At 46.2% G+C, this 288,165-nt stretch overlaps 1 protein-coding gene across 1 annotated transcript; it reads right to left on the reverse strand.

Moving 5' to 3' along the window:
• Positions 1 to 64,265: 64,265 nt before the first annotated feature.
• VDAC1 (voltage dependent anion channel 1) lies at positions 64,266 to 236,826 on the reverse strand. The gene is made up of 9 exons (XM_069652541.1): positions 236,708 to 236,826; positions 192,959 to 193,028; positions 169,200 to 169,249; positions 149,002 to 149,154; positions 148,858 to 148,910; positions 123,187 to 123,414; positions 122,242 to 122,392; positions 92,161 to 92,218; positions 64,266 to 65,205 (listed from the first exon to the last, which is right to left on the reverse strand). Exons 2-9 carry the CDS (start codon positions 193,023 to 193,025, stop codon positions 65,114 to 65,116), a joined length of 852 nt encoding a protein of 283 aa, XP_069508642.1. The 5' UTR covers positions 193,026 to 193,028; positions 236,708 to 236,826; the 3' UTR covers positions 64,266 to 65,113.
• Between the last annotated feature and the right edge of the window lie 51,339 nt (positions 236,827 to 288,165).

A 288,165-nucleotide genomic window follows, 5' to 3' on the forward strand; every position in this document is an offset into this window, starting at 1 on the left:
CCCAGCTGCTGCCTTATCCCATCTTTCGCCCCCCATTGCTGGGCGAAAATAGCTAGTGTGAGCTCTATTTGCGAAGCTGACTGTGACAATATGGCCATTTGTCAGCCCCTGCTCTGGGATCGTGTACAAATACCACCTCCTTGCACTAAGGGGAGAGAGATCTGCCGGCGAAAGGACTGGCCTTGCCTGCACCAGAGGCAGCCAGGTAAGGGGGTTCTGGACACATGGTTTGAGGGCATGCCAGTTTGGGATTTCCCAGGAGATGCCAGTGTTGGCTTGGCATTGGGGAAGGAGGGAGGCGGCATCAACTTAACTTGTGTCTCAGTGCCTGTAACGTGGGCAAAGTAGAAATCCAAGTGCCAGAATGCAATTAACTAGAGGTGCTGCTACCAGTGGCAGATCGCACCCCCTCCCTGAAATGTTGGGTAATGTTGACTTGACCTGACTGACCTACGGACCCGTAGCAGGACAGAACAGGACACAGACATTCAAGGGTACCTGCAGCTGCACAATTAACAAGGGCCAGACAATTACTACTGTAAAGTGCGTCATTGTTCGCAACTGCATTTGTATGCATACTTTGTTAGGCAATTGAAATCGTGATGGGTTGTTAGTACTTCTTGCATGCCAAGGCAGTGATTGCAAGGGTGGAGGGGGGACAGCTCATTCTCACAACAGTTCTTAATTGTCTGGTTTCAGACATGAAGGAGAGAGTTAACTGCTTGTAACATTGAAGCTGCACTAAAATGGTCTTATTAGTATGTGTAAAGAAGTAAGAAACCCGCACGCAAATAGGTTTGAACATCATCTACAGTTTCTGAAGTTAGATCCTCTTCCAAAATTTGAAAGGTTAGCCCCCCTGATATTTTTTTTTTTTCAAATTATTTTTTATTGACAATACTCAAATGAGGTTGAGCAAGAATGCTGGCCCAACCGGCAAAAACATCAAAGTGAAACAAGTTGTCAGTAACATTTTCTGTTTTTCTTTTTTTTTTACCTTAACTCCCATCCCCCTAGCCCTCCTCCCACCCCTCCCCCCCAACATTTAACTTGCCAAGTCTTGGGGTATTGCAAAACTATCTAAACTTAGGAGAGAACACTCGCTTATCACATGCTTGTAGTTAATATCCCTTGAGACAGCGGGGCCCAACAAGAGGATCGTTAAACAGTAGGCGTCTTGGGTTTATGGAAGGTGTAAGAAGGTATGCCGTTACAACCCCGCTCAGTATGCATATTACAGCCTCATGGAAACGCAATCATCATGCAGGAGAACTGCAGTCCATTCTTGCACAAACTCAGTCATGGTGTCATTTGCTATGGCGGTAAGTTTTTCATATATGAAGATCATCCTGAGTTTACAGAGCCATTCCTCTTTAGAGGGAGCCAGGGCGCTCTTCCACTTTTGGGCAAGCGCCACTCTCCCTGCTCGCAGCATTGCACCGATGACCTTGGGATACACATTTGTTTCAGTCTCTGGCATGGGAACGCCCAGCAGAACCTCTAGCGGGTGGAGTGACGGGCTGAACCCCTCAATGTCTTTAATCCAGCTGAGCAATTCCGACCAATAAACCTGTATGGCCGGACAGCCCCACCACATGTGAAACCAGGTTCCCCGCTGGTGGCAGCCCCTTGGACAAAAGGGGGATACTTCCCGAAACATCTTGGATAATAAGGCCGGGGGGCGATGCCACGAGTGAAGGATCTTAAAGCTGTGTTCCATGGCAGCGGTGTACAGGGTACCCGAGAAGATACATTTGAATACAGCCCTCCAAGTGTGGTCGTCTATTGGCATGCCCAGCCTTTCTTCCCATATGCGTTTGAAGGGTTGTCTACCCTCTAGGTCAGCAGTTATCAAAACTCCATAGAACTTGGATATCGAGCCCTTCCGAGACGTGCTTTTAGCCAGTATGGTTTCAAATGGAGTGAGGGGGGCGTCTAAGCTGGGCAGCCCACCTAGGGTGTGTCAGAATTCCCTTCAGCCGCAGGTATTCAAAGACCGTGGGGGGTCTATCTGCTAAAGCCTCACTTAAGCTTTCACACTCTATAAAGCCCTCTTCCCGTAGGAGTTGGGAGACCCTCTCCAACCCCATATCTGACCAGGCCTGAGTGTCTTGGAATCCCCTAGAGCCCAGATCTATGGGAGGGCCCCAGAGCGAGGACAGCGGGGAGGGCCACGTTGACACTAGTTTATTAGCCTTGTTGGGCTTCCATAGTGCCCACAGGGCTGCCAGGGTGGGGTGAGTTCTTATCTGGGATGGAAGACTCCTTGGAGGAGCCCATAGAAGGTCTCTAACTTTTTTCGGGTGAGCGTGCATGTCTTCGATATATGTCCAATAAGTACCCATATCGTCCCGTATATGCTCCAACATCACCCGGAGCTGGGCTGCTTTGTAATAAAGCCGGAAGTCGGGGAGGCCGAAACCTCCATGGGACTTCGGGAGGGTCAGGGTGGAGGTCCTGATCCTTGGCCTCTTACCGTTCCATATGAACTTAAGAATTCGAGATTGAAGCACCTCGAAAAAGGACTCGGGTATCACAGTGGGAAGCGCTGCGAATAGATAGAGGAGGCGGGGCAAGATATTCATCTTCACTGTGACCATGCGCCCGAGCCAGGAAAACGTGAGGGGCGTCCAGCGCCTGAGGTCCCTACTGATTTGAGTGAGGATCTCCGGGAAATTGCTCTGGTATAGTTGGGTTAAATCTCTGGGGATGGTGGTGCCGAGGTACCTGGTAGATACCCGTTCAAATCTGACCCCAAGCATGTCGGAGTTATTTCCGATGTCCTGATCCCCCAAACCCATGGGCATGATACTTGATTTGGACGTATTTATCTTCAGTCCCGAGAAGGAGCCGAAGAGGTGTATAAGATTAAACAGCCGGGGTAGGGAGTCTTGGATGTTGGTTAGGTAGCTCAAGATGTCGTCTGCGAAGAGGGAGAGCTTAAACTCGCAGTCGCCGCAATGTATTCCCGTAATTTCCGGGTCATTCCTAACCGCTATGGCTAGAGGCTCCATTGCCAGAGCATATAGTAGGGGCGATAGGGGACATCCTTGCCGAGTGCCCCTAGAGAGGGAAAAGGGCTCTGAGGTGCCCCCATTGACCAGCACTCTCGCCACGGGGCCATTGTAGAGCGCTGCGATCCACCCACAGAATTTGCCACCCAGCCCCATCTTTCGGAGTACCCTGCCCATGTAAGGCCATTCGACACGGTCAAAGGCCTTCTCTGAGTCTAGTGAGAGGAGGTACCCTTCCACTCCCTGTCGAGATGCCTCATGCATGAGGTCGAGGGTTTTTCTGATATTGTCCGACCCCTGGCGCCCCGGGATGAAGCCCACTTGATCTCCATGCACTAGGGTGGGGAGCAGTTTGGCCAGTCTATTCGCTAGGAGCTTGGCTAATATTTTCACATCGGTGTTAAGGAGGGATATGGGGCGATATGACTGGCAATATGAGGGATCTTTGCCCTCTTTAGGTAGGACAACAATCAAGGCTGACATCATCGAGGGAGGTAGGGAACCCTGGTCAAGTGCCGCATTGAACATCTTAGCCATGAATGGGGCAAGCGTGGACCTATATGTCTTGTAGAATTTGACTGTGAACCCATCATCACCCGGGGCTGTGCCGCTCCTCAAGGAGGATATGGTATCTGTTACTTCTTCCGGGGAGATGGGGCTCTCGAGTGAGTCCGCTTTGTCCGGGAGAAGGCCCGGTACAGGGAGGGAGTCCAGGAAGCTATCGACGTCGTTCCCATCCCCCGAGTATTCCGAGCGATACAGTTTTTCATAGTATAGCCTGAATTGTTCAGCTACCTCGGTATCTCTCGCGGTCGAGTCCCCTTCCGGGGTGTGAATTGAGTTCACCCTCCTGCTATTTCTAAGGTCTCGAAGTCTCCAAGCCAAGATTTTATCTGCCTTTTCCCCCTTCTCCATATACCTCTGCTTCAAAAAGGAGAGCTTCTTCTCCGTTTGACCCACCTGGAGGTCTGCCAGCTTAGTTCGCAAGCCCTGTAGTTCCTCCCATTGCCCGGGGTACATCTGTGACCTTAACTTCCCCCCCGGTTGGATGGCCTCTATTTTGCCCTTTAACACTTTCTCCTCCCGTCCCCTCTCCTTCTTTCTCCCGGATCCAATACCTATGAGGGTGCCTCTAATAGTTGCCTTAAATGCCTCCCACACTCCCATGGTTCCAACCTCCCCGTTGTCGTTGAGAGTGAAATAATCCTCAATGGCTATTAGGAGGGATTGACGGATCTCCCTGTCCTTCAAAAGCAGGTCATTACACCTCCACCGGGATCCGGTTGCCGGGACAGGGGGAAGGCCAACCTTAATCCTTACCATATCGTGGTCGGACCAGGGGACAATCTCCACTCCAGAACTCGTGACCTCTCCCTGCAACGAGACATCGGCCAAGATATAATCTATGCGAGAAAAGGCCGCATGTGTTTTTGAATAATATGTGTATTCTGGGTTCCGACCCATCTCAAGGATGCACGTGTCAGCCAAGCCTAGTTCCCCATTAACTTCCTGGAAGGCCGTGGCCAGCTTCTTGTGATGACTAACATTGGGGCAGGGCTTATCAGATTTCCTATCCCTCTCAGGGCAAAGAACCATGTTGAAATCTCCCCCAACCAGCAGGGTACCCTCAGAGAATGACATTATTATCCCTCTCATCCCTTCCCAGAAGGTGTCCTGCGCTTCATTTGGAGCATATATGCAGACTAGAGTGAACAAGCGCCCCCTCACCTCCCCCTTTACCATGAGATAGCGGCCTTCCGGGTCTGCTTTTGAGGCTTTAAACACAAAGTGGGCCCCAGGGGAGATCAACAAGGCCACCCCCCGCTTCTTAGACTGTACGGAGGCCGAGTACATCTGAGCTATGGGTTTGGCCCTGAGTTTAGGCTCTTTTCCACGAACCCAGTGAGTCTCCTGCACAAAAAGAAAGTGAAGCCGCAGCCTCACAAATTCTCTCACAATTAGAGACCTCTTCGTGGGCGAGTTAAGTCCGCGAGCATTCAGTGACCCCACTGTCAGGAATTGGAGCGGATCATCCATTAAAGCGCAGAGAAAAGCTCATAGCTCCATTTTTAGAATAGCTAGCGTTTTTACTCCCACAATACTTCCGCAACCCTCTGATGGCTCGAAGCGGCCCCAGCGGTGCGAGGATACCCGAAAGACTTGGCACACTGTAACCGTAACCCCAACAACATAACTCCCCCTTTTTCCCCCCTCCCCACTCCCCCCTAATCGCCTGGTCGCTCCGTGGCTTCATCCGATTGCCAGACCAGGCCACCAGTGTCTCCCCTCCACAGGCTCATTAACTCGTCATAGCCAACTTTCTGAGCCCCCCCACCCCCCGGTCCAATATAAAGTACAAACAAATACTACATCACCCTCCACTCGCATAGGCAGTTTTCGGTTTAGTCATCTGTCGCCAAATGTTCGCTTCAACTGTTTGGAGGGCCCGGCGAAGCAGGGGTCATGCTCCTAAATTTTCTCTGGCCTCGCACTCTGCGCCTCTCCTTGGGAGCTTTGTTCCCGCTAGGGCCTGTCGGTGATCGCTCACGTTCCTGCTCTCCCGTTGCCGTGTTTGCATTGTCCAAAAGTTCTCCTGACACTCTTTGAATATCATCTTCAGTGATCAGGACGTATTTGTAGCCCTCAAATTCAAAGGAGAGGAGAAAGGGTAACCCCACCTGTAGCGGACCCCCTTGGTTTGAAGCATCTTTGTCAGCGGGGAGCAGAGGCGCCGTCTTGCAAGGGTGAAGGCCGACAGGTCTTGATACACCGAAATCCGGGCCCCCTCCCACTCCACAGGGCCCTTCTTACGAGCCAGTTCCAAGATCCTGCTCTTTTCCGAGAAATAGTGAAAGCGAACTAGAACAGATCTGGGGCCTCTGGAGGGTGCACCTGCTCTATGGGCCCTGTCGATGGTTGGTTCGCTAGTATTCGCCCCTTCGAAGAGTGCCCCTATTACCGCATTGACAGCCTTGATGACATCTGTTCGAGTTTCCCCCTCGTGCTCCTTGAGGCCCAGGAAACGTAGGTTGCAGCGGCGTTCCCTATTTTCCAAATCGTCCATTTTTAAAGAGCATCTTTCTTCTCTTCTCTCGAGCTCCGACAGGCGCATGTCGAATTGCGTCTCAAAGATGTCGCTCGAGGCTGTGGTGTTCTCTAGTGCCTGGACTCTGTCGTCGATATTGTCCACTTTTTTGTCTAAGGTGTCCAGTCTCAGTGCAATAGCCGCCCTAAAGCCTCTTATTTCTTCCAGTAGGGCCGCCATGCCTCTGGTGACCGTGCTAGTATCCGCTGGCTCTTGCTGCGTTTGGGTCGCCATTACAGGCGTCCTCGGGGGATCAGGGGTCGTGCGTCGAAACCTTTGTAGGGATTCTCTCCAGCTCATCGATTCTCCCCAAGCATCTCTGCTCCGCGGTGGGTTCCTCTGGAAATTCAGGGCCGGCGAGGCCCGCCTGTTCTCCCCGAGACCGTGCCGTCCAGGGCGAGGGCCTCCGACTGCCGTGTAGCCGGGGGCCCTTGGACTAGTTTCCCACCGTAGGTATAGTCGTTTCCTCCAGAGGATTCTCTCCTCGCCTCTCCCCTCTCCAAATTTCGCAGCTGTGCTCCCGTCGAGGTTGCAGGGGCCCTCTGCCCGCCAGCGGGTGGGCGCGGGGTGTGGTCTGCCTTGGCCCTGCTCGGCTGGTCAATCCGCCTCGGTAGTGCAGTTTACGGGGGGCTCCCCGTCGCCCAAGGTCCCTGCGGGGTTTGTGCCTATGTCGCTGGCGCTCCCCAGCCCTGCTCCTGGCTCTTCCTGCGGCGCCGTCGGCTCCCGGGGGGGTCACCCGGATTGGGCCCGCACTGCCTCACCTCATGAGTGTAGGGTCTCCACTCATGGAAAACCTTGGTTTGCCAACATGGGCCAGTGTGAGCCCCCACCAGCGACTCCAGTTCGCCCCACGTGGGCTCCTCCAGTTCCAACCCCCACTCCTGGGGGCCGCCGTGCTGCGCTCCTCACCTGGTCGCCTGGGCCTCGTCCGGGTCCCCAGCCCCGCCGTGCTCCCGAGGGGCCGCCCCTCGACTCCGGATCCGCCGCGGGAGCCCCCGGGGACACCCGACCTCCACGATGATGCACACGGCCGGGGGGGGGGGGCTGTCGGCCCGGGTTGTTCGCCCGCTCAGCAGGCCTCGCTCAAGCCCGGCGGTAGAGCAGATCTCTGCGGAGCCGCGGCGCCGCGGGGAGGAGGGGCCTCCGTCCCTCGAAACTCGGAGGCCTCGTTCTCTGTCGCGGCTCCACCTCGGGGTGCCAACTTCGGGCCAGGGGTGCCCGGGGCACTCGTGTGGGTGGGGGTGGTGTTGGCTCCTCACTCCGGGGGTGTCTGGGGGGGCTCAGATCCCAAAAACCGCGCCTTGGAGGGGAGACGAGCCGAGATGCGTCAGACCATCTCTGCGCCCCCTGGTGGATCCCCCCTGATATTTTAGTCTAGTTGCACTCCTAGCTGCTAACACAAACCCAAAGTTCACTCACTGCCTCTGGAGGGGAAGGCTGGCTGGGAGACGTGAGGAGTTTAATGCTCAGCCAAGGTTTACATACGGTTAAACTGTCTGAAGGAGACGTAGCCTAGCCTTCCATTACCTGACTGTGCATTTAGGCGCTCTAAATCCCGGCACCCCCACTTGACCAATATGTGTAATCCGGGCAACAGCACATTGTTGTGAAAACCCATCCTTATCTAGCACTGTTTATGTTTTTCAGTGCTATTTGCTTATTTATTTTGCTTTCTGTGGCATTGCGTTTTGTAGTTATTACCCTTTTTTGAAAATCAAACCTATACGTGTGGGTGTATTTGAATTTCACAAACACATGTGCATCCAGATGTGCGTGTGTAGGTTTGATTTTTTGAAAAGGGTAATAACTAGAAAATGGCAATACCATGGAAAGCAAAATATCAACCAATATATAATATATATACATATTTTTTACATGTAGATAAGAGAAACACGGCTAAGGGAAGGGTGGGTTGGTTAATTGAAGAGGACGAGCACCACGCAGGCGTGGACATTTCAGAAAAAAACATTTTGTTCACAGGATGTTTTGTACATAGGAAATGAGAATCTCACAAAATGCTTTTAGCATTAAAAGATTAATTTTTGCCTAGTGCCATGCCAAACTATAAAATGCTTGCTGCTTTTAACCTGAAAAAAGCTACCAGAAGGGTCAGAAATTACTGTTGTTTGGTGCATTGTGGATATTCAGTCCCATGGAAATTAAACATTGCCACCCATCACGCTCAACCAGGGTCTATGGGTGCCATTTTTGGCACTACAAAAATAAAGTCGGTCGCCTTAGCCAGGAGAGCGCAGAGGAGTCAACTCATTGACACTTTCTCCTACCTGTAATATAAAACCCACACTAACTAATGACCTTTCTTTATGGTCAGTGTCCTGTTGTACACTTATTAAAAAAAACACAATGAAAGTGAAGTGATTTCAGTTTCAGATAGTTTGTAGTACATGGAATGGAATTAAATGTGGCGTTTAAACATTGCTTGGCTTTAGGCAAGCAAGCTGTTACTATTATTTTAAGGTTGACAAAGAATGTCAATTTACTCTGAAATACACATGGATGGTTCTAAGTATTGTCAGGTGCTGTGTGGCAAAGGACATTCAGGATGCCCTATTTTGCATATGTATTGACATCACAGAAAATTATCTTACAGCGAGTGACCTAATTCTTTGATACTAGAGGCAACAGATCAGTCACTTTGCATGCAAGATGTCATCAGTAAACCAAGAACAAGAAGCACATAATGTTTTGATGTGCATTTACAAATGGCCATTGACATATACATGAAACAAAATACTGTGAGTATGCCTTTTTTTTTTAATATCGTACACCATGCATGCCAACATATCTATTCCATTCAGGAGATGCTATTCCAGTCCTGGTTTAACTGTGCATTATAGGACTTGCAGTCCTGGTTGTCCCCATTATAAATCTAGAACTACAAGTCCCAGAATGCAAAGTTAAAACCAGGACAGGATTAGCATCCCCCTAATAGAATGGATAATGTTGGCATGAATGGTACAGCGTGAACTGAATACATTGTAGGCTCTTCAAATTTTGGCAGATAAACCACAGTGAGTTAAAATCATGTGTCCAGGATCAAACACTTTGTGGGGAAACTGGAATTTGAGACCAGTATTCAACTTTGGCACTTAAAGGAGAGTTCCGGGACTTTTTTTTTATTGTCCCTACGGTTCGGCCATGTGTTTTTAAGCATAACTCGGTCGATCGTAGAAAACTTTCCTATGGACCTTACCCGACTTTTCGTCCATTAACGCACTCGAAATCAGCCGCCATTTTCTGATAATCCTATCACTTGCCGCATCACCCTGGCTCACCTGCTTTTGCGGCACTAAATCAAATCCCCCGCCCCTGAAACAGACTTTATCAAAACATTCATATTCCCCGCCTCTATCCGTGACGTGACTGTGCTGCGTAGGCAAACGCGCCCAGGCGTCTTCTACGCGACTCCACACAGAACCCGGAAATCAACACAGATCAGCTCACACAACACAGCGCGCCACAATTCGCAATATGAAACTGTACTTTTAAATCAAACCGCAAGATTGTAAATTTGGTAAAGTACATTTATTTGACATCAAATGTTTAGAGAATATTCAGCGATTTTCTTTTTTATTTGCTCACGTTCCAAAAAGTTCGTTTTCAGGCACGCGATGTTCCTTTGCTGTACACAGGGTCTTAGATCATCTCACAATACAGCGCCACAATTCGGAATATGAAACTGTGGTTTAAAAGCAAACTGCAAGATTTTACATTTGGCAAAGTACATTTATTGGACATCAAATGTTTAGAGAATATTCAGCGATTTTCATTTTTATTTGCTCTCGATCCAAAATAGTTCGTCTTGAGGCAAGCGATGTTCGTGTGCAGTAAACAGGGTGTTGGTTAACGGTAAAATAAGCTCTTCGGTCGCACTGATAATCGCATGGCTGTTCCAACAACGAGGCACTAGGCCACCAAAACGGTCTGTATGTTGCATCTAGCCGTTAGTACCGCGTAAGGGCATACTTGTACTTGGCGATCGTCCCATAAAATGGTCAGGGTGGTAATGTTGTTCACGCGGAGAAGCAACTGGCGGTTAAAAAAGCCGTCCGCCGGTGTCTGGTACTCGTGACACATGCAGTAATGCATGATGTACCTGTAATGCATGATGTACCCATTGGCACGATGCTTCTCCAGTCTCAAGTCCCTGCCAGAAGGTTTGACAAGCAACATCTCTCGTTCGCTTCACTGTCTGTGTAGATCTAGTTCGTACACCCACTCGCAACTAGAGGACAGATTGGAAAAGGGGTGTTCAGTTTAAACACAACTTACAGTATTGAACTATTAACAGTGAAAAACAACATAATATAGTGACCAGGACACTAACCTTCTTTTGCTTTCTTTTCTTTGAAACTTTCTTGCCTCGAACTTCAACATCAGGACGCTGTTGCTCCGACTCGTGTGTGCATGTCTCCACTTCCTCTTGCGCTGCAACGACTATGTTTTCCTGATAAGCACATCCATCACGCACTGACGCTCCATGGACTCCCTGAAACATAGAACTTTCATTAGTATGTATAATAATAATATCGAAAACACAAAATGTACTTGGGGACCAATACCCACGTACATCTCAATAGCAAAACACGAATGAACGCTTTGTGTAGAACATTCAAACGACAACTATTCACGCATTGTTGATCTAGTTAGATGGAACTGTCAAGATCCATACCTCGGGCTCCTCATAGACTTCCATTGATGATATTATTGAAGATGATGCTTCAGTGACTCCCTGAAACACAGTAATTGCATTAGTATGGTTTTCTATTTTGATAAAAAGAACAGAAAGTTTGTGCAGGCGTGAACGGCTCATCTAAATAGACCTGCACAAATGATCAGTTGTCTAAAATAAATAAAGGATATCTAAATATGATTCGATTTGCTCGATCGTTGGAAGTGTCACCACCCAGAAATCTGCATCAACTACTAGGGGTGATGTTCTTGTAGAAGAAGCTCCGTCATCTCCCTGAAACATAGTACTTGCGTTAATAAAGAAGGAAGTATAGCGGATGTAATCACGTCATATGATTTCGCTTCATCGAACTGTCAGTATCCATACCTCGAAATGCATAAGAACATCAAGGGACGATGTAACTGCGGTGCACACTTCTGCAAGCTGTTGCGCCGACCCGTAACTGCACGCTCCCCCTTCTTCTTGGACTAATGCTCCATCGACTCCCTGAAACATAGGACTTTCATTAGTAATGAACACAATATTGAAAAAAGAAGACACATAGGAGGGCGACGACAGAAGGACATATCAATGGCTAAAAACGAAAGAAACATTGTGTGTAACAATCACGCTACAAGAATGCAAGATCTGATGATCTCCATCGATGGAACTGTCCTGAAACGTACCTCGAGCATCTGAGTGACATCAACGGTAGTCGTCAATACGTTGGACTCCTCAGCATCTCCCTGAAAGACAGTACTTGAATTATTTTGGATAACAATAATTATAACTGAAAACAAAGACTAGAGGACGAGTACAAGGGTGTACCATTAGGTAAAATAATTACACGATAAATTAAAACTATTGATTTACATGCCTAAAACAAGTCAGTGGCAGAATAGCCAAGTAAGATTACCCGATAGGCGCTTGAAGTGGCTGATGACTGCAATAACGACACGGATGGAGAATCTTCCGCCTTCATATTGAGTGGATACATAAATGGGGAAATTATTGTTAGCTAATGCTACACACTACCGCAAGGCCGAGAGATAAATACGTAAACTTGACTCACCAGTGGAGGGATGTGGACGAATAGAGTGGGAATAGCGGTTGAGAGCAATTTTCGCCTCGCTCGCGGTGTGTTCTTCTTTATTAGCAATGATGTGGAGTACATGTCAGAGGTAAAGTGCCTGCTGCAGATGCGGTATCGATCACCCCTCTTGTCCTTAAAGACTTCTAGGACTCTACTTTCAAGCTCAGAGGGTGGATATCCGCAATATCGGACCCATTCTCTTATCTGATCTATTGTCTTAGGGAAAACATGCATTATAGTACCTTCAGATTTATTATGGGTCTTCGAAGGGCAACCGCCAATGGAACAGGCAGGCATTGTGGAAAGTTCTGAAAAGTAAAGATCAACAATTCTCTATGAATACCAATGTGTTAAAAAATTAAATGACACATAAAAGGTTCAATGCAAGGTATGTTTTGGTTCTTGGAACTATACACGTTATTCACATGCGGATAAGTATTTGAATAACTTTAAAAAAATAGAAAAATAATTTGACTAAACTCAGAACATGTGACTAGTTCCTTGCATGTACTGTCTTGAACGAAAAGAAATTGGACGCAAAATGAGTATGGTACATGGCCTTACCTTGACGAGCAAACAGTTAGATGCAGGGATCAGAGTAGTTTCTTGTCGTTCACAGGTTGCAAACTGATGAGTTTCCTCGAAGTGGTCACGGAAGTTCACAGAGACGAAGAGCAGATAACCAGCACCTTCACGGGTTGACTAGCAAAGTGCAAAGAAGTTCTCATTAGAAATATGAAGTGGGTTATAAAGAATTCGAAACAGGGGTGTGTTTGTGAATGAATGACGTGTATATGTCGTGGCATTATGCGGTTTGCAGGGGGCCGTCCAGCGTGAGGGGGGATGCTTGGCAGGAGACACGGGGTCTGGAGGTAGACATGGGAACAACAACCCATGCTCTATAGACCACTTTGAAGTGTACATGGTCTTTGGCACCTCTTGGCCTTTATCGCTCCCCGACAGCTCCACTTGCCAGCACAAGTACCCCGGTGCGAACTGCCTTTGATAGGGCGGGGGGTGGATTGGGGCGGTGGTCGTGCAGACAAGACACAGGAAGACTCGTGAATGGAGACACACTTATGTGGATTGCAAGGGGTCGTCCAGCGTGAGGGGGGATGGTTGGCAGGAGACACGGGGTCTGGAGGTAGACATGGGAACAACAACCCATGCTCTATAGACCACTTTGAAGTGTACATGGCCATGTTTTGTGTCAATAAAATCCAACGGCCTTCCTTTTATTGCCAACGCTTGAACAAAGTGGTGTGGTAAGTATTTTTGGGGGAGGAGGCAAGGCCGGGAGGCTTGATGCCAACCCGCAAAATAACATATGTATGTCTGCTGCATATGGGTTCAACGGTTATGTGGATTGAAGGTGGCCGGCCTGCGTGAGGGAGGATGCTGGCCGGAGACATGTGGTGTGACAAGACAAGGCACAGGAAGACTATTCAATGGAGACACACTAGATTCATTTAAAAAATCAAAACAACCATTGTTAAAATATATGTTGGGTTTTATTTTAGATCTTAATTTCAATTGAACATAAATAATAAACATTACACATTGTAAAGTTGCGGTTGCAGCACATCCAGGGAAAATCCGCGGTATTGTCCACTGTTGCTGGGGAAATGTTGTCTAATGGCAAGTACCGCACAGGCATGTATTACTCTCCGAACGCGGTGTCCGAGCCTCCCGTGAAGCCACCAAGTGAAGCAACGATAGGCCACCAGCCTGTACCACCTGTGAAAATGAAAGATGCAAACTGTATTAAAATGACAACTTTCTTATCACTGTCGATTCAGGTAAAAAATGTCATTCTGCTTTGAAAAAAATTCTATCTAGAAAATGCACAACATGGAACCAATTTACATGCATTCGAATGATGAGACGACCATGAAATAGTAGTGGCATCACTGACATCACAACCAGAGTATACTTACTCGTTACTCGGATTACGCGGACGAACAGTGCCGCAAAGTTCGTGCATAAGCACCATCATCATCCTCAACACTGTCCGTGAGAGGCAGGCTTCCCTGAACTCTGGCAGCTCGGTGATGCATTGCGGACTTGGCTCGCCTTCCGAAATGTAGGCCAAGCACCCGGAATTTTCACGGCAGCAGCAGTTCTCCTCCTCAGTTGGCATTAGCTCGCACAGATTGCACGTGCACCAGGTGGAGACGCCGTCCATGCGACATGGTCCAGGCTCTTCATCCGTTGACTGGTCCTCCCAACTGCCGTCCGAATCCCCATCGTTTTCGCGTGCTTGCCTTTCCAGTAGTTCTTCCTCGGTGTACTCGGGCTCGTACATATACGGCATTATTGTAGCCATTGTGTGGTAAAGAAAGTAAAATAATTTATAGCGGTGGTACTGGTATCTGTTCACACGGGCTACAATCAACGAAGGTAGCTGACCAGAGCACAGAAACGAGTCACAGAATACTCAAAGTAACACACAGAGTAATGGAATCGAAAATCTGCTGCTGTGTGTTGTGAAACGGTGTGTTTATACTTATTGAGGAAAGAGGCGTCCTGCCATTTCCATGGCGACAGTTCATTAGCTGAGGCGCAGCGATTGTTGACACGAAACATGCTTTGGCGTTGGGAAATGGGCGGTACGCGTCTGCTGATGTCAGGCTCAGGGGCGGGGGATTTGATTTAGTGCCGCAAAAGCAGGTGAGCCAGGGCGATGCAGCAAGTGATAGGATTATCAGAAAATGGCGGCTGATTTCGAGTGCGTTAATGGACGAAAAGTCGGGTAAGGTCCATAGGAAAGTTTTCTACGATCGACCGAGTTATGCTTAAAAACACATGGCCGAACCGTAGGGACAATAAAAAAAAAGTCCCGGAACTCTCCTTTAAGCACATATCTTCTCATGTATAATTAGTAGAAATATGTGCTTATGCCTGGCTTTTAAGAATACTCTGTTTTATAGAAATGTGCAACACGACAAATCCATGCATACATATTGCCCATCAGTGTTGCAAGTGGTGAGCGCAGTTTTGCCAAACTGAAGCTCACTAAAACGTACCTCCAATCAAAAATTGGCCAATGTAAGCCTGACATAGCTGGCTATTTTATCAATTGAAAATGACATTGGACAGTCTCTCAATCTATATGACGCTGTGCTTCAATTTACAAGGGCAAAGTCAAGAAAAGTTACTTTTTGTAAACATAATACAGATAACCTTCTAAGTCTGTCACCTAGAATTTAATGTATGGATTATGCATTGCATTTTAATCTAGTTATTTGAGTGCCCTATTTACAAAATTTGTAACATGCAATTTTCGTTGTTGCCATTTTTGGGGCTCGGGGCGCCAAGAATGCTTTCCGTCTGGGGTAGAATCTGGTCTAAGACCGGCCCTGCTCACTCGATGTCGAGAAGGCCTTCGACCGTGTGGAATGGCTGTTCCTATTTGAGACCATGGAACACATGGGGACGGGCTCTAAATTAATACAGAGAATCAAGGCAAACTATAACTGCCCATTGATGCACCTATCCATTAACTCCCAGTTATCCCAAAACATAAATATCACGAGAGGGACCAGACAAGGATGCCCTCTGCCCCCGCTCCTTTATGCGGTATTCCTGAAACCATTATTAATATCAATTAGTCAGGACCCACAAATTCATGGCATCTGATTCGGGGGGGGGGGGTCAGGTGGGGGCATTAAACCACTGCATTTGCAGATGACATGATTCTATCCATGACACAAGTAGAGAGGTTCATCCCTGTCCTACTAGCGGAACTAACCATGATAGAGCAAGTGAGAGGGCTGAAAATAAATATGTCAAAGTCAGAACTGCTCAGTCTGGGACTATCAGAGACACAACTAGCAGCCTTGCCCACATACTCCCCCATTCACCGTGGCAACCAGCTGCATAAAGTATTCAGGAGTAAGTATAGCCCATTTGATATCCAAAATGTATGGGAAGAACTTCCCTGCATTATTAGGCCAAATTAGAGCAGAACTGGGGAAATGGTCGCCCCTACAGGTCTCATGGTTGGGTAGGATCGACACCATTAAGATGGTAACACTTCCCAGGGTGCTCTATTACTTGCAAGCACTTCTGATCCAGATCCTGCAACTCTTCTTTAAGATCTCCAAAGGATAGTATCACGTTTTATGTGGCAAGGTAAGCGACCTAGAGTGGCCTTATAGACATTGATGGTGCCTAACAGAGGGGGACTGGGCCTCCCGAATGTAATCAAATACTATGAAGCAGCCCAACTAGGGGTAATAAGGGAGTGGCTAACAGGTGATATGAGAAAACCCTATGCAAGAATGGATAAAGCAGTAGCTGGAACTTCCTTAGAAGGTATACTATGCCTCCACAAACGGTACAGGCCCCAGAACACCCGCATCAGCCAGGTTATTGCAGTGAGCTGTGATATCTCGGATTGTTTGGTAAACCAGGGTGGTATATCTGCACGGCCGCCCCCCTTTACTCTGCTATTTGGGAACCCTCAGTTCTCTCCAGTTTTGGTACGGGGCTTGTTCAACCAATGGATTAAGATGGGCTGTAAGAAAGTGGGAGACATGGTGACTGCAGCGGACATAAGATCCTTTGAAGAATGTAAGCAACAGATGGGGTTGACCGAGAAGGACAGATGGGGGTACTACCAAGTAATGGTTAGCACACCCGGAAATAAAATTGGCGGCTGTCTGAGACTTGATGCCGTTTGAAAAATGTGTTACCACACATACAGGGGATAGGCAGATGGTTTTAAAACTGTACCTAGAACCAAATCAAGACCTGGGGAAATATGTGGAGGTGGGAAACAGCCCTGGGGAAGGCAATCCCGAGAGACCAGTGGGAGTATCTATGGGGTAATTTACCAAAGCTAACCAGATCATTTCAACTTAGAGAGGCACGGTACAAGGTAATGGCACAATGGCATTATACCTCGGAGGAGCTGCACAGAATGCATCCCAATGTTCTGCATGAGTGCTGGTAGGGGTGTGTGGGTAGAGGGGACTGCAGACACATATGGTGGGAGTGCCCGGGACTCTGGAAGGAGAAAGGGGCTCACATACAGACAATGGTCCCATTCCCCTGGCAGCTAACTCCGAGGGAATGGATGTGTGGCTTGTTTGATCCAGGATTCTCACTCACATCGAAACCCCAGACTAAAGCCTTTATGGTAATGCTTATCGAGGCTTGGTTAGTCCTGGCTAAATGATGGAAGTAGAAAGAACCCCCAACCTGTGTAGAGTGGTTGCAGAAGCTGTGGGGAATACTGGCAATGGAATGGGTGACGTATAGGGTACAAGGCGATGCAGCCAAATTTAGGTAAGAATGACCCTGGAGTTTCTCAACACCGACTACATGAAACAGTGGTGCCTAAAAAACCTGAACATATTGGACATATTGTGAATGAGCAACAGCTCCTGGAGGCTGATGAGGACAAGTTGGACCTAGTTGAGACGGAAATGCAGTGGGAGAAGGGTGGGGGAGTAGGGAGGTGGGAAAAGGGTTGATGGTTATTGTTATCAAACATAAAATGTAAAAAAAAGACTTTTAAAAAAAAATGAAGTCTCTGCGGTTCTTGGCTCAGAGTTCTTTCTTGGGTTCCCTATCCCAAGTTCAACACAGTATAGTTCACACAAAAAGGAGGTCTTGAGCTTCCATTCCCCAAGCAGTGCTTCTTAATTCTTTCCACTGACAGGCTTCCCTTACCCAAGATTTCACTACAGCACTTATAATGCTTTCATCCGCTTAGTGTCCAGTACAAGAAAAAGAAGAAAGGCTGAAACACGTGTATGGGGTTGCTGTGGTACTCTTGTTCAGAGGAGAATTGCCTAGCATTTCGGTGCTGGACTGCACCTGGGCAGGACAAAGACTGATATGCAGGGAGATTTCTTCTCTGTGAAAAGAACAGTGAGCTAAAGACTTGGTTGAGACTCTCCAAGGGGCCACCCACCCAGGAACAAGGCAATGGGCTGTGTTCGTGCTGGTAGAGAGTTTCCCAGACCCCCCTCTGTTTTTCATACCAAGTAACTTTGGGTCTCACCCTAAATTACCTGGGGAATCCAGACGTGGACCCCTTGCTCACTGCTCTTAGAGAGGCACAGCTTCACCTCACTGATGATGCCCAACTAGGCTGAAACACGTGTATGGGGTTGCTGTGGTACTCTTGTTCAGAGGAGAATTGCCTAGTATTTCGGTGCTGGCCTGCCCCAGGGCAGGACAAAGACTGATATGCGGGGAGATTTCTTCTCTGTGAAAAGAACAGTGAGCTAAAGACTTGGTTGAGACTCTCCCAGGGACCACCCACCCAAGAACAAGTCAATGGCTGTGTTTGTGCTGGTAGAGAGTTTCCCAGACCCCCCTCTGTTTTTCTGTTATTGTAAGGCTCTTCTGCATCAGCCTTTTGTTTTACCATAGACTTATAGGGCTGTTTGTTAGAATACTTAAATGATTGTTTAATATTCCATGTGCTCTTTGTTTTGCCCAAAGTGCTGCTTACATACAGTCTGACATTCAGTAAGCCTGTGTGACTTCAAATGTGCGGTCAGTGTTTAATATGCCGTGATCTTATTCAAATAGCACTTGTTAACTTCAGTTTGGTGTTCAATATACTCAATTAGTAGTTTCAGTTCAGTTTGGTGTTTAATATACTGAATTAGCGGGCATGGTTAGCAGCCATGAAGTAAAGTTGCAAGCCGTGTGAGCTCCTGCCTGACCCGCTTAAAAGATGAGCCCAGCAACAGTAAATGTTTTGAAATGTTCTTGAAAAGCTCTGTGCAGCGAGTCCTGCTGCACAGGGGTGACCTGACAGAGGCGTGAGGTAGGCCCGAGCGGAACAGCAGAGGCACAGCCGACGTAGAGCGGGAAGGATATGGGGAAAATGGCACCGGTGGCTTGAGCGACTGATCGAGGCAGCGACGACTAGGGCGAGTGAAACCCCCCCATGGCTCCTGGCCCACGGAATGGGAGGAGGAAACATCTGCAGCCAGAGTGAGCGGTGAGAGTGTTGGTGGACCAACCCCCCGGTCGTGGCCTGCTGCTTGGGCCCCCCTTGTGCTCCCCTCAGACCTCCTGTAGATGGCAGCTGAACGCTGCACTTGTTGCTTTGGCAGCCTCTGGCAGCGGAGGGAGGGTGCACCCCCCCCGCTGGCATCACTGAGCAGCCCCATGTCACGATCACTGGCCCTACCAATACTGGCCTTGTCTCTTGCACCTACCCTAGTGCAGTATCAGGCACACATGCACACAGCCCGGGGTTTTCCAAGGCACCACTGGGGTTCTTGGACCAGGTTGAGAAAGAACAAAAAGAGTTGGGCCCAAGCTTGGCGTGCCTGGAACCACGTTTCATATTCATGAAGTGACTATGCCCTGCCACTTCTTATTCCTCCAACATGAAGGCAGAATAAACCAAGCAGCACTTAAAATGCTGCAGGACTGCCTTTGGGTGTGGCTGGCTCTGCCTTTTGGGTGGGACTGGGCATGCTTAGTCATTGGATGGGGCTGGGCATGCTTAGTCATTACGTGTGGCTGGGTGGCTAATTAAGCACACCCAGGCAAGGGTTCCCTGCTTCACGTCATTCTGCCACTGGAGCGTGACGCTTACCGGCCTTGGTCCTGCTCTCCGGACCTGAAATAAGAAAGAAACAGCTGTTAGAGCTCCGCTCTACGGACCAGATCTCTGATCCTCGGCAGCACTCACCTGGTTATCTTTGTGTGAATTCTTGGCAGCAACGCTTCTTGGCATCTCAGCTTTTCGACTCCTCTGTCACCGCTCCTGCTGGAAAGAGAAAAGAAACAAGACAACAGTTAGTAAGTGGAATTACTGCACAAGGTAGCAGTGCTATGAACAGTATTAACATTGCGCATACCATTAAAGCAGCAATTGAAGAAGGTGAAAGCAGCATTGTGCTTGGGGAAAAGCGGCGCCTCAAAAAGCACCAGCATAGTGCCTTCAACGCCGGTAGCTGCTAGACGATCCACAACAGAGCACCACGCACCAAAGGGGCAGCGCTCTGCATTAAGACACTCTACAGAGCACAGAGCATAGAAGGAACAGGGCACAGCCAGGACGGTGTGTGCCCCGAAGCAAAACTGCTCAGAACTCTTACACAGCAAAAGGACACAAGTGCATACAGCACAGTGCGCACAGCCAAACTCAACTTTAAAACCATCCTTTACAGACAATTATCTATGCCACAAGGTGAAAGTACACTGATCCACGCCGCAGCAGTCCTGGGTTGGATATAGACCACCACAGTCAGCGATGTAACTGACTCTACACCTATTGCGCCCCTGCTCAAGAAATAGCAGGATGGAGAGATTCTCTTCCCAATACATCAGGTGAGCGGCAACCACGAACGTTGGGAACCCAGAGGGTGGAGGGGAGGGTACAGGGTGGAGGTGAGCGGCGACCACGAAAGTTCGGAACCCAAGGGGTGGGTACAGGGTTGAGGGAGGAGCCCTATCCACCACTCTCATTAACACAGTATTGAGTATCCCTTTTAGGATCACGCCCAGGGGTTCAGTTCCACCGGAGGGTCCTGACACAGACACCACTAGGAAGAGGTTTCCTGGTGCCCCTGCAGAGCTAAGGTGAGCATTTCAGGACGTGAAACCATTTCTGAACCTCTGCCCGGGATCATGGAAACTTCAGACACAGACCAGTTAGCCCAGTTGTTGGGGGAACTCCGAGCTGAGGTCCACGCTGCCCGACAGGAAACAAACGCCCTACAAAGGGAATTAGTTGTGAACAGGGATCGAACTGATGAGTTGGCTCGACAGGTCCTTCAGAGTCAGGCTAGTCAAGCCCCATTACCGGGGAGTCACCCTCAGGCCCCGTCATCAAGTATAACGCCCCCCGCACAGGTGGTACTGCCTGGTGCCATCCCTTTGGCCCCGCCTGAAAGATTTTTAGGTGACCCCAAGAAATTTGCTATCTTTATGACTCAGTGCCATTTACACTTCTTGTGTAGGCCCGGGATGTTCCCCAACGACCAGTCCAAAGTTGCCTTTGTGCTATCATACCTTGGGGAGGGGGGAGTGCCGCAGATTGGTCCATTCCCCTAGTGAATCGGGACGATCCTTTGTTGCGGGACCTTGGAGGGTTTCAGAGAGAACTGGAAAAGTTATTCGGCTGCCATACCAGAGGACAGGTCTTGGACAATGAACTATTGTCACTCCGACATTGCAGTCAGGACCTGCTAACTTATATAGCCGCCTTCAACCGACTGGTCGTCGAGACCAACTGGCCAGAGGAAAAGAGAACAACCCTGTTCCATAGGGGTCTGCGGAGTGAATTGAAAGATTTACTAGCCCAAGTTGGGAACCCACCTGGCGGCTGTGCCGAGTTTATCGATCTTACAGTACAACTAGATCATAGACTTCAGGATAGAAGAACTGTATCGGGCACAGGCAGAAGGGAAGTCAGTGTATATACGTCCTAGGGAGACTCAACCCCGGCAATCTGAAAATCAACCAGAACCTATGCAGATCGGGGGGGTACGAAGCCTGCTTACCAAAGCCGAAAGGGAGAAAAGAAGACAGCAGCAGCTGTGCTTATATTGTGGTAAATCAGGGCATTTCCTGCTCGAGTGTCCTGTAAAACCCCCTCAGAAAACCTTAGGTGCCCTGGAAAAGGAGAACCCCGACCTCTACCCGGAAACCCAAGCACCCGGCAAGCGTAGGGGTCCATTTGTCGAGCGCGGAGAAGCAACCACAGACCTCACACTTCGCCATGCCAGTGATCCTGATATGCCATCAACAGCCATCTAAGATGCACCCATTGGAAGCATATATAGACAGCGGGGGGGTAGGAAACTACATTGATCAGGATCTGGCCATCTGGATTGGTCTTCCCAAGTGTCTGAAGGCTGCAACAGAGAACGTTACAACAGTCGATGGTACCCAGCTGTCCTCTGGACCTGTCACACACAATACCGACGTCATAACACTCCTCTGCCAGAACGGCCATAAGGAAAACATTACCTTTGACTTGATAAGGATCCCACAGTTTCAGCTGATCCTGGGGATCCCTTGGTTGGAGGCCCACAACCCGCACATTGATTGGGGTGCAAGAGTGCTGACCTTCTCCAGGGAGTGCACCCATTCCTGTTATGCAATGGAATTGCAGCCTTCGGTGGAACACGTCCGAGCTGTCAACTACAGAAAAGGACCACTCTTGGTCTGATGGGTGTTCTACCCCCTATTTATCTTGACTTCCAGGACGTCTTTCAAAAAGAAAAAGCAGAAACACTGCATCTGCAGTATGACTGCCAAATCGACCTCGTCCCTGGTGCCCAGGTCCCTTGCAGTCGCATCCACGCCTTAACGGAACAGGAAAACCGCAATTTGAAGACCTACCTAGACCAGTATCCGGCGAACGGCTTTATCCAGCCATCCAAGTCTCCAGCGGCCTCACCCCTCTTCTTCGTACCAAAGAAGGAGGGGTACCTTAGGGCCTGTATCGACTATCGATTACTGAACCAGATAACGGTGAAAAACAGATACCCATTGCCGCTCATTCCAGAACTCCTAGACCAAGTGAAAGACGCACAGATCTACACCAAACTGGACCTCACGGGAGCCTATGATCCGGTATGAATAAAACAAGGGGACGAATGGAAGACAGCATTTAGGACAAAGTATGGCCTCTACGAATACCAGGTGATGCCCTTTGGGCTTTGTAATGCCCCAGCTGCATTTCAAAGTTTCATGAATGATGTATTACGAGACCTGTTGGACATCTGTGTTATAGTATACATCGATGATATCCTGGTATATTCCACCAGGGAGCAAGAACATATCAAGCATGTAAGGGCTGTTCTAGAGAGGCTACGAAAACATCGGCTACATGCAATGCTAGAAAGTGCACCTTTCACGTCACTGAAGTTGAGTTTTTGGGATTTATCCTTACCCCTCATGGCATCTGGATGGACAATTCCAAGGTTGACGCAATTGTCAACTGGCCCTCCCCCACATCGGTCAAGGGAGTACAAAGCTTCCTAGGCTTCGCACATTTTTACCGCTGTTTTATGCATGTTTTTTGTCGAATAGTGCATCCAATCACAACTTTACTGCGGAAAAATCAATGCTTCATCGGGTCCACAGAAGCCGAGATGGCCTTTAAAGAACTGAAAAATCTGTTTAGCTCGGCCCCAATAGTACTACACCCAAAGCCTGATCTCCCATATGTGGTTGAGACAGATGCCTCCAATATCGCCATGGGAGCAGTCCTTTCACAGAAAAACCCTGAAACTTGCCGCTTGCATCCAGTGGCATTCTGGTCAGAAAAACTCAATTTGCAGAAAGGAACTATGCCACCACAGACAAAGAACTTCTTGCAATCAAGGCAGCCTTCAAAGAATGGAGGCATTACCTCTTAGGGGCCAGACACATGTTCACGGTTATCACCGATCATCGTAACTTGCAAATTCTGAGGTCTGCCAAGGCACAATCATCCCACCAGCTGAGATGGGCTTTGTTTTTCACAGAGTATGACTATGTTATCACCTATCATGCAGGAACGTGCAACGGGAAAGCAGACGCCCTATCTCGTCTGGGGGAAGGGGAAGATGCGTACACAGTCCCAGAACCAATCACCATCATACATGAAAACAAACTCCTGGACGTTATAACAATATCCCCTTTGGATGAACTAAAGGCTGAAGTACGGCACCAGATGAGTACAGAAGACCTACACGCTTGGAACTCGAAAAGTATGAAACACACTGAAGGATGGATTATCATTCTTCATGGGCTGCCTCTATCTTCCAACTGCAGCGTAACAAGAATGGATCATCGCCAATTACCATGACACGTTGTTGGAAGCACACCCTGGATTGACAAAGACAATGGCCAGGATCAAGCGCGGCTACTGGTGGCCAACCTGGTGAAAAGATATTTCCCAATATGTATTAGCATGTGGGATTTGCTCGCAGAACAATGCTGACAAACAGAAACCCGCAGGACTCCTGCACCCAGTAGCAATTCCTCCCATACCATGGCATACGCTAACCCTGGACTTCATCACCGACCTTCCCCACTGTAATGGTTATAACACAATCCTGGTTGTAGTGGACACATTCTCCAAAATGGCTCACTTCATACCCCTGAAAGGACTACCCAACGCATCCACATTGGTGAAAGTATTCTTAGATCAAATTGTCTGGTTACATGGTTTCTGTCACACTCACCTGGGTCTCTGCGGGAGTGATGAAGCCTTCTGGACCCGTTCCCTGCTTTCTAGGGATTCATAGCATTGTACTGCAGGTACCTGCCAAATAGAGGTAAGATGCTTAGTCTACCTGGATTTGGACCCAGAACCCTCTTTCTCCATCCTCCCCTTGTAGTGCACTGTGATGGTGAAATGTAGGAGTATGGCTCACCTTTGGGATTAATTAGGCGAACTCTCCATCCTGAACTAGGCAGGGGTGCTGTGTATCTGGAACCCACGGATCAGTACTTATCTAGACCCAGGGTCTGGTAAGTCTCTGTTCTGCCACTCACTGTGTTTCTTCACCCAGCGGAGATGTAGCAGGTAAGTTCAGATTCCAGTTGATTTACTGGATCTGGTGCTGCTGGAGGTAAGTTCAGATTCCAGTTGATTTACTGGATCTGGTGCTGTTGAAGGTAAGTTCAGATTCCAGTTGCTTTACTGGATCTGGTGCTGTTGAAGGTAAGTTCGGATTTCAGTTGCTTCACTGATTCTGGTGCTGTTCTCAACTCGTGAAAAGGTGAGTATCTGAAGGTAAGTTTCCTGGCAATTCCGCAAGATCGCTGCGTATTCTTCAATCACGGCGAATTCTGCGCGCGAGCAATAAGTTGCAGATGCTAATCAAATCCTTATTCTCTCTCTCAACATGTTTTTTTTTTTAAGGGTTTGCTGAGAGAGGATGTGAGCGAGAACTCAGAATGCTGCTCAGAAGTTCCCAAGAAGATTGGGTAAGTGGTGCTGTAGCTTGCGTGCGTGCTTGCAAGAAAGAGCCAGGAGTCGGGTCGGCGCTTACAGGTATTGTCTTTCTTGTATTTCCTTTTCTCCTAGATGCTGAATTCAGGAAGGTGCGTGCGGGGAGTCCGGAAGCCAAAGTAGGTGAAGTTTGCGGATCGCGGTGAGCGTGTTGCTTGAAGCTACAGATGCAACACGAAGCACGGGTCTGCCTTTGGGCGTGGTTTATATAGCCAACCACGCCCAGAGGTTAGAGCGTGCTACTGGATTCACAGAAAGACTGCCAGGGGCCATCTTGGGTGTACAGGAAAGTGTGGCTGAACCAATCAGATTCCCCCAAGGGGGCTGGGGTCAACTGTAATGTGTGCCTGATTGTGAGAGGGTGGAAAAGGAGTGCTGGATGCCTGCAAGGCATGTCTAGTCTGCCAGGCACTAACCCATCTTGCCCCTGCCTCCTATCCAGTATATGTGACAGTTTCCCATCGGTCCTGGTGTCGGATCGCGGCAGCCAGTTTGTTTCCAAGTTTTGGAAAAAAAGTTGTGGGTTAGCACAAGTCGACGTACGTCTATCCACCAGCCATCATCCTCAAACAGATGGCCAGACTGAGCGAACCAACCAAACACTTGAACAATACTTAAGATGTTTGTTCCACCAATCAGAAGGTACATGGAAAGATATGTTATGGGTTGAGGAATATGTTTATAACAACTCACATCATGCCACGATCGGACCAACCCCTTTTTACACCTTGTATGGCCGACACCCGTGGACTTTCGTTTTTGACTTGCCAGAAGAATTGGAGATGCCCGCTGTAAGACCTTTACACACCAAAATCACCCAAAGTCTCAAGGAAGCCACTGAACAATTGACACAGGCCAAGGAAAGGCATAAAAGATTTGCAGATAAACATCAGAAAGAGACCCCTGCTTATAAAATTGGTGACGCAGTATGGTTAGCTTCCAAAAATGTGCCCACTAAAGGTCCAAAGGCCTTCTGCCCCAGGTACTTAGGCCCATACACCATCGAAGCAATAATTAACCCAGTCGCTATTAAGTTATCCATGCCTTCTAATATGCCTATCCACCCGTTGTTCCATTTATCCCTCTTAAAACCTGTCCAACCAAATACCCGAGTGAAGGCACCCCCGGTTCCTGTAATCATAAATGGCGAACCTGAAAATGAAGTTAAAGAGGTACTAGGTTCAAAAGTAACAAGGTCCAAGCTGTATTACCTCATTGAGTGGAAGGGCTACGGCCCACTAGACAGGTCCTGGGAACCGGCTAATTAAAAGATTCCATTGCGAGCACCCGAGTAAACCCGGGCCAAAGTGCCGGGAACTACCTTGAGAGGGGCCTTAGGCGGGAGTGCTGTCACGATCACTGGCCCTACCAATACTGGCCTTGCCCCTTGCACCTACCTTAGTGTAGTAGCAAGCACATATGCATACAGCCCAGGGTTTCCAAGGCACCATTGGGGTTCTTGGACCAGGTTGAGAAAGAACAAAAAGTTGGGCCCAAGCTTGGCGTGCCTGGCACCACATTTCTTATTCATGAAGTGATTATGCCCTGCTACTTCTTATTCCTCCAACATGGAGGCAGAATAAACCAAGCAGCACTTAAAATGCTGCAGGACTGCCTTTGGGTGTGGCTGGCTCCGCCTTTTGGGTGGGACTGGGCAGGCTTAGTCATTGGGTGGGGCTGGGCATGCTTAGTCATTACGTGTGGCTGGGTGTTACATTTTCTACACGGAATGCCGGCGCCGGCACATCTGCGGCGTTCACGTGAAAAACAGCACACTCACGGGCTCCCCTCTGGAATCGATACAGGTTGCCATGGCACTTGTTTACACGCCGGCACGTCTCATGTCAGCTGACACCTTGCAGGCGTAAGGAACGCGTACCTAAACCACGCCCCCCTGTACTTTAAAGCACCGCTACTCGTACAGCTCTCTGCTGCCAATTGTAGCGTTACTCTCCTTGCGGTTACGTTCTGTATTCCCTTCTGACATCCAGTCAGTGCTCTATTTTGATCTTCTGGTTCCCGACGCTTGGCTATTCTATTTGGACTGCATTTGGATACTCCTTTGGTTTTGGTTACGCCCGCTCCTTTACTGACCCGGACTCCTTCATGGACTGCCTGCCTTTTTCCTCAGTGACTTCCTGGTTCTACAGCCAACTAAGGTAATTGGTTGTCCTCTGTACTTGTCCACGGTCTCTTTCTTGTTCCTGAGGCCATTTCACTTGCAATTATACTGAACTGTTCATACTAGTTAACCCTATCTGCTGGATTCCACCGTTAGCCTTAACTTTGAACTTAGTTGCTACATCCTTTGGGACTTCAACATTCTACAGTGAACTACTCACCAAGTGCATATTGACACTTTCCGGTACATGCACCAACCCGTCACTAGTGCGACCCTTGTGCCGCCCGGGTTACTCTCCTGTACTTACCTTCCTTTTTTTTAATTTTACCCTTTCGTTGATACCCTCCATTTGGACTTCATTCATTCCTGCCAGTTCTCCCTTCAGGTCAATCCTATCGCAGATTTCACTCCTCAAACCCCCCCTAGGTACTCCTTAGTATTATTGTTTTCTTGCATTCCTTCATACCTTGGCTCCTCTAACCATCTTTGTATTCCTTTGCAGCATTGGTTGGCGGTGTGTGTTCTCCCCGCTCTTTTAGGCAATTGGCAATTCTGCCTGTTCAGGTTGAAACAGCAGAGAGGCACATCGCAGAAAAGAGCCCCTCCTGAGGAAGCCTGAATCTTAGAGTTCAGGGGGTGTCGGGTTACTAGAGGCTGTCTTGTGAATATCTGTGGAAACTACCGTCTCCAAGGTTGCCTATCTACAGGCAGTGATCGATTACCGGAGCGGTGAGTAACAGAATTAGCAGCCTTATAATGTCCACAGAAGCTAGCAATGCCTTGACACAAATAGTGCAAATGGTCACGGATCTGAAAACCGATCTGACCAATGCTCAAGAGGCACTACGCCAGCGAATGGACGCTATCGAGGCCTTGGTGACCACTCCGACCCCGCAGGCAACCGGCGCTGGGGCTATGGCTTTGGGGTCTGGTTTTCCAGCCCCTACTCAGGAGTCGGCACCCATCATGCTTACCACACAATTCCCTCTGGCACCCCCAGAACGCTTTCTGGGGGATCCTAAACAATACAGGACTTTCATTAATCAGTGTAAATTACACTTCTTGTGCCGTCCTGCTTCTTTTCCCACTTCTACCACTAAGGCTGCGTTTGTCTTGTCACATTTGGGTGGCACCGCGTCCGCTTGGGCAAACCCATTATTAGAATCCAACAGTCATGTGCTTTACAATTGTGATGCTCTTCTTACGATGATGAGTAAAGTATTTGATACACGCTACACTACTCAAGCTACCGATCTGGAGTTACTAAAGCATAGACAAGGGAACAATTCCCTCTTGGTTTATTTAGCTTGCTTCAATCAGCTGGCAGCTGAGACAGATTGGCCCGAAGTTAAGAAGACCGCAGTCTTATCAGGGTCTCTCTGACGAATTGAAGGACATACTCTCCACTGTTCCCATCATTCCTACTGTTTTCGGAGAATTGCTTGATTTAGTCCACCATATCGACGCTCGCAAAGCTGAACGACGAGGCGAGAAGAAATCTGCCCTGTTTGTCTCACCACCTGCAGAAACCTCTTCCACTACACTATCTGCTCCTGAACCAATGCAGATTGGTGTTCTCAGGGGTCCGCTCACCCCCGCTCAACGTGAACATCGCAGGTCAAATAATCTGTGCATGTATTGCGGGGCCTCTGATCATTTGTTGCCCGAATGTCCTAAAAAACCCAAAAGAAAGGCGGGAAGCGCCAAATCCTGACAGTAGATGGAGTCCCTACGTCGGGAAAAGCTACTCTGGGCTCTCCTTTGTCTAGTTCTACTCAGTTGATTCCGCTTCCTGTCCGTTTTACTGTGAACCAGGGAGGGACATTCAAAGCAATGGCAGTGATAAATTCGGGAGCAACGGGTAATTATGTGGACCAATGCTTTGCTTCTATGTCTGGAATAACACTAATTCGCAAACCTACTCCTCAACTGGTTAATGCAGTTGACGGGTCAGTTCTTGTCTCTGGTATGGTGACACATCAGACGATCCCTTTGGGCACCGACGAAGGCCATACAGAAGAGATCACTTTTGACGTTATTAAAGACCCTGCCTACAAGGTCATTTTGGGTATCCCATGGCTGCATTACCACAATCCTGCCATTGATTGGTTAACCCACTTGATCTAGTTTCCCTCTAATGTCTGCAATACTCGCTGCACTTCATTGCCTGGAATCAGCCAGGACAGCCCCACTAGAGTGCTAGTGTCCTCCACTATGCATGTTGGGGGCATTTCTAACACGGTTACCTCAGTGGTCCCCACTCAATATACAGAATTCGCAGATGTGTTTGACAAAGGGATGGCAGAGGCCCTACCTCCGCATCGGATATATGATTGCCCAATAGACCTAATACCGGGGATGAAGATACCCACTGGTACAGTGTACTCGCTCACCCTAAAGGAAGATGCTGTATTGAAGGAGTACATTGACAAGGCATTTACTATGGGCTTTATCCGCCCTTCGAAGTCTCCAATGGCGTCTCCGCTTTTTTTCGTCCCCAAAAAAGAAGGGGATTTATGTTCCTGTATTGATTATCGTGCACTAAATGCAGCTACAATTAAAAATCAGTATCCTCTTCCTCTGATTTCGGTCTTCCTCGATCAACTGGGCTTGTCTAAAATCTTCACTAAGTTAGACCTCCGAGGGGCCTACAATCTGTTGCGCATGAGAGAGGGGGACGAATGGAAAACTGCATTTAAAACACGCTATGGCCTATTTGAATACCTGGTGATGCCTTTTGGTCTCTGCAACGCCCCGGCAACCTTCCAGGCATTCATGAATGACCTATTTCACGACATCTTAGATCAATATGTCGTTTATCTGGATGACATATTGATCTATTCACAGAACCTGATGGATCATATCCAACACGTCAAGACAGTTCTTCAGCGTCTAAGAGACCACCATTTATTTGTAAAGGCAGAAAAATGCATTTTTCATGCATCTGAAGTTGAGTTTCTGGGATACGACCTTACTGATCAGGGAGTTCGTATGAGTCAATCTAAGATTAAAGCTGTCTTGGAGTGGCCAGTGCCCAAGAATATCAAAGTTTTACAATCATTTCTGGGTTTTTCCAACTTTTACTGGTGTTTCATCAATAACTTTTCTGACATCTCTGCGCCTCTCACCTCCTTGACGAGTGCTAAGGTGCCGTATGTTTGGTCACCGGAGGCTCAAAAGTCGTTCGATCAGCTGAAATCTGCCTTTACTACAGCTCCGGTTCTTAAGCATCCTGACCAGGATTTCCCTTTCTTTGTGGAAGCGGACGCTTCAGGCTATGCGGTTGGCGCTGTCTTATCACAACAATGCCCACACTCAGGCGAAGTGCATCCCATCGCCTATTATTCCCGCAAGCTGACGCCTTATGAAATAAACTATTCTATCACGGAACGCAAACTTCTAGCCATTAGAGATGCCTTCCTGGAATGGAGGCACCATCTTCTGGGGGCTAAACACCCAGTTACAGTCTACTCTGATCACAGAAGTCTTCTGGCCTTCAAGTCAATGAAGTGTCTCACTGCCAGACAAGCACATTGGCACTTGTTCTTTTCACAATACCGGTTTGTTATCACCTATCGTCCTGCTGAAGCTCAGATATCTGCTGATGCTCTCTCCTGCCTTTGTTACACCCAGGTTTCGGCGTCCTACTCTCTGGCATCGTTGGTGGTTACAGCCGCGAATGCGAGTTCATACCACCAACAGGGAGCCTCCGGCTCAGAGGAGCAGTCTAGTGGTTCGTGAGAAGGACGAGAGCAAAACTCCTCCTTCCACTCCGGAAGTACGATCTGAACGAGAGTTGCCAGGTGTACTACGTGTTGCTACGATTCATCACAGCTCCGCTCCGACTTTCCTCCATATACCCCTATCCAGTCCGACCGAGCCGCTTCACTCGACTCAGTCTTACGGACGAAATACTCAGTGGCCGTCTTACCCTTTGGTCGATCCCGTCTCGACACTACCCTTGAACCCCCAAGACTCAACTCACAACCTCTGCATCCCTGCCTACCCAACAGTAGATCGGACCGCATCACCAGCCATCAGAGACTCTCCATAACATTCCTTGGGATTCTCCCACGGGTACATCTCACTCATTCAACCTTGAGTAACCATAAGGCGAAGGGTGTAATAGATACTTAATACCATCTATCCTATTCCCACAGAAGAGTCTCACCTAAGCCGATTCATCGTGACTCCATCTAGTTAAACTTCCTACTCCAGCCATGAGGGAGCTACGCGAACCACTAGCAAGACTACATACATACCGGGTTTTTGTCCCTCTAAGAGGGTTTCCCGGAGAACCCCTTTTTTAATACCTGTGTTGGAAGGTATGGGAAGGGCTCTCCGGTAAACTTTTCACTCCTTCAGGAGAAACCGAAGACAAGGTAGGACTTTTCCATTGTTGCTTGGAAAGTGCTTCTGAATTGTATCAGCAGTTATTACAGCCTTCCTACGGGGAATCATTGCCTACGGTCCGAGCCATTGCTTCTACTGCCAAACAAAGTCGTCTGTGGGTGTTCAGTTCAGCCGTCCTTGCGTTCCTTTATTACTGATTGGGTTTCTACCCATCCTACGGAGATCAATGAACTCAACTTGGAACTGGTGCAAGGATTGTCCTTTATTCAGGGGCGCGTCTTTATCCTACCGGGACAGGCCTGGACCTTGGCTCTTCAGTGGTCCCATGACTCTCTGATTGCAGCGCATCCAGGGGCTCAGAAGACATTGGAGGTCTTATGGCGTTGGGCCTGGTGGTCCACCATGTCTAGAGACGTACAAGACTACATCATGACCTGTGCCATCTGTGCTCAATGCAAGTCTTCAAGAGCTAAACCTATGGGTTTGTTACAACCTTTACCGATCCCGTACAAACCCTGGCAGATGGTGTCAATGGATTTCATTGTTGACCTACCGGATGTACAAGGACGCAACACCATATGGGTAGTTGTTGACTATTTTACGAAGTATGCCTTGTTCGTGCCTTGTTCCGGATTACCGTCTGCCCCGGGTTGGCTAGATTGTTCATGATGAATGTATTTCGCTTTTTTGGACTGCCTTCTGTCATCTTCTCCAACCGGGGTACCCAATTACCTCACGGTTCTGGAAAGCTCTTACTGCTTCGCTTGGTATTGAGGATAGGTATTCGTCAGCGTACCACCCTCAAACAGATGGGCAGACTGAAAGAACCAATTCCACCACTGAGCAATATCTACGTTGTTTATGTCTACAGTTTCAGCAGTCTTGGCTCACGTCCTTGCCACAAGCGGAATTTGCATATAATAATTCTATGCACACGTCCACTGGGGTCTCTCCATTTTTTGCTCTGTATGGGTGTCATCCTAGGACACTTCCTTTTGATCCGGCCCTGCCTGGTTCCAATCCAGCGGTGCGTGTCTGTGTACGTGATCTGGACCCAATACATTGTGATGTCCGATTAAATTTGCTTCGTTCTCAGGACCGTGCCAAGAAATCTGCGGATCTGCATCGCTCTCCAGCACCAGCCTACCAAATCGGCTCAAAGGTGTGGCTTTCCTCCCGTAATTTGGAGATAGCAGGGAAGTATTCTCTACTGCCTCGATTCGTGGGTCCTTTTGTTGTCTCTGCTGTCATTAACCCTGCTGCGGTATGATTGTCTCTGCCCCGTTCCTGGCGCATTCACCCTGTTTTTCATGCCTCTCTGGTTAAACCCTTCATCCGGTCTACTCGGTTGTCGAAACGGCCTCTTCCCATTCTGGTGGATGGTGAGGAGGAGTATGAGGTCTCCCGCATTCTGGACTGCCGGTTTTCTTGGGGTACTGTGCGGTACTTGGCGGATTGGAAGGATTTTGGTCCTGAGGATTGCACTTGGGAACCTTTGGCCAACTTGCATTGTCCCGATCTATTGAGGGAGTTCCACTCTGCCAGGGGGTTGCCGGTGTCTTTGGGGGCGGATGCTGTTACATTTTCTACGCGGAATGCTAGCGCCGGCTCATCCGCGGCATTCACAGGAAGAACAGCACCACTGTCTCTTTCTTGTTCCTGAGGCCATTTCACTTGCTATTATCCTGAACTGTTCATACTAGTTAACCCTATCTGCTGGATTCCACCGTTAGCCTTAACTTTGAACTTGGTTGCTACATCCTTTGGGACTTCAACATTCTACAGTGAACTACTCACCAAGTGCATATTGACGCTTTCCGGTACATGCACCAACCCGTCACTAGTGCGACCCTCGTGCCGCCCGGGTTACTCTCCTGTACTAACCTTCCTTTTTTTTTATTTTATCCTTTCGTTGATACCCTCCATTTGGACTTCATTCATTCCTGCCAGTTCTCCCTTCAGGTCCATCCTATAGCAGATTCCACTCCTCAAACACCACCTAGGTACTCCTTAGTACTATTGTTTTCTTGCATTCCTTCATACCTTGGCTCCTCTAACCATCTTTGTATTCCTTTGCAGCATTGGTTGGCAGTGTGTGTGTTCTCCCCGCTCTTTTAGGCGATTGGCAATTCTGCCTGTTCAGGTTGAAACAGCAGAGAGGCACATTGCAGAAAAGAGCCCCTCCTTGAGGAACCCTGAATCTTAGAATTCAGGGGGTGTCGGGTTACCAGAGGCTGTCTTGTGAATATCTGTGGAAACTACCGTCTCCAAGTCGCCTATCTACAGGCAGTGATCGATTACCGGAGCAGTGAGTAACACTGGGCGGCTATTTAAGCCACACCCAGGCAAGAGTTCCATGCTTCACTTCATTCTGCCACTGCAGTGTGACACTTACCGCCCTTGCTGCTGCTCTCCAGACCTGAAAGAAGAAAGAAACAGCTGTTAGACAGAGCTTTGCTCTATGGACCCGATCTCCGATCCTCGGCAGCACTCACCTGGTTATCCTAGTTTGAATACTTGGCAGCAACGCTTCTTGGCATCTCGGCTTTTCGACTCCGGCGTCGTCACTCCTGCTGGAAAGAGAAAAGAAACAAGAAAACAGTAAGTGGAATTACTGCGCAATGTAGCAGCGTTATGAACAGTATTAACATTGCGCATACCATTAAGGCAGCAATTGAAGAAGGTGAAAGCAGCAATGTGCTTGGGGAAAAGCGGTGTGTCAAAGCACCAGCATATCGCCTTCAACGCTGGAAGCTGCTAGACGATCCACAACAGAGCACCACACACCAAAGGGGCAGCGCTCTGCATCAAGACACTCTACAGAGCGCCGAGCATAGAAGGAACAGGGCACAGCCAGGACGCTGTGTGTCCCGAAGCAAAACTGGTCAGAACTCTTACACGGCAAAAGGACACAAGTACATACAGTACAGTGCGCACAGCCAAAGTGAACTTTAAAATAACCCTTTACAGACAATTATCTATGCCGCAAGGTGAAAGGACACTGATCCACGCTGCAGCAGGCCTGGGCTGGACATAGACCACCACAGTCAGTGATGTAACTGACTCTATACCCATTGCGCCCCCACTCAAGACATAGCAGGATGGAGAGCTTCTCTTCCCAAAACATCAGGTGAGCGGCGACCACGAAAGTTCGGAACCCAAGGGGTGGGTACAGGGTTGAGGGAGGAGCCCTATCCACCACTCTCATTAATACAGTATTGTGTATCCCTTTTAGGATCACGCCCAGGGGTTCAGTTCCACCGGAGGGTCCTGACACAGACACCACATGGAAGAGGTTTCCTGGTGCCCCCGCAGAGCTAAGGTGAGCATTACACTGCAGCAGGAGCGGAACCCCGAGAGGGGCCCGTGAGCCCCCACTAGAGCACTGATGGCAGCAGGGGGGAGGAGGCTGCTGCCACCCCTGGGTGCTCCAGCAGTCGCTGTGCCTGCCTTGCACCCAGCTCATAGGAGAGCCTGAGATACCTAACACATCCCCCTGTGCTGCTGAATTTTGGTGCATGCCTCTTCCAGGGCAGTCGCTGGACTCCAGTACTTTGTGTGGAGCTTGGCATGCTGCAGGGACATTGCTGCCTGGCGAGTTGCGCACTTCTGCAGTGTGCATGCACACACACAGTCTATCGAGCAGTTGGCGTGTAGCTGGATCACCTATCCACCGTTTGACACGAGCTGAGGCGTGCTTGAAAAGACCACTACCATTGGATGGGCAGTGTGCAGGCGATGGGTGGCATCCTGGCTCGGCGGGGGCTTTAATGACAGTGGAGTGAGACTAGATCAGGGTTGGTCCCCCTGAAGTGGGTGACCTGCTGAGTGAGCAGATGCCGTGCGGCACGAGAAGGACAGTCCTGCGAGAGGTAGTACAGTGCGGGAAGGAGCCAGCAGAACCTTGCAATGTATCGCTTCCACACCTGAGGTGCACACCGGTGGGCACAGTCCCCAGCACTATGTCCACAACTGGTCGGGGTAAGGAGTCCCGCACCAGGAACAAGAATCAGCTGTGTCCCGCTGGAGGAACTGGACATAAGATAGTTTCTTGGTGCAGCGACACGAATGGGGCACACTGGACACATGCCTGACAGGCAGAGTAAGGGTAAATCTAGACAGACTAAGATGGAGGCGTTTGCAAGCAAGGAGAGGGGTAGAGGCAAAACCCCAACAGACGGCTGCACTGCCAGCCAGAAGCCAAGGTGGCAGGAGAACCTGGTCCTGAAGGCCTTTGCAACGCTGCAAACAACAATTGAGAGGTCTGGATAGATGTGGGGCTGCGGCAGGATGTTTGCACACTGACGGACAGGGTGCAGACGCTGGAGACGCAGGCTGATGAAAACAGGCAGAATATAGCTGGGGCCCTATCCGAGGTGCAGGAGTTCAGGAGTTAAATCTGAAAGTGGCCGCGCTGGAGCAGAGCCATCATAAGCACTTTTGGGGCCCTGGGCACAGGCATCCTTGGGTCCCCCTCCACCAAACCAAATCACCAACTTGATCAAGAATATCTGCCCCGGCCCCCTATCGCAATCACAACCCATAGGTTGATATGCTGCCTCACAGCATTAAAAATAAGGATGTTTACTCCCGTTAAGTCCCCTTACCCTCTTCGTCCTTGCTCTAATCAGAATGATAAACGAGTACCATTTGAAGGCCAACATTATCAGTCTACGAAGAGGTTACTTCTGTTTTAGCATGGATTCAGGGAGACTTTTTATCAATAGAATCCAGGAAGGTATGCAATCTCTAGTATTAATGCAGGACTGTATGTAAAAGGTACATGTAACCCAGAATAGAAAGCACCCTCACATTAGCTGCCTCACAGAATGCAAAAGTGGTCAATCCTGGACAGAGGAGACCAAGTGGAAGGAAGGAGAAAGCTACACATACCATAGAATGGACAGTGGATGCAGATTAGACGCTACCAGGTGTCTGTGTTTAGACAGACTGAGATTAGAAGTGGGACATAGTTTACAAATAGTGCTGCCATTAGAGATCAACGGGGCAAGTGCCTGTGGTGTGCAATATATAAATGTTCACCTATCATACTGATAGCAACACTGTAGCCAGTGAAACCATTATAATGAAATCTCTCTGAAGGGCTGACAATTTTGAAAGGTTTAGCGACTGGCAATTTCGAGAGGCAATACAAGATTAAATTATATGCCCAGCATTACACACACTGGTTAAGGGGTGAATCTGGGATTTGTGCCAACTCTGCAATTTCTGGATTTAAACACTTTACCAGTTCTTACCATGAACTAAAATAATCTCATTTTATAAAACGGACTTGGAAAGTACACCAATCACATTACAAAATATTATAGAAGGGTGTTACACAGAATGATCCTACCTTCATTCTCTCCATCATGAAGAGAAGTATATAAGTACCAGCATACCAACCAGTGTGATTTAACAGATTTAATCTGGGTTGGTCTTTTGTATTTTAAAGCTTTGCATAGTTCCAAAACACTGGCTTGTGAAATTGTCATTTATAAACATGCAGAAAAACCTTTGACTTTCACAAAAATGCAAAGCATTTTTTGTGTCAAACAAGCAGACTTTAAAATATGCTTGCCTGAGTCATGCACCTTCTGGTCCGCTCCCTTCCGTCTACCATTCATTCCACTCAAATGGCCTACATAAGAAGAAAGATCAAGTAATGGGCTAAATGATGCCAACAACATGAGAGGAGGCAAACTTCACAGAAGACAGTACAGTAATGTACAAGATATTAGATTATTTGACACGGATCACTGTATTGTCTGCTGGCAAAACCAGGATACAAGAATGATTTGGTTCCAAATTTGGATACTTATTCATCTCTTGGACTAACAGTTTATGCTCATCAGTGGAGGTGATTACCTAGGTTTTACAACACCACATCTGAACAAACCAATTTCTAGACCTTCACCATAAGGATGCCATATTCGTTTTTATAGCAACCCCTACCTGGTGCAGCTACATTGCTGATAATAGCACCTGTTGTGCTGCAAGACCAAGTACATACGCAGGCAGGTTTATAAACTTCAGGCAATGGAATGTGCTATTCTAATCTTGCATAGGAACACATATCTCTGCAATGAATGCTTAACACACTGAGCTAACTTCTGAACCACTGTGGTACTCAATTTACCAATATGCATTTCAAATTTGGCTATTGCACATGATCAACATAATTCCCACAGGAAGGAAAGAATGCTACAGGAGTTGTGCCGCAAGGAACACACAAACTATATATACCACATTGAACACAGAAAGCATTACATGATGAATTGATCGAGGCAGAATGTACATACCAAAACAGACGGGCAATAGGTTTAGAGCCTCAGCACGGTGCCATAAAATATCCTGATGTGTGCTATTTAAGTCTGGTGAACAAAGAAATCTTCTTTAGATCAGACAGCCTTGTGGGGCCCCCTCCAAGGTGGGGGCCCTGGGCAAGTGCCCCTTTTGCCCTCCCATAAAAACGTCTCTGCGCTGGAGTGCAGAGTGGACGATGCGGAAGGACGGGCTCGGCGGAACAATATAAGAATACTGGGCCTGCCGGGGGGGGATTGAGGGGAGGGACCCTACAACATATGTGAAAAACATGTTGCTGCAGGAGATGGGAGCATGCACCCTGTCTCAGGGGTTTACAGTGGAGTCAGCCCACAGGTCCGTAGCCAGAAGACACCCACTGGGGACGCCTCCGAGACCACCGATTGCAAAGTTCCGGAACTAAAGGGAGAGAGAAATGATACTGGCTTTCTCCAGACAATGAGGAATTATTGAGAGGCGGTCCACCAGGATTATGGTGTATCCGGATTACACCCTGAAGGTGCAAAGACAGAGGGCAGCTTTTGGACCCTCAAAGGCAAGACTGACAGGTGGGCCTGAAGTACATGTTGATTTATCCAGCGAAATTAAAGGTTCTGCATAACGGCACCAAGCGTGGCTAAACTTCATTGGAGCAAATCCCCTCGGGAGAGGGCAAACTGCTGACCCACTTTGAGTCGCACCAGGTCTGATATGCCTGGCGTCAGGTATAAGTAGCAGGGTGGAAGGCTATTTACAGTTGGCAGGAGGCAGAAACGGCGAGCCTCACCGGAGAAGGACTGTCACACGCTGCCTTTGGGGTCACTGTTGGGTGGGCAAAGGGCAGGAGCCTTGCCTTAGTTATCGACTGTTGTTCTGTTCTAGGGGTGCCCGGTAGGTGTACCCTGCTGCTGCATGCAAGACTGGGGGGTGGGGCGGCAGACAATAGTTAAGCGTAAGAAGCAGCTGAGCCTGAATGGCCTGGTAGCCGTTGGGTATTTGTTGGGAATGTTGGGGTTTTTGGGGAAGTTATTTGCTGGGGTGGACTGCATGCTGATCTGCTACACACCCCGGGAAACAGCGATGGTGCACTTGGCATTTTTGAGTGGGGAAGGGTTGCTAGGCTGGGACCAGGCGAAAGGGAGGACAAGGGAATTGTGGCAATGTAAGAGCTGGGTGAGACCTGTGGGCTCCAACTGGAAGTGGGTACACGGGACTGAGAGCCGGCGGGGGGCAAGCAGGACACCCCGGGTGTGGAGGATCTACAGGGCTGGGATGACTGACATTAGGATCATCTACTGGAATGTGAGGGGTCTCAATAGTTATATCAAGCGGAACAGGGTACATACTTATTTGCTCAGCAAGGGAGTGCACATAGCGCTCCTGCAAGAGACACATCTTGTGGCGGCCAAACAAACCGTGATTGCCAAAAAGTGGTGTGTTTGGTGCATGGGTCCATGTATTCAGCGTATGCCTGTGACACCCTAGTATGGTTGCCTCCCTCTGTGCCTTTTAGGCCAGTAGAATGCAAATGTGACAGTGAAGGTAGGCTGACTATAGTACACAGGTTTCTGGAACAAAGGGAGGTTTGCATCATCAATTCATTTTCCCCTAACCAAGACGCTGGCAGTTATTTCAGATCCTTAGGCCCCAGGTTAGCACCATACAGAGAAGCCCTGTGGCTATGGGGAGGTGAATTTAATTGCACCTTGGAATCAGTGTTAGACAGGTCAGATGGTGGGCCGTGGAAAAAAGGCACCACCAGCAAAGATGATGGGGAAAAGGTGAGTGAGTTGGAGATGGGTGATATTTGGAGGCAGTTACACAGGGATAAGAAAGATTACTCCTTTTATTCGAGTCCTCATGGGGTACATACACGCATTGACTGCATGTTCACAGGCACTGAAACCCTGGGTGAATTTATTGCAGCCGATTACAGGGCAAGAGTCCTCGCAGACCATGTTCCTCTTGTGGTGACGTGGCAGCGGACAATGGACACGCCCCCAATCCCGAAATGACAGCTCAGAGTGGAGGCACTGCTGGATGAGCAGTTAGGGGCACACATGGGTAATACGATAGAAGATTGTTCTTATCTCAATGAATAGAGTGTAGATAGCAAAGGGACTCTCTGGGAGTCCTTCAAGGTGGTGATGAGATGGGAAGCAATTAAGAAGATGGGGGGAATAAGGAAAGGCCTGTTGCTGGATATTTCTAACGTGGACACACAGATGGAAGTGTTGGGAGGGAGGGGGGAACGAGGAGGGGAGTGCGAGAACAAGCTGATCGAGCTCCGGCAGGGCTGCATAGTGACCTGGGAGCATTTGGGTAAGCATGGCTATATGAGATCAATGAAGTCTTTAGTCGGTATAATTGGCGCTCATATGGCGCACAGGAATGGGACAATGCCAGAGACTTAGACAATGTATGGGCGGAGATTGCCTTGCCTCATCTGGAGCAGGAACAGGCAGGGATGCAAATGCTCCATTCACAGTTGAGGAGTTGCAGGCCACTGTGCGCATGCTGCCCTCGGGCAAGATGCCAGGCGTGGACTAGTTCCTGGCAGAATTCTACAAGGAGTTCTTGGCAGAACTCTCACCACCCCTCCTGCAGATGCTAGAGGAGGCATATGAGCCGGGTCAACTGCCAGCAAGCCTCAGAGAATCTGTTATAGTGCTGATACTGAAACCAGGAAAGCCGCTGCTGGAGTACAGATTGTACTGTGATCGCTCTCGATGATCACTCAGGATTGCAAGCTTCTCGCTGAAATGCTGGCAAACAGCTGGGAGGGGGTAATTGGTACCTTGATACACTCTGACCAAACTGGTTATGTCCCAGGTAGGAACACGTCATGGAACCTGTGCAGGCTGCACCATGTCATAGATAAAACCAGGGAGGAGGTGGTGTAATACGCAGTGGCCTCGCTCGATGCAACAAAGGCATTCGACTCAGTACGATGGGATTGGCTGCATGCTGCACTGAGGCTCTTCAGAGTGCGACCACGATTTGCGCGATGGGTACACTTATATTGTATGAGAAGCCACTGGTGTGAGTGACATCTCGGATGTGTGGGAACTGGGCAAGGGAACTAGACAGGGGTGCCTGCTCTCCCCCATGCTGTTCATCTTGGTACTAGAACCGCTGGCAGCCTTTCTTGGAGCTGACTTTAGGGACGAAGGCATACCAATTGAGGGGCACATGCACGTGGTTTCGCTGTATACAGACGACATGCTGCTTTATGTGCAGGATACAACCTACCTTACATAGTGGAGGTACTTGTTAGCTTTGCAAGGCTGTCTGGCATAACCATAAGCAAAACAAAATTGAAAGCCGTTTACGCTGGTGGGTCTGCAGCCCCTACTAAATTGTTGGATACTGTGGGCGGTGGACTCCATTCGATACTTGTGGGCGGATATTTACCATGACCCCAGAAGGGAACACAAGGGTAACACACTAAGGGCTCTCCGCAGTGTCAAGAAATCGATGGAGTTCTGTCAGAGGCTCCCGCTATCCATGATGGGTCACACAGCGCTGCTTAAAATGGTTGTGTTGCCGCGCCTGCTCGATCACTTTCTGAATATGCCTTATGAGATCCCGGGACTATTTTTCTGCAAACTTCATACGGTAGTGAGAGGATTCATCTGGGGGTGGAAAGGAGCCGAATATTGCTGGATGCACTTAGGAGGGACCATAAGGAGGGGGGAATTAAGCTGCCGCATTTTGATGCATACTATGTAGCCTGACAACTGCAGTTTGTAGTGACCTGGCTAGTTGACAAGGCCTCCCTGGACACTGAGCTGCTACAGAGTGAAGTTACACCATTCTACTTGAGGGGGTTCTCTGGGTGATGTAGGAGGAGTAGCTGGGGGCTCTGTATAGTAGGGGCTTATAACATATTGCATATTGGTTTAGCATGCACATTTTGCTGTAGTGTGAGTCTCAGACAGAAATGCAGACATGCGCAAGGCACATGGTTGCCAATGCATAAGGCGTGCACATGACAGAAAATGCACAGAACACAGAAATGCAGAGTACATGCTTTAAATTGCATATTATTTCAGGATATTTCAATTGACTGCCTTTCATTGAAACTAATACTACATATTAACATAATTAATCCAACCCCAGTAACATATCCCCTTAAAAATATATAATGCCACCTGGGCCCATTGACACCAATATGCTTAACGACATTACACTTCCCTGTTTGAACTCCACACAGATAGCAGAGTTGGAAAACATTACTGAAGAAGAAATAGTAATGGCCATGTCACAACTGCAGTCAGGGAAAACACCGGGTCCCAATGGGTTCACGATTGATACATGGAAGAAGCTTGGAGGGAACGTGTTGGGCACATAATTAAAATGTTTTGGTACTGTAAAGTGCAAGAAAGCCTACCTCCAGATCTCTGTAAAGCTATTATAACAGTCATCCCAAAGCCAGATAAACCCCCGGAACTATGTAGCTCATACAGGCCGATCTCATTAACAGTGAAACCCAAATTTTGGCAAAAGTATTGGCGAATAGGCTGCAGAGTGTGATCTCCTCCCTGATCCACCCGGACCCCTGCATATTTATGCTACAAAGATCCACGCGCATGAATATCCGCAAACTGCATTTGCATCTGAAAAAAGCCACAATCCTTCCGGACCCTCTTGCATTGCTTGCCATTGATTCTGAGAAGGTGTTCGATTCCGTCTTCTGGGAGGGCCTTTGGGAAATTATGTGGCAAATGGGATTTGGGAAATCTTTCATGGGTTGGGTCCAACTTCTGTATGAGTCCCCGATGGCGGAAGTTAGAGTTAATGGATGGCCTTTGCAAATCTTTTCTTTGGGAAAGGGGACGAGGCAAGGATGTCCTCTATCCCCACTGTTTGCATTAATCATGGAACCCCAAGCCATATTCCTACGTCAAACAAATTCGTGTAGGGGTTTTCACTGGCCTGAAGGGGTAGAAGATAAAGTCTCCTTATACAAGGATGACCTTTTACTATACCTTGGTGACCCAGTTAACTCATGTTCCGGTAGTAACAGGGATACTCGAACAATATGGGTCCTTTAATTGGCTGAGAGTGAATTGGGACAAATCCATCCTCTTCCCGATTACAGAAGTGACACAAGCAATTCCCCCACAATGTCCATACCGTATTGAATTAGAACACTTCCGCTATCTGGGGATTCAGATTGCAGTAGACCACTCTGCGTGTATAACCAGAAGCCTACACCCCAATCACAGAAAACATTACCACGCTTTCTATACATCCTTCAGAACGCCCCACTCTGCATACCAGACTTGGAATTCCACAGGATTGACAGTACCCTTAGAACCTTGATATGGTGTGGGTGGCATCCACAAATTGCATTGCAGACACTACAGCTGTCTATTTGGGAGGGCTTAATTGGGTTTCCAAACCTACAATCCTACTACTTGGCTAGTCAAATGGCGGTGATTAATGATATCCTAAATGGGGACAAAAAGTTACCTCACATCCAAGCGGAGATCACCTTGATGAAGGACATTACCCAACTAATGAGTCTTTACCAGCCCCTACAAAGACCCCCTCCCCACACCATCACAGCCCATATCACATTAGTATGGCGAGATGCTCACAAACATATAGGCTGGGATAAAAAGATGACCCCTGTGGAAACATTGTGGCGAAATAGCAACTTACCCGAACTAGGTAAACTATCAGTGTGGCCGGGGTGGAGCTTGAAAGGGATCTTGAAGATTGGTGATTTTATTAAGGAAGGCATACTCTCCTCTTCTGAGGTATCGACGTGAAAATGAAGACTCCCTGTCATAGAACACTATCACTACCTCCAACTCACGCATGCACTACATACACACCTTCCCCACCCAACGGACATGCCCGATTGTACACCACTGGAAAAGAATGTAGTACTAGAAAGCATACCTACTAGAATCGCCTCAGTGATGTACACTGTTATATCCTCCTTTGCTACCCCTGAATTCAGTGATTTGAAGCTCAAATGGGAGGTAGATGTCAGACCTATACAATCAGAGGACTGGCTGACAGCAGTGATGTATCCACGGGAGACCGTGATCGCGGCAAGAATCTGACTGATACAACTGAAAATATTACATAGAAAATACTACCCTCGAGTATTCTATAGGTGGGATCGCTGTGATGCTGGAAATCCATCAGAGGGACAGGGCCTTTGAATCCTTCTCCTTTATTGCTTTTTATCATGTGTTCTGATGTGTTTTCTGTGCAGGAGTTCATGTGGGACTCCTGGTGGTGCAGCTCTTCCTGTATTTGGTTTGGTGAACAGACCCTTGGGATACCCTTCTGGCACCCATGGGTGGGAGTACAACCCTGTACTCCTAGTGTAAGTTTTTGGGCACCTGTGTGTGGCCCACAGAGCAGGATACAGGCTGCTGGCAGCTCCGTGTTGAATTGACAGGTGCCCTGAGCGTCCTCCATTTTGGGATGCCCAGGCCCTGTCATTGGAATCAATAGATTCCTGATGGAGACAAGATGGCCCCTGTGGCCTCTTGCCGTCCATCGCCTGTTACCTTGGTTTTCCTGAAGTCCAGGGAAGCCCTGAATCTGTCCCTTCCCCCTGACTGGCTGTTGGGTGGAAGTTCCATATATGGTAGTGTGGGGAAGTGCCGACCAGACTGGCTGGAGCCTTCCCAACAACCGTATGTTGTGGGTACGCCCGTGGGGTGGGACCTTGGTGAATGGAGTGTGTGACGAATACGCATTCTGTGTTATGGGTGTCTAGTATCTGGTGTTTGACACAATGACGGAGACAGTCCTGCCCGAAACTGGTATGAATGCAGTGTATAGTGCTGAATGGCAGAGTACTTGTCCGAATACACATTCTGTGTTGTGAGTGTCTGGATGGAGAAAAATGGCCTGAAAGCACTGTGCGCCAGATTGGCAGACTGACTGCCCGAATGCCCTTCTGAATGATTGGTTGCCTGAGTGTGACCCAGCAGAGTGAATGTGAGATCAACAGTATGGGGGCCTCTCACGGATAGAAATCGCTCAGAAGTTGAAGTTGATACTTGATGCTTAATCTCGAAGCCGAACCGGAAGACAGTGAACCGCTGTTCCCTTCCGTGTAATCTGAAAGCTGCTGTGTCTTCAAGAACTGATCCAAGAGAGGACCTGGTAAGGAGACCTCTCCCCGAGCTACGAGGGACCATCGTGCACCAACTGATCTTTGCCAATGCTCCCTGGTAGACCGACCTACGAAAGACTGTCGACCGGAGAAGGAGACCGCAGAGGAGAGCGAAGAGAAGCACCGGACAGTCGTCCACCGTCGACGACCGCCGTCACCGACCGTAGCCACCTTGCTCCCGTTTGCCTAAGACCATTTTGATACAATGACTCACTTGTTCATCATTCGTCTACAAGCACTGCAAGGACCAAAGCTGCTGCCTCAACGACAATGTTCACCCTCTCTTCCTCTCGGAAGTACGACAACCCATGGCTCCCGCTTGAAACGGAGCGCACTCAAGAAGGGCCTGGCGATTCCCCAAAGAACTATACAACGCAAGGTACACTTGGGTTGCAGAACTATAGAAGAAGATAAGACTCTCAGACAATATATGGACAGGGCTTGTAGTGCATCTTTTTTTACAGGTTGCCCAGGTGGGGGGATCCTTATATGGAACTGTGCCTAGGGGTAGGGGCTCAGTATTCTGCCAATTGTCTAACCAACTTGTCTTCCTCCTAAATCTATGGTCGATATCCTTTTGCTGTGTTGATTCATTTGAACTGGGTACAGTTGATGCATTTTAATGGAATCAGAGTAATAGTGGTACCACCTAGAACTGTATATATTCACCATTTTAGAATTGTCGGAGCACAAAATGTATTATCGTGATTGTGTACATAACCCTGAACCTTATTTATGTAAAGACTGTGTTTTAACTAATACAGTGTGTGGACATTCCTTTGTGGGTGCCTGGGGACTACACTGTACTTAAGAACCAGCCCGCATCACCTGCTGAGAAGCTAGGCCTCGATTGTTCGATTACGTTACAAATAATAGAGAATCTTGGCTGGGGTCCTCTGTGCCTCTCCTCTGCCATATAGAGAGCAGGAGTACAGACGCCCCCAGCAGTGTGTTTTTTTACACTGGTGGCAACGGTGGGATGCTTATGGTTTTAAGAATCAGCGTATAACCTTGCCACTTACAAAATATCTACACTTTGTTAAAATGAGGTTTAGTTGTGTACAAGATAACTACATTACAAGCAATGGAATCTATTGCGAATGGTAAATTGACTCGGATGAGCTTAGAGGCTCTGCAGAGTGCTTGTGAAGCCAGTGAATTAGACTTTGTGGATAGGTCTATGGCTGAGCTGATAGCTGCCCTGGTGGACTACCAGACCAATTGTGCTGCTTTTGAAGGGGGTAATGCAACTAATGAGGACTCCGCCTCTGGGGTTGTTACTGAATCTGGTTCTGGGAATGTCACCAGTCCTGCTGTCTGTTCCGAACCCCAGCCCTGCTCTTCATGGAGAAGCCCTGAAGATTGAACTTTTAAAATTTGAGCTATAAGGGGACCAGTTAGCCTTTCAATACAAAAAGTTGGAAGCAGAAGCAGAGTTAAGGAAGGAGTTGGCACAACAAGTAGCTTTCAAAGATAGGGACACTGAGCATCAGAAAATTGACCTGGAGAAAGCTAGAGTGGAGACTTCAGCGAAACCCATTGAGAGTGTCAGATCTCCAGCCACCAAGTTTATGAAAGATTTGGTTGGTGTGTATGCGGAGGGTTCGCATATCCTCCAATGGATTGAAGCGTTCGAGATGGCTTGTGGAATCCATGATGTTGATAAAAGAGATTGGGCTAAGTGTTTGTTAAGCATAGGGTCTCAGACTGGATATGACTGTATTCTGAAACTGAGTGTGGAAGAAAGGGGTCAGTATGAGTGCATGAAGTCTGCTTTGATTGCCAAGTTTGGCAAGACACCTACCCAATATTGTAAAAGGTTCAGGGAATTTAAGAAATGAGAGAAGGTGTCTTGGATTGACTGGGTGAGTGCTGCGCACATGAACATGATGGGGTGGATTGATGGTTACAAAGGGAAAACGTTTGTTGATCTATCACACCTTTTGTTTTTTGAGCATTTTTCAGAAGCCTGTTCACCGGAGCTGCGTCAGTATGTTGCTCACCAGAACATTTTTGATCCCTTTAAGCTGGCCAGGCTGGCTGACAAGTGGGTCTCCCACCGGGTGTCCCCTAAGGACTCCAGTGGGAAGGACAAGGACAAAGAAAAGGGGACTTCTCAGAAGGCTGAGGAGTCCCAAAAGCAATCACAGGCAGGTAAACCAAAACCTTCCTCTCGTAAGACCCAAAATTCTAGTGGGGATAAGTCTGTTGTGGGTGGGAGTAAGAGTAGTGGTCCGCCTGCTGCAAAGCAGGGTCCCAGTGGTTCCAGTACTGTATCCTGCACTCCTGGCACTTGTTGGGTCTGTGGGGCTCTGGATCACGAGAGGGGTGACCCCAAGTGTAAGGGTAAGGCACTAAGAGTCCAGGCTGTCAGCCTGACCTACCCCTACTCCGTACCTGAGGTGGAGGCCACTGTCCTCCCCTCCCCTACCGGGATCACATTCAGTGCTCCTGTAGAGATTTCCATAGTGTCCCTTGGGGCCTGGGACCAGTAGGCGACAATCCCACAGAACACCCGTAGGTTTTTGAGAAGTGTCCTCTTGAATGGCCAGCCTTCTACTGGCTTGAGAGACACTGCGGCAAGCATGACAGTGGTGGACAGGACCCTGCTCAAGCCAGATGACTATGTAGGTGCTCCTCTGCGAACTACCAGGTTAGCTAGTGGGGCTCCCAAATTATCACCTGTAGCCTTAGTCAACATTACAATTGGAGACAAGACAGCGAAGCTTCCTGTCCTGGTTCAGGACAATGTACCTGCTAGCATCTTGTTAGGAAATGATTTGGTGGAATTGGGGATGATCGCGGATGGTCTACCCATGACTGCTGCGGCAGTCACCTGATCACAGGTCACACCGGGTCCGGCTATGAGTCCGGTACCCTCGCCGATGAGGAAACCCAAGGCACAACAAAGAAGGAAGAGCACAAAGGCCTCCTCTGCAAAAGGGACCCCTTCTCTTCCTGCTGCTACTGCAGCACCCATTGGGATTCATGCTCCGTCCGGGCTGGATCCAATGTGGACCCAAGCCTCAACTCCTGTGGGAGAAGAGCCAGAAGACTCTTCCTGTGGGAGAAGTACTCAACCTGGAGGACCACCCTGACCTTCAATGCTTGTTAGCTGAAGGGGGACCCTCCCGGACAGACTTCTGTAAGGGTCAGAGAGAGTGCCACTCTCTCCAGGGTCTGAGGCAACAGGCCCTGTCCCAGGCACAGGGAGAAGTGCCTAGTACATTCTGGATCTATTGGGAGGGTGAGCTCCTTGTTAGTGAGCCCACTACGCCTGAACCTGGTGCCCTCAGGAGGTTGGTGGTACCCCAGGTTTACAGGCCCTTCCTACTGCAGTTGGCTCATGAGGTGCCCTTGGCTGGTCATCTTGGGACCAAGAAGACAAAGCAAAGGCTGTCTGCCCATTTCTACTGGCCCCGGATGGGAGATGAAGTGTAGTCCCACTGCAAGACCTGCCCAACTTGTCAGTTGTCTGGCAAGACTGAAGGCAATGTTATTGTCCCACTGCAGCCATTGCCAGTGGTTGGCACACCATTTGAGAGGGTGGGCATCAACATTGTTGGTCCCCTTGACCCTCCCACTTCAGGTGGACATCGGTTCATCCTGGTCTTGGTTGATCATGCCACCAGGTACCCTGAGGCTATACCCCTTCAGACAGTTATGGCCAAGGTGGGTGAAAGGGCGCTCCTGGGCATTTTCCCCCGTGTTGGATTCCCTAACGAGGTTGCCTCGGACAGAGGATCCAACTTCATGTCGAGCTACATGAAAACCATGTGGAAAGAGTGCAGAGTTACTTACAAGTTCTCCACCTCTTACCATCCCCAGCCAATGGTCTAGTCGAGAGATTTAATAAAACTCTCGGGCATGCTAGGCGCTTTGGAAGAGCCCCCAAGGAGGAAATGGGATCTCCTCCTGCCATGCCTGCTGTTCGCTTACAGAGAGGTACCTCAAGAGGGTGTTGGTTTCAGCCCCTTTGAGTTACTCTTTGGCTATCCAGTGAGGGGGGCCCCTTGCCTTGATCCAAGAAGGTTTGGAAGCTACCCCTCCAGGTCCTGCCAAGCAAGTGAGGGACTATTTGTTAGGCCTCAGACGAAGGATGACTCAAATTATGGGTCAGGCGACAGCGAATCTCAAGACCAGCCAGGAATTGAACAAATACTGGCATGACCTTAAAGCATCACAAGTGGATTGGACTCCAGGACAGGAGATCCTTGTGATGGAGCCGACCAAGCCTAGAGCTTTGGCAGATAAGTGGACTGGGACCTTCAGGATAATCTCCAAGATGGGCGAAGTCAACTATCTGGATGACCTGGGAGTCCCTGGGGTAGCCCCCAAGGTATTTCATGTTACCAGGCTCAAGCCTTTCCATGGTCGAGCTGAAGTCTTGTGTCTCTTACTCGCTTCAGAGCAAGAAGACTGGTGTGAGCCCCTCCCTGATTTGCTGCATAGCAACCCTCGGGATGGCTCAGTGGAGGGAGTCCATCTCTCTCCAGATCGGATGACAGAGCAACAGAGGGCCTGCAGGGCTTTGCTCCGGCAGTTTGCCTCTCAGTTCTCACTGACACCAGGCCTTACACTGTGGTGTAGGCATGAAATAGACGCTGGTGACAGTGTGCCTGCCAAAAGCAGGTGCTACCGTATGTCAGATACCGTTAAGAACCACATCCAGGCTGAGGTCGCCAAGATGTTGGATCTGGGTGTTATTGAACCCTCTACCCGTTCCTGGTCCAGTACAGTGGTCCTTGTCCCCAAGGCAAGTTCCCAGACAGGTACCAAGGATTGGAGGTTCTGTGTGGACTACACAGGGGTCAATGCTGTCACCAAAACTGACACGCACCCATTGCCCAGGGCTGATGAGCTTGTGGACACCATAGGTGCTGCCACATTTGTGACCACCTTTGACCTTAGCTCATGCTATTGGCAAATAGCTCTGACGGACCAGGCAAAGGAAAAGACTGCATTCTCAACACCTGAGGGGCTCTACCAGTTTAGAGTCATGCCTTTTGGCTTGAAAAATGCACCTGCACTTTCAAGAAATTGGTCAATCATGTGCTCAGTGGGCTGGAGGCCTTTTGTGGGGCCTACCTAGCCGACATTGCAGTTCCACCTGGGAAGAGCATTTGACACATCTGGATAAGGTGTTGCAGGCCTTGAAAAGGGCTAACCTCCCTTTCAAGGCCACCAAGTGCCAGATAGCTCAGGGGAAAGTCACGTATCTTGGTCATGAGGTAGGAGGGCGTCAAATCCAACCTCTCCCCAGCAAAGTACAGGATGTACATGACTGGGAGACTCCCACTACTCAAACCCAGTTGAGAGCCTTTTTGTGCCCCACTAGATATTATCGCAACTTCATGGCAGACTATGGAACTATAGCTGCACCCCTGACAGCTCTGACTTCGCCCAAACAACCGAGGAGGGTTAAATGGACTGAAGACTGTCAGAGGGCCTTCAATGGCTTGAAGGAATGTCTGTGTAGGGAACCTGTGTTGTGTGTACCCGATTACAGCAAGCCCTTTAACGTTCAAACTGCCGCCTGCGACACCGGAATTGGAGCCGTCTTGTCCCAGTTAGATGACAAAGGAAGAGAACATCTGATCATATTCATCAGTAGGCAACTCAAGGGTAGAGAACATAGGTGGGCTACTGTTGAAAAGGAATGTTTTAGTATAGTTTGGAGCCTTAGGTGTTTTAGGCCCTACCCTACCGGATCTACCTTCAAAGTCCAAACCGACCATAAGCTCCTGAAGGGTCTTATGCAGATGAAGGGTGAAAACCCAAAACTGCTCAGGTGGTCCATTAGCCTGCAAGGGCTAGACTTCACCATAGACCAGGGAAGAGTCATGATAATGCAGATGGCCTTTCCACAAGGTAAAGTTGTATGGGTTGTGTAGCTGTATAGCACAGAAGACTTAATGTTCCAATGATCAGTTCTTTAGAATTAGTATGAAATCTCAAATGTAGTTGAATTAACAAAAGTCCAGCCATCCAATTGTGTGAATGGTTATTTATTCTTGTCACAGCCCTGGCTGTGTTGAAGCTGAAGTTGATACTTGATGCTTACTCTCAAAGCCGAGCCGGAAGAAGGTGAACCGCTGTTCCCTTCCGTGTAATCTGAAAGCTGCTCTGTCTTCAAGTACTGATCCAAGAGAGGACCTAGTAAGGAGACCTCTCACCGAGCTACAAGGGACCATCGTGCACCAGCTGATCTTTGCCAAAGCTAGTAGACAGACCTACGAAAGGCTGTCGACCGGAGAAGGGTACCGCTGAGGAGAACGAAGAGAAGCACCAGACAGCCGTCCACCGTTGATGAATGCCGGAGCCGCCGTTCTCCCGTTTGCCTAAGAACATTTTGATCCAAGAACTCCCTTGTTCATCACCGTCGACCGATTTCGTCCTGCCAGAGAAAGTCGAGGTTGAGGACCTCAGAGACGCAGACAAAGCTACTGAAGCCAGCTGTGGTCACGTCCCGACCCCAGACACTGACGACTCGACGCCCTTGCTGGGCCAAAGTTCTTCACTCTTTGCGGCAACAAACCATCATTGTTGAGGTGTACCGCTCGCCTCCCCCTGTTGCAGTATGTTTTCGATCACCGCAAGGACCGAAGCTGCTGCCTCAACAACGTTCACCCTCTCTTCCTCTCGGAAGTTCGATGACCCGTGGCTCCCGCTTGAAAGGGAGCACACTCAAGAAGGGCCAATCGATTCCCTGACGAAGAACTATACAACGCAAGGTACATTTGGGTTGCAGAACTATAGAATAAGATAAGACTCTCAGACAATATATGGACTGTGCTTGTAGTGCATCTTCATTTACAGGTTGCCCAGGTGGGGGGATCCTCATACAGAACTGTGCCTAGGGATAGGGGCTCAGTATTCTGCCAATTGTCTAACCAACTTGTCTTTCTCCCAAATCTATGGTTGATATATATAGTTTTGCTGTGTTGATTCATATGCTATTTGAACTGAGTACAGTTGATGCATTTTAACAGAATCAGAGTAATAGTGGTACCACTTAGAACTGTATATATTCACCATTTTAGAATTGTCGTAGCACAAAGTGTATTATCATGATTGTCTATATAACCTTGAACCTTATTTATATAAAGACTGTTTTAACTAATACAGTGTGTGGACATTCCTTTGTGGGTGCTTGGGGACTACACTGTACTTAAGAACCAGCATGCATCACCTCCTGAGAAGCTAGGCCTTGATTGCTCGACTACCTTACCAATAATAGAGAATCTTGGCTGGGGTCCTCTGTGCCTCTCCTCTGCCATATGGAGAGCAGGAATACAGACGCCCCCCACCAGTGCGTTTCTTTACAATCGCACCACCGATCCCAATTGCTTATGTTGTCGGCAGGAGGAAGGCACTTTCTTTCATATAGTGCTGGTGGGGGACTAAAGGGATACAGAAAACAGTCCCCAAGTGCGGGGGTTACAAGGGAGGTAGTGCAGGTGTGTAACTGGCAGGGTGGGGACCTGGGCCCGAGATCAGAGGGTGGCCAGGTAACCAGTAGAGTTTCAGCCATGAATTCAGCAGGGGAGAGGAGGAGAGAAAGCAGAAGCAAAGATGAAGGTTTTGAGGTGCTTCCGGAACCAGAGATGGTTCTCAAGTTTCAGGGAGGCAGAGAGGCTGTTCCAGAGGGAGGCCCCAGCCGAGGAAAGAGATCCACAGTCAACTCGTTGCTTGGAGAAGTGACTGACTCTGAGGGAGCCTGAGGCGGATGAGCGAAGAGCTCGAGAAGGAAGGTATTTAGGAAAAGAGAGTTGAAGGTATTGAGGCCCCAGAAGGCCTTGTGGACAATGCAGAGAATTTTGAACTTAATCCTCGCGGCCACTGGGAGCCAGTGCAGAGAATTCAGTCCTGGAGAGATACGATCCCTGGGCTTGAGGCCAAGGACAAGTCTTGCAGTCCTGTTCTGGATGAATTGCAGAGGACGGAGAGTAGAAGCAGGAAGATTTAGAAAGAGGCTGTTGCAATAGTCCAGCCTAGATTGAACCAGAGCTCTGGAGACAGTGAGCTTCTGGGGGAAGGAGAGGAAAGGAAGAATACCTCTGAGGAGGTGCTGCTGGTAGTGTGACTTCTTCGAGACTTCAGAGATGTGAGGAGAGAAGGAGAGTGTAGAGTCGAAGATGACCAAGGTTTTTAACCTTGCAGGGATGGAGCAGGAGGAGGGCCAAGAGAGGCCGGCCAGAGAGTGGCAGGAGAGAGCGGGTGTGCCGATGATTATGAAACACAGTCACAAGGGCATATTGCAGTATTGTACATAAAATACTGTGAGAAGAGAAGGTTTAAGTTACCCACCCAGAGTATATCAAGTCCAGTAGTCTGTTGTGGTAAGTGGCCCCAGTAAAAACAATTGTTAGGCAATATTCTGAAGTTAGTCTCACCACCGTAAAAGGAAAAACCCCAACAAATTATCACAAGAGATACTACCACCATAAATTACCACTCTTTACCACCATAATCAAAAATACCAAGAAGTTAGATATAACCCCAAAACATATCCCACATAGTTGGTGCGTCAGCCATTTGGAAACTTAAAAAGTCACTGGGCGTGGCATTGCATTCTAGGCACAGCCATTCTGTGCACTTAAGTGAATTATCGCTGTGAAGTGGTGCAGCACTGTGTTCTCACTTAACTTGCACAATAGTGTCACCATGTCCCGATTTGGGGCTGGTTTTCCTGAATTGGCAAAATACCTTGAGGCAAAGCTTTTTGCCCATGCGGTTTGGTCTTCAGAAAATGCAACAATATGGAAGGACAGGATTACCACTGAGGTAGGAAAAGAGGCAATTGAAAACACATTTGATGAAGTGAGCATTGTGCAGGTATGCCTCATGAGACTATTCCGAGCAGCAGACCGCAAGGAAGAGAAAAACTGCATTATCAGACTGTGCGCAAAGTTGTGGTTTGCACAGATCCTTAACCCCTTAACTGCCATGGGTTTTCCCCCTGGCAGTGCCAAGTCCTTTTTTGGTGATTTCGGTATGTCGCCATTCAATGCCTTGTAACATTTTTTTGACATGAGATCTCAGCCAAATTTGGCCCCTTTTTTTCCCACATGTAGACGGTCCTAATGCCACCAAGGAATCCTAGTTTGCTGTAGGCAGGTGAGAGGAAACTAAAAAGGTAGAACATTTGTTTATTTTTTTAAGAGAATGCCAATAAAATTATGTACAAAGAAGCCTGTAGTATGTTCCTTGTAAGTGCTAGGAACAAATTGTTTGCTGTGCTGAATTCCCAATTTTCCATGCTTTCAAGAACAGGTTGAGTGGAAACCAAAATAACATTTTGATATGGGTACATCATTTTGTGAGATGTAGGCGATTTTGGCCTTTATTGTCCAATAGGACATGCATGGACGGAATGGAAGAAAAGGGTAGGAAAGCTGAATGGGAGGACAGAAAGGCATACATTTCTGAAAAGTAAACACAATTCCAAGGTTCAGAAGGGGTGATTTGTGCCCGTCAGGCAACAGCTATGTAGGGAAAAATTCCATAGTTTGGGGAACAATTGGGAAAATGACAGAAAAAAAGTTATGTGGTAGACATGGTTGGCCTGGTAAGGCAATGGCTTCTGTGAATTTTGAAAACAATGCTTCGCTACATTCCGCTGACTCTTTCAGTTTAGGAAATCACACATTTTTTGTAATGTTTCACAAAACAAGCAATACCACAAGCCAAAAACGGAGCCATGGTACACAACTTTTTTATGCTTACGGCCTGAACAGACGTATTTAGCATGTGTAAGTAAAGAAAACAAATGTGGTGAAGAAGGGCACGCATACATTTTTTGAAAGAGCACAGGGAGACCTTTTGAAGGCTAGGTGACTTGTGCAGATTACAAAAGTGACGAAAACGGTACCTCACATGTGTGGGTGCACCTACCTTGGCGCAAAGAAAAAAGGCTAAACCACTGGTAACCCCCAAGCCTTTCAGATTTCAAAAACACGATACAAAAGCTGACAAACACTGGAGATTTCTCTTTGTAAATACACATCGAGGGATACACCCTGACATTAGCAACAATATACGCCCCGAATTCAGAACAGGACGGATTCATCAGGGACATCCTAGACAAGCTGGAAAACTTTGCTACAAGGGAGATAGTACTGGGGGGGGGGACTTCAACATTGCATGGAACCCCAATGTAGACTGATCGGGCTCCAGACCGCAGGGACAGGGAACTCTGTCTAAAGCCCTGCATCAGAAAATGGGCAACCTAGCACTGGAGGATGTTTGGCGTGGCATCAAAGGGCAGCAACAGGGGTATGCACACTTTTCGCACGTCCACAATACATTATCGAGAATAGACTATCTGTGGGTCTCGTCAGGACTTCTGGGAATGGTGCAAAATACAGAGATCGGAGCAATATCACTCTCTGACCACGCCCCACTGTGGGTAGACCTCTCGCTTGTCCACTGCCAGTCAGGGCTCTGGAAATGGAAACTCCCATCGGAAATTATCCAGGACCCTATCACGGGGAACACAATCAGGGAACACAACAGAGTACTTCTCTCGCAATAACCTCCCAGAGACATCCAGGGAAACCCTATGGCAAGCATTTAAGGTGGTGACGAGGGGCAATTCATTGCACTCAAGGCTCAAAAGGGATAAACTGAATCGCCAATGGGAAGCGGAATTAGAGGGTAAAGCGACTGCGATCCAGTCAGAAATGGCCCAGAATAAGTCAGATAAACTAAAGAAAGCCTTAAGGCATGTCCAAGGACAGCTGGAAATCATTTGCACCTAAAGAGCAGAGAGAAGCTTAATACATATAAAACATTGGTACTACATAAAGGCAAATAAGGCAGACAAACTCCTGGCGAGACAGCTAAAAGAAAAACAACACAAACAGGCAGTAAAAGCACTACATGACAACAAGGGGCAAACAAAGACACAATTGAGGGACATTGAGAACATATTTAAAGAATTCTATCAGAACCTATATTCCTCAGACCACCCCAACGGGGAGGAACAGGGTCGGTCCCTATCTAGACAAGATTTCGCTCCTGACAATCTCAGTTTAAGAAAAACAACAATGAGATAGTCCAATAACAGAGGATGAGTTAAACAGAGCAATCCGTGACCTCCCCAGGAATAAAGCCCCAAGCCAGGATGGATACACTGCACTATTCTACAAGACATGTAAAGACATCTTAGCTCCAATCCTAACAGAGCTTTTCAATACCTTTTAAAGACAAGGCCAACATAACCCAATCCATGAATGAGGCAAAAGTATTAGTCTTCCACAAACCAGGCAAAAACCTGATGCTCCCCAGCTCTATAGCCCAATAGCCCTAATCAATTTAGACGCAAAATTATACACACAAATATTAGCCACCAGACTATCGCAGGTTCTCCCGAAACTGATCCATCTGGATCAGTCCGGATTTGTCCCCAATAGACAGACCTACGACAACATTAGGAGAATGGTGCACCTAACAGAAAAAACAGGGATCACACACTCACCGGCAATACTGCTGGCCCTTGACACAGAGAAAGCATTTGACCCTGTCGAATGGTCACTCTTATTCCGCATACTGGGGAAGATGGGCATGGAAGAAGCATTCATAAACATGATACAAGCCAACTATAATTCGACTAGCGTTCGGGTAGCAGTGAATGGAGGGTTATCCGATAAAGTTCGGATTGAGAGGGGTACCAAACAGGGGTGTCCCCTCTCACCACTTCTATATGCGATATTTTTGGAACCTCTCCTGGCACAAATAAGGGATCTGCCCTCCCACACTTCTGCAAATACTATGAGGCATCACAATTATGGGTGCTGAAAGAGCAGATCGCGTGAACATCCCAGAAAATATGGGTGACGCAAGATAGAGCTGTAGCTATGTTCAGTCTTAGACAACTGCTCTGGTTAGGAAAATACAGACACCCCAACACTCAAAGGTGATGAAAGTGACACTAGATATATGGGACTAAGCCACCCAAAATGTACCAAGTTCGTGGAGGAAGGTGATAGTGGTCCCCATTTTCAAAAAGGGGACCATGAAAATCCTAAGAACTATCGGCCCTTTGCCCTCCTGGACGTTATAGGGAAAATGTGTGGCTCAGTAAGCCCAGAACAGTTCCAAAAATGGTGTACGTAAACAGGTTGCAACGATCTTTGCCAAAAAGGATTGGTTAAGGGCCTTGGTACCGCGATAAATATTTTATTATATATTGAAAGGATGAGTGTGGGAAGGCAAACCAAAGATCTTTCGGGCCTTTGTGGACTTGGTCCAGGACTTCGACCAAGTAAATCAGCACAAACTCTGGGAAAAACTAGATGCTCAGAACTGCCCGGAATCACTGATGGCCCCATTAGTAACCTTGCACTCCGCTAGAACGATGAGTATGCTTGGATCAGTCTGGTCTCCTTTCGGATGAAATTCCCTGGAAAAAGGAGATAAACAGGGCTGTTTTATGGCTCCGGCCTTGTTAAACTTCTTTTTGGCGGACAAAGAAATCAAAGCCCTTGGTCAGACCATTTCCACCGATGGTGGGGGGTGTCCAGTTATCTCACCTACTGTACGCAGACGATTTGGTCTTGATAGATCGAGCCCGAGTCAGACTCCAACGTCAGCTGGATTCGCTTCAATCTTATATTAAGACCAACGGATTGGAAATAAACAAAGACAAAACCAAGATTGTGAGTTTTGGAAATTCGAACAGAGAAAAAACGCCAAACATGGTACTTGGACGGGTTGCAAATTGAACAAGTTCAAGCATTCAAATACCGAGGAGTGTGGCTCAGTGACACCCAATCTGAAACTCCAATGGTGAATCATTTAAGAGAGAAAAGCAAATCACTAGCTAGTCAAGCACTAGCTTCAAACAAAAAATGTGGTTGCTTTTCGATACTCCCAGTAATAAACTACTATACATCGAAAGTAATTCCCTCCTTGACCTATGGAGCAGAGGCAATGTTTAGCATCCCGAGTACGGTATGGCCTCAGTTAGAGGGCCGATTTTGGAAAAAGTTCTTGGTCTTCCACTATCGACTCCAATCCAGATTATATGTCGTGAGTTGGGTCTCCCCTCTCTAAATACCACACTGGACTGGAACAGCCTAGCCCTCTATAGGAAATGTCTAACCTCCCCTCTACCTCTGATCCTGGACCTACTACAAGGAACTAATATCTCGGAACAGTTAGATGTTGAACAATTGGGCACAGAAAAACACTGATAAATTGAATGAAATCAGGGGATCCCTTGAAATCTTCTTTTCAAACCCAACAAGCATAAATAAAAAACTGAAGGAGAAAGACTTGATCCAGATCTTGGAATCTGCGACCAATTAGTCTGTGGCACACCTGGGGCAACGGAGCAGAGGAAATTAAATGTTCCACCAAAATACGTATCACATTTTCCAAATCTAATATACCAGGACCGATTTCTGAGAGCAAGATTAAATCTCTTACCGACAAATGAGATTCTGGCAATACGAGGCACAACTCAACACCACAAGTGTTGTGTTTGTAAAGAGGATTCATCTGTGGAAATGATAAAGCACCTTTTATTCTGTACAGGGATAGAAAACGAGTTAACGGAGCAATTCGGTCATTTGATGTCAAGAGTATTCGGTGCAGGACCCAGAATTTTGGTGGACTGTTTTGATGAACGGTGGAAAGATCTTGTAAGTGATTGCAATTGTTAATTTAAATTGTTTAAGGATACTTTGAGATTTTAAGCACAAATTAAGTTGAATGAAACAGAATACTTTGTCCATTTTGCTAAGAAATTGTAAATCAATTAAATGCAAATGAAAAATAAAATAAAAAAATAAGTGTTATTACGCGGCTATACTGGCCTACGTTGATGGTGCTAGTATGAATATATATATATATATATATATATATATATATATATATATATATATATATATATATATATATATATATATATATATATATGTTCTTACTCCAGCATGGCATTTTCATTGGCAAAGCCAACAGCAGTATGTTCTTACATGGGGATACTGGCAAATATATGTTTTCCTATAGCGTGAAATGGCTAAATGGCTGGCGCTATGTCCAAAGCAAACATGAGAATGTTATTACATGGGAATGATGCAGGCAGCATGGATATGTATGGGCACAGCCAGCATGAAAACATTTTTTATACTGGCATACATTGTGGGAAAAGGCATCATGAATATTTGTTGGAAAATGCTCCTGTGAACTGTCGGTGTCTTGCATCCGTTTGATTTTTTCATGCGTTACCCTACATAATCGATTGCAAACTGAGTCTTTTTACCCATGTTTTCACATAAACTGCAGTAAAATCCACAATTTTAACCTGTTATTTTTAAAATGTTCTCGAGGTCGCGGTCCCCTACCCTCTCCCGTGGTTGGTACAAGCTACCTCAGTATGCTTGGTCGATTGCATATTTGTGGGAAACATTTACACCCCTGCAATTAAAATAATATCACCAGCCGTCACTGCCTAGGAAATGGGATCAAAACGACCCCAGCAACTCAAAGAATATGTCACGAACTAATTCGTTGTTCTGACCAAATGATATCCATTTTTACGGTGGTAGAAATAGCCACTGAATCCAACAACACGTGGGATGCATCACATTTCAGATAGTTTAGAAAAGGTGATGCGCGTTATTCTGAATCCTTTCAAGCTGCAGGAGGTTCATTTGCGCCAACTGCATGCAGGGAAAAACTAAGTCGTTCATAAGGAAACATGTAAAGCCAACGTCACAGCAGGATGCAGGCCACTTAGATCGCCAGCTGTTGGCTTTTAAAACCATAGTTTTTCCTGCATATATATCCGGCACCGACTGCTATGTCGCAACGATACAAACAGTTCACACCCATTGACATCCACAGGGGACCGGCATGTTACACAACTACAATGCCCCACTTCCCTTAGTTTCTTGTGCTTTACTTCTCAGAAAATGTGATTGGTTGAGTTGGGGGTGCGGCGCGAGCTCCTCGCTGCTTGAGCACTCGGCCCTTGGGAGAGCGCACAAACATCCGCGTGTTTAATGGCCTCCATGAGTCATCGCCAAGTGTGACGGTGGGACGGGCGTCGCTCAGAAATAGGCCCCACGGTGAATGCGTTTAGTGTAGCCCTGCTCCGTGTAAAGCCCTGCACGGCCTCCCCGCTCTTACAAAGAGGGCACAGTGCGCATACTTAAGCCGGTAAAAGGGTTCTCAGTTCCTTCATAGGTGTCTGAAAAGAGGTTTTCATAAAAAACGACCTAATATAATTGCAGTAGCCAGCCTTCCCTATAGAACGGGGGCAAAATGGGAGGAGACCGCCAGCAGAGCCAGAAACAGCATCTCCTTATTGAGTTTGTAAAGAAAATACTCCCCCCCCGCCCCCTGCTTAACTTTCAAAATGGATTCATTTTTATGCAAACAATACATTTCTTATCAATCGGTCAGACCTTTCATCGAACAGCAACGCTGCAATACGTGTCAGTCGAATCTGTATTTATTGCGGAAGACAAAGCTGCTTCCATGTGCCTTGCTCAGCTAGCCAAGATACTTCAGCAGTAATCAGATGTATACATTACTATAGTTGAACAAATAAAAAAAAGTGCATACAAAAATATACTACTTTTCAATAAATGAGCATTTCATACATTCACAGAATGACTACCCAACAATGATCAATTGGTCATTGCTGTGTCACACAATATCGACCAGCGCGAATTTAGGTGCCGACATCGAAACGAGGTAATCTTACCCCAACCACCCTGTTCCCAGTATCCCCTCTGTTCCCTGACCAGGGTCGGACTGGGGCATAAAATTGTCTCAGGCACCAAGTGGTACACAGTTGCAAATGGCTATTCATTCCTTTTGGGACACTGTTTGAAAGGTAACCATGCAGGAGTTTTTTGATAAAGTGTGAGGAAAATTGTGTTTTTTTAAAGAATATATTCAGCTGCACTGCTCAAAACTACTAGCTCCAGAGTTAATTAAATCAAAGTGCCCCAAATTGGCCAAAAAGTGTCTCAATTTGACCCAAAATACGGGCCCACACCAGCATTGTGTTTTTTTGGTTTGGCCATGGACCTAGTGCCCTATGGGCAGTCTGACCCTGTCCCCGACTGTTTGCACTGCTGTCCTGCTTCGTTTTGGTTTCTGGTCTGGCTCTTCAATGGGAGTCACGCAAAACCCCCTTTTTATAAAAAAAAAAAAGGAAATGCTGCAGTAAGGCTGGCTTGGAAAAACATGCCATAGTGAGATGAACCCAAAGGGCATTTAGGTTAGGCAAGAAGAGACTCTTTTTGACGATAGATCGTTTCCATCCCACAGCATACTGGAATGAGGACACGAGGGGTTGGCACGCTTGAGTCATCCCTAGTGTGCAGACCCTGAGAAGGGGCTGGGTAAATGAGGTGGGTTACAGGACAGCTGGGCTACAGGGCCTCCCAGTTTGAAGGTACTGCGAGTGGATGTGTGCTATGAGCATATTGTTTAGATCATTGATCAGGGTTGTTAGTCACCACATGTGTGGCTTTATTTTGATTTGCTTAGTGATATGCAAACCTATCTTTTGGCCAAGCACAAATTGATAATGGGGGCAAGCACAAGCCAACCATGTAGGTTCCACAAAGTCTCACAAAACCCAGCTCCCCCATTACCCACTCGGAGCAAAGCGCAGGCTTAACCTGATCCTGCCCCCTCAGTTGGTGTGTCCAAGAGTACACAGGCAGCACTCTGTTCAGCTGAGCACTGTGTGGTCCAAGACCACCTACAAACAGGTAAACATTTTCATTTTGTTAATCTTTGTATTGTTTTTGTAATACACTCGCTGAGGTAGACGATGGCTTCAGGATGACTGAGTGGATAGAGGGATGTTGAGGTTCAAAGCAAGCAGTGCCCTGGAGAGGTGGATAGCGTCAGAGTGGTGATTTGGTAGGGTTCATGTTGGATGCAGAATGCTGGATTGAAACGGAATGTTTTCAAGTCTTTGCGATATTCAATAAAGTCTGCTCCGAAAGAGTTACAGAGGGCTGAGCACAGCACCTGCAGAGTACCCCGAAAATGTTTGTATCACCATGGGTATAGGCGCATGAAACACTTGTGTATAGGCGCATTATAAATGTCATATCATATATCATATCATGGGTAAGCAGAAAGTTGATTTTGGGAGGCCACCTTGGAAGTGATCCAAACATTCCAAACTCGGGACCAGGCAGCTGGCAAGTTCCAGGCCGCTATAGTTTCAACTTGGGCTTGACTTCCCTGCCTTCTCATTGAAAGAATGCATTTTCCATTCCCAAACAAACTCAACCCTCATCAGTCAACCGTATAAATGCCCTTACCAATCACACAAATGTCAGACCCCGGACAGAGTAAAACAACTTCTTAAACAATCCCAAAAGTTGATTGGAATTAGTTGGTCCAAGGGAGGGCTCTCTAGATCACTGGTCTTCAAACTGTGGGGCTAGCCGCCCTCGGGGGCCCAAAGCATGCCCAAGTGGGATTGGCGGGGTTGGGGGGTGAGGCTCTTCCAAAAGGGAGTACGGTGACTGCTTTTAATAGGCAAACTAACAGGAGTATGTTCTTACATAGAAGTACTGGCATATATTGGCAGAGGCAGCTTTGTGCCTAGTGCCATTAATGATAATATAACCAAAAACATCTGATAGTGAACACGAGTATGTTGTTATATGGGAATACTAACATATGTTGGTGGAGACAGAATGGAAATGTATGGGCACAGCCAACATGAACATTTTTATATACAGGCATATATTGCAGGGACCAGCATGGCAAGGCATTGGGAAATGCACCTATGCACTTTTGGTGACTTGTATCTATTGTACTTCATGAGTTACCCTACAAAACCGATTGCAAACTGTCTGGCCTTCTACCCAAATGTTCACAGAAAGTGTGCTGTGCAATGCATCCTTTTAACCCAATATTTAAAACATTTTCTCAAGGGAGGGGAAAGAATCCCCCTGCCCGCCCCAAACCCATTGGTTAGTTTGGGCTACCTCACTACGCCTGGCCGCAAACTTGTGCAAATATTTACACCCTCCAATAAAACCACTGGTGGCTGGTATACTTGGGGACCAGGGACTGCCCCCTTCTTTCTGCGCTAAGGGGAACATTCAAGCTTTGATTAAAAAACGTGTACTTCTTTCACTTGGAGTAGTGCATGCCCCTGCAGCGGCATAATCATTGACACTGCGCACATGGAATGGAGGACTCTAGAGAGTAGGAAACTACAAAGTATGGACTAGACCTCAGGATTAGAATCAGGGAACTATGGACAAACTCTGCACTGGAATCAAGGAAACTGAGGATAGAGGGCAAAGGAACACAGGTAAGGGACAAGGGAACTGTGGGCAGAGTGTAAGGAGTTGGAGAAAGAAAGCAAAAGGTTGTATGCAGAACAGCAGAAAGCTGCAGGCAGAGGAGCAGCAGGAACTGCAAACAGGTTGCGGCCAGGGAGCACATGGCTGCATGCAGGCAACAAGGACACTGGACCAGGTTCGTGAAGCAGATGGCAACAGTACCAGGCCTCACCAGGACATTAAGGTTCAAAACAACAGGGTCTGCAAATATGCTCAAAGCAAAAACAAAGTGCTCCTCCAGGCAGCTGCTTATGTATGAAATACCCTAGGGTGACAGACCCATCAGCTGCATACAGAGCACCACGCATAAAAGTAATCTGCCTCCTCCATCTCTGAACTTTGGAAGGTTAAAGCAAACGTCCAGTGGACACCCAGGGATTATGGTTCTTAAACTCTTACATGAAAGTCAGGTTTGACAAAGTTCCAAAAGGTGCATTAGATGTAATATCCAAGATCCTTTAATAAAACAAAGTATTATCACATCTGGTCCATTAATGTATCCATTATCAATGTATTATGCTGCGAATACCAAGCAAAGGGTAGTAGCTGAACATGTCTGCTTCCAGTGTCATCTTCACCTTATCTGCCCCAACAATATTGCCTAAGGGTATTATGACTTCACTCTTTTTTAACTGCATGGCTCTAGCAGGAATTTGTGCTGGCGAGGCCCACAATGAGGGCGTGTGACGCATGAATGTGGATGTACATGTCCTTCGCAATCCACTGAAATTACAGATGATGTGGATAGCCACATCCTCTGCATTTAAACAATTCAGGGTTTTGCTTCCCCTCTCCATTATACCATACTCCCACCCTGCCCAAGCATACAACCAAAGTGAAGCTAAAATGACAACATTTAATGTGATGCTCTAGTCTCTTAGTAGTCCGCCAAAAGAAAACATTTGGGATTGTCATATGTACATTGCACCCATTAATTCAGTGGATCTCCAATTTTTGTTAGTTTCCCCATGAAATATGCACGTTAGCTCAAGTGTGAACCAGTTACATAAACATAATCCTCTGTAGATATGCTGCTGTTAACCCCGGTCTTCGATACTACACGGAAAACTGCCTCAGTAGTTTCTGGAAGGCTACAAAATACACTGAAAGAGGGCTTAACCTGGTTATTTAATGGTCACATGTGAATTCCTCATCAACAGAAAATAGATACAAAATGTAGTGTTTTATTCAAGTTTTATTTTTAGTGGTTCCAATACAGCATACTGGGTTCTCTATGCCAACAGAATGGAAGACTCTAAATGTACCCATCAAACTGCTAAAAACAAAAACGTGAGACTAGAATAAAAGTCCCATTTAAGATTTTACAAGCAACGCCATTATGTGGATACAGTAACAAGAACTGATCCCTCACAGATGGCTTTGTCTTATAAGCTTTTCCAAAGAAAGGCAATCACAACACAAAAACATCACATTACTAGCTCAGTCGTACCAAGCGTTTTCCACATACATGGTGAGCAAATATAAAGTGGGTGTGACAGGGCAACAAACGACACACACATGTATGAAACACCTTACTAAAAACTTCCTTTTTACATACAAATTCTGCATGCTCTGTCCTGGGTAAACTGCTCATAATTTCATAAAAGACAATTTGATTTTATCCTTAGCATTTCATGATCACTTACTGTAAGACTGTAAAGGTAACCTGTATAGTACTGTGTTTGCGAAAAGTGCTTAATTTCTCTCAGGCTACCTTTCATTCTATTCAGGTTTAAAAATTATAGATGTAAAAAATAAAAAATAAAAAGGGGTGACAGACACCTTCAAAGCATGAACTGAACAAGTATTCATAAAAGGGAACATCGGTGAGCTGCAAGAGCCATCAACATGATTGCTGTTTGGTTTTATTTTTCACCTCCAATTAACGTTTTAAAGTGTAGGTCCCTTTGTTGATTATGAAAAAGAAATATCTGCATCCCAGACAAACACTGAAAGGTACACTATATTTTGAAGGTAGCTATATTGTGAAATATTTGAAAATAAACGGTTGTGCAGTTCCAGTTTCTATGGCTCAAATTCAAGTCCTAGTCCAAGTTTGTGGCCACCAGCATTGACGTTCTTTCCATCCAGCAAGGCAGACAGTGTCAGTTTGATACCTGTGGGGGGCAGTACAATAAAAGACATTAGAAGTTAATAAGCAAATTCCTTATGGAAAGATCAAATAAGAGACTCTGTTTACGCTGAAAATGATTTGCAATATTAATAATTACACTGCTTACTAAACCTTGCATCCAATCAAATATTGCTTAAATTATGAAGCCAAATTAAACCTTGGGGTCCATATTTAAAGGAATGGTTTGCCCAAAATTTTTTATTTCAAAAATAGAAAGGCAATATAAAAAAAAAACGATTGACATTTTTTTTTTCGAAGTCCCTATGTAAAATTTTGAGCAATTCAAGCTCAAAGATAGCACATGGGGCATCCATTTTGTGAAATGGATGTCCGCCGCTGTGCTCGTTTTGGCTTTTGCGGCACTAATGAAGGAAAAGCCAGCCAGCTGTAGTAAACAAAAGCTACCACTGGGTGGCTTTTCCTTCATTGGTGCTGTACGCGGAGGACGGGGACCGGAGACTACAGGCAGAAAAGCTGCAGCTGCATCTCGGTAAGTGCTATTTTTTTAATAAAAATAAACACTAGCTGCAGTTTTTTTTCTAATTTTTCCGGGCTGGAGGAGCCCGGAAAACTTAGAAATAAAACTGCAGCTTTAAAAACGTTGTATTTATGTTTGCGGTAGCTTTTGAAGTGACCGCAAACATAAATACGTTATTGTGTTTGAAAACGCTGCGGTTTTTCTTTGAGTTTCTCAGGCTCCTCTGAGCCTGAGAAACTTAGAAAGAAAAACTGCAGCGTTTTCAAACACAACCGCGTTGTGTTTCTGCCTGCCGTGGCCATCACTTTGGGTCTCTGGTGCTCGCCCAGGGGAGCACCGGAGACCCAAAGTGAAAGCAAAGGCAGGCAGAAACACTACGCGGTTGTGTTTACATGCTGCAGTGTTTCTGCCTAAATCTGCTTTCCCATTTGGGGCTTTAGGGCTCCCCTAGAGCCCCAAATGGGAAAGCAGATTTAGGCAGAAACACTACGCGGTTGTTTTCCGCAATGCTGAATGCTGCAGTGTTTCTGCCTAAATCCGCTTTCCCATTTGGGGCTCTAGGGCTCCCCGTGGGGAGCCCTAAGGCCCCAAATGGGAAAGCAGATTTAGGCAGAAACACAACACGGTTGTGTTTGAAAACACTGCGGTTTTTCTTTCTAAAAACCGCAGCGTTTTCAAACACAATGTTGTATTTATGTTTGCGGTCGCTTCAAAAGCGACGCAAACATAAATACAACGTTTTTAAAGCTGCGGTTTTATTTCTAAGTTTTCCGGGTTCCTCCAGCCCGGAAAATTTAGAAAAAAAAAACGCAGCTAGTGCTTATTTTAAAAAATAAATAAATAGCACTTACCGAGATGCAGCTGCAGCTTTTCTGCCTGTAGTCTCCGGTCCGCGTCCTCCGAGTCCCGGCACCAATGAAGGAAAAGCCACCCAGTGGTAGCTTTTGTTTACTACAGCTGGCTGGCTTTTCCTTCATTAGTGCCGCAAAAGCAAAAGCCAGCACAGGCGGGCATCCATTTCAGAAAATGGATGCGCCCATGTGCTTCCTTTTGCACACTTTTGAGCTTGAATTGCTCAAAATTTTACATAGGGACTTCGAAAAAAAAAAATGGCAATCGTTTTTTTTTTTATATTTCCTATCTATTTTTTAAGTAAAAATTTTTGGGCGAACCATTCCTTTAAATACTGGGATTGTAAAGGCATTCACATATGTTTAGAACGAAAGAACAAAAAAAGCAGTTAATGCAAACACTAGTGGTGTTATCTCTTCAGCTCCCCGTCAGCGTTCATTATTTTGAAATGATTAATGAGTGCCATTTATAAATTGAGCCCTGGAAATTGAACAATGATGCCCAGAGAATGAAATTTCATATTTGCATCAGTAGTATTAACACGTAGAAGGCACATACAGGGTTGGACAGCATATTCTTTAACTTGCATAGGCAGGTATAACACGTCCTCGTCACTGAAGCAAGGTTAGGCTGGCTCATTGCACATTGAGCTAGTGATGGGCGACTGCATACTGGCCTGTGCCTGGAGAGACACTGCAATCTAAAATCTGGTAACATGAAGCCACCAAAAAAAGTAAGGTGCCACTGAAAAAAGCCTCAATTGGTATGGCATTTGTAGGGCAAGTTTTTAACAGTCCATCCATCAACTTAGAGGCCCTATCGAGAAAAAACTTGCCCAGGTCAGAGGTACTTGTGGGGCGCTCCAAAATAAGCATTTTTCAGCGTTTTAGATTAAGAAGGCATAGGATAGCGAACTGAAGGGAGAACCGACTGTTGGTGGAACCCAAAATAGAGTTGAGCTAAAGTTGTAGATCTCTTGGGGGAATCCCACTTTAATCAGTTTGTGAACCCCATTATTGTGTCTATGGCTGTTTTTGTAATTTCTTCCTTTTGTTTCACATTACCGATAACAACCTCCCTTTGTTGTGTAGAATTTGTGAACACACTCCTCACGTTGAAGAAATTGGAAATGTTTGTTCTCCCTTCAGCACGGGTTTCAAAGTCTTTGGTTTGTGTAGAATAAAAGCATCTGACCCTCAGCATGATGGTATGATATTTGCATTTTCGTCATTATATTATTTCAGACTTTCAGGAAACTTTTAAAGCGAGAGACCCAGCTGTAAACAATCAATCATTGCTTAATTGTAATACACATGTAGCAAATATGATGGTTTGGGTACGTGGCAGCTATGCGTTTTAATGTGCACATTTTAAAAAGTTAACAAAATACACAACTAAGGAACATTAGCCACGTACTTAAAATATTTTTTTATTAACGTTAACATGTTCAATCTCCTCAAGATTCAAGATCTGACTATTTTGCTCTCCAAGTTTGGAACTATTCAATGTAGGATAGTGAGTCTCCATATTGTGACACTTTCCTAAGAGTAGAATGCAAATAGGCTAATCTGTAAAAAATTTCTTTTTTACATTTGTAAAGCGCACAAAGCAACCCTTGGGCATTGTGGCACTGTTTCATGCATAACTTGGCTTAGTTACAGGAATAGGGAAAACATGAAAGTGAAGTAGAGGACATAATACAAGTGGTTCGAGGTTACAGAGACACAACAAAAAGTGGCTGTTCGTGGTTACATTGAACCTTTACAACAGTGAACAGTAGGGGGAGTGTAGCAAACAAAGACGGTGACAGAAATAAAAGGTGTGACATAGCACCTAACCAGGTTATGAGGATGAGAGGAGACAAGGGGCCAGTGGGGCAAATGGAAGAGTGGTTTTGAGGCCGTGAGAGAGGTCGATTCTTGGGGGTGATAGGAAGATAATCCCAGAGTTTGGGCGCAAGGAAGGGGAAGCTGGCACCTCCTGCTTTGGCCCTTTTGACGGTGGGTATGATCAACTGGTTGGTGTGATAGGTTCTTTTGGGACTGGTAGAGTTATTTCTGACAATTTTGACTGAGAGGTAGGAGGGGGCTGTGAGTGCAAGACATGTGTGTGTTATGGACCAAGTTTTAAAAGTGATGCGCTCTTTGACGGGAAGCCAACAGGCCTCGCGCCTGGACTGGGAGATATGCTCTCGTTTGGGAATGTTTAATGCATCTCTAAGCGCGTTATTTTGAATAATTTGGAGTCACAGGTTATTAGATGATGTTCCAGCAAAGAGTACGTTGCAATAATCGAGTTTAGCCCCAATGATAACCTTGGCTATGGAGAGGCAGTTTTGCTTGGATAGGTAGGGCCAAACTGAATTAATGAGTTTTGTTGTGAATGCTGCAGAGGAGGCCATGGCGCGGACCTTGTGAGTCATAGATAGTGTAGAGTCAAGGTAGACCCCCAGCATCTTCCCTGAAGATTAGACAGTAGTGTTGTGTACTATAAAAAGGTGCTGTTTCTCCAATTTACTGAGAATTTCCCTGGTGCCAACAATGAGGATTTCTGTTTTATCCCCATTGAGGCATAGGCCGTTTGCTGCCATCCCCACCAGATGCAATGTCATAGCGTCTTGTTGGTTCGTCAGCACAGTTCGTATAAGCTATGCCGCAAGCGTCTAGTTTGTCAAATAGCGGTTTGGTGAACCAGTTGTAAAGAGTGGGCAAAGTGCAGGAACCTTGGGGGATACCACAGTGGGTGGTGGTGGGCTTTGCGCAAGCCTGTTCAGAAAATACTTTCATAGCTCTCCCTTCAAGGACGGAGGTGACCCAGGTGGTGGGTTGGATGGTGAATTGTGCTGACTTAGTGAGGTGTCTGCAGAGGATCTTGTGATCCACAAGATCGAATGCTGCAGATAGATCAAGAAGGAGGAGAAGCGCAGGTTTTCCTTCATCCATTATCTCAGCCAGTTGTTTTTTTAAGACCAATAGGGCAGTTTCCGTCCCATGACCCGGGCGAAATCCTGATTGCCTCTTACCTAGAATGCCGGATTCAAGTAAGAGCTGTATTTGGGTATAGGCTGCTTTATCTAGAATTTTTAGCAAAAAAAGGTACAGTGGTTATGGGACGGTAGTTGGTGAGGCGGGGTCTAGAGTTGTCTTTTTTAGGAGTGGGTGAGCCCAGGCTTCTTTTAGATATGGTGGGATGATGCCTGAGGCAAAAGAGGTTTTAATGAATGCCGTCAGAAACGATGCAAGTGTTTCTGCGCATTCTTTGACTAAATTGGCTGGACAGATGTCTCCTTTACAGTTGGTTGATTTAAGATGTTTGAGTAGAGCAACAACTTCAGTTTCCGAGACATCTCTGAAGGAGAAAGCATGGTTATTCTGATGAGGAATAGCTTCCGTTGGAGAGAAGTGGGGGTCATATTTTTTTAAGAGCTTCATGGTGTGCTTGAATTTTAGCCTGCAAAAGGTCAAGTTTGGATCCCTGACCACGCTTCGTTTTTATCGATATCTTGGGGATTGGTGGCAGGAGATGCAAGTTCTCTCAAGATGGCAAATCATTCTTTAGATTCAGATGAGGCATTAGAGAATCTGGTGTTCTACGAGTTTGCTTTGGCTGTGATAATGGCTTTTTGGTATTGGTTTGAAAGTTGTTTCAATTCTTGGATTGTTTTGCCATTTAGTTAGAGCTTTACGTTTGAGGTTGCATAATTCTAGGTGCACAGGGGTGAACCTTAGTTACCTTTGCACAAATAAGAAAACAATTTGTGCTTGTACACACCACACCAGTCACTTGAAGCATGACCACTGCTTCTTTTGGCAGTGTGGGGGGAAAGAATTGCAAATGTTATGCTCCCCTTGCACATTACTGCATTATAATATTGAGCAGATAGGGCAAACTGCCATGTTTAAACAACTGTTGCTTGCGTGTGCTAGGCGAGACTGACTTCACTGTGCAGATCTTTCCAATGAATGACATATGCTTTTTGGCATGTGTTTTAGGCTCCCAATTTCTTTGAATAAGCGGCTTTAGCAGATTGAAGTCATCATATTGCAAGCGTTCTTGCCTGCCACAGAGTGGGTGTGAATCCGAGTATATTCACCTGGACTAAATGCATTACAATATGCTGTTCTCCCTGATAACATTAACATGACAGAGCACAGCTGGTATCAAAGGCTTGTATAATGAGCATTGTTCTCCTTCAGCAACATTGTTTCAGTGTGATGCCTTGCCCTGTTTGCACCACCCCTGCCAATTAAATATATGGGTACCTTTGGGTATAATAGAACGGTGCACAGAGGGAGGGGGTTTACACTTGCACCAAAGTCTTGTGCTGTTGGTTTTGTTCTTGTTATTGCTTTTTACTAATACATTTTTCACCAATCCACCGGAATAGTGAGTGGTCTTTTCCACCACAAAATGGTGTGCCTTGGACATTGGATTCCCGCTGCTCTGCATCCAGGTCCGAGGGACACTGGGCACACTTCCCAGTGATTCCCGTGGGCCCAGGAGGGACGATTTCATCAGAGGGGAGAGCTGGCTGGAGCGTCTGGAGACTCAAGGAGGGCAGTCAGAGCAGGTGCGGCAGAAAGAGCCAATTGAAAACAGTGGGTTGGTGAACACAGGTGTGGTGTCTGAAACTGGTTGGGGTAAATGTTTTGTCTCTGAAATTTGAAGTCTGAAAGGTACCCTGCCTAAAAAGCTTTTTATTTGAATAATAGAAGTAAAAGCGCCTGGCCACTGCAGTTTAAAAGCAGCACATCCATGCTCCCAACTGATTTAAAAGAACATGAAACCGCTGTGCTGGTCAGAGTAGTGTAGTATTGATAAGGGATTAGGGGCCGGAGGGGCAGAGGGGGGGGCACGTGTTCCGTATGAGTGAAGAAAATATTGTGAATGAGAGCCCCATGGTTGTCTTGTGTTAACCTGTACCTTGTTACTTGAAACCCTAAAGGTGCAACTCTGTTACGAACCCGCTTTATATTTTACACTCTTCACTATCCTAGTGCGGGAGCTGAAACAGGCTTTGTTTCTACCAATTATGTCTTGTCTGTGACTCTTAGCGACCCAAGTTTCTGAAACACTGCTCTGCATTGTGGGTTGCGTAATGGGGGATTACACTATGCAGTAGTCAACCGAATCTGACAACACCAGCAGATGTTTCTGAAATGTCTGCAACGGGGGTGTAAGGAAGGTCGGGTGTTGATACCCGAGCGTCCAAATAGACGTGACAGAGGTCAGCGAATGAGCCATACCCACGAAACTCGATAGCATCCTGATGCAGACAGTCAGGAACTGACCCAGATCCACAATAAGTCATACCTTGTCTTATCCTTGCGAGAATGGATTCAAGGCAGTTTAGAAAGGTGCCACTTCCTCCTAAAGGATGTCCAGGTCACTTCATGTTAACTCCCTACTCGCCAAAAGCATGCCAAGTATCTGGATAAATGGCACGAATATACACTGAGTGAATCACCTACACATTTTCATCAGTAATGTACATTTTGCCCGGATAACAAATTTACGTAACTTGTTCGAGAAGAAAGGCACACGTGTACACCAACACCAGTGGGATAGTAATTTAGACTGGTATGTCAAAGATACTGAGAGACCGACTGAATCCAAAAACCACACAAAGAAAGACACTCAAGAAAAGCTCCACAGGCAAGTTAAATCTCAGAAAACCAAATATACCAACCGGCAGGTACCGGCCCACAAAGGAGAGCGAAAGTCCTGAAGATATTTTGGACACTTACACTGCTATATTAAAATGTTAATGATGATGAACAACAAACGGTTAGTCCAGACTCTACCTAACCGCCGACTTAACAGTCCATGGCAATAAATCGTATGGTTGGTCAGTTTAATCCTGAAATAAGAGCGGTTTCAAAAATTCTTTTCGCTTTCCTCAGACACATTTGAAGAGTTCCCGAATACAACGCTTAATACTAGTACATTCCTGCTTAGGGAACTTGCGGGAGGAGCAGGCACTTTAGTTACAGTACATGCCCCATGGAGTACTTCTTATTGGTTTAATATTGTTCAGAGATTCCCAGAGATATGAGAAGATCCTGTTAAGTTCCAGGAGGACCTTTAGCTCATAATGGATTCCCATCACCCCACTTGTGTTGATTTGAATCTGCTGTTTGCGAGCAGTGCTGCCTACAGATACATCTAACTTGCTTAAAGTGCGCACTAACTGGCCAGCTGAAGAACCTGCTTCTACTTGGGATTTGAAAACGTTCACTGTGGTGCCAACAATGATTGAAATTGCCCTCGAAAGACAGATTGGTCAAAAATAAAAGGCATGCAAGCAACCCAAGGAAGAAAATCCTGGAAAAAATCTCGAGCGTTTGAAACAATGCTTTGAACAATATTCTGGGACTGTTGATACAGCGCTTATAGCACCTCAAGCTGTGCTGGTTTAGTTAGTTATGGGTTTGCAACCAAAAGGTATCTGAAGGAATCAAAGCAGCATTAATAGGATGGGAAGGAAAGGGTGTGGTTGAAGTTCTATTAGTTGTATTAGCTGCAAAGCATTTTCAAGCTGAAAGACAAAAAAACACCACTGAAGCTAAACTCATGGGATTGCAAATCCAGAGTTTAAAACCTACCCAGGGAAGGGGAGGGTTTTGCCCTGTGCCATGTGGGCGAGGGTGGGGAAGAGGGAGAGAGGAGCACCCCAAATCGTATGAGTCAGGGCAAACTGATGAAGGGTATTAATTGAACAAACACATTGATCAGTGTAGCTACTGTAAAGAGTTTGACCACTGGAAAGTAGAGTGCCCACATCAGCCCCAGTACGACGGTCAAGGCAGACAGCCAACCGGGCCAAGAGGAATGTCAAGATCTCCGCCTTCATCGCCACCATTTCAGACCAATGGTTAGGATTGGTCTCCGAGCTTGTTACACCACTTATAGAGCCAAACGGGCATGACGTCTGATCCAAAGGCAATACAGACTCTCCATTTGTACCAAGAAAAGGGGGCATCCAACACAGCTGAACTCTTTAAAATCTGCAGGAAACTCTCCTCCTCTCCTCTTACTCTGCAAAGCACAGGCCACACACTTCACTAAAACTCTGGACATTCTGAGCACCCTTGCTACCCTCCCGCCAAACCCCTCCCTGCCTCCTTTGCCTCCTATGGCCTATCCCCCTCCTTCCTCCTCTCCCTCTTCCTTCTCCCCTGTCACACCTGAAAAAGAGTTGTCCACTCCATGAAGGTCTCTTCCAAACAGGTTTCCCCTTGCTCCTCCAGAGCCATCAAGGACATCGGCTCCTGCCCCTGCACTCGCTGATCTCTGCAACCACTCTTGCCACCAGATCTTTCCCATCCTCCCTCAAGCACTCTTGTGCGCCCCCTCCTGAAAAACCTTCAGCAGACCCCACCTGTCCAGCCAACTACCACCCTATTTCTATGTGCTCCTTCCTTGGCAAACTGCTGGAGTGTAACGCTTACCTCTGGGGCCCTGCAGGAGTGTCTGGTCCGGAATGCCCTCGTATGCCTCTCACCCTCATATGCCTATAGGCGATGCAGTGTGTCCAAACCACCCCCTCCCCACTGGTCCGCTGTACGGACTAGTTGCCCCAGCTTTGGGTTGGTTGGGAGTTGATTGGAGGCCTGGATCACCTTACATATGGTGAAGTGCCGGACCTCAGGTAACATCAAGTTCCCCAGTTGCTTCACTGTGGAGGGAGGCCCAGTCCTGCTGCAGCGCTTATGATGCTTTCTGTTGAGTATTCTGCTTGGCGTGATTAAAAGGTGAGTATTCGGCTTTGCGCACTTAAGAACAATTGTCCACGCGCGCGTTTATTGTCTTTCTTCCCTTCTATATATTGCAATGTCCTGGGGTATGGAGCGCAGTGTTGAAGAAGTGTCCTTGCACTGGTTTACAATGTCTGGTAAGTAATTTAAGGTTATATTCCCTTTGCATGACTGTTCGGTGGATAGGAATGTGTTTAAGCTCTTGCACAGAAATCCGCTGTATGATTCAATGTTCTCATTTCCTTTACCTTGCAGGTATACGGGCGGCAGCGTCAGCGGGAGAGAGGGAGCATAACGGATCAGCTGTGGTAACGTTCCGGAGATGAGCAGCTGCAGCAGCAAGGATCCTGCGGCGAGGATACTGATGACAGCGCAGCTTTCTAAAACCGATCAGATGTGAAAGGCAGAAGCAATGATAATGAGCTGCTTAACACGTGGGAAGTTTCTCAGCAGCAGTAAGCATTACTCTGCCTTATTCTGCAGCCGGCAAGGATGCTAAGTGCTGGGTGTGGCCCAGGGTGGGGTTTATATAGCCCTGGGCTGCACCCAGCACCACCAGACCACCAAGGACTCTTTAGGCAAAGACTGCCATGGGCCATCTTGATATCCATGTGTTATCTTGTTCTGGGGGCCATTTTGGAGGGGGCAAGTGCCCATATTCATAGTCTGCCACATGCATTTGCGCTAGCCAGCAACCCTTTGACTCCAAATCCTACCTACACTGCATTTCTGTGTACTAGTTATCCTACACCGCTGTGTTTTGGTGTAAATCGTGGTAGGGATCATGATATGGAGAAGCTGGGCGTCCACAACTTAGCTCTCACACTGAATTTATTGGCAGTCTCCACGACCATCAATTTGGATTCCGAGCATCCAGAGGCACGGAAACTGCTCTTCTGAAGACCTGTGAAGAACTGTTTTTTTCTCTCTCTCTCTCTCTCTCTCTCTCTCTCTCCCCTTCCATAAGGTTAAACATTACATCCTCATAAAACGGCTCCACGATACCCTTGGTATCTCAGAGCGGGCACTCAATTTGATTACCTCCTTCCTAACTGACCATTCGTCCAAAGTCATTTCGGGCACTTTCTCCTCACCTACGTCCTTCTCCATCAGTGTGCGCCCCCTGACCTCCGTGGACCACAAGCCTCTTCCCCTGGCTCTTCCACACTTACCTTGCTCATCTAGCAATCATTTCCTCCTTCTCTGCCAACTTCCAGTGCTACGCAGATGACAAATAACTCTTTTTCAAACTTCCTGCTGACCCTCATGCATCTTCCATCATTCCTGACTGCCTATCTGCCATCCAGTCCTGGTGTACATCCAAAAATCATCAATGCCAGCAAGACAGATCATTCACATTGGGACCCCTGCTCCCTCTTTTTTCCCCCTTCGCTCTGGCCATCCTCCAAGGGCTCCCCCCCTGCTCCTTCTGAAGCCAGAAAACTTGGAGTCATCTTCGACTCCTCTCTCTCCTTTCTCCCTCACACTCAGGACATTGACAAGAAGTCCCACTTTCAACTCTTCCTTCTCAAAGGAATTCTCCCTTTTCTCACTTTCCCCCAGAAGCTTAATGTTACCCGAGACCTGTTTTTTTCTAGGCTTAACTACTGAAATAGTCTTCTCCTCCACTTTACGACCCCTCCAGCTAATCCAAAATTGGGCAGCGAGACCCATCCTTGGTGTTTAGCCCATGGACTGCGTCTCTCCTGCCCTAAAAACTCACTGGCTCCCGGTTGCTGCACAGATTAAATTAAAATCTCTGCATCATCCACAAGGCTGTCTGGTGCCTGGGACCATGCTATCTGCAACTTTCTCTTACTAAATACTCTCACTCTAAACCACTAGGTTCCTCTGGCACCAACTTTGTGTGTAAAGCGTTTTCGCTAAACAGAGGGCCGGAGGGCGATCACTTTTTTCAGCTGGCTTCCTCCTATGGAGCAGCCTCCCCCATCCTCTTAGTCTTGAGCAGGACTTCCTCAAATTCCAGAAGCTCCTCAAGACTTTCCTCTTCACCACCACTTTCCCTTAGTCCCTCCTCTGCTAATCTCAGTCGCTGTGATTGGTCGCCAGGGCCCTTATGAGTCACTTCAGGGACCTGGCCTGCCATACCGTATCGCCCCAGCCTCTGTCTACCTTTCAGCAATTGCCTCGGCACCCACTGGCCTCACTCCTGTAGGCTTGCACTTTCTACCCAATGCAGCTCCAGGCCGCATAGTACTTTCTATACTATGCACTTCATCTGCTGCTCAACCACAAGCACAGACATTCCAGCACTTAACCACAACCCCCAGTTCCCCTCTTCTCACCGCACTTGTATATTCCGAATACTCACAAGGTATAGTAGGTTTTTCTTTTATCTTCCACTGTAATCATGGTTTTCAATCCCATGTTCCAGAAATGACTTACTGTATAAGCCCCTAACAAATGCACAATAAATACATAGATCCTACTGCACTGTACGTTTATTGGGTTGTTGCTGGTCAACATATTTCATGTTTGGTTGATACTAGAGCATCGTGCTCCACACTAAAAGCCTCTGAGTTTCCAGGAACAAAGCATTCTGAAGATGTTGTAAAAACTGTAGGCATAGGGATTACCCCAATACCTCATGTGTCCAACCCACTTATGGTCACGATGGGTCCAATTTCTGATCAACATGTATTCTTGTTGAGTCCCTGTTCGCCTGTGGGGATTAGATTTGTTGTGGAAATTAAGTTGCTCTATTTATTGTATTGTTCCCCTGTTGGTGTATACCTTGGTATTCCCACTCAGGGCAGGAGGTGCTTGTTGTATTACAGGAAATTCACCATTCAAATCATGGTGACCGGGTTGACAACTCCTATCCGCAGCAGTGTATGTAGGACCAGGTCCCAGTCAAATGATGGTCAACCCATGCAAATGATAGTGGATATATGGTTAATGCTGAGCCAGTTAAAATCACTTTGAATCCCGCCAAGCCTTTGACATGTGTACCTCAGTATCCTATTTCCTGACAAGCTGAAGAAGGTATCAGTCTTGTAATAGAATCCCTTCTCCAACAAGGCATTATTGTACCATCTTGCAGTCCCTGTAATACTCCTACTTTGCCTAAGAAACCAGGTAAAGAGGTTTATCGTTTTAGTCAGGATTTGTACCCAACTAATGCTGCTCGGTTTTGCCGGCTTTTCCGGTTGATCCCAATCCAGTTGCAATTTAGTTTTTTTAGCCAAATACCTTGTTGGGTGTCCTGACCCACGTTTGGACTATTATGCTGCAACATTTGGTGCTGTGGGTTTAGAAAATCCAAGAGGGCGGAAAAGCCCACATTTGCGCCAGAATCCAGGAAAACCACGCAGTTTTGGCACACACCAAAATGTTCCCCTGACCTGCCACCCACCAGTGCGAGCGTGATGGGCCAGGAGTGCCGTGGGTGAAATGTGTGCCAAAGGAAAAACAGCAGTGCCGGTTAGCTAAAAAAGCGCTTTGACATCACCTTTGTTTCTCTGAAATGCAAGCTAAAAATGCCTATTTTAAACATTGCAAGATATTCAAAAATCTCAATGAACACCAGCAGACATTTGGCAGAATGTAGTCTTGTGTGCATACAAAATCTGGAAAGAGAAAGAGCCCAAAACAATGTTTATAACAAAACTGGCTAAGCAGTGGATGTCAGCAGCCTAAGTTAAATTGGACTGAAAGCCACTAAAATCTAAATGTTTAAAATAAATGAGTGACCTACTGTTGAGTATCACATAGTTTGCAACTGTTAAATGTCATAGTTTTGAACTTAGAATCAGTGTTCCAGCTGCATGTGTAAAAATTGCAAGTTTGGTTTGAATGTAGAAAACTGGGAACAAAAGTGACATTTGGCTGAAGCCTGGCTTGAAGAGGGTGAATTCTGCCCGGAAACTACCCCCGACAGGAGTTGAAACTTGATCAGCAGCTGTGTTCCCAGGCCTGGCTGCATTCTGCTGCCCCTGCCAAAGGGAGATGACACCTCCCTGATTGAATCAGGGGAGGAGCACGTGGAGACTGCAGGAAACTAAACAAAGCCCTGTCCTTGGCCCAGGCAAATGTTAAATTAGGGGGGGTCGTAAATGGCTTCCTCTAGGAAGGAAACGGGGAGGGGCACTGCATCTGTGAGCAAGCTGAGCTTGGGGGAAGTGGATAAACCAGAAATTCCACCATGTGCTTTGGAAAACCACACCCCTCGGGGCCAGAGCATAATTTTAAAAAAGATGGATAATTCATAGTGCGGACTTGTAAAAATTATATAAATAACATCATCATTCTTGTGATTTTTCTGTGCACATTTTAAGAGGCGTTAGGACTCTGTGGTATGTTCTTGGGGATAGTAGCGGAAAAAAGGTTGTTACTCCAAATGTATGCATGTTAAAAATCTGACACTATCATCTGAAACCCATATCCCTGGTGCACATTTGTGTAAAATCTCGAAAGGTTTAGAGGTCGTTATCTGGATGAAAAGGGCAGAATTCTGACATAAGTGGACACGACATCTTACAAAGACAGGGATCGGGTGGTTTGGTGCTACAGAAAATATGTTAACTGCACATATAATGTTAGAAAAATGGTACATAGATAAATATGTATTTGGATCAGAAATAGATTTGTGTGCAATTTGACAAGGGGAGGATCCTCTGACCATAAACCTACCTCATCACTCTGACTCACAACCCAGTTCCCCCCAATCAAGGGAGAGAGGAGGAACTGGCCAATGATAAGTTGAGAGGGTTGGGCATGCAGAATGAGCCGACCCACCCACTTTTTCAAAACACATAAAAGGAGACTGTGCAGGACAGGCAGGACATTCATTTTTCACTTTCTGCGGAGCATTTTGACAGACAACTTCACATCCAGACTTCAGACTTCACATACAGAGACTCCAGACTCCACATAGACTACAGAACTTTGAACCAAGAAGGCCTACTGCAAGCTAAAGTATTCTCAGCTGGCCTTACAAGTTTGCAAACTGGCTACCCCAGATCTCCAAGGGGCACATCAGAATAAAACCGCCAGGCTGTGCTGTTTGCTGCTTGCTAAGAATCCTGTCTATCCAGAGAGACCAGACCAGACCGCTGTGAGCAGAACTGGTGCCTGACAGACCCAGAGAGCAGAGCTGACCCAGATCGCTGTGACTTCAGAACCACCCGCCAGAAGTCCAGTTCAACCTGTTGACCAGATCTGTAACGTGGCCCAGTCCTTCCCAAAATTAGTGAGTATCCTGAGGCCTGTGCAAAACCAATCTCTTAGTTTAAAATAATCTAATTCAAACTATTTTAACCTATTAGAACTGCATCATCAGAAATCGTGTCCAACCTGTTGATTCAAAACCTTCCAAAGTGCATCTGTCATTCTGAAACTAATTTCAATTCTGAAAATCTACCCCCACTAAATCGTCCGTATCTCTTGAACCGTTGGTGCTAGGAGCGTTTTAACTGTCATTTTAAAGCTAAGATTCTAAGCTTTCCTACGAACCTAAAACCAACTTGCACTCAGAAAAATTGCCGCGATTTGGCTCAATTTCTTCACTTGTCAAAATAGCAGCGTCTTGCTTTGCTTTGCTGAAATTCGTTTGCAACCTGATAATCATTCATAGAGCATTGCTAAAGTGATCCTGAACTAATACAAAGTAGCTGTCACCCACCCTGAGCCTCTAGAGGGAAATAAAATCATTTTAGCATATTTTTCACTTCATTGCATACCACATTTAAAGGATTTTGCCTGTGTTTAAAATCATACCTGTTTTCCTCTAAGCTCGCTGGGGGGGGGGGGAGAACTGGAACTTTGTATTGCATTTGTGTGTATTCCTGAGAATTGTGTGCGTTACTTCCATCTCCTTACATTGCATGGGGGGGGGGGGGGAGTGAATTGTCAAAGAAAAAGTGATCACATTATCTTAGTTTATTTCTGTACTGCTTTTTATTCATCTTTGCATCTCCTTGAAACCATAAAGCATTCTCTGATACCTTATTCCCCTTTTCCTAGTCATAGGTCACCAGAACTGTGCTATTGTAGGATTACCTATTGCTGATTACTGCTCATATTCACAAGTGTGATATCAATTATTAATTTATTATAAAAGTGCGATATATATATTGTTTAATTCTCAAATAAACCTTTTAAATTTGCAAAACAAACTTACTTCTTGGCTCAGTGGGGTCAGGGGGATTCTAAGAGAGGGGTGTTATAAAAGGGTTGTCATCCAGAGTACATGAACTGGACATAAAAATATATAAATAAGGGCTTCCCTTGAGCAATCCCAGACAAGGCAGTGACTTAGTGGGACTGCTTGATTGGAGTCTTTAACAACCTTACCGTCGTCAATTTATGTTCAGCATTTTTCACCATACCCATACATCCCGACAGTCATAACCTATTCGCATTTACCCATAAATCAGCACAATATACGTTCACTAGGTTTCCAACGGGGTCCGTGGAAAGCCCTGCCCCGTTTTCCCAAATTTGAAAGAAAGATCTTAATTATGTACAGTTTTCAGGAGGGTCGACGCTGGTGCAGTTTGTAGATCTGCTCCTACCCTCCCCCTCCATGGATGCGTGTGAGGAAGACTCACTTATTCTGTTGAAAGCACTTGCTGAAAAGGTTCACAAGGCATCTAAAAGACAAATTACAATTGCTTCTGCCCTGTGTGCAGTACCTGGGCCATGAGATTTGTGCAGGGGAAAGACATTTGCCCAAGGTTTGGATTGCTGCGATCCAGAAAGTCCCCAAGCTCCAAACCCCAAACCAAGAAGCAAATTAGGGAGGTTCCTCGGGATGGTAATTTTCTGTAAGCAGTGGGTCCTGGGATGTGTGTCCATAGTTAAGCCCTTTCAGAACCTTGAGCATAATTCAACCCCCCTCCCAGAGTCCCTGCCATGGTCCCAGGAAGTAGAAGATGCTTTTGTCACCATTAAGCAAGCACTAGCAATTGCTGCCGTTTTAGGTCCGCAAGATTATAGTAAACCCTTTGTGCTATTTTGCGATGAGTGCAATGGGTTTCCTCAAAGCGTGTTGACTCAGTTACAGTGAGAAGCATCAGACTATCTTATCGCAGCACAGCTTTTGATCCATTTGCTACGGGACTCCCAGTTCGTCTGAGCCGCCACTGCTGCTGCTGCACTGTTGGTAGAAAAAAAAAATAGACTCCCTGGTACAGGGGCATTTTATCAGAGTTTCAGTTCGCCATGCGGTATTGTCATTATTGGTTAAGGGGAAGACACAGCATATGTCAAAGTCCCACCTTACTCAATATGAAAAGTTGCTTATTTCTGCTGACAATGTAAACCTGAGTCACTGTTCAATTCTGAACCCTGCTTCCTGTGCCAAACCTGAAGGTGTCTCCCTGATTGGGCCCTGAGGAGCTGCCATCCAGGTGGCCAGGACACAGCCATCGCTATTGGATCCAGTTCCTGGGGGTGGACCATTGAGGGAGCATCACCTGGATGGGGGGCCTTCGGGGAGTGGGACACCGACGGGTGAGATGCAGTACCCCACTTCTTATGACATCTTTTCCCCAACCTACAACGTAGGATACGCAATCACTCTACCCCTTTTGGGACGCAAACACACACATTGCATATTACGAAGCACAATGGACTAACACCCGACCCATTTATCTGACATTTCCCAAAACAAAGTCAGGCAATTACCAGAACCGCACACACCTGATGGCCCTTTTGCTTCCCCACAGGGATAAAAGGTGGAGCATGAGAGCACAATACGAGCAAGGCAGACCGCACGTCAAGAGAGTTAACTCAGCACAGCAGTTCAAGAGGAGGAGAAAGACGGCGCGAACCGAGTGACAAGGAGAGAAGCGAACCTGCCCTTTCCGACCAAGGCCTGTGAAACCTCAGCAGAAGGAATTTTAAGACCACAAACAATAGCCAGCATGTGTTGCAGCAGATGTCAACGGTACACAGGGCCCTCCTCTGCTGGTAACCAAGCTGGGGAGAGACGCTTGTCTCTGTGGTATCAACCTTGACTCCAGAGAGAAGAAAAGCTAAGCGGTTCATCACAGCTGGGGAGTCTAGGGGAGAGCCGATAAGAAACCGAACTGTGTTGAGCGAAATGAGCAAACGGCTAATTGAACTGTGAAAGAGTACAAAGAAATGTTGATACCAGAAGGGCGAAAACCAGCAACAGAGGAATCAGGCACCACATGGGTGCTCAATCAGGAAACTCTGGCTGATTACCCGATTGTTGAAACTACTGTTACCAGAGGCTTTGGGAAAGGCGAGAAAGGGGTCAAAGTGGTCATACAGGGGTCCAGTAAAATCCTCTGTACAGTCAAAAGTCTTTAACTGACAAATGATTGTGAAGCTAAGGGAAGTGAATCCTGCATCGCAAGAACTAATGACAAAGTTGGCAAGAGTGAACCCGAAGGGGGGATGTTCACAGTAAACCGTTTATAAAGACATTAAGATTTATGAATGTTACAGACATTCATGTGACAAATGTGTTAACCGATTAGTGTTGGCAAAACAATCGTTGATCGCGTTTTAGAGAGAGACTATTAAGAAGGACTAAATTGCATGATCTTTTAGGTTCTATAGACATTCTAAGTAATATTATAATGGAAAGTATGGATGTATAATATTTTAAGTTTGTAATGAACTACATAAAATTTAAAAAAAATTTAAAAAATTGCAGTGAAAGTCTAGTGAACCCGATAGAGGGAGACAAACAATCGAGTGGGATCTGAGCCCGGAAGAGGGGGATGCAAGGGTGAGAAGCCAACACCCACCGACCTGTGAAAGCTACAGAGAAAAGTGCAACATAGAAAGTCTTTTGAATGCAGGCCAGAGGGAACCCGACAGAGGAACCCGACAGAGGAACCCTTGTACGAGAGGGGTCTGACCTCGGAAGAGGGGGTCCCAGGGGTGAAGAGATATCACCCAAGTACAACTAGAGAAGGGCTTTAGAACTTGTTAACCTTTTGTTTGTTATTTTGAATCGGTCAGACCCTCGGAAGTAAGAAACCCAACTATAGAATGTCCTGATGTCGCTAAGAACTTTTGGTGGATCTTAGCCAGGAAGAGGGGGATCCACTGGTGAAAGGCATCACCCAACGTGCATACGGAAGGGAACTTCTGTTAATTGTTATGAAACATGTCAAGTCCTCGGGGGAAAGAGACTTTTTTGTAGAAAAGTGTCTTAACCACCGAAGGCCCAGCTTGCTGAGAGCGGAACTGTTGTCTCATGCCGGGAAAGCTTGAACGTGTGCTGCACTCCAGAAACCTACCTTGCCCCGTGGTGAAAACGTAGGGAAGGGAGACCCCTCCCCCATGCCTCCGACTACCACATCCTGACTCATTTGTGAACACTTCCTTCTTTCTTAGGAACATTATCCCACACTTTTGTATTTAGCGTAAGGATTGGCAATAGATTTTTTTAGTATAGGCCCTTTTATTTGACAAGACGCCACTCGACTGCTTTATTATTTTTTTGATGGTCGAAGCTTGCTCCCATCTTATATTTAGGTTGAGATTAGGCGTTTTTCAAACCTATTACAGTTCAACACCCTTGATCGCTTGTGTGTCTTTACTGTTGCCACCATGAGTTCCTTACATTGCCTATTACCAACCCCTAAAGAAGGGGAGCCCCATGACACTCCCAGATTGTTGTGGAGACCCTCTTGTCACCCTGTGCTGATCTATCCGATGTACCTTTATTGAAACCAGATTTGATTCTTTTTGTTGACAGATCTTGTATGCGTGTTCCAGAAATGGGGGAATTGCTTTCTGGGTATTGTGGTGGGTTGGAAGGAGTCGTCGGACACATTAAGGACATTTTGACTGCTGTGCAATACATTGATATGAATAAGGTCTCTCTTCCCCCAACTGCTGAAGGTTATGCCTGCCTATCGAAAATATATTAAAAGATGCTTGTCGGTCATCAGAAGTCCCAAATGAATATGTCCATGGTCCAACTAACTGCAACTGACGCTACCACTATGTTAACCAACTTAAATGAGACCAGGAGAATGTCTCTTTTCTCCTAATTTCCTCTTATAGCAATGTCTCTTCTTAATTCGAAGGTTTCTTAGCAACGTCTCTTTGAATAGTGTTCTTGTAATTCCTTCAAAACATACTTCGGTTTTCTTGAGATAGGTTTTCGACAGTTCTCCTTGGTACAATGTCTTATACTCTGATCTAAAATTGTATGCATTTTCGGGTGTTCTAACCCAGGCTTTCACGGTACCTGCCCCCAGACATCAGGAACAGACCAACCAGCCCAGGGTACTGGCACCCATGGGGACCTTCAAGGTCCCAAAGGATTGCCTAAGGGATTCCTGGACTCTGTCCTGGCGCCGTTGGCACCAGGCTCATGCTGCCATCTCAAGTAAGGCAGGTTTCAAAGGGAGAGAACCATGTGCAGACCAGTCTGAGGCAGACTGAAGGGACTACTTGCTAGGGTGTGGTTGGAGGGACTACTTTACCTGGGAACTACTTCTTGAAGGCTATATAAACCATGCCTTCAGTACAGAACGCGCTTCGTGTTATTCTGCACTCCTGCAGCGTAACGCTCACTGTGTCTGCAAATTCCAGGCCTGTCTTCAGCCACGCCCGTCCCGTCCTCTCGAGTTACCTGCAAGGAAGAAAGAGAGAGAAGAGAACAGTACAAGACTCTTACCTGATGCTCCATCTCGGTCACTCTGGTGGCACCGCTTCTGCTGAGCTGCAAAGGAAAAGACACCAGGTTAGCAGCGTAACGCTAATACTTACCAGAAGGCTGCTCATTCCAGCGATCCATAGAAACACCATCACTCTATCACCGCTCCATCATCCGATCGCTGCTCCGGAGCTGCCGCATCTGTAGAAAACAAAAGACGACATCAGGTTAGCCGAGCAGTGGGGGAAAGGCCTCATTCAGACTTTAAAATCTTGCGCAGCGCCGCTACTCACCTGAAGGCAGCCCCTTCCTTGCGGTTTCGCAAGACATCACCACGCACTCTCCGCCTTGGATATACCGCACCTGCAGAATACAAGAACAGCAGGTTAGGTGCGCAGAGAACCAATACCGTGTGGAAAGATTATTGCATAATGCTGTCACTAGACCTACCTTGGAAGCCAGCTACCATTTCCCGAAGGGACCTCGCTCCATATTAAGCACGAGGGGAAACCTGTAAGGTAGAAGCACCGGAGTGAACATTTGGCAACTTGAACGCTTAAGCAATCCATACTTTGGAATAAAGACTTACCCATTGAGTCACAGTTGTCTGGAACTCTGCAGGATCAGTGAAGTAACTAGATCCTTGAACTACTACGCACATATGCACACAGTCGCAGGATGGAGAGTCCGCCATTCATAACATAAAGGTGAGACAGAGGGGTGCAAGAAGAGGTCACGGGAGGCGGCAGTTGCCCTCGTCTTTATGGTTGGGTAACATTTGTTTTAACCTTTTAGGTAACCTGCTTTTGTGACGAAAAGGGGAATCAGAGGGGAACACAAGGAACCACTCAACACCGGACCGTCCAGCTCCGTTCGGCGCCCCTGTGGAGACCAGGTGAGCGTAACACTTAGTCTGTATATTTTTTCATATTTGACCTTTCCCTTCTCCTGGGGTTTCTCACTCTGAATGCCTCTCCTCTTTTTTGGTTCATGGGATATTTTGATTTCCCATTTGTATTTACTGGACTTTATCTCTGGCCTTCTCTGGGCTTCACTTAAGCCATGGGGCACTTTCCCCTCTTTCCATGGTTTTTGTGCCCAGTCTCCAATTACTTATGTTTCAAGTTTGTCATTCTCCTTATCATATGTTCACACTTCCAATATACGCTGCTATGGTGGCAGGTGTAGGGAGTTCCTCGCAGGAACTGGAGTCCTTGTCCATTAAGGGGAGAGTCTCTCCCAATGAGGTCCCACCTGCACAGACCCCCTAGGGAGAGTCTTGCTGAGTGGGCTCACCTCCCTAGCATCAAAGGAGGGAGGTTCCTCCATGCGGAGAAGGGATGAATACCCTCCATTCATCAAAGCAGTCTATATGCACCCTCCATGCTGTTCCAGAAGCACATAAATTACCAATGGCAAAATCAGCCAAGTTGCCAAACTCGTGGCTCTCATCTGTGCATGTATTCCGGCCCTAGATAGATTGGCTATGATCTATAACGACTCCAAGTACAACCACAGGGTAGTCTACGACTTCCCTTTGAAGGCAACATGGATATATGACTTCTATGGGAACCCCAATATTAAATGGAAAATATGTTTCAGCTTCATTGAATGCACGGTTACTTCCTGCAGCTATAACCATAGTGAAATGTAAGTGACATGATCCCTCACAGTAATTTACAGCGCAAGTAAATGCTTTAGCTGATAGTGTAGCTCGCTCAGTGGCCTTGAAAGGGCCCCTAGCTCGTAATTAATTTGTTTGTGTTGCAGATCCAAGGTCACCCATCCCTGCCCTTTCCAGTCAGGCAATCCTTCAAGATGAAGTCCCAGAAGCTGAAAAGGTGACCTAAACTCCACGTAAATGTAAGCTAGGAGTAGACTCCCTGCAACACTCCCAGACGGCTGCCTGGTGGCACCCAAGGTGCTTCTGAGCAATCTTGTCTGTGAAGCTCACAGTGTGGCACATTCAGGTAAAAAAGCCATGATTACTTTGTTACATCGAGATTAGATTGTTCCTGGTTTAGCCTCTATTGCCCAGAGTTAGTGAAATTCTGTTATATGCTTCACATATAATATTGGGAGAGCGGTACCTACGGAACAGTCTGCACATCCTGTACTGATAGGTCCCTTGTTACAAATGCAGACAAATGTCATACAGCTCCCTACCTGTATGACACACACATACCGTTTAGTCCTTGTGGATGCGTTTTCTGGGCGGGTAGAGGCATATCCTTGTAGAAAATCAGAAGTGGTCACAGAGGCAACAAAGTGGTTAGCTTTGGTTATACCTGTTTCGACTGCCTCTCAATATAGATGGCGACCAAGGTAATTATTTTACTGGTTAGGTTATAAGAGAAGCATGCAAAGCTTTATGAATAATTCAACAGTTCCATTGCGCTCATCACCTGCCCTCTAGCGTGCATGTAGAATGCCGGAATGGTGCCCTTAAGTTGAGGCTGTCTAAACTATGTAAAGAGACAGAGTTGAAACGGTCCCAAGTCTTGCCCCGGGTTTTGTTTTCCTACGAAAAAAACCCCAGCGTAAACACACATTTTCTGGTCATGAGTTCCCTACTAGTCGTCCTATGAAAATGGGAATTGCACCCACAGCAGTTCCCCACATTCAAAGCCTGTCCTTAGAAGATGATACCCTTATTAAATATCGTTGCATGTTGATTAAAACTGTTTGATCTCTTCATGCCCAGGTCTGTGAAGCTCAGCCTGAACAGGCTACTGAATCTTGCCACCCTAAACCAGGACACTGGGAGCTGGTGAAGGTCCACCAGCAGAAGTCAGCGGTCCAACCTAGCTGGCATGGTCCCTTCCAGGTTCTGCTAACGACGAATTCTGCAGTAAAGTGTGCAAGTATCCCAGCCTGGATCCATGTAGCGTATTGTCGCAAAATCGCCGTCGCAGTAGATGGCATCACCCCCATACCGACCCATCTTCCTTGGCTTGGCTCCAGCTCTACAGTGATCACCAACACCATCACCAGTTAAGTCTCTGATAGTTTGCCGATGTGAGACTCTTACCATGTCGGTCAAACCGAGCGGCCAGTATCAGAAGTAGAGGGCACGTCTCCCAATCAGTCAGTATGTTGATGTGTTGAATCAGGATCTGCAGTTTCAGACTCTCTTTCACACCGTGAGGTCTCACCGGGAACTATTGCGAAGGCTCCTTCATCAGGCGTTCGAAGGGCCAGAAGAAACGACCCTGATTCAGACCTCGATGTTGGCACACCATCTTCACTGTCTGACCCCTCTAGATCTCTCAACGCAACCTGCAAAAGGTACGCTTTGCAATCCCGCAGAACAGTACCCGAGAGCCAATGATTCTGAACAAAGTGGCAACTGGCCAAGTCACCAGCCCCAGGATCTGTTCCCTCAGCAACAATGAATCGAAGTGGCGGTGCGATGGCAAAGAGTAGAGGCAACTGCAATTGATTCACCGGCCTCTGCAAGTTGTGGCCCCTGTTGCCATTAACTGTTGGTTATCCTTTTTCTTACAATGATCCTTACATTATATTGGCTATGGTATCTTAGATATCTGTAGTTTGGACTTTTAGGTGCAACTTTTGATCAAGACTTTGCTGTACCTTCATGGAGCCTAAACACCAAGTATTTCCTTTTGTCTGTGGCTAGTCCTACCTGCTTTGGGGAACTAAATCGAACTTCTGTCCCGAAGGGTACGATTGGATTTCATGAGTTGGACATGGTGTGCAGAATGCATGGTTACTTTTCTGTGATTGCCATTTTAAGAATATTGATATATTCGTGTTTCAGAGTGACCGATACCTTCCACACCACTTGTTATGAGAACAACGATACATCTGTACATCTCTGGGTTCACAGTGAAAACACTGATTTACACCTTTCCTGGCAGTATGCCTGCATCTTTAATCCTATTGCTTGATGGGTTTGTGCCAATTTCCCACATAATCCATCTTCCAGGTTTCCTATTGCACACATTCCCTTTAAATGGTGGGCGGGAGGGGGGGGGGGGGTGTCTGTCCTGTCTGGATGTCAAGGTGGTTACCAAGTCGCATGGCCCAGCCCAGGACCATGTCGGGATGCTCCCTCCCATTTGGGTTTTAACAGCCCTCTGAATTTTCCCACCCCGGATCAGGTATGCACTAAACCAGTAGCACTCAATCTTTCCTCCCCAGCCACTGGTCTCATGTTACACTAATCCAGGTTCTCTGTTCATCGGGACTAGCAAATATTATTACCTTCCACCGATTCTAGTTTACTGATAATGTTACATTTCCTTTTGAATGTCATTTTTCATTCTCCCAGTCAGAGTATGCCACATATTCCAGAACTTCCTTTTATCTGGATACCTATTAATTGGGGAGGGGAGTGGTTACATGGGGTATATTCTGCCTGCAGTGCGGCATACTGCTACTTTTCCCTGTCAGTCCAATGACTGGGAGAAGCCCTGCCTGGGAAAACTTGGTTGTGGGGGTGGGATATCTGGTAGCACCCCTTGGGATGAAGATAAACAAGATCACCTGACTCAGTTGTCAATGGTTGGTAGAGAACTATCAAATGCCACTGCATCCTCTTTGACTATTATCCCGAGAACAAGTAGCAATTCGAAATATGGTACTTCAGAATTGTATGGCCTTAAACATCGCTCTTGCCTCACAAGGAGGCTTCAATGCAGTCGTCAAGTGCTGTACTTTTATACCAAGTTACGCAAGCAATATAACTGGCATTGTCACCCACATTCGATACACTGTAAGCCCCCTTTACACTAGGAGAGGCTTCCTGGACTTTTAGGTCTTGAATTGGCGTTCTAGTGGTCAGATTTTAGTTAAAACACTAGTCAGAATTCGGAGTCTATCCAGTCTGTCAATTGCTTGCAAGTGCCTCTATTAGCGGTTACGCAATACCTGCTCTGAAGTTTTTCAAACTGCTCAAGTGCTTTACTGTCACACTACTGAAGAGACCATTTGTTATGATATGCCAGGATGTAAAATTGGTCCCGCTAGAGATGTTTGTAATAGGACTGGAGAAAAGGTCCGATAGGAGGAGACTGTGGGGGGAAAAGATTGAGAATGGAACATTTTAGGTACTCCCCTTGCACATTACTGCACTATAATATTGAGCGGATACTGCAAACTGCCATGTTGAAACAATTGTTTCTTGCTTGTGTGAGGCAAGACTTTAGACTTCACTGTGCATGTCTATGCAATGAAGTCTCTTCGCCTAGGGTGCAGGAATGCTTGCGTTCATTTCTCTCACTTCTGACTTGTTTTTTTTAGCATGTATAAGTCTGGATTCTCCAAGGAAAGCAGCATTACAGACGGAAGTCATCATAATGCAAGAGTTCTCGCCTGCTGCAGAGCAGATGTGAATCTTTGAGGCGTATATTCACCTTGAGTAAATGTATTACGATATGCTGCCCTCCCTAATAGCACCTAATAACATGAAAGCGCGCCGCTGGTATCAAAGGCTTGTATAATGAGGCTTTGTTCTCTGCCAGCAACATTGTTTCGGTGTGAATCCTTATCCCGTTTGGATCGCCCCTGCCATTGATATGCATGTGTTACTTTGGGTACAACAGAACAGTGCACAGAGGGAGGGTGTTCTCACTTGAGCCGAAGTCTTGTGCTGTCATTGGTTTTGTTCATGCTTTTTACTAATAAATTGTTCACCAACCCATCAGAATAGTGAGTGTTTTTTTTCTGCCACATGAGGAACCCACCAACAAGCCCATGGAACCACAAGAGAAACAACTCCAAGGACAGCACATTTTTTTTGCATCCGTCACTAGTTCCATAAAGAGCTTGAAAAGAGACAATTGGTGTAACACCACCAAAACAATACATATAATAAATACATGTTTTTATATAGTAATTAAATGCAAGGATGTGTCATGTGGATCCAATGAGAGCATACATTCTGAGAATAGTTTACATTGTAAAAACACAAATTACATAAATATCACTTTAAACAAATCTCAATATTCCATTTACAGTATCCAGTCTGGATGTTGATCTGAAATAGCATATTCAAAGTTAATGGGGCCAAGTGTAGAGCTGTACCTTTATTTAAAAAAAAAAAAATAACAGAAAGCGGCGAAAGCTTATATCCAACACCAAGCTACTTGACATTCTTTCATATTATATTACCAGATACACCAATTCTTTCATATTATATTACCAGATACACCAAGCTACATGACATTCTTTCATATTATATTACCAGATACACCAATTCTTTCATATTATATTACCAGATACACCAAGCTACATGACATTCTTTCATATTATATTACCAGATACACCAATTCTTTCATATTATATTACCAGATACACCAAGCTACATGACATTCTTTCATATTATATTACCAGATACTAAGTAGGGCAAACTACCACAAATTAAAGAAAGGTGGTTCTTTGTGGGTGCGTTTTCATAGCAGCCCTCTGCAACCCAAAAACAAGAGCTTGACAACAGCATAGTTTGAAAATTAAAATTGACGGTCGTCATACATGATTTGACTGTAAAAATAATGTAACTCTCCTACAAATTGCTGCCCTATTTTCAGCGTGTTCTCCTTCCTGTTTCTGACTGTCTAAATTAGGCCGCTTTGTATTTTTCACAAACATTAAACAGGTTGAGTGAGAATAAAGAACTCCAACTCAGTCACGAATGCCTTCTGCACTGGCATCGATATTAAAGGACACCATTTCAGGGAAACCAGAAGATGGCAACAGAAGGCTGATATTGGACAAGGGGGGGGGGAGGGGACTATTCAAACAGGCAGGGGTTCCCGTAATCGCATAGCGTACACCGAAAACAGTGGGTTATGATGAAGGAAGCCTATCCATATACAATTTCTTTCTTTTCAGTTCGGTTAAAAATTGAAACGTAATCTCCCATTGCTGAATGAAATGACATGTCATTTATCAAGCTGAAAGGCAAAGCAGATTGTATTTAATTGTTGTAAATACAAAACCTAGTGACAAAACTACAACAGCTCCACTAACACATGGACATTTTCTTTTTACATCACAGTTCCGTCAGGAAAATGTGTGTTTAAACAGTGAGCACGTGATTCGGGAAGGACCGGAAGGATGGTGATTAAGTTAATGCAATATGCTCCCGTTTTGTACAATGAAACAAATACTTACATCTGGAAGGGTGGTTACTTATGTCAAAATAATAAAGTGATGGGTCTTGCGCACTAGCAAGCCATTCTCTCTGATCAGTTACATCCGCGCATCTGTACTTACCGGGCTTTAGAGTTTGAGTGTATCCTAATCCAATGAGGCTGGAGTTGTTCACTTTCGCCTGCAAAGCAAAAAACACAAACCGTGTTTATATGAACATAAACTGATACATGTTTCCAATTAATGTGCACAGCGATAGGTGTAATATGGGCTTTACACAGGTTTAACGGAAAATATACACTAGTCATGAACATCAACATACTGCATAGCCACGTGCGACCTGATATGCACTCTAGGGCCAAAAGTACTTAGACCATGAACTAGCATTCGATAAACCTCAGATTTCGTGGCGCAATCTTTCAAGTCAGACATAACCTTACTGTGCGAGCTCTGCATATTCAATCTTTCACACAAGTAATCCGTTTGGGTTTTTTTTTAAAGAGCTTTTTGATCTAATTTCTGTCGTTAGATTTACTGGGCCATGGCCGCGTCACAGAAATGTAGCAATCACTATGGCATGAAGGCAGGTGTGGCAACTGTTACATTTACTGCTGAAAGGAGTGGGGGCGCAATGTTTGATCCAATTTACATCACAGGATGTGCCACCACAGACGCATGCTAGTGGGAAAAGCACTGGCTAGACCTTGTTCTTTCAAAAAAGTAATGAAAAGAAGGTTTAAAACCAATCACCTACTGGCAATGCACCGGACATCCTTTGGCCTCCTCTTCTGCAACGGGGCAGACCTGCTAAACAGTTGTAGCATACAAGTCTGCCTAGAGTAGCCATCATGGATTCAAAACTTTACACCCACCCCTTGCGTAGTGCAAATAGGCCACCCAAACCCCGACCCCCCCGGAAGTACATTTCTCATAAATGAACCCTCATTTTTCACTGATCTTGAAGCGGGTAAATGGACGAAATCGTTATTTTAAAGGGGTGAAACGGACTATTGCAATGGTGTGGGGGAGTGCAGAGACACTCAGCAAATGGTCATCAGACAAGGATGTCTGTATGATACTGGAAGAACGAATCTACAACTCGTGGGGCTGTAGCCAAAGGTTTTAAAGTATGGGGCAAGTGGAAGGGATAGGGCAGAGGGAATTGCGGGCAGTATCAGTGGGAGGTGAAGTATTGTGAGGTAATATAATATTTGTTGGTTCTGTACATACGGAGCGGGGCGCTCGACGATGTGCCAGTTTGTTTTTGCTATCAATTTAAAAAATCCCAATATATTGTGAAAAAAGAACGAAAAAATAGTTTCAGTATAATTTGTAAGGGACCTCAGTTGGTTGATGCACGTGCTTTAGTGATCCCTGTGCATGGCATGGCTCACAAGTGTGTAATCCTGTGTGTGTATGCAAAACATTTAAACCATCTGACTCTGATGCAATGAGGAACTCATTCGGTCCATGCACTCTGGGAAGCAAAGGGAAGGCAACAGAGAGCTGCTAATAGACTTGAGCCCTAGGAACACTTTGCCCAGGCGAGCAGCAGGCAAAAGCGGGAGCAGAACGTTGACACACTCATGCCGTGGATGACGGGTGATACAGGAGGGACAACTAAAGCAGTGCTTGCAGGGCTAAAAGTCTAAGGATTAGGCAAGCAGCCTCTCCATGCATTAATAAGTTTCTTCTCCACACCAATCACAAATTGTGAAGCAGTTAAGAGACCCAACTGTCTCTCGCTTGTTGGTGAAAGATACGTTTACAATCGGGCTTGGCGATTCGTTACACAATCAAGCTCCCTTCTCAAGTAGGCATTGTAGCACTTAATGTAGGCCACTTTTCTGTTCGAAGGGCACCATGGCGCTCTGAAGCCCTGAGCCCCAAGCAATGGGTTAAGGGGACGTTAAAGTCAGGACTTGCAGAGCACCTCAAATGGGCCGACTTTAGATTGTGTGTGAAGTCATCATCCACTCTTAGTAGTGGAAACAGCAATGCATTTTATTGATATGGATGATGTGAAAACAATGCATCTTTAGAAGAAAAAAAAAACACCTATAGAAAGTTACATCAACTGGTGTTTTTCAGTTTTCGAAAATCGTTTCATCTGCTCGGGGTCAAATTAATCAGTGCGGTCAGAGCAAAGTAAAGTGTAAGGAGCATATGCGGCTGCATCTCAGCGCCGGAAGCTCTCATTCATGGTCCATAGATTGCCCTCTCAGGAGTATCGTGTGGTTGATGCTGGGGCAGGGAGCATAGACAGAACACCTCCAGTTACCCCGTAGTTTGTGCCACTGAATATAGGATTTTAAACCAGTATTTCTTACACACTGTATTTCTTTGTGTGTCATTCAGTGTTTTTATTGAGAATTAATGCAAACGAAAGCACATAACTATTCAGTAACAATAGCAAAAGTGAGTCCAAACTGGAAGAGAACAAAGCGCATGAACATCTCATGTACAAAAAAGAATAACTAGTGAATGTTTACATAGCAGATCACGGGTTCACTACTCAGTGAGAATGCCAGCGAACAAAATCAAGGAAAGAAAAAAAGGGAATAAAAAAAAGGGAGGGGGGGCTAGGGGGAGAGACTTCTAAAGTAAGGATCACAACAATGGTAAGGACACATCTTGGGGTTTATCATGTACGGCTGGGAAGTCACTCTGGTTAACAAAAGACATTCCGGTAAACAAAAGAAATAAAGGGGTTCCATTCAGCCAAAAACTTTGATATTTCACCCTGAACAGCGGCCTAAATTTTACTCATGGCTGCCACAAACCCTATCTTAGCCCAACATTCGCTTACATCAGGGGAATGCAAAACTTTCCATTTACGGGCTACTACCACCCTGGCTGAGACCAAAAGATGAGTAATCAGTTTGGAGGGTGCCCCCTCCAATTTGTATAGGCCACCCCCCTGGGTCTATATGCCCTAACAGCACTACTTGTGGGTCAAATGGAAACTCCAACCCTGTGATCTCCTTAATCTGAGCGAGTACCTCCTTACAGTAAATCTGAGTAAGATCACATGCCCACCAGCCTACAGCTCGCCCGACCCCCTCACTACCAATGTCAATCAGATGGACAACCCTAAGCCCACACACAGGATGCTAAGCCACCCCATTGCCTCCCCAAACTCTCACGGACTCCCAACGATTATCTCAACAAGGGAAAGCTGCACCACACAACAGCCATCCCAACGGCCCTGCTCCTAGACACCAGCCACCACCAATCCCAATTCGCCAAGTCCCTTAAAAAATGTTCACACCCTTAAAGACGCATTCAAATCAACCACAGACACTTGGCCCCTCCTGACCTGCACACTCCTCAATGCCCGCTCCCTACCCGCCCATGCACTGGATATCAATCATCTCATTACCAAAACACAACCATGACGCACTAGCCATTTCTGAGACCTGGCTTCATGAGGCCTCTTCCCCCTGCCCTATCCCTAGCCATTCCCACCAGATACACCATCTTCCGGGGAGGAGGCGTCGCCCTGATAGCTAGAGACTCCCCCTCACTGAGACCGATTAACACCTCCATCGATGGCAACATAGACCTAGTATCTCTCAAGCTCTCGCCCTCACACACATGTACCATCTCCACATCCACCCTTCAAAAAAGCTTGAGGTAAACCTACCCCATATTCTTCAGGCTAACTTAAAAGCCCACCAAAATTATCTTATTAAGAGACCTAAATTTGGGCCTTCATGAGCATAACGACCCACTAGCCACGTCACTATCCAATGCCGTTGGTACCCTAAGCTTCAGCCAGAGCATCACCAACCCCACCGACGCACACTAGACTGGATAGCTGACCACAACTTCAAGGTCACTACCAGCGCCAACTCACCCTGCCTCTGGTTGGACCACCACATCATCCACTTTGCTATCCCACAGCACAAAAAACCCCAAACCGCACCCAATCCATTATTTCCTGCAGTCACAGCGCTCACGAAAGCTCACCAGAGATAACATCTTGCCTCTGCTACACACCCCATGCCCCCAGCTCCCGTTCACCACTGACCCCAAGTCACTAGCGGATATATATACCTCAACCCTCTCAAACGCAGTGAACACCATAGCCCCCCCTCCTAGTTCCGCATAAAACCAAAGCTGTCAGACACTCCAGCTCCTGGTTTACCCCCGACCTAACTACGCTATCAGAAACGCCAAGCGCAGCTAACCTGGCTAAAGAATCCCATTAACACCCTGAAAAAAAAGACTTCACCAAAATCTCCAAACTCTATACATCTGCCATAATAACTGCAAAATCCAATTAATAAAATACAAGAATCAGCAATGCCAGTTCAGACGCCTCTTCAGGGAACTTGAATCTCCAGCCTTAACCCCCTCTACCCTCACTAAAGACGAAACGTGGTGTTCGGGCATCCAAACAGGTCTATTAGGTAAAATTGAAACCCTGAAAAAGAAAATTTCAACACGCAACATTCAAGAAAGACCCCAAAGTAGCAACCTCCAGCATCGCACCCCCCAATCCCTCTACCCCCCAGTTCTTCTTCAGAGACCTATCAGAAACACAAGGCAAAGTTAAATAAAAGCCTGAAACCCTCAAACTGCAAAGGCGATCATATGCCCGGCATCCATTAAAGACTGTTGACATACTAACCCCCCCTTCATCATGGCCTTCATAAACGCCTCCTTCACGAAAAGCACAGTACCAGCGAGCATCAGAGAAGTGTGGGTCCCCCCTCTCCTAAAAAAACATCCTTAGACTTAGCTATTCCCTGCAACTAGAGGCCTAGCACCACTGTCCCCTTACTAAAAATACTGGAACAGTCAGCCTACCTGCAAGTTCAGCAGTTCCTTGAGGACAACCAAATCCTAGGGATGCAGCAATCAGGTTTCCGCCCCGGACACGGCACTGAATCTGCCCATAGCGTCTAGGTGAGATTAGGGATGAGGGAAACTCTGCCCTGCTCATCCTCCTAAACCTATCTGCGGCTTTCGACATGGTCAACCACCAAATCCTTTGCCACCACCTTGCCATCTACTCCATTTTCTCCCCATCAGCAACTGCCTGGATCGCACCCTTCCAGGAAGGAAGAGTCATGAGGGCCTCCTTGCAGATCGCTAACGCCTCACCTTCTCCCATCCCATGTGGGGTACGACAAGGGTCATGTATCTTTCCAACCCTATACAACATCTTTAACAAGCCCCTATTCAACATTTTGGACTTGCTCGGCATAGCCTACACCAACTATGCAACGACACCAAAATCCTGATTCCCCGCTCTCAAGCAACTACGCAGATGACCAACACCCTCAATATCTATTTCAAAATAAAGGCCTGGATGGCAGCCAATCACCTACGCCTTAACAACAAAACTGACATTTTTATTAATACACTGCCTTCCCGATTGACAAGTGCTCAATTCCTGTCTCAACCACAGTTAAGACTCTAGGGGTTTACCGCAACGCTTCACTCACCATGTCAAGACAAGCGAGCGCCATTGCCTCCTCAGCAGCCTACGCCACCAAGGTCCTGAATGCGGCCAGACCCTTCCTCTCCAAAAACAACTACCTAACCATTGCCCGGGCAATCGCCGGATCCAGGATCGATTACTGCAATGTTATATACAAAGGCACCTTCTCAGATAACATCCACAAACTCAAAGTCATCCAAAATAACGCCCTCAGAGCAGCCCTTAATATCCCAAAAAGAGAACATATCTTTAGAGCAACAAGAGAAGCACACTGGCTACCCATCCAAGAGCGCATCACCTTCAAAACTCAATCCATTGCCCTTAAATGCCTCTCCAATACAGTTCCCCCCATACCTCGCCCAAATAATCACCAAGACCCACCAGGACCCCCTACACGGATCGACTAATCGTGCCCAAGGTAAAGAGATGCAAAGCCGGTGGCTCAAGTTTCCCCTACCCTGCTGCTAAACTCTGAACTGCCCCCCTGCCCCCTCCCTGAGGGCTGAAAAATCCTACTGGGTCCGCAAAGCGCTCGAAACTCAGCTCTTCTCCTAACCCATTACTCCCCCTGTCCCCTACCCTTATCTGCTAGTATTTTGCTCCTGTAACAGCGCCTCAATGCCCCCAGGTTGTATGCGCACTATACAAATGAAATAAATACATAAAATAGTGTACCAGGGGCTTGAAAATATCTCCAATAGAGAGACGTCAATTCAGGATCCCTCTTATGAAGCCGCTCTGGGGTGAAATAACATCTGTATAGCAATTTGTGACTGTTCCAATTCGTCACAGCTAGAGGATTTTGCAGCCCTAGACCACTTATTGAACCACGCTAGCTCATCTATCAGGGAATCCAAGTTCGCTTCGCACTGGACCATATAGGTATGTGGAGACAAAGCGATTGGCATTCAGGATCTTATATAGTGAGTACACTTTCTTGGCCGGGGTATCTCCTTGAAACAAATCCTCAAACGGGATGATGACCCTCCTAGCAACTTTAGAATTCACGACCTAGTGCCGCATCTAAATGAAATTTGTCTGCATCCCCAACCATAAACATCTGTACTCATTGGGCAAAGGTTAATGGCTGCTCTTTTTCGAAGAGCTGGCCACTCTGAGCAAACCCCCATCCTTCCAATGAGCGAATCCCCTCGTCTGACGACCTGGGGGGAAATCTCAGGAATGCCAAATGTACGCAAGTGGGGAAGGGAACGTAGAAACAGCATATTTACGCGCTGCTTTTCCCAGTAGTCTAGCGCAGTTTTAATGGATGGTAGCAGGTGGCTGCTACCCTTACGTGCACAGTAGGGGTGTGCCAGCACCACTCATGTATAGGTATCCAAATCACCGATTGCTCAATATCTGCCCAGTGTTTTGGAGAGAGACAGAGCCTCATTGTGACTATCCAGCAGAGGGGCAATTCCTTGGATGGACTCAGAAGCTCTAATGGCTCCATGGACAGAGCAAATACAAGATGGGATAATGGACAGCCCTGCAAGGTTTCCCAAGAGAGAAAGAGGCTCAGAAAGCACTCCATTCATCTCAATTCTAGTGGTCGGATGGGCAAAATTGTCAAGAACTCCCTTTGTCTAACAAGTGGGGCCTGAAGCGACTATAGATGGGCCACCGCAGTGACATTAACATCTGTAATTGAGAGTGGGCATTTACAGATTTTGGGTGGGCCTTGCCCGCTCATGCCCTACCCTGTCTAAGCCTCAGAGGTACGATCCATTCCATCAAATGCTTTTTCAGCATTAACTGACAAAACAGCCAGTTTCTGGTTCATCTGTCTTGCCCATTCGACCACGTCTGTGGACCTCCGGTTGTGATCTTGAACCTACCGCCCCAGAATAAACCCTGATTGGTCCCTGTGAATAATCCCAAGAAGAATACCAGCAAGTCTGACGGCTAAGATCTTGGAATAGATGCGGGCATCATAGTTAAGGACCGCCATTAGCCTACACCAGGAGCATTCAGTGGTATCCTTGTCCGGTTTAGCTAACAGTCAATAAAGACTCCCCGATCATGGGCATAATTGAGCCAGTTGCAGCAAAACTGTAAATAATTGTACTAAATGTGGGAACAGGACCCCAGAGAATTTCTTATAAAAAAAAAGGGGCGAGGAGCCATCAGGCCCTGCAGTGTTATTAGTGGGAAGAGAGCAGATAACTTGAAAAACCAGTTTCAATGTATACTCTTCGGGAACCCTACGGAGATGACCTGTGCGAACAAAGTCACTCTGCATGGCTTCGTTTCAAATCGTCGGCCTTAAACAAGTCAGGATAGAAACAGGAGAGTATATCTAACTTAACCTGATCATTCGTCTGTGGGCAGCGGCCCTCATCTTTCAATTGCTCTATAGTATTGTAAGCAGCTTGAGCCCGTAGCTTATAAGCTAATGTATGAGTGGCCTTATTGGAGGTTTTGAAATAAAACGGTTTTGTCTTCAGAAGCTTATGAGGGTGGTCTGCTGCCCACAGTGGTTTTTGTTCGGCACACGCAACTTAATGCCATCCCTTTAATACTGTGTTTCTAGGGCCTGCACCTCACTCTTTCTCAAGCTGGGATGCTTCCAAGATGCGTTTCCTCGACATGGCTAAGCTAATGAGCTCCCCTCGAAGGGTAGGCCTTAAAGGCTTCTTAGACTGTTGCAATCGCAACATCCTCCGTCATATTCTCTTGAAAGTACAGAGATTCTCTCAGAGATTGAAATACAATAAGCCACATCTGCCAAGAGGGACTGGCACCAGTTCAATGGTGGAGGCTGCGATAGTTGCCAGCTGAGTCCTAGAAATGAGAAAAAAGTCAATCCGGGAGAAACTCTGGTGCACATGGGAATGTGCATGATACCCATCATGAGGGTGCTGATGTCTCCACACATCTCTTCATTGCAGGTCCGCTATTGTTTTAGTAAGGGAGATGAACCGAGCCAAATCAGAATCCACTGAGTTCCTAGATCTATCCATCCCATTGTTCGAGGCCACATTAAAGTCTCCCCCAATAATCAGATCCCCTTTCTGGAATTGAACAATGCGGGGGAATGTGGGGGTTATAAAATGGATCCGGGTGTTGATTTGGATCATATACTGATACCAAAGTCAGTTCTCAGTTTCCCAGTATAACATGTAGGCCCAGGATCTCCCTGTTAGCCCTCATCTCTGCAACCTTTGTAAAGGCCACTGGGTAACTGAATAAAATTGCAACTCCAGCCTTCTTCTGTAGGGGTGATGCAAAGAGCTGGTGTGGAGGGCATCCGCGGCCAATCCTCTTTAAAGAGATTAGTCTGTTGGAGGAGCACTATGTCAGCCTTCAACTCCAGGAGTTTCGCCAAAACGCTGCTCTTCCTAGGTGAGTTGAGGCCTTGCACATTCAGAGACAATATTAAGGTTGCCCATGTGAAAATATCATAACTGTTCATGCTACACACCAGATAAGCCTGAGCAATAATGGACTAGTAGAACCAAGGCCCCTTTGGGCTTTCGTACACAGCCCATGCCCCGACATGCATGTCTCTACCAAAAAACTCCAGCCCAAATGATACCCACCAGAACATAAAATGTCCAAAGATAAAGGCATATCAGCTGACGAAAATATAAAGCGTGTCTGTACCTTGAGAGTGTTGCAGAAACCAGAAAACATGAAGGAAAACAACCTTGATGAAGCATCAGGTTAACAAGAAACCTCATGCACTGGCAGGCACTTCTGATTCCCTACCCATCACCCACTCTTGACAGAAGAGCACTTTGTGAGACATTGCCTGTTAGCGAGTATAGGTCAACCAAAGATATAACCATGACAAACAAACAGATCCTGAAAAAAAGTGATAGTGGCACCTCTAAAGGAGATCCCACGTTGCGACCTGGTCTTCTTCAAAGTTAAGGAACTAGTTTTCCAAAAGTGCCCACATGTAAGGATACATGGAAGCAGATTCTCAGTCTGCTGGAAGTTGGAATAGACCATATTTGTGCGGTCGAGTATAAGATCGGATTCCATGGCATCGCCAAGTATCTCAGTGAATAGATCACGATGTAGGCTTCCGGGTCCCGATCTGGCACATCCCTGGCGATAGCTCTTCTTCTCACATTGTTCCGGCAAGAGCAATTTTCACTGTCCTCCATTTTCTCCTCCACAGAAGTACGATGCACCTCCAGCGCCGAGAATCACTGCTCCAAGAGGTCAAAACTGTTGGCATGGTCGCAGAAGGTTTTTTTAAGATCCCCTAGTGTGTGCTCTGCCTGCTGCACATTATGGGCCAGGTCAGTGAAGGAACTTTTCTGTTTATTTATGTGGATGCTATCTCCCTCTAAATGAGCTGGAGCAGGTCCGCAATATCAGCTTTGGTCGCTGGCTGGGAGTCAATGTCTGGCTGGATCGATAGCAGGGGGGGGGGTTAGGCTGACTAACTGTGGGCAATTTAGGCGTTTAAAGCAAGTCCTTAAAGGGATAGTACAGTAAAAAAAAATATTTTAAAAATAGATAGGCAACATTAAAAAAATAATACTAGCACTTTTTTTTAAAAAAACTTCCTATGTAAAATTTTGAGCTATTCAAGCTCAAAATTCGCAAAAGCAAACACATGGGCACATCCATTTTGTGAAATGGATGCCCGCCTGTGCTGGCTTTTGCGGCACTAATGAAGTAAAAGCCAGCCAGCTGTAGTAAACAAAAGCTACCGCTGGGTGGCTTTTCCTTCATTGGTGCTGTATGCAGAGGACGGGGACCGGAGACCAGAGCAGGAAAGCTGCAGCTGAATCTCGGTAAGTGCTAGTTATTTTATTTTTTTTAAATAAGAACTAGCTGCGTTTTCTTTTCTAAGTTTTCCGGGCTGGAGGAGCCCGGAAAACTTCAAAATAAAACTGCAGCTTTAAAAACGTTGTATTTATGTTTGCGGTCGCTTTTGAAGCGACCGCAAACATAAATACAACGTTGTGTTTGAAAACGCTGCGGTTTTTCTTTCCAAGTTTCTCAGGCTCATCCGGCTCGGAGGAGCCTGAGAAACTCGGAAAGAAAAACCGCAGCGTTTTCAAACACAACCGTGTTGTGTTTCTGCCTGCTGTGGCTATCACTTTGGGTCTCCGGTGCTCCCCCAGGGGAGCACCCGAGACCCAAAGTGAAAGCCAAGGCAGGCAGAAACACAACACGGTTGTGTTTACATGCCGCAGTGTTTCTGCCTACAGCTGATTTCCCATTTGGGGCTCTCGGGCTCCCCACGGGGGGCCCAAGAGCCCCAAATGGGAAATGCTAAATGCTGCAGTGTTTCTGCCTAAATCTGCCTTCTATTTGGGGCTCTCGGGCCTCCCATGGGGGAGCACCGGAGACCCAAAGTGATAGCCACAGCAGGCAGAAACACAACGCGGTTGTGTTTGTGGAGCCTGAGAAACTCGGAAAGAAAAACCGCAGCGTTTTCAAACACAACGTTGTATTTATGTTTGCGGTCGCTTCAAAAGCGACCGCAAACATAAATACAACGTTTTTAAAGCTGCAGTTTTATTTCTAAGCTTTCCCGGCTCCTCCAGCCCGGAAAACTTAGAAAAAAAACCGCAGCTAGTGCTTATTTAAAAAAAAAAAAATAAATAGCACTTACCGAGATTCAGTTTAAGCTTTCCTGCTATGGTCTCCGGTCCCTGTCCTCCGCCTACAGCACCAATGAAGGAAAAGCCACCCAGCGGTAGCTTTTGTTTACTACAGCTGGCTGGCTTTTCCTTCATTAGTGCCGCAAAGGCCAGCACAGGCGGGCAACCATATCACAAAATGGATGCGCCCATGTGCTTGCTTTTGCGAATTTTGAGCTTGAATAGCTCAAAATTTTACATAGGAAGTTTAAAAAAATAAAGTGCTAGTATTTTTTTAATGTTGCCCATCTATTTTTAAAATACATTTTTTTACTGGACTAACCCTTTAATGGAAGTTCCAGCCTTCACCTTCTGTTTGGTTGCCTAAATGGCGTTCCTGGGCACCATGAGAGCACTCTCGAAACACAGCTATAGCAGGCACTCAAATGACCTTCCCAAAATGAAAGACCCAAATATTAACCCATCCAAAAACTGTTGGGAATGTCCTTAGATTTCAGGTGTGTCGAGGGGCACCTTGCCATGTGCAGAATGGGCTCGGAGGGGGGGGGGGGGGAATAGAGGAGGGGAGATGGGTCATTCCAACCGCTTCAGACCTATGCTTTAATGTCCTAGTGGATTAACACCATTCGGGAACTGGTGCACCCAGCCTCATCCAACTTAAGGTGCGCATAAAAAAATTAAGCTGGCTGAGGAAAGGCCTGCTGGACACAACGGGGAGGAGACATCCTTCAGAGTACCAATCTGGGCTGCTCGCCCAAAGCCAATGTTAGGAAAGATTTCATTCATGTGCAATTTTCCCTCTGTTTATGGACCCGCCCACACTTTGCTTTTCTTCTTCAAAAGATCCCACGAAGATGCATGCAGGTTGGCAGGGTTGTGGAGCGCGCAAGTCTCACGTCTTAATCAGCCTCCTGTCAGGCCACACCCCTGCACTGTTTTTTATGATGGGTTTTTTATGATGGTTAGTAATGCATAACCGTTTGTGACACTCACAAAAAAAAAACCTTTACATACAAAACTTATGGGGAAAAAAAAAGCAAAACTAAAACTTTATGTACACTGTGCCAGCCGCAGTATGCTTCATAGCACATTAATAATTGTGTAGAGCAAACAACTCAGACAGGAATTAAAACACTAAGGCAAGTTTCACTGCTGGAGATGCCTTTATCAAAATCTCTGGACCAGATTACTGTTTTCTAGCTAACCCTACATGTATGTGCCCTTAAACAGGATGATTCAACAACACCCCTATTCTTCTTTGGGACAGGAAATGACAGAAGGGATCAGATGCCATACAGTGAGCTCCCTTGGCTCCCCAACCCAATGAACATCCTTTCGGGTTCAGGCCCACTATCTCGCACAAGCCTTTTCCAAAGGGATCAGGAGAAAAGGAGCTGTCAGGCAGGCTTCCACGTGGCTCATTGATCACCAGTCATGAGATTGTCCTGCCTCTGAACAGTCAAGTTCCTAGAAGTTAATAGACAGTGCCAACTCTTACTCTAAGCTCCGATTTTCCTGCAAATGTTCTTCAACCCATGCTCCAGCTAACCTGACAGGAACCCGACAGGAGGCAGAAACAAAAAAAAGTGATGGGTATAAGGTTTTGAATTAATCTTAACCACTGGCATTGCTCTCAGCAACCTTTCAAACCACCTTTATTTAGCCCGTCTGCGCCATTGCAAAAGGGGTCCAGCTATATGCAAATCAGTCAAGAACTGCCACCAATGGGAGCATCCCTGCCCGAACTGCTAGGCCAGGTTCCCTCTGCACGGAAACACAAGCAACCCCAGACATATTTCGGCCTTTTGGGCCTCCTCAGGGAGGTGCAGCTCGATTCCCTATGACGCATCGAGCAAGGGACCCACGTCTGGGCATACCCTCTCTCACATAGGGAGACAAACTGATATCAAAAAGTGATGGGTGCAAGGTTTTAAATTAATCTGAACCACTGGCATTGCTCTCGGCGACCTTCCAAACCACTGTTTTTAGCCTGTCTGCACCATTGCAAAAGGGGTCCAGCCACATGCAAATCAGTCAGGTACTGGACTGCCCCTTATTGCATATGGTCTTTCCCTTTCTGTAATGGCTTGGCAGGCAAAGAACGATGGTCTGGAGGGTTGCCCAGAGCAATGCCAGAGGTTAAGATTCAAACCTTCCAGCCATCCCCCTCTTTGTTTTTGCTTTGTAACCCCGAGTGGGACAGGTGTGCCCAGACGTGGGTTCCGTGCCTGCAGGGCCTAGAGACCCAAGCTACTCCTCACTGATAAGAGCCAACAAGGCTGAAACATGTTTGGGGATGCTTGTGGTCTCGTGCAGAAGGGATGTGACCTAGCAGTTCGGAATGGACTGCCCCTTTTGGGGTGGGACCAAGCCTGATTTTCATATGGTCTTTCCCCTTCTGTAATGGCTGGCAGGAGGATGCAGAATCCTCCATGGACTACGCCTATTATCCACTTCTGCCTTATAAAGCTTTGATTTATGAAACCTGCAACTAGTGGAGCAGCTTTGTGGGCATTAATTTGGGAGGGAGGTGTGAATCAGATTTCCCAACAAGAAATGCAGAGACCCAACAAAAACAAAAAAATCAAGCACAATTCAAATAGTTCTTCTGGAATAATGCTGAAATAAAGTATTGGATTGCGAAACAAACTGAATTGGCAGGGAGAGCTATTAAAGTAAAATTTCCCCCAAAAAGAAATGCATACAAAACGTGTTATCACTGGATTTGTTTTAAACAATTTTATTGGCATTTAACAAGAAAGCAATATTACCTCCTCCCCGCCCCATTCCAACGCCCCAGCCCCCCCACCCCATGACAGAAGCAGTGGTCTAATTTCTTTCAAAATCTCTGCTAAACTATGGGATTACACACGCTTACATAATGTTCAATATCCTCAAATTGTGTGGGCACCACGGGTATACATAATCCCCTTTGAGGAAGTCCAAAACCATTGCACAATCTTGTTGAAATTTACATGTGCCCCTTGCAAGTTATACGTCATCCATTCCACTGCCATGAAACCCCACAGTTTAAATAACCAGTCTCTTGGTGTTGGCAGCCTTTTCTGTTTCCAACATTTTGCAATAACTAGCCATGCCGCTATTACCATTAACTTGAAGGCTTTACTATGTGTCCTAGAGGGTAGGTGGACCCCTGGATCGAACATCCCACGCATCCATTCCTTTGGTGTCAGTTGTGCATCAATAGTTACTATTGTCTTTATCTGGGCCATGACCTCTTCCCAAAATACCCCCATGGCCGGTCACTCCCACCAGAAGTGTTTCCAATCCCATCTCATACCACATTCCCTCCAGCACTTCTCTGGGGTTGCTGGGTATATTTTATGCAACCTTTCCGGAGTATAGTGCCACTGGACCATCATTCTATACCACGCTTCCCTGATCTGAATCAACCTCGTCAACTCTGGGTTATTTGCCCACAGGTGTTCCCAGTGTTCTCTTGGAATAACAATCCCCAATGTCTTTTCCCATTTATGCATTCATTCCCATGTTTGGCCCGAGTCGCCTTCCATCAGAATAGAGTACAGCTTAGACACAAGCTGTTTATCACCAGCATGTGTAGTAATACATTTTTCAAACGTTCTAAGTTTTCAGATAGCCCCATACTTTGTTTACAATCTATTAAATTACGATTCTCTGACCCCCGCTTCATACCCTCTGCTTTGTGCACCCCACCTTCCGCCATTGTCTAAACGCTCCTTGTATAGTCCCTGGTTGGAATTGCAGATTCTCAATTAACAGGGTGAAAGGTGCATAAACGGACATCCTTCTCAAGTAGACAGTGCAATATATCACACACCACTGCCAATACCTGGCTACTCTGTGTATTCTGGGGTCTATCTTCACGTATGTAGCCAGAAGCCTCTGCAGGGGGGCACCCTGCCACCCTCCTATCCATCCTTGCCCGTGGGTTAGAGAAATCTCTAGAAAACCATTCCCTTAGTACTGTAAACTCTGCAGCCTCATAGTAATTAATACAATTCGGGAGTCCGACCACCAGTCTAATTATTTTGACATAAAATTCTCGAGGCCATTTTATTCAAAGTCACAAAAATAACCTCAGGACTGGTATCGGGAGCGCATGGAAGTAATACAGCACCCTAGGAAGTGTTACCATCTTAATGGTGGTGACTCTACCCAGCCATGAGATACGAAGTGGGGACCATTTTACCAAATCTTCATTCACTTGTTGAAGCAATCGCAGATAGCTGTTATCCTATATCTGCGGCATCGCATTAGCTATATTAACCCCTAGATATCTAATGCTACTCTCTGCCAGCGCAAACTGAGAATATAAAGATAGAGCTACCCTCTGTGTCTGCGAAAGCCCCAGTACCAGCAGCCCCGACTTTCCCATGTTCACCTTAGGTCCTGCTACTATTTCTATCAATTCCGCCAACAGTGCCGGTATCGACGTCTCGGGGTATGTCAATGTTATCAGCATGTCGTCCGCGGAGGTGGCTATTTTATGTTCCTCCTGCCCAAAAGGGATGCCCTGTAACAATCGCTGTCTGAGTTTGAACAAGAATGGTTCTAAATACATTGCATAAAGCAATGGTGACAAAGGACACCCCTGCCTTGTACCCAGACCTATTTCTATTTTACAGGACAGCTGTTGGTTGACCGATAAGCGCATCATGGGAGCCTTATAGTTTGCCTGTACCATCTGTATGAACATTGCCCCCATCCCCATGCGCTCCATGGTGGCCACTCCATCGGTCAAAGGCCTTTTCAATGACTAATGACACCAGTATCAATGGGATCTGCTTTGCGGTAACCTTTTCTATCAAATGAATAATTCTTTTAGTGTTATCCCAGGTCGTCTCCCAATAATGAAACCGTACTGATCAATTTCAATTAAGTTGGGAAGAAGAGGCGCCAGCACACCCGTGCATACCTTTGCATCCATATTCATGAATGTTATGCCATAGGCCGGTACGACCCACATCTGGACAGATCGTTGCCTGGTTTCCCAAACACCACCACTTTAGCTTCGGTCATAGACATTGTTACCCCTCCTTTAGCCCCCAACAACTAATAGCCTGGTCAGTCTTGGGATCAATTTCTTAACATACTTCTTGTAAAATGCTGCTGGGAACCAGTCAGGTCCCGGTGCTTTATTCATGGGTAATGCGCCGTTAACTGCCTCCACCTCCTTGTCCCTTTCCAGCTATTCCCTATCAATAGGCGTTATCTTACACAACGATATGTCTAAAAAAATATTGCTCTACTGCTGTGGGTCTGGGTGCCCCGCCATATATAATGATTCATAAAATTTAGCAAATTCCTGTTATAGCCTCCGACTCCGTGACAATCGAACCATCGGGCCGTACAATATGCTGGACCATCCTAAACGCCTCCGATACCTTCGATTGTCGAGCCAACAGCTTGTCCAGTCTATTGGCCTGCAGATAATACCTTTGTTTGGTTACAAACAGATTTCTCCACTCTACGGGTGTGAAGTACGTCTAACTGACTCTGGACTTCGTTTAGCTTCTTATGTAATGCCCTTATGATTAGCTATATCATATTGAATATCCTTTAATTGAGCCTCCAGATCTTTTTCCATAACCATTCGCCGTTTCTCCCTGTGAGCATGTAGCGCAATGAGTTCCCCACGCATCACTGCTTTTTAGGCACCCCATAACCCCCCCTCCAGCGAGACCTCTTGATTATCATTGCCCTGAACATATCGCTCTATTCCACCCCCCTCACCTCCCTCCCAATTACCTCTGCCATCTCATGGTCATTCAACAATTCCCCTGGGAACGTCCAAGCCCACAACCCACTGTCACCATATATAATGTCGCCAATGGCTTTTCCCAGTGACATTATGTATGGGGACATTACCAGATACCCAACAGGGATTAATAGAAATGCGAGAAACACGTATACACCTTCTCTCCCCTCATGATCCGCCAGGCATCCCAAAGTCAAATTATCAAAGCTGTCCTTCAATGCCCGTGATGGGGGCACGGATCCCTCTGCCCGCTCCTGCACGCCTATCCTTGTCGATATCCCAGGCCAAATTAAAATCTCCTGTGTGTAGGATCTCTCCCTCTGCAAAGCTCTCCAGTTTTATTACCACATCCCTCAAAAAAATAGTCCTGCCCAGAATTGGGTGCATATATTGTTGCCATTGTAACTAGTTTATGACCCAACTGTACTATTAGAAAGAGATACCTCCCGTCCCCATCCACCTGAACCCGTACTAACTTAGCCCTCCATGAGTCTCTGAACCCTACCAAGACCCCTGTGGTCTTCCCTACTGGATTGGAAAACCTGGGAGAATTGCTGCAGTCTCGCAACAAATGTGTCTGCCATCTTTATGTGTGTTTCTTGTAATATAATAACATCCTTTTCCCTTCTCACCAGGGCCTACACCCTTCTACAGTTCACAGGGGAATTTAACCCCCTCACATTATATGATAAAACCTTTAATGTAAAACTTGGTAGTATCTTCTATATCTGCCTTAAAATCCCATCTCCCCAGTTAGATCCCCCCCACCCACCTGCTTCTGCCCCTTTATCCCTCCCTCATCCCACCTCCGCCCTACAAACCATCTCAGAGCCACATAGGACCTTGATAGTCTCACCATGTCCATCCTCTTCCTCCAAATTCAACACAGCCAAGCCCTCTGTACAGGTTGTGATGTGATGTTGCTGTCCCTCCACCTTAAAAAGCAGTCCAAATGGAAATGTCCACTTATAGGGGATATGCTTTGTAATAAGAGTCTGCGTCAATTGACCCATGTCGCTCCGCTTTTGTAGTGTTATGAAAGCCAGAACCTGAAACAGACATGTGCCTCATTCACTGTGATATTGCCTTCAGTTCTTGACTACTGTAATAGCCAACTGTTGGGCATTCCTTCCAAACAACTTCAGCGACTCCAGAGAGCCCAGAATGCGGCCATCAGGTTGATATTTAAAATTAAACAAATCCACTCATGTATCTCCATACCGTCGAGAGTTACATTGGCTCTCAATTGCCGACCGCATCAATTTCAAGACAGCCTGCATTATTTTTAAATGCATAATGGTATTGCCCCTCTGTACCTAAGAGTTAATTCAGCCATATCATCCAATGAGACAATTACAATCTAGCGATAGTCACCTCCTGGTCATCCCTCATTCAGCCTATACATCTCGAGGTGACAGAAGATTCTGTCTTTGGTCCCAGGTTGTGGAACTCTTTACTTTTGCAACTTAGGACCATGAGCTCTCTCCTGCAATTCCGCCGAGCACTGAAAACCTTCTGGCTGTACACATCCATCAATAAATTCCCAACGCATTGTTGAACCATACTTTTCAAGTATGTGTCCAATATTGATTAACTTAAGCCCTTTACACAAATATTTGATTGGCGGGACCGATTCTCCAGGTCCTCCGCTCGCAGTTCCATATTATGGGAGACCCTAACTAGTAGATCTAATAATTCTCTTTTCTGACTTACCTCCTCCGATACCTCCACCAGGCCCTGTTCTGTCACATCCGCTCTTCACTTCAATGTCTTCACTTCCCCCTCGACTTCAGTCAGGGAGGTTCTCAACTCTTCCCGCAATGATGTAAACTGCTCCTGGACAGTCTTAGTTATTCTCCCCTCCATGTCATTGAGGCATTCCCCGAGATCGTACTTGCTGAGAGCTATCTCATCAGTCTCTTGTTCACCCCCTTTCTCCTCCTCAGTGTTCCCTTTCTCAACCACTAGCATTACCTCACCTCATTGCCTCCAACAGTGCTCTAATTGAACTTCCTGGCGGGTTGCCTCCTTCTGGCCTGGTTGCCCTTCCCTTTTGCTCCTGGCATTTCGGTGTCGCCTCCCTACACGACCGCCCGTATCCGGAGATTGCTACCGTACTATTGTTCAGCCTTGATAGGACCTCTCCCCCCTCCCCTCTTCCATACTGCTTATATGAGGACGCCCAGGCGGTTGATTCTAGAATCCCTTTGTGTGCGCTTCACACCTTTCCCCCGCCGGTATTTCCTCTCATTAGATCTTTTCCGCAACTCACCAATAGTCACCCTCCTGAGGCATCGACACGTGGGACCTGACCACACTCTTGCACACTAATATGTCCTCCTGGGCACCCGTCCTCCTTACTGCTTCATTCAGCGGGGGAACTTCCGTCCTGCCTCAGAGCCTCCCCTCCGCTGCACACCCCAGGTTGCTCCACCCGTCTTCGCGGCAACAGGACCTCCAAGCTGTTTAGCCCCTCCTCCGCTGTCGGTCACAGTGCTGCGAATCTGACACAGGAAGTTGAAGGACCACTGCCTGAATCCAAGGTGTTCCCAGCTAGGCGGCTATCCCTCACAGGGGTATTCTCCCGTTATGTCTTTCCACGCCGTAGAGGCCTCTGAATATTTGTTCCCGTTCCCCTGCGCTGCCCAGGTGAGGCCTGGTTCACAGCTGCACCTCCGCTTCTGATGGATGTGCGACAATTATCGTTCCTTGCCAGAGCCTTACTTCTCCCTCTCATGTACCACTACATGGAGCGGGCTGCTGCTCTTCCAAAAGGGTGGGGCGCCTACAATCAATTGCAAGGGCCACAGCAACTTTGCTTCTACTCTTGGGCACCTCTCAATTGCCCAGCCTGCATCCGTACCTTTTTAGCACGGAACAGAGCTGAGGATATCACGTCCTCATTCTCCAGCCGCCATTTCGCAATCCTTCACTAGATGTTTCAAGTAGTTACAAGGGACATGAGGGTGACTAGCGCCATCAAAATTAAAAATGTACTGGCATAGCTCCCGCTTTATAGGTCTTCTTTCCTCTCCCCTTAGTCCCCTTCCCCATCACACAAAAGGTGGTGGTGCGACAGTGAGCTGCAGATCACGTCCAGTGCTGGTTCAGCCAGTCAGCTGACAATCTGGGTCACATGAAGGCTCTGGAAGTACCCTTTTCTGGTAGCTAGATGCTGGATGTGGGCCCTGAAGACCTTGGGAATAGCTGTGGGGGTTGCGGGAAGGGGGCTGAAAGGCCTTTTCATGTCCCGTGAGACATCAATTTCCTCAAGGGAGCAGTGCTCTGGCAAGACAATTTTTACCGGAGTACAGCTCTGTCTTGTTCCGGCCCAATTACTCCTCTGTACTAGGCTGCAAGACACCAGCACAGCAACCCACCTCCTACTCCCCGAAATTCCCCATTCGGCGGTTCCAATGGAGAAGAAGAGAGGTAGGTCTGTGATGCCACCAGTAAACGGTATCTCTGATGGAGCGAAGTCAGTCACAAGGCATGTCACAGTAGTGAATCTCAGCATGACATGCACCATGACCGAGCCTGTGTGCTGATTATTATATAGATAAACACCAGACGCAACACAACAGGGCCCTTCAAAACCAAAAAGGATCCACACTGGTAGGGGTGTGCCAATCCATACAACCCCAGTGCAAGCTACTCCTTAGCCTACAACAGATGAACCAGTAGAGCCAAAGCATTGACCATGCATGCCCCGTGAATGCCTTTGGCAACAAAGTCTGAAGCTTTAGCTTCATTCTGAGACTGCATCACTGCAAGCACGGGTCAAGCCCAATCAAAGTGTGTCTTCAGACAGCACCAGCAACCAGCTAGAGGAAACATGAAGTCTAAAGGTAACTTTTCTTTGGCTGGTATTACTTCACCATTTATAGAACTATTCTACTAAAGGCCCAGTTTGGCCTTTGAGAACAGATCTGCTAAATACAAAAAAGATTTTTTTTGTAAAATACCTTAATTTTTCTCTACAGCCTTTATCTAATTCCTGTTGGATAATTTATCTTCATTTTTACTGACAGCTCACTCCCAACATCAGTGATATTTATACATCTACCTTGGTCAGGACCAGAAGTTCTTTATTAAGTATTTTTCGTTGTACTTTCCTCCCGATGAAGCAACTCTTGCAGGGTTATGCCTTGAGCTCTACCACGCAACCTAGAGAGCCCTTAGAAATTCTTGGCTCACCTGTTTTCAATAGAGGGATTCGAGTTTTGTGGAAACTTGGGTAGGAGGCATTGAACATCAACATGTCTTCCATTCAAATCGTGCGAGTACATTCTGCACATAAATGAAAGTAAATATTCAATTTTGTGCTTCATTTAGGTCTTGCCAAACATGACAGTCATCTATTTGACATAGGTTCTGCTTCTGCAATAAAAGGCAAACGCCAGAAGAGGGAAGGCGAAAACCAACGAAACTCTGATACTACCTGAAGATGGAAAATAAAGCATGCCAGGGTTTCTCTGCACATAGGAATCCGTGGCTATTACCCATAAACACTAGGCATGGTTGTGTATTTGCAATAAAACAACCAGGACTTGACGGAATAGGCAGTTTTCTTCTTCCCCAATTTACATCAGGATATGTAAATACACAATGATAATTTATTTGTTTCATAAAGCGTGTTGGTGGTGTCACCACACTAAACATGTTGAGTGCTTGTAGAATCACACTGCAGTAAATATAAGTAGAGAAATTGATAGCATTATGATCTGGGAGGCCTCATTCCAAAAGTAGTCTGTGTGCAAGGAATCTTGCCCTTTTACATGTGGGGTGCGGGTGGGCAGAACAGGGTATCCTCTGGATGATGGAGGTTAACAGGGGCAGAAGTCAAATATTGATTTGGAGGAGTGATGAAGGACCAAGTTGGTTTGTGGGAACATTAATTGTGGCAGAGGTTGTACTATAGATTAGATGGGGAAAAGATTTAGGACAGAATTGAGTTTTCAGTAGTTCACTGATGACTAGCAGGTAGTGTGAAGATGGGCTAGAAATGTACCAGGGTGGGAGATGGCTCTGAACGACTGGCCTTCGCTACTAATATGTTCTTGTTTAAGATTAGCAAGGAAGGCTATTATAGAAGAGCTGTGAGGAGGGTTGTAGACGCACTCACCTAATCTTAAGTAATTTTCATGTCTTATGTAAACGTATTCTATATTGTTTTAAGGTGCGGGGGAGGAAACGTGAAGAGCTTGCATAGTGGTTAAAAAATTAAGAAGGATTGGTTTCTATGCAAGTTGTATGGATTTTGTATGGATTTTCAAAGTGTGAGATCACCAGCGTCGTCCATAAGTATTTGAAATCAATCCAGATTTTGATGTAAAGAGGACAGTTGTTAAACTGTAACCTTCAAGGTAACTGATAAGGTAAGCTAACATATTTTGAGTCAATTGCAGTGTGTAAAAGTCATAGATTTAGCATACTCTGAACAGGGATTTGTGGTAGTGCAATTTCAAGTGTACAGAGGTCTGCATAGTAATTTTAAAATGGTCTTGGGAAAAGGAGAAGTTAAAGCTTATGCGGCAGCTCCAAGATGAAGCAACACATACCATTTATCTTTGCAAGATGGTCGAGATCCAACTGGATTCCCTAAGTCCTAGCTTGTTCACTGATTTCAGGAGTGTTGGAGACATCTAGGCAGTTTGTGTTAGCTGCAGGTATGTGGTTGTCCATTAGAATGGTCGTACTGCTATTTAACAATACCACTGTTTGCCCCCACACTTAGACACATTTCAATATAACCTACTAAACATTTATACCTTGACTCAGAGCCTAAGGTTCAGTGAGGGAGTGATACTTTCAAATTGAGGGTGCGTAAATATCCACCCACAACTGCACAGAGTGTGAAAACATTGCTAGCATGCTTGACCCATCTAGACGTTCTTGTGCGACAGCCTCGAGATTTGTTTTAAAGGTGCATAATTTCGGTATTTTATAGCACAATTCTCAAAAGAGATTTAATTTTTTTAAAGTAACACATTTTTACAGGCAGTTTTGTGGGTACAATCGTGAAATATTTCATTTCAAGGTTGTCCAAGTAAACATGACCTTCCCAAAGAGAATATTTTCTATTCACTGAACTCCGCCAAAGAAAGGGTCAATTACAATAAACCTAAATGTAGCACTGAACAGCACAATTGCCACAATGAATTGGCAAAAAAAGTCATGTCCTGCACGCAGTTTAAATGGCCTACTTTAAAAGTTGTGTCTCTAGGAGTTTGAGATATTGCTGCCCCCATCCCAGGAACTTACACATCAGTTTATCAATGCCCATGAAGACCCTCTTAGGAGTAGATTAGAGATTTAGTGTAAAGTATTTTTGGCGGGTGTTAGGCAAAGTATGTATACAGTACCCTCAGGAAACACTACAAACAACTCTGACTACAGGTATAGGAAACCCAACCTTTTGTATAAGCTTGTACTACACAGTTTTGGAAGCGTGTTGAGCAGCCAGGGTTATCTTAAGAGGGGTCAATGCGAGCTGTAGTGGAGTTACAGAGATTTACAGTTACAAGTATTCAAATAAACTCTTACACTCAAGGTTTCTTGAATAAACAATTATTAATTTATTATCAGTCAGTTAGAAAAAGCCTTCTTCAGAAGGGAGCACTATAATAGTAACACTCAAATACACTTCATGAAATACACACTCTTAATATCTCTAAATCAGTAGATACCCTTTTGAGATGGCCCACAGACACTACCTACACCTTAAGGTGACTTCAATTGCTAGGGTGCTGGGGACATTAATATATCAGTGTTGCATTAAGAATCATATGGTAATAAGCCAAAAGGAAAAGATTACTTAGAACATACAAGAGACCATAAATATTCTTAAGCAGGCAAATACTTTTGGATCCCCCCAGAAAGAGTCATTCAGTACAATAGGCTAAGCCCAAGTCAATGGGTAAAAGTCTTATATAGGATGAAGCACCTCTGATAGGTAAATGGAAAAGTCTTTGCACAATGTTTTAGAAGTCTTTAAAGAAAAGAAGAATCAAATGTAGGGCCACAAGCTGATTAGACTTGCGAGTGGTAGAAGATGCAAGCAACTCTACAGCAAGAGAATTTGTACAGTACCTTTAAAATGAAGAAAAGATGCAGCAGATGACTCTTGTTCCTGTGCAGCTCTCACTGTTCCTGGGCCTCAGTCATGGGGACAAGAGGGAGGACGTCGGGAGACTCCTGCAATGCACTGGGACGGACAAAACTTGCAACCGGCAAACATCACTTTCAGTGGCTGTTTAGTGTTACAGCTCCTCGCATCTACCGCAAATAGCAACACTGCAGTTCCTGGCTGTCGAGATGGACTTTTCTTGCTTCTGGGGTACTGCACTCAGATGAGGGGGCTCAGGCTCGGTCAGTCCCGCTTCGTGGGAGTCCGGAGGATCTTCCTGGAGCTCTTGGCCAGCTTAAAAGCAAAGCACACAATCTGGTGTTCCTCTCCCTGGCTATACGGTTTCCAGCAGCAACTCTGTGGAAATTCAACCAGCTCCAAGATGGATGTCCAGGTGGCTTACTTTGGAGTTGATTGGTCCCACCAACTCAAGGGGAGAAGTCGTCCTTGCAGGGGCTTCTCGGTCGATGCAAACGTGGCGTTTCAGCACTGCAGCAGGGCTTCACCGGGCAAACCAGTGGTCCAGGAGTTGCAGCAGGCGTCCTTTTCAAGTTCTTCTTCAGTTCCTTCGTCCGGTGGTCGACTCTGCCTTCCAAGCCAAAAGCCTCGCCTTTTATTCAGTTCTCTCCCATTCATTCCAGCCTAGCTGTCAGTCACCCATCAGGGTGGCTGTCCTTGCCAGACAGTCAGCGCGCCAATCACCACCGAGTGCATTTGGGTCTCGTAGGAGACTAAGCACAGGGAGTTTTTGGCACCTCCCTCACTTTTTGCCTACCCCAGACACCCTGGAGCCAGAGGCGGGCTTCACTCGTGAATCCCGCCAAAGGCAAAGCGAACAATGGGACCAAACCTGGTTTGGCGCGGAGATTACCAGGGCCATTTTGACAAAAATGGCACCCTTGGGTGCTTTACTGCAGCTGCGAACGCAGCCCGTGGTAATGCACACCACGGTAGTTAAAACAAAACCACTGCCACCAGCCATTCAGGGAGGAAAGGATAACATAAAAAATGTTACATTATAAGCTTGACAAAGGGGATACTAGGTAACCCTCCAGCACCCTATTGTAAGATAGTGTATGCTGGGTCTAGAAAGTTACAAAGTAAAGACAATTTCACTTTACTGCTCTTGGAAACAGTAGTTTATCCAAGAGAAGGTATTTAAACCTTGTGGAAATCTGAAAGACTTCCCAGGGCCACTGCACTGAAGGTGCTGTGTGACCCCAATGTAAAAGATGATGCCTATGGAGTTTGTCAGACTCCACAACAAAAAGAAACAGTGTACAAAATCACATCAAAATACATGAGTGGGAAAAAGGATCTCACTCTCTCCAGGTTAAAAAAAAATCAAGTCCTCAAAATCCAGCAAAGTTGCTGCTCGGGATCTCTAAAGTGGAGGGGTACATTTCTGAGAATTCGCCCTAACTGCAACATAGACATCTCTATTACACTGATCATCCCTAGATGGCCCAAATGTAGTGACAACAACCCCTTCAAGTCACGAGCCAAATCCGATCACAGCAGGTCTATAGTTAATGAATTGATTTTTGCACGGAATGAAATACCAAGATATTTGATGTGCACGTCTATTGGTTAAAAAATTTGTACTTTTTGTCTTCCAAAATAGGTGTAATTTCGGGCTTTTAACAATCCACCTTGCAGCCTGGAGACAAATACCTTTTGTAAAAGTTTCCAGAATCTTTGGCAGTGAAACTCTGGCTTACAAAGCACGCCATCAGCAAACAAGAGTTTCATATTGACATTATTTTATTAATATGCTGCACAGTATTTCTCATTCTTTCTTAAGAGTAATACAAGTACTTTTAAGGTGAGGTAAAACAATAGGGAAAGCGTGCAGCCTGGTCACACAACGCATCCAATTTCTATATGGTGGGAAAGGGTCTCTAACATGTACTCTACAGCCTAGAAAAAAGGCATTCCATCATCCCTATAAACGTGTCTCCTACCTCGACGATCTTTTTACTCGTAAAATAGGTACAGCCAGCTCCACATTATTAAACACATTTACATTAATGCCGGGTATTGCTCTTGGCATGCTCTTCTTAGTGCAGGTCTGTGTTAGGCTTTGCATGGTGTTGCGCCTTGCACCCTTTTACAAACCTTAGCCGTTTGTGGTGTAGTAGCCCGAGCATCAACATTCCAAAAAGGGGCACAGTGGGTGGCCAATAAGAGTCATCCCCAGGCCTACACATTCAGTATAAACAAAAGGCTTTTAGCAATAGGTGAAAAACCCATTTCACATGTCTTGAATTGACACATTCGGTTGCAACATTTCCAGGTTTTGGAATTACATTTAAATAACTGTGAAAGAGCAGTGGGACGTTTGTTTTCATCCCTGCATTTTATGTTGATATGAGTGCTGGCAGTAAGTAGCTTTTGAAATGAGAGGGTACCCAGGGCATTTGTTTACAAGATATTGATCATTTCAATAACGTCTAGTGTGGTGCGGTCTCTATTGTGACAAATCCCTTGATGTCCTTCTCCCATGGGGAGAGAACCCTTCTCATGTGGCCAGGGTGGTGTGGCCAGTCCAATAATCCACCTGGGGGTGGAATGCAGCAAGAGGATGACATGGGGAGGGGCATCTCTCACATGATGAGGGACATGGAGAGGAGAACGCAGTATGTAGATACCACTTATCAAACTCCCATACCCTACACACCCCACAGGGTAACATAGTCCTTACCTCGCCCATGTTAAGCTGCAGGGTAGACTACATGAATGTCGCACCATGTACTGAGATGAAGAACAAGAGTTACCCATGTAAAACTACTGGGACGAATAAGCACAGAAGAATGATGAATACCACACAAGTACTAACAGCACGTTCTAATCAATATGGACGTTTGAGAGGACTTAACAGTATAAAGATGGAAGAAGAACTTGACACTAGGTCAAGCCCTCTCAGGAGGAACCACAGTCATAAGCAGCGTGCGAGGAAGTTCTGAAAGCAGGACACCAATAGGGGAGTGGGAAGTAGAGAAGCTGGCCCTAAGGAGAGAGAGCTCTCTCCGACCAAGGAAGCAGAAGCACCCGGTGTGCCCGGCCACGGGGAGACGCGAGGAAGCAAAGCTGCGTCCCCTGAAGCCTCACGCCCCCCGCACCTCATCAGCCAGCTCGCAGAGGAGTGCTGGAGCACGGCGAGCAGAACCAACATCACTGAAGACCAGTGGAGTCGCTAGAGACCCACAGCCATCGCGGATCAAGAAACAAGGTACGCTGGCTATTGGGTAGATGTGGGGGCCCTTAGAAGTAGTAGCAGAGGTTGCCTGAAGGGAAAACACCCTGGATACTGGTGGTCAAAGAAGTCGACCAGGAAAGTGGGAGACAGAAGGAAGAGAGTCTGGGACACGCACCCACATGAAGATTGCATTCAAGGAAATCTTCCTAGTCACAATAACTAGCGGGTAGGTGTACTAGATTGGATGGGACTGCAAGAGACATAAAACCAAGAGCACTGAAACTAATTCTGAGAGACGCAAGTTGATAGATAATACTCGCACTCATAATAATCTTCAGAAACAGTGTCTGGCAGGTTAGTGCACTGGATTGACAGAGCATAGAAGAACAAAGGGGAAGTGACACATGCCCCCTTGGCCTGTGTTATTAAAAAAGGCCAACAGGTGGGAAGAGGAATCAAGGGAAAGAGAAACAAAGACCCTTGAAAGAAAGTGGACATTGTCACCCACCAAGAGGAAGGAAACCTTTTGGCAACGCTAGGAGCAGACAGCCTTCAGGACCAAGGTTGTCTATCTTTTTTTAGTTTTTTTGCACCTTTTGAGAACTTTCGTGTTTCAATGGAACTGTTGAAATGTTGAAGTGTTAAGAACACACCTCCCCCTGTACTTTAGTTTGAGTTATTAGTGTGAGGGTTAGAGATGGTGTTTTGACAAGACGGTGGCCTTATTTGCTTTTGGACAACCCGACCATCCAATATGAACATTTTGGTGAGGCAGTGAAACCCCTCTTAGTGATAGGGCTAGTGAGGCATTTTCCCAACCCTTCTTAAGTTGAATATAGGTTTATAACAAAACGCCACCCTTGTGTCGTTCTCTGGCTTCGATATCTTTACAGAATATAGAACTAATTTGTCTTCAGTAGAGTGTTTGGCATTTCAACTCCTGACATCCAGGCTGTCAATGCTGAAGGGTGCTTTTCCATTAGCTAGAATAGTTTTTCATCAAATACTGTGAAAGTGTCTGCAACCTCAGATCTATATTTTTTAAACTTAGGATTCTACCAGACTTCAAAAGTATTTTTTCCTGTAAGCAAACAGACAGCCACATTTTCCCCACTGTGCCATTAATTCTGCTTTAGGTAAAAAACATACTTCTCTGCTTTCATTTCTGTCCCATGTCAAACGTGCACTTCTCTGTGAATTCCGAGTGAAATTTGTTGCATATTTGCACCTCACTATTTTGATTTGTATGCACGTTTTTGTTATTAGAATCCATTCTCAGCAGATTGTTCAGCTTCTTGCGATTTTACAATGCTCTTTTAGGCTACAAGCAGGAGCTATTTTGACCCTTGTGATGGTGAGACAGCTTTGTCAAACTTTCTGGCCCTCCGTTTCCTACCAGTGGAGAATCTGCTGAAAAATAGTCACACGCTACTTTCTGTGGATTATCCCTGGCAGAGAAAGAAAAGGGCCTTTAGAGGGTGTCGGAAGTCTGATGCTGTAGATATTTCCTTTGCAGATGCACATTTGTAATGGTTGGGAAGGAGCTGGATGAAAGAATTCTGAATGAGGTTTACTGTATGGTGTGGACCATCCTAATATTTTCCCTGCCGCAAGGGATGCCAGGAACAGCAAATGTCACTGTAGCACTTGCTTAGCATTCCGCCAATATGATCATTTGGCGGGTGTTCGACAAGGCATCAAATATGGTTGTGCCAGGTCAGTGGTGACACAGGATTCTCAAATCACACCAGTTATTTGCGGTGTGCAAATCCAAGTATTCTTAAATGTGTGCAATAGGGACGCACTGCACCAGTAAAATGGTGGACGTACAGATGAAATGCAGAAATCCTTTTCCTGCCTTTTTTCACCTTCATCGCAAACCAGAAAATTATATGAATGGAAACAACTTTGGACTATAGCATTGCTAATTATACCATTAGAAACAAAACCTAACCTATTTAGGTTAAACTAACTTTCTGTGAAAACTGGAGTTGATAATATAAAATTAAAAAACACAGATGCAACATAAGGATAACTCATGTTTTTTTTTAATTTTGAAAAATTGATTGAGCTCATTGAGTCTGGGGTTACGTCTGTAGTGGTTATGTAGTTATAAAAAAAAATCTGGACGTTATCACTTGTCTTAATTCTCTAAATAACTCCTGCCCCAAAAGAATATTGCCATATTTATTTTTTAAATACCCTACAAATAAGTTGTTTGAAACAGCAAAATAACCATCTCTATGTGTGCCTTGCCTTTATTAATACTATACTGGCCCAACTTTGAAAATTCATAAAATGTTTGCAAGTCTGATTTGTCTGATCAGCCAACAGTTAAGAATGTGTCGCCAGCAAAAAACGAATAGTAAATTAAACGCAGAATGGAAAGAGAACAGTCTCATTACACATTACGGAGACTGCCAATGACTGGATACAAAGGGGGCAATATCTAAAGGAGATAGAGACCGCATTCTCCTGGCTCGTTCTACTTGCGAATGATCAACTATGAACCCATTCATTGTAATATTTGCCCGAAATATTACTTATTCATAAACTACCTGAGGAACTCTCCTGGAAAATACTCGTCGCCAGGCTGAATACCTTTTCTGCCCCAAATTGAATAAATTGAATAGCTGCAGGTACACAAGGTCGCAGCATAATCATTGCCCTTAATTGTGCCATAGGTACTGGAAGACATTGGTTTCCCATGAATAAGCCTTGTTTTAATTGGCATGTAATAACCAGTCCACTACTTTCAACTAGAGATCACCCAGAACCTTTGTAAAGACAAAAACCATAAAAAAAATACTTTATTTTACTAAATATGCAACAAGAGAGAGGATAAACCCTATAGATTTAATTTCCAAACCCATCTGGCTGTATTAACTTGCACTTATAACGTCTTATGATATGGCATTTCTTGGGTTACTGGCTTAAACATTTTTTTTACAAAAAAACACAGCTTGCAATGTCTGAGCAAGGCATATTCTTCCATTTCTAATGGACCACATTCCGAGTTCTAAATAAATAGGACATGAATCAAACTAATAACACTATGATGCACACCATCATTGGAGGACTTATACTTACAGAAAAGGAGGCATCAGAGTCAAGCTGGTACTTGGCTGCAATTCCAAAGCGAGTATTGCTATTGCCAGCTGTCCATGCAAGGTTGACAGCAGTTTCCAGTTTATCGTTTACCTTTTGGTAAATTGATCCACCAAAATCGGTACCGTCATTCCTAACAAGTAAAAGTAAAATGCAAAAAATGTTAAAAAACAAAATACTGCTCACATTACAATGAATATTACATTAAAAAAAACCTTTGAAGTGATCTGGTAAGACTTTGGAGAACAGTTTGAGGTGTTAACTCCCTTCCCGTAGGATGGAATGTTTCTATAAGCAATGAGAAAAGGGAGGGGATGCAGAAGTACTATGCCAAAGTAGGACATTGGAAAAGAGTCAGGCAGTTAAGCGGTCTATGTCCTGTGCTTAATAATGACAGTTGTTACCAGTTCTTTACATGCAGAAATGTAAAGAATGTAACATGTCAATTAAGAGCCAAGAGAACATAGTCAGGGATAGTTGAAACCAAAATAAAGTTTTAAAAAGACATTCATGTGAAAGTCTGCATTCTCTTTGTGCACTTTTGGTTGAATCGACAAATTACGTATACACAGAGGGCAAACATTGAATCATTGAATACATATGTAGGCGGGGGGTGGATCAACGAGGGGGCAGGAGGATGGCCAAGGTGGGGAGGATGGGGTGGGGAGGGTATAGGCAGGACCACCCACCCATAACATTTTTTTAAAAAAATCTCTGGTAGAATTCAGGCCGACCAAAAGTGCACAAACAAAAATGAGTCTTTCAAAACACGTAGAACCGTTGAAACATTCTGCTTAATGTTAACAGGAAGTTTCAATAACTGCTATTATAACAATGACCTGTATAAAGAATACAGTTAGTGGAAGTTCAATGGACCAACATAAAATACGACTATGACAAACAGCTTGGTAAGAAAACTGTACGTACACGTTGGTGTGAAGCTGGAATTCATCAGTTTTGTAGCCAACAGCAAAGTTGCTTTGGGAGACTCTGGACTTGGTTGTTTCGAACGTCATCTGGTATCCAGCCAGCCACCCCTCGTATCCAAATACTGCAGCTCCTCGTACTGATGGTCCAGCGATATCGAAATCCATATCACAGCCGAGATTGATGTGTTCGCGCTTATAGGCAGATTTAATTTTAGCATTCTTCTTTCTAAATAGACCAAAAAACCCAAGTAAAATCTCTGTCCACAAAAGAACAATTCATCCTGATATATGCTGCAGCGGATGGTTTACATATTTCAGCTCCATAGTCGCAGAGAAGCTAACCACAAAGTCAAATAATTGAGGCCAGATTATTTTTTTTAAACTAATTTTGGATTGCATATTATTGTATATAACCTTAAATTAATGCATGGAGAGCACGTTATGTTGATTGTATGGCAAATAGTTAAATATATTTCCACTTTCGTTATCCTGACAAACAAGTTCTACAAAACAACCTTAAGCTTTCTACTGTGTGGAACTCTATGAATTTAAAAAAAAGCATTTAAGGAAAGATTTTCTTTTTGCAACTTTCCCCTCCAAAGACACCCTTTCCTTTTGTTTGTTTTAAACCTGGTCTTGACATTGGAGGTTAAGTAAAGCCTTCTGCTTTACTTCCTTTGCCCGTATGGGGAAACCAACTAGTGCAAAGACTATCAGTACTGATAGACTACATCACATTTACTTGGTATCAATCTGATCAACCATCCCAGCCCCGGCGCACGACCATGCAAATATCTAGGTATGTCAAAAAGGACCTTATATGGTGGAGCAAAGAGAACCATCCCCGGGGGGGCGAGGGGGTTATTTTACCTCCTGACATTCCCATAGTATGAGACTAATGACTCCTCAATGTACAGCTGGGGAGCTATATATGGGAACCTTCCCCATCCATGCATTAGGTTTCTATAGTCTGGCAAAGAATGTACTAGTTCTGACTGACAAACATGTCCGTGATCACGCATGGTGGCATCAAGTCCCCACACCTTTACATTAGACTGTGGGCATGGGCCATGCAGCAGAAGAGATTTCCAGTAATACCAGGGCCAATTCACTCAGCCACCACAAAACCCAATGGGAACTCAATCCTTAAATGGTGGACCACATCTTCTAAGCTTAGGGGTTTCCTGAATTAAACTTGTTTGGCACACTTCTGAACACAATGTGCCTAATGCCTCACGGACGGATTAAGGTTCTCAGGCTCTTTGGGAGGAAGCCATTGATCTCAGTTGAGACAATCCAAGTGTGAACGTCTTCTTTCTAAAGTCACTGATCCACAAGGCGATGGATATTTCTGAGGAGCAGGGAATGTTCTCGCTCCCATATCGTCAGTTAGGTCTGGCCCTCAAATGTGGTGAACCTTTTCCCACCCTCAAACTCTTCCACCGTCTACAGCAGATCTGATCAGTCAAATGGGAGAGATATTTCACCCCTCCTCTCGACTGGGAAGTTCAGCACCTGAGCAAATAACTATGGGTCATATTGGGCTGTCCAATCAGCCAGAGAACAGTCCACCTGACTTTAATATCACAATAAACGGTTTAGACGTTTTCACTAGTGTCCAGATAAAAATGTTCCACCCGGATTTGGGTAAATCTGGTCTTCAGATGGATACTTGTCCACCCATTTTGGGGTGGCCACAGGTGGAGGGCACATATAAAGGTCTGACACTTAAAATTCTCAAAAGGTTTTATTGAGACAAAAAAAGAATCAAATACAAACTAACAGAAGTTTCTCCAAAACATGTGATCAAAGCCAAGTAGTCCAATTGTCTTGAGTGGCTTCTCCATTTCAGGAGTTCCGTTCGGTTGCATCCTTAGAACAGTCCTCCCCCCTCTAAGCTTTATGTTGGCTTCTGAGAGTCCTGGAACCTAAAGCTCTTTACAACAATTCACTAGTGCATCCTAAACAGGTGTCGACTGGTCCAAGGGTGCCTGTTCCTATCAGGTATGGTGCCAGAGTTTTCATTGGGAATGAGGGTAGGGGGTATTGGGAATTATGGTAGGGGGTGTTGAAAGATCTGGAGGAGCTGGCCTGCACGAATTCCAGACTACCTCCAATCTTCTTTGTCAGTTAGAAGTACCATAGCTCTCTGCGTAAATGCTGCAGTCTAAACCCTTTGCATACCTCGGTGCCTACTGTCGACCAACTTGGTTCACCGTAACCTCAGGATGCTGTCTAACTCCGGGGTCTCCTTTTCTTCATTCCAAGCCTCTAAATCTCATCACAACTATGTCTCTCACCAAATGCACTCTTAACCATAATCCCCACTGTTGGGCCTCCTTACTCACTTGTTCTTGTTTTCTCCACTTCTCTGGCACCACCTCTTCCTACCAAAATGAGCACCTGCTCCAATACTTGTACCCATTCCTCCATCCCCTCAGTTACCTGCTAGAAGCACTTGAAAACGTTTCACTCCCCGTCACCTCTCACCTGCTGGTGGGTCCTGCTCACCTAACAGCTTCCACAATCTCATAGGACCACTCAGCACTTTGCCTCCAATCTTCCTGCTATGCCACTTCATAAATATGTTATAACGATTTGTATAGTACACCGCTGCCATTTACATTGCCTTCTCTAGCTCTACCTTTTTCTTCCTTGTTCCTACCAGTGCCATGACTTCCCATGAATTGTGGACCTGCTGGAGAGCGCAATAGTAAAATGCTTATATATTGGGGCATGATATCGATCTGTTCCCTTCCAACATGGTCACTGCAAACATCAGAAGTCCATTTTCTAGGTCTAGTGTAGAGCCTCAAATCTCCTCGGACAAAAACCTGACATGTCGCAATTGATCAGGTGAGCCCTTCCGTTATGCTCATTTGTGACCGCACTCGATTTCTGACTTGTGTCTTGAAACCCTATGCTAGTGCCCCAAGTCCTATTCGTGCAGGTAAGCGCTTGCTACTTTTCTCCTGTTTTGCTTTATTTCTCAGATCTTCCTCCTTGTTCTCTGGACCGCTTATATATGCTCTCCCTGTGGCCAGCATTTCATGGAACCCCTCTGTGCCAGTTTCAGTATCCCTCCCCACCCTTCATTTTCCCTTTTCTGATTAATCCAATATCCCACAGGCCTTTAGAGGTCGTTGCCAGTCCCTTCCCCATCTTTTCCATGCCTCATCTCCCAGTAAATGCCACTTTGGTACTGAGACGAGGGAGCGATACACCAGAAGAACAAGTTACTTACCAACTGGTAACGTATGTTCTTCCCACGTATTCCTCATCTATAATAGTCGTATCTCGTCGGCTTTGGAAAATATTTTTCAGCAGAGGGCGCTGTGCACTAGGTCGTGGCGTCGATGTCCCTCGAGGGCCGCTGTGGCATGTCAACATCACCAGTAGTACAAATAGCTTGTGCCACGCCCGTTGGCTTCAGTTCTGTTTTTACATTATGATTCGAGGAACCTTCCAGGCGTGCCTCAGACTGTAAGCTCTTTGCAAACGGAAAGTTTAAATCACGTAAATTGTACAGCGGGGTAGGATGGGTGGGGTGATGAGGAATACGTGGGAGGAACATCCAGTCGAAAGAACGTTACCAGTTGGTAAGTAAGCCTCCCAAAGCAGTAAGAAAATAGGAGGTGGAGTACCATTTCATTTTTATCATGGATGGAATGCAGTACTGCTTTAGCAAACAGGCCTTCTTGGGAAGATGAGGAATCTAAGCAGTAATGTTTAACGAAAGTATGAATTGACACCAAAGTTGCAGCGGAGCAGATGTCAATTATGGGGACCCCTCTCTGAAGAGCTGCTGAAGTAGACATGCCCCTTCATGGAATGAGCTCTAAGCCCTTCCGGCTGACCCTTCCCTGCTAGCTTGTAACATTCCACAATAACTAGCGTAATCCAGCAGGATATAGTTTGCTTTGTCACCGCGAATCCTAATTTAGGATCATTATAACCTACAAAGAGCTGGTCATCCTGGTGTAATTTCACCATTCTCGCTATATAAAAACTCAGAGCCCTTTTTGGGTCCAATCTATGCAACCTCTCCTCCTCTTTACCCAAATGAGGTGGAGGGTAGAAAGTTGGGAGTATTATTTTTGCGAAAGGTGAAAGTCAGAAAATACTTTCGGCAAGAAAGATAGTTTTACCTTAAGAACTACCTTATCCTTATGAAAAATAATATGAGGTTTGCATGAAAGAGCCGGCAACTCGCTTACCCTGCGGGCTGATGTTAGTGCCACAAGAAGGGCAGTTTTCAATGTCAAGAGCCTTAATGGGCAGGAATGTAAAGGCTCAAAGTGTATACATGTTAGAAACTTTAACACAAGATTTAAATCCCAGGCGGGACATGAAATGGAACTGGAGGGTACACGTTAGTGAGTCCCTTCAAAACTTGGATAGCTAATGGAATTTTGAAAAATAAACCTCCTCAGAGAAGTGCTTGAAGATGGAAAGCGCAGCCAAGTATCCTTTTATTGTACCAATCTGGAGCCCCAGATTGGCCAGATGCAATAGGAAGGACAGCACTATAGGAGTGCCACATTGAAAAGGATCCACATTCTTGTCCTTGCACAAATTAGTGAACTTATTCCAACACCAGTACAAAGATTCCATTGCTGGCCTTCTGGCCGAAAGCAAAATATCCATTACAGTATCCGGGAGGTCCCAATCCTTATATCTCAGCCTCTCAGAAACCATGCGTGAAGGCTGAGCGTTTTGACCTCTGGATGGAGAACCCAACCTTCCTCTTGTGAGAGAAGATAGATCCTCTCTTTGTGAAGACATATTGGAGGGTAGATGGACATGCCCAGAAGGTCCGGGTACCACATCCTCCTCCTGGCCCAATCCGGGTCAATCAGGATCATGGTTTTCCTGAACTTTCTCAACCTCCGGATTATGTGAGGAATCACAGGGATTGGAGGAAACGCGTACAGAAGTGGAAACTCCCAGTCCACCACGAACATGTATCCTAGAGCTCCTCTCGGAGGAAATACCCTTGAGCAATATTGATCGCACTTCCGATTGACTTTGGTCACGTACAGATCCACTTGAGGGGTTCCCCAAAGGTTGAAGAGTTCTTGAAGGACTTCCAGAGCTAGTTCCTGCTCGTGGGAGACTGTGCTCTGCCTGCTCAGAGCATCCGTCGCTGTGTTCTGCTCTCGGCTAGGTCAACCGCTGACAGAGAGATTCCTTCTTGTATTGTCCAGAACCAGAGCTGCATTGCCTCTTTGCACAGTGGTACTAACCCTACGCCTCCTCTCTTGTTGAGGTACTACATGGCCACTGTGTTGCCCGTCATTATCAGGACATTCTTTCCCCATACAGAGGGCAGGAAGGCCGTCAGCATTAGCCTGATTGCCCTCAGCTCTAAAAGGTTGATGTGTGGTTTGGACTCCGATGGAGACCAACGACCGCTGATTGTCAGAGCGTTGGCCTGGGCTCCCCACCCTGTGAGTGAGGCGTCCGTCGCTACAGTTATCTCCGGCCGTGGCTGCCAAAAAGATTCCCCCTTGAGAATATTGTCCTTGCCGGCACACCATAGAAGGTCTTGAGCAACTATGCTCGGAAACTGCAGAAGATCTGACATATTCCCTGAAGACTGGGACCACTGAGTCCTGAGGGCCCATTGAAGGGATCTCATTCTCAATCTGGCCTCTGGCACCAGAAAAATGCAGGATGCCATGAGGCCGAGCAACCTCAGAAAATCAGGCCAGTAGACACTGGGCACTTGAAATTTTGTTACCATCTGCAGAATGTGTTGAGCTCTCACTTCGGGAGGCGAGGCTTTGCTCGAGGAAGTATCCAAGACCACTCCGATGACCAGGACAGGTATCAAATTGGACTTCTTTAATTGAGGGAGAAGCCCAGTCTGTGAAGGAAATGGCAGGTGATCCTCAGATGTTCCTCGGCCTGTTCGGGTGAACGAGCCCCGATTAACCAATCGTCCAGGTAGGGATAGACGTCTCCCCATCTCCTGAGACTTGCTGCCACCACAGCCATCCGCTTGGTGAAAACCCTTGGGACGGAGGTCCGCCCAAATGGCAGAACTCGAAACTGATAATGAGAGTTGCCAACCGCGAACCTCAGGTACTTTCTGTGCTTGAGAAGGATTGGCACATAAAAGTAAGCATCCTGAAGGTCCAATAAAGCCAACCAGACTTGGCGTTGGAGAGCCTGAAGGATCTGAGAATGTGTGACCATCTTGAACTTGTCCTTCCTGAGGCACTTGTCCAAGTTTCTTAAGTCCAAGATAGGTCTCAGTCCTCAGTCCTTCTCGGGAATGAGAAACCAACCCTTGTTTGTCTCTGTTCCAGGTACATGTTCTATTGCAACTTTCTCTAGCAGGACTAAAACCTCCTGCACAAGGAGCGGGTCTGGAACTTTGACAGAATTGGTTCCCAGTGGATGATCTGGAGGTCTTTGTCGAAAACAAAGGCAGTAACCAACCATGGGTCACTATCTCTAGTGCCCAGGCATCCAACGTAATGTCGTGCCATTCGGTCAGATACCAAGTGATCCTGCCTCCCATCGGGGTCTTGTGGGTCAAGACCTCAGAGTGGCTTTGCAGCGGCTGCAGCAGTGGCTGAGGAGGTAGAAGCCAATGCTGGGACTGATCTAGCACCTTTCCCTCTTCCACCACAAGGGGGTTTTCTCGGTTGACCTCTTTGACTGGCCTGTCCCTTCCCTCTTCCAAAAGATGGAGTAGAAACGAAAGGGACGGCTCCTCCAGGAAGATGACCCTGCGTAGGAGTGTTGCTGAGGCTGCCTTATAGCAGCGCTGAATGATTTAGCTGCCGCTTTAGAGGTCTGCAGCTTCTCCAAGCTCTCATCCGCCTTGCTGCCGAATAGCCTCAAGCCTTCAAAGGGCATATTGAGTAACCTGGATTGCACATCCGGTGCAAAACCAGATTTCCTCAGCCATGCAAATCTGCGTAGGACCGTGCTAGATGCCATGTACCTGCTTACACTATCAGCAGTGTCCAATCCTGACTGGAGGCATTCCTCCAGATCCTCCTTTCCATCTCTTACTATTGCCAGGAAACCATCCCGTTCCTCACCCTGCAGGATTTGTTCAGCCGCAGATGTCATATAGTCCCACAGGGTGTATGTAAACATTGCCAGAGTGCAAGTTACATTTGTAGATTTAAGGGCCATCCAGCCCTAAGAGAAGACTTTCCGGGCCCAAGCATCAACTTTTTTGTCCTCCCTATCAGGTGGTAGCGAAGGGTCAGCTGACTATCTAGTGGAGGTTGCAGCTTGTACCACCAAGCTTTCTGGCGAGGGATGGATGCTTTGACAGGTACTCAGGATCTGATGAGGATGGTCTGTACTTCCCTATAAACATTTTATTTACTGCATACCCACAGTCTGGGGTATCCCAAGTTGCCATCACCCTTTTTTGCAATGCCTTATGGAAAGGGAGGACAGGGTTCCTTTGAGGTCCCTCATTAAGGATGTCTGTCATATCGTCCTGGTCAAACCTTGGGGAAGCTGTTTTCCATCTCATGAAGTCAATGACTCTTCCCATTAGGTTTCTATACCCAGAGTCTGCATGATCTGCAGGGTCTGGCTTCTCAAACTCTACTTCAGGGGAAATATCTGGGCCACTGGCTGTTTGAAGGCAATCAAAGAGACAGCCATCTTAGAGTTTGGGTCGATCAACTCCTTACAAAAGGGTGGCATTGATCTAGGCTTTGACAAAGGTGTCGATTTTGACATCGGAATTAAATAATGCCTCGTCGTAGGCGTCAATTATATAGATGCTGGGGTGGCGCTGTGGAGCAGCCCAAGATGGCTGCCTAGCCTTCGAGCTCCGTGTGGGCTTGGTGTACATCTGCCTGCATCTGCGGCCAAAACGTGCGATTTGCTCCCACACCTACAGGGCTGCTGCCCTTTATCATTGTGCTGCTGCCAGAAAAATTCCGGCTCTTCTACGACCCTGGGAACCCCAGACCGAGCCTCCTGGCCCTCGCCCTCGAGGAGGCCGCGGAGCCGATCGGAATCCCGCCCCCTCCCTTAGGTCTGCCTATCCCTCCGGGTGCTCTGTTGGGCGGACTGCGGCCCGATCCGGGTCCCCGCGGCAGGCTGCCTCACCGGAGACCTGTTGCTGGGGCCGTCGCCGGAGCGCGCCCCGGCTCCATCTCCGCACCCGGCGTGTGCCTTCGTCGCCATCCCCTGAGGGGTAGCTGGACTCCTGAAGAGCGCGGAGCGGCGCTCCCTTGAAGTGAGGAGCGGCCGCCCACACAACCTGGACCCTGCTGTGGATGTGACCGTTGCCCTCGCTGGGGCCACGGCGCCGGCTTCCCCCCGCCCCCGCCCCTCCCTGCGGCTCATCGGAGACCTGTTGCTGGGGCCGTCGCCGGAGCACGCCCCGGCCCCATCTCCGCATCCGGCGGTGTGCCTTCGTCGCCATCCCCTGAGGGGTAGCTGGACCCCTGAAGAGCCCCGAGCGGCGCTCCCTTGAGATGAGGAGCCCACATAACCTGGACCCTGCTGCGGATGTGTCCGTTGCCCTCGCCGGGGCCGCCGGCTTCCCCCAACCCTCCCCTCCCCTCCCCTCCCTGCGGCCCGGCAGGGCGCTACCTGGCTCCTGCCCGCCCTGTCCATCCTTCCTGGGCGGACTGCGGCCCGATCGGGGGCCTGTGGCTACCTGGCCGACTGCGGCTGCCCCTCCTGGGCGGGCCGCTGCACTGGAGATCTGCTGCTGGGGCCGTCGCTGGAGCGCGCCCCGGCCCCTATCTACATTTGACTGTGGGCCTCTGCTCCCGTCCCCGGTGGGGTGGATGGGCCCCCGCTGAACCTGGGCACTGCTCCTTTGTGGCGAGGAGCAGCCACCCGCATACTTTTGCCCCCCCTCTCGAGTCCCTGGGGTTGCCTTGCACACCGGATCCCGCCTCTCGCGCCCTGGGGGGGTGGCGTAGGGAGCCCTTCCTGGAGGACTCACACCGGGCCCGTGTGCCCCACGGTGCAGGCCCTACCCGGGTCGCACATCTCCTGCCCGCACATCGCCGTGGACACTGACCTTCGAGCCCCGCTTTGTGACTCTGGTGTGGTGGCGGGGTGACTGGCGGGGCGGCGGTTGCTAGGCCAGATCCAGATTTTTCACCGGTGCTGAGGCGCTGCCCCCCGGATCCATCTCCCGAGGTGGCCAGCCCGGTGGTCCCGACATTTCCTCTCTGCCAGACCCTGGGGAGCTGCTCAATACCAACATACCAGCTACGGTCGGCTCGCCCGTGCCCCCACTGTGCCCCACTTCCACTTCAGCTGGGATAACACCGGTCTGCACCCCTGGTCTGGGGACCACGCTCCTTCCCCCGGTGGCTGCCCCTCTGCCGGTGTAGCTCCTGGAGCTAAATCAATAATGCCTAGCAAGATCAAGGGGACCCCCAAGTGGGGTGCCATGGACAGATTTGATAAAGCTGTCTCGAGGGGAGAGGTGGAACAGGACTCGCCCATTCAAGAGGAACCGGAGGTTGACCATCACCCCACTCCCGCACCCCCTGTTCTGACTACACTCATGGAATCGATGGCCAAGAACTTTGCTTCTTTTCACGAGAAATTGGACGACATCAACGCCAATGTTGCTTCTCTAAGAACGCGGGTGGATCAGGCGGGGACCAGAATTACCGACGCTGAAAATCGTATATCCTCCAATGAGGACGAAATACATGCATTGCAGGATACTGTGGCCTCCCTGTTGCGAGACATGCGTAGTGTGAAAGCGAAGTGCGACAACCTTGAATCGCGCTCTCGCAGAAATAATCTGCGTATTATCGGGGTCCCTGAAAATGCTCTTAAAGGACGCATGGAGGACGCTGTGGAATCCCTGCTAAAGGACCTTCTGGGCAACCCAGCCCTGTCCCCATACTTTACCGTTGAGCGCGCTCATCGGGCTCTGTCACCGAAGTCCAAGCCGGGAGACATCCCGAGACCCATTATAGCCAGGATCCTCAACTATCGGGACAGAGACCTTATCCTCCGCCTGTCGCGAGAGAAGGGTAATCTGCGCCTCGAATCACATACTATAAGGATCTTCCCGGACTTCTCAATAGCGGTCCAGCAGGAGAGGCGTCAATTCAATTCATCGGAGTTAAGAAGCTGCTTAGAGAACGAAACGTCCCTTATGCTATCCTGTTCCCAGCGCGCCTCAAAATCACACACAATGGGAAGCTATATTTCTTCACTGTTCCAGAGGAGGCGGTGAAATTCATCGAGGCGCACCTACCGCTCCCCAATCCAGTGGGGGCCCCTGCCATTGAGGGGTGAGTCGATGAGACACAAGCCGGATATTATTTCTTCATCCAGAACATCCGAGAGTTGGAACGTGTATATGGAAACAACGCACTACAGATCCATCGCATCAGGCTCCCCCGGCGCCTGACCGGGCTGAGACTAGACCAGAATACGGCAGACAATGCTCTCCCGCCCCACGGGGCGCCATACTGTCTATGAACCCTAGTATCTTCCTCATCCCTGTCTCTCCCGCAAAGCTCAGCTGGGCATGGAGTCCTGTCTTGAGATCCGCTTATCGCAGAACCTATTCCTGACAGCATTCGCTGTCCTACATGTTAGTCTAGGAGCCGCGCACACAGCTACAGCACACCTCACTGCAATTGCAATGTTCTGGGTTTATTGGTTGTCACTGCTTTGGTGCCCCTGTTGGGCACGAATTGGGCATCATCCCTGTTGGATTTCGCCCCCCGACCTCCACCTCTTGGGGAGAGGCGGATTATTTGGTGACACCTATTTGGGGGGGCAGAGGGTCTACACTGCGAGTTGGGGGTGGGCAGTGAGGGTGGGGGGGTGGCATGGTTGGGGATTGGGGAAATGTTCTAGAAAAAGGCAGTGGCGGAATGGTAGACAGCTGCACACCGGATCACTTGTATTTGAGTATGCTCATTCCCGTATTTGTATTTAAACAAGTGTGGTGGGATGTACATTAAAACCGTTGAGATGCACGCAACTGCTTCAATCACGAGCACTCTGGGACTGTGGGACCTGGTGACTTCAGAGTTAGTAGCTTGTGGTGGGGGAAACGGGTATGGGCGCCACCAAGTCGGAGATCAATCTCCATGGCCTCCTTGTTTAGGGATATTATTGGCTGGAGCGCTAATATGCCGGTAACGATAATGTCTTGGAATGTCCGGGGCCTAAGTAATTATACCAAGGGCCGCAGGATCATGGCATATGCCAATAGACACGGCTGCAAGGTCCTGCTCCTACAAGAGACACACTCCACCGGTCCGCTGGCCAAAAGCATTGCGCCTACTTGGGGACCGCACAGATACTTTACTTCTTATTCCACACGTGCCAGAGAAGTACTGACATTGATCCACAAGTCTCTTAAGTTTGTCCTCCACAAGAGCTATATAGACACTGATGGGAGGTACATTGTGCTGTACTGCGCCATTGCCAATAGAGATCATCTACTTGTCAACACCTATGGCCCCAATGTCGACTCCCCCGAATTCATTGGCCAGGTGGCGTCCATACTGCTGGGATACATGGAAGTACAAATCATCTGGGGTGGAGATATGAACTTTATTCTGGACCCCACCGTAGATAGGACTGGCATAGCCCCCAGGCCCCTAGCGGGCGCAGCGCACAGACTCCTGTCCCACTGCAAGACACTTGACATCCATGATGCATGGAGAGCTCTACATCCGCTCACGCGGGAATACACCTACTACTCATCAGTGCACGACAGTTCATCCAGGATAGACCTATTCCTATTGTCGGGCCCTATGCTAGGCAGGTTTTCCGATACATGCATACTTGCACGTACACTATCTGATCACTCACCGATTTTGTTGTCCGTTGATATGGGAATACCGGCCCCCACCATTAATACTTGGCGCTTTAAATCGGCCGCCTTACAGGACATTGTTTTCAAGGCAGACATACTTGCAGATATTCAGTCCTACTTTGAGAACAACTCACCACAGGACACCACCCGTGGGATCCGCTGGGACGCCTTCAAAGTCTTCATTAGGGGGGCATCCATTTCCAGGGAGTCGGGGGTCCTCAAATCCATTAGAGCCACCCTGTCACGTGCTGAAACTAAGCTACGAGACCTGGAGCGTGCCCACCCGGCCTCCGTTGACCCTGGTATTCTCTCCCAGATTAGTGAGGAACTCAACACTTTCAACAAACAGGCCAATAGGGAAGTGCAGTATTTTAGTCGACCACAGGCTGCACGGAAATATGGTGAGGGAGATATACCTGGCAAAACACTAGCCGCCTTGGCCAGGGGGGAGTGGGGCCAATCCCAAATTACCTGCGTTAAGGATAGCCACGGGACGACCCAGTGGTTAGACCAGCGTATACTAGAGGTTTTCACAAGCTTCTACTCCAAACTATACTCTCAACCCCCCGAACATAGTGAAATCCAGATGCGCGAGCTCTTAGACCAGATTCCCACCACTATCGTCTCCCTGGCGACAAGAGAACAATTGGACTCCCCCATTACATTAGATGAGCTAGTTGAGGCCATATCCAGTCTACCGAGGGGGAAGGCGCCAGGCCCCGACGGGCTTACGGCGGAATTCTTTCAGGAGCATGTGGCCATATTGGGCCCCGAATTGCTCGAGGTGTGGAATGAGTCTCTCCGGCTGGGTTCCCTCCCTCCGTCTCTACGCGAGGCCGTTATTACGGTCCTCCTCAAGCCTGGTAAACCCGCCGACGACTGTGGTTCGTATCGGCCCCTCTCACTCATGAACCTGGACACGAAGATCTTCGCCAGGGTGATCGCCAATCGCTTCCTCCCTATTATGCCATTCATGGTACATGAGGACCAATCTGGCTTTGTCCCCGGTAGATCCACATCGCACAATATTAGGAGGCTCCTGAACGTCATGGCTCGTATCAGTCAAGATGTGTGTGCGGTGGCGGTCACATTGGATGCCCAGAAGGCCTTCGACATGGTGTCCTGGAAGTACATGTGGCTGGTCCTGGAGACTATAGGCATCGGACCCGGAATGATCGCATACATCAGACTACTGTACACTTCCCCGGTTGCCAGGGTTCGCGTCAACTCCCAAACATCTGCCTTGTTCCCTCTCTTTCGGGGCACCCGCCAGGGCTGCCCGTTTTCCCCGATCCTGTTTGCTCTCGCCATTGAGCCCATGGCGGACTTTGTCAGGGAACGTCACTCATGCAAGGGGATACGGCTTCAGGGTACCCCCGAAATTATCTCACTCTACGCCGATGACGTCCTGCTGTTTATCAGGAACCCGGATCTCCACCTTGACCCTCTCCTCCGGGACATCACTCGTATTGGAACATACTCAGGCTTTACTATAAACTACACCAAATCCGAACTTTTCCCCCTCACGCACTCCACGCTCCGACCGGCCACCGAATACCCGCTCCGCTGGTCCCCTAACGGGATTAAATATTTGGGAGTTCAGGTGTCTTTGACCAGGGAGGCTCTCTTATCCAACAATTACTCAGCAGTGGCTGAACTGGCTGAAACCAAGATTGCGCGCTGGCGCCTTCCTCCCGCTATCACTAGCTGGGCGGCTATCACTGGTTAAGATGATTCTGCTTCCCAAATTTTTGTATACATTCACAAATGTTCCCATATGGCCTGGCGGGAAGTATTTCGCAGACCTGCACAGGCTGTGTGCACAGTTTCTGTGGCACTCCGGTGCTGTGCGGAAGAAATGGGGTGCTATGATTCTGCCCTACGAAAGAGGCGGGTTCACGGCTCCTGACCTGATGCGATACTGGACCGCGGCGCAGGCACAGTTTGCCTCTTATTGGTACCCTGGACCCCCCCCCACCCGCACGTTAAGCTTGAAACCCTTGCTGCCTCTGGCGCCAATATTATGACCCTAATTCTGCATCGTCGGTATGAACCTGACTCAACCCATAGATCCAGTCCAGGCCACTTTAACGGCCTGGAAGTGGATATTTGCTACAAGCACTGAGGAACTCCCATACTACAAGTGGCTCCCCGCCTGGCAGCTCCCCGGGTTGGAACCCACGAACGATATAGCCCTGGCGCGTCACTGGCGGACCCTGGGATATCTGGCCCTGACTGACTTCTACCCAGATGGGGTGTTTATAACACCACAGACTTGGAATTCGGCCCACTCTGGTTCACCGATGGAACTTCTGCAATACTATAGACTCCGAGCAGCGTTCCGGGCCGCTTGGCCTGTGTTCCCCAACGAACCCCCTGACCATCCCGCTTTTTCTTATATCGCCAACTCTGGTGGGGCCCGTGGGGTAGTTTCATCATTATACAAACTCCTACTCACAACTGCCACACCACCGCTCTCTGGGACGCGAGACGACTGGGCCTCTGAACTGGTGGTTGATTTTACGGACCAATTATGGGGTAAAATGTGCTCCCACACCAGCAGGGTATCCCTGAATTTTCGATACCGCACTATACAGTATAAACTACTGAATAGGTTATACTATACCCCGCGTAGACTCTCCAGGTTCGCCCGCTCTGATACACGGCTCTGCCCCCGCTGCGGTGCGGAGGATGCAGGCCATCTCCACATGTTTTGGGACTGCCCTCGACTAGCCCCATTCTGGGATGAGATCCTTAAAACACTGTCTGAGATCTGCGATACGATGATTGAGCCCGACCCGTTGGGTGTGTTGTTCGGGGTGTGGGGTGGTGAGGGGGCCAGAGGGGAGGCCAGGCTCTTGAATGTATGCTGTATAATTGCCAAAAAATGTATCCTTCAAAATTGGAAGTGTGCTGCTCCTCTTACCTTCCGGAAGTGGTTGAACCTATTGACCTGGTCCCGAAACTGTGATTATATCACTACCCTAAGGGCCCGATCCCGGCCAAAAAACATTTGGACTGCCTTCAACAGTTACCTTAACGGCCTTGACGCCCCCCCCTCGGGGGACACCTCGCCCTAATTTCTACTGCCGTGTACTGAGTTCCCTGTAGCGCTGATATGCTGTTCTCTACTTAGTGCTATCTCTCGCGGTTTATGGGCATCCCTGTATACTGCAATTTTCTTACATTGTTATGTCATAGCTGACCTGATGTGTGTGTTTGTCATCTACCACTGCCAGCAAAAATAAAAGTTTAAAAAAAAAAAAAATTATATAGATGCTGGCTTCGACAGTTTTGAGGGAGGCATCAACGCTGTCGCGGAAGGTATCGACGCCATCTTCGGCGGCGGCCTCGACGTTGTTGAAGGCTGCGTCAAGTCGATCAACTTCGATGTGGACGCCATTCGGTCAGCTGTCACCCCCGATTTATGCACTAGTGGTTTCACTCTTTTTTCATGAGGTGTCGGAGAACTTTTTCCCCGATGACACCCTAGACTTTGTCGGATCTCGCGTGCCTGGTCTTTGAGCTCCCTCCGTCACTCTTGGAGTGGCTAGCCGCATGATCTTCACGCTGCTTTTTTGAGGGGGTCTGGGCATTCTCAACATTTTTTTAGCATCGAAGCCCTGACTGCCTCCCATTTTTCAAGGGAATCGTGCTTGGAAGGGTAGGATACGACCCTTCTGTCAAACGAGGAGGAAGAGGAAGAAGAAGAAGATCTATGTTGTCGCTTCGATTTTTTGGACGAAGCCGAGGAGGATTTCCTTGAGCGACTCTTAAACCTTGATCTCCTCAACCCGTGTCAAAACTTTCCGCTCGACCCTCCCAAATGTCTTTGTCTTTTTGAAGACTTATAAGATTCCTCCCCCACCGCCAGCTTACCTTTCCATTCCATATGCATCAAAATAGGTGTGAAGTCCCCAACCAATGACTAAGCTTCCAGATGATAGGATGAGTGAAAGGCGGGAACAGTAACAAAGATCATGGATAATTCATTTTTAAGAAAGATGTGGCGAGGTCAGGAGGTTCACCACCTATTTCAGCAGATGATTTCTAGGAATTTTAAAAAACAACATTGATTAAGAGAACCTCTGCATAAGTGATATTCTATGTAGAATGGACGACTTTGCTCAGAGCGTTATCCTTGTCACACATAAAGGGCCTGATTCATAGAAGCATTTTATAATGGCGCAATCCTATTGCTCTGTCAATCAGGCCCAAAGTCTTTATGACACCTCTGCATTAAGCCAGTCTAAAGGGGTGTTATATCTGAAAAGGGAAGCATTTGGAGTGGATACGAAACAGAGCTGCAGACAGAGGGCATAATGGGAAATCAGACATACTGATTAAAATTAGACAAGAGGATATTGGAAATGCAAGCAGATGGCCTATGTCAAATGTGGGCATACACAGAAGGGCAACAGGGAATCAAAGGGGAATCCCAATGCAAAGTACAACTAGGAATTCCACTTAAAAAACGATTGCAGCACAAGCCGAGCACAATAGAGGGCAATCTCCAAGGCACAGGCATATATGTACCTCATTCAATGTATGGCACAATTGTTGTAACCGATTATTCTCAAAGTCATGAAAGCTCCAATTTGAATTTGATTTGATTTTTGTAAAAAGCATAACAGTTCACCAACAAACCCATCTTGGTGCTATAGCAGTGTGTCAGAGAAGAATGACATGATCTGCAATCTGGCATATAAAAGCAAACACAGGAAAAGAACCATATAAAACATAAAACCATGGTGGAGCAGAAACCTAGTCCATTTGGACAAGCAAGGTGCCGTCTCGACAGAAGAACAAAGTTGCAATAAAATTCGGTCAAAAAGTGGTTGCCAGCATCAGTCCTGTTATGATATGACATTTGTAATGTGCCTATAGTGTTTAAGGAACCTCTGGATATGCCATGATCATGAAGTAGTCATATCCCTCAGTTCTAACCATGCACCGAAAAAGGTCCCAAAAGTAAACTTTAGCAGTTGGTGGAGAGGAAGTGGGATCAAAAAGACTGTTCAGAGATCATAGGTGCACCTGCTGATAGAATGAATATGGTGAAGGAGAAAAGTTAACATGTCATGGAGGTGGTCAGGAATAGATACACTTGTACCAACAAATCCAATGCCCACAGCAGCCAACCACTTCATGTCTGCAGCGAAGTCCCAGAACAGCTGGCAGCAGACACCAAATGGTACCTGGGGAGCCCAGGCACCAGACCCTTCAGGCCAGTGATGATGCCTGCAGTTCTACTGCCATGGTGCACCGCTCAAGGCCACTCCTTATATTTAATTCAGCAGCTTCACTGACCATGCCACTTTCACCCATCCCACCCCCATGATCAGGCTGCTGCTGTCGGACTCTGCTGAGCTATGCCATGGTATCAAAATGGACCCCGCAGCTCACCCCAACCTCTGCTCCTTCACTCCCTGCCTTCCACTTCCCATTCCTCAATATCAAGACTGACAGCGACTAACGCCATCACTTGCAGACTCTTGTCCACAAGTCCTGTTCACACTCCTTCCTAATACTGCAATGTTTCAGGCGTCCAACCGTGGATGAATGACAATGTCAGTTACCAAAATTAACTGTATGTTATGTCCCAAACATTTGCTTTAAACAGCCATCTGCAGCCAGGGCTATGTTTTGGAATAGGACTCCTATGACCCCTCACCACTGTCCACTGGCTAGGGCAGAGGAGTGGTTGTCCAAATAATCCAGAAAGTCAAAGATTACGCATGCATGATCCAAGTTAATCCAAAAACAAGCACACAATGCTGCAGGGCTGAAACGTCTTCTATCAGCAGTAGTCACTATTGAAGTCATGGTCAACTAATGAATGTTTATCAGTTGTGAATGTGTATCTGGTTCCGATAGGTACCATATTGCTCCAAATATTGTTTAAAATGCAAGGTGCTGCAAACGCTCAAAAGAAAGAAGTCATGCCTGCATTGGTTTTCTTATTGGAACCCCTTAACAGAAAATGCCTTTAAGTTATGGGAGAACTGAAAAATCTACATGAAATTTCCACAAATCACCAAACTGAATAAAAAGCATGTATTCATTTAAGCAATAATAACCATTTAGAAAGACTGCACCGGGCGGTTTACTCTCTGGGATGCAAGGACCTTTAACAAAAGCTTCCCGGAGATGTGAACAGGGGTGTGAAGAGCACAGAGTTTTAGTAAAAGAGTAGGCAGCAGCAGGTGCGCATCCGGTTCTACACAAAATAAAAAATACAAAAAAATGCACGAAGAGGGCCGGGCCATAGCATGAATCAGGAGCCAGAGCAGAGCTGTGGGAAAGTGTGGGTAAATCAGGGCAGGGGGTTAAGGGGCAGAAGTCACTTTTGAGCTTGAGGCAGGGTGTTAGGAGATGTGAGGAATGAGGTGGGGGCAGTGAGGCAGGCTGGACCAAGGCGGCAGGCAAGCAGTGACCAGGCTTGGGCAAATAAAGCTTACGTTTTGAGCAAGAGGACTAGCGGTGTTAATAAATCAAGAGCTTAATTTCTATTGGTCATCCATACCTTTGCACACGTAATGCATTTGGAATCTGGAATAGGAAGCAGTACAAGGTATCTGCTTATCAAAGTGGAGTCCAATTAGAAGACTTTACGATGATAAAGCAAATACCTAGGGAAGGAATAAGTGCCAATGAAATGCTGGTGTACATCTAGAAATGTAACAGCATGAAAAAGAAGTTTGTGAGGTTTTTTGTCCAGGTTATTGTTTCAACTCACCTAACATTGTATCCAGTCAAATTTTACATGACATAGATAGCATAAACAAATAAAACAAGAATAAACAACAGAAGGACCAAATGCTGTCCAACTTTCAGGAACAAACTGTACAATATGTTGTTTCAGGATGTAAACTAGTAGGGGGATTTAATTTAAACCTTAAACAGCAAGGATATTAACAAGTGGAAGAAGCAATGATTTCACAGTGAGAAAGTGTCTCTAGACCTAGGAAAGGGAGGGGGTCATGATTTAAAGTGAAAACAGTTCAAAGAGAACATGAAAAGTATTCAAGGAAGACCGTCTTTACAAAAAAGCAAAAAGCACAAAGAATGTGTTGTGAATCCATATTGCATTCTTAGGAAAATTAAAGTAGACACATGGTATCCCATGTTTTTTCTGACAGTAATTACTTTGAAAACAATGCAAATTATGTAGGGGGTTGTGGGTTAAGGGGTTAAAAGGTGTGGGGGAGGGGCTTGGGTTAGGGGTAGTAATGTAGGGGACGGGCAAGCTTGAGGAAGGGGATCCCTGCCCCAAATATTTAAAATAAAAGTGTTTTCAAAGTTATTACTTCAAAGTAAATTATTTTGAAGCAATTACCGCCAAACAAATGACATGGAAACACACACATACAATGTAAAAGGAATAGCCTTTTTCCCTTATCTCACCAGTACTTCAGAAGATCAAAAGGGTATTCCAATGATGAAGATACTTTATTATGGATATTGTTTTGCTGCCTTCTATGTCAACTCCTGTATTCTCAAAGTGCACTTGTCCTGGGACATGGCAGTAACTTAACATACGTATACTAATTTGGCCAAAGATAAATAAAGAGAATGGATATCACAGGTCAAATAGTGATGTGTGGGTGTGCAGGTAAGGTCAGGTGTGCAGCTAAGGTCAGCATCTTTCCAAATGAAAAAATGATGGAAATGAAAGATGCTCCCCTCCAGATATTAGATCATGGTCAAATAGGATTGGCGATTCTCACTTAGCCACGCTGTTCGATACTGTAGATCATGTAATCCCGTTACGCTTTAAGAAAGTGGTTTATGCTTCGGAGAGGTCTGTCTCATGGATGCATGCTGTGCAATAGAAGATCTCGAGTCAAAGTTAACAAAGAAAGTTTACAAAGTAGAAACTGGATTGTTGTGTTCCTCAGGACTCTTGCATTTACCCTCCGTTGGTAAACATTTACATGAAATCTCTCGGTGATTTATTGGCTGTGCATGATCTAATCTTCCAAAACTAGGCAGATGATAACTAAATTGTGTTCTGGTTAAATGAGGACCCAGAAGACAATAGAGCTCATATCCAATATACGTTTGGGCTTATTAAAAAATGGATGAGTGAGAATTGGCATGACTTAACCAAGAGAAATCCGAGATGATGCATGTAGCATCCTCCCCACACCTTTAGAAAGCACTGGATTTATATCACATTTCCCTTGTTGGCCATTTGATAAAAATACACACTACTGTAAAAACGTTGGGAGTAGTCTTAGTCTCTTCTTCATCATTAAACCCCCAAGTGAATAAAGTGCTCAGTATTCGACACCAACAATCTCCTCCAAACCTACCAATCCGGATACAGACCCAGACAGAAACAGCAACCATACAGGTGGTCGACGACACCCTCAACATCCTGGACGACTGCCAACCCTGCTTCTTGATTCTACTCGGCCGCTTTTGACACAGTAGACCACCAGGCGCTTACAGACACCATACATTTGCGCATGGGGGATCAGCAACCTTGTTCAACGCTGGTTCAAGTCCTACCTTGCCAACCGCAAGCAGTTTGTTCATATGGACTCTTCTAGATCGCCAATGCTACCCGTCACCTGTGGAGCCCCACAGGGTTCCATCCTCTGCCCAGTGATCTTACATCTATATATCAACATCCACCAATACGCCAACCACACACAGCTATACCGCAAGATCGACTCAATTAAGGACATCCATTCGCTCAAAACCTGCCTCTCGCTGATCTAGTCTTGGATGTCCAGTGCATACTTGAAGCTCAACCCCTGCAAGCCCGAATTCCTACTCCTCACCAACAACATCGAACACCCAGACATGCAGACCTGGCTATCAACCATGAACTCTGAGGGCTTCACACCTGAGCTCACCTACTGCGCCAAGCATTCGAGCATCCAGAGGCACGGAAACTGCTCTCCTGAACACCCATGAAGAACTGTTGCAAATCTTGACTAACTCTCCTGCTGGTCTCATTCTCCTGGACCTCTCTTCTACCTTTGACAGTCAACCATTCTCTCCACAAAGCAACTACAAGATACACTTGGCATCTCAGACCGGCACTGGATTGGTTGACCTCCCTCCTTACTGTCTGAACGCCCTTCTCAGGTGCTCCTGGGCTCCATCTCCTCCACCACTCTCTGCCTGTGGTGTCTCCAAGGGCTCTATCCTATCACCTTGGCTTTTCAACATCTACCTACCACCTCTTGCTCACCTAATCTCTGCCTTCTCTCCTCATTGCCCGCGTTACGCTGATGACACACCACTTTTTCAAGCGCTCCTCTTCCTCCTCCATCATCTCCTGACTGCCCGTCTGCTATTCAGTCTTGGTGCACCTCCAATGATCTCTGTCTTAAGGCCAGTAAGTCTGAGTCCCTACCTATCAGGAGACCTACTCCCCATTTCCCTCCTGCACTCTGGCCGCCTTCTATGGGCCCACCTCACTCTCCTTCCACTGAGGCCAGAAATTTTGGGGTCATCTTTGACTGCTCTCTCACCTTTAATCCTCACACCTTGGACCTTGCCAAGATGTCCCACTTTCAACTTCACCTCCTTAGAGGTATTTTCCCTTTCCTCACCTTCCCCCAGAAGCTCAGTGTCTCTAGATCTCTGGTCCTCTCCAGGCTAGATTACTAACAGCCTCTTCCTCAACATGCCTCTTTCTTTGCTCCGTCCTCTTCAACTAATCCATCATAGGGCTGCAAGACTAGCCTCAAGCCCTGAGACCGTATCCTTCCAGCCCTAAAATCTCGGCACTGGCTCCCGGTTGTTGTAAGGATCAAATTTAAGAGCCTGTGCATCAGCCATAAGGCTGTCTGGGGCCTGGGACCAAATTACCTGCAACGCTCCCTTACTAAATACTCTCCCACCGATCTTATGGCTCCAACTCTCTGCTGATCAAGCGTGTCTCCCAGCAGAGAGCTGGGGGCAGATCTCTCTCTCCTTAGCTGGCTCCTTCTAATGGAACAGTCTCCCTCTCTCATTACGTCTTGAACCGTCCATCCTCAAGTTTTGCAAACAACTCAAGACCTTTCTCTTCTCCTCCTCCATCCCGTGTCACCAGGATTGGCGGCCTGGCTCCCTCAAGAGTCCAATAGGGTCCTGTCCTTCTGGCCAATCACCCCAGAACACCTGTGCCATGCCCACTGTGCCCACACCTGCCTTTTGGGGGTTTCACCTGCGCCCTGCACTTACCTTTTGCCCCCTCTACGGGCACCTCTGGCACTTCCTCCCCTTGGCAAACCTAATAGCACTTATCCTCACTGCACACCCCTTTTCCTTTCTTTCAATGCACTTGCACGCTCCGACTATCACAAGGCTTACTAGGACCCCTATTTTTTCTATTTATTAATTTGTCATTTCCATTGCTTATTGGTCTCCCTGGTTCCCTTCCCCTGTGTCTTGTGGCGCTTTGAAACACTGTCTTGTTGTAGAAGTGCCTTATAAATTACCAATAAAATTCAAATAAATAAGTCCCTTGGGTTACACATCAACAAACATCTCTCCTTCAAGACACACATAGGTAAGAGCTTGGTATCAGCACTCCCTCTGGTGAAAAGTTAAGCTCTTCCTCCCTCCGGACCGCTTTTAGAACCACCTTTCAAGCACTGGTCCTATCCCACCTGGATGGAGGCAATGCACTTCTCGAAGGCCTCCAGTCATCCTCCTTTGCACACCTGAGAAGTGTCCTACACGCAGCCGCACGCCTCATCAAGGGTCTACGCAGATACGACCACATCACCCTGGCCCTCACTGATCTTCACTGGTTCCCACTGCACACAGAAATCTACTTCAAGCATTGCTGTATCTATAAAGGCAGTCACCCTCAAGTCACCCAGCTACCTCACGGAGAAACTCTGCATCTCCGGCAGACAAGGCACCACCAGAATCCAGGACACGTGAAGACTTGAAATGCACTACTGCAAAAAAGGAAAGGACCAGAAAACAAGCCTCTTCCTACGCCCAAAGACCATAGAACCTCCTCCCCGTCAGCATCAGATTCGCTCCCCACACGCTCCTACAATTCAGAAAATAACTCAAGAGCCACATCTTCAAGGAGTCTCTCCTCAACACCTAGGCCATCACGTCGCCCTGGACGCCACCTGACTCGTTAGACGCCACCGCCCCTCTCCTACTCTCCTCTCCACCACCCGATACAGCTGTACCCCTTCTCTGCCCCCCCCCATCTGTATCCCATTCCCCAGCTGTATATCTATTCTGTTACCTCTGAAAAGCGCTCCGTTATGCATCTCTATTGGTGTATACCTCTGTAAAGCGCTCTGTTGCTTCTCAAAGCTAGGTCCACGCTCAAATACAATAATAAAGTACTCCCCATATTCAGTTGATGAGTCTGAAAAACATCAAACCCCTCATCAATGGAACTTTGTGCCACCATAGCCCAAGCTATTACACAAGAATTAGCAAAAGTAGCATTTTATAATTAGGAACTCACTGATTTTTTAAATCCCAAAAATTCAGGTATAAAGACGAGACTTGGAACTACAAAGATAACCTGCACTCTGGAAAAGCCAATACGCAGATCACCAAAAACAAACTTTCGCCTAGATATACTACCTCTGGCTAAACTTACGTCTCATTGGATCAATGAGAACCAAGCATATTGCTCAAATTGCTAAATAACTATTGAAACACCGGTCACTTTATGTTTCTTTGCGAGTTGTATGTTTTGGCAAGAGGCAAATTAATTAAACCAGTTTTAAGGACAAACGGAGGATGCTCTAGGCTTCCTAAAAGCATGTAATGCAAAACCACCGAGACTGGATTGTCTGGCACCATCTACTTACCTGTATATTGAACCTAGCAAGGAAGCTGGTTCAGCCAATTAACGATGAGAAGGTTGTTCACAGGTTTTAATCTTCTTTCAATGCAAAACAGATGTTCCTCAGTTTACCTGAATGTGCTCGTTACATCAGACATATATATATATATATATATAGAGAGAGATTTATATAACGCGTAGTTATGTTTCCGTACTCAGCTCATGCAATGCATCAGTGTTAGTTTGCCACCTGCTGTCCAAACGGCAAAGTGCACTCAATTCAACAACAGCTACCATTTCAACAAACAAAATGAGCACTGTTCTACGCAGTCATCTTCACCTTCCCCTATCACAAATATTCAGAAGTTACTTCTTTCCACCATCACATCTCTTTACACAGGGCACAGCAGTTCCAGTGTCAATAAACAGTTAATTACCGGCTCAACATTTCAGTTTATAAAGAGCAAAACGATGTATGAGGAATGCCTCCTCACAAGCCAAAACTGAAAGTAGGTGCTGCAAGTATGATACTACGCAATCGTATGCCATCACAGGGCCTTTGCAATGGAACAAGGTTGACAATTATGTGTCTACACAGACATGGAGGCCTGTGTGATCGATGGAACTTTGAAACTGTTCTTATACCGGGCATACCTCTCATTCTGATAAGTTTAGCCTTTTCAATGACCATTAAAAAGTCACAGTGGCCTATGCCCCGTTCCTGGAAGCAATCACTGATAATTTCGATATTTAAGAAGGGGGCCAGAAGTGACCATATGAATTACCAACCGATATTGACCTTTAAGATATGCTACAACAGAGTATGCTACCCCGGGAACGGCTACTATTGGTATAAAATGCCTTAGATGTTCACCCTACTTGCATATATTATAATGATTTTAAACTTTGTTGGTTTTAGGAACTTGTACTATTGTCCTTTCTGTATATACTATAATGATCTTATGCTGTACACATTTTTTGAATTTGTATAATTTTTTTTGTACTTTGATGGATTTGAGCTGAATAAAGTCTTGCTTGATGGTGAGGATGATGGCAATGCTGTATCGTCTTCAGGTTATATACAACCCAGCTGCACCGAACATTTCGAGCATATCTCCCCGGTATTAAAGAAACTCCACTGTCTGCCACTCAAAGCCAGGACAGACTTCAACCTTTTAACCATAGCTTGCAAAGTTCTACATGGTTCAACCCCACATTACATTGGGAAGGGCTGGAAATGGTTCACCTTCACTAGACCAGAGAGATAGGACTCTTGTTGCACCATGACCTTGAACCATTTCAGGCTCTCTAAAGGCCTGGGAACGTTGTGTGCAGTTACTGCTGCCAAACTGTGGAATGCCCTACTGGAGGAGATCCGGTCTTATTGATAATCTAATGACCTTTAGAAAAAAAGTTTAAACTGTCTTATTTTAAGCCTAAAGTTTCTGTACTGGTTTGTCACCTCAGATGAGCGCTTAGATAAATTTGGGTGGTAGCCCTCTCCCCTGGTATAACTATAGTAGTATATTTTACCATAATGGTTTATGGTAGGAGAAGGCTTGCTATCTTTCAATAAGCAAGACATACAGTGGATTTGCTCATTGTACTGGAAAGCAATCTGCACTTCATGTCACTCAGTAATTCATGACAATACATGAGTTACTGTAAGAGTTCCTCTTCAGATTATGAAGGAAAAAAATTAACATTCCATCCCATGGCACTGCTCTACCGGTACCAATGATACAAACATATTTGCAGAGGTGTGTGGGTGCAAGTAGCGGGACATACTCCATGTCTGCATGTCTGTTCTTGCCATATTTAGTTTGAAGTATCCTCCTCTTTTGAATCTGTGTATTTGCATGTTTTGAGGGAGCAAAAGTGGCTTGAATCTCACTAATCTCTATGGCTGAAGCTAGTCTATGAAATATTCCATTCATATATTGAAAATAACAGTTGCTTGAAGAGGAAGAACAAGGGCAGAAATAGAATGCTTTACCTTCACAACACAGACCACGGTTTCAAAAATCGATTAACAGTAACATGGAAATTACAAACCATCATGCAAAGTGATGTTTCAAAGTCTTACTTACCCAGTGTTTGGAGAAAATGAGGAGTCAAACGTCAACTTGAGTCCTTTTGCAAGCTGAATAGGAAGACATTTAGAAGTAAGTATTAGACAGAACAAACTGAAATGTGCCCTTTAAAACTGAGCCACTGCTTCCTATAATTATTACCTGGTCCTCAATTGTGATTTCTGTGCCTAGTGTATTGTCGGTATTCCACTTCTCTGTAAACGTGAGGCCATATTCTGCCCATTTGTACTTTGTTTCAAGGCTACCGGTAACCTTACTAGTCTCTGAATTTGCAGAGCCTGAGCTTGTAAATTCCTGGAGGAAAGAAAAAGTTGAAAAGTTAAAAATGTGCAGTTTAAGGGTATTTAAGAACAAAACAAACTTGCAATACATTTTTTAGTATGCCAATGTTAAAAATAATGATCATTAATACCATAAAACTGGTTTGCTTAAATAAACTGAAAGAAACAGTTAAATTAAGTAGATTGAAAGGCATTATGAAATCTAGGAGGATTGATCCCTAAATTGTGAAACATCAAATGCTAAAATCTTTTTTACCTGGCACTACGTGGGCAAAAGATGATAAAAAATTCCAAAGCCTTTGAGTATACGCCACTGAATAAATTGGAGTACGTTTTTCTAATGTCACCAAGGAATGAAATTACAAACAGATTTAATGGTCAGCCGTTTTGAATTTTGCTCCAGTTATATAACCTCCTTTCAAAGCCACTGTCAAGAGAATGCAAATCGTTGACAAGCTGGCCTTCAGATAAGGAGGGTTTGTCAGATGCCTCGTAGAGAAGGCAAGCTAATCCAGTTATAACCAGGCTAATTCTTGCCCATCTGAATTTTACAACCAGATGTCCAGGGTAAAGGGTGGTGTGCAGAGTATTTTGATGCATTTCATATATTGTTGGTGTTTAATGGGTGTTTGTGAGCCGAGTCGATACAGCGTTGTTCCTTCGGCTCCCGCGCTTGTGTGCAGTGTCGCTCAGGACAACGTCCCCCGCAGATTCTTTCAGTTCAGTTGGTCTGCTATAGTTTTTCACCTACCGATGAAAAAATCATGAGTCTCTGCTTGAAATCTCCTTTTCCCAAATGCTCATCGAACCAAGCCCTTTCTCATATATTGCAGATTGCAAAGCCAGGGACTATCTGGGATCCAGGTGCGATGTGTTTCAGCGGGCTAGAGAGCAGGGCCATAGCTAGGCTCTTAAATTGCAGGCCTGAAAAATGACAACACCTGGATATGGCCTAGAGGGTGGGACGGTGAGTGCCGATTTGTTTATATTCATCATTGTTATTCATGATGGTTTGTCGTGACGCTCGCTGTTGTCTACCACCATCTAGGACCATCCTGGCTAGGTTTGATTGCTGCATGATAAGCAAGAGCGATGCTACGCTGGGAAGCAGATTATGTTGCTGTATACTTGATTGATGTCACTAGTGTGTGCTTTGTGCATTTATTGGACTGTGCTTGTGTGAGGTTTGAGGGGCGGTTGTGGGCACCTGTGTCAGAGGGTGGGTCTGTGTACTCTGTTCCGGCGCCTCAGATATGCCAGTTCTTGGATATATATTGGTTTGGTTGTGTCTGGCTTGAGACAAAGCATACCCAGCGTGTCTCTGGTACATGACTATTCTTCTATTGTTCTTCCTTCTATTTCTGAACTGGGTTTTTCGAGACGATTCTCGTTAATTTTCATTCTTACCCCTCAGGACACACTTTCTCTGCCGCCTGGGCTGGTCACTCTTCCTCAACTTTGCTTCTCTCACATGGTGTCCCCCCAAGGCTCAGTCTTTGGCCCACTTCTCGGATGTAATTGATTATCTGGCTTTCCTTTATTCAATATTAATTCCTCGCACAATTCAGATTTCCCATACCAACGTACAGGAAAGTCACGATTCTATTAAAGACACGTATCGAAGTATATACTTTCCCTTAACCTTACTTCTCGAACAGCCAATTTGAATAACACCATTACAACCATGAAATAACAAACTACAACTCGCTAGAAAGTAGTCTTTTTTGTAGTTCAAGACTTTACTTCCACTATCATGTGATCTGGACAACCAATCCACTTCTTCCTCAGGCCATAACTAACTGTTCCTGGCAAGTAACTTGTGCTTTCTTTCGCTATCTGCTTTCCAGCTTTGCCAACTATAACTCAATTCTGTAACTGAACTGCAACATTCCAAACTGTTGCTCAAAAGCCGGTTATTCGTCTGCAGGACTCCTCAAGAGCCCACTTGCTTATCCTCCACACCTAGAATGGATGACAAACACAAAGCCAAATGTGTTTTTCCTCTTGGCTGGGTAATCGCAATCCTGTTGGCGATTTCAAGATAACCTGGCAGCGCTTCGAATACCTGCTGCAACGCTGCGTAGTCCTTGCCTTGGAAGCGCTAGCCCTCTATTGGACTACTTGGCGATTGCGCAGGTGAGATAAAGACACAGAGGGCCTCATCACAACTTTGTCGGTAACCCTTAAATCCGGCGGTCGCGCTATTACCGCCGGATTTAAGGGTCCGCCAAATCAGGACTTCGGTAGATTTCAGCCCAGCTCTTACCGCCGGCGGTAAGGGCGCAAAGTTTCCCCCCATTGAGCACAATGGGGGATGGGGCATTCCCGAATGGGCTCAATGGGGAATGAGGAATTACATTACCGCCAAACTCGTGATCCGGCGCTATTAGCGCCCGGGAGTTCAGCGGTAGGGCTAATACCACCGGCGGTAATACCGCCGGCGTTACCGCCAAAGTTGTCAGGCCCAGAGTCAAAGTATTAATAGAATCATGACTTTCCTGTAAGTTATTATGGAAAATCTGAATTTTATGTAAAGACCGGAGGCTCGTATTATGCTTTTTCAAAGGTTACTTAACACAAAAGAAGCTACCTGGTGGATTGGTTTGAAGTAAAAAGACTTACATTTGGACTCATTTGGCCAATCCACGGCCACTAGGATGTCTTGCAGACTAACTCTGAGAAAGCCTTAGAAGCCATTTCGCCTTGTGTAGCATGTGCCCCAAAGCAGGTTATGTCTATGCCCGCCTGCTGCATAGACCACTTGACCCACCAGACTAGAGTGGCTACCGAAACCGCCTTGAAGGGTTTACTTAGAGCAATGAAGACTCTCCCGGGGGTCTGAGATGTTCGTCTTAGCTTCATCAGCTTTCAGACTTGTGACTGGGAAAAGCTTGGGCTGGTCCGAGAAGGCAGAGAAAGGGACCGTTTCAATTGCTGTTTTTGGTCTTCCTCCCGATGTGAAATGTCACCACCTCCGGAGAGTACGACTTGCTGTCTATCTTCAGGGCACCCATGTCAGACACCTTCTTGAACGCTAGCGAACAAAAAAAAATAATTGCTAGTTTGGCTGAAAGGGCCTTCCTGGTTAGTTTGTTGTTGTATGGCTAGCACAAAAAAGCCAGATGACTTCATTCACGCCCCATAAGCATGAATATTTGGTCGTCATTGGCCGAATGAATTTCACTCATTTGAGCAACCTAGAAATCAAGGCGTGTTCGCCAATAAACTTATCTTAAACTTTTTCATGACCCACCAAAGCTGCGGATCTGAAGGGGTTTACTGTCCTGTATGCCTTGCCCAGCATGGCCAGGCCTGCTAGGATGTTCACCATGTGAACTACATCTGCAGTAGCTGGATACATGTTCCTTGCCAAGCACCAGCTACGCCACTTGGCACAAGCTGCCCTGTAAGATTTTACTGTCCTTGGGCCCAGGACTCCCGAAATCTCTGGGTTTCTCTAGGCACACCTGAAATCACCCATGCTAATCATTTCAGATTCCATTGAAGGACCAGGGGGCGAGGAAGCCCTGAAGGATTTCCTTCAGCTCAGTAAGGAGAACTTTACTGTCAATCGACAACCCCTGGAGATTCGGGAATTATGCCTGACTCCTCCAGGCTGGTGTCACCAGTATCAGCCTCGTCTGCTAGTGCCTTGTGTAAACCAGCGTCATCACAATCATCGCGAAGGGAGTAAACGCTTAGTCCATGCCTGGTCCCCAGCACTGTAACAAGGCATTCATCGCCACTGACTTTGGGCCTGGTCTCCAGATGTAAAAGCGCTCTAGTTGGCGATTCAGCCTGGCAGCAAAGAAGTCTGCCCCGCATGGGCCCTTCAACTGGATTAACCTGTGACGTACTGACTTGTTCAACTGCCAGTAGCTGGAGTCCCTGAGGCACCTGGAATTCCAATCTGCCACCCGATTGACCAGCCCAGGAAGTTATTCCGCTTTCACGCTTGTCTAAGCAAAAACGCTAGAAGTCTTTGGCCAACTACACCAACATTCTGGACTTCGGCCCTCCCAGCCAGTTCATGTACCACATGGCTGAGACTTTGTCCATCTTCAAGAGTACACAACATTGTACTTTGTCTTGGGTGAGGCAGATTGCAAAAGAACTTGCAAGGAGTTCCAAGCAGTTGATATGCAGCTTGGTCTCCATCAACCAGCTTCACGCCGGTTGAGATCTCTGCAGAGGCGTCCGACTCGATCATCAAATCTGAGAAAAACCCAAAGATGGCTTTCCCATCCAATTCCGTCAGAGGGATCCCCCGTTCATAGGATAACCCCTCCCTGAGGTGTTGGATTTTTAGGCGTTGTGTAGCCCGATAATGTAGGGGCCCTGCGAAAATCGCTTGGATGGACGGTGCTAAACGCCCCACTATTCTTGCTAGCTCCCTCAGGGATATCAGGTATTTGGACAGGATTGACTATCTTGCTTCATGTTGTTGCCCTTCTGCAAAGGGAGGAGCAGGGTACCCTGAACTGAGCCTACTACAAATTGAAGGAACTTCGATGAAGGTACAATCTTAGATTTCTACCTATTTACGAGAAACTTTGGGTCCTCCAAGAGTCCCGTCACCTCCACCAACTGTGTCCGCAGCAGGTGCGTGTCCTGTGCCATCAAGCACATGTCATCTAAATATACTATTAGTCAGACAACCTGCTCGCAAAACTTTGCTACCACCGGTTTGGGCAATTTGGTGACGCACAAAGGAGCAGACACAGCCCAAACTGGAGACAGGTGAACTCCCATCGGCGCTCTCACCAAAAACTCTTCTTACCACTATCACGTGATCTGGACAACCAATCCATTTCTTCCTAAGGCCATAACTAACTGTTGCTGGCACGCAACTTCCTCTTTCTTTACTGCATAAGTACCATAGGTTTTTCTCTTCAGCATGTTGATTGTGGTTTGTTAGTGTTACAATTTAAACCTTCAGTGTAGAGCAAGTAGTGAGGGAAGCTGCGCATGTGGATTTGCGCGGCACAGCCAAGCCAAGCGGACCCCGAGTTTACACCGGCTCAGTGAGCCAGTCCGCTCTTCAGCAGCACGTCCCTGCGACTGCAGGCTGCCATGACTAGGAAGTGAGGCGGAAGAGCACAGCGAACTGCATAAGCAGTTCCAGGCACCCGCACCTCATTTACCTAGAGAGTACTCCAGTCACTGATGCCCGTATACCCGCCATGCTTGTTGGGCTGTGCAGCCACCGCACTCGACTGTGCAATGATACCGGGCAGGTGCACCATCTACAGACAGCCTGATACTATGTCCCACCTCCAGGTCATGAACGGCCCGGGCATGCCACCTACTGGCGACCAGGTGCGATAACGCTCAAGACCATAGGTCTTGGACACCGGCCACCGTGCCAAACGCACCTTCATGGGTCCAGGTCCCAAGATGACCTGTGTCAATTATAAAGAGGTGGTTGATGGGCAACAGGCGCCCACCACAAACATGAACCCCAGTAGTGTGGGAAGTTGCAATGGGGCGCTCAGAGGGGAACTCTTCCGACAGTGGGTCGCCCAGGGTGGGGCCTTCCGACTCCTTACGGATCCCAAGAATGGGCAAGTTCATGAAGAAGGCTGAATTTGCACGCTCAGGCCCCAGTGGGAGAGGAACCAATCTCCAGGGGAAAACTAAAGGAGAAAGAAAACCCAGAAGGTTAGAAAAGCTGTGACCTGTGCTCACTACCCCCACAGCCACTGCGCACCTAGCCCCCTCTCCTCCCACCATTGCCCCCTCCTTTCCACCCACCCCATCTGGTTCTCCATGCACAGAACATTGTAGGAGTAAACATGCATGCTCTAAGGAGCAGCGAAGGCCAGGCTGTCTAGGAGCCAGAGATGGCATGGAGACATACCCTCCAGCTGTGAAGAATAACAGGGCGAAGAGTCATTCTGATCGCTAGACTACAGCACTGATGAAGACTCAGCAGAAAGCAGAGGGGCAAAGAGGACCAATGGAAGGAACAGTTCAGTCCAGACTTGCTTGTTCACCCGATGTCCTCGTAGTGGGAACCACCCTCTAGGGTCAGTAATTACTTCAGTATGTGACTTATGTATGCCTTTGACTAAAGAAGACTGGAGTATGCTCAAAACAGAGTTCCTCAGATCAGTGCTGCCCGACAAAGTAGCAGAGATGCCAGAGATCGACTCTAAAATGCTTACCTTCATGGTCAAGTATAGTAGGGACATTAAAAAAGGAATAGACGGGTCCTGGAGGGCCTGTCTGGATCAGCTTTTGGATGCTATGGGCCCATTAGTGAAGATCCTTCAATTGTCGGAAAAGGCCAAGGAAGATGGCAATGTGATTGACCATCAAGTCCTAACGGGCTGGGCTCCAAGAGCCATCTATCTCATCAGCAACGCAAACTGCGCCATAGCAGTGGGAGTGTTTGAGATCCATTCTCGTACAAATCGGCCCAAGCTCGAGGAGCTGGCCTCATCGGAATCTGCAGCTACAGCAAAGGGCCTACCCTTCGGCAACACCTTCATGAAGGACATGGCGACGTTTGTGAACACCTTTGCTGCCCTAGACAAAGTTCAAGCATCCTTGAAGGGGGTTTTCGCCCATATTGTTTTTGGACGTGCTGGCAGAGGAAGGTGCTGCTCAGCCAGCCAAGGCGGTGGACAAAGGCCCTACAAAAGGAGTTCATGACGAGGCCAAGAGGACACTAAGCCCGAGCTGTTCTTCCCCACTGTGGGGAGGGACAGAGGATGGGTTAGAGGGAAGCCAACAGACGCAAAGTAGTCACCACAGGTAAGAGCGAGGGTTCACATACCCAGCGCAAATGCGAGCACAATTATCTTGGCGATAGGCAGCAGACTAGCAGCAGACTAGCAGCACATCTGGGAAAGTGGCGAGTGAATTCCAATGACACCTGGGTTCTGGAGACCGTTCAAGGTTTCCAACTAGAGTTTTATCAGGAATCCAATCTTTTTTTCAGGGGAAGATCAGATACTAATGGAAAGGAGCTTTAAAGAAAATGTGCAATAAGTTGACCAACCACAGAGCAGAAGGTTTCGTGAGCAGCCTATTCTTGGTAAAGAAGAGGCAAAAGGTCAAACCAGTTATCAATCTCGGGGCCCTCAATTATTTCCTCATTTATCGACATTTTAAAATGGACGTGATTCATGTCCTTTGAGACATCCTGCAGAAAAGAGACGTCTAGCCTGTATAGACCTGCAGTACACATACCTAGCAGTGCCCATATGCAAGCAGCATCGGTGGTTCCTCCAGTTCTCCCATTAGGGGTTGCACCAGATAGGAAGTGCTCTTAGCATGCTTCTCATCCTCTAGGTGCATTATTAATGTCGATCTGAATAGCACTGCCATGGCCCAGGGCTCTCAGCCCAACCTCCTCCTCCTCCTTCTCCTTCTTGACAGGTGTCTTGCATCTCATCAACTTCCTCCCATTAGGACAATCGAAGTAAATGTCTGGATGAAGCAAAGAGTAAAGTGGACAAATACTAGTAGGTGCAGTTAGCTTGAATGTCAGTTAAATAGTGGTTGTTGGAATTAATTCTCAGCTCTAGTGTCAGTTGGTTAGTGTGCTACAGACGGTGTATGGTGAGCGTATGGATGTGACTAGGATATCAAAAGTAGTGGCTGGTTACTGTGACATCAGGCAGTTGAGTAAGTTAAATCATGTAGCAATAAATTAATGATCCCCAACTCCCAGTATGATCTAAAACACACACACACACAGACACACACACACACACACACACAAAAAATGATAACACTTTAACTCAGGCAGGTCTATTCAAAGAATGGCAAATATATACATTCTATGTGGTACCACACACAATACTTAAATTCAGTAATAAATGAACCAACTGTAGACAGTTTCAAATAGGAATGTGAATTATTAAGGGAGGTGTAACAAAATAAAATATGTTATCTCTTCAGATCAGGCAGTAATAATATTATTAATTTCTTCCTGTGGCACTACATGTATTACTGGTCCAAGCATATCCATTGAGCTTTGTGGGTGAAAATAGGGGGACAGGCTCCTATGTGTCCGTTTGCTATTTTGTGTTGGGTGTATTTGTACTACGTTTTTCTTTTTTGGGAGTATTTGCCCATTTTCAAGGGAGTGAAAGTGGCGGATATATAGCTTATCTGGGGGCTGAGGGGTACTTTGTGTCCCTTTTTTTCCATTGTTGTCTGTAACCAACATTTTGGCTGTTTGATGTGCCAGTGACAGGCTGGTGGCAGTGAGCCAGGTTTTACTTACATTTTCCAGTGCACTACCTAGCATTATATTGTTGTAAGTACATAATGCCATTTCAGGTACCATATACCCAAATTGCCCATATGACGTGGTTTAAGTCCTGCATCACAGTCATCTTGCTTTGTGGCGGTCTTCGTGCCCTTTCAGGCAAGGAAACATCATATAAAAAGGTAATGCACTGACCGGGATCCCAATACACATACCTGCCAGGGAGAAGCCGTTCATGGGCAGATGAGGTTTGTGGATGTCCCCGACTGGACAGCCCTTACCCATTACAGCAGGGGGTGAGGGGCAGGGCGCGGGCAGTCCCCAGCCCGAATGTGGGATAAGAAGAGGAGTCCTGTAGCCATTTCTTGGCTCGATTACTGGAGCCAAGAATCTGCAGAAGCAAAGTCAGCGCTGTGGACTGCCATCGTTGCTAAAGCCACCTACCGGTTAGACCCCGTTACCTTTGTGACCACTGAAGATCTTCTCATCAGAGCTCTGACCCTTGGACTGGTGGGACCAACTAGCCGTGCGCCCTGCACCAGAAGAAGGTTATCGGATGATATTGGAAGTGTTCCAGGGTTATCCTGCGGGCTGCCCATCTGAAGACCAGGCCTCTTTGTTGTACCAATTTAAGTTGCGAGCTGGAACTTAAAACTCTGCAGGTTGTGGACTTGTGACCTAAGATTGTACGATCATCTCTGTTGCTGCTTTCTTGGGCCCCGACTGGAGTTTCTTCACTGCTGTCCTGCTGTGTCCTGGAGGTCTCCTCCAAATCGCGCGGCCAACTGTTGCTGCTGTCCTGTCCAGCTGCAAGTCTATTGGAGCCATCCAAAACCAAAGATCGGAATCACCACGTAGCCAGACCCAATACAGACAGACAAGTCTTTCGTCACTGCACGCGTCACCTCTGGAACTCCATCAATGGGACCAATGACAGCATAAGTTTCCCCAGTGATGCAGAGTACCTCGGGGCAAAGGGATGTGAATTGCAAAATCATAGTAAAAAGCACCCGTGTACTTACCTGTTTTCATGCCCACCCTCAGGATTGTATGGGTGCAGAGTCTAATCCCTGTTGCTTTTGTTGCCTGCCGGTGATCAGTAGAGTTCTAGCCCAGGATCACATGCCTCAGAACAGCAACTAGTATGGTGGAATTGAGAAGTCCCCCCCTAATATTCGTTATCACCTGTTAAATCCAAAAGTGATTTTAAAGTACAACTTCTACCAACCTATTAGCTTTGCCAAGCTTATACAGGATAACTTGAGAATTCCAACCCACTTCTCTGGTACTTACCTGGAACTTTGACTTGTTGAGACATTAGGCCTACTTTCCAGACAGGTAAGGACTGCTAAAGTTAGGTGCCAGACACTACCACAGCACTCATATGCCTTACACCACACACTTACGCCACATGCTCTTACACCATGTGCTCTTGCATCAGACACATTCATGTTATGCGCTTGGCATACTTCGCGTTTTGCACCACACACACACACCGACATAACATACACTGATACACCATATGAACAAAGGGCATTCATACGCCAGGCACTTATATGGCAGATACTCACATACCAAACACTCACTTATACACCATACAGTCACACGACAGATGTGACATACATTTCATACTGCCTATGCAATTCAGTCATACATGCCCCAGGGCTGCTGCATGCTTTACAAATCCGAATAAATAAATGTATTACGGCATATACTATATCCGCCACAAAAACAAACAAAAAAACGACCACATTTGGGTTACTGTAACACAAACTGAAGTCTACAAACAATAGAAATAACATTGAGGTCAAGCACTGGCTCTATACAACTACAAATTCAACCTTAATACTCACTTAAGATATTAGGCAGGTTACAGCAATACAATAGCTCAAATAAGTGTGAAGGTTGGATTTGTAGTAGCATGGAATGAGCGTTTGTACCTTAACTTAGTTATTTCTACTGTTTGTAGACTTTAGTTTTTGTAACCATCACTTTTTAAAAAGGTTTTCAATATATAGGAGTATATGTGTCTTTTGTGATATATAATTTTCTTACGTTTTACCTGCTTAGTATTTTAAGGCCTAATATACATATATATAGTACCTTTTTTTTACTTGTGAGGTGTGGCGGGGCAGAAGGAGGACGCAGAATCAGACAAGCCAGTTTACTGTTGTTGATCTTTCCTTATGCTATGGGGCGTCCCTACCTAACAAAACTGAATAAGGTGCTAGTCAGTGAATGTCTTAACATAATCTGCCCACCGTCCAAACTAACTGACCCAACCACCAAGATAATAACCAGTGCTTAATTTAATAGTGCCAGGACCCAAACATTTTCTAATACTCCATTGACACTGCAGATGGGCAGTTGCCCACCACTGCTGCCACCATCCATAGCTGCTCCCAACAGCATTGACATACTTATAGTTACACTACAGCTTGCATCTGCTCATTGTGGTTGATTGGTTGGACTGACTATTACCACTTCATAAAGGGTTCCATGCGTTAAAATCGCGGCAAAAATGGCCGTGGATACAAAATATTGCGGCAAAAAGGCTGTGGTTTTGCCTCTGCAAACCATGTAAAGGATGCAGGGGACACCCCCGCCCCCCATAATGGTGTAATGGGGTACACCTTTAACGGGTCTAACCATGGCATTTTTGCCACAATTTTCTGTACAGGAGACATTTTTTTCTGCGATTTTATCACTGCATACCAATTAAAGTGAGTCGAAAACAATAAGTGCCAGGGCTCAAAATAAGTGCCAGGGCTGAGACTTGGCAAACACCGCCACAAATTAAGGATTTATAAGAAATAAGGACAGGAGAATGACTCCCTTCTCCTGGGTGTTTGTTTCTAACAAATAAGCAAGTTACTTACCCCTGGTAACGTTCTTGCGACTTGATGTTCCTCCAACGTATTCCTCATCTTTGACATCTAGTGTCCACAGCTTGGCTGCTTCGGAAATTTTTCAGCAGAGGGCTCCCTGCGTCGATGGCGTCAGGTTGATGTCCCTCGAAGGCCTCCATCAAGGAAGACGTCATCGGATGCTATAAGTAGCACGCACTGCGCCCGTAGCCTCAGTTCTGTCCCCCCCCCCCTTCCTCATGTAGCAGAAGCGGCCACAAATCAGGCATGACCGTACTCAGCCTTGTTGGACGAAAGCTGTAATAGAAATGGGAAATTCTACAGAGGGGCAGGCTGGGAGGGCGGTGAGGAATACTTTGGAGGAACATCCAGTCGAAAGAACGTAACCAGGGGTAAGTAACTTGTTCTTCGAATGGATTGCGCCCTCCAACGAATTCCCCATCTTTGACAGACTCCCAAAGCAGTATCCATGAATGGAGGCAGGTGAAGAATTTAGCAGGATTTGAATTTAAAGGGCAGAATAAAGGACCAAACGCGAGATCCTGAGCATGGCCAGTATCCAGGGAATAATGCTTGGTAAACGTGAGGATCGAAGAGCACGTTGCAGCATCACAAATGTTTTTTATAGGGACACCCGTTTGCAGGGCTGTCGAAGTAGCCATGCCTCTGGTTGAATGAGCACGCAAGCCCTCAGGAGGGACCTTGCCCGCCAAAGTATAGCATTCACAAATAGCAAGGATGCCCCACCTAGACAAGGTCTATTTAGACACAGCCTGGCCCAGTTTGTGCCCGGGTATACCCCACAAACAGCTGGTCATCCACTCTCACCTTTGACATTCTGGAAATATAAAAGCTTAAAGCTCTCCTAGTGTCCAACCTATGAAGCCTTTCCTCTTCCTTACCAGTATGCAGAGAAGGATAGAAGGCAGGCAGCACCATTTTCTGACTCATATGAAAGTCCCAAACTACCTTAGGGAAAAAGGCAGGTCTGACTCAACACAACCATGTCCTTGTGGAATACAGTAAAGGGTGGCTTGGAAGAAAGGGCCTGCAACTCGCTCACTCTGCGTACAGATGTCAGAGCAACACACATAATAGTCTTAAAGGTGAACAACCTCAACGGACACGAGTGCAATGGTTCAAATGGAGCCCCCATCAGACAGTTTAAGACCAAGTTAAGGTCCCAAACCGGAACCTGAAACGGTGAAGGCGGGAACACATTTGTGAGCCCTTTAAGAAACCAAAGGAATCTTAATAAGAACATTCCTCGGATGCGCGCTTAAAGATTGAGAGCGCTGCTAGATAACCTTTAATGGTCCCCACCTGAAGACCCTTGTGGGCTAAAGAAAGCAAAAAGGATAGAACATACGGGGTTAACACTGAAAAGGATTAACATTCTTTTCTCTGCACCAGTCGCAGAACTTATTCCAACGGCAATGGTACAGAGACTTTGTAGCGGGCCGCCTGGCCGAAAGCAACACCTCCATTATGTCCCAATCCTTGTATCTCAAACTTTCAGGGACCAAGCGTGAAGGTGGAGTCTCTTGACCTCTGAATGGAGAACCTGACCTTCCTCTCACGAGAGAAGATCCTCTCTTTGGGGAAGACGCATCGGAGGACAGATGGACATTGCAAAAGATCCGGGTACCATGGTCTCCTGGCCCAATCTGTAGCAACTAGGATCATGCAGGGCCCAAACCGTCTCAACCTCCTGAGAACTTGAGGAATGGCGAGGACTGGAGGAAACGCGTACAGTATTGGGAATTCCCAATCCACCATGAACGCGTCTCCTAGAACTCCTCTAGGAGGAAATTCCCTTGAGCAGTACTGCTCGCACTTCCGGTTGGAAGTGATCTATTGAAGGACTTCCTGAGCCATTTCCCCACTCGTGGGAGACTGCGCTCTGCCTGCTCAGAGCATCCACCGCTGTGTTCGCCTCTCCAGCCAGATGGACTGCTGCTAGGGAGATTCCTTCTCAAATTGCCCAGAACCAGAGCTGCATCGCCTCTCTGCATAGTTGCAGTGACCGCACACCACCTCTCTTGTTGAGGTAATGCATGGCCACCGTGTTTTCCGTCATGATCAGGACATTCTTCCCCCATAGAGACGGCAGGAAAGCTTTCATTGCTAGCCCGATTGCTCCAAGCTCCAAAAGATTGATGTGTAGTTTGGACCGATGGTCAGATCGTTGGCATGAGCTCCGCACCCTGTGAGGGAAGCGTCCGTCACTACAGTGACCTCCGGGCCATGGCTGCCAGAAAATAAAAATTCTCCTTCATGAGGTTTTCCTCCCAGGCCCACCACAGAAGATCCGGTGAGACCCAGACTGGAACCTGAAGGCGATGCGACATCTTGCCTGAGAATCGGGACCATTGAAGGGACCTCATTCTCAGATGGGCCTCTGGCACCAGAAAAATGCAGGATGCCATGAGGCCGAGCAACCTTAAGAATTCGAAGGCCAGAAGACTCTGGGCATTCTGAAATTTGGTTACCATCTAGAAAATGTTCTGAGCCCTCACCTTGGGTGGCGAGCACTTCCCCCAAGGACATGTCTAAGACAGCCACGACGTACTGGAGCTGTTGGGAAGGTGTCATGGGACTTCTTAAAAATCGAGAGAGGGAGAAGCCCAGACTGTGAAGGTAGTGACAGGTAACGTTGAGATTATTAAAAGGCTTGTTCGGGAGAATGCGCCCTGATCAGCCAATCGTCCAGGTAGGGGTAGACGTGAATCCCCCTCTCCTCAGATGTGCTGCCACTACCACCATCAGTTTGGTGAATACGCTTGGGGCGGAGGTCAATCCGAATGGCAGGACTCAAAAACTGACGGCACGAGCTGCCAACGGCGAACCTCAGGCATTTCCTGTGCTTGAGATGGATCAGCACATGAAAATAAGCACCATGAAGGTCCAATGACACCAACCAATCCTGATGTTGGAGGGCTAGAAGGATCGGAGAAAGCGTGACCATCTTGAACGTGTCCTTCCTGAGGAGCTTGTTAAAGCATCTCAAATCCAAGATGGGTCTCAGTCCCCCATCCTTTTTGGGAATCAAAAAATAAAAGCGTACCAACCCCTGCTCCTCTCCGCTACAGGCACTGGTTCTATAGCACCTTTCACTAGAAGGGTTAATATTTCCTGCACAAGGAGCGGATCTGGAACCCTCAAAGAGTACTCCCGTTGGATTGGTGTCAGGCTTCTGTAGAAAAGGAAGGCAGTACCCGTGGGCTATTGTTTCTATAGCCCAAGCATCAAGTAATGGCTCGCCATTCTTCTAGATGTTGAGACAGCCTGCGGCCCCCCCCCCCCACCGGTGAGCTGTGACCGAAGGCCTCAGAGCGGTTTTGAAGTGGCAGTAGCAGAGCCTGATGGCAAAGAGGCTGCTGCTTGAGCGGCTTTGGCACCTCCATCTCGTCCACCACCAGGAAAACTTACGTTAGCCTCTTTGACTGGCCATTCCTCTCGCTCTTCCAAATGAGGAGAAGTAACGAAAAGCTCTACCCCTCCATTATTGTCCACCAGGACAAAAGCCTGAGGCTGCCAGACAGTGGTTCCCAAAGACTTGGCGGCTGCCTTAGAGGTCTGCAGCTTCTCAAGGCTCTTGTCAGCCTTGCTGCCAAAAAGGTGAAACCCGTCAAATGGCATGTTCAGAAGTTGAGTCTGCACATCCGGTGCAAAACCAGGCTTCCGCAACCACACAAATCTTCGTATTATGGTGCTCGTAGCCATGGACCTGCTGACACTGTCAGCAACATCCAACCCAGACTGAAGGGATTCACACATGGCTTCCTTGCCGTCCTTAAGAGCTAGGAAGCCCTCCCTTTCATCCCCTACGGAAATCTGCTCAGCCGCCATGGATATGCAATCCCACAGTGTACGAAAATCTTACCAACACACAAGAGGAGTTGGCCGCCTTCAGTGCCATAGTCCTAGCCAAAAATACCTTGCGTGCCCATCCATCCATGCGCTTATCGTCCCTATCCGGAGGGATGGTAGGGCACGCAGCCTGTTTTGAGGTAGCCGTGGCTACCTGGACCACCAGACTCTCAGGAGTGGGGTGAGATGAGATACCCGGGGGTCGCTACTGGAGCGGCAGTATTTTCGCGTAATAGACTTGTTCACCGCTGGATTAGTCTCTGGGGTTTCCCAATTTTTAGCCACCCGGTCCTGCAGAGCCACATGAAACAGCAATATGGGATCCGTAGGAGGACCCTGATCCAAAATGTCTGAGATCATCCTGATCATAGTGGGCAGTAGGCCTGGCCCAGCCCAAATACTCCACCACTCTCGACATAAGGCATCAATAAGAGGAGTCAGCATGCTCACCAGGATCAGGCCTGCCCAACTCCAGCTCAGAAGTGTCGATATCACTGGCATTATGCAAGGTATCACACAGATCCTGCATATGACTCTCCGAGATGAGGCATTCTGGCACATTAGGGGTCCCAAGCGACCAAAAGGAGCCTAACCCTCATTAGAATGTTCCTCCTCAAAAATGGAGGTGAGGGAATTAAATAGTCTTTCTTTGGCAGTGGAGTACACCTCTTCTGAGGAACCACAGCCAGAGTCTTCTGAGTCGACTTGGACTTAGCCAGCACCTCCTTAGGCGGTTCCACCGGTGCCAGGGGCTGAACCAGTAATTTTGGCCCCAACGACGTCGGCATCAATGGCTCGGAAGGCATCGAGGGCCTGATCGGGGTGGAGGATCTGACAGGCACTATAGGCTGACATGGCGCAAAAGGTTTCGATGGTATCGAGGATTTGGACAGTTTCGATGGAGACGAAGACCGTGATTGTGCCCTCGCTTCACATCTCGAGCGATCCTTATGAACCTTGTCCCGAACGAGGCCTCGAATGCTTCCGTTGAGGATTGCGCCATTTACCTGGGCTTGAGGGTGTGCGAGTATCCGGCCGAGAACGTTCCCTGCCGACTTCAACAGAAGTCGTGATGGGGTTTTGCCCTATTCGAAAATGTAAAGCATTTTCACTCGGAAAGCTTCCCACTCTGCGGGCGTCGAATGTTTGGACGGGCAACTCACCCTCCCGGGGGTGCCACCCGGAGAAGACGAGGAAGGCGACCGGCAGGTCTTCTCCGTGAGCGCTTTCGACGAGGAGGACGAGTGGTGGGAATCACTCATGGACCTTGAACACTTGGCCTTCTTCCTCCGAGGAGAGTCACCTCTCGACTCTTCGGTCGAAGGCCCAGCCGGCAGGGATTTATGGGGCTTGGACACCTTGCCTACCTTGAGTTTCCCCTTTCGTTACCCGCAAGGCCTTTCCAGTCATCGACTGGCACTTGGAGCACGTGTCCATGTCATGGCCCCCACCAAGGCACCATAGGCAGAAACGATGCGGATCCGTGATGGACATCTTGTATCCACAGTCTCAGCATTTCTTGAACCGGGACCAAGGTGTCGTCAGAGTGGAAGACATATCGAAGAAAATCTTCACACCAAACACTAGAAAAGTACAAGGTGCGCCGAGTTTCACAAAGCAAACACGTCTGCGCAAAAAACGGACCTGAGGTTATGGGAGCAGGTGCATGCTACTTATAACATTCAATGACGTCACCCTCAACGGTGGCCTTCGAGGGCCATCGACCCAACGTCATCGACGCAGGGCACCCTCTGCCGAAAACTTTCCGAAGCAGCCGAGCTGTGGACAATACATGTCAAATATGAGGAATACGTTGGAGGACACAATCCAATTAAAAGCTGATTTTTAGATAGTCTCTGGTAACTGCTTTGATCAGTTTGTACAGTTTGCTCAATACTTTGAGCTTTTGTTTCTTTTACTCTTGATTAATATTCTCTGTGGGTTTATTGTTCTCCTCTTGGTTTTTTCTAGAGAGTTTTTCTTCTCTCTTCGCATGGCAAAGTTACCCTATATGTATAACTCTCCTTTGGTATTTTACACAATTCACAATCCTTGATCCCTTTCTATATACCTGTCCACTTGGGACAAGTATATAGATACAGCCTTATGCTTGGGCTTTTCTTATATTATTTTGCTCTCTTCTTCTGATGTACTTTCTTTGCCTTGACTGATACGAGTATGATTATGCCAATAACGATTCTCATTAGTTTCTCTATGTTTCAATGGTACAACCTTTGTCCCGACTGGGACGACAAGTACGATTGGTCGCATAACGATTCTCCCCTCCGGGTCTCCACGTTTTCCCAGCTACCTGTTTCTCTTAGGGAAGTCACTGGGGCTTCCACTTGCTTAGGGATGGTTCACCATTTCTCTCGACTGGCCCCTCTTGTTCCTTCAGGGCTTCTGGCTTCTTGCCGTCTTCTAGGAGGGTCGTACAGTATTTCAAATACCATTGGGTTCCACATCTTTAGTCGTGGAATGGTTTCTGCATGGTTTCTGGGACCACCGGTCCACCACAAGCTTTTTGTGATCACGCCACCACTTACAGTCTCCCTGTGAGTTCTATGACTCCACGTGTCCGATTTCGCTTCTCTCCTCCCGATAGCAAGATGCAGCTTTGTTGTTTTCTTCGATTATAAGATGCTGCGCGCCCAGATTTGATTCTGTACCAGCCTGAGAGCCGGATGGTAACTCGTGGGTTTTCTCTTGTCTGTAGTCTACTCCCCTCCAGTCATTGGAATTATTCATTTAATAAGAGACCTTTACAGTTTCCTCTTGTCAATAATACGTACCGACTTTCTTCATACACATTTTTACAGTATATGTCCAAAGAGGTAATGTCAAGATGTTTTCTAGGGAGTTCCTCACGGGAACAGTAGTCCTTGTCCCCAAAGGTGGAGTCTCGCCCAGTGAGGTCCCACTTGCCTCAACTCCTGGGGAGTGTTTTGCAAACGGGTTCGTCTCACTAGCATCACAGGGAGGGGGTCCTCCTTGGGGTTAAGTGAATAATTCCTGCGATTCGTCAAAGTGGAAGAATACATACTTTTCCCTATGGTGGTTAACTGTACTTGCACACCGCCCCCATAGCACCTGAATTCTGATTTACTGCTCAGGTTACGTTACCATGATCGAGTTCGGCTACATTAAGTGTCAATAATTGTGTTCAACTTGTTTGGCCTCTCGGAATGCTTTTGCAAAGCTAGTTTTAAATCTTAACAGTATGCAGGAACAGCTCATGGATATAAAAAGAATGAAGAGTTTCTTTTTACTATTTACCAATATATTGTAGGTATAGAAACACATCAGTGGGGATGCTGCTGATAGTAGTCTTGGTCAGAGGAGAATCACCGTGCATTTTGGCCCTGGAATGTGCATTTTGGCCCTGGAATGCCCTTGTGGGTGGGACAAGACTCATATGCAAATAGATATTTCTCTCTGTGCGGTATGTAAACACAAGGTTATAGATCTCCTAATGGGAGCCATCCCATTGAGCATTTTATTTGGCCACATTCATTAGCAGTAGAAAGGACTCCCACAATTTTCTCACCTGAGCCAAGAGTGAGTGAGAGGGACTGCCAATGGGCAGAGATCCCTCATGATAGAACTGGAGGGAAGAGATCAAGACTATACAAATAGTCATTATTGCAGTATTTATCCGAAAATTGCTAATATATTGAAGGTTCAATTTAACGGTCCAAACGTTCTGCCTATTTCAAGTGTTTCAGGGACATCCATCCCTGGTTATTGTTTTTGAGACAAAGAAAAAAACTGTACCCCCATTTGAAATATATAAAAACACATCTGTATGCATATTTATAAACTGATGGAATGTGATATTACTGCTTATTGTACATTTGCCCATTGCTTCCTCCTTTTTTCTTTTTATTGGCAGGAGGTTCCTGGAGTATGCTCTTCGCACTGCAGGTAAGGACATTTACTCTTCTGCCATTTTTACAGGTTTCCTTAAAGCCCTGTACCTGCATGATGCCCCACGCATTGACAGAACTCGGGGCACTCCCTTCATGCGAGTAGTGTACGTTGCTGGCAAAGAGCACACAGTTAACAGTGCAGGTCCAGCACACCACGACCCTACACCCCAAGCACGGTACCCTTTGTACACCGCATATCCCAAACTTAAGGTTAACTCTTGGAGGCACTTATGCCAGCACTACGCAATGAAGGCCTTTAAACAAACTCAAGAGCATTGCATAAAGGGATGTCAGTAGCTGTTTAACCAGCTTCCTCTCTTGCAACAGCAAGCATCTTCCAGTGAATTAGAAGTTTGCTTTATGATCAATACATAGTTCACAGAACTCCAGGTACTCACTCAAAAACTTGGAGGCCTTCTGAAAGCTGTCAGACTGATGGAGAAAGTGAGCAACCAGAGTCTGCAATTAAACATTCAGCCATGTTGCGCATTTTCAAGAGGGAGTTCATCAACAGGATAAGTTGCTAAATTCCACACACCCCAGCTAGATGATGAACATTAATGTTCTTGCTAAAAACGGTTTGTGGCATTTTACTTCTACAATAACGTGTGTACTGCTTTATCCAAAGTATACTCTTTATCAATAATTGATAAATGCAAGTTTAAGTCAACCTGTTGGAATGTTCATTTGTGATCTGCAAGTGGCACACATTTTCCGCAGGTATATTAATAGAGATAGAGTAATGCAAATCAACTCTTTTCTTCTACTTGGAACTGTCCAAGGACACAAAGCTAAAACATTTCTACAAACATGATAAAAGAATGAATGCTTTGTAACCATCACTAACCCCGCCTACCAGGCCAACCATGCCTACCCCTGTGCGTATTTGAGAATTAATTTCAATGGTTTCAAAAAGTGTTCTTCTAAGTAGACTACAGAAAAAGAAAGTGTTAACACGTTCTTATATTGCAGGTCAATCAGGCAAAGACGAAGACTGTTGGTTAATGCTACCATGTGGGTCCCAATATTCAATACCTCATCCAGCCATTCCCAATTTTCGAAGGTTGCAAATACATACACGTTACAGAAGACAGTTCCTAAACAGGTTCGGTGGCAAGACAAACAATTTCAGAACGTTAATAAAAAAAGGAAATCAAACACTCACCAGCCCATTTTCAGACTTTGTTTTCACATCAAGTTTTATTAAACCAAAACCTAAAAGACAAAGCGTTATTAACAATTAAAAAGCAAGCACTGGTCAATCTGAATTCAATGTATGGCTACAACTTTGGCTTTTCAAGAAGCTCTTGGTGGAATAGTTACATTAGGGCAGGATTTCCACAAAACGCAGACATCTGCTTTTTATATTTTAGTCACACGCACTGGTTGAAACTCTTACAACATGTTGCAACAGGCATTCAGCAACATTTAAAGGATAATACCTTTATTAGGCTAATGTATTTTATTGTAGAAGGCTTTCAGGATTCCATAACTAGCTGTTTCCTTCACACTCCTTTGAGCCTGGCATATTAACTATTTTGCTTTAAAAATAAAAAAATAAAACAATAATAAAAAAAACATTCCGCACGTTTTGACTGGCTAACATTACTCCCAGACATGTTTTCAAACCTTTCACTCGATCAATATTAAAACGCCCCTTGAATACGTGGCTCATTAATAAGGCATCCTGGTTCAAGTCTTCTTTGGGAACAGTACTGTAAATTTCCCAGAAGTCTTTTAAAATCTTCAGAATCATCTGATTCTGTACACATTGCTGAAAAGGGGATATCATCAAAATGTTTGTGTGGCCCCATATTCACAGTCCCCTGTGTGAGATTTTCGGTAGGGTGGGGGTGGAAGAGAGCTGGATGAAATCTTTGTGAAAGGACCACATTCCCCCCCCCCCGAACTCAAGTGCTCATGTGCTGAGTTTTTGTATGGGGCAGACCGCTCCCTCTGACAACCAGCGCTCCGGAAGATGGAGGGGGGTGCGAGTGGATTGCTACACAGGGGCAGGGGGTTACATTATTACTATACTTTATGGGGCTGGAACAGCAATCACTTGACCTTTCAAATCAAATCGCTTTTTTGTCTCTGCTCTCCATCCCTAAAGTTATCCAGTAGAAGGCATAGTTTGCTGCTTAGTGAGAGGCGGCCTTCACCCAGAAAAAATGCCTGTATGTAACGGTCATACTTACATGACAGACAGAAGGGGCATATGGGATGCCCAGTAACAACTGGCAACTTTATATCACACTGTATGCACGACTTGAAATCGGGTGTCAAGACCTTAAAAGCCTTTATTTCCAAAATGTTATCAGATGGTCCTCCAACCAAACTGGAGTAATAACTAAAGAAATGCACATGAATTTCAGTTTTCAGAAACATCTCGTCATATGACAGAGGGTGAGAGCACAGAACACATTGCTTGACTGAAAATCCCTGTCTAAACGTTGAAACCTCAGTGAAATCTAAAGGCAGGTTAAATTGACCTTTTATGAATAGCAAAAAATTAACTCAAGATTACCTCCTTCGTGCTAAGCATTCACGAAGTCCTCATACCAAAAGATTGCAAAAATGCAAAAAAAAAAAAATGCAGAAAAAAAAAAAAAAAAAAAAAAAAACACCACACGCCTTCATTGCTTGTCACTTGTAAAAATCACCTCGGGGATTACAATCTCGTAAATAAAAAATAAATCAATAGAAGTGTTGAGTGACTATGTCTAGGACTCCCAATACTTTTTCAGCACCTTTGTCTAGAATAGAAAATAGCATGTTTTTTTCCAGTGGTCAGCGATAGGAACAATGAAGGACTTATGAATCTTGGCTGGTAGGTCAGTTGCTAGAGAAGTCAACTTTGCGTTGTTTTTGTTTAAGTTTCACCTTAAAAATCAATGGTTGTTGCATCTTATACTCATGAAAGTTGGAGCCCATAGACTGGTTGTTATAGCCCATTTACAGATTGCTGCATCCCTCACATCGCTTATTGTAACCCATACACTAATTTTGACATCTCACGGATGGAGTGTAGTACTCCAGATCAAGGCTCAACATTTCGACTTGCTACTAGTCAGTGGCTAGTGATAATTGACAATTGGGCAAGAAATAATGCGCAATTTGTATCTGTAGAATTGCGATTTTTATGGCTTGCTAGTAGCTTGCAAGGCAACATTTTGACCCCTGCTCCGTCACTCACCCACTCAGTCAGTCACACACGCACACACGCTTGGCAAGAGTCCCATTTTCCCCAGTCAATGGCTAGTGGCAAGTGCATTCACAGACTGTGGCATCTACATAATTATTAATGCACCCCACACATTCTGATACTTAATTGCTGCCCCCCATAAACCAATGGAATCTGATAAAAGGACTGAAGTCCCATATACTGATTGGTGCCTTCTACAGATTGGTTGGCAAATACTGATTTTAACATCCCATAAATGTGTGAGAACGGAGTGATTGTTGCAGACTGTTGAAAAAAAGTGATGTAGAGGCAATGTAATAATTAAAGACTTGTTTATTCAAGCCTAGTTCAAGCGACAGCAGGCACCACCTCTAAAGAACCCAACTGAATATCTTCAGAACTCCATAGAGAACTCCACAAATAATAACACTAAGAATACACATGACTGAAATAGAACACTGAATAGAAAACATGAACAGAACTTTGTGATTGGTCTGGATCCACACTCAGAACTATATTACCTTGTTAATTACCTTGTTAATAATTGTTCAATACATGTCTACCTAATTAACACATATATAGGTAGACTCAACACACCTTCCCCCTTTCAATAACCCTGGTTTATTTACTCTAGTACATAATCTCACAACCAAAGAGGTTTACCTCTTCTTCTTTCTGTGCTGGTACTAACATTTGTGTCCTGTTGAACACTCTTACCAACCCCTCCAGATTCATGCACTAACTCATTGTCATTGCCATTATCATCTCCATCACTATTTTCTCCATCCTCTACTGCTTGACCATTGTTATTACATTTCACTAATTTGGACATGGACCAGCATTCCCCACCTTCCATTATGACCACATTCCCTCTTACTACCGCTATTTTCTTAGGCCCAATAAATTTGCTCTCGATACATTTAGGGGACAACCTAGGGTTTTTTACATATACAAATTCACCTTCTCTCCATACCAAACTCTTGGATTTCTTTTCTGTGTCAAACCTTTCCTTGTATGCATTTTGAGCCTCTTTGATAAGTGTCACAATTTTATTCCTATCAATATTCACACTCTTGGCCAAGTCAAGCCACCCTGGACAGAGTTTAGTACCCGGCTACCTGCCCTTGAGAGACATAAATGGTGAGACTTTGGTAACAGTGTGGGGCGTCGTGCAGTAGTTCCAAACCATTTCCCTCAACACTTTCTGCCACTCTAACCCTGCCGCCATTGCTAACTGCAAGCTTCCCTTTACAAATCTATTTGCCCTCTCTACCAGCCCATTGGCCCTGGGTTGATAGAGTGCTGTTCTGTAATGCCTTATACCAAACATTTTGAAAAACTCCACCATCTTGTCAGAACAAAATTGGACGCCATTATCTGAGATTAATTCCGTGGGGAAGCCTTCCCTGTAAAATGTTTCTTCAAAAAATGATATCATTTGGGCCGTGGTTGCTTCACCAATTGCCTTCCACTCTATCCACTTTGAGTGGTAGTCTACTAACACTATTAAATATTTGAGATTCTCCACCAAATTCTGTAGTGGGCCCATCAGGTCCACAGCCACCTTTTTCCAGGGTTCACCCGGAACACTAACAGGTCTAATGGGTGCTTCCCTCACCACCTTACTTTTATCACTCCTCTCACACTCTCTGCAGTTTTTCACACACTTCTCTACTTCACTGTCAACTGCCGGCCACCAATAAAATTCTCTGATGTATCTTTTGGTTCCTCCCATCCCTAAATGGCCTTGGTGAGCTATGCTCACTAGCTTGGGTCTGACATTGCTGGGTGGAATCACTTTGTTACCCTTCCTGAGCTTTATACCGTCTTCTGATAAATTCAGCTCATCTTTTATGCAGTAAAAGCATTCAAATTGTTTTTCTACCATGTTTTTGTGGGGCCACCCTGTCCTGGTCCATACCTTGACTTGATTCAATATAGGATCTTCACTATCAGCAATCTTCCATTCATCTCTACTTATGGCATTGTATTCAACCTCAGCAATACTCACACCCTGCTCTAACAACGCTTCCTCTGAATCCTTGCCCTCCACCGGTAACCTAGACAAACAGTCTGCTACTACATTGTCTCTACTTGCTATGTACACCATCTTGAAGTCATAGGCTAGGAGTTCAATCATCCATCTAGAAATTCTGGGTGATCCTTTGGCCCACTCTACACTACCTAGTAGTTGGACTAAAGGTTTATGGTCAGTTTTTACCGTAAAAGTTTGACCCCATAAATAGAATTTGAAATGTGCTACAGCCCACGAGACCGCCAATGCCTCCCTCTCAATTACAGAGTAGTTTTCTTCCGCTCCCTTCAATGGCCTTGAGGCAAACGCAATTATATGTTCGGTCTTACCGGAGTCCACCTGAGACAAAGCTGCACCTAGACCCATATTACTTGCATCAACCGATAACACAGTTTTTCTTCCCGACACAAAACCTCCCAAGGAGGGCGCTTGTACTATGCACTCTTTTATTTTCCTAAAAGCTTCATGGCATTCACCCGACCACACAAACTTCACATTCTTTCTCAACAAATCTCTTAACGGAGTGGAGATGGTGGCAAAACCATTTACGAATTTGTGATAGTACTCCGCCAGCCCCATGAATGAACGTAACTGATCTTTGTCACGTGGCTGGGGAGCACTGCTGATGCTATCAATAAGAGACTTTTTTGGAGCAATACCATCGCCAGAAATTCTATGACCTAAATAGTCTACTTCTCTAACAGCAATCTTGCATTTTTTTCTTTGCACAGTCAACCCGGATTCTTTAAGTCTCACTAGGACAGCCCTCAAAATCTCATTATGTTCCTCTTCATTTTCAGCAAACACTAGTATGTCATCCTGAAACACTGTTACTTTCCTTAGCCCTCTAAGCACTTCCTCCATCACGCTTTGAAAAACAGAAGCAGCGGAGGCTAATCCAAAAGGCATGCGATTGTATTTGAACACTCCCTTGGGAGTGATGAATGCTGTGAGATGCTGGCAACCTTTGGACAACGGAACTTGATGATATGCTGCTGACAAGTCAATGATGGAAAATACTTTCGGTTCCCCCAGGGTGGAGAGAGTCTCCAATATGTTAGGAAGAGGATGTCTCTCTACAACAATGTTCCGATTGAGGCTGCGTAAATCTACACATAGTCTCAGATTTCCATTTGCCTTGGCTACTAGTACAACCGGCGATAACCATTCTGTTGCTGTTATAGGCTCAATTACTCCTTTGTCCACCAAGTCATTCAATTCTACACGAAGCTTACTTCTCATCTTCAATGGCACTTGTCTAACCTTGTGTATCACCGGTTGCGCATTATTCTTTAGTTTGATATGGTGTTCAAAGTTTCTAAGTTTCCCTAATTTCTCGGAAAACACTTCAGGGAACTCTTTAGTCCAGACATCATCTTCCACTTCAGCAATAGATATTGGCTGGGGAGCATTTGCCTGTTTTTTCCCCCCTAGTTCTTTTGTTCTTCCCATCCTAATAAAGAGGCTCCCTTGTTTGCTACCAGAATGTTGGCCTGACATTCTTTTTCTTTGTAACTGACGGATGCAGCAAATTCCCCCAGGATTTCTATTGTAGATTCTCCATATCCACAGGCTCTAACATCAGTGGGTTTAATTGCCCCTTCACCCTTCTTCAATATATTTACTAAAGTGTCCCTTGTGATTATGGTCCAAGGAGAACAAGTGTCTACTTTCATGACTAAACTGCGCCCATCAATCAGAAAGGTGTCTGCCGGTCCTTTAGTCTCGCCTGAGATAGCTGAAATTTCGAAAACAAACTTGGCACCTGGTTCCTGGGTGGCTGACACTTCTTGAATGTTGTAATTTCTCCTGACCGATTCCTCAATGCTGGCTCTGTTCTCTACTCTGGGTTCGATGAAATTTATGGAAGTAGCTTTGCATACATTTGCAAAGTGTCCTCTATTCTTGCACTTAAAGCATTCGGCAAATTTGGCAGGGCATGACGGAAAGTTTGCACCATGTCTGGGGTTACCACATCTGGTGCACGCATTTCTTGTATTCCAATTACCTTTCTTTACACTGGGAATGTTTGGCCTCTTCCTCTGGTCTATTGCACAGACTGACATGGCGGTCGGATTTTGTTTGTCACCCTTTAGCTCCTTAACATATAATGATGTCTGCTCGATGCTCCTGGCTAATTCGAGTGCCTCATCCTGTTTCATATCTTTGGCCAGTAGCTTCTCTTGGATTCTGGCGTTATTGGTGCACCTGAGTAACTGATCCCTGATTAGAGAATCAGTCAGATGCTCAAATTCACATGAGTAACTTAATGACCTCAAGCAGGCGACATATGATTCAACTGACTGACTGTTCTTGTACTCTCTGGAAGAATTTATGTCTTTCAAAGCTGACATTTTTCCTGGGCTCAAAATGGTCCTGTAGTTTTTTGAGGGCCAATACATATTCATCCGCATCACCCGCCTCCAACATCTGGTCTCCAGTCAGCCCATCGAAAATCCTGCGTCCTTCTGTGCCCAAATTGTGAACTAACAGAGCTTTTTTGCGAGCTGAAGAAAATCTATCACCGCCCATTGCCACCAAGTAATTCTCGAATGTGTCCTTCCACTTGTCCCACCTGAGGGGGGGCCGGCCAGGTTCATTGAGGAATGAGTAGGTGGAGGAATTGATGCTGCCATGATGAGGAAAACTGGCCAGCTGTGAGTGTGTGGGAAGTGGCTATGGTGGCTGTCAAATTTGCTCACTGTGTGAAATGTAAAACTCCTGAGTTCCTTTTATATAAATATTTTTCTGGAACGAAATCTCTTCATTGTTATAAAATCAGCATTCCTTTTTTTCTTAGCTGACGTCACAATGGAGACCGGGGTCTTGAAGATGATGCCGATTCGTTGCTGGGCAACTGGTGTCACAATGGGGACCGGGGCTCGAGTTGACACTCCCTCTGCTGCGTGTACTGCCGCGTGTATCTGCGCGCTTTAGATCAGCTGGGAACTGCATGCGCTAGCAGAAGGCGGCGAGGGGCGGAGCTAGTGCTCAGACAGCTGAGAGCCTCGCTCGCAGCTCGCGGGGCCTGCTCTGATACAGCAGCTTCTCGCGCAGCTCATGCACAGCTCGCGCTACTCCCCCGCTGCTCTCACCCCAATAATATGGACTTGCCTGTTCGGTTTCCTTCCTCAGCGATGTTCCTAGTAGCAAACGCAGGAAGTGAACAGCAGGCCTGCGCTCTGGTAGCTGTGCGCGGCTCCCTTGCGGCTCTTTTTTTTTTCCTTCGAGCGGACTTGCCTGGATAGCCTCGCCTGCTTCTTCCTTTCTTCTCCGCCCACAATCTGCCTCGCCTGCTGTCGCTGATGCGGGGCGGAGGCAACCAGTGCCGGCAACTCAGAAAACACAGAGATCGAGTAGCTGGGACTGGCGTCCGGGTCCGTAAACAAATCCTTGTCGCCAATGTTGAAAAAAAGTGATGTAGAGGCAATGTAATAATTAAAGACTTGTTTATTCAAGCCTAGTTCAAGCGACAGCAGGCACCACCTCTAAAGGCAGAACCCAACTGAATATCTTCAGAACTCCATAGAGAACTCCACAAATAATAACACTCTAAGAATACACATGACTTAAATAGAACACTGAATAGAAAACATGAACAGAACATTGTGATTGGTCTGGATCCACACTCAGAACTATATTACCTTGTTAATTACCTTGTTAATAATTGTTCAATACATGTCTACCTAATTAACACATATATAGGTAGACTCAACACAGACCATATCCTGCATCTTGATTATTGTATCCCATCACTGCCTCCCAAGTACTGCTCCATCCCTTACAGTGCTCTTTGAATTGATGCATCACAAATACATATTGGCGAGTGCCCCAAGTGATTACTGCAACCCATACTACACCCCAAACAGAGTTCCAATTGCTGCACCCAATTCCATGCTAGTGTAGTTTCCTGGTTTTTCCTGGTGCGGATATATTGCCGGCATTATACGCTGCAAGTAGGCGCAATGCACTGGACTTCATTTTTAGAAATTGTGTGCGGCTGTACTGCATGACTAATTCTGTTTTATAAAATGTGAAAGGCTTAGAGTTCAAACTAAATCCTATTTTAAAAGAAACATTTTTTGTTCGGTTTTTACTCAAACATCTCTTCAATCGACACCTCATCCACAGCCGTTATGGCGTGCTAGCGTGATGTCTAGTCTACCAACCACATCTATACCCGCAGCCAGTTGCTCGCTCAAGCCATGATATGGCATTTATAAAGCGCCTATAGTAAAGGCGCGACGTGGCAAGGGAGGGGGAACAGAGGGAAGACAGACAGAGACAGCGATCCTACTCGGCCAAGTGTCATTCAGATTGCGCAAGTGCAGGGGAAGGGGGAAAGAGGAAAAGTGCGAAGTGGGAAGGGGGGGGAGGGTTGGGGACAGTGCAGTTCATGGAGTAATATAATAAATAAAACAGTAAGAAGTAGGGCCAGCTGGTGGCAAGGGTAAGTGCAGAAATCAGGTGTCAAGTGCTGGTGGGGGACTGTAGGGATACAGAAAACAGTCCAAGTGCGGGGGTTGCTAGGGAGGCAGTGCAGGTGTGTAACTGTCAGGGGAGGAGACCTGGGCCTGGGAACAGAGGGTGGCCAGGTAACCAGTACAGTTTCAGCCAGGAATTCAGGAGAGGAGAGGAGGAGAGAAAGCAGAAGCAAAGAGGAAGGTGTTGAGGTGCTTCCGGAACTGAAGATGGTTCTCCTCAAGTTTCAGGGAAGCAGGGAGGCTGTTCCAGCGGGAGGCCCCAGCCGAGGAAAGAGATCTACCACCAACTCGTTGCTTGGAGAAGCGACTGACCCTGAGGGAGCTGGAGGTGAATGAGCGAAGAGCTCGAGAAGGAAAATATTTAGGAAGAGAGAGTTAAAGGTATTGAGGCCCCAGAAGGCCTTGCGGAAAATGCAGAGGGTTTTGTACTTAATCCTCGCAGCCACTGGGAGCCAGTGCAGAGATTTCAGTCCTGGAGAGATACGATCCCTGGGCTTGAGGCCAAGGACAAGTCTTGCAGTCCTGTTCTGGATGAGTTGCAGAGGGCGGAGAGTAGCAGCAGGCAGATTTAGAAAGAGGCTGTTGCAATAGTCCAGCCTAGAGAGAACCAGAGCTCTGGAGACAGTTAGCTTCTGGGGGAAGGAGAGGAAAGGAAGAATATCTCTGAGGAGGTGCAGCTGGTAGTGTGACTGCTTAGAGACAGAGATGTGAGGAGAGAAGGAGTGTGGAGTCGAAGATGACCAAGGTTTTTTGCCTCGCAGGTGGGAGCAAGAAGAGGGCCAAGAGAGGCCGGTCAGAGAGTGACAGGAAAGGAGGGAGCGGGTGTGCCGATGAGGAGAATCTCAGTCTTACGGGCATTAAGGCAGAGATCATTGGCGGCACACCCCTCCTGGATAGCAGACAGACAGTCAGAGATGAGGGACGGAGAAGAGGTGGCCGAAGGTAGCCTGAAAATGAGCCGAGTGTCATCTGCATAGCACTGAAAGTTGGGGCAGAGAACAGCAATGCGGAGGGCAGGAAGTGCCAGGTATTGGCTGAACAGCTAGGGAGAGAGGTTAGACCCCTGGGAGACACCATAGGTAGAGATAGAGGAGAGGAAGGACCCAAGTTGGACCTGGGAGGGTCAATAAGAGAGGAAAGAAGTCAGCCACGCCAGGGCCTGACCGGTGATACCCAGGTTATCACAGAGACGGTTGAGCAGGATGCCGTGGTTGACCGTGTCAAAGGCAAACGAGATCAAGTAAGATGAGGACATAGGGGGTGTTGGAATCAAGGTTGGAGAGCAGGTCTTCACGGATTTTCAAGCAAGCAGTTTGTGCTTCCGGCAGCTCTGAAGCCAGACTGATGGTCATGAAGACAACCAACAGATTCAGTGTGAAGATTAAGCTGGGAGATGGCCAGCCTTTCCAGGAGTTTGTCCAGGAAGGGAGTGATGGAGATTGGGCAATAGTTAGCTGGGCAGGAGGGGTCGGCAGAAGGTTTCTTAAGAAGAGGGTGCACAATTGAGTGCTTCAGGGGGGATGGGAAGACTCGGGTGGTGAAGGAGTGGTTGCAGAAGTCGTCCAGAGCAGGAGCCAGGGAGTCAATGTGGTCCTTGATCGTTTTGGAGGAACAGGGATGAACCCGTTGGAGACTTTCATAGATCGGACTGGTCTAGAAACCTCATTTTGGGAGAACAGGAGAAAGGCAGAGAAGGAGGAAGGAGAGATTGCTGAAGAAGGGCCAGAGGAAGAGCAGGGAGTAGAGGGGGGAGGGGGAGATGAAATAAGCCAGAGCGGTGCAGAGGGCCTGGGAAGGAACAGGAGAGGTAGAGATTGCAGCAGGATTGTCCAGTTCCTTGCAGACCATGCCTCCAGAAGTGCTTTATACCCACCACTCCGCCCTGCCCCCAAAATAGCCAGCAGCGTCATGAAGTAGACCATAACAGATGTTGAAATCAACCATTCCCGCCAAGAAACCAGTATCTAATATGAAGCACTGATCAACCAATCTAAAAGAATTACAAGCTCAGACAACCACAACACCCCGCGAGACCATCTACTTTCTGAATATCTGAAGATAACATGCGTAATATCAGCAACATTTAGGCGTGGCAATATACCACATGAAACTAGATAAATGGAACAACCGGGCAAGGGAGATCAAAAGAAAAACATTCTCACCCTCTGAGGTTGAACCCAACAGACAAAATAACCGCCAACCCCTCTCTCATTATCAAACAACTCGGGTGAATAAATCCCAAACTCACATAAGGGACAGGAAGCAACAAAAGAACCAACTGTCTCGCCAAACACTTGTTCCAAATAAAAAACAGCACAGATAATGATCACCCTCAAGGGCAACACTGCCAATTGGCCATGGGGTGATCATGCAGCACTCATTGCATGAGGCCATCTCACTGGCTAAAGAACTGCACTGGTAAGAGAAGGAAGAATTGCACCTCTACACAAATAAATCATCAACACAAAAGTACTGTTCTGAGACACCAGCCAGGAGAATGAATCCCTCTCATTAGTGCTCCAAGGCTCCGTCTACCGCATTCAGACACTATGAAGACATCAGATTAGATGAGCTCCTCTTGGCACTCAAAATCTCCAAACCTCAACTCCACCCAGGCAAAGTAACCAGGAACGCCCTGCTGAATGTTGTGGCGAACCAGAAGAACGACTCGGACTTCAGTAGGTTATGGTAAAAATTGATTTATTCAAATAAAGGAAAAGTGACCAACTGGCCCTATCATTATGAGGGAGATTCCCTGCCTTCTAAAACAAAAACTAAAGGGTGCTCGTAACAGTCCCAATTGTAAAGCGTCACAAGTACTAAGTACCAAATTACTAACTGGCCCTACCACTTTAGAAAACCTTACCAAAATGCAATGGAGGCATGCACAACAGCCTTGGAATGGGTTTCTGCCAGGCCCGGCTCTTGGAGGACTTACTATTAGTCTCCAGGGGCCAGTCCTCGTGTGTAGTTTGGTGATTAAAATTAGAAGTGTCTTTTAGACGGTAGTAGTAAAATCCCTCCAGGATTAATTGGAATGTACTTTTCTGTGTCCCACCTTGTGACTGTAGGACCACACAATGTCCTGTAGCGCTTTGGTAGGATTATTAGTTATCAGTCCAATTACTTTCATACAGTTGTTGGCTTCCCTAGCCTTGATACGATTCACGCCTTTAATTTCACTCCCTGGTTCATGTGACGTGTGTCCATATCATTCTCTCATTTTCCAAAAGTGTGAGTGGCTTCTCCAGCCTTCATGGACCATGTTCATATTATGTTCACTCTTATTTGGGTCATATGTCCGTGCCACTCTGTTAGGCTTTCACAGCAAACAGTGAATTTTAAAGCCTAGAGATGCAATATTTGCATCCCTCTCATACCATATTACCTGGGTCTCGTGCCGGTTCCGGTTTCCCAGCTTCTCGTTCCGTGAACGGTGTTGGCAGTCCTTGGCCCCACAGATCACAGCACTCGCTGGCGTCCTCACGGTGGGAGCGTCGTCTGCCCTCGTTGTGCTCATTTAGCTAGCACCTGCATGCACCCTGTGGAGCTCAGGGACTCTGGCTTCTTGCTATTTCTTTTCGCTGCGTCGGATGCTGGGTCCGCGGCCCACCACTGCGTTCGAGTGGTAGCGCCAACAGAAAATACTGTTTGCTTCCCGACAGGAGCCTCCTGCTTGGTCAGCGTACCCACTTCGTAGCCTCCAGCTAGCAGGTTTCGCCACCACTGGCTATGTGGCTGCGCATAGCTCTGCCCCTCCAGGACATGCGAGGCTCGCTTCTGCGTGCCATGGATTCTCCTCCCTCCGTAGGAGTCACGCTCAGTGTCTTCTCCTCTTGCAGTCCCTCCGAATTCACAATTCTTATTGGGTGTACGTATATCCTCACAATCAAAAAAAGGTGTCCTTCTTTCAGACGACAGGCAGCATTACCCAAAGCCAACAGGGTCGAAAGAGGATTGCTGGTATTTGTAGTTAAAATCTGAGAACTAACAGTTCTTTCAAGTCCTCTAGACGGACAATGAAGCCCATTCAGGGAGGCCTTTGTTGGACTGGGAGTCTTGTCCCGCAAGGGAGTTACTCCCAGTGAGGTACCACTTGCCCAGGCCCGCAGGCAGAGTCTTGTGGAGCGGGCTCACCGCCCTAGCCTCACAGGGTTGTGGTTTCCCTGAAAAGGGACAAATTGTCCAGATTCGTCACAGCATCCTCGCATGCTTCATGTAAACATATCACAAACCCTCAAAAACCTTGCCCCCCATGAAGCCCTACCAATTCTCCCTTAAATAAATAGGTTGCCACACAGTACACCATCAACCATCTCAAGAAATAAAGAATAAAATCAAATCTGGGCAGGAAACTAGAAGTTAGACAAATCTGCTCACTACCAACAACTTCAGATCTACAGGACAGAAGGTAAAAGGTAAAGAAAAAGCCCACTACTCAATACAGCGAATAGACACAAAGCACTCATTCAAAATGATGACTCTTACTTCACCAACAAAATGTTACAGACTCAGGATTATCAGCAACCTCATGGATTTTGGAGGCCTCGATCGTCAAACTACATTCAGGAATCTGTGACCATCGTCATCTCCTCACCAGAGGATCAGTGCCTCTCAACATTTAAAAAGTAATAATACAACATCCAGTGCTTTCTCTCGCCTCCGCTCACTTCACAACTCATCCAGAGATCAAGGTACCCCCAACATTCCAGACATAGCAAAACATCAAAAATGCCTAGAGAAGTTACCTTAACAACTTTGGAATTATGTGGGGACCAACTACATCGTGAACGAGTAACATGGATTCAGATCATTGAGGGAAAAGAATCAACACTCCCCGTCTACTCTGAAACCATCCTTAAAAATATTTGTGGACATAGGAAAATAGTGAAAAGCAGTACAATAGATGCCTCCTTCCCTTTACCTCAAAGATACTATACGCATGCCCCCTTCAAATCTCACTGTCAAAATATCACCTGCTGGGAGCCCCAATGTTCCAGCTGGCCACCCATTCTCTTCAACACAGACATTACCCAGATTCCTGGAAACGATCAGCATCTCAGGTCTCACATGCTACAATTACGTGGATGATAGATCAACATAGTACGAGACAACAAACTCCTCAATTTAAAACCAACATTACCTCTGCAATTGCCCCTCATGGATGGCGACCAAGTGACTGACACTCATGATCTGGAGCACCAAAACATAATCCACCAATATTTCTTGGCAGGACAAAAATAGAATCCTGCGCTGGGCTCATACTTAAATGAAATCTCATGTTTCTCGTGGATAAGGCTTTTGACCTTAAACAACAAGTTAAAAACAATACTAGCCAGAAGCATATTCTTCATCTACAATCCATTTGTCGCATCATGCCATATTGGACGTTCCCACAGAGAACCCTGCCAGCAATTACCCAAGTACTTTCAAGACTTTGTTATGCCAACTACCTTTGCCTAAGCCTCCTTGTCTACTTTTTGAATCAGCAAAAAAAAAGGAGTACAAATATCAGCAGCAAGACTCCTCCTGCAACTGGAAACATGAGCACACATGCGCCCAGCATTCTGGGCCCTTCATTTACCCACAGCGACATTCAAATCAAGTTAGAAAACATCTATATTGCATACTGTGCCTTCAATGACAGGGTCCTATAAAAAACTGCAAAGAAGTCCATTACATATCCGCATGACAGAACTATTTGATCAGGATCTAAAAACAGTTCCATGCTTAAGCAAACAGTGCAAATCTTCGCAACCAACCTATTGAACTCCATATCAAGGCATCTCAGCATCCTACAAGACATAACTTTCAGAAAGTACCCAAAAATGGAGGATACATGTCGTGAACAGGAATAGAGAGGGCACCACTTAATGTGTTTTATTATTTAAATTCCATACTTTAGTGCATGGAGCACTGCAGTAATAAACCATCCAAGGCATAGACGATGGTCATCAGGCAATTGATAAACTTTAAGTTTCCTCTAGGTGCTGTGTGCTCACCACACGGTCACAACCGGCTCTTCCTGGCTTTTATTAGCTGTTGATTCCTATGGTGTAGGTTTTTTTAATGGTGATTTAAAATTTGGCCCTGAAGACGGACACTGTCCGAAATGCATTGGCCTGGTTATGTAATATTCTGGATCAGTTTTCCTCATTGATCTGCACAATTTGATATGCAAAATAAAAAATGAAATCACCATATGTAAAATTGTCTTGAGATATATATATATAAAAATAAATGATGGGTTATTTAGAACGCGCTTAATACCCAGAGGTTTCTAAGCGCTGACCCGGGGATCGAAGCTGTGCTGCTCCATGTCGTCTTGCTTCCAAGATGAGCATGTTGCCCCCGAGTTATCCTCCCGAGATAAATGACACACAAATTATGACTGAGAATTTGAATTGAAGGTCCAACGACCTTGTGGTGAGCACACAATACCTAGAGGACACTTTAGGTGTATCAATTGCCTGTTGATACGGGTCAGCCTTGGGCCCCTCCACAATGCACATTGGAATCCAAGAACTACCCCTTGAGTACAATGGTGCCAATATGTTGAGGCCATATCCAATCGGGTCAGTCTCTCGTACAGAGCCGCCACAACACACACAGGCTCCCAAAACTACCACAATTCCCAAACAGAGGCCCAGGCGGAGTCAAGAGAAAGCCCCAAGACTAGAGTGCACTCTGGAGCCCAGTCCCAAACGGATGGGTCTCACCAGAGTCCTCCACAAGGGACACAGGATTCCCAACACCCTAGCACAAGGGCATTGGTAAGCTCGCTCAGGAAGACTCGAGGCATTTCCAGCTGTCTGGGTCATAGGCAACTGGAGAAATGCCCCAACTATAAAACCCTCCCATTCTCACCACAGCAATAAATCAAGAACTGCCAGCACTTTTCAGGCAGATAAATACCCACAGTCCAGGATCCTTTCCCAACATAACTACGAAACTTTTCTTCTTTCCAACATACATTATACATGTGGCTCCTCACAGACACAGCAGCCTAACACCTGCTAGCATCCCTCACGCACATTTCAGCAGAGCTTTTCAGAGATGACTCTGCATTACTTCGACCCCATTTTACCTTTCCACAACACATGCATCCCACATCCTCCAGACAACAAGCTCCCTGGCAGATACACACAGTGGTAATCAGTCGAGCAGGTAATTAACACCTAGAGTACACCTTTGGCTAAACAAAAGTGCCTTCAACATATACCATTTGGAAACATGCCTGTACACAGAAAATTGGCGCCTCCGGCCTGCACTCATCAACTACAGGATTTGGACTTGCCTCTCCCTCTCCTCATACTTACCTTCCAACCCCCTCCACCATTCTTCCGGAATCACATGCCGAGAGGATTCCAAAATATCACATTATATGTAAACTCTGACAGAAAAAAGGGCAATGGATTCCATAATATTTAACAATATAATACATGACTCGTCCATGTTCATATGCCTGTTTTGTTGTGGTACTTCAAAGTTGATTAGTGACAAACAAATGGACTATAGAGAGTCAAAGGTATTGTCAGTGTTGGGATGTACGCACCCCGGGGCGGTCACCCAATAAGAATTACACCTAGACACACAACTTAAGCAAACAAATCCTCAAAATGCAGACTCAAAAGCAAGCAGTAACACGGTCACGTCATTCCTGGGCACCTGAGGTTGGGAGGAAATAAGGAGGAAGCCGTGCCTGGAACGTCGTGATTCAAGAAAGGAGGAGCAGGGGTGAGGCCACTAAATTTAGTACATGGTCGGGTGGTGCACTATGAAGGATGAGGACCCGGCAAAATACATATTACTGATTCAGGAGATGTGGGGGGTGGAGACAGGGGTATCATGGGATGAAACAATAGCAATATTTTATCACATGCTGAAGAAAGAACTCCGAAAGAGGGGCAACAGGCTTTGGATAAAGTAGTAGGGATCGAGGCAAAAGGTTGGTCAGAGATTCAAGCAATTATAGTTCACCATTGCAAACGGCAACAGGAAAAGGAAAGGGATGCAGCAGATACAGTGCAGAAGGCAGAGGAGAAGTTATTACAAAAAAAATAGGCAAAATGAAGTATAGAAGGAGCTTTGTTTACGGGGTCACCCATACAGCAGGTGGAACAGAGAACAGCACCAGAGTGGACTGAAGGGGGATACCAAGGGTATCCACACAACAGAGAAAATCAGGGTGGTTATCAGGGAGGTTACACCCAGGAGGTTATCCAAGGGAAGAGGAGAGTTCCAAGGGGGCTGCAGAGGTGGAGGTGGACAATTGGCAGGATGGTGCTGGGATTTGGTGGGCCAGGACCGTGTTAGTCACATGGGAAAATGGGTCAGCTCTGTGCGACAGTGTAGGAGCAGTCAAATGTATGTATATAATCCCAGGGTGCATCAGAGTGGACCGGCAGCACCAGTCACATAACAGTATGAGAGGATGCCCCCCAAGCATTCCATATGGTGCTATGCCCGCGCAAGCGCTGCAGCGGATGCAACAACCCCAGTAACAATATCAAGCACCGTACGCCAGCAGATGCAGCTTCCGATGCTAAAAAATACACAAGTGTATGCGCAGCAAGAGACAACAGCCAGCCGCACAAGTTTGGGATAAACATGCTTTGCCTCATGACACATCGACATTGTACACAGGGTTAAGTGGGGTGGGCTGGTAGCCTTTTTGTATTCCCAGGAACTAACACGTAGCCCAATTAGGACAGACCACAGAGAGCCCTGACGTGCCCTGTCACTGCCGACCTGGAAGAGGAACCCCTGATAGGTGTAGGCACGGGTACAACAAAATCATGCATAAAGGAAGGGCGCTTCCCCTTATCAGGTAAAGTAACTGACACACAGGGATTCTCTGGGGCAATACATTTGATTCCATTCACAGATGTACCCATCAAGGTAGGTAAACGAAGAGGTATTGGCACCATTATGGTTTTCAAAGGCGATGGCGGTAAACTTGTTGAAGGGATTTGTTAAGCAAATTGAATATGATCATTCCATTTTCCAAAGAATGGGTAGGGTGTTCAACACCAGGAGTTTTTTACGCCAGGGTTTTGGCAATAACAAGGGCATTGTTCAGTGATGGCGCTACTAGGGGAGTACCCATGCACCCATAATTATTTATTTACAGAGTAACAATATCGTTCAGTTGGGTGCCAGGCGTTCAAAGCAAGCCATGGAGAGTACCATCATAATTTTTGGTGAGACCAGCAATGCCCCAAGACCATGTCTCAGGTACTATTATCACATTAGAGTTAGAGGGGGTGCTGGAAGCAGATTATAAAAGTGTGCTTATCGGCATTGATGAAGAAGGGAGTAAGTGGTGAAAAGTGTTGTGTATTTACCCTGCTCAACCATTGAGGGGTGCGTTAGATGAACAGTTGTTTGAAGAAGTGGACAATTACAGCGAGATGATCCTGGAGGTGTGTGTTCCCCGTCAAATAATGATTCAGCATAAGAATGTAGGAGCTGTACGTATTAAGTTGAAGCAGGGAGCAGTGTTACCTAGAGTACAACAGTACCCTTTGTCAAGAGACGCAGACAAAGGAATACATACACGAGAATTGTTGCGCTATGGTGGCAGGGCATTATAGTACACTCACAATCCTGTGTAACAGCAATATACCCCTTCAAAAATCAAAGGGGTCAAGTTGGAGATTCATACAAGATTTATGCCCACTGAATAGCATAGTGGAGGCAGAATTCCCACTTGTACCAAATCTCGCCACAATGTTTTTAAAATACCAAAAGAGCCCACCAATTTTTCAATATTTTACCGCATTTATCTGCCGGCGGCAGCGATTTCAACACATCAGACTCCCACAGGGGTACTGCAAGTCCCAGAGTATTTTTAACAGGGTACTACACATGGATTTGGGCAACATACATGTACCAAACACAATCATTCAGTATGTAGATCCACGGCAGAAATGTGCAGAGCAGATTCCATTACACTATTGACATTGCTTGTAGGCAAAGGGTACAAGGAGAAAAAGCAATATTGCCAAGAGGAGGTCGAGTATGTGGGACAAAAAATATCAGCAAGCAAAAGTCTAATTCCTGAAAGAGCTGTTGCAGTGCAGAATAAAGCACAGCCCACTACAGTTAAAGAGATACAACAATTCCTGGGTTTGTGCAACTACTGTAGAGCTTGGATTTTTGACTGTTCTACTTACACAAAACCTCTCTTGCATTGACTGAAAGAAGCACAGAAGAGGAAAGGGTCACTTCCCTGGACAGGCAAAATGGTGCCATGTTTTGCAGAATTGAAAAAATGAAAATGCCATAAGTAATGCTTCAGTATTGGCAACCCCGATTACCCAAAGCAATTTATTCTCGCATTTTAGCGGACAAGTAATGACTGCCCTATTGGCCCACCAAACATCCATGGGACACAAGCCTTTAGCATATTAGTGTTCATTTAGATTCAGTAACGCAGGGACAATTTCCCTATGAACAGGCTTTGGCTGCTGCAGCTTTTGCTATTGAGAAAAGCTCATCCATCACTATGGGGTGCTCAGTTAACTATGCAAAGGGCCTCAGCAATAAAAGTCATTTTTTCCAGCCCATTCATTCACATTGTAAGATGCTGCACAGTGAACCCTTTGACGATCATTGCTATACCTGTTGAGGAAGGAGAGGAGGTGCACGACTGTCACTTATGAAGGGCACAAAGAAAGATGATTTAGTGCATGCACAGGAGGATGCATTGGAGGAGGACGGAATGTACTTTTCATTGATGGCTAATCAACCATCGAGCAGTAGACTGGCCAGAGATGCACAGGGGCAGTGCTGGTGTGCCTCATAGATGGGGAATATGAGGTAATCATTTTGCTCAGGCAGCAGAACTCATTGCCTTAATTGAAGCGCTAGAAGCATCTTGAGGATGTTTGGTGACAGTTTACTCCGATTCGGCGTACGTCACAACCACTGTACATTCAGTGGTGTCCAGATGGACAAGGAAGGGGTTTTGCAGGTTTTATGGTATCCCTGTAAAGCATGCAGCCTTATTAAAAAGATGGCTTTATGCTCTGTCCCGCCCCCTCTAGTACCAGTGGCAAAATGCTCTGCCGAAGAGTGCCACGATGATGATTTCAATAAGGGCGGGTAAAGCTCCTCTAACAAAACACAAGTACACCCAGACTGATGGGTGGGATGGGGTTGTCAGGGCAAGAAGGGTAAAAAATAGAGCAGCTTTGGAACCCGTGGGGACAATGACCATTCATCCATCCGACCCAGAGAATTATACTGACATAGCAGTAGACGGGGGGGATGCTGTTTCATGACTGGCACCCCAAAAGAATATGCCAGAGGGGCAGCGGGGGAGAGTTTACGTCATGTGTGTAGAGCATGGGTACCCAAGTATGCAGACTTTAGAAAGAAGGAGGAAGGGTTAGTTAAAGGAGTATTAACTAAAGGGGGGGAATGTTAGGATGCACGTACAGCGTCCCAGCCAGGCAAAGAGGTTCAGGTTGAGGAAAACCTATTAGAATACAACACCATGGGATTAGAGTGGAGTTTGTGCCATGGACAGCGCATATATTTTCTTATTTCTGTCTGAATTATATTAGATACTGACATATAGCAACACAGAAAGAGCAACAAATGTATTAATGTTGCGGTTGCAACAGTTAAATAGGGCAGCATTATAGCCTCAGTGTATAGTTGTATTAGTATGTATTGATGTGCGATATGGGGAAAGAGTACACATTTGTAGAAGTTGGAGTCAGTAAAGTAGTGTGGTAACAGTGACAGGATAAATGCCATTTTGGATGTTAAGGCTGAGCACACAATGAACAGTTGAGAATGCAAGCCTTGGTGTGGAGCTGCAGCTACATTAGTTCAGCTCCAAAAACAAATCCCTTTTCCCATTCCCCAGGAGAGAAGCTGAGGTCTGAGGCACCTATGGGGCGCAGATCAGCACTAATTGTATCCAGCTGGACTGGTGGGAACAGAGTGTTATTTGGCAGAAGAGCCGGAAGGGCACCCTTTGAAGGACAAGTTCATGACAATAGGGCACAAACAAATCCTTGAAATTCAGACAGAAGAGCGGTACCCTGGTCACACCATTCCTGGGCACCTGTTGTTGGAAGGAGATAAGGGGGGTGCTGTTGTAGAGGCACAGGTAGGCACATACACCCAAACTCCCGCCCCTTCACTGCCATCATACTGGAATAGCAGGAGAAGAGCTTCATGTGGGACTCCCTGTGATGTCCCTATACCGCATAGAGTATGAGAGATGTTATGCACTCAGACAACCATACTGAATGTATCAACATTTCGAGAGAGTGGATGTCTGCAGGCACGATTAGACATCATGGAGCATTGAGTGAAATCTGACAAGAGCAGAGTGATGCCATGAAGAAGATATACGAGAATATGTAGAAACAATATGAAAATACTTAAGAATAACTATGTAACTGAAGCGACAAGAGAAACTTGTACGAAATTATAAAGCAATCATGTATCTAAAAAGAAGATAAAATAACTTGTGGAACAAAAAGTGTAAATGCGCAGCAACGCAAGGTAGACGAGACAAATAGAAGCTTGCTATAGAGGAATATATAATGTGGCTATGACGGCCATGATTGGAAAATGGATGCCTGCTCATGGGAAGATTCATTCTAACTACCTCAGTAGCAGATCAGTGCTGAAGAGTCAAGAGATGCTGGAAAACTGCTTTGTACGCCAACAAAGAAGTCTATTTTGGCCTATGATCAGGATAATATTTCAAGACATAACAGTACAAAGGGTGGCAGACGAATAATGTCATGAGCGCGATCCATTTTTCTCTTAGATTAATGAAGAAGAAAACATATGCGAGAGCCAAGTATTGGACAATGCCCCTCCTGCCCCTTGTCTCTCCTGACCACTCATCCTCCTCCTTTGCCACTGTCTCTCCGGAAGAAGTCACCAGAGCTGTCAACTCCATGAAGGTCTCTTCCAAACAGGTTGCCCCTTGCTCATCCAGAACCATCAAGGACAACATTTCCTCTCTCGCCCCTGCTCTTGCTGATGTTTGTAACATTCCTTTGCTACTGGTCCTTTTCCATCCATCCTCAAGCACTCCCTTGTGCGCCCCCACCTTAAAAAACAGTCAGCAGACCCTTCCTACCCAGCCAACTATCACCCCATCTCAATCACCCTTTTCCTGGGGAAACTGCCTGAGAAGTTGCCCCTGCCACAACTTAACATTCACACTGAACTCGTCGGCAGTCTTCATGACCATCAATCTGAATTCCAAGCATCCAGAGGCATGGAAATTGCTCTTCTGAACACTTGTGAAGAACTGCTTGCATCCCTCAATTCCAAATACCCTGCTTTCCTCATCCTCCTTGATCTCTCTTCTGCATCCGATACAGTGAACCACTCCATCTTCATAAAAAAGGCCCCATAACACCCTTGGTATCGCAGAGCGGCCTCTGGACTGGCGGACTACCTTCCTAACTGACCGCTCTTCCAAAGTCATACTGGGAACCTTCTCCTCCCCTACTTCCTTCTCCAGTTGTGGCGTCCCCCAGGGCTCCATTCTTTCCCTTTGGCTCTTTAACATCTACCTTACTCTACTGGCACGCCTCATTTCCTCCTTCTCCCCCAAACATCCAGTGCTATGCGGACGAACTCTTTCTCAAACTTTCTGCTGACGTCCTTGCACCCTTCATCATCCCCGACTACCTCTCAGCCATCCGGGCCTGGTGTACTTCTAATGATCTCTGCCTCAATGCCAGCAAAACAGATCCTTCCTATTGGAACCCCGGCACCTTCTTCCCTGCACTTTGGCTTCTTCCATGGGCTCTCCCCCGATCCCTCCTGGGAAGCCAGAAACTTTTGAGTCATCTTCTACTCCTCTCTCTCTCCTTCCCGCCTTATACTCAGGACATTGCCAAGAAGTCACACTTTCGGCTTTTCCTTTTGAAAGGAATTCTACCTTTCCTCACTTTGCCCCACGGACTCAATGTTACCTGGGCTTTTGTTCTCTCGAGGCTTGAATTCTGCAATAGCCTCCTCAATCTACCTTTGTCCACCATGCAACCCCTCCAGCTAATCCAGAATAGGGCAGCAAGACTTATCCTTGGCCTCAAGCCCAGGGACCGCATCTCTCCTGCCCAACAAGGTCTTCACTGGCCGAAAGTCCAAGGTTGGGTGGGATGAGAACCCATCAGTGGGTCTATCTATGGGGCAACCTGCTATACAGTGTTGCATAGACTAATACTCTGCCATTTTGTCTTCTATAATCAGTATCATATGTATTTTGAGGTAGTTTGAGGTGTGTTTTACAGATGAGTACTAACCTGCATACTTTCTATAAGTAGACATGTTCCCCTAACCAATCCCTCCTGCCAGTAGGGATTACAGTTTGCCAAGTAGAATGATGTCATGGATGACGCATATTGGGGGTATAAGACCCTGCTTTATTAAAATAAGAACAAAGTATTACTCTGCCATCTTTTTTTATTCTGTCCAGTTATTTGGTCTGAGATCTTTTATTTGTAATTCCCTCTAGCACAAGAGACACTTCAAGATGCTGTCTAGAACATTGTGTGATTCAAGACAGGAGGAGCAGAGGTGATGCCAATTAACTTAGTACAAAGTCAGGGGTGCACCATGAAGTCTGGGTTAATGAGGAAGCCTATTGTCTAACCAAAAGCGGGGTTGGCCTCGTCAAACTTCTTTGATCGCGTCTGGAAAAGGAGGGCGCACATCACGTGATGGTCACAAATTATTATGCATAGCATTGTTCATTTGCAGTTTCTCCTCTATATATAGGTGTAACGTCTTGAGATAAGACAAGCTCTTTTACGGAACCATCCGAGACCCTTTTTACATGCAATAAAGACATGCAGTAGTTATTTTGGTCGCTTGGATTGTTTTTATTCTACTTTTTTGGGCTGCCATTCTTTCATCAGTTTCAAAGGACATTCCTATAAAAAAAGCAATTACGCCTTTCTTTTGAAGGGAAACAAACATTGTATTGTAAATTTTTCTCAACAAAACACCTGGATCCACACAGAACTACCATAGACAGTGCAGCCAAGTCTTAATCATTATGGGCATTTCCTGATAAAGAATCTTTAAGGAGAGTAAAATCATAATCACGTACCAACTATGCCATTTACTAATTCAGAACGTTGGCAAGAAGATATACGCCAGAGTAACGACCCATTCTCGCTGAATGTTCTTTAACACTAAGAAAAGAGCTTTGAAAAAAGTTAATTTACCATATCCCTTTGCGAAAACATCTCTGGCAGCTTTTCCTAGGTCTACGTAGGTTGGTGGAATTGCCATTTTCTGCAAAAAGAAAAAAACAAAATTAGTTACGATACCAGTGCAGTTATTCGTTCTTACCAAGTGAACAGATTCGTTAGTGGTAGAATGCACACAATCTAGGGGAGATTGACACACAATAACATGAGGGTAACATTTCAAGGTGACCGACGATGCTGTCAACAATCTACACATGTTGTTCTTAATGGTGCCACACTCTTCATAGGTTCAAGGATTACTTGGTGTTTTTGCAGTAAGTCAATACACATTGGGTCAAAAGAGTCATGTCAAAAAGTCTGCCACACACCAAGTTCTGTAAACTTTATTTTAATGCTCCTTCGTAAAATAAGCAGGCAGAAGTCTTAGCCAGAACGTGTTACACACTGATTGTGATTCTGCACATTTTAAACCCGGGATACCATTCCTTGCCACCCGACTTGCACAACAGCCATGTAATTGTGTGGGTCCTTCTCTTGAGTTGTTACATTCTGAGCCCTGAATTACGCAATGTGATAAATGCTAATTTCACAATCTGACATTTTACTGTGAACGACCATATAAAACATCAGGACAACATTTGAGCAGACTAACTGCAACCAAGAGTTAAACACTCTCCATAGGACAGGGAAGGCCACTTTTTTTATACATAGTTTTGGCTATTAGGTGGGACTAGAAGCACTCCTGGCAAGTTATTGCGTTCAAACCTCTAGAGCGCAGACTATCACATTTAAAAGGCATTTAGGCAGTAAACAAGATCTGGAAGATGCAGGATCCAGAAAGTCGTTAAGCAGTGCCTGAATTCCAAGTGGTTTACAATTAGGCGTAGGGAGATTGGCAAAGTCTAGATGCCTTTACCGAGAATGAATACCCACCCCATCTTTCATATCTAAATTTAGGAATGGCGAGAAAGCCTGTCTGAGGTGGAGAGCAATACACGTGGAGGCAAGGGTATCTGGTCAATCCATCAAATACAAATGCATCTAACACCATACCATTGAATTATAAGCACCGAAATACCATTCCATTGAATGTCCATTTAATTGAATATAATTAGATGGATCCATCAAAATTAGTAATATTAAACTGTGGGTTAGATTAAGGTTAGGGGTTAGTGTTGGGGCTAGGGTTAGGGTTTGAGGTTAGGGTTGGGGCTAGGGGGATTAGATTAAGGGTTAGGGTTAGATTAAGGTTTACAATAGAGTTAGGGTATGGGTTAGTGTTAGGGCAACATTGGGGTTTGGGTTACGGTAAGGGGGTAGGCGTGGGGGTTAGGGGGAACCCCCCCACACCCCAATATACAAAAAAAAACATTACACAGAGCTGGCCAGTGCCGAAATTTCAGCACTGGACAGCTCAATGTAACTTTTTAACGTTACAAAAAAAATGCTATCTTTTAAAAGTGCATTTCCATTGAAACCAGTCCATTTATATTTGTGATGGACTGGTTTCGATGGAAAGGCACTTTTACTTGTAAAGGATGGCATGCTGATGCTTGTATAGATCGAAGCATCTTTTTCGATGCATTGGTATGTCGATGCATCGATTTGAAGTATTGACTTTGAACGGAGGCAAGCAGTGGCAGAAACAACGCCTGAATATGGAGGGAGAAAGGTTATAGTAGGGTTTGTGCACAAGATACAAGGCCTTAAACTGCACTCTTTGTTCCTCCAGCACAGAGAAGGGCCAGAAGAACTGAGGACACATGGGACCTACGGCCCAGATGAAAGAGGAGTCTGGTGACAGCGTTCTGCACCATTAGTAATTTGTGGATGGCAGATTTGGGCAAACCCATGTGAATTGCTTTGCAAGAGTCCAGTCTGCTGGATACAAAGCGTTTAGCAGATGAATTTTGCGAAGGAAAGAGAAATATTTCAAGAGTCTTTTTAGAGAATGCAAATGGAAAAAGCAGACTATGGAGACTGTTGAAATGTTGTAATCGAGAGAGGGTCTGGGGTTTAACCGGCCCTTCTCCCCTCTAATCCTCACCACCTCCCCAAGTCCCTCACTTTCGTTGATGGGAGTAGGGCAGGCACCAAGTGAAGTGGGTCAGATAAGATAGCTGAAATTGAAAGCTCTGCCGTTATTATGAGGGAGATTTCAGTTTTGGGGGTATTACACTTTAGGCGATTCGTAGTCCTACCAAGAGCAGATTAAACAAATGTGGGCTAAGTGCTCAGCCTTGAGGAACCCATGCAAGTAATAGCAGTTAATGCCGATTCGAACGGCAGTAAAAAATAAGGAACAAGTTACTTACCTGTAACTTGTTCTCCAGCACGGGTCTGGCATGGATTTACATGCTCATGAATATTCCCCGTTGTCAGGCTGGGAACCCTCGGTAAAGAAAAACAGTTCACTTTCAAACTGTCTTTCTCCTTTAAACCAATCACTGTACTCTGGGTCATACTGCCCCCAGTCAATGACTGCCCTCTCCCCAAGCCCCTCCTCTGGGCGCCATCTTCAGATTTCGTAAGCATGTAAAGGGGCAGTATGACCAGGAAGAGCCTGAGAGGGGTAGGAGGGAGGATTTGCATGTGAATCTATGCCAGGCCCATGCTGGAGAACAATAGTTACAGGTAAGTAACTTGTTCCTTCTCCAGCATGGAGTCTGGCATGGATTCACATGCTCATGAATGATGAATACATAGCAGTACAACATTACACAACCACAGGAGGTGGAAAGACTAGACTCAACAGAAGCAATTACTCTTACCTCCGGAACAGGCTTACTTTCAAGCGAACAGGTTGCGTAGCACTGCTTGGCCGACCCTGGACTCCTCTCTGGAATCCCTGTTGACTCAGTAGAATCTCGTGAAGCTGTGTGTGGACCTCCACGTAGCAGCCCTGCAGATGTCCAGCAGGGGCAAACCAGACAGGAACTCAGTTGGTGCAGCAATCGCTCTAGGGTGGAATAGGCTCTCGGACGGCCGGGCAACGGTCGGCTCACCAACTGATGAGTGCATGATGCAGCCATAGTGCCACCTTGAGATGGAAGCCTTGGCCAAAGCCTTCCCATGGTTCACAGAACCAAAGTTCACGAACAGTCGAGACGTCTTCCAAAGACTTTGTCGAGTGCAAAGTCCTTTCCGCCTGCGAAGAAGGTTTCGGATAGTCCACAGGCAACACCAAAGGCTTGTTGAGGTGGAATTCCAACGGGACCTTTGGCATGAAGGAAGGGTGTGTCTGTAGCACCACCCTCCACTCGTCAAAAGTCAGATACGGCTGTTTGGAGGATAGGGCATGGATCTCCCGCCTCCTGTCAGAGGGGACGGCCACAAGGAAAGCTGTTTTCCATGAAAGGAACAAGAGGGGCCTGATGCTTGAGCCTCGTCAGCACCACGACGAATTCCCACAACGGGGCAGGAGCCTTTTCCCCCCAGCGGGAAAGATCGAAACAGTCCTTTGAGGAACTCCTTGACGATACGGTGGCACCCAAGAGAAGATCGTCCTGGAGACCTGGTATAGCAGGAGATAGCCGCCAGATGCACCTTGATAGAGGCGTGGGCCAGCCCCGCCTTGGCTAAGGACAACAAGTATGGCAGAATCTGCGGGGCCGTGACCCAAAGAGGGTTGATCTTCTGCGACCAGCAGCACGTAGTGAAACGCTTCCACTTGTGCCCGTGACGCTCTGACCTTGGCAAGGACCTCCCTGCAGTCCGCCAGCAAATCCTATCCTTCGAACTCTGGGGCTGCAGGAGCCAAGTCCTCAGGTCAGCGATCCTGGCTTGTGATGCAGGATTGCACCTCCTTCTCTGGGGAGCAGATCCGCGACCACTGGCAGCTTGACCGGAGGCGACATTGACAGGCTGAGAAGGTGCAGGTACCAAATCTGCATCGGCAATGCCGGGGCGACGAGTATCATCCTGCATTGGCACGGTTTGAGTTGATTGATGACTCGCAGCGCCAGAGGGAACGTGCATAGGAACAAGCCTTCCCGCGGGAAGGAGAACGCCTCACCCATGCTCCTCAGCTGGTGGAACCCACTGGCATTTGGAGTTCGCTGCCGTCGTAAAAATATCATACACAGATCGATTTGGGGTCTGCCCCACTTGAGGACGATGCGGTCCACCTGATCCTGCCGAAGTTCCCACTGGTGGCAGGAGCGCAACTGCCTGCTGAGGGAGTCAGCGATGGGTGTTCTCGACTCCCACCTGGTGAAAGGGGATGAGGAACATCTCTTGGTTGACGGCCCAGTGGATTGCGCTGGGGACCGGCGACTATCTGCTTCCTGATGTAGAACATTGTGGTGGTGTTGTCCGTGAAGATCCTCACCACTTTACCCTTCTGGGACAGAAGAAATGACTTGACGGCCCAGACCACTGCCCGCAGCTCCAGGATACTGATATGGAGAACTTTCTCCTGCGGCAGCCACAGGCCTCTGGCGTGCAGACGTCCGGTGTGGACTCCCCAGCTAGGGAAGCGTTTGTGGTTACATCTCCTGGTGGGGGGCCAGAAGGGGGGGTCTCTTGGGGGGAGGGGGGTTTGTGCCCCAGGCAACGTTGGAGTGGATGCCGCAATACATTACCGATCAATGGAACTCCTTGATAGTGGGGGCTGGGGTAAGCATCTTGTCTGCAAAGCTTCAAGACACTTGTATCCAGCGAGCGCCCAGGAACTCCTTAAGAGGTTGCATCCCTAATCTGCAGAGCCGGATAAGTTAGATGCACAATGCCATCATGCTGAGCAGGGACTTGATGGCCTGCACCATGGTGGTCTTCAGTGACAACAGCCATTGTACCTTCCCCAGAATGGCCGCTACCCTATCCCAGAGGGAGACGCCAGGCAGGAGACTGTTGAGCCTGGCTCCCAGGAACAGTGCGTTCTGAGATGCAGTCAAGCAGGACTTTGGATAATTCACAGTCTTTTCCGTGTGTTCGAAGGCTACTTCCCTTGACTTGGTCCGGATGAGCCAGTCGTCGAAGTACGGGTACACGTGCATCACCTGTAGATGTAGGTGGCCCATCACTGGTGCCAGGCACTTCATAAACACCCTGGGTGCTGAAAGGGAGGGCCTTTAATTGGTAGTGTCTTCCTTGCACAATGAAGCGTAGGAACTTCAAATGCTTCCTGTGGATGGGGAAGTATGCGTTCTCCAGATCCATTGACGTCAAGAAGTCTCCTTCCTCCAGTTGGTTGAGCATGTGCTGCAACGAGACCATCCTGAATTTGGGACTGGAGGTACTTGTTGAGACGCTGCTGGTCTAGAATGGGCCTCCAGCCCCCAGTCTTCTTTTTAACTAAGAAGTATCTTGTGTAGACTCTGGAGCACCAGAGACGTCTTGGAACTAGCTCCATCGCCCCTTTTTCTAGCATGGCCCGTACCTCCTGCAGGAGCTGAGGGATGTGCTGCGCCTGCCCGGTCAGTGGCGAGATCCGGTGACAGCGATGCTGAAACTCCAGGGTATTTCCGTGGGCGAGAGCTTCCAGCACCCATTTGTCAGTGGAGATGATCTTCCACTCACCGATGAACCCCGCCAGTCGGCCTCACAACGGGGTGCGTGGGTGGGGGCCCCCCTGACGTCCTGGCTGGTTCAGTCTTGCTTCAGCACCTGCTTTCTGCCTTGTGGGCGAAAACAGCACTGGCCACTTCCACTGAAAGCCTTGGAAAGGCCTCTGTAGACCTCCTGGGCCGTGGAACGGGAGGGTTGACGGTACGATGAGGAACCTCCACCGAAACCATTCGTCGATCTGCTGGACTGTCCGCCTGAGGCACAAAAGGAAGAGTAGTGTTGTTGGAGAGCCCAGGGCACAAACTGTCTCCTTATCAGTCTTAATGGCTTGTAAGGACTTGTCGACGGTCTTCCCAAAGAGGTTGTCCCTGTCGAAGGGCATGTCCAGTACCTTCGTTTGGACCTCGTGGCGGAAATTGGTGGCCTTCAGCCAGCTTCAAAGATGGAGGCAGACACCATTCTCCCACCCGTCAGAAACCTGTGTCAGCGACGTCCAGGGCCACTGTGATGGCATGGTCCAACGCCACTTCCCCTTCCTGGATGAGGGAGATCACATCCACCTGCTTGACGTCAGGTAGGAACTCCAGAATCGTAGCCAGCTTGTACCACAGCTCCCTGTCGTACCTAGCCAGGATCGCCAGTGCGTTGGCTACTTTGACGGTCTATGCCGCGGAGTAGATGACCCTTCTCCCCAAGGAGTCCAACTTCTTCCCCTCGCTGTCCAGAGGGACTGAGGATGACAAGAGATGAGACAGCCTCTTCCTTGCAGCCGCCGACACAGAATCTGGTGACAGTTGCAACCGTAAGCACCTGTATTTTTTCTCCAGCCTATCCTGGTTGGCTGGGGTCGGGTTCTTCAACAGGGTCAGGCCTTCCTCCCAAACATTGTCCGGGAGTGGCAACACCATGATGGTTTTCCTTTTGGCCTCGCGCCTCTGCTAAAGGAAACCTTCCTTTTTGGTCTCCTCAGGCGTTAGCTGGAAGAGCTCGGACGATCTGGCGACCATGGCATGAAACGACCACACCTCATCCAGTGGGGACGACCTCGGCTGAGGCGATCCGCCTGCCGTGACAATGTCATTGTGTCCATGTCCATGTCCATCCCAGTGTCTGGGTCCCTCATGGGGGAAGGCACGTGGCACGGGTGTGGAAGTTGATGCAGCAACGTTGGTTGGCACCTCCTCTTTTTCGTCAAAGACTGATTCGGGGCCACCGGGGTCTGCGCCATCCTTTTCTGAATTTCTGACACCAACGTGTGCAGGGTCGAAAGGATGTCCAGCGATACAGCTTTCAACAGAGTTGGAGCGGCAGGCCTACTAGGCCCTGTGTCGGCGTCAGCATTTCCGCCATCATCTCCATCGGCATTTCCACCCTCGCCGTCCTCCACATCCTCGTGGATCGTGCGTATGGATGCCTGGTCTTCCTCGTTCGTAGAAGAAACATCCGTGCCTTGGAGTATGGCCTTTCCTACGGCCTCCTCACCCCACCCTTTTTTGCATCCCGAGGGGTGGAATTTGGGCATAGCAACGGCATCCTCTTTTCGGGTGTCCTCACCACCACCCGGCCGAGGCCTCCAGCCTCGGGGGTAGGGAGACTGTGTGCAGTCGGGCCACCTTCACAGGGTCAGCCCCTTTGCCCTTCGAAAGAGCGGCTGCCACCATCTCGATCATCGATGACTATTTGTCTTGAGAAGCCTGGGCCTTCTTTGGCAGGTCAGCCACCTTTTCCTCCACCCTAGGCTTCTCTGCTTCTGCAGTAGTTTAGTAGAGTTGGCAGATTTTCTCTTTGAGGAGGAGCTGGATCGATGGAGGCAGATGGTGAGTTAGATTGCGACCTGCCTGCGCATCGTTGGACCGGCTTGCGCGGCGACCCCAACGGAAACGGACTTGCAGTGCTTGGCCTTGTCTTGGGCCCCCATGGATGAAATGCCCTCAAAAGGACTTAGAAGCCCACTCCTCGGACCACACAGTCCTGGGTGAGGCATGCCCCTGCTTGGGGCAGGGGGCAGAGGCCTTGGCGCGGAGCCATGCCACCAGTCTACTGTGACCATCCCTCATGGTTCTCTCTGTGAACCCGAGGCAGATCTCGCAATCTCCTTCTCTGTGGTCCAGATGGAGTTGGAGGCATTGAAGGTGTTTGGCCTCCACAAACACGTTCCACAGTCCGCAGCTGGGGCAGAGCTTGAAAAAGGGAGCTTCCATCCTTCTTCTCTTGCGACATGGTCCGGGGTGCGGAGTTGGCCCAATGGCCTTCTGGAAACTTCGATGAAACTCGACGATCCTTGCCCTTGAGGGGTGCTGACAATCACTAACAAACAGATTCCTGCTTTTCGACCGATGGAGAGAAAGAGCACACAGGGTCTGTTTGACAAAAGAAGGACTTTTCCTTGAAAAGCACGTAAAAAATGTAGAATAGCTAACGGAGTAACACTCGAGGACTGCCAACACTTGAATGTGTTGGTAAAAATCTGAAGATGGCTGCCAGAGGAGGGGCTTAGGGAGAGGGCAGTCATTGGCTGGGGCAGTATGACCCAGAGTACAGTGACCGGTTTAGAGGAGAAAGACAGTTTGTAAGTGAAACTGATTTTTCTTTTACCGAGAATTCGCTGTCTGACGACGTGGGACATTCATGAGCATGTGAATTCATGCCAGACCCCATGCTGGAGTATGATTGCACTCTGCCAGTTCCACTGGAACTAGGAGAAACTAGGAAAGCCAGGCCAAAGATTTGTAACCTATACCTAGATCATAGAAACGTGCTACCAGGATGGCATGGTCATCAGTGGTGAAAGCGGCAGTAAGATCAAAGCCCCCACACCTCTGCTATCTACCAGGAGTATAATGTAATCTATTGAAGCCACGACAACAAGCTCAGTGCTACAACCAGGATGAAAGCCAGCCATTATCCACTAAGCCGTGCTCTTCCAAAAACGACTGATGGAGGTGGTGGCTGCATCACAATTGCAATTTGCTCAGATAGGGGAGCATAGATGGGTCGGAGGTTTGCCAAGTTGCTCGGGTCCAGTGATATCTTTTAAGCAGGGGGTTGACAGGTGCTTTCTTTAGTCAGTCAGAACCAAATCCTGACTCAAGGAACTATTAATCATTTGAGTGAGATCAGATACAACCAAGGTTTATACATACTTCAGAATCCATGCAGGCAGGGATCATGAGGGGATCCCATATGGACGATGGGCTGCTATCACTTCAAAACAAGGCGGATTCCCAAGATGGCTTAAAAAGACAAAAACATACGTTTGGTTGCTATGTTTACAAGCAAGGATCCAAAAATATCTGGTCCACTAGCCCCAGTGACGACACCAACCAGCTGCTTCAGAATCCTAGTGATTTTGTCTTAAAATAACTGACAAATCACAAAGGGTCTGCAAAGGCAAAAATATTTACTCAGACTTTAGATGATCTCTGAAAGTGCTTTAAATTATTCATTAGCAATATTTAAACAAGAGCATATGTGGCCTGAGTAATAGTAGCGTTTTGATTGAATCAGCATTTTCTTATAAAAACGTAGATGTTTATTAAAGCACATCTAGCCTGTGGATCAAAATGTTTCCTTCAGGCTTGTTCAAATGGACTTAGTTTTTTTAATACCACAGAGAACCAAGGTTTCCATCTCTGAGCATCTCCCTCATCCTTTCCGAGTATACCGGGTGCTAACTAATCAACAGCTGTCGTCATTTTTTGGTAAAATGTATAGAACAACCATAACGGGTCAGCGCATGTAGCTTGAAATTCTTCTACAACAAAGAATTGAGCCAAACTATCTAAATGTATATTGTCCCATTTGGGAAGGATGTAGGTGTTGGGCATGGAAGGGCTCAAGAGGGAATCATCGGTAAACTGTATGATAGAGACACCAGCATGATCAGCCCAGGGGAGGAGAAGTGGGAAAACCCCCTCTGACTGGCCCGAAGTATCAAAAATAAAGTTTAGGGTGCCCCCTGCTATGTGAAAGCTGAAACCAACCGAACAAAGCCTAAAATGGCCAAAGAATCCTGAAAAGGTTTTGGCTATAAGGCAAACCTATTGGCATGAGAAGTGAAGATAAGGGAAAGATGGCATGGGAGGAGGGGCACACAGGCTGTCCATGTCAAAATATTGTCATTCATTAATACAATGATGTTCTTTTTGGTGCCAACTAATCAAGAAATAAATAACGCTTGTAATGACAAAATACTTGACGTAATCATTGATATAACCAACTCGCACAAACTGTGACAATATGGACTAACACATCCAGCCAGCGCCAAACTAATCCACGGATGTGTCATCCCCACAACACTTTAAACCAAACAGGAACCTTGGAGTTGGTCCCTGGACAAACCAGGATTTAGGCTGCGGGAAGAATTAGCAACAAGCAAATAGCAGGTGCACAGAAGAGAGGGAGTCCCGACACCTTAACTCCAACCAATGTCACACTTGAAAAAGTGTGTGTGAATTAGTCGAACAGTTGAGCAGTCAACAAAGCAAGAGTGCAAGCAAAATTGGAGACGTCCTAAACTGCTGGCCAGCGGCCCTTAGGTTTCTTCCACTCTCCCACTCTACCCATCCATACCGACAGGTTTACTGACTGTCCCTGATGAGGCAAAACATGTATGTGCTCACCCCCCCCCACACATCCAACTGATTGACAATGTTTCCTACAATAGAGCATAGGGATTAGGGGCAGAGAGTCCACTCAGACACCAACGTTTCTACCTAAATGAAGAGCCTGCATGCTTATCTTCCCAAACTAGGGGACACATCTTGAAGCGCAGAAGAAACGGTCAACCTAGAAAAGGAATTGTTAGAAAGCTCTAGCAGACCATGCATCCTTCCAAGACCTGCCCTGACAATGAAGCTTTGTCAGCGTCTGCGGACACAGAATTGCTTCAAGCGGCCAGAGTAAGACCAAGAGAAGCACCAGTCAGAGGCATCTGCAACCTGTGCTTGTGAAATACAATCTACATAAAGATAATAAAGAAGAGTGAAACCTCAGCAGGGGTGTTTTTTACTTTCTGGTGCATCCCTATGGCCTGCTTCCTTGATGATCTGAAATGGGAGGCTTCATAATACACTGCATCGGAATGCTAGATTAACTTCAAAGCTTCTGGGGTTGCAAATTTCCATCTCAGTGACAAGCTGTCTAGGTCCCTGAAAGCAATCGTTAACACAGTAAGGCCACGAGTGCCGAACGGTAGAACTAGGCTTCATCTTCCGAATGGTGTAGCACCAACCTTCGCCAAAGCAAATCCACAACTATAATTGTACCTGAACCAAATCCACAATCAGAAATATAAACCAACTGCGAGACCTCTAATTATTAAACAGTGGGTAACCAGCCACCTATGTACTGCTAATACTTTTCAGCAGGTGGTTTTTAACACAGAGCACACACTCAAGAAGGCCCAACAATCTGGGGACAAAGGTTCAAGTTTCTTGTTGGTATGAAAAATCATTTCCGCCCCCCGGTTAATCCCCGAGGCATTGATTCAAGACATTTAAAAATAAAACAAAGACAAATTAAAGAATAATTAGTACGGTGTCATTGAGAGCATGCACTTGGGTTTACCTATTTAAATGAACGCAGTGAGACAGCCATTTGAAGTGACCTTAAATCAGGATGCCGGCACACATACAACACATGTGAAGGGGATAAAATGCGCCAGACATTCTTGGGGCACTTTCTTTACTACAACCAGCAAAGTGGACGATATTTAGAAACCTTCCAAATGTCGAAACGCCTCCAATAAGCGGGCAGCTAGCCAAATCCCTCTTTAAATTCGATGCAAGACTGAACTGGTACAAACAGAAATTAAAAGGAATGCTGTTCTGGTAGTTGGAAGAGGGATGGGCAGTTAGAGTGTATTTGTGTGTGAAATATGTTTTGCCTAACTTTGTTCCAAGTCACCAGTATCATTAAAGTCTTAACAGCAACAGCGTCTTCGAAATAGAATGCAAGTTCAAACAATGGTGTGTTTGGCCAGCCCCATGGCTTGATACCAAGTGCATTGTACTCGCAGGCTCATTAGCACGTTTTCAAACGTTGTTGTTGGGAGGTTCCCTGAAGACATAGGCCACTGTGTACGTGGAAAGGAACGAGGTGTGGCAGACTATACTGGCATTCGGAGTTTCAATGATAAAGCTCTGAATGGGCAGTGCAAACTGTCGGTTGTGCACCAAGATTTGAAATTGTACTAGAAGCAGCTTGCTCAAAGCCTAGAGTAGAGCACTGCTCCACAGGGCAGAGTTTTGTAAAGCGCTAAAGCCCAAACAGGCAGCTCAGTGCTGAGGCTCGAAAGAAGAAAGGCAGTGACAATAATATATTGAAATTATAAAGTATTCAGCTTTTTACCTCAAGAGGAAGTTAATTCCACAGCACAGCAGCCTCGACCTGAAAAGAACATCCATTACTTCTCTCTTTTAAACCGAGACCACAGCCAGGTGTTTATTCATACACCATTTATGCTAGGATATGTGCCATTTAATTTGGTCTATAAGAGAGGCAGTAGGATGCTATTATGTAGCTTAATGCAGTAAGGTACATTCCTTAAAATTAGCCCTGGTTTGCTTAAGTTAAGCCTTTAAACAGGTGAAATGCGGGAGCGCTTTTGGGGCATTTGTCAGAATTCCCAACGGCGTTATTCTGTAGAACCTAAAGACTTCAAAAGGATGCCTTTATAGGCTCCGGAAAAGAATAATGCAGTAATACGTTTTTGCCCCAAATATATTACAGGCAATCTCTGCACACTTAACTTCGGACAAAAACAGATGGATGTGTCAGAGTAGCATTAAGAAGAGAAGCTCACTATGGTGTTAGCCTGCAAACAAATTGAAAGAGTGGGGTCAAGAAAATGCCTAATCATTAAGCTTTAAATAATCTGTAAATGTTGGTATGTGCAATGGGTATAGAGGTTTCATCTTCATGCGATGAAGAGCAGCAGAAATTCAGTTTCCTCACCCAGGCTTCACTGATGTAAAAGAGGGTCTACATGGATCAACATTATAAGAAGACTTTCCTGTCGTCTCATTCAAATCTGGGTGTAATCCTCATAGTTGTGGAATGGCACCCCCCTCCCCCTCCTGGAGCAACAGGTCACAAAGAGGTTTCTTGTAAACATTAAATAAGTTGGGCGGCTGGAAGGAACCCTTTGGAATACATTTCAATGCAACAGGTTACGATTTAGGAGTATCCAACTCAGCAGAAGATTTTCCTACAGTGAAAGGAGCGAAACGATGTTCCGGCCCTGCCGGCAAGCTTTTATTCTGATGCCTGACTCTCCAGCAAAATCTGATGATCAACTGTATCACAAGCTGCCGAAACACGCCCAAAGGCATCTGCATGCCAAACCCATTGGATTCTAATAGCTGGAGCATACTTAACCCGGTGCAGAGCAGTCTACTGAGCTTGCTGGAATGCTTCAGAGCACCAGCTTCATATAAGTTTTCAAAAGGGTTGTGGTCTGCTTGGAGTTTGAAGGACATCACACTAAGACTTACTTGATCCATAGGAATGTCTGTTAAAAGCCACTTGGTAATCATAGTCAGGAATGTTCCGTTAAGTTAACATTACTTGCGGACCGTTAAATCTGTGGCTCCAAAGAGGCACCCTGACAATAAAAACAGTAGGGCGAGCTTCAGCAGACGAGGAGAAAAGAATTACTGCCTGAATATAACTTTTTTTAAGGCCTCCCAAAATCTCAAAGGGTCCTATATAAGCAGGGAAGCGAGGACGGGGATTCCACAGAAGCAGCAAACAAAAGAAGGATCAACCACCCATTTCTCTTTGTCCGATATTGAGCATCAAATCATCACTAAGGTTACAGCTGGCGAGGCAGCAGAGGAAGAGTCGCTGGATTCTTAGCCTGCTTCAACAAAGCTCCCAAAATATCCCAATGCAGAAGTCTAAAAGCCCAGACGTGTCAAAACCTTTCCGGAAGGGCCATTTGGGACACAGATAATAGTGCATATTGATAAATGTAGCACATGTTGAAAAGGCAATACTTATAAAGAATTCAATAACCTGAGGCACAAAACAAAAATACCATTATTCTTTTACTAACCACCCCCAAAAGAATTAGGAGAAAAAAATATTAGGTGAAAAAAAAAAACAGACTTAACCTGTTTTAAACAAATTGTGATGGAAGTGTATGGGGCCAATTGTAGTCAATTTAGGCCTACAGACATCTAAAGGGATAATGAAAGTATCAGAAAGGAAACCTTAAGCAAGGGCGTGGGAGTGTGAGAACAAACACGGGTCAAATACCCTATTCTATGGAACGTCTTCCACTCAGGAGGGTCTACAACCACCTTTTTTCTCACTGCACCCTTCACATAGAAGAAACATCAATTTGCATATCAGTCAGGTCGCACCCACAAGGGCGGCAATCGAGCATGCCACGCATGCTTCGCTACACCCCGCCCTCTTCTCCAGCGGAATCCATAATTCTACCCGGAAGGCTAGCTGATTGACTGCTTTGCTCTCTTGGTGGGTGGGTGGATTGCCTACATACAAGCTATCTGCAACGTTCACTTCTCTGGAACCCCTTTGTGCCAGGAAATACCAGTTTGGGTGGACAACACAACTGACTTTATTGGTCAGATTACACCATCTCTTCATTCATCCCCCTTTCTGGGTCATCTTCAGGAGGGACTGTGATTGGAACTCCACTTTCATGAAGTCAATGGGAACTCATGGATGCCAAACTGTTTGACCAGGATCCAAATGGGCCAAATTAGTCTATTAATCTTCACATTGGATATTCTTTTTAGCTATTGCGGTACCTCTTGCTATAGATTATGAAATATTTTCTTTTTTCTTGCTTTTGTTTGTAATCATTACATTTCTATGCATCTTCCTTCTGGCACCAAGATTCTTCTCTAGGAGCAAACGGGTGCCCTTTAAAATCTAAACAAATAAAAACTAGTCAGCTCTGGAGATGGGCATAGGGAAGATTAAAAATAAAATGTACCTTGCCTTAGCACAGTGAAATATGCAAGGGAGGGACAGTTTATGGAACCTGCACAGTGAACCCAAAGAAATCAAAAATGGGCCTGGCTGGAGATGTTGAACCACCCAGCATTCGGTCTAATGCTGTAACCTTATGGTTGTACAGTGTTATGGTGGATTTCATTAACCCTGCACTGATACCGTAATCGAGTAGTTGGTATGATTTCAGTGACATAGTCAAGCAGTCTTTTTATATGCATACTAGAGATTTTTTTAATAAAACTCTTTATTGGTGAACGTTAATACCTAGAATAGTATGCAAGTCGAATGTTTCTTTGCCAACACGTGCTTCCCTTAAGCAACTTCATGGCACTCATAGCTTGATAAGAGAAGAAAGAAAACAACACTGTAGCATTCTTGCTAAAATACCTCCAATTGTGTTGCGTTGATCTAGTAGTGCACCTTTCAAGTTCCTTATTTCGTATTGTACGTTAATCGCTTGCATTGTACAAGGATTCTAGTTGAGTCACGCTTTTAATTGGGTAAGATAACTGCGCGATGACAACCACTTCATTTAGCAATTCGGGATGGAAAGAATCATTCTCACAATCTTAAGAGTTCGAGGTACGAAGGCTGCTCTGTTCAGAGACGAAAGCATGTAGGCATCCATGGTTTTGTTATTACGAAGTGTCAGCAGGTGCAATGCAAGCAATGATCATGAAAGTCTCCATATTCATGTCAAAAGTCCAACCACTCAATTTAAAATCACCGGTATTATACTAGCTCACTACTCAAATATATAAATGGGGAAAGTTTGTATGTTCGCGGTTGGCTCCAGCCCCATATGTTGGTGGGCTGCAGTTTTGGCCAGAGGTCGGCATACCAGTCTGGCATGTAATAGCGATAGTGAAATCTGACCAACCCACCCATGCGCCCTTCACAAGGGTGGGGCGGGTCCGGCCCTGTGCCATCAGTATAGGCGATTTAGGGAGTGACGATTATACGATTTACAAAAAAAAGGAAGTTATAACACAATAAAACGTACACAAGGCTATAGCAGTCCCCCAAGTGCATGTCAGCTACAGTATGTGCAAGGCTGGGTGATACAAAGTACAAAGTATAGGTGGGCACCACAGAGTTTTTTGCTGAAATCAGTTGTATCTACTGTTTGTTCAAAAATGTTTTGACCTGGAGCCACCAGTCTGTAAAAGGTCCTGTGGCATCCAGACCTCACAAACCAGCTTAGAAGAAAAGGTAAGGTGACTATACCTTACTTAAGACTGGTGCTCACATTTGACCTTCGTCTGGGTTGCACGATTATATCAAATTGTTTTTCAAAGTTTTCATACTTTTTCAAAGATGCACAAAGTCGGTGAAAAATTTCACAAAGGACATGTTTAATTCACATTTCTAGTTTCCGTATCTCATATTTAGCTCATATGTAGTGAGGCAACCGGAAAATTATTAGGTCGATTTGTTAATAAGCACATATGCCAATGCATTTCGATCTGTGACCATCTTCAGGGCCATACTTAAATTATAAATCAACTAAACAGTTGTAAACAGTAAGACAATCCATCAGATTATAATGAAAAATGTGAAACACATACCCCAAGTTGATCCGAATGATTGGCTGGGTGATACCACTAGTTAGTGTATAAAAGCAGAGACAACCAAATCCGCCATACCATACCACTGTTTTAGGACCAGTGGTCTTCAAACTGTGGTTCTGGTTGCCCTTGAGGGGCCCAGAGGATGACCAGGAAGGGGGTGGTAATGGAAAGTTATTTGAATAGGGAGGACAGGTACTGTGCTCATTAGATATCCAGGTATGTTTGCCAATACTATATTTACTTTTTCGGTTGGGGGTGGGGGGATACTCCACTTAAAAGGGTTTGTAAAACACTAGCATAGACCTATCTATGTAGCTTAAACACAGCAAGTCGGAGAAGGTTGAACAATGGTAGGGGCAGGCTTCAAAACCTTAGAAAAAAAAGTCCTCTTTCACACCCACTTGAGATCATCAAGTTTCGACTAACTAGAAAAGACACTGCAGGTGGCCTAAGCAGGAAAAGAGGACACCACATAATTTTCATAGTCTGTTTGAGTTTGTTGGCGATGGAGCTAAGCTTTAAGGAGTAATAGTTTAATTTACAATGATTTATTTTGGTGTTCTGTTGGGCGCATTTATTCTTATGGGAGCTGGTCACTTAAAGACTTGCTGTCTCGAAAAAACTCAAAGCAGGATTTGCCATTGACAAATGCAAAGGAAAGTGCATCTTCATTAGCTCGACTTGGCATGCATTTCTGGATGGGTCTTTTAGATGTGAAAACCTGTGGATAGAAGCAGTTTTGATGATGCAGCGAATGATGAAAAGCACCCCTGCTGCTATTTAGGAGTTTCACCAGCTCTTGTGACAGATTTGCAAACAAGGGCAATATGCCCTGTGCCCATAGCACTGGTTAACAAACATCAGTCAGACAAAGCAGCTGAAGTTATGTTATATAGTTTTGTAAAGCACAAACTTACACCCAGGGGCATCTTGGCGCTGCGAAACCCAGCAGAATGGGCTCAGCACAGAGGACTTGAAACTCTTCTGAAAAGAAAGGCTTTCAGAGATCTACAAAATTGAAGATAGTGGAAAAGGAAGAGAGTTCCGCAGCTTAACTGCGGCTACTGAGAAAGCACGACCTCCCACTACGGACAATCTGAAACAGGACACTTGAATAAGAAGCGCATCCTGAGAACGGAGTGAGAGCTTGGGGACATAGAGACAGAATTTAGAGTGTAAATATTCTGCCCCAGTCCCATAAGAAGGGTGATGAACTAAGCACATCGATTTGAACTGAATCCGTTTACATATGGGAAGCCAGTGCAATTGACAGAGGTCAGGAGAAATATGCGCTCTGAAAGGAGTATTTCACAACTCTCGCTGCCGAATTCTGGAGGATTTGCAGCGAGTTAGAGAAGCAGGCTGGGCTAGGAACAGAGAGTTTCAGTAATCAACTGACCCATAACCGAGGAAGCGACCACAGGAGCATGTAACTGGAGGAAGAAAATACAAAACTTTCCTTAGCATTTTTAGTTTGAAATGTCCAGCTTGGCAAATAGAAGAACCCGGAGCTTCCTTTGAAAGGGGGGGTTATTTTCACACCTATATCCTTCACTACCGAGACTGCAGTGTGGAAAAGACCAAGAACAGGGAGTCCAGATTGCTGGAGTCCAAAGAGGAAACAGAAGTCTCCTTATGGAAGCCATTAAAGAAACTATATATATATATATATATATATATATATATATATATGTGCGTTTTGTGATGAAGCACCGACAACCCCAGAAAAAAACAGCACATCAAAAACCTTTTTGCCCCAGGAAGAGCTCCAAGTGGTGACTCCAACAAACACATGAAGCATGGTGAACCAAATCAAAGATGGCCAAGGGATACATCTCAGACTTTCCAAATCATGTGAAAGAAGCCATTAAACACAGAATAATAAAAAAAGGATACAGCTAAGTATCCCTCAAGCTAAAGGAGTCTGAAATAAGGGGTCAAAAGTAGGGGTATAATAAGAACAGGAATGCTGAAGGAGAGGGTCGTCATTTGGAGCAGGAGGAGAAAGCATTGAGCTGCTGTACTGGGTGGCTGATGCAGACTGCCTCAGACTCCCAGTAACTGGCTGCCTTACGCAGATACTCCTAGAGGGGGCATTTAAGTGTAAAGAGCCAGACCCTAGTGCATGGCAGCAGTGTTTTGTTCAGGTTTGTTAACCTGAGAAGGACTGAACATTCTGAAAGGCATTGAGAAGCCAAATGGTGGTTGGAAATACTAAGAAAGGAGAAAAGATTTTAGAAAAAATTATAATGAACAACAGTTATCTCAAAAAAATAATGTCTTTGAAGAGTTCAAAATTAAGGAGAGCTGGCAGCTATTTAGCTCCTGATTGTAGACTAGAAGATCCTGATTAGCTTGACATCAACCGCTACCACAAGCTACTTTAGTCTCCCCATGCCAACTGATGCCGAACAAAATACACCTATGTGAATTTAACTCTGTGTTTGGGGCAGTACATAAACATGAGGATACATCTATACGACCCTTAAAGCATAAAGGTGTCATAAAAAGGGGCAAAATGATACGTTTGCATCTTATGCGACAGTTAGGTTTGCGGAACACTATGTACTAGCTGCTTGTTCCCCAGTGACTGCTGCTGGTCACTGGTTAATACAGGATACCCAGGAGCTGGTGTTAGCTCCTGGTCATCCAATCTTAATTTTGATCCCTGCTTTGTATTATTGTCACTCTGCCACAGTCTTGAACGAGAAGATGGATCCTTTCTTGCAGCAGATCAGCATCAAAACCAGTTACCACACAGTTAAGCAGCATCCGTAGGAGTGAAGGAAAAAGGGGGAGTAAAGAGAAGATTCTGGACGAAAGAGTTACCAACAAATGAGTTAGCCATCTTCAATCATAAAGCAGCCTTATTCCCCTGGTTGTATTGTTTCTCTTTTTTGTTCTTAGGGCAGCTCCCACCAAAAGAAATCCCTCTAAACCATTTCACAACCCTTGAAAGCGAACCTTGTGTGAAGGCAAAGTCGTTTGCATGTATGGTATTTGTAATTGTGTGAAAGGTTTTAATAACTGAAAACCACTAAACAAAACAGCAAATAGACCAAATATAAGGGAGGGAAGGGTGTCCTACAATTGTCATGCCTTCCGATATTGGTAATCCAAGGCACGTATGAATTAGATGCACATGTATTTGTGTGTGATGAGAAAAAGGTTTAAATCTGCACCGCTACATTATTACAAGATAATATTACTAAGCGTAACATTAAGTATATGCGGTCAGATTCTTTCTGAGGATGGAGAGAAAACCTTGGATCCAAACACATCTGTGGTGGCAGTATACACTCTAACGGCATAATGGGATCCAAGCATCATCTGTATTGGGAAGAAAACATGCGTGTAAGAAATAGATGCATGACATTTTCATTCTTAATAGAGTCGCCATTTGTGTCACGTTTGTCTTAAATTGCAGACATCCGAGTTGGAAAGAGAATGTCTTATTTTGAAAAGTAATGTTTTAGGGGATTGAATTAACAGCTTCTATGGGTTTTCACAGTGAAAATGTACGGATTTAAAAACATTTGTATTGCACTGGAAATTCCAAAAGTAAAGTGGGCATCATGGAGAAGGGTAGCTAATGGAAAACTACTCTCGTTATTTAGGCATGTGATTATAGAAGCGGAGTGCAGATGTTTAAAGATGAGCACAAAAAGTAGATGGACTTCAAGATGGAAGTTACCCTTTATGAAAACAAAAAATAGTACAAATGATAATGTGTATCTTTGTAGAATTAGTAAAAGTGTCTAAACGAAGTTTAGACCATGCACATGTATTAGTTTAAAACCCATATTCGGCTTGTTACAACATTATTGCATATCATATAGATGATTATTTAATTAAATGGGAAGTGCACCCAAAAATGTTACTGTCCCAAAAGATGGGCCATAATCAAAAATATATATAAAACATTTTTAAAGAAAGTTCCTATGTAAAATTTTGAGCAAATGAGGCTCAAAGGTTTTACATGGGGCATCCATTTTGTGATATGAAGCAGTCTCCTCTGTTCTTGTTAAGCTCTGCTCTGGTGGCAATAATCAGGCAGCAAAATCCCCCTAATGGGAGGTTTAGCTTACTGCTGCCTGAAAGCAGAGCTTAACATGGAGGAGGCTGCCAGTGTTTACAATTGCCTTCACTTTCATTTAACGTTTTCTGTGCTCCCCCAATCCCAGGGAAGCACAGAAAACATAAAATGAAAGGCAGAGCAATTATAAATACTTCGCCGGATGCCGGCAGAGTTTTCATAATTGCTGCAACTTTCTTTTCTAGTTTCCCCGAGTGCGGGAAACTGAAAACTAAAGTCGCAGCAATTATGAATACTCCGTCGGATGCCAGCGAAGTATTAAAGTTGCCTGGAATTGCTTAAAACAAAGCACAGCAATTATATTGCCATCGTTTACTTTTTAAGTTTCCCGGGGAAAGTCAGGGGAGCCTGGGAAACTTAAAACGAAAACCACAGCAATCATAAATACAACAACTTTGTATTTATAGGATATGATAGGTTATTTATAATGCGCTTAATAACCAGAGGTTTCTAAGCGCAGACCCAGGGATCGAACCTTTGTTGCTCCGTGTCATCTTGCCTCCAAGGCAAGCATGTTGTCCCTGAGCTATCCTCGCAATTATAATTGCCACTACTTTCGCTTTGAGTCACCCAGGCTCCCACGGCTCGGGGGAGCCTAGGAGACTTGAAACTAAAGCCACTGCAGTCATAAATACAACAAAGTCGTATTTATAATTGCTGTGTGTTTTTTTTTTTTTTTTTTAAGTCTCCCGGGAGACTCGGGGAGCTCGGGTGATTTAAAGAAAAACACAGCAATCATAAATTCAACGCAGTTGCCTTTAAAATTGCCTAGAATAAAAATAAAAAAACACAAATATGCACTTACCAGCAGAAGATGGCAAGAAGGATCCTGACTGCATTCTCTTCTCTCTGGCAATAATGGAGCAAAAGCCGGTTGTAATAAGCAAAAACTACCAGTAGGTGGCTTTTGTTTCATTAATGCTGCAAGGCCAGAGCTTAACACAAGCACAGGAGGCTCATCCATTTCCCAAAATGGATGCCTCCTAGTGCTTGACATTTTTGACTTTGAGCCTCATTTACTCAAAATTTTACATAGGAACTTTCTTAAAAAATATTTTTTATATATATATATATATGTTTGTTTACGGCCCATCTTGTGAGTGCACTTCGCCTTTAACATTCGCAAGGGGTTTTGCTTGTTCTTTTATTCCACATGTGTTTGGACAGCATGAAAGGCGCTCGATGCAACTGGTGCTCCTATTTTATGATGATCATATTTAAGAAATGCTAAAGGCCGTTTACTGTGAGTTTATTTTTTACATGTCTTCTTTTGTTCGAAAGTGCATAATATGGCTCCAAATGAAATTGCTATTGTAAAAAACAATAGAACCGATATAAAATATTGGGTAGCTAAGTGATTGCTCTGAGAACTGTATGAATGCATATTTTTGTGTTGGCGACATAACCCAAATATTGGCAGCACGGAAGTTAGGATGGAAAGTATGTGCATAGTTATAATTTTCATAACCGAGTAAATACCTTTGTTCAAAACAGAATAATGTTCATTTTCACTGTTTCGGCAATGCATAGCTACACTCGGGCAATAGATCCAATGTGCTACCTCTTTCCATATTGTATCTATAAACTTGGCTATTCCACACTATAACCTGCAATCCTCTTCCCCACCTCATTTCCATCACCATAGCTTAGTTCACAAGCACCAGCCTCACTCATCAAAACACCAACAAGTCACGTTTGCAGCAGATACCGGTTGTTGACGCGGCGGACAGATGTACACACATCAATCACCAACAACCTCTCATACACAAACCGCAGGCAGATGCCGGCCTTTGTCACGGCGGCCCACCCTGCTAAATTAACCCCCAGACCACTCTTTACACATGCTCACACATCAGCCCCCGGGCCTCATTAAAAAGCACTCAGAATGTTCAATCAGATAGATTGATGGGGGTAAGAATTTTTGGGGGTAGGAATTGTGACGCACTTGATGGATTTTAAGGGGTGGGATAAGAACTGTGTAGCACTCTCCTCGCTAGCCTGTTTTATGATGATATCCCTAGCACTCTGAAGATCATAGGGAGAACTGGCCCAAATATGCCTGAAGTCCTTCGAGGACAGACTGCTAATTGCACGAAGAAGATGTTTTAGAATTGCCCCTTCTGTGCTTAAAGATCTGTCAGGAATGCTTGTCACGACTCGCTCCCTTCGCTCCCGTTCCCACCACTTGGGGGCATGATTTGGGGTTTATTCCCTACTGGACCTTTCCTCCGAACCTTATGCTACAGTGCTGTGATGAATTGGGAGCGCTAAATCCCTATTTTCCAAGCTACTTCCCTTCCGGATCCATTCCAGGTTTTTGGCAGCCAGCATGCTTCTTTAACCAAATGACTATGCTTCCCAGAATGCCTGGCCCACTGCTCCACCTCCACCCTTGCAAGACAAGGTTGGGTGGAGGATAGGCAACAGCTGTGGCTGCAGGTGCAGCAATCAGCACACCTGAGGCGTGTGCTCGTTAAGCAGCTTTAAAAGCCTCAGTCTTACTTCAGTCCAGCGCTGGTCATCGTTTGCAGTGTTCCTGTTGTGACTAGTCCCTTGTTCCTTGCCTTTGTACCTAGTTCCTAGTTCCTGTTTTCTTGTTCCTCCGCCCTGAATCTCGGATTCATGCGCTAATTGATTCCCTTTTTGTCTTCCTCTGTTTGCAGGCAGCATTTCTCAGTGCTTTCCCCTTTTAGATGCAGCCCAGTTTGTCTGTGTTCTATATTTCTTTGACTCTGTCCTTTGCTGCTGTAAACCCGTATGCCTTAGCCTTCCTCTTAGATTAGCTTCCTGTCTTTTCCTTGGAGGGGTAGGGAGAAGTTTGCATTGGTTATTTCGTTTTTCCCTGCTCCTGATCCTTACTTTCTATTGGGATCCATTCCATGTTTTCCATTGCACTTCTGCATTTATTTCCCATTTGATTATTAGGTGTGGTGTGCGGTTGTAGCTAGCTCCTGTGTGAATGCTTATGTTTTCCTCACTAATTTGTAATCACTTTTCCAATTTAGGTATTTAGTTTTCCTCCCATTGCTGTTCTAGCCTTTCGGGGTCCCAGTTTCATCAACAGGATTCGTGGGCTAGCTGACATTCAAGAGGTTTATCTCGTCCTCGTGAGTACAGTTCTTTAGTTCCCTTATTTAACACCATCAAGAGTGTTAGTTCACAGATCCTGTCATTGCTTGCCCTCCACGTGGGTTTTGCGCTGTCAGTACCTGTAACAGCAATTGGGGGTAAGGCGCTTGCCGACTTTCCTCGCGGTCAGGTGCTTACCCCACATCACTTTTCATATATTGGTTTTGATGTCACACTCTATTTGCACTCCTGGGTTCTAGCATACATGAGTCGTTGTTCCTGTGTGCACATTTCCCTTGCCATATTCGCTGCCTTTGTACTCGCCTGACTAATCCTGACAATGCTTGCCACTGCTCCGGGGCCTTGATATTGGGCCTGACAATTTCTTGATATTAGAAATACAATGTGAAGGTGGGCACCACAGTAGTTAGGTCCTTTAGTATAGATAAAGTTCATTTAGGAAAATTGTGTAATATTTTAACCTGGAGCTGCCAGTCTATGATTGATCCTGTGGCATCCGGATCACACTAAACGAATTCCAAGAAAAAGTAAGGTAAAAATACCGTACTTAAGACTGGTGCTCTCAGTTGACCTTAAATAAGGTTGCTCAATCATATATAGCTCTTGCGTAAAATAATTCAAATGTCAAACAAAATATATTTCCAAATGGTACAAAGTTTTTCCAAGAGAAATGTTTAATTCACATTTCCTGGTTTTATATCTTTCTTGATTAGTTCAGATATTGCGAGGCAACTCAAAATCGATAGGTCAATTATTAACAATAGTACATATGCCAATGCATTTCGGTCTGAGACCATCTTCAGGGCTGTACTGAAGTGAGTGTAGAATCTGCACCGTGTTAACATCAATTATTCATCAGAATACACATAAATATAATAGATAATTCAAAATAAAGCAAGGCACATACCCCAAATAGATCCAAATGGATGTTGTACATGTAAGAGAAAAATAAATATGAAAAATATGTCAACATACATTATATCGCTAACCATTCATAGTTGTTTTTCCTCTTTGTATTTTGTGTCCTGTACCTGCTAATTGTGAGTTGTCCTCTCCTGTGAATGCGTTCGTAGAACGTCTCCAGTGTTCCTGTTAATTGCCAGAGGGGAATATATATTACTATTATTCTAGCTATATCCAATTGAGAAGCTATTTCAACCTGAAAAGTTAAATGGGCTCTTACCTGCACTCGTATGATTCGCGCGCGGGACCGATCGCGCTCCCTGTGAGAGCGAAAGTGAACTGCGCGCGGCCAAAAAATGCTTTTAAGGGTAGTCATGGGAACCTGGGCGGGGCGTCGAGCAGCAGCAAAGTTGCTGTCGCACGTACGCCTCGGGACCCACCGCCCTACGGGAGCGCAGGGGGGCGGGACTGTTGCCATGACCCCAAGGTGTGTGTATGCTCTGTGTTACTGATGATGGAATTAACTCGAGTGAAAGAGAGGTGTGGATAAAGCCTAGGCAATTAGTGGAAACTATACACGTGACTTCGTTCTATATCTGTGTATATGTTCTATGAATGTCAACAAATGTAGGTGTCAAAATACGAGTTAATTCCATCATCAGTAACACAGAGCATACACACACCTTGGGGTCATGGCAACAGTCCCGCCCCCCTGCGCTCCCGTAGGGCGGTGGGTCCCGAGGCGTACGTGCGACAGCAACTTTGCTGCTGCTCGACGCCCCGCCCAGGTTCCCATGACTACCCTTAAAAGCATTTTTTGGCCGCGCGCAGTTCACTTTCGCTCTCACAGGGAGCGCGATCGGTCCCGCGCGCGAATCATACGAGTGCAGGTAAGAGCCCATTTAACTTTTCAGGTTGAAATAGCTTCTCAATTGGATATAGCTAGAATAATAGTAATATATATTCCCCTCTGGCAATTAACAGGAACACTGGAGACGTTCTACGAACGCATTCACAGGAGAGGACAACTCACAATTAGCAGGTACAGGACACAAAATACAAAGAGGAAAAACAACTATGAATGGTTAGCGATATAATGTATGTTGACATATTTTTCATATTTATTTTTCTCTTACATGTACAACATCCATTTGGATCTATTTGGGGTATGTGCCTTGCTTTATTTTGAATTATCTATTATATTTATGTGTATTCTGATGAATAATTGATGTTAACACGGTGCAGATTCTACACTCACTTCAGTACAGCCCTGAAGATGGTCTCAGACCGAAATGCATTGGCATATGTACTATTGTTAATAATTGACCTATCGATTTTGAGTTGCCTCGCAATATCTGAACTAATCAAGAAAGATATAAAACCAGGAAATGTGAATTAAACATTTCTCTTGGAAAAACTTTGTACCATTTGGAAATATATTTTGTTTGACATTTGAATTATTTTACGCAAGAGCTATATATGATTGAGCAACCTTATTTAAGGTCAACTGAGAGCACCAGTCTTAAGTACGGTATTTTTACCTTACTTTTTCTTGGAATTAATTTCTTGATATTAGCCTGCTTATACGCTTACAATACCTGTAAGGGCAGCCATATTTTTGCATCTAGATATGCGGGTAGCCTGGCATTGCACCTAGAAGAAAGCACCTGCAGGTTAACACGTTTTACACTTAAGAGCATTTACGCTTTATAACGTTTAAACCCGGCCATGACGCTGGAAGATATATTTTGGTAGCCCACCAATGCACTTATAGCTGCTTAGGTTAGACATGGTAACGGACAGTGGTTATATACAGGTATCTTTGATATGGCACTTAGTAGACACCTCTGATTAGCGTTTGTAGAACTTGGAACACATGCAGTAAGACTATAACGGTAACCTGTCTACTGCTCTTAGAGAAACCCATTATCCTAGTTTCTATGGTAGCCTGTCTGTCCCGCCTAGAAGATTTTCTAGGACAGCCAGTCTATTACACTTGGTAGACTTAAGGGTATCTGGTCCATAGTGCCTAGAAAGTCTACGAAGGTAGCTGGCTTTTTCTTCCCCATAGAAGACCGGATGACATAGCGACATCAAAGGTAAGCTCCATCTGACCACTTCGTTGGACATCTGCCGCAGGCACGGCTATCCATCCATGCACTTTAGAATGCAGGTATAACTACGACAAATTCGGTCTAGCTGGTCACATAACTGCTCGCACTGAAACACCAGACTTGCCTCAACACTTCTGCCATTAAAATACAGTGACAACCTGTGACGAATTTCAGTCTAGCTGGGTACATATCGAGTGTCCTGAAATGGCACTCTGACGTGACGTGTCGCAGCACCAGTCAACATGGCTGACCTCCTAATTTTGGCTGAATCCCTCCTCTGAGAACTTTCCCATACCTGGAGTTCGGTCCACAAGGGTGTTCCTACCACAAAGCGCTTTGAGGCCCTTCAAATAGGAAAATTCGCTTTATAAATGACTAGTACAATAGAAGTTGGTTTGCCAACTTTTAGCGTGCAATTGATGTTCCCAAATATTTAGAATGTCTCTAAACGGGATCATCTTTAAAATAGGTTTTTGAAGAGATATTTTTGAAATGTAAAAATATCTCAGGTTGTGCTATTCCATATTAACAAGGTTGGACGTAGTATGGCTAATTAGGAGTCATAAAGTAACATATGTAGTATTTGCTGGGGCATGTTGAGTGTCATATGCGGACACTAATAGATTTTTGCAAGAGGAGTGGATTCAGCACAATTTCAATGTTTCCGTACAAGTGAGCCATTAGATATGTCCATCCTACGTCTTGCATAGAAAATGTCTTTACTCAGAATTGGTGAAGTTAACAGTCGAGTGCAATTAAGATTGGACTCTGTGAGGAAAGAATGTTTTTACGGATCTTGATAGAAAATGAACTGGCGGTACCTTTCACGCAGAGTGTAATGAGCTTCACATGACAATTAAGAGTATGTTTGGTCAGAAACCTATACCTTCCACACTATGATTTTTTATTTTGGTGATTGGGGATGTATGGTATCTTGGTTCAGAGTGAGGGTATAATCCAGGCCTTCAACGCACCAGAAGTGTGGACTTCTAACCAGGTTACTCACCGTAGTGACCACCTTACTCCTAGTCCATAGTCCCCTTTCCTCCATACTTATGGGACATTCCTGCGTCCTGGGGGACGAGACTGGAGCACTTTGTAAAAAGCATCCAAAAATGTTGCAACCTTTTTTAGTCCTTCCTCTCTTTCTACACAGGGCCCGGCATGCGGCCGTAACCCCGCCCATCTCGGCTCCGCCCCGCGCATCGCCCATCAGTCCTTTTCTATCGCCAGGTCAGAGACCTCTTAGCAAAGACAGAGGAACCTTATTAGAGGGGACTGCGGGCCGGCGTATGGAGGAAAGGGGACTATGGACTAGGAGTAAGGTGGTCACTACGGTGAGTAACCTGGTTATACACGTCACGTCCCCTTTCCTCCATACTTATGGAGATTCCCAAGCACTCCTTACAGGAACTATGGGTGGATGGAAAAGATCCCTTACTGAAAAAGGTTCTTCAGCACAGCCTGACCAAACTGAGCATCAGATCTTGAGCTCAGGTCTAGACAATAATGCTTACAAAAAGCAGATGGGGAGGCCCATGTAGCCGCCTTTACGATGGTCTCCCAGGGAACATATTTCTGAAAGGCAACCGCAGCTGCCTTGCCCCGCACCAAGTGCGCATGAATACCTTTAGGAGGCTTCAGCCCTTGGACGGCGTAAGACTCCGTAATGCAGGCAGCGATCCATCGAGAGATAGTCTCCTTAGAGGCCTGCTTACCTTGTGAATTACCAAAAGGTCACAAACAGTTGAGAAGAACTCCTAAGCTCGGATGTTCTGTCCAGATAGAACTTACAAGCCCTTCTAACATCCAGGCAATGCAGAACACTTTCTGCCTCTGAGGTGGGGTTCGGAAAAAAGACCGGCAGGGAGATGTACTGGTTCAGATGGAACTCAGAGACCACCTTCGGCAGGAAAGCAGGATTTGTCCGTAGGACCACCTTATCCTTGTGAAAGACCAAGAAGGGATGCTCCACCAACAAAGCCTGGAGCTCACTCACGCGCCTTGCTGAAGTAATGGCGACCAAAAGGGACACCTTCCACGACAGGTGCTTGAGGTCCACCATGGCCATTGGTTCGAAAGGTTTATGGCACAACGCCGTCAGGACAACATTTAGATCCCACGCCGGGTGCGGACTACGAATCGGAGGCTAAAGGCGTGTCAAGCCTGAAAATGCCTCTTATCCACTGGGTTAGACAGAGAGTAAGAGCATTGGTCCGTAGATAGGTAAGCGGAAACCACCGAAAGATAAGTTCTGCATGACAGAACGTGAACACCCGACTCTGCTAAGTGGGATACAAAGGACAGTACCGTGTCAATTGTAGTCCCCCTTGGGTCCAGCTGCTTATTTAAACACCAATGACAGAACCTGAGCCATTTGCTTCTGTACTGGGACCTAGTCGAGGGATTTCTGGCTGCCTGAATATTGCGCATGTTATCCGCAGACAGGCTAAGATGTTCTAAAGACTTGAATTCAGGCACCATGCCACCAAGCTGAGCGATTGTGGGTAGGGGTGCCACAGCTGCTGTTCCCCCTGGTGAAGAAGATCGGGGTCACTAGTAACCTGATCGGCGGATACACCGACAGGTGTTGGTTCTGAGAACCAAAACCTGGCCGGCCACCACAGGGCTATGAGTAGAAGAGAACAGTTCACCGAGTTCCTCAATTTGCAAATCGTCCGATGAACTATAGGCAGAGGCGGGCAGGCATAAACCCTCATGTTGGGCCATGGAATCTTGAGAGCAACCCCCAGAGAGGAGGCTGCCAGCCCACTTCTGGAGGCTTACAGAGGAAGCTTCTTCTTTGCCATCGTAGTGAAAAGGTCCACTTCCGGACTTCCGGAGTGCCCCAGCGCAGGAAAATCCATGAGAGGACCTCCGCCTTCAACTCCCACTTGTAGCGGACCATCGTCCGCCAACAGAGGGCATCTGCCATGACATTCAGCTGGCCCGGGATGTGTACTGCAAGTAGCCAGACACCATGAAGAACCGCCCACTCCCAAATCCGGATGGACAGGTCCACGGGGGGGGGTGGGAAACTTGGTGAAACCCCACCCCTACCGACAGGTTGCTGAGAGACGACCACCAGTCCAGGTCTGCTCTCATGAAAGCCAGAATCGTTATCAACTTGGAGTCCGGATCCACAGCCTGAAGCCAAGAACTCAGAAGCGGCTTTCAAAGGGCACGGGCTGCGTAAGAGCCATTCGTCCATATACGGATACACATGGATACCCTGCAGACGAAGATAGGCTGCGATAACCGACATCATCTTCATGAAGACACGCGGTGCCGAGCTGAGGCCAAAAGGAAGCACTCGAAACTGGAAGTGCTCCTCTCTCACAGAGAAGCGGAGATATCTCCTGTGTGGATTCCAAATCAGAATATGCATGTACGCATCATGAAGGTCCACCACAGTGAGCCAATCACCCATCTGCAAGGAGGACCGTATCTAGCCGGGCGTGATCATGTTGAATATTTCTTGGGGTAGGAAAAGATTGAACTGGGAAAGGTCTAGGATGGTGCGCAGGCCAGCCTGGTTGGGTTTGGGGACTGTAAACAGCCGGGCGTAGGGTTCTACAGCTCTGAGATCCAGAAGTTTCCGAATCTCGGCTTTTAGGAAGGATGACCCCAACTGCTGGAAAGGAGGGTTGAAGGTAAGGGTAAGCGAAAGCCCGCCCGAGCGACTGACCAGATGCACCTGTCCTCGGTGATGGTCTACTACGCTTCCCAATTAGACGCAATGCGTCCTCCCACCGGGGTCTCGTGCGAGCACGGAGAACCCTCATTTTGCAGGCTTTTCAGTGGATTTACCACCTGAACCTGAGCAGGAGGCTGAGGAGCGGGAGAAAAACAGAGTCCATTGCTGCCTCCGGGCAGTTATTACCCGAAGAGGTATCCACACTGCAAGATTTCCGGTCTAGAAACCCTCTAAAACCAGAAGAGGGGTGGCTTTGCAACAAAGGTCTCTGAGTTCTAAAAGGAGTTTTAACCAGGACGGACAAGGACTTAGCCGTCTGGGTGCTGTCCTTCGTTTTGGTCAGCTCCACATCCGTTGTAGAATGGAAAAGCTCCCTACCGTCAAACGGAAGGTCCAACACCTTGCTTTGAGAATTTGGTGGCATGCAACCACGCCCGTCGGGAGGCATCAACTCCCAGCACAAGGCCCTGAGCTGAAGTGTTGACGTGATGAGCCGCGGCCTCCAGCAGATCCTGGGCCAAGACCCTGGCATCAGACAATCCCGCATTAATGTCTTGTAGCTTCTCGACCGGAATGAACTCCAACAGACCTTTCCACATCCTCATGTTCGCCCCCGCTAACACCAGTTTTGCATTGGCCTGCCGGAGCTGCATGGCCGAGTTACCGAAAATCTTCCTCCCAAGGGAGTCGGGGAGCTTGTCCTCCTTCCCCAGAACCTGAGTAGCTGTCGTAGAAGAGGATGCTGCAGGCCTGGACTGTAAAGTGGCCGCAGCCACCACTGTGGAGGAGGGGGGCGGAGAAGATGACAGGGCCACCTCTTGTGAAGACTGCAGCCTGTATCGCGCGTCAATTTTCTTATTGCTGAAAAGTGCAGAGTGTGGCTTTCCCAGACCCTACGGACCTCGGCCAAAACATCCTTCTGCAAGAACAGGCCGGTACGCTCCGAAGGAGACAGGGTGAACGCCCCCGAAAGCACACCCTCCTGCAGGGCACCGGAATATCCAAAAAGCACATCATGTCCAGTACCCGGTCATGAAAAGTTAGAGCTTTTCATGACCGGGTACTGGACATGATGTGCTTTTTGGATATTCCAGTATAGCGGGGCTGATCCTCGTTGTCCTGATCGCCCTGCGCCTCATCCGACAGGTCAGGATCCTGCTGAACCGTGTCAGGCACTGCCTTGTCCACAGGGGACAATGGAGGAAGGTTTGGGGGAGGCACCGTAGGCAAGGGCAGCGCCGGCGGACCCACCGGAGGAGCCAGAGGCGCAGATGGGCATATCTCCCTAAAAAGACCCTTGAAATACTCCCTCGTGGGGTCGGTACGCATGAGCGTCTGAAATTTGCTGAAAAAAAGCATCCTCTGGAGACTGTTTTGGAGCTACCGGAGGAGGCCTCTCATGAGGATAATTCCAGGGACGCAAAGGGGAGGGTTGCTACACAGGCCCATCCTCCAAAGTGTCCACAAAAATCAAAAGGTGCCGACCCCACAGGCAACGAGACATTGTGCGGAAGGGGCATCCGAGCGTTCCAGTAGTAAACTGGGCGAAATGGATGTGCACAAGGAATTTTATGTTCACCCACAGAACCAAGTCCTACACCTGAGGCCCATGGCGAAGTGGTGGAGGAAGCACCCAAAATGGCCGCCGTGGTGGGAACGGCCCTGAAGCACATGATGAAGTGAGGCAGGGGTCCCCGTCGATGGATCAGGGGTCTTAATTTTAGTCTTTACACAAGGAACCTCGGCCGAGCCGGTACTATGAGGCCTGGAGTGTTTCTGCGACATACCAACAGCCAAACTAGCCTTCCCAGAAAGGACCTTGGCACTGCCGGTAAAGGAAGAGCTTTCACTCTTTGCCCCTCAACAGTTCTGGCGTTGCCACAAGAGCGGGAACGGTGAGAAACAACTTTCACTGATGAAGCCTTGCCAGGCCTCTCAGAAGTGTTGGTAACTTTAGCCTCTGTAAGAGGGACCTCGAACCAAGGTCCGGTAACAGCCTTACTAACGTGGGCATCGAACATCGGTTCGGTAACACCAAGCCCAACCAAGGCCACGGGGCCCACCCCGGTACTTTTGAGGGAAGTCGATAAAGAGCCCTCAGAGCGAGCTCAGGTACCCCACGACTCAGTAGAACTGGGTCTACAAGCAGCCCCCACAGGAGGGACCTCGGAGTGTACTCGGTATCCACAGGCCCCTTACGGAGACCCTCCGAGAAAACTCTGGTACAATTACCTCGGGGCAATCCCCAGTGACAGAGCGGCTAACGCTCCTCCCGGCTCAGGAAGAGCCCGGAAAGGTATCTCCCGGCCAGGGTGCTCTAAATGTAAAGAATTTACCGGGCGTTTCTTCTTTTCGTCGATAAAAGCTTGAAAATGCAAAGGAGTCCGACGTCGAAACACCTCCTCCCACCGCTCCAACAGACACTGAAGTGCCCGGACCGAAAGGGAATCACAGTAAAAACAGGAGTCCCAACGGTGGTCCGGACCCAAACACTCAAGACAAAAAGGATGGAGATCCGCCCTCGCGTAGCGTCGGTGATACGATGAACAATCTGGAAAGTCCAGTTTGAACGACAGACAGTACACGATCGCTAGCGAGAGCCAGAGAGGAAAAAAAAAGAAAGATCTTCCGCGGATGCAAGTGCGTCCAGTCCTGAACGAGCGGAGAAAAGGACTGATCGCCGATGCGTGGGGCAGAGCCGAGATGGGCGGGGTTACAGCCGCGTGCCGGGCCCCATGTAGAAAGAGAGGAAGGACTAAAACACGTTTGCTAAATTTTTGGATGCTTTTTACAAAGTGCTCCGGTCCCGTCCCACAGGACGGAGGAATGTCCCATAAGTATGGAGGAAAGGGGACGGGACGTAGGAGTAAGTAGTTTACATTTTGTGGATACATTGTTTTCACATTTAGCTCACATGTTTTTTTAGGAAACTAGCTCATGTTCCATGTTTTTTTTTGGAAGGCCAAATAGATAACTGACTGTTAAAAACATAGAGAAATAGAACACTGATTCTAACTCTGTTGGCACACCCCAGAGTAGGCACCCTTGTCCTGTGCTGAAGTAAACCTATTTTTTTGCTATTCAGTTTGAAGTCAAACTGTGTGGTTTAGTGTGCATTGAACTCTATTTGAGCTGTGTATTAAATATAGTAGGCTTTGGAAGCTGGTTCTCTAAAACAGGAAGCTGCGAACATGTCTTGCTTTAGAAATCCTGAGCTTGCAACAAAATAAAATGCCTATGTATGGATTCAGCTGCCCACTTGTACTTACAAAGAAGGTTGTATGTTATATACCCAAGGAACAGTTGAGAAGACAGGTAGTCTGCATGGTAGATTGTACAACCATGTGGAGTTAGCTACAGCTATAATAAAAAGCTGTGTCTGAGCATAAAACAAAATTCTGTTCCAATGTTTCATTTTGCCTTAAAGTTATTTTCTGAAAACAGGCGGGAATAAAAATAAGTATTTTTCCACATCTATTGTCAGGAAGAGTGCACATAGATGTATTAGAGCTTGTTCTGGACCAAATAGTTGCAACCTTTTCTAGGACAGTCTCCTTATGCTTCAGATGGACGGCAATTGCACAGGCGCTGTGCAGTAGGCGAGGATTATATAAAATATTATGCAAGCCAGTCGAAAACCACATTTATGATCATTTAAAGACTTTTCCAAACTATACTTCCCAATATGGGTTACACTTCGATGGATTGGGAAATACCTAGATTGTTTGTGAGGGATTGGAATTGTGTTACATTTGGATAGGTTGTTGGTGTAGGAAATGTGAAATACCAGTCTATGAGAGACAAGCAATGTGTGACACTTAGATGGAATGATAGAGGAAATGTATTACTCCTGAAGAATTGTGAAGTTTAACACATGCTTGCATTAGACGTAACAGTGCAGTTTAGTAGTCTCATGGCCTGTATCATCACCTGTATTGCGCTTATAAGAAGGTTATTGGACATTCTGAAGGGTGGCCAATGTGTGCATTAAATTGTTCCGGGAGTGGTCATTTCTGATGCACCTATAATGTAAACCTGCCTTTTCACCCAGATCTACGCTCGTAATCCTTACATTACACTTAGTGATCTTAACTCAGCCTTGGTATCCTGATATTGCAGTTAATATACGGCTGTTAGCAGTTATATTAGAACCATGAAGATATCTAGTAAGACTAGAAAGGTAGCCAGCCGGTCCATGGCGCTTAGAGAATCCTACTATCCTAAATCCTATGGTATCCGTCCTAGTATGTCAGTCAAACCATCTTGCTTAGAAGACTTGAGGGTAGCCCCACCCATAATGCCTAGAAGAATCTACGAGGGTATATGGTCTTTTTTTCCCACAGACTTTTTGACGACATAGTGGCAAAGATGAGCTGCATCTGTGCTCTTAGTTCGTATAGTATATACAGGCACGGCTATCCATCCACTCATAGTAGAATTCAGCTACGACCTATGACAAAATTCAGGGGTGCTGGCCACAATGTTTGTAAGCCTAATTACACCCAACTACACCTCAACACCCATGACATCAGTATGCAGCGTGTGTCTATCACTCATGCAGACTCCTCTCGGCACCCATCCACAAACCTCGTGGGTTGCTTTCTACCAGAGCTTGGCCAGCCCTGATAAACCTTATTTGGTCAAATGCACACGTTTTCTAACCATATTCCATGACCTCCAACACTCTGGACTTCGGTCCCCGAGGGTGTTCCCACCACCCACGCATTGGTAAAAGGCACTATTTAAATGACAACTACAATACAATAGTATTCCGAGTGACATGGCTGACATACAGACTGCATCATTCTATTTTTTGTATAGCGTTATGGAAGAACCGCCGATGTACACCGTACCAAAGAATGTAAATTCTGCAGTCGTACACATACATCACTTGCATGAGCAAAATCACAGCACTGCTCTGGTATGACAGCCACGTTTAGGTCTTGTTGTGGAGAGCATGACCCTGCTGCCAATCAACTCCTCTGTGATGCAGAACGCCACCTGAAGCTGAAAATGGTTGCGTTTCTGTGGGGTCTATTTTGCACAAGCTGATTCCACTGGTCTCCCCCACCTCCTTCTCAATTATCCTCCCCACTCCCAGTCGTGCAGCATTATTGCTGTTTCGCAAAGCCAATAGGCCGGGCTTTGTAAACGTAGATTGTCTTAATCCTGCAATACAACGTAATCTTTAGAAAACAAAAGCCTCTACAATAAAAAAATAAAAACATTTTTTTTTAAAACAGTCCTAGTCTTTTCCAATGCTTGATGGGTACCATTTCCCCAGACAAACGTACTCTACTCCTTTACAGCCATTTTATTCAAGGCCGATTTTCTTATGAATGTGTGCACTTCCACCAATTCGGGTTCAGAGACAGGAAAAAACGAGTAAGATGACACTGTGCAGACCAGGATTTACCAAAACGCGGTCACAAAAATAAGTGTCCGAAGAACCCATGGGGACTTTACATCACATTTAAATCACAAGTAGCGCAATCAGGAGTGTGGTTCTTCTCCGATTACACTAAAGGATGTTATGTTTCAACCATTGCGGGTCTCCGGCTTGAAAAAGCCAACACTTCCTGAACTACAAAAGTGCGCTTCTTCCTGGATATTAACAAATGGCTCCAAATGGTCTAGAGACTGCTGATTTTGAATACATATTTTATTGGGTTCCATACAGGGTGGTAAAACAGTTAATGCCAAACCAAATACATGGCTGGGACACGGAACAACTCCAACAATACTTAAAATAAAGAACAAAAACAATTGTGGAATATGGGACTAACCCACAGTATAATATATCCGAGCTATGAAGACAACTCCCATGTTTTTATGGAAAGTGGTGTTGCGTAGACACAAAGATACAGACCAAAGGAAGGTGTATGCGCCAGGCTGAGCCATGGGGTGAGGCGGTGGTTGGGAGGGGAGAGATAGAATATGGCTGTTGCTGGAATGTACACTTTTCTTGTTCCCAAATGGGATAGGGTGCGTACCCCGTTCACAGACTGATCATTACGTCATGATTTGCAGACCATTTGAAGGGAGATCTACGAAATGTCAAAATGAAGGACCAACTTATTGGTTTCCATGCCCCTGCACCGTCATACAGGAGGTTACCACTATCCGCGACGGCAGCGTCATCTACAAAGCGACCCAACATGCAATTGAATGTATGCCCCACTATTGAAGTACAGTGGATTTTCACTATTTCATATATCAAGCATAACATGCGCAACCATTTTTCGTGGACGCCTGCTTTAGGAGATCAATTAACCCATGAACTGAATTATGTGGACATGATAGTCAAGATGCGAGAGGGCACTCAGTGATCTTAAACTTAGCTATTGTTACATATTGGGGAAAAAGTAGAGAAATTGCTTGATGTATTGTATCGGAATTGATTGTTTGCGAAAGGTTTGTAATAAACCAACCACAAATTTTTAAAAAAGAAATTGCTCGCCAAGATAGCACTGTAAGATGAATCGATTCTTTTTTAGGATACATTTTAGTACAATGTAGGAATTGGTATTGCGATATAGTCTCAGTTTTTCATCTTTTATGTAATGGATTTTTTCTTTAATGTATTTTTTATATTGGTTCATAAGGTTTTTTGCAAACCATAAATGCTTGTAAAATAAAAAAATAAAAACCAACAACATTGCAGCTTTTCCACAAATTGAGCGCTCTTCCTCATGATCATTCGGATGCATACCAGTGAGTAAAAGACACTCCCATGGAGGACTGCAAATCACAGTCTTTGTTTTAATTGAGCTCAAGCAAGGGATTTTCACCCGCCCACCTCTCAAGTCTTGTCGGGTCAGATTACTGCAGGCTGGCCACATCACAGAGACCAAGAAAACTGCCTTTTTTATGGGAACAAAGAGAAAGGCCTTGCCACTCAGTGGAATATTTTTTTATGCAACGACCATAGAAATATTCTCAACCGATAATACTGAGTAAGGATCAGTTCATGCTCAAAAGCCAAGTCTTCGATCTACAACCACTGCCATACATAGTTGTATGCACTTCAAGCAAACCACGCCATAAGGTGTGTGCCATATTGCCTTAGAAAAGTAAAAACCCTGTTGTAGGTTGACGAGCAGCAAATTACCCTTGTAAGGAAGGCTCAAATGCTAAGGGGACTAATAAGGCAATTTGCACAAATGAATGAAGGTGGATACATTTCTTTTTTTTTTTTTAAAGACAGCACCCTTAAACAGAGGGGCACAGATAATCTAGCAAAATGCCTGCAAGGATCCGGGAGTCCCCTGTAATAGCTTAAGCACATCTACAAAAAAATAAAACATGGCATGCACAGGTGGCAACTTGGCAGGCCGGTAAATCTACGCTTTTCATCCTCTATCCCAAACCACACAAAGTCAGCTTTGATCATCCATATTTCCAGCTCTCCGACCTTTCCAACAAGAAACTGCAGCAGAAACCAATCGGCCAAGCACCATTTCTTACACCGGACACTAGACGACCCCTTTCACAGTCCTAAAGATGGAGTCTGCTCCAATTAACCATCTGTGGGAAGCAGTATTCTATGGAAATGGTCAAATGAGATCGTAGAAATATATCCAATTTAAAAAGAACTGAATCCCAATGCAATATTCACTTATTAGCAAAAGCCCAAAAAGCGTGTGCTATAGAGCCATGTTAGTAGGCCATAGCCCTACAATGTGTATAAAGAAAGCATGGCCATTTTGTAATGCTACAGCGAGCACTGTTCCGAAAAGCATTCATCACGACCATACAACAACCGGCATTTACACAAACCTAAAAGGAGCGCATCTTCATAAACAATGTTTAAATCAAATTCCCATTAAAAATATTCAATATATTTTGACAAACGTCACACTCTTCCAACAGTCCAAGAAAATGTGGTTCCACGTGCTTTAAATTGCTCCTCGTCTGCGACTACAACCCGCTCTGGGTTGTTTCAGCGGCTTCCAAGCGTCTCACTAAAGCGTTATCCTGTAAAACACTGCATGCACTAAACAAGGATGGGTTGCAGCTGGTTCCACAGCCTAACACTGCGTCGTCTGGGCTTGGAACAGGATTTATCCTCCAGCTGTCCTTCACTTCGCCGTCTGGGGGAATTATTCGGCTATGCGAGAGGCCAGCTGTCCAGAATGTGGCCACGGTCACGCAAGGTCACTTGATCATTCCACTGTAGATCAAATGGGAATCGATTAGGTCTCTGAAATCCCGACGACAATGACTCGGTTCTGCGATGCTTTTTATTGTTTAATTATTAATTCTGGTCCTGGAAGTGTTTTGAGGAGGGCGATTTAATGAATAGCACATTTTAGGGGGTTGATTGCCAAAGAGCGAGAACGTGATTAGAACTACAGTGACTGACGCTTTACTCTAATTGTAACCTGCCTTTTGCCAAACCTCCCAGTTTGCCATGTGCCCTCACAAGTTGGTTTTCAGCCTGTCATCCTTCCGAGGTGTACATGGTGTAATAACACCAGTTATTACAGTGCTCAATAGCGGAAGTAATCTGGCATGAAGCTCAACCTAAAAAACTCTATCACTGTGCCTGTGCCTGTCCTGATGGCCATCACAAATTTAATATGATTTCAACAAGAAGTTGATTTATAATTAATAGTTATATAGTTGCCAGCGTAAAGTAAGTGGCACAGAACACGTTATAAATGTGTTGATTGTTAGAAGCAGCCCATGGAAAATAGCAACAGAAGAAAAAATATATATTTTTTAAAAAGTGTCCTTCAATCCAAAACACCTACTTCAGAAAAAGCAATTAGCTTGCTCTGTATATTACAACATATAGAAAGATGCCTGGACAAATAAGTCACCAAACTGCCAGGATCCGCAGTGCACGCTCATGAACACCCAACATTAAAAATTGTGCCCTAACTTACAATTCGCTAAATCTGCCTTAGAAAGACGAGCAATTATCGCAACATCCAAGGACATATCCTCCTCCATCTCTGTTTTGCAGAACTATGCTCTACTTAAGGGGTCTGACATGCACTCAAGCTACTACAAAACACTCTTCCCAGCTGCATCCCTTTGTTTGAAGCATCTATTACCTCACTTGCCCATCCTCGTGTCTTCCCCTTGCTCATTTTCTTTCAGCAGACTAAGTTGAAGATACCGCTGATGGGGCAGCAAGGAGCACAACACGCTACTCCATTGACAAGCATAGGCGCGCTAAGACTATTACGATGATGATGCAGCGTTTATTAACAGAACATTTCAGGAACACCAAATCGTTTGATGCCAAGCTTCCCTTCAGTAAAGTTGGTTGTCGCCCCACCCCCAAATTCTAGAAATGTATACGTTTAAAACAGGCATTGGCAAAGCCAACCGTTTTTTGCAGCAGTATCTCAAGTACAGCTTAAAATGTGCCAATAAACATAAAGGCTGGACTAAAGGAGAGTAATAAAACATGCACTACTCATTAAACTACTTACAGCAAAACAGGCATATACTTCAAACAAACAAAATGTGCAGACAAAACAGTGTTTAGCTCAAGTCTGGACTTCTGGCAGTCTCCACTATATTGTCAGCAAAGGCAACCAATTGTGACTAAGAAATCACTCTTTATTTTCCAACAGACCATCAGTCCATAAACATATAAAAAGGGTGGAATAATTACTTATTAGAAAGGCGGATGAGTACATACCAACAGTTTTTGCTACACGATGGTGTTGTTAACGTGACACTTATGAGCCACAATCTAAAGAGGATTCAAACTACTCAAACAAATGCATTTGCCAAAACCGAAAAGTGCCTAGTCCAGAGTTAAGTGGTTTCACTATAATGGGCCTGCTATTTTTTCCATGATAAATTATAAAGGAGCGCCAGCATTTAAGGGTCAAATAGGGAATTCCAAACTTCCCACCCAAAACCAATAGGCAATAAAACAGATGGCCAGGGGCCAACATGCAATAAATCCAGTTTATCCAGGGGCCGAATTACCCATTATAAATCTGCACTAAAAGGCGCTTGGCACAAAATGGTCCATGAAACTCTGGGCATTGGGACTCGGGGCGAGCTGATCTGACTAAAAATAATAATAATACCGTTTGGCATCCTGTGAAAGTGGGTGCAGGTGGAATGTATTACTGGCCTGCATGGAGCCAAGTGAATTGTTGAGAGTTTTGCCTGGGACCGTCGGTTAGTACCTCCGAGCTGGGTGAGGCAGTGTCGGTCCTTCCTATGAATTATCCCGAAATGGTATCTCGAACCTGTAACCTGAATACTGCAATAAAAATGTTTGGAACAAGAACATGAACTCCCAGTTCATTGGTCCACAACCAGACTTCTACATGATGACAATGGATAAAGCGCTCATCATAAACTAAATTGCCTGTCGCCGCTTAAATAATGAGGGCTTCAGTGATCCAATTCAATGGTACTCAAGCTGTGGACCTCGGAGGGATGAAAGGATTATTGTACTCAAGGGCAAATCAAGTCTTTGCCCTCCACGGAACGCAGATACAGTGATTTGCAAAAGATTTCAAAAGGGAAGGGCATTTTGCACACATGCAATGCAAAAAAAAATGTTAAGAAAACAAAAGTGGACTTTATAAGGGTACACACACCAAATTTGACAAAACTTGACAGGGCAGGAACTTCGCGACAAAGGGACATGGTGTGGTGCCATGCACAGACGCTGTGGACAGATCACTGGCAGAGCTGTGCGGCAGGTGTTTGGCCAAATGAGTTCCCGAATTACAATGAGAAACCAGTTAAACTCTAGTACTTCCTCTTCTTCGCCTCCCCTCCATCCAAAACCAGCACCTGCTTCACATTATTCACCTACATAGGACACCATGCAGCCTTCATCTTTTGTCAGTATATGATGTTACTCAAAAAATAAACAGTAACCGTTTAATCAGTAGCTCCTCTTGTATCCCGGCAAAACAGCACCTAGTTCCTCTGCACCCAATCGATCCATACAAACACCGCCGGACTTTTTTTTTTGTTTTTACTGGGGGATGCCACCAGGCACAAGCGGCTGGGGGCAAAGAAGGGAGGAGTGAGGGGGGGTATTTTACACATCCCATAAACATTTACTTCTCAGCCTCTTGGATGATTAATCGTGAACACCTAGAAAATAGCCCCGTTTCCTACAATGTTGTCAGCAAAGTATAAAATGGGCGCACACTAAAAAGGGGTAGTTACATTTCCTGTGGAGTGCACCATTAGCAAGGGATTTCACAGGGCTCCTGCTCAAACCCGCAAGTGGTCTTGTGGTAAAGTGTCTCGCCTGTGAATCTAGCAACCGCAGCTCAAATCACGGCTCTGCTGCATAGTTTAAAGAACGGACGAGTATTCTAAAATAAATGTAGAGTGCAAATGGATGTCCCTTGATTGGGGATCTGGGGAGACTTGTTTGCCAGACATCGGATCTGGCAAATTCCGGCCCAGTGCCAGCACTACATACAAGAAAAAATTCACAGCGTTCCGACATTGCAATAGTACTTGTTTTCAAGTAGTACGAGACTGGCTTGGGGTCCCCTTGTTATGAGAAGAGAGCACGTAAATCAGTCGCCCTGATTCTTACTGTCCATGTGCAGGAGTCAAGCATGCACGCACAGCTATGCCCCAGCTACTTGCGGACGAGGTTGGCAGTCTGCCGACATTTCTTCCCTGCGGTGCTGGGCTTGGCTGGCACGCACCAGGTCTGCTGCTGTCGAGAAGGCAGACAGATCACCCCCAACCTGTTCGTCAGTCCCGCTTCTCCTTTCAGAGGATAGCGGAATCCACGTAACATTCTACTATTCTGGGTCCATCGTTGCTATTGTGTAGTAACACTTATGTAAGTGTCCGAAAACCACAGACATACATTAATATAATTCAGTGGTGGTGTCTATAGTAATCCAATCGTCGAGACTACATCAGTTTGGGCGTGTGCAATAAGACATTAAGATACAGCTGACTAGGACGATCACTCCTCAGAGGTCACCTCCAAGACGGCAATGATGGGACCAAGAACAGCAGCAGGAAAACGCTGCCCACGCATCCACAGCACGCGCTATCCCCGACACAATACTGCCGAAATCTAGAATGGCTTCGTGCACAGGGCCATGGCACCACATATACATATATATATACATAGTGCTTGTGGAACAAATCCTATGCAAGCAAATGCTGCAAACCCCAGCCAACCTTGCAGTCACCACATGCGATACGGGGAGGTCGACATCTCGACATGTTTCTTTAAAGCAAACGTCAACGTTTAACAGGCTTCCAACTTTGCAATCACTATTGGTAAACGGGATATTTACATGTGAACTGCACATGTCATGTAACAGTGTTCTTCAATGTGCGATAATTTAACGTTCATAAAACGAGTGTATGACTTTGGGCAGCCTCGTGCACAATGGAGTGCATTAAGCTCACAGGTGCACACTGTACAGGCATATACAAGTAGAGTGCATTTATGTGTAGATTGAATAGGTTTTCAGGATCTAAAAGCTTACTGGTTTGCGATTCTGCCCAGTCATGTTGCTAATCATTTAAATAACCTGCCAGCCGAGGAAAAGCACTACTGGCTGTGAATAATGTTAGAAATGCAGTCTACTGTAAATAAAGAGAAGGTGTACAGTGAACGCAAGCCAACACGGTAGTTAAATGTGCATGCACTAAACTGTGCCTGATCCCCAAACTTTGCTGTACCTGTCTCTCACTAACAGTACGGCCCTGCTACTGCCTGTTGTCATGTCACGAATAAACCGTTGCAATGCTGGGCTTTTGTTGCATCGGATTCTCCCAGAATCGCTAGGCTAAAGCAGATTCTGTGATTTACTGCTGTGGATGAATAGGACATGTCACAGTGACACAATAAGTGAAGGGCTTGCCACTAAGGAACGAGAACAGCAGTGACTGAAAGGGGTGGTCTTCGGAACATGTCAGCAACAGAGACGGAAAAGGCATGTCACAGTGACATGTGGCTGGAGAGGCAATGACAATTAGATGGGTTTATGAGCGCTGCAGTACAGTAGAAGATGGGCGAAACATACGCCGCCATGCTAGTAGGACGAAGATGGATGCCAAGGTTACATAGAGAGAAAGGCAGGGAATAACGTTGTTAAACTGTGGAAGAGGTAATACAGTCATGAAAAGGGATGGGAAGGGCACGTCAACGACAGAGGTGGAAAGGTCGGAGTAGTGACAGAGGGAAGCATAGGGTATGTAACAGAAAAGAAGGTCGAAAGAGTATATCAAGTAATACTGAATGTCGGCAATGGCATGCCACAGTGACAGACACATGAGCTGGGAGGGTGCTTCATAGTTGCACAAAACCAGATGGGGAAACAAACGTCAATTGCATTCAGAAAAATATGAAATGCACGGCACACAGACGGATGGGAAGGGCATGCGGGCGGCACATAGAATGCCGGCGAAGGGCACGGCAGAGAGACAAGAAGTGGGTGGTAATAACGTCACACAGCGGGGAAGAGAACGATACACTGACAAAGGGATGGGAAGACAAAAAGGGAGACACGAACAGAGAGATTGAATGTTGCATGTACAAAGAGTTTCATGCCGGGCTGAGTATGCATTTCACAGTGGCATGCAGACGCGCAGCACACCTGTCACCGCATCTCTGCACGTCCCTCCCCCATGCACCAAGCAGAGGTCGCCGGCGTCCTCAAGGCCGCTACCGCACGCGGAGATTTCTAGATGGTGTGAAGAAGCCTGACAGATACCGTGCGTGCGGACCCTGCACCGAAACACCAGTGGAATATTGACCTCTAACGGGAAATCCATTATGCGGAGAAAGTCATCGGCTCCCAGCCCCACCATTCTTACCTTTGCAGCAGAGCCCGTGAAGCTGCGACCGGGAGAGGAGTGACAGCAGGCAGAGAGGGGCGGGATTTCCGGGGAGCCGACTGACAGCTACGGTAGAAGGAGGGGCCTCTGGGTATCCTAGTGACAGAGGCTTGACATGGGCGGGACTTCGAACGAAACGATACCAAATACTTGTAAACGGGCGCACTTAGGTGTGGACGAGTTTTTGCGGCGACCATGTTGGGTGTGGGTGGAGTGCTTGTTTCAATATTCTATGCCTAGTTCATACTTGCCAACCCTACATATTAAGGCAGTAGCCTACAGACTTGGGTGACAGATCCTACTGCTTTTTACAGTAGCAGGTGATTTATGTGACTCTAACGCAGGCTGCAGGGCAAAGCATGCACGCATTAGTCTGTCTGTCTGTACAGTGGGCTGGTAGGTGATTACTTTGATGGGCTCAGACGAATCCACTGACCTGACAGCTACGTGACTCTGTCCTGCACTGTTGCCATTACAACTCTTAGGTGAACTACCAGTGAAGGCAAGTGGCAGACCCTCACACCATCACACAGCATCTGCCTATCAGAGTGAGGGGGGTATCAGTGTCCATGTCATTCAGTGTTCAACTTGCATTGCAGGAATACATATGTATTGCCCAGGCTGCTGCTACAGAGCAGTGGCAAACGTTGCCTACCAGCTCTGTGTGATTACCTTCTGTGAAGTTAGGTAATTGAATTTGGTGTTAACGTACCATTCAGAATTATACACTTTTAACATTTGAACATCTTTCCATGCTGTTCTGTTTGATAGGTTGTGTATTTTAGAATGCTTCAGTGGTGCCAACAATGTATGTTTTGTATGTTCATATGTTGTCATTGTTATGCAAATTATAATTTTTGAAACTTGAAAAATCCTACATCTTTTTGGTCACAGAATGCTGTCAAGTATGCTAGTTCTCCAAGACTCATTTAGATTGGCCGGTGTTACTCCACTAACAAATGCAAATTATTTATGTAATTCGCTTCAAAATAAGGCAAACTATTTACAAGTGAAGGCTTCAATGTCTTCATTTATGCAATAATGTAATTGGCATACAGGTCTCCTTCTTAGGCAGAGCGCTGGGGTGCTGTGCTCCCTGCTGAACATGCCAACATTCCAATGCTCCTGGGAGGGATATTTCAAATCGGGAGACATATACTTTCCCATAGAAATGCATTAGGGTTACAATGATTTTAGGTGGGTGAATGTGAAAAATAGCAATATTTTACACTGAAAAATTCCGGGGTCTACCGCCTAAATCGGGAGGGTTGGCATGTATGCGCTGCACCACTCCTGCACCGGAACTCGCTGTGCTGGGTCAAAGTCTCACGATATCTCGGCAGGAGCCGTTCTCACAAGACTCAATCTTCACATACCTCCTTTTCTGGAGCAGCTTGGTTGTACTCCATTACGAAGTCTTCGCACCTCAACAGCCTCCGTCGCTCCCTCTGTGGTTGCCCTTCCTCGCTCGATATATTGGGTGAGTTCCTCTTACTTCCTCTCTACTACTCATGAACTTCACAACATCTCACTCTCCCTGTAAATCTTCCATCCATGCCAACATTCCGACCCACCTGGGAGGGAGAGTTCCTCAGAAAAACCCTACATATTAGGAGACAACATTTGTGCCATAAGAATGCATTGCGCAAAGATGTATTTTCGGCAGGAGAACGTGAAAAATAACAATATTTTTTCACGGAAAAATCGGGAGTCTCCTGCCGAAATCAGGAGGGTTGGCTTGTATGATCTTGTCCTCCATTCACCTCTTCCTCTACCCCTCTCAAATCCATGTCCATTTCTAGTCTTCTCTCCCTTCCAGTGGTGTCCTTTTCCTTACTTCCACTTTTCTCTGGTGGTGCTTGTATTGGTGTTAACGACTCCTTTTCATCATGGAGCTCCTCATACCTCTCAACTCACATGCTTTTGGCAGGTGTCACCCACCACTTAGGCAGCTCTCTCACCCGCCAAGCTCTACACACGCCCATAGGAATCAATGGGATTTCACCTGCCAAATGAAAAATCAGGTGTTTTCACCCGCCCAACGGCCATGAAAGGTTGAGAGCTATGGCTTCTTTTCAAACATCGCCAAGTTCCATCGTTTCCCGTCTTGTATGCATACATGATTTGCACCTATCTGCACTACCTTGATGGGTTGACTATTTTTGGATCCTGTAATATGGTCTTTGTGAGGCAGGCAGATCTTTTCCATGTCTCCTTCTTCAACTTTAGGCCTTTGCACTGCCCTGCACTGGTCACTCTATTTTTTCATGTGTTCCTTCTTCTTAATTCTCCACACCACGTCTTCCATGTTTAAGGAATCATCCTCTATTATTTTTGACATCCATTGCGGTACTAGCATGGATGCAGCTCTTCTTCCTCTCAGCATATGAAATTGGGAGACGTTTGTGGTTCCATTTGGCGTCAGTCTGTGGGGCTCATGCCAGAGACCGTGGCCAGTTGCAAGGCACCTTTGATTAACCTATTTGTCCTTTGAACAAGCCCATTGGCTTGCGGATGATAAAGAGACGCCTTAATTTGCCTTATGTTGTCTCTCATGAATCTCTCAATTTCTCTTGATACAAACTGGACCCCATTGTCCGTTACTATTTATTTTGGCAGCCCTTCTCTTTGATGACTGCTGTGAGCACGTTAATTACTGTTGCCATGGTGATGTCAGGCACAATTTTGTCTATACCCATTTTAAGAGGTAATCAACCATCACCACTCCATAACGTGTGTTCAGGCGACATGGCTTAAAACGGTCCTATAAAGTCCAATTCTAGCTTGTGCTATAACCGTTTTAGGATTTCTGTGGGAATGAACAGTGCCTGCCTCACTTACAGTCTCTTGTCACTGTTGATGCACTCGTGGCATTTTTCCATCATTGTTCGAATATCCTAGTCCATACACGGCTCCCAGTATGACTCTCTTACTCTGCGCCTTGTCATGTTGCTCCCTAAGTGTCCTGATTGAGCTCTGTACAGTATGACCTTCCTCATGCCCATGGAAGTTATCGCCTGATCGCCCCTAAGCAATAGAACTTCTGCTTTGTAGATTTCTTCTGCCCCCTTCCAGTACGGCCTCAACCCTTCCGGAATGGCTCTTTCATCAGGCCATCCATTATTGACCCATTTGGTCACTTTTGACACTGTTTCATCCTTGGCCGATTCTTCTCGCCAGTGACTCTCACTCAAATCTAAGAACTCCTTACTCCTGAGGTCTCCCACAGATGCTACCCACACTCGTCTTTAAGAAAAGTGGTCAACTGAAGTATGCAAAACACTTGCTGAGATGCAGTTCCAAGTAAGATTTATTTGACAAGACCCGGTGCCTGGCCTGCTTCTGCCTCCTCCAGTCTCTCACTTCAACTCCCCGCTCCTCATCCATTCCAAACAGAACCCTCATCTCACTTTCAATCCAAACACTCCAGGCACGCAGATGCAGGCGGCAGGCTTTTTTATGTATTACATTTGTATTCATATTAAGATGACATCACGATGCTTGTCATAAAGCATGTAGAATACTACATTATCCCCCCTTCCTTGAAATTAACTGAAAATGACATTGAGGAAAAAAAAAAAACAACAATAATCATGTATGCATGCAGAATGTAAAATGTATAACAAATAACGTATAAAGACTTAAACCTATTGATCCATAACATAGTCTTTGGTCCACACCGGACACCTCCTAACTCTGGTACCTTGAGCAATCCTTCTACCATCAGTACCATCAGACACCTCCGCTCGATGCACTTCACTACCACCAACATCATTACTCCTTTGTTCATTCACTCCAGCAGAATTCATATACATGTCATCTTCAAATAACCCAAATGCTCTTCTATTGTCTCTCCTTCTCATTTGTTCATTACTACTTCCTCTGTTCATCCAATTGCACTTACTAATTCTATCCATGTTCCAGACTGACCCACCTTTGACTTTGACTGCCCTTCTGAACACTTGTATCACCTTAACTGGATCAGAGTATCTAGATTCACCTTTTCTCACCACACGCCCTTTTTTGATCCTAACGAAATCACCAGGACTAATTTTCAATCTGCTTTCCTCCATCTGATTATTTTCATCAACTTTACTGCTTTCCCTATAATTTACGTAAACAGGATTTAGCAATGTGTTGGGTACCCTCCCCCTCATCATTTCAAATGGAGATTTGCCTGTGTCCCTCCTGACGGAAACTCTGCTACTCCACACCTTTTCTTTGAGTGTCTCCTCTATGGCCATGTTATTCCTCATCGCTTTTTCAATAGTCTGTGCCAAAACGTTATTGCATCTCTCTACTAAACCATTTGTTTGGGGATGATAGTACGCTGAAAATCTCCAATCTATTCCCAACCGCTCAACAAACTCCTTAATTTCTCTACTTTTAAATTGTACTCTGTTGTCACTTACAATAACCTTAGGGTATCCTTTTCTCCTAAAGACTTGTAGTAGATTTCTTATTATCTCATTAGTGTCAACTTTGCTAACTAACTTAACCTCCATCCATCCAGAATAGTAATCCACCAGAACAATCAGAAACATGTTGTCTTGCCTAATGTTTCCATATGGTCCCGCAATGTCAATTCCTATTCTATCCCATGGTGCTTAGAGCTTAGCCATGTTGATTGGTTCTGATCTAAAACTTTTACAACTTTTATTGCAATTTTGACACGGCCAACAGTCTCTAATAAATCTTTCAAACATTAAATCCATGCCAGGCCACCAATACTTTGCTCTTTCATTGTTTTTTGTCCCTGTAATGCCTGGGCGTCCTTGATGTGCCTTTTCAACCAAACCCAAACGCAATACCAGTGGGGGAATTAACTTGTCTCCTCTCAATAATAAATAATTTTCTACAGAAAATTTATCTGGTTTCCCAGAATTTTATGCATTCATCATCTAAAACCCTCTTATCAGGCCATCCTGAATTTGTAAAACCCATGACCTTGAGCAAAACTTGATCCTTAGAGAGTTCACTTAACCACGCTTCTTTTGATGTCACTTCTAATACAGTCGCCACTACTTCTATCTCTTCAGTGGTATCTGCATCGTGATCAACTAACGGCAACCTAGACAAAAAATCCGCTACTAGATTTTTTTTTCCAGAACATACTTCACTACAAAATGATAATCTTGTATTCTAAGGCTCAATCTAGCCAATCTGGGAGTAGCTCTACACATGCCACGAACTGTTAACACCTCCACCAGAGGCTTATGATCTGTTTGTACCACAAATGTGTTGCCCCATAAGTATTTACTAAAGTAATTTATTGCCCAGACACATGCTAACAATTCTCTCTCAATAACTGAATATCTACTTTCGGTACCAGTAATTGCTCTGGATGCGTGATTTATGACTTTTTCTTGACCATCATTAGTGACTTGGGGTAACACCGCTCCTAACCCACTCCCATTGGCATCTACCGTAAGTCTGGTCACTCTACCAAACACAAAACCTCCTAACTCTACAGCTCCACAAATCCCATCTTTGATACATCCAACTGCAACCTTGCATTCATCATCCCAATTAAATATCACATCTTTCTTCAACAATCTCCTTAATGGATCGGTGACACCAGCAACTTTTTTTACGAATCTATTATAATATTCACATAAGCCAAGAAAAGATCTGAGTTGATCTTTTGTAGTGGGATCAGGAGAATCTTTGATTGCTTTGAAGGCCTCTACTTTAGGCTTGTATCCTTTTCCATTCACAATGTGTCCTAAATATTCCACTTTGAATTTGCACTTGCTACGTTCTATCTTCAAACCACTAATCTCCAATCTGGATAATACCTCATTCAATCTTTTGTCACGTTCTTCCGCACCTTTACCATACACAATTATATCATCTTGATATACTAGGACCCTAACTAATCCTTTTAGCACCTGTGTCATGACTCTTTGGAAAACTGCCGCTGCAGAGGCTAACCCAAATGGCATGCGTTTGTTTCGATACAAGCCAAACGGCGTTACAAAAGCAGTAATGTCTCTGCAGTCTTCTGTGAGAGATATTTGGTGGTATGCATTTGACAAATCTAAAGTTGTAAAAATGTCAGCTCCTTCAATACAAGTCAACATTTCTGAAATTATTAATAACAGAAACACGTCCACAACAATGTTCTTATTAACATCTCTCAAATCCACACATATTCTTGGCTTCCCATTCTTCTTTATGGCTACAACGATGGGGCTCACCCACTGTGATGATTCTATTTTCTCAATCACATCCTCCATTTCAAGTCGCTGTAGTTCTTGTTCTACTTTACTGACTAGAGCAAAAGGTATTGGTCTTACTTTAGTGTGAGAATTTCTCCCCGTTTTAGTTTTATTCTGTGAGCAAAATTTTTCAATAGACCCAATTTGGTTTGAAATACATTGTCTGGAATTGACTCTGTTTTTCCCAATTGTTCAATACTGCTATTTACAATCATTACTTGTTCTTCCTCACACAGCTCTAAACTTATACGTAATGCTGCTTGATCCCTCCAACCTATTATGTTTACTCTTTTCTCTGCCATGTAAATCTTTATCTGTGCTCGCCGATCTTTGAACTGGATTATACTGTAAAACCAGCCTTTAATCTGTATTTTTGAGCCTTCACATCCACCTGGATTCCTTATGTCCGGTGTCTTCAAACTACATTTGAGACCCTCAGCAATACGTTTTTGCCATGTCTTCCTTGTAATAATGGTATACGGTGAACAACTATCCACTTTGACAACTAACTTCCAATTGTCCAAAATAACTTCACATCTGGGACATTTAAATTCTCCTCCAGGCGGTTCATGAATTACAAAAACTCTTTCTTCGTCCGATTCATCCTCCTCTTGTATTGTAGATACCCTTTTCTTGCGTCTAGAGGTAACCGCGAAGTGTCCCTTCATCCCACAATTTCCACATTTTTGTCCAATAGCTGGGCAATTTCTGGAGTTTGCATAGTGGCCTAACCTGCCACAACTGAAACATCTATCTTCTTGTTTCGTTTGTGGAAGATAGTTCTTTGAGTCATTCTTCGTCCAAAACTTCTTAAAGTTTCCTCTTGGTTCTTTGTGTTCTGATACGTTGGCTCTGTTATAGCTACCCGAGACATCTTCAAACCGCTCCTTCGTGCGTATTGCATTCACTAGCCCTTCCTCTTCCGCTTCTTGTGAGATCTTGTTGTTGAGTTGTAGCATATTTTGGGTAGCTTCTTGCTTTTTACATTTTACTTCCTGTGAGCATAACTGTCTGTGTTCAATTCTCTTCGCAATTGCAATTGTTTCTGGCAATGATGGATTCCCCACCATCCACAATCTGTCTTGTATCAAAACATCTCTCGTATGAATAATTATTTGGTCTCTTATGAGTTCATCTAATGTAATACCATGCCCAAAATGACATGTGCGAGCTAATTGTCTTAAAGCCGATACATATTCTTCTATGCTCTCCTGTTCCTTCTGAGCTCTCGTGTAAAAGTTCTATCTATTTATCGCCACATTCGTTTCTGGCGTATAGTATTTGTCTAATTGCCTCAAAGCTTTTTCATGGTCATCAATATCTCCAGCTTCATCTCCTGTCAGTTCCGGAAGCTCCCTATACTTCTTCTGGCCCTCGAGGCCCAAAGCGTGAAGTAATAATAGTTTCTCCTTTTGAGGCGTTTAACCCTCCTGATCGACTGTTTGAATGTAGTTAATCCAAAATTCTTTCCATTCAGACCACACCACGACTAGCTGGCCTGAAGTTGGTAGAAAACCTGCAGGTGGCTGAATGCTGATGCCCTGCATGTTTCTCTAAATGTCACTTATTATGCAGTGCGTATTTCTAATATCTCCAATATGTTTGTATGTGCTTTGAGTATGACAGTTATTGAATCAAGGAAGTGATATTAAGAAAATGAAAAAAAAATGTTTTTGTACTGGGACGAGGAAGAGGCGTGTAGTGCTGATCCTTGCCTGACTTCCTTGATTTTTACAAAATGGCGTCACGCTGTCATGATTCCTGACTCTCATGTCCCCAGCCCTCCAAGATATCAGGCTGGAGCCAGGCCACAAAGAATTCCAGCCGGTCTTTGAGGAATTCGCACTTTTCTTGGTGCAGGGTTAGGCCCACCGCCTGTAGTCTCTCAAACGTGCACTCTAGCCGTTTAAGGTGTTCACTTTCCGACCTGGCGAAGACCAAGATGTCGTCGGACATGTTAAAGACACCCTTCAGACCGGACAGGGCTCCTCTGATGGCATTCTGGAAGACCTCCGCTGCGGATGAGATTCCAAAGTTAAGTCTCTTGTACTGGTACAACCCCTCGTGAGTAGTGAACGTCGTAATGTACCTCGACTCGGGGTGCAGTTCCAACTGGTGGTACCCAGACCTGAGGTCCAGTTTGGAGAAGACTTTGGCGCCTTGAAGTTCTCCGACGATGTCATCTAGAGTGGGTGTGAGGTGACGCTCCCTTCTGATGGCGGCATTTGGGAGCCTCATGTCCACGGAGATGCGTACTGCCCCCGGCTGTTTCGGTTTTGGGCCTACTACGATGGGCGAAACCCAAGGGGTGGTGCCTTCCACTCTTTCGATGATGTCCTGGTCGACTAACTGTTGCAGCTCCTCCTCCACCTGGGCTCTTAAGTGAAAAGGGATCCGGCGATGTTTGAGGGCTGTCGGCCTCACGGACTTGTCGATGTGCAGGCGAATGGGCTCTGCGTTCAGTTTGCCAATGCCCTTAAAGAGAGTCTCAAACTTGTGTAGCATGCTTCTCAGATCGGCGTGGTATACCCCAAACGTGAAATGGACAATGTCGAGCGCTTCTGACGCCGCACAGCTCAACAGGGAATGTGGGCTGACGTTGGTGATGAAGAATCTCGCTTTGATGGTGTTTTGTCCATGAGAGACTGGGGCAATAAACACGCCTTGGATGGGTAAGGGTGTTTCCCCGCCGAATGCATATATTCGTGCCGTGGACGCTGACAGTTCCGGTGGGCCTGGCAGGGCCTCATAATGTTTGGTGGCTAGCACGCAGACTGAAGCCCCAGTGTCGATGAGAATGGGGGTGGGAACGTCAACGATGTTGACAGTGCATGTGGGTTGGCGCCTCGTGCCAGGACCTTTCGCGATGCCGGAGATGAAGAAAACCTCTTCCTCTTCCTCTTCCTCTTCTTCTTCCGCGATGTCCAGATCTTGCAGGCCCTGATCGATCGAGGAGATGCCTCTCACTCTGCGAGCGCCTCCTCGTCCAACTCTCTCCGGTCCCCTTCCTGCTGCAACGGGGGAAGCAGCTCGGCACATCCTGGCATAGTGCCCCGGTGTGCCACACCGGGCGCATGTTCTCGACTTTGCCGGGCAGTCACCACTGTGGGGGAGGTCATACCCACAGTATGAGCACGATGGGGCGTTGCCTGGTGTGGGTGTGGCATCGGGCCTCCTCGGCGCCCATCTTGACCTTCCCGCTGCTGACCGTCCCACTGCAAATGCATCCTCGTTATTCGCTGGTCGCGTGGCAGCGTCCATTTTTGCCCCTCTGGCTTCTGCCAGCTCATGTGCTCTGCCCAGGTCCAAAATTTGCTGGAGGGTCAGGCCAGGCTCTCTCAATACCTGCCTCCGAAGTTTACCGGAGCTGCACCCCTGCAGTAATTGGTTGCGGACCATTTCTTCCTCATTGACCCATCTGCAGGAGGTCGCCAGGTGTCTCAGGCGGGCGCAAAATTTGTCTAGGGGCTCGTCGTCCAATTGTCTCTCAGCGCCCATGACAAACCTATCAAAGTCCACGTTGGCCATGGGGAGAAAATGGTCTTTGAGTGCCTGCTTAACTGCGACATACGTGACCACGGGGATGACGAGGGAGTCGTAGATCTTGTGGACTTCTGCGCCTGCCGAGTAAATCATGGTCGCGATTTTGGTGTCATCATCGTCCACCCCAGATGCCCTGAAGAACATATCTAGTCTTTTGACCCACAATAGCCACTTCGGGCCCAGCTTGGAAGGGGGGCCAGTAGTATCGAATTCCGGCATGGGGGCTAGGGAGCTACGAGCTCTACGGGGGATTGGGGCGGCGGCACCCTCATCGTCAGCTTCCTCACCCATCTCTGCGCCAGGTACTCACAGTTGACTGTCTTGAGAGAAGGGCGGCTTGTCCTGCTCTCGTGGTAGGGTTGGGGTGTAAAACCCACTTCTTTCTTCTCAATTGCCACAGCCCTGCGCCTGCAGGACTGTGGGCTTTCCAAATATTTTGTAGTGTTCTCCAACACCGCTGGCTAGTGGCGCACGAGCACCCTGTCGGGCCGCAACCACCGCCGCCACGTGTGAAGGGGGAACGAGTGAAAAGAAGATGGCCGCCGGCGCTCCGCGGGTCCGTAATACGGCAGACTTCCGTCTCTCTGAGGTAGTTGGACACGGAAGCAGACCGTACCTCCTCGTCGCCAGTGTTGTACCCTAGGGGGGGGCACTGTGGTGGAGTGTGTGCCCCCCTGGGTCGGGGCACCAGCGCGCGTATGCGGCGCGCAAGAACACACACCGGAGACGTCTGCCTGTTCCGGCGCTCCGGCGCGAACTGCCGCGGGCACTGCCTTTATTAACTGGCGCGCATGCGCCGGCCCGCTGGGCCGCGCATGCGCGCTTCGTGTACTACGTACACAACATGGCCCTCAAGGGCCTCTCCATCCCTCCAAAGACCCACTTGGAGTCAGATTTGGCGCTTGTGGCACCAGACTCACTCGCATAGGATAACATTGGGGATTGGACTTGTAGTGCATTGATGGGGACAAGATGGATGCCCCCACATATCTCGGTTCCCAGAACTGCATGTGCAGTCTAGTCTTTTGGGTGTGGTTCAGCCCAGAGATACCTGGGATACCCAGAGACTATTTAAGCCATGCCCAGGCTGAGAAACATGCTTTGTGTTTTCCGCACCTGCAGCGTGACACTCACCGTGTTCGGATCGGTCTCCAGTAGGCCTGCATCTTTTTTCTGCGCTCAGCTCCTGCAAGAACAAGAAAACCGTTAGGAACAGCCTTACCTTGCGGCGCTTCTGTCTATCATTCATTGCTTCTTCTGTTCTGCGGGCGTCTTCGGCGGTGTCATTCCCATCCCGGCACGCCGCTTCCTAAGGAAAAGGGAAAAGAACAGAAAAAAGGCATTAGTAAGCATTCAGCAAATCTTTGCTGATTTTTAAAGACTGTACAAGCTTCAAACGCTTACCTGAATCCCAGCCGCTCTGGGGGAACTCTGTATCCGGAACTTCTCATCCGTCTGCAAGAGGGAAAAGAAACTCCAGGTTAGCGTGGAAACATCTAGAGGCGCCGCATACTCACCGCATTTCTTCTTCATAACCGGCATCCACGCTGAAAACATTGCGGCACCTAAAAGACACAGAAAAATAACTCAGTTCAATACAAATACGAAAGGGTCGCATCACGCATCGCGCTCTCACTCACCTTCAGCGCTACTCATCTCAGCAGCACGTTGCCATCCTCGGACACCGGCCATCATCTAAGGAAGGAAAGGAACTAAGTTAGAGAACTGTTCAAAAGACTCATTATACTTACCTGTCGGACTCTTGCCAGTGAAGTAACTAGGCAGCAATGAGCCCGCATCAATCAACGCGCCCATGCGCTGAAAGCAAGACGGAGAGCACACTTTCCAAGAAAACAAGGTGAGCTGTGGATCAAAGGGAAGGGCTGGACCCCAGGGAAGAAGGGGTTCAAGCACACAGAGACAATAGGGAGTTAAAGTCTACCAATCCTGTGTTTCAGGCCTAGTCTCCAGTCGAGTAGACTCCAGGGAAGGGTTCAAGGTCGTAAGAGGTCAGAATAAGCTGAGTGACGTCCCCGTGGATACCAGGTGAGCGTTACAGACACAAAGCTTCACATCAAAATCCACCTGGGCGTCATGGAAACGTCTGAAACCGACCAGTTAGCCCACATGTTGGGGCAGCTAAGTTCTGAAGTACATACAGCCAGGCAGGAGACCAACACCCCGAGGAGAGAGCTGATAGTAACCAAAGAACGCACTGATGATTGAAGCCGGCAACTTCTCCAGTCACAAGCAGGGCATGCACCATTGCCGGGAAGCGTGCCTTCGATGCCAGCACCATCAGCCAATCCCGTTCAGATAACCCTTCCTGGGGCAGTTCCCTTGGCCCCACCCGAGCTATTTACGGGGGATCCCAAGAGGTTTGCAATGTTCATGAACCATTGCCGCCTGCACTTCCTTAGTAGACCAGGGGCCTTTCCGAATGACCAATCACTGGTCGCTTTTGTGCTATCCTACCTGAGTGGTAGCACCGCGGACTGGTCTGTACCCTTTGTGGCCCAAGATGATCCTTTGCTGCATGACTTCATGGGCTTTCAGCAGGAGATGGAAAAGCTGTTCGCCCGTCGTACTCATAGGCAGGCATTAGAAAACGAACTTCTGTCCCTGCGCCAAGGGAATCAAGACCTATTAACATACATAGCCACGTTCAATAGACACATAGTTGAAGCAGAACGGCCAGTAGAGAAGAGAACCACGTTAATTCATCACGGGTTGCGGGGGGAGCTCAAGGATGTTCTCGCACAAGTAGTGAACCCCCCGAAAGACTGCTCAGAATTCATTGACCTTGTTGTTCAACTGGATCATAGGTTGCAGGACCAAAGAGCAGATCGAACCAGACCGGACCCTCGCCCTATGTATGTGCATTCAAAGGACACAATATTGCCCGCACAACGGAAGGCTCAGGAGAACCAATGCAAATCGGGGGTGTCAGATCCCCCTTGACTAAAGCGGAAAGAGATAAAAGGAGAGAGCAGCAGTTATGTCTGTACTGTGGAAGGTCAGGTCATTTCCTTAAAGAGTGCCCTGTGAAACCACCGAGGAGGACGGTAGGGGCCACGGACAAGGAAGATACCATCAAGGAATCGGAAAACTCCCCAGCCCGGCAAGTGTAGGGATCCACTTGTCGAGCAAAGAAAGTGAACTACAGACCTCCCATTTTGCACTATCTGTGGTCTTGATCAATCACCAACAACCATCTCGGATGCACGCAGTAAGAGCGTACATTGACAGTGGATATGTTGGGAATTACATCGACCAGGATCTTGCGGCAAAGATGGGGCTTCCGTTACGCTCTAAATCAACCACCGACACTGTTACCACTGTCAACGGCACGGAAATAGCTTCTGGTCCAGTATCCCAATGCACTGCAGCTTTAACCCTTCTGTGCCAGGATGGACACCAAGAATCTATCGTTTTTGACCTCATTAAGGCACCACAGTTCCGGTTGATTTTGGGAATGCCATGGTTGGTAACTCACAATCCTCGAATCGATTGGCAAGCAAAAGAATTGGCCTTTCCCGAGACATGTTATCGCCAAGAGAAACAACCAATAGACACAGACACCAGAACCTCCATGCTTGCGACTGTGGCAATCGGCACCCTACCAAGTGAATACCAGGACTTTCAAGGTGTCTTTCAGAAAGAACAGGCAAATACCCTGCCACCGCATAGACCATAGGATTGCCAAATCGACCTGATACCCGGTGCACAAATCCCTTGTGGGCGAATTTACACACTCACAGAACCAGAAAACCAGCACCTGAAGGCCTATCTTGACCAATACCTGGCCAACGGGTTCATCCGTCCCTCGAAGTCTCCAGCAGCCAGTCCTCTATTCTTCGTACCGAAAAAGGAGGGGGACTTGAGAACGTGCATCGACTATCGCGCACTGAACCAGATTACCGTAAACAAACGCTACCCCCTGCCACTGATCCCTGAATTGCTTGATCAAGTCAAATATGCCCAAATCTACACAAAACTAGACCGGAGGGGGGCATATCACCTTGTTCACGTAAAACAGGGGGGCGAATGGAAAACCGCTTTTCGCACCAAATACGGCTTGTACGAATATCAAGTAATGCCCTTTGGCCTTTGCAACGCGCCTGCAGCATTTCAGTACTTCATGAACGATGTCCTACGGGAATTGATTGATGTCTGTGCTCTAGTGTACATTGACGATATTCTAGTATATTCCGCATCAAAGCAGGACCACGTTAAACACGTCCGATCCATATTGGAGAAACTCCGTCAACACCAGCTCTATGCCAAGCTCAAAAAGTGCTCATTCCACGTCTCCGAGGTGGAATTCCTGGGCTTTATTCTCAGCCCGAATGGAATCCGAATGGAGCTACACAAGGTAGATGCTATCCTGAAATGGCCATCCCCAAATTCATTCAAGGGGGTTCAAAGTATGCTTGGTTTTTCAAACTTCTACCGCCGGTTCATCCCAGGATTTTCGCAAATCGTGCATTCCATCACGTCATTGCTAAGGAAAAGCAACAAAAAGTTCCAGTGGACAACAGAAGCCGAGGAATCTTTCCAGGAACTCAAAGCAAGATTCACATCTGCCCCAATCTTACGCCACCCTCGCCCTGATCTCCCATGCCTGGTGGAAACGGACGCCTCAAGCATGGCCATGGGAGCCGTCCTCTCACAAAAGGACCCCGAAACAGGCCAGTTACACCCTGTTGCCTTCTGGTCACGTAAATTCACACCCCCTTAACTCAATTAAGCTATGACAGACAAAGAACTCCTGGCCATTAAGACAGCCTTTAAGGCATGGCGGCACTACCTCTTGGGCGCCAGACACACAATCACCGTAATAACTGACCACCGGAACCTCCAGTACCTAAAAACGGCAAAGGCCCAATACTCACGACCACTACGTTGGGCTCTTTTTTTTGCTGAATATGACTATGTGATTACATTTCGACCAGGGGTGAAAAACGGGAAGGCCGATGCCCTTTCCCGTATGGGGGTGGAAGAGCAAGGGTATGAGACCCCTGACCCAATAGCAATCATCCCGAGTGACAAGCTCCTAGGAATCACAGCAACCATAACTCAGAAAGAATTACATGAAGAAATCCAAAACCTGATGAGTCCAGAGCAATTACAAGTGTGGAGGGCACAAGGAGAACATTACATGATAAAAGATCATTTGCCCTACTTCAGGAATCGTTTATTCTTACCAAACCAAGAACTACGAGAACAAGTCATGTCCGGTTATCATGATTCCTTGATCGAGGGCCACCCCGGAATCACTAGAACCCTAGCCAAGGTAAAACAAAATTATTGGTGGCCCACGTGGCATAAAGACATTATCCAATTCATCCTATCTTGTGGAGTGTGTACTCAAAACAAGTCATCCAAGCAGAAACCGGCTGGGCATTTACAACCATTGGAAATCCCACCAGCACCCTGGCACACGTTGTCCCTCGATTTAATACTGACTTACCACCCAGTCAAGGGTTTAACACTATTCTTGTGGTCGTTGACCTATTTTCAAAAATGGCATATTTCATTCCTCTTAAGGGGCTCCAAATGCTTTCACTCTGGCAAAGGTATTTCTTGAAGGCATCGTACGGCTCCATGGGTTTCCTTCAGTTTTAGTCTCAGACCGAGGTACTCAATTCGTATCTAACTTCTGGAGAAAATGCTGCTCTCTGGCCCAGATCGCCATCCGGCTATCCACCAGTCACCATCCCCAAACGGATGGTCAAACTGAGAGGACAAATCAGACGCTCTAGCAGTATCTGCGTTGCATGTTACACCAAGCTGAAGGAAGCTGGTTCGACCTAATATGGACAGCTGAATATGTTTATAATAATTCCCTACACACCAGCACTGGGCAGACTCCCTTTTATACCATGTATGGCAGGCACCCATGTACTTCTGAGATGGACGTTCCTACAACCCTGGAAATGCCAGCAGTCAAAACCTTGCACACAACCATTTTTCAAACCTTTAAAAGGGCAGCTGAACACCTACTTCAAGCTAAGAATCGCCTAAGATCAACACCGAGCAAAGGCCCCCAACTATCAAGTGGGAGACAAAGTCTGGCTGACGTCTAAACACGTGTCCATTAAAGGAACCCGAACTTTCCGTCCAAGATACCTGGCTCCATTCACCGTCACCTCTGTGATAAATCCTGTGGCGGTCAGACTAGCTTTGCCGTCAAACATGCAGATTCATCATGTGTTCCACGTGTCTCTCCTTAAACCTGTTCAACCTGGGACCCGGGTAGCAACGCCACCGCAGCCAGCAGTAGTCGCCGGGGAGCCAGAATTCGAAGTCAAGGACATCCTGGATTCAAAATACGTCAGATCCAAATTATACTACTTAGTAGAGTGGAAGGGGTATGGTCCACAAGACAGGACATGGGAGCCTTGTGAGTTCATCCATGCACCTCGCTTGCTTAGACGATTTCATCAAAACCATCCAAACAAACCAGGACCAGACAGAAGATGCCACCTTGAGAGGGGCCTTGCGGGGGGGGAGTGGTTTCATGATTCCTGCCCCTCATGTCCCCAGCCCTCCAAGATGTCAGGCTGGAGCCAGGCCACGATCACCTAAATGGCCCTCAAGGGCCTCTCCATCCCTCCAAAGACCCACTTGGAGTCAGACTTGACGCTTGTGGCACCAAACTCACTTACTCCCATAGGATAACATTGGGGATTGGACTTGTAGTGCATTGATAGGGACAAGATGGATGCCCCCATATATTTTGGTTCCCAGAACTGCATGTGCAGTCTAGTCTTTTGGGTGTGGTTCAGCCCAGAGACACCTGGGATACCCAGAGACTATTTAAGCCGCGCCCAGGCTGCGAAACATGCTTTGTGTTTTCTGCACCTGCAGCGTGACACTCACCGTGTTCGGATCGGTCTACAATAGCCTGCATCTTTCTTCTGCGCTCAGCTCCTGCAAGAACAAGAAAACCGTTAGGAACAGCCTTACCTTGCGGCGCTTCTGCCCATCATTCATCGCTACTTCTGTTCTTCGGGCATCTTCGGCGGTGTCATTCCCATCCCGGTACGCCGCTTCCTAAGGAAAAGGGAAAAGAACAGAAAAAAGGCATTAGTAAGCATTCAGCAAATCTTCGCTTATTTTTAAAGACTGTACGAGTTTCAAACTCTTACCTGAATCCCAGCCGCTCTGGGGGAACTCTGTCTCTGGAACTTCTCATCCGTCTGCAAGAGGGAAAAGACACTCCAGGTTAGCGTGGAAACATCAAGAGGCGCCGCATATCGCGCTTATTCACCGCATTTCTTCTTCATAACCGGCATCCACGCTGAAAACGTTGCGGCACCTAAAAGACACAGAAAAAGAACTCAGTTCAATACAAATATGAAAGGGTCGCATCGCACATCGCGCTCTCACTCACCTTCAGAGCTACTCATCTCAGCAGCACGTCGCCATCCCCGGACACCGGCCATCATCTACGGAAGGAAAGGAACGAAGTTAGCTGTTCAAAAGACTCATTATACTTACCTGTCGGACTCTTGCCAGTGAAGTAACTAGGCAGCAACGAGCCCGCATCAATCAACGCGCCCCTGCGCTGAAAGCAGGATGGTGAGCACAATTTCCAAGAAAACAAGGTGAGCTGTGGATCAAAGGGAAGGGTTGGACCGCGGGGAAGAAGGGGTTCAAGCACACAGAGACAATAGGGAGTTAAACTTTACCAATCCTGTGTTTCAGGCCCAGTCTCCAGTCGAGTAGACTCCAGGGAAGGGTTCAAGGTCGTAAGAGGTCAGAACAGGCTGAGTGACGTCCCCGTGGATACCAGGTGAGCGCCCTTATGTCCTTTCCTCTAATGTTTATGTTTCAATGATGCCGTGCATCTTTTCAACTGACGCGTTGCTTTCTTGCTGTTAATTCGTTCCTACTTTTTACTTATCAATTTATGAGTTAAGTGCCTCCAAAGTACTTAATTGATCATACCTCCAGTAATGTACGAGCTGAGAAAGAGAACAATGCGAGCAGTATAACTTTCCTCCGCTTATCAGTACGGATGAAAAGTAAGAAACAAACAGCTCTTCTTTGCGTCGCTTTATGCCTTCTTTTCTTACCAGCGCAGACAGAATATCAGTATCTGTCCGGAGCGCCAGCTCTCCCGAGAATTGTGATGAATTTCCTCCTCTTTGTCAGCACAGACGGACGTTACAGCCCATTCGAGCATCAGCTCTCAATAGTGTATGAATTCTCTGCACCGGGTCATCCTCGTAGCCATTTGAAGTATGCAAAACACTTGTTGAGATGCAGTTCCAATTAAGATTTATCATTTTACAAGACCCGGTGCCTGGCCTGCGTCTGCCTCCTCCAGTCTCTCACTTTAACTCCCCGCTCCTCATCCATTCCAAACATAACCCTCATCTCACTTTCAATACAAACACCCCAGGCACGCAGATGCAGGTGGCAGGCTTTTTTATGTATTACATTTGGTCACTGTTTCATCCTTGGCCGATTCTTCTCGCCAGTGACTCTCACTAAAATCTAAGAACTCCTTACTCCTGAGGTCTCCCACAGATGCTACCACACACTTAAGAAAAGTGGTCACCCAACCTCCTTGTTCAGGTAAGCATGACATGCAGTCCGCCTGAGAATCCTTCCATCCTGAAATTTGTACTATCTTGTATGTATACTCCTGAAGTTTAGCCACTATGCGTGCAAATCTGGGAGTGGACATCTTCGTACCACCTGGGCTCAGCATGTGCACCAGTGGTTTGTGATTTGTGACCAGGTGAAACTTTGTTCTTGATTGGCACTGTGTTTTGTCGCAGCTGAATTTTGTGTACATAATTCCTAATTTTTCCTAGCCCTTCTGAAATCAGCTTAGGAAATTTGTCCCTTGACAGCGACCCTCCTCTTGTTATTATGGATAGTACTTGGTCTTCCATGTTGGGATCCAGCTTAATGTCCAACTTTGTCTGATCATCCCAACCCAGCACTGCCAGACCCTCCTCTGAGAAGTACACTATGGTTTCCTTCTGTCTGCCTTTAAATTCTATGGTTTCGTGGATAAAGCCTATCAGCCACACTGCGGCCCCTCCGGACACCAGGGATCCGTGCTTTGTACTTCTTACTTCTGCTGTCTCTTGACCTACCATGTCTTTGTAGATGCTTGTGGGTAGTATGGTTAGGTCCAAGTCGGAGTCAGCCATGTGATTACATAATGCAGCATTTTCCTTCTGGTCTGTGACCTGTTTACATGATAATCGTTGGTCTGTCTTCTTCGGAGGATCTGTGGCCCCCTGTGTATCCAGCCACTTCTATGGATGTTACATTTATTCCTCCCCACTTGAAAGCAATTGCAATGTGTCCATATCTTTTGCAGTATGTGCATTCTTTGTTCCAGGCCGGACATTCCTTATCACTCGCCAGGTGTTGAGTGCTGGTGCACTCATGACATTTTAGGGGTTCCTTTCTCCAGCCTTTCGCCTCCCTGACATCACTCCTGGGCCTCTCTCTGTTCCCTCGGTGCTGAACGGCTTGCACTTCTGCATTTTGCAAGCTTACTGACATTTCTTTGCATGTGAGCGTGGTCTCTTTCACCGCTCTGGTGATCTGGATGGCCGTGTCTAACTTCAGTTCTTTCTACAAAATACATTTTTTCTTGCATCTTCCTGCTGTTGGTATGCACTATCAACATAGAACATCATATTTTCCATGTTGTTCCCAAATTCGCAGAGCACCGCCATTTCCCTCATTCTCGTGTTGTAGTCATCCACTGGTTCTGCACTCTCCGGCTTCCTGTTGTAATTGTAATTGTTTATTTGAAAAGCGCTTATACACAAGTGAAGTGCTTCAAAGTGCTTCAAGGCAGGAAGGGAACATGGGGATAAAGTAGTCATTCTTAGGCCTTGAAGATTCTGAATCAACTAACAACAATAACTAGAATACTAGCATACTAGGCCAGAGGCATTTCTACTGGTATAAGTGTGTGACAATGAGACAGGAAAGGAGGGGAAGGGGAGAAGAAGAAGGACATACAGAAACAAAAAGGTTGGTCTGTGCGCCTATGCCTGACTATATCAAGCACAACTAAGCTAGGGAGGGGAGACAGAGGGAGGACATGACAGACAAACAAACTGCCAGGCCTAGTACATTCAAGGTCATGCAAGTTTGCAGACGGAATGTGAGGGATGGGGAGGGGGACAAGTGAGCCCAGTCCAGCAGGGGCCTGGGTTAAGTGCAGAGTGGTTGCCACTCTCATGGAATGTGTTCCGAGTGCAGTAGTGCAAAGCAGATTGCAGGGGCTCAGAGGCAAGTCAGGACTGGCGGTGGAGCCTGCGACCTGTGAGGCTCTGGAGGTGCACCAGGAGACCAGTCAACGAACTGAGCAGGTTGGGGAAGAGAAAAGGGAGGGAGGCAGGAGAGAAGAGAAAGGAGGTTAGCCGGGGAGAGTGAGAGAGAAAGAAGAAGAGAAGAGGGAGGTCTTGAGGTTTTCGAATTTAAGGTGATCTGGCTAAAAACAGAGAGAGACAGGGAGGTTGTCCAGAGGGAGGCATCTGCAGAGGATAACGATCTACCCCAAAATCTGTTTGAAAAAATGGCTTACCCACAGAGAGTTGGAGGAGGCTGAGCAGAGGGCTCTGGAAGGAGAGTATTTAGGAAGCAAGCGTTGTCGATAGTACGGCCCTAGCCCCAGAAAGCTTTGTGGACTATGCAGATGTACTTAAACTTGATCCTTGCAGCCACAGGGAGCCAGTGGAGGGATTTCAGCGCCAGAGAGATGCGGTCCCTGGGCTTGAGGCCAAGGATTAGTCTTGCGGTTCTGTTCTGGATAAGTTGAAGGGGTCGTCAAAGAATAGAAGTAGGAAGATTGAGAAAGCGACTGTTGCAGTAGTCCCAGTCTGGAGAGAGCCAGGGCTCTGGAGACAGTGAGCCTCTGGGGGAAGGTGAGAAAGGGTAGAATACCTCTGAGAAGGTGAAGCTGGTAGTGACACTTTTTGGACATGTCAGAGATGTGGGAAGAGAAGGAGAGAGTAGAGTCGAAGATGACCCCCAGAGGTTTTGCCTCAGTGGTGGATGAGGGTGCAGGGCCAAGGGTGACTGGCCAGGGTGAAAGTGGGAAGGTGGGAACAGGGGTCCCAATGAGGACGATACTGGCATTAAGGCAGAGATCATTAGCAGCACACACAGGACTGAATTGCGCACAGACAGCCATGGATGAGCAAGGAGGAGGAAGAGGCTGAGGGTAGCCTAAAAGAGAGCTGTGTGCCATCCGCTTAACACTGAACGTTGGAGGTGAACGCAGAGACCTTGTGGGCCAATGGGGCCATGTAGACATTGAAAAACCATGGGGATAGATTAGATCCCTGGGGTACACCACAAGTAGAGAGAGTGATAGCGGAGAGAAAGGACCCAAGTTCCACCTGGGAAGGATGGTCAGACAGAAAGGAGGCTAGCCACACCAGGCCCTGATCAGTAATGCCGAGGGTATCATGGAAATGGGAGATCAGGATGTTGTGGTTTACCCTATCGAAAGAAGAGGAGAGGTTGAGAAGAATAAGTACAGAGGGAGAGTTAGAGTCAAGGTTTGAGAGCAGGTCTTCATGGGTGTTCAGAAGAGCAGTTTCCGTGCTTCAGGCTGCTCTAAAGCCAGACTGATGGTCATGGAGACAACCAACAGATTCATTGTGGAGGGTAAGCTGAGAGATAGCCAACTTCTCCAGGAGTTTGCTGAGGAAAGGAGTGATGGACATCCTTGTAGAACCGTATTCTGTGCAAGACAGTGTTTGCTTTGTTTGAGAATCCTTTGCCTATTCTCCTGATGACCTACTGGTACACATCATCTCCCTCATCCTCACTGGGCTCTGGCTTCAGTCCTGTGAAGATCCTCTGACCTTCGACCCCCATAGCATTGAGTAACATGGCCTTCTTCCTTCCCGGGGCATAATACGCCCCTGCAAGGCATACATGTAGGTCGTAAATAGGGTTTTCCATTGGGCCAGGGGTTTGCTGGCCTACCTGGAGTCCGCAGGATGGCTGTCGGTGGTGTCACACCTTGCATAACTTCAGCACCAGGAAAAATCCCTCGTGCTCATCGCCAATTATGTTGTGGCTCAATATAAAACTCCACTAATAAGTGCTGATTATTTGTTTAATTCGCTTCAAAACAAGACAAACTATTTAGAAGCGACAGCTTCACTGTCTTCATTTTTGCAATAATGTCATACGGCATGCAGGGCTCCTTCATAGGAGGAGCGCTGGTGTGCTGCTGCTCGCTGCACCTCTCTCACGACCGGAAACTCGCTGTGCTGGGCCGAAGTCTTGCGAGATCTCGGCCATAGCCATTCTCGCGAGACTCAATCAACACACCCGGTATTACTTACAGGCTAGCCATGTTTTTGTTGCAACACTTCAAAATTTTGATACAAGAAAAGTGGATCTGAATTTAAGTACGTTGTTAAGGCCAGTTAAGAGCCACGCTTACAAAAGAAACTGAAACGTTCCAAACATTCCAACATTATCCATGCCATTCAGGAGATGCCAATCTAGTACTGGTTTTAATTTTGTACTCTGTGACGTGTAGTCCTGCAAGTATAATGGAAAAATCCAGGACTACAAGTACCAGACTGCAAAGTTAAAATCAGGACTGGACTTCCATCTACCGAATGGAATGGCTAATATTGGCTTAGATTGACAGAGCCCTTATATATATAGTCACTGAAAAAGCTTTTGTTAAGGTGCAGATTTACCGCAACAAAACCCTTCATGACCAGCTTAACTCTGCACGTTCCCATTGATGACCCCCACAATACCATTTGCCCCATAATGCCATGCTTTATGTCATTGTGAATCGCTTCTCTTTTAATATATATGTGCTCATGGGCTTTGCAATGGCAACTCGCCAAATTAAGCTGGTCATGATTTCCCACATCCGCTGAAATTCAAGGGTTTTGTTGCGTTAAATCTGCACAACTTAACTGTACCTTAACTAAGCTTTTTGCTGTGATTTTCAAAGGTTTTGTTATAGCATAGTTTATTCAAAGCCACTAACCATGGCCTTCGACTGTGGCCACTGTGCATGTTGCAAGAATCTGAAGAAATGTCCAGAGAGCAAAACTATGTTGCTTACAAAAGTGTATCAAAATTTTTATTTACCATGATACAAAAAATATTCAAAAAAGTCAATTAATGACATATTACTTTAAAGAACATCATTAAATCAAATAACACGACAACATGGGTAAACATAACACATGGCTAAAATTAGTCCATCTAAACAACCATTCATAGTGCACCATTCAGACCATACATCATACATAGTGACATTCAACCAACCAACAATAGCTAAAAATGACAAAATAGATTAACATTGATTAACAATCGGGAGTGGGGTAAACATTCATCACATCCCGTCTGATTATTTTAATGTTTCAAATTTGATTAACATACAACAATAGAACCCATTAAAAACAATCTATTGCAAGGGTGGATCCAAGAAGAAGAATATTGTGTGGATCACATCCCTAAAGAGTAAACTCAACCGGTTTCGACGTAGAGTGTGTAATGAACAACGTCTTCATCAGGAGATGCAAGGCGAAAGGCTGCAAGAGAAAAGCATTACTGCATAAATATGCGGCAGTGCCCCATCTCATCAACTGAACCCAACAAAAATGGTGTATAACCACCATGTGCCACTTATTATAGACCAGTAAAAAATAAACATTTGTGCTGGGGAAGTATGACAAAGTCAAAAACGACCCCAGTGGCAGAGTTTTATTTAAAAATCAGAGGCAAAGAAACCGACTCCCGGGAGTGTGCAAAGTAGCAAAAATTAGGGGCACCATGGAGGCCAGAAGGTCAGGGTTAATAGAGTTAATTGAGACACCAAAAATAGCCCACGAGTCGCAGGAAAGATGACGTGGCCAGATGAAAGCTGAATAAATCCCAAAGAGGAAGGCATGCTTTAATATGGTAAGCAAAACAAACCTCACATGAGTAGCCATTCACACACAGAATGAAAGAAGAGGGTGTTGACTCTTGAATTGCAAAGTTGTATTGGGTTCTGTCGGTTTTCTATATAGTTCTGTTTGTAGAAACCCTTCATAAACAAAGATGGATAAATCGAGAAAGGCAATCCTAGAGGTGGAAAATTCAAAAGTGAATTTTAGGTTGGAATCTACCTGATTGAGCCAAACCATAAATCTATCCAATGTAGCAGAGTCACCCTCCCAAAGCAATAGGATGTCGTCTATGTAACGACGGTACAATTTAATATGTTTGGCACATGATTTTCCTCAAACAAAAACATAAAGATAATCGCCAGATTCGGGACAAAAGTACAGCCCATCGCCGTGCCCTTGGTTTGCAAGAAGTAAGTATCCTTAAACTTATTTTTTTTTTAGACAGGACCAGTTCAGCACAGTTAGTAAGGAATTCAGTAGGGACAGTGTGAGGAAGAGGCCGTCTGTCTAGCATAATGAGTAGACTAGAAACAGCTTTATCCTGAGGGATGTTGCTATAAAGCACCTCAATATCCAAAGAGACCAGAATTTGTGTGGAGGCATCAAAAGGGCATGCTTCAACCAAATTGATAACATCCCTGGAGTCCATTTTGCACCAATAGGATTTCTTTAGGGCCCACTAGCCATGGTATTTGGCCATGACCAGTGGCCGGCAGTGGCCACTGTACATGTTCCACCTATTGGTTCCCTTGGGGCCCACTAGCCATAGCCTTCAGCCGTGGCCACTGTGCATGTTGCACCAATAGGATTTCCTTAGGTCCCACTAGCCATGGCCTCCTCGGCATGGACAGTGGCCACATCCGTCCACCTACAGGTTTCTTTGGGGCCAACTAGCCATGACGTTTGACCATGGCCACTGTACATGTTGCACCAATGGGTTTCCTTGGGGCACACTAGCCATGGCCTTCGGCTGTGCATGTTGCACCAATAGGTTTCCTTACTGCCCACTAGCCATGGCCTTCGGCCATAACCACTGTGCATGTTGCACCTCTAGGTTTCCTTATGGGCCACTAGCCATAGCCTTTCGTCCATGGCCAGAGCCAACTGTGCATGTTGCACCAATAGGATTTCATTAGGGCCCACTAGCCATGGCTTTCTCGGCATGGACTATGGCCATGGCCATCCACCCATAGGTTTCTTTATGGCCCACTAGCCATAGTATTTGGATGCGGTCACTGTGCATGTTGCACCAATAGGGTTTCTTTAGGGCCCAATAGCCATAGCCTTCTGCCATGGACTGTGGCCATCACCATACACCTATAGGTCGCCTTGGAGCCCAGTAGCCATGGCCTTCTGCCATGGCTACTGTACATGTTCCACTTATAGGTTTCCTTGGGGCCCACTAGCCAGGGCCAGTGGCACAAAGACCCATTCCCCCCTGCCTAGTAGATGTGATCACAATAGATGTTCCCCTATTTATTTTTCCCCAGTTTCCATTACCCCCATAATTACCGCGTTAATTAACTCGATAATCTAACCGCAATTACAGCAGATTAATGTAGTCCCTTTATTGTGCAATTACTGCGCCACCATTATCACAGTAACCTGGATTACTACGCTAATTACCCGGATAATTCAAAAACGTTCGAACTGCAGCTGGCTCCACAGACCACCTCCAACTTCCAAACTTCGCATGGTGTTCTCTTTCCATTCCCCAACTCTAGCCTGATGCCATGTCATCCCTTTTCCTCCTCCAAATAGCTTTTTTTCAACTTTCTGTTTTTTAGCATTACCATGGTTATTACCGCAGTAATCGCTTGCATCGAGCAAAACAAAAATGGCGGCTTTTTCATTTCTGAAAAGCCTTGCTGATGCTTTGTGGGACACATGTAGCTAACATTTTGGGAGCAGGCGCTTGCCCTGCCTCAACCTAGGAACCTTTAATGACCTATCAGAATGTCCATCCAAAATAATATGTTTTACGTCCTCTGTCAGAAACCTAACAGTCTAACAGTAACACTTAAACCGAAAGTGGATTACAAAAGTCAAGTTCCTTCACCAGGATGATGACTCCCTTCTTCTGGTGGCCTGCTTCAGTCTTCTCATAATAGTAATTCTTTCAATGTCCCTTCAAAAAAGGGACAGAGGAATGACTCCCTTACCCTGGTTCCTTTATCAGAGTTCTCCACACTGATCCTTCAGCACTTCTACAGAAAGCTTGTATCAGTCCCTTCAACTATTTCCAGGAAGTATACATCCCATGGCTTTATTTGGCCGCCCTTTAATGTCTGGATGGATCTTTTCCAGGTTCCTCTGTGTCCTGCTTGTAGACCTTTTGCAAGTCTACTTGAGCAGTGGTAATGGTTGGGCCACTGCAACAAGGGAGTTGACTCCTGATGCTTTCTGCTGGAGCAGTGGTATAGGCTTGACCAGTGCGACTGGGAAGATGATTCCCGTTACACTCTGCTGGAGGAGTGGCATTGGCTTGGCCACTGCGGCGAGGGAGATGGCTCCCGTTTCATTCTGCTGGAGCAGTGATAGGGGTTCGGCCACTCACCAAGGGAGATGGCTCCAGTTGCCCTCTGGTGGAGCAGTGGTATTGGTGTGGCAACTGAGACGAGGGAGATGACTCCCATTGCACTCTGCTTGAGCAGTGGTATGGGTTTGACCACTGCAATGAGAGAGATGACTCCCAACACACTTGCAGTGAGCTGGGCCTCTTCCCAGACCCCACCTGGTATTCCTGCCGTTCCTGTTACCTGTGGTGCCTTGGGGACACGGCTCTGGTTCTTTCTGGGGTCACTGGTGCCTTCAGTCTCCTTCTCTTCCACTGCGCGGCTCTGCAACAGGCTCTTAGTATCGGCATCATTTCTGGACCCGATGGCCCGCCTTCCAGCAGTCACGCCACCACCAAGTGAGTCGGCTCCCTTCCCGGCTCTTAGGACTCTCCAGCAACGTCCTGTATTTCTTCTCTCGCTCCCAGAGAGAGACACACTTGCTCCGGCTGCAGCGTTCCAATTTTGAACTTCCCGGGCTTTGTTTGTGTGCTCCTGGCTTCCGCAATGAGATCTCCTTTGTCCGTTCTCCCTTTCCTTTTTATATTGTTGACGTGGCGCTCGCGTAAAGTCAACACCATTTGTGAAAGTCTCTTTGGCACTCTTCATGCCTTCAGTGAGCAATCTCATTACAGTACTTGGCTGACTCTTCATCTAGTCATTCCATATGCCTCTCACATTCTTCTTCATCTCAGTAGGTCTTATACCTTTCACAGTCATGGGTTTACAATAGCAGATGGTTCTACTATCAAGGGTTGATGAAAAGTGTGACCATGAGTGTAGGGGTTCATATGTTGTGGTGGTGGTATGGAGGCTATTCTCCAAGTTGACGTCCTTATCCCCAGGAGGGCAGTCCTTCCCTATGAGGTCCTCCCACATACTACCACCCCTAGGGGGACTATTGGTTAGCAGCCACACCTCCCGAGCCTCATAGGAAAGGGCTCCCCTTGGGGTGAAGTGACGAGACCTGGTGAATTGTCACAACAAGCACAGAGATCACTTTATAAATGCAGGCAACACACTCCCCCACCAATTAATTAACTAAGTCAAACTCCACCCCCAGCGTTTAAAACTTCATTGGAAAAGATTGAGTCCTGTCAAAATTGGTCAGTACACCCCTCTTTTCATCCAGCATATGCCAGAGTTCATCCTCTGGAGCTGCTGAATCTTGAAAAAAGGCTGGAGGTACAACTTACTGTGACTGGTGGAATCTATAGTGTAATTTTGGTTTGAAAACATTTTATTGAGATTTTGCAAGAGAACAGCAAACATTACATCATAAGCATTGTCGCCCACAAAAAACAGTGGAAGAGTGTGTAGGATTCGGTGGAATAATATTCGGCTAGACAGATGTGTTGGTATGATACAAAACAGAGCAAACATCTTGAGACAGAGAGTATGACATACATAACAGATGCATAGTAAATGCTGTGGTATCTGTATTTTATACAATTCCATTAAGGCAACAAGATAAATCCTCAGCTACTGTTCTGTACCAAACATTTGGTCACCCATTATATGCCTTGTTGGTGTCTTGATTGGGAACTGTAAGATGTTAAGGTTCTCTATATGGAGCATCGCCCACCGCACTGTAGTGGTAGGTGTTAGAGAGAAATAGAATAAAGTCGTCTGCATACGCAGCTAGTTTAAAATGATGATTTGATTCAATACCTGTAATATTCGTGTCGTTTCTCATGGATTCCAGCAGGGGTTCAAGTGTCAAGATATACAGTATTGCGGATAATGCACAGCCTTGTCTGGTGCTTTGGTTTTGAGGGAACACTATTGTTGACTGCGATTGAGGCCCTGGGAGTGTTATATAGGCATTTTACCAAATTAAAAAAGGGATAGCTGATGCCATGCCATCTCAGTGTCTGAAGAAACAAATTCCATTCCAGGCAGTCAGATGCTTTTTCTTCGTCTAGAGCCATTATATGTCTGGGTTTTAGATTAGGATTAAAGAGGGCTAGAATGTCAGATACAAGTCTAGTGTTTGCATTGGCGTGCCTCCTTTTTATATATCCAACTTGGCCGTTTTGGATCAAGCATGGCAGACATTTCTCCACTCTATAGTATACTTTTGGCAAAAACTCCAGTTCACACCTGAAAGCCAATGTGTCTGTGCCGATCTGTAGGTAGGGATGTCAGCATAACAATGCCCCTATTTCCCCCAGTCTTCTGGCTGAGGTTATTTCTACCAGGAATACTGGCTTTATTGAAAGGAACCTCAAGTTCACGTCTCCAAGGGGTTCAAACGGAGGCACATGAAGCACTTTCACGATTAGAGATCCCATGCTGGAGAACCTGTTGTAGCTATTGACCTGGATTGAGAGAAATGTTTAAAGAGCTTGGTTACAAAACCTTTCCTTTCTAAGTGACCCCACGGTTCCTTAAATGCCCAGATTTCTTCCCACTGTGATCTTGTTGAGGACACTGCGAGCCCCAGGTCAAACTCCTCCTCCAAGAGCCATAGCATGAAACTGTGTGAACATTGTTGAGGAGTTGCAGCCCCCATATATGTTGACATATACCGCTGCCACCACGTTGTTCGTTTCCACAAGTACTGAACAACCCCTGATCTTTGCAACCGCTAACTGAATAGCTCTGTAGACTGCTGTCAGCTCCATCTAAATATATACGATCTGTCATACTCCTGTTGGTTACAGTGTTGCTACCATTGCTCTTTACCCAGAGTCGCTTCACATCCTAGGGTGCTGGTATCAGTGTTAAGAATGATCTCTGATGGGGCAGAGAGGGCAAATCCTTTAAATAGATTCTCACTGTTTAACCGCCACCTGAGCGAGTCCCTCTGGCCCTTTATGATTGGAACATGTGCATCACATTCCTGTGATTCTAGATCCCTATGCCCTTATAATAGATTTATCATTGAAGCTGTATGCACTCTCCCCTAGGGAATCACAAACAGTGAGGTTGCCATGCAGACAGACCTGCAGTCTTAGCAGCTTCCTGGTGGAAGCCTGATCTCTGTGAGGTAAGTCTTCCAGGAGACCAAGAATGTCTCTTGCCTTGTCCTCTGTAGGGAAATCTATGCAAAAAGAGAATGAAAAGGAAAACTACATTTAAAAATAAATATATAGACTGCTTCCTCTGCAAATCATTTGAAAGAAGCATAAGTTTGGAAACATTGTGATGTCAGCAGCTCATCTACAAAAAGAGTGTGTTTGTCCGCAGGGGCCGGGAGGATAGCTCAGGGGGAACACATTTGGCTTGGAAGCAAGACAACACATAGCAACACAGGTTTGAATCCCAGTCTCGCGCTTAGAAACTGGTCTCCGGTATTAATCGCATTATAAAAGAACAATGACAAGCCTAAAATAAATAATTCCAGTTATATGGAAGTATCCAGTAACCGTTATTGAAGGGAAAACAGTCATATCTGGGGTGTCAAAACATAGCATGTTATAGAAAAGTAAAAAATCAAATTAAGACCTACATTATCTCAGTTTTCTTCTTTGCAGGACTGAGAATCAACATTACAAAATGAAACATACAGAGACTTGAAGCCCATGTCTTTTACAATATCTTGATTGCAAACATTTTGTAATGATGCCTCTGTTTACAGAACCAATTAGGAAATGTGGAATCAAAAGAAACTTTAAATGCTACATTTGTGAATTAAACCAGCAACTAACGGCTAGTAAGCAATTATTTGTTTTAGCCAATTCCAGCTACAGTGCTGGGGAGATGTTTTCCCAAGGATATAAGACCCAGACCTTAGATGCTGGACTACTGGACTATAAAGTTTATGGCACTGCCTGGATTCACTGAACAGTAAAATGCCCCCTTTGTTCCCAAAACAGGCCTTTTGAGGAAAAGAAATGCTGCTCATTAACTGTTTACATTTGTCTCTGGGTCTAACCAACAATTCCCTAAAAATACAGAGAAATATATCCTTAGAAGTGGACTCACAGTGGTCTTGCCCAAAATTATCGAAAATTCTCATCAATTAGTTCTTACATTATGAATGAAATTCACGCTTACTCAGATATGAAGTCTGGCATTTGTGGCAGCAAGTTTGCTTAATCGCTCTGAGCACCTTATCTTCAAAGAACTTTCTGACAAAGAGTCCCATGGCAACCACCCTCTTTGTGGTCATTAATGGGCTCTGGGCTTCAAAGGGACCAAACCCATATGGCATGTTGGCAGGCCAATAACTGGAAATATACCATTCTAATTTTGTGAACCCGTCACATGGGAAGGAAAACAATTGAAGTTTTAAATTTTACATATGGGATCACATTTTCTTGAATATCTTTTGATAGGAATGTTTCAGAAACATATATTTATTAAAATAGTTCCGGGTGAAAAACTCTGTCAGCTGAATGTAAAATGATTTTTTTAAAAATATTTGTTAATTATGCATATTATACAAATGTAGATATGTTTGCACAGAAATGTTGGACGTCAGTGATTCATATATCCTAGCATCCATGAGATGGGAATTGAATATATATGTGAATATTTATGTGAAAGTATGTGCAAGTATTAGATAATAAAAAGCAAAACTCTGTCACAAACACATCACATGACATGCCCAGATGAGACCAGCAGCAGAGTGAGATCAATATGGCAAACTAATTAATAACTTAATCACATGTGTGGAACATACTGTTTTTAGAAAATAACACTTTTTGACTGTAAACTTTCCAAGATGACACATCAAATGGGAGGGAAAGTGGGTTTAGAAGTTATTTCCACTAGCCTGCTCTCCTCATTAATATGTCCAATGAGTACAAAGGGGATGGTTAAGTGTGATGTCACTTTTGGAACACTGCCCATTCACACAGACTGACCAATCAAAATAGAGAAATGATAAACACTGCTAAAGGGAGTGATTTCTAAGCTATAAAAGTCCAAACCCATGAACTCTTAATGCTTCTATAAAAGCTAAAGTGATCACTGAGACCATAGCGCATCTTAGAAGTGGGAGAGTACCAGGGCCAGATGTCTTTACAGCAGAATTTTATAAGAAGGAGTTTAGCTACATTGTGGACCCACTCGTGACAAATTTATTTTCGAAGTCTATGTAAAATGGTGTACTGCCATCATTGCTTAGGGGGCCTCTATTGTAGTGTTTCCAAAGCCTGGAAAGGACAGAAAGCTGTGTCCATCATATAGATTGCTATCTTTATTGAATGTTGACAATAAAATACTGGCAAAACTACTGGCTGGATGCCTCGAACCCATGATAGACAAGCTGGTTCTCCAAGATCCATCAGGTTTTGTGGCGAGGAGATCCACTCACCATAACCTGATGCACTTCTTTGCCATTCTTTCCAATTTAGACCATGTGGATCTAACTGTCGCCCTGTTCCTAGAGGGGAAAAGATGTCTGACTCTGTAGAATGGCCTTTCCTGTTCACCATCCTGCACAGAATGGGGGTAGGGAGCCTATTATTCACGTTGGTAAACTAATTTGTACACTCCCCATGGCAAGGGTTCAAGCTAACCGACACTATGTCAAGCCATTTCCATTAGAAAGTAGCACACCGCAGGGATGTCAGTTATCCCCTACTATTTGCTTTCGCCATACAGCCTTTGGCCTACTACCACAGGGAGAAGCAAAGTGATAGGAGAATTCATGTATACACCCAGACCACAATTTTGTCACTACTCGCTAACAATTTACTGATCTTTATTACAAATCCCCTAGAAAATATGGACCCGATCATAAACGCATTAAATTATTTTGGCATCCTTTCAGGCCAATATTAACAGGCCCAAGACTGAATAAATTCCTTTTACCTGAGACAGCAGAAGTGTGGGTGACCAATGGGGGTTCCACTGGTCCCTGAGGGCATGCATTATTGGGGATATGGCTCTTAAAGGAGCCTTCTAGGTTGATACAAGACAACTATGTCAATGCACTATTGTCCTTGGAAACCCAAGTTGACAAATAGATAAAAAATAGCCTTGTCTATAATTGCTGGGTATGAATAATAATAATGATGGAAAGTCCCAAGATGCTTTATATGTTTTCAATGTTCCCATTGCTGTCACAGCTTCCTATTATAGTAGGGGAAGCTCCATAATACTGAGGCTGGTGTGGGCAGGGGGTGCTCCAAGAGTATCATGGAGCACCTTGACACTATCACCTGAGAAGGGTGGAATGGGCGTTCTTGTCCACAAACACAGCTATTACGCAGCACAAATCAGCCACATAAAGGCCTGGTACAGGCCGGAATACAGTTGAGAAGGCAGTGGTTATGTCTGTCAAATTAACAGCAGCCATTCTGGGAATGCCCCGGGTGCCAAGAACAAACATATATATGGTGTGCACAGCCATCAGTCCACTCCAAAAACTCTTCATCAGTTCACTCCAAAAACTCTTCAAGACGATGGTTTGGTCCCTCCGATGTGCCTAAACCTGTACATTGATAAGATCTGACATATTTATTCTTCTTTTGATAAAAGTATATGTAGGTAACTGGCCAAACTCGTACTTGTGAAGCCACACCCATTTTATGAAGGGCGGTACAATACGCTCGAAGAGTTGATGGAAGTAGATGGCATATCACTTATGCATAAGTTGTTGTATTATCAAATGAAAGGGGAGCTAGCAGCAATCTTTTCCACATTCCCTCCAGCCCCTATGGTCACCTGGTTGATGGTGCCTGACACCTCAAGACATACGATCACAACACTGTATGAAATGTTAATGTCCAATATGAGATACTGCTTGCTAGCTAAGGTAAGACAGATTACAAATTATACATTTCTACATCAGGTGTATTTCACACTGGCAAAAATCAACCCCTTTGCTCCAAGCAAGTCCGACAATTGCCCTAAATGCAATGGCCCTTCGTCTGACATTCTACATATGACTTGGTCATGAGAAAGAGTTGCCCCATTCTGGTTCAAGGTTCCTATAAGCTGTCAGTAATAATTGAGGAGGAAGTCCTGTGTGGACCCGTGATCTGCCTGTTGGGAAATCTCTACAAGCTTCCAAATAAAGTATGCAGATTTGTGGGTCTGAGCTTACTGATTGTGAAATGGCAAATATCGATCAAATGGATGGATAAATCAGGCCCAAATCTACAAAGAGGGTATAAAGATTTTGCTTAGTGCCATGAACATTAAGGCATATTTAGAGAGCTTGTGGTAAATGGCCCTAAACCTAAAGACTACAGATCTGTTTACACAACCTATATGCATCCAAATGAGTCCCAGTGGTACAGTGTGCATCTACTGTGAGAAACCAGAAGGTGTCTCACCCGCTGGTCCCCAATGATCTTTCATCCAGGCGGTAGGACAAATAAGAACACCCAACCTCTACCAGAAAGAAAGAAAAGAAAATCGTGGATTATGCGAGAACCCCTGGATATATAATTTCCTTCTCTCCAGGGTACTAAGATTAGTGGACCTCGGAAAAGACCAAGTATATCCACCTTGCATAGGGGAAGGGTATGTGAGAAACCAGAAGGTGTCTCACCCGCTAGTCCACAGGGATCTGTCATCCAGGTGGCCAAGACACAACAATCGCTTTTGGATCCAGTTCCTGGGGGTGGACCAGGGCGGGAGGATCACCTGAGTGAGGAGTCTTCAGGGAGTGTGACACCGGATAGCGAGATGCAGTGACCCTTCCCCTGTAACACCTCTACCCCATCCTACCAGGTAGGATCCGTGGGAACTCTATCCCCCTTTCCCTTCACAAGCACTTGCACACAGACAGCCCACTATGGGAGAAAACAGACTCACACCCGTGCAGTGTACCTGACGTGTCCCGCTACTATAGTCAGGCGAAGTCAGGCAATTACTGACAATCACTCACACCTGACTTCCATTAAACCTCCCCACACTGATAAAAGGCGGAGCATGAGAGCACACTCTGAGTGAGACAAAGCATACAAAGGAACAGCAGTTTCGAGTCAGCAGCTGAACGAGGAGAGAAAGATAGCAAACCAAGAAAGGTTCTTAAGAAGGGAAATACCCTTGACCTTTTAAGTTGGAAACCTGTTACCTTCAAGAAACCATTGAGTCAGAAAGTATAAGGCCTGGAAAAAAACGGAAGAATCCTGCATTGTGTGTCGGAAATACCTGAGGCCCTCCCGCATAACCGACCAAGGCGGGGAGAAGCAGCAGCCGCTGTGGTATCGTCCTTGGCTCCAAGAACAAAGAAGCACCCGAGAGATTAACACGGCCAGTGAGTTGGGGAGAACGATGCAAGACCGATCTTTGTTGAAGTCAAGGTTGCAAGCAGCAACATTGTATAACGAAAGCTGGAATTAACATTGTTAAACACGTGTGATGAAAGACGCAAGTAAAGCTAAACTGCTGATGAATGTTTGAACTTGAGAGGGAAAGATACGATACCATTGACAGAGAGGTCCCGCACTGTGGATGTGCTCAATAGAAGGTCTCTGTAAGGTACCCCACCAAGAAGTGATAGAAACGAAAGTTGAAGATTAATTAGAACATTGTGTGAAGTGAATAGAAGTGGTCCTGCAACGGTTTAAGCAAAACACCTTTGCATATTTGAAAGTCTTACATTTTGATATCAAGAGGAAACCGTAGAAAGTGAGATTCCATGGTCTGAGCCCGAACAAGGGAGACCAGGTGTGAATATTGTGCTAAAACGGGGGTCCAAGCCTCAAGGAGAAAGACACATGATGAACACTGGAAGTGAGAACGTGTTCATGTGAAGATCCTGATAAAAGAAGAACTTTGACATTTGTTTGTTATGACAGGCCCTCTGCAGTAAGAGACTGTTATTGGAAAAGAGGCTTTGGCAGAAGGCCCTGATACCTATGCTTTGAACTGTATCCTTGTGATAGAGAAGCCAGAGTGTGTGAAAAGCTTGAATGTCCCGCCTTGCCCCATGCTAAAAACATGGGCAAGAGAAGCCAACTGCTCAACCGTCCTGACATATTAATTTTAGAACACTTTTCTTTTTACATACACAATTGTCCCACATCCGTTTGTATGTAGAAGTAAGGATTGGCAATTGGTTTATTAGTATCAGCCCTTTTATTTTGACAGAGACTCGACTAGGTCTGCGTTATTATTATTTGATGGTCATAGCTTGCTCCCTTCCTTAGATTTAGGTTAGATGGGCATTCAACAAACCAACAAACCCATTGAAGTTCAATAAACAGCATTGAACTGTGATCACCTGTGTCTGTCTTCACTGTTTGATACCATGCCTTCCTTACACTACCCACATGTAAAGAAACTGCCCTACTAGCTCAGTAGTGGTGATTACACTATTCAACATATTTAAGTTAACCAACCCTTCTATCCCGTGCGCAGCTGCTTCTTTATGTTGCAAGGTATCCCACTAATACAGCAGCCATGCAGCATTTGGTTTCTTGCTATATATACCGTACCTCAGATGCTATTTCTATAGATTTCGGTTGTTGCAATATAAAGATGTGTTTTTAAAATTGCTTGTAAAATGTTTTGAAGAATACAGTATTTAAAAAAGTATTCATGGGGTTCTTGGGGTGGTCGGGAAAGGTCCCAAAGACGAAGAGGGGTTCATGTTGCGCATGCCATATTTGTGACCGAGTGTACAGCGAAATGGGGGCAATGTTGTGAATTCATATGTATTCTGTGTAGTTAAATATGTATCGGGTGAGGTATTTCAAGTGTTACTTTGTAAGTGCCTAGAAGCTGGGCGACGAGGAGTTTTATAATGCACATCCGAGGAAGGGGGCCTGTCATTGAGAATACATTGTGAAGAAGAGACAACAGTTATTAAACATGCATGCACACAGAGATACATAAATATGGACTTTTATAAATCTACATTTAGTGTGCTCTCTGTATACATTTCTTGAAACTCTTCAGCCAGGAATTTTCAGGGTGAATTCTGAGCGTTTAGGAACAATTGGTTTTGTAGGGTTTTAGAGGCCGGAGGAGAAGTAATGATTAACTGAGCAAATGGCCAGCTAACAAACCGGCCAGGGTGTTTATGGCCTTTTAGTTTCACAGAAGGCAAATGTAATCTCTTTTAAGTGCACAGGAGCTTGCAGCGGGTTCCAGCCATTTGCTTAACTAACAATAAACGTGGGGTGACGTGACGCTTGAGGCTAGAGTGACTGATACTCCCTGGATTTTGATTATTTTCTCAGGATATGCCATGCATGCTGAAATGGTAGTCATTTAGATTAGAATGTTCTGGGACACCAGTAAAGTCAGGGTGGGTGAGATGGCTATCGACGGTTCAAAGGGAACCTGTTCATTCTGCTCTTCCTCATGTTTTTGAAGTATTTGTGCAAACAATGTGCAATTACATTTAGGGTAAAGAGGCCTCAGAGCAGCTGGGACTTGTAATGAATTATGTTTGTATGTGAATGTGTAACTGTATGATGATGTCATGACCTACCATGGACAAATCCTAGTAAGGGGTGGGCTATGAATATGACCTGAAGAAGGCAGTTAATATTTTCATGGCCAATGAGAATGAGAGAATTGGAGACATATTGTATTTCTTTTGTGTATGTCTTGTCCAATCAGGTGTGGCGGTGGATTGTAATAAAATATATGGGAGTGTTTAAACTGTTGCAAAAAGGTATGTAATGTAAGGAAGACATGGTATCATTAGTGAAGACAGACACAAGTGATGGACAGTTCAGGGGTTTTTATTGAACAACATGAGGGTTGGAAGAACGCCTATCTAGCCCTATATCTAAGGATGGGAGCAAGCTTGGCCATCAAATAATAAATAACGCTGTCCTAGTAGTGTCTGTCAAACCAAAATGGCCTATACTAACAAAACCTATTGCCTGCCCTTACGCTATAACAAATATGTGCGGGAAAACGGTGTATGCAAAGAAAAATAGCGTTCAAAAGTAATATATCAGGATGACTGAGCAGTGAGGTTCCCTTCCATGCATTTTCAGCACGGGACAAGGTGGCAAACTCGAGCTTTGAACACACTCTGGCTTCTCTGGCATGGGGATGCAGTTTGGGACATAAGCCAGGACCTTCAGCGATAAAGTTTCTTTTCCATTCAAAAGTCTCTCGTTCGTAGAATGCCTTGGACACACAACAACAAAGTTCCTTTCTCTTTAGGGGTTTCACGTTCATGAGTTTTTGAGTTCACTGTTCACCACTGGTCTCCCTCAGCCAGGCTCAGACCCCCTTTAAACACAGTAGGTCTACCTCTGTCGGGCTTGGACCTCTCAAAGCTTTAACAGTCATCATAGGTCTCCCTCTGTCGGGCTCGGACCCCTCAAAGCAAAGGTTCTCAATAGGTCTCCCTCAGTCGGGCTCGGACCTCTCAGGGTATCACAAGTTCACATAGGTCTCTCTCAATCAGCCTCAGACCTCTTTCAACATATAAGTACCTGATTCAACGTAGGTCTCCCTCAGCCAGGCTCAGACACTGCAATTGCAGCACTTGTAGGGGTTTCCTTCCCCAAGCTTCAAATCACATTAATTCACAAGTCTCCCTCTGTCGGGCTCGGACGTCTCAAGCTTTCCTGCTGCGTTGCAGTTGCAGTTTCACAACCTTTCTCAGAGACTTTCGATTGGGCATACGTCCTCTGCCGGACTACGCTGATACTAGCATTTGTGATTTATAGTTCACAACAATGGGCTCTCTTTCTCTCATGTCTTATCTTGCACGTAACTTTAACTTCTTGGTAGCAGTTGCAAGCACTCCAACACACAGACCAGACTTTCATTGTGCTTTCTTGACTCAACAGACATGTCAGGAGGCTCCTTGCCTTCGTGTCTTTTGATGCAAAAATGAAGGCTATCAGTCTCGTTGCATCCCTGCCTCCCCAATTCTGCCGTTTACCCAGGAGGGTGGCTTGCAACTTTGTAGCACTTCAGACGCTCATCTCTCTCCAGCTGGGTTGGCATGTGTAGCACTAGCAGCTTCTTAGACACAATGGTTTCTTCCAAAAGGGATCTCTAGCCTGTAGATTCTTGGCCCTAGCCCTCTGGCCTGTTGCTGTCCTCTACCTGGCATGCCACTGCTCTGGAACAGCCGCTCCTTCTCGTGCACTGGCTTGTTCTGTTTTTATCAAAAAGAAATGACTTCAAGTCCCAGAATGCAATAGTTGTTTTCACTCACACTTCGGTAGCTCCCTTTATGGCACTCTGCCAATTTTGAGAGTTGCTGTGGGTCTTAATGAGATGTCCATGTGGTCAGGGTCTCACCACCTGCTGCTCAAAGGCCTGGGCTTTAGTTCTGTGCCCAGGGGAGGAGTTCTGGCTTGGGTGCTGCGAGGTAGTCTCCAGTTGCTCCTGGTCTGGCTGTCTGGAGTCACACCTTCCTCTCCATACTGCAGCCTTCCCTGTACTCACAGGCCCAGCAAGTAGGCAGTCCTCCTTCCTCCAGAACTTCCAGAGTCTCTCCAGCTTGAATTCACTCCTCTTGGCCTCTGTGCAGCGTGCAGCATGCAGCCTCCCCAACACGCTCAGAGTGTGCCTGTGTGCTTTGCCTTTTATATTGACTGGGAGGTTTAACAGATTTCAGGTGGGGATGATTGTAAAGGGAGGCCTGACCTTGCCTGGCCTCATTAACGGGACAAAATGGAGACTACCCATACAAACTCATGGTACATTGGTTCCTATGGGTACTCTTTGTGACTCTGGTTTGCCTCTTCCTCGTCTCAGTGGTTTTAGGAAAAAGCAGTGTGGAGGGATTATGGGAGTTGTAGTTTTTCCGAGGGATCATTGAAAAACCATGTGGATTTCTGTCAGTGTGAAGGGGGTAAGTGTAGTGTTGTGGACACATGTATTTTTGGCAATAATATCCCATAATGACAGAGGGGACGTCAGGTAAGGATGTACTAGAACGGGGGGGAATACCATGTCTCACCCGAGGGTGTTCCTCGCATGGTTTTCAAGGGTCCCGTTCCCAGGTGATCCTGCCTCACGTGTCTGCCCCCAGGGTTGGGATCCAAGAGCGATGGCCCTTCCCAGGTCACCTGAGTCAGGGATCCCCGGGAATTGCATGGGAGGAACACCTTAGGTTTCTCACATAATGTGTCAACTTATGTGGTTCGGTGAGACTCTGGTTAGTTTGACTCTAGAGCGTCATCTAGCTCCTCCCCGGACGATTGTACAATAAACTTGTTTTATGTACAAAACGTGCACTCGCTTCTTAAATGGTGGGACCTGTGTGTGTCAGGTCTGTCAGGTCAAGGTCAGGGCAGGGGGGTCCAATAGTGTTACTGGGAATGTTGTGCTTTAGGTTGTCAAACGTCTTTTGCTAAATTCCTTAACAAACTTTATAGGGAAATGGGATTATCCCATTCCAAGATGGAGAGGCTTCTACTCGAAATTAATTGGAGGAAGGGCAACTGTAACACAACTTAGAACCTTCACCAAGATTCTAAACTGCCTTTCATCAGCAGAGCAGATCCTGAGAGGTCACAGTAACTGAAGCTCCAGATATAAAGAAAGGAAACAGGTGACCTCGGTCCTAGGAGGGACAGGCTATCGAGGATTCAACACCAGTCCGTATGTTACTCTCACAATTTCTTCCCCAGAAACATCTGAGGACTCTCGTCTTATGGTAGTGGCCATACAGCTCATGATAAATGAACAGAAGATTGACTCACTTGCACTCGTAGACTGCGGAGCTGCTGGAAACTTTGTGGACACCATATGGGTGGATAGAGTCAGGCTCCATCGAATCAAGAGGAAGGGAGATCAGAAGGTGGAACGGGTTGATGGCAAGCCCCTTATTTCAGGTCTGATCACCCACACCACGGAAGACCTCCAAGTATCCGTCCTTCAACACTCAGAAAGGATCAGATTCAACATTATTCGTGCTGCCCATTTTCCGGTTATACTTGGTATCTCGTCGGTCCGCAAGCACAATCCGACGATCGACTGGACGCACAGCCTACTCAGATTCAACTCTGCCTTCTGTAAGCAGAATTGTCTACAGGGAGCAGGGTACGAGACAGTAAAAGCCGTGTCCATCACAGAATACATAGGGGTACATTGCTTGCCTACTGAACTCTTGGAATTCCGAGAAGTTTTTGTTGACAAGGTTCCTCAATACATACCTCCTCAACAACCCGAAGATTGCGCCATCAACCTAGTTCCTGGAGCTTTGGTTCCCTTCAGTGGATGTATTCCCTCTCGCTGAGTGGAAAGAATGCACTTCGAACGTACTTGGATGCCAATCTCACCAATGGCCTGATTCAACCTTCATGCTCACCTGCTGGAGGCTCGTTCTTTTTCATTCCCAAGAGGGATTCCGAGGAGTTAAGACCTTGTATAGACTTTCGGGGACTCAACAAAGTTACCATCCGGGGTCGCTACCCAATGCCACTCATCGCTGACATCTTAGAAGCTCTGCAGGGGGCGACTGTTTTTTCAAAGATGGTCCTGAGGTGTGGATCGCCTATCATCTCCTCCGAATATGCGCAGGAGATGAATGGAAGACAGCCTTTCGGACCCCTTTAGGAGATTATGAATATGAGCAGATGCCGTTTGGGTTAGTCAATGCCCCGGCCATCTTTCAGTGATTTATGGACAGGCTCTTCTGAGATTTGTTGTTTCACTCTACCATCATATATCTGGACAACATCCTGGTTTTCTCTGCAACACCGCAGGAACACCAATCCCACTTGAAGGAAGTCCTCCACAGATTACAGCCTCACCAACTTCTGGTTAAACCCAAAAAATGCCCGTTTGGAGCATCCTCTATCCCGTCTTTGGGTTTCATCCTCTCTAGTCAAGGGATCATGATGGATCCTAAGAAGGTTTCCGCCATTCTCGAATGGCCCACCCCGTTGTCAGTAAAGGAAGTCCAGAGATTTCTGGGTCTTGCGCATTTTTATCATAAGTTTATCCCAGAATTCTCCAACATCATGTTGCCCATAACAAGCTTGCTTAAGAAGACAGCAACACCTTTCCAGTGGACAGAGGCGGCTGGGGTTGGTTTGGATCGCCTCAAGGCTCTCTTTTGCTCAGGTCCATACTACGCCAACCTCATAAGACCAGACCTTTCATTGTAAAAGCTGATGCGTCACCGCTGTGGCTGGAGCGGCCCTACTTCAGGAACACGAGAGCTTAGAGCACCCTATAGCCTACCTCTCAAAAACCCTTACTGCTAGCCAAGCCAATTATTCAGTAATCGAAAAAGAACTGTTGGCCATGAAGCTGGCCTGTGAAGAATGTCAGCATTTGCTCCAAGGAGGTGTCCACCCATTTCTCATTTGCACGGATCACAAGAACCTAAAGGTACTCCAACAAATGGAGTGCGTTTCCACAATATGACTTTTCGATTACCTACGTGCCCAGGAGTTGGAATACCTTGGACGATGCTCTTTCTCGCCGCCATACTCTCGATAGATCATCAGGCATCACGCCAGAACGTCTATTTCCAAGGAACAGGATTGTATTGTTAGTCTTATCTTTTCTCCAAGAAGTCAAAGAAGCCACAGTTTGGAGTCAATTACTAAGGCTTAACCCTCTCAAGGACAAGGTAGAAGAGAAAGATGGTCTGCTCTTTGTCAACCAGCGCCTGTATGTTCCAGGAACAAGCTTACGGCAGTCGGTATTGTCCTAGTGTCATGACAGCTGTACCGTGGGTCCCCACTGTAAGAGGTGTACCCTGGAACTCATGAGGCATTCGTTCTACTGGCCGGGCATGTCTACCTATGCAGAAGATACACTAAGGCTTGCCCCATCTGCGCCCGAAGCAAACATCGCAATCAAAAACCTATTGGGGTCATTGAGCAAGGACCACTGCCTTCCCATCCTTGGAGTCACATATCCACAGAACTCGCATGGTTGTTCCTGTATCATGGTTACAGTGGACTCTTTCTCTAAACTGGCAAATTTCTCTCCTCTCTCTGGTGTGCCCTCGGCATCTGAAATGGAAGAGGTATAATAGTATAATAACACCTTACATTCCGCCATTGGCATGAGCCCATTCTTTTGCACGTACGGTCAGCATCCTCGCCGCATCTTACCTGTGTTCTCCTGGTCTTCTAATATACCATCTTCAGAGGACTCATTAGCTCCGATCATGGATGCCCACAAGACCGCTGAACTGAGCACATAAAGCAGTAGAAGAATTTACAAGACTCAGGCAGACAGACATCGCTCGGAGGCCCTGATTGGGGTATTGGTTCCAAGGTCTGGCTTTCCACAAAATATCTTCCCCGTTGGGTTCGCCCCTCCAAGTTGTCACCTCGATTTTTGGGACCCTATGAGATCCTGTCCAAGATAAACCCAGTGGCCTTTCGACTCAGGCTTCCCAGGAGTTTGAGACGCATCCATCCAGTGTTCTATTCTTCCCTCTTGCATCCCGTACTGAATGATGTGCTGACGCCCCATTCCCCGCAATCGCACCAAGCCTGTGCAGGTACCTGGGGAGTATGAGGTCTCCCAGATTCGCGACTCCCAGTATCGCAGGGGGCGATTGGAGTACTTTGAGAGATGGAAAGGTTACCCTAGTTCGGAGAATTCCTGGGAACCGGGGTCGTTTGTGCATGCTCCTGATTTGGTTCGCAAATTTTACAGGGCACACCCTGGTAAACCGGGAAGCCCCCGGGGTAAAAGAGAGGGCATACTGTCATGCGCCTTGTTGTCTGGCGCCTGTGGAATCAATGGAGGACTCGCCTCCATTGATTGTGCCATCATGCTAATCACTGCGTTGCTGGCGTGGTCTAGTTGTTTTCAACATGGATGTCGCTGGGACATTCATATTCCCACCCCTCCCTGCGGTCAGCGCGTTGCAACCCTGTTTGTTTCCCTTTGGGTCTACATGCTATTTCCCCGCCGATCCTTCCTGCCTTTTTGCCTGCTTTCTCTCTGGCTTCTCTCCCGCTCATGGCTGGACTCCCTCTGCCCGCTATGTTGTTTTTCTCTCTCTCTCTCTCTCTCTCTCTCTCTCTCTCTCTCTCTCTCTCTCTCTCTCTCTCTCTTTACCTTCCTGTTCTCTCTCTCTTTCTCTCTCTTTTGGATTGTTCCTTGGCGGAATTCTATTCCCCCCTCGCTCCCTCTGCACTGGGCTGCCTTTCGGCTGTGCCAGGCCCTGGTTTCCCTTTGGATAGCACTTCCTATTGCGCGAGTATCCCGTACCTCACGCTTTGGGTTGCCATTCCATTTACTCTGAGGTTCTCATACGTCCTTGCTGCTTTCCCCAGTATTTGATCTCTTGTTGTCAGACTTAGAAACTTACCTGCCTCAAGGGTCCTCTGTGGCACTGACTCCACTACGCTTCATCTTGGGATACTTCAAAGCGGCTCCTCGCCCTACAGTCAGGCTTTTTTTATGCCTGAAGAGGCTTTTCCCCTTTTCGGTTATCCCGGAAGCGAGGTCACTGACTTGCTAGTTATCTGTCCGGCCACTGTGGCTTCCTTTCGAGGTAGACCCTATCTCCATAAAAAAAGGACTACCGGATCAGAAAAGCTGTCTACTCCAAGCTACAGTAGTTCAGGTGAGGAGGAGGAGGAAATCTTTGAAACTGATACTGAACATTCCAAAGTTGACACATTTACATAGCATTTGAGAACTGTAAAGATTCAAGACGAAATTTAAACAATTGAGACAGTAGTGTCTGCTGTGAAGGTAGTCTGGCGCACAGAGCACAGCATTCTGCTTATTGAAAAACTTTACTCTTTTTTGAGTAGATTTTGTGCAATTTGGGTTGGAAGAAAGCACCTAGCAGCGCCAGAAAGCGGTGTGTCATCTGGGAGCTGTCGCATCTATGATGGAAGCTACACGCATTGCCTGGTAACACAAGATGCAGCCAGGATAAAGGAAAGCACCATGCACACCCGCCACTAGCGAAAACCAGGCAATCAGCCCGAGTAGTGGCAGTGAAGGCTTGCACGACTTCGGTGTGGAAGATGTCCACTTCAGGTTAGCAGCGGCGTGGGTCTCAGCATAAGAGGAGCGCGGGTCTTCGAGGGAAGATAATTGGAGCATATGAAGTGGTAAATAGTTGAGAAGAGCACCACTGAGAGACAAAGGACTCAACAACCTCTTATAAAAGTATTCAAGAAAGAATTAACACCAGTAAGAAGTGATAAAAAGACAAGAAAGACAAACAGACGTTTAAGTCCTTGTTAAAGTTTATTTAAAAGAAAGGAACAAGATCATCAGTTAGAAGAGTGAACGGGTCAAGGGAGACTAAAGGTTTATTGACTTTTATCAAGACAACAGAAGACACAGTGAACACAAAAACAGACTTAAGAATAAACTTACTAGACAGTGAGAAAGAGACTAGTACATGAAGATAATCAGATCTTAGAGTGAGAGTTCCTGAGTACAAGGGTCAGCAGCCTTCTAGAGAGAAAGGAAAGCAATCAAGTAATAGGAAGAGATGCAATAGCACAGGGAGTCAAGGGGAACCAGTGAAGAGTGGAAATGTATCTAACCTGTCGTGTGTTTGTTTGTAGATTTCCTCCAGAAGAGTAGAGGCAAAAGAATTCCAGAGCACAGAGAAGAACACAGAGTAGGAGCGGAGATCTGACTGTTTATTTTTTTTATCCAATTCCCCTTTCCCGCCTGAGCTGTTGGGTCAGAAGTGAGTTACACATTTCCTCTGGCCAGACGGTTTGGGAGGGGTTGATGGGTTCATCTTCAATTCCTGCAGGACCGACGGCTGGGACCTCACAGTATGAAAGGCTCACAGTAACTATCCTGCCTGGATTGAGATGTAGCCCAATTGTGAATTGAGCCTGGGCAAGCTAGGAAAGAGGCCAGGAAAGATGAGAGAAGAACTAAAAGAATCTCGCAGCAAGACTACAATTTTGACCACAAGATTCGAGGAACTTAGTCTGCGAGTAGCTGAAGGACAAGGGGCACCAAGAGTAGTTTCAGACAAGGAGCCACCTGAACTGTACCCGGAGTCGGGGGCAGGAGGTAGTAGTAGGGATGGAGTAGACTTATAAATAGCTAATCCTTTCCGAGGTATGGGTCCACCTCAGTTGGTGACTCCTTTGGCACCTCCCAAGCATTCTGGAGGAGATTTGCGGAAGTACAGAACTTTTTGGATGTAATGTGAGTTGCATTTTTTGTGCAGGCTGTAGGCTTTCCCCGCCAAGACTTGCAAGGTAGTTTTCATTGTATCATATTTATCAGAGAAGCTTCAGCTTGGCCTGTACCCTTGCTGGCTAGAGGGGGTCCGGAGTTTGTTTGTCTGTTTATTTATTTGGTAATGCGCACCAAACCCTTAGGTACCCGGGCGCAGCAGTACACAAGAAGTCTTACAGCTTAGTTACAGTACTTAACACAAATATGTACAACAGGTGCATGAATACATAAAAATACAGAGCATAGCCTTGGAGGTCAAGGAAACACTGACATGTATATCTATATATACAGATATACAGCCATACACATATACAAAATCACATATCTATATTGCATATACATATATAACATAATAAATAACCGTACTTGCACAATTGCCTAGAGTACAGAATGATTCAGCGGATGCAAAGGTCGCATAAGGGCCAGCAGTGGTAGGAGCAGTGTAGATCAGGTTATGTGTCGTTAGTGTGCAACCATTTGAGTACCTTATGTCTAAATTTAAGGTAGTGTTGTTCTAGTCTGAGGTCAAGTGGTAGTTTATTCCAGCATTGCACAGCTTTAACGGGGAAGCTAGTTCCTCCCGCTGTCGATCGTTTGAATCTAGGGATCTCCAGCATGAATGTGTTAGCAGATCTCGTAGGGCGGGTGGCTGTTCTCCTAGTGATTTTTTCCACTAAATAAGGAGGTGCTAGGTTGTTCAGGCATTTGGAAGTGAGAGAAGCTTTTTTGAGGAGGATTCTATCTGTTATTTTCAGCCAGTTAACTTATTTCCTGAATTTGGTGATGTGCTCTATAGGGGATATCCAATGCTGCTCTCAGGGTGTTATTCTGCAGTCTTTGAATTTTATCTGTGATATATTTGTTAGCTCCTGAGTACAAGGCATTGCAATAATCTAATCTCGACATGATAAGAGCATTGGCTAGTGTGATACAGCTAGCACTAGAGAGGTACGGCCTGGATGCTCGGATTAGTTTGCAAGTGTAAGTTGTAGAGGAGGCAAGGGAGTTGACTTGCTTGTTAAGTGTGAGGGAGGAGTCCAAGTAGAATCCTAGAGCTTTAACCACAGACATCACCTTGATAGAGTTGTTATCAATGTTGAAGGATGCGTAGTTAGGGCTGAGTTTTTGGATGTTGACTTCAGAGCCTAGGATTAGTATCTCCGTTTTATCGTCATTCAGGCAGAGGCCATGGGATGCCATCAATGCCTGAATGAGGGTGTAGATCTTGTTCACCAAGGCTGAGTCCGCCTCGAAGTTGCCCGAAAGGGGTATGAAGATCTGGGTGTCATCTGCATAGTTAGTGTAGGTGACACCCAGTCTGCCAACTTGTCAAACAGAGGCTTGGTGAAGATGTTGTACATGATAGGGGAGACACATCATGTGTGACACCGCAGGTCATATTGATGGGGTCGGCGGAGGCAGAGGTGGAGAAGACTCTCATAGTGCGATTAGCTAGAAAGGATTGGACCCAGGCTATAGCATCTCCGGTGAAGTTGGCGGCAGATCTAAGGTGGTTGCATAAAACTGCATGATCTACCAAGTCGAAGGCTGCCGACAAATCCAGTAGGAGAAGCAAAGCTGTTTTTCCATTATCCTTTAGTTCTTCAATTTGTGTCTTAAGGTCTAGCAAAGCTGTTTCCGTGCCATGGAGGGGGCGGAAGCCAGATTGCTGTGAGCCAAGTAGGTGGTTGGCTTCCAGGTAATCCTGGATTTGTGTGTAGGGAGCTCTATCTAGGATTTTAAGTAGAAATGGCATGGTGGTGATCGGTCTGTAGTTGGTAGGGATGGTGGGGTCCAAGGTTTGTTTTTAAGTAATGGGAGGACCCAGGATTCTTTGAGATTGGCGGGTACCGTGTTTGATTTAAAGGAGGAGTTTATAAGCTTGGAGATAAAGGGGGCTAGGTCCCTAGATGCATCCTTTATTATTTGTGCTGGGCAAGTGTCACCCTTGCAGTTTGAGGGTTTAAGGGAAAGTATTATTTTTTCTGTGTCAATTATGGCGATAGTCTTGAATCTAAAGGGTGTGGTTGTCCTAGCCTCCAGGGGTTGAGATGTTTGTTGATCAGAAGGTGGCAGTGTGGCCTTTTTTTGTTGTTGCAATTTTGCATTGGATAGAAGAGATTTTATTCGATAGAGCATTTTGTATGTTGATACACCATACTTTGTCCTTAGGGGCATTGTCTATCGGTTGGATTGGGGATACCAATTCGCGGAGGATGGAGAATAGTTCTTTTGTATTAGAGTTGGCTTTCGCAAGGTGTTCTTTTTAGTTTTGGTTATTTCTTTTTTGTATAGTTTGGCAAATTCAGTTAGGTTATTTTTATTATTTTCAGAGGGGGAGTGACGCCAAATAGATTGGAGCTTTCTTTTTTGTAATCTTAGAGATTTGAGTTGTGGAGTAAACCAGGCGTTCAAGTGCACTTCCTGTTTAGCTTTGCGCAGTTTGACAGGAGCGATCGTGTCCAGTGCCTTGGTCATAGCATTATTGAAGGTATTTACTAGGGTGTCAGGGTTGTTACTTTCCAATCCAGAGATAGCAGGAATGAGGAGAGGGAGATGTTTTACAGCAGTAATTGTCATGAACTTCAGATCACGCCCCTTTTGGACCTCCTGGCCCTTGTTCCAATGGGGCTTGCATTCCGTACTACTTCCAACATGGCCGTCCAGAGCTGAAGCCCTTGCTCGCTCCATGCGCTGAACGCGGGTCTCAATGCTATTGCAGAGTAGCTCAGACGTGTGTTCGTAGCTCGCAGTATTGTTTCCTTTTGTCCCAGTGCTAATTCCCACTCCTTTTCCTTTCCCCCTTCCTGGTTCCGAGCTTTTCTAGCCTTTCCAGTCTCCCGGATTCCTGGACTCTGTGATCCCGGAACTAAACGCAACCTGGAACCAGACGAATCTCGAGCAGCGCTGTTCAAGACCAGGAGCGTTCGCAAGAAGGCAGCGATCGAAGTCACTGGCAAACATAGGACCCAGGTGAGAAGGGGGGAACTCCTTGACAGTAATATCCTTCTTGCTTCTGGTCGGGAGAGGGGGTACCATGTTGTTAGTCTTAGGGCTGAGAAGATCTAGTGTGGCGGAGAAGGTTATTAAGTAATGATCTGTCCATGGTTGGGGGACAATATCTGTGATGTTAATGTTGCAGTTCAGTTCAGATACCCAGTTGAGGGTCCTACCTTTAATGTGGGTTGGGGAGAGGACTTTATGAGTAAAACCATGGTCATTTAGCAAAGCTGCAATTGAGTCAGCATGTTTGTTGTCAGTATCATTAAAGCCAAGATTAAAATCTCCCATCAGTAGTGTTTGAGAGTGGTCTTTTGTATTGTTGGCTATAAAACTAATTAAGTCATCTTCAAATATGCCTAACGGCCCAGGGGGTCTATATATCAGGTGAATTGATAGAGTACGGTTATTGGAAAGGAGCAGTTTGGTAGTTAAAGAATGTAACCTTGTTTAAAATAGAATTTAGTAAGATGTTTGATCGACATTTATTGATGCAAAGTGCTGATGGTGAGTTGTGTGAGAAAAAACAGGGAAATAAGGAATTAGTCGCTAACATCACACAATTTAGACCATTGGTGTTGGAAAGTGGTCAGCTGGCAGAGAAGAGAGGCTCTCTTTTCTACCGAGTGCTTAGAGAGGAACTCAAGGATGCAATGGCCATCCTAACTGACGGACCTACAAATTGTGAAGATCTTATTACCTTGGTAATGCGGCTAGATGCTAGACAGAGGGAAAGAAGTTCTGAGCGTAAAAGAGGAGTGCCAGAAGGTAGAACTTGGGTAAGGAGTGAGTGATTAAAGACAAAAGGTGATGGAGATAGTCAACTTTGAACACCTTGTTTAAAAAAAAAAAAATAATAAATTAAAAAAAAATGTAAAAAACAATGTATATATATATATATATATATATATATATATATATATATATATATATATATATATATATATATATATATATATATATATTATTTGCAAATTTGCAAAACATACAAGCAACATTCCCAACCCGCCCCAATACCCACCCATCCCAAAACAAACATACATGGCAATATAGTGCAGTTAGGTAAGAAATTCCAAAATTTCATATTAGTATACAAGGTATGACAAGCATTTCATTTTCCCTGATGGTAAATCTATGATGCGTTTCCCTATAGCAAGCATCAAAACTCAAAGGTACTGTTATTGACATGAACATATCAAGTGTCGTCTATTCATTCAGGATTGTGAAAGATCAATCTGGTCATCAGCATCAGTAGACAAATAAGTTCTCAAGGGGGGGGGTCAGTAGTCCAATGGTCTACCACATGTTGATAAGGTTGCTGCATACAGTGTTTCCCTATTTTCACACATATTCATTTAGGCTAACCATATTCAGAATGTTGGGGCTTTGCATTTCCCCCAAAATTTGGCTATTATAGTCCTGGTGACAACTGATGCAATGCCTGCTAGTTTCTTTTCAGTTCTAGACCCAGTATCCATCACTGTCAACATCCAAAACTCCTGGGAATATTGCCAAGAGTTACATAGCATGGTAGACATAGCCGCTTCGATCGCTGACCAAAATGGTCGTACCTGAGGGCAGGACCAAGCTTCATGTAAAAGGTCACCCATTTATTGAGCACATCCGTTACCTTTAGATGATCTATCAGGAGAAAATATGTGTAACATTGATGGGGAATAGTACATTGGGTGCAGCAATTTGTAATGGGTTAAACATAAATGATTATTCAAGGAGAGAGATTTTGTTTGCTGGCAGATCCTTTTCCACTGGGCGTCTGTCAATTCCTGACCCAGTGCAAACTCCCATGTGATCGGAAATGTGTTAATCTGAAGAGATCTCTCTACTCCAATACCCCTATATATTATGGAGACCATAGACTCTGCGAGTATAGATGTGGTAATATATTGTAACAGTGGGGAGGTCACAGGAGCCAACGGGTAGTTTGGCCACATAGTCCTGAGTACTTCCCGTAAACAGAAATATAAAAACATTGTCACCATGTTCCATTCACCTCTGGTTTCCAAGACTTCCCAAGTGATCAAGCATCCATCCACTACTAGATCCCCCAGTGAATGTATCCCAGGTTTTTCAAAGTGTATATGAAAAATATTTTCATGAGTGAATGGTATACCACTGACCTTGTATATAGCAAATGCGGGGGAATAAAGATTATCCTCTCCGGAAATTCCCACCAGTTTTTTCCATGCCCTTTATGTGACCTCTATTGGTTGGACTGCCGACTGGCTTCCCGTAACAGGTCCCGGCCATAACATCCCTTTTAGATCATCTGGGAAAGTAATCATCCTTTCCAAGGAAACATGTGGAAGGTCAGCTGAGGTTACCACCACCACCAAATGGAGCATTGGAGTTGTGCGACAAGTAGTATAGGTATAAATCTGGATATTCTAAACCACCTTCACCTTGTTCATAGAGTGATGTTAATACATTATACGATATGCTCGCTTGCTTACCTGCCCAAATTAGCCGTATCAGTAATCTACGTTCCCTGGACCAGAAGCTAGATGGAGGCCAGGTTGGGGCATTGTTAAATATATATAAAAATGTTGGTAGGATAACCATCTTAGCTAGAGACATTCGGGCACCTTGTGAAATGTGTAAGATGATCCATGCCTCAACTCTGTGTTCCAGGCATGTCAGAACTATAATAATTTTTCTCAAATAAATCTGTCAAGGAGGTAGTAATGTGTATTCCAAGATATTGCATACCCCAATGGCACCATCTAACATCCTTTGCAATATCCTCTTGACGAACTGCAGGGGTCAAGGGCAATACCTCCGATTTAGACCAATTGATCCTCAGTCTGGAGATATTGCCATATAGTTGCGTGGCCAACACAACAGGTTGTAAGTTATGTTTCAAGTACAGTAACATATCGTCTGCGTATAACGATATAATGGAAACATGAGAATGAACTTTAACACCTCGATGTATGTGGTATTTCCTAAGGTAGCATGCAAGGAGTTTGAGGGCGAAAAGGATTGCGGACAAGGGACACCCCTGTCTCATGCCTCGGGTAGGTTTAATGTATTCTACATAATTCTATTTGTGTATATCGCAGCTCGAGGCACATTATATAGCAAACTGACCCAGTGCAGGTAAACAAGACCCATGCCAGAACGTCTCAGGGCGTCAAATAAAAAGGGCTACTCCACTGAGTCGAATGCCTTTTCTGCGTCTAGGGCGG

The sequence above is a fragment of the Ambystoma mexicanum genome, chromosome 3p (genome assembly GCF_040938575.1).
Source record: "Ambystoma mexicanum isolate Mex_15411 chromosome 3p, UKY_AmexF1_1, whole genome shotgun sequence".
In the NCBI taxonomy this organism is placed as follows: domain Eukaryota; kingdom Metazoa; phylum Chordata; class Amphibia; order Caudata; family Ambystomatidae; genus Ambystoma; species Ambystoma mexicanum.

What these genes read in the sequence shown, in the direction of transcription:
- VDAC1 (XM_069652541.1), bottom strand. Translation starts at nt 193,025, where the DNA reads ATGGCAATTCCACCAACCTACGTAGACCTAGGAAAAGCTGCCAGAGAT. An exon ending in CAAAGTCTGAAAATGGGCTG is followed by an intron (nt 149,155 to 169,199) that starts GTGAGTGTTTGA and finishes TCTTTCCTCCAG; the next exon opens with GAATTTACAAGCTCAGGCTC. An exon ending in TTCCAGCTTCACACCAACGT is followed by an intron (nt 122,393 to 123,186) that starts GTACGTACAGTT and finishes TTTACTTGTTAG; the next exon opens with GAATGACGGTACCGATTTTG.